The sequence below is a fragment of the Erythrolamprus reginae genome, chromosome 1, assembly GCF_031021105.1.
Source record: "Erythrolamprus reginae isolate rEryReg1 chromosome 1, rEryReg1.hap1, whole genome shotgun sequence".
In the NCBI taxonomy this organism is placed as follows: Eukaryota; Metazoa; Chordata; class Lepidosauria; order Squamata; family Dipsadidae; genus Erythrolamprus; species Erythrolamprus reginae.
The window spans coordinates 140,767,242-141,054,247 of NC_091950.1; the positions used below are offsets into that span (position 1 = coordinate 140,767,242).

The 287,006-nt window shown below is 41.6% G+C and overlaps 12 protein-coding genes across 50 annotated transcripts in view; 6 read left to right on the forward strand and 6 right to left on the reverse strand.

Annotated features, from left to right (window-relative positions):
* Positions 1-3,532: 3,532 nt before the first annotated feature.
* Positions 3,533-4,486, reverse strand: LOC139164169 (olfactory receptor 9G4-like). The gene has a single exon (XM_070745967.1). It carries the CDS (start codon positions 4,484-4,486, stop codon positions 3,533-3,535), a length of 954 nt encoding a protein of 317 aa, XP_070602068.1.
* Positions 4,487-16,877: 12,391 nt separating this feature from the next.
* Positions 16,878-39,345, reverse strand: LOC139152919 (membrane-spanning 4-domains subfamily A member 8-like). Of its 4 annotated transcripts, none has more exons than XM_070726358.1 (8): positions 38,765-39,345; positions 33,017-33,247; positions 31,209-31,456; positions 29,867-29,989; positions 29,627-29,683; positions 26,931-27,053; positions 23,443-23,556; positions 16,878-19,406 (listed from the first exon to the last, which is right to left on the reverse strand). In XM_070726358.1, exons 3-8 carry the CDS (start codon positions 31,422-31,424, stop codon positions 19,296-19,298), a joined length of 744 nt encoding a protein of 247 aa, XP_070582459.1. In that variant the 5' UTR covers positions 31,425-31,456; positions 33,017-33,247; positions 38,765-39,345; the 3' UTR covers positions 16,878-19,295. The 4 variants fall into 4 exon arrangements, with proteins under 4 accessions (XP_070582459.1, XP_070582465.1, XP_070582442.1 ...); XM_070726364.1 differs by lacking the exon at positions 38,765-39,345 and adding an exon at positions 32,863-32,892 and having other exon boundaries at positions 33,017-33,109; XM_070726341.1 differs by lacking the exons at positions 33,017-33,247; positions 38,765-39,345 and adding an exon at positions 32,863-32,981.
* Positions 39,346-39,398: 53 nt separating this feature from the next.
* LOC139175979 (membrane-spanning 4-domains subfamily A member 8-like) lies at positions 39,399-66,121 on the reverse strand. Of its 6 annotated transcripts, none has more exons than XM_070767467.1 (7): positions 65,487-66,121; positions 53,882-54,129; positions 53,035-53,163; positions 52,514-52,570; positions 50,938-51,072; positions 41,348-41,479; positions 39,399-39,930 (listed from the first exon to the last, which is right to left on the reverse strand). In XM_070767467.1, exons 2-7 carry the CDS (start codon positions 54,095-54,097, stop codon positions 39,817-39,819), a joined length of 783 nt encoding a protein of 260 aa, XP_070623568.1. In that variant the 5' UTR covers positions 54,098-54,129; positions 65,487-66,121; the 3' UTR covers positions 39,399-39,816. The 6 variants fall into 6 exon arrangements, with proteins under 6 accessions (XP_070623568.1, XP_070623559.1, XP_070623548.1 ...); XM_070767458.1 differs by lacking the exon at positions 65,487-66,121 and adding an exon at positions 60,568-60,718; XM_070767447.1 differs by lacking the exon at positions 65,487-66,121 and adding an exon at positions 60,211-60,499.
* A 688-nt stretch (positions 66,122-66,809) lies between these two features.
* LOC139175997 (membrane-spanning 4-domains subfamily A member 15-like) lies at positions 66,810-84,257 on the reverse strand. 15 transcript variants are annotated; one of them, XM_070726299.1, is made up of 7 exons: positions 83,851-84,257; positions 82,721-82,968; positions 81,817-81,945; positions 81,296-81,352; positions 77,959-78,093; positions 69,022-69,144; positions 66,810-67,072 (listed from the first exon to the last, which is right to left on the reverse strand). In XM_070726299.1, the coding sequence occupies exons 2-7, from the start codon at positions 82,934-82,936 to the stop codon at positions 66,959-66,961; spliced, it is 774 nt and encodes a 257-aa protein (XP_070582400.1). In that variant the 5' UTR covers positions 82,937-82,968; positions 83,851-84,257; the 3' UTR covers positions 66,810-66,958. The 15 variants fall into 15 exon arrangements, with proteins under 15 accessions (XP_070582400.1, XP_070582391.1, XP_070582340.1 ...); XM_070726290.1 differs by lacking the exon at positions 83,851-84,257 and adding an exon at positions 83,725-83,805; XM_070726239.1 differs by lacking the exon at positions 83,851-84,257 and adding an exon at positions 83,176-83,758.
* A 5,116-nt stretch (positions 84,258-89,373) lies between these two features.
* LOC139152935 (membrane-spanning 4-domains subfamily A member 8-like) lies at positions 89,374-104,734 on the reverse strand. 4 transcript variants are annotated; one of them, XM_070726390.1, is made up of 7 exons: positions 104,361-104,734; positions 103,245-103,483; positions 102,406-102,519; positions 102,179-102,235; positions 98,542-98,676; positions 91,361-91,468; positions 89,374-89,638 (listed from the first exon to the last, which is right to left on the reverse strand). In XM_070726390.1, the coding sequence occupies exons 2-7, from the start codon at positions 103,449-103,451 to the stop codon at positions 89,525-89,527; spliced, it is 735 nt and encodes a 244-aa protein (XP_070582491.1). In that variant the 5' UTR covers positions 103,452-103,483; positions 104,361-104,734; the 3' UTR covers positions 89,374-89,524. The 4 variants fall into 4 exon arrangements, with proteins under 4 accessions (XP_070582491.1, XP_070582484.1, XP_070582475.1 ...); XM_070726383.1 differs by lacking the exon at positions 104,361-104,734 and adding an exon at positions 104,249-104,334; XM_070726374.1 differs by lacking the exon at positions 104,361-104,734 and adding an exon at positions 104,235-104,300.
* Positions 104,735-110,443: 5,709 nt separating this feature from the next.
* LOC139152950 (membrane-spanning 4-domains subfamily A member 8-like) lies at positions 110,444-123,774 on the forward strand. 4 transcript variants are annotated; one of them, XM_070726423.1, is made up of 8 exons: positions 110,673-110,959; positions 111,261-111,454; positions 112,291-112,538; positions 113,316-113,438; positions 113,615-113,671; positions 115,483-115,611; positions 119,576-119,710; positions 123,315-123,774. In XM_070726423.1, the coding sequence occupies exons 3-8, from the start codon at positions 112,323-112,325 to the stop codon at positions 123,426-123,428; spliced, it is 774 nt and encodes a 257-aa protein (XP_070582524.1). In that variant the 5' UTR covers positions 110,673-110,959; positions 111,261-111,454; positions 112,291-112,322; the 3' UTR covers positions 123,429-123,774. The 4 variants fall into 4 exon arrangements, with proteins under 4 accessions (XP_070582516.1, XP_070582524.1, XP_070582533.1 ...); XM_070726432.1 differs by having other exon boundaries at positions 110,675-110,945; XM_070726415.1 differs by lacking the exon at positions 111,261-111,454 and having other exon boundaries at positions 110,444-110,959.
* Positions 123,775-125,377: 1,603 nt separating this feature from the next.
* LOC139152993 (membrane-spanning 4-domains subfamily A member 8-like) lies at positions 125,378-141,223 on the forward strand. Of its 2 annotated transcripts, XM_070726488.1 has the most exons (8): positions 125,378-125,437; positions 127,163-127,254; positions 128,933-129,171; positions 130,786-130,914; positions 131,098-131,154; positions 132,835-132,960; positions 137,850-137,984; positions 140,947-141,223. In XM_070726488.1, exons 3-8 carry the CDS (start codon positions 128,965-128,967, stop codon positions 141,058-141,060), a joined length of 768 nt encoding a protein of 255 aa, XP_070582589.1. In that variant the 5' UTR covers positions 125,378-125,437; positions 127,163-127,254; positions 128,933-128,964; the 3' UTR covers positions 141,061-141,223. The 2 variants fall into 2 exon arrangements, with proteins under 2 accessions (XP_070582589.1, XP_070582580.1); XM_070726479.1 differs by lacking the exon at positions 125,378-125,437 and having other exon boundaries at positions 126,694-127,254.
* A 4,136-nt stretch (positions 141,224-145,359) lies between these two features.
* LOC139153015 (membrane-spanning 4-domains subfamily A member 15-like) lies at positions 145,360-163,090 on the forward strand. Its single transcript, XM_070726532.1, has 7 exons — positions 145,360-145,823; positions 146,877-147,118; positions 148,101-148,223; positions 148,402-148,458; positions 151,511-151,645; positions 157,152-157,262; positions 161,815-163,090. The coding sequence occupies exons 2-7, from the start codon at positions 146,909-146,911 to the stop codon at positions 161,926-161,928; spliced, it is 750 nt and encodes a 249-aa protein (XP_070582633.1). The 5' UTR covers positions 145,360-145,823; positions 146,877-146,908; the 3' UTR covers positions 161,929-163,090.
* A 4,686-nt stretch (positions 163,091-167,776) lies between these two features.
* On the forward strand, positions 167,777-179,847 carry LOC139153000 (membrane-spanning 4-domains subfamily A member 15-like). Of its 3 annotated transcripts, none has more exons than XM_070726504.1 (7): positions 167,777-168,332; positions 170,228-170,475; positions 170,902-171,024; positions 171,204-171,260; positions 172,068-172,202; positions 178,594-178,707; positions 179,588-179,847. In XM_070726504.1, exons 2-7 carry the CDS (start codon positions 170,260-170,262, stop codon positions 179,693-179,695), a joined length of 753 nt encoding a protein of 250 aa, XP_070582605.1. In that variant the 5' UTR covers positions 167,777-168,332; positions 170,228-170,259; the 3' UTR covers positions 179,696-179,847. The 3 variants fall into 3 exon arrangements, with proteins under 3 accessions (XP_070582605.1, XP_070582623.1, XP_070582612.1); XM_070726511.1 differs by lacking the exon at positions 167,777-168,332 and adding an exon at positions 168,927-168,983; XM_070726522.1 differs by lacking the exon at positions 172,068-172,202 and having other exon boundaries at positions 168,026-168,332.
* A 6,012-nt stretch (positions 179,848-185,859) lies between these two features.
* Positions 185,860-200,020, forward strand: LOC139152972 (membrane-spanning 4-domains subfamily A member 8-like). 3 transcript variants are annotated; one of them, XM_070726452.1, is made up of 7 exons: positions 185,860-186,462; positions 188,193-188,440; positions 189,436-189,558; positions 189,743-189,799; positions 191,833-191,958; positions 196,727-196,852; positions 199,492-200,020. In XM_070726452.1, exons 1-7 carry the CDS (start codon positions 186,438-186,440, stop codon positions 199,603-199,605), a joined length of 819 nt encoding a protein of 272 aa, XP_070582553.1. In that variant the 5' UTR covers positions 185,860-186,437; the 3' UTR covers positions 199,606-200,020. The 3 variants fall into 3 exon arrangements, with proteins under 3 accessions (XP_070582553.1, XP_070582569.1, XP_070582562.1); XM_070726461.1 differs by having other exon boundaries at positions 185,913-185,931; XM_070726468.1 differs by lacking the exon at positions 189,743-189,799 and having other exon boundaries at positions 185,867-186,462.
* A 24,939-nt stretch (positions 200,021-224,959) lies between these two features.
* Positions 224,960-249,248, reverse strand: LOC139158736 (membrane-spanning 4-domains subfamily A member 12-like). Its single transcript, XM_070736068.1, has 6 exons — positions 249,133-249,248; positions 243,027-243,146; positions 233,503-233,559; positions 231,145-231,276; positions 227,729-227,839; positions 224,960-227,024 (listed from the first exon to the last, which is right to left on the reverse strand). The coding sequence occupies exons 2-6, from the start codon at positions 243,132-243,134 to the stop codon at positions 226,902-226,904; spliced, it is 531 nt and encodes a 176-aa protein (XP_070592169.1). The 5' UTR covers positions 243,135-243,146; positions 249,133-249,248; the 3' UTR covers positions 224,960-226,901.
* A 25,887-nt stretch (positions 249,249-275,135) lies between these two features.
* The window catches only part of SLC19A1 (solute carrier family 19 member 1), a 36,846-nt gene continuing 24,975 nt past the window's right edge, over positions 275,136-287,006 (forward strand). Inside the window, exons 1-2 of one of the 6 annotated variants that reach the window (XM_070726710.1) lie at positions 275,136-275,271; positions 279,196-279,321. The gene's annotated coding sequence lies outside the window, so the exon portion shown is untranslated. Of the gene's footprint in view, positions 275,272-276,557; positions 276,745-277,028; positions 277,113-279,191; positions 279,322-286,574; positions 286,712-287,006 lie in introns of those variants that run through there. The other 5 variants (XM_070726692.1, XM_070726696.1, XM_070726705.1 and 2 more) reach the window with 5 other exon arrangements.

Sequence of the window (287,006 nt, forward strand, 5' to 3'; positions counted from 1 at the left end):
AGCAATTCAATATTTTTTGCATCTTCTTTGACTTTTCTATTTATCATACAACGTGGCTCACGAGATCACAGAGTTATAATTCAGTCTCACTATCAGGCATCACTCTATGCAGGAAATTGGAGAGAACCACATTTAATCCAAATTGTATTTGATTGTCCCCAAAGACAAAGGTTCAGAAGTCAACTTCCACCATGCATGGACCTGCTTCTGGGAGAAATCAGAAATTGGAAAAGTGAACACCTTGGAACTTCTTCTATTTTATTCTTCTTCTATAAGGTGATCCAGCCTCTGACAGCCTTGACAATCAGCTGTGAGAAGTGGGGCCATGGGAGGACTAGTATAGACCTAGCTATTAAAATGGTAGAAGCTTAGGAGATATCTCCCCAAATGATGCTTCATGATGCCAAACTTACCTGAATGAAGCCTAGTACATTTTCCTGCTACAATCCTTTGAACAAGAGATCAACCAAATATGGGAATGTTATTATTTTCCTAAGTAAAATAACCATATGACTCAGTCCTGAGATTGGGCAGCCTCAGCTTCCTATAGAAGCAGTTGCAATAAATCTGTCCTCTTGACAATCTGAAATGGGAATATTATTATGAAGCCAAAATATTTTTTTCCTAATGCTCCTAAGGGAATTTTTTCTTGTGTAAGGGGGAAGAAACCATAGTCCCCTGTGCTAGCGGAGTTTTTCAGGTAAACAATCAACTTCTAAATTGAGAACACTTGGAAATTCAGCTGTAAACATCATGTGTCTTGGGGCCATATCCAGAAAAAATCTGATTATTGGTAATAACCAGCTTTTTTATTATTTTTTATAATTAATTGTTTATTTAATATTTTTAACCAAACAAGCAGTAAGATTGCCTACAGCTTCCATTGTTTTTATAACCACAACTTCAGGAAGAAGAAATATGAAGAGTGCAATTTTGACTGTTGAAATAAATAATGCATGTCAATATTTTAAAGAAAGCACTGAAACTCCTGTGGCACATAATATTTCATTCCATAGCTCCATAACTGATGCAATTGTTTCCAGAAATACTAAATTTATCTCTGTATGTAGGTGGAGATGTATCCCTGTATATGCATGTAGATTCTATAAGGTACATTATAAAGTTGTCCAAATAGGAAAATTAACACTAATTGTTGGCTTCCAATATTTATTTCTTGACAATAGGCAATCATGAAGATAGTACTCCAGATTCATAAAACTGAATCCTCCTTCATTAATTGGCAGTAGCAATGTCTACAGAGTTATTCTTGGAATTGATGAACTCTATTGGGGAAGAGGAAAGTGACCACTTTTCCCATACCAAATTTATTTATTTATTTATTTATTTATTTATTCATTCATTCATTCATTCATTCATTCATTCATTCATTCATTTGTCCAATACACAAATACATAGGAAGAAAATAGACATGTGGTAATATATATAAGGGTAAAAGTGAACTTAGAGGAGAGGATATATGAAAGGAAGAAAATATATATGAGAGGTGAAAGAGAGGAAAGACAATTGGACAGGGGACGAAAGGCACACCAGTGCACTTATGTACGGCCCTTACTGACCTCTAAGGAACCTGGAGAGGTCAATCGTGGAGAGTCTGAGGGAGAAGTGTTGGGGGTTAGGGGTTGACACAATTGAGTCCGGCAATGAGTTCCACGCTTCGATAACTCGATTGTTGAAATCATATTTTTTACAGTCAAGTTTGGAGCGGTTCGTATTAAGTTTGAATCTGTTGCGTGCTCTTGTGTTATTGCGGTTGAAGCTGAAGTAGTCATTGACCGGTAGGACGTTGCAGCATATGATCTTGTGGCCAATACTCAAATCGCATTTTAGGCGCCGTAGTTCTAGGCTTTCTAGGCCCAGGATTGTTAGTCTATTTTTGTAGGATATTCTGTTTCGAGTGGAGGAGTGAAGGGCTCTTCTGGTGAAATATCTTTGGACATTTTCAAGGGTGTTGATGTCTGAGATGTGGTATGGGTTCCAGACAGATGAGCAGTAATCTAGGATGGGTCTGGCAAAAGTTTTGTAGGCTCTTGTGAGTAGTGTGAGATTGCCTGAGCAGAAGCTGCGTAGGATCAGGTTAACAACTCTAGAAGCTTTTTTGGCGATATTGTTGCAGTGGGCTTTAGCACTTAGGTCATTCGATATTAGTATTCCAAGGTCTTTTACTGAGTGTGGGTTAGCAGTGAGAGATTTTTTATTCAGTTCGTATGTGCGGTTTGGATTCTTTTTGCTGATGTGGAGGGTAGAGCATTTGTTGGTTGATATTTGAAGTTGCCAGGTGTTAGACCAGTCTGAGACAAAGTCCAGGTCTTTTTGGAGAGTGAGTGTGTTATCAGTGGTGTTGAAAAGTTTCACATCGTCAGCAAAAAGAACACAGTTGCTTTCGATATGGTCACAGAGGTCATTGATGTAGAGAATGAAGAGAGTAGGACCGAGTACGCTTCCCTGGGGAACGCCGCTTATGACAGGGGCAGGGGTGGAGATGGTGCTACCAATTTTGACAATTTGTTGCCTGTTTGACAGGAATGCAGTAATCCAGTTGTGGAGGAGTCCTGAGATGCCATATGATTTGAGTTTTAGGAGTAGTTTGCCGTGGACCACTGAGTCGAAGGCTTTGCAAAAGTCTATATAAATTGCATCAATGGATTTTCCTTGGTTGAGGAGGGTAGTCCAAATGTTTTTGCAGTGAAGTAGTTGTAGGTTGCAGGATAATTTCTTTCTGAATCCAAATTGTTTGTCTGAGAGTAGGTTATTAGATTCTAAGTAGAGGGTGATTGATCGATTTATAATTGATTCCATGATTTTACAAGGGACGCAACAGAGAGATATTGGTCTGTAGTTGTCCACTAGTGAAGGGTCTCCTTTTTTGAAAATGGGGATGACTCTTGCTTTTGACCACAGCTTGGGGATCGTGCTGGTCCTGAAGGATTTTTGGAAGATAATGCTTAGGGGTTCAGCAAGAGCAAAAGAAAGTTTCCTTAGGAAGTATGCACAGAGGCCGTCTGGTCCAGTAGATAGGGAAGGTTTGAGGTCACGGATTGCTTTTTCTACGTGGTCTACAGTGAAGATGATTTGGGTTAGGTTTTTTAGTGGGTTAGAGGTGCGATTTGCGAAGATGGGGGAAGAACCATTGCTGTTAACAAAAACAGAGTTGAAGAGGTTGGCTTTGGATGAGTCATCATGGTATTCTTTGTTATTGGGTGCTACGAGTGGTGGAATAGGTCTAGAGTCATTGAGTTTGTTGTTGACGAAATTATAGAAAGCACGGTTAGACTTGGTGCGAAGGAGGCTTTCCTCTTGTTTGCTGTGATAGTTGAGGCATTCTGCTCTTATTCTTTGGCATATGCTTTTGTAGTGGACTTTAAAGTTGGTTACTGGGCTTTTTTTGTTTCTACGCCAGAGGGATTTTTTTTTGGTTTGTAGTTTCTTTATCGAGACAGGTATGTTATTTTTTCGTTTACCTCTGGAAGAAGTGAGTGGCACATGTAGTTTGATAAGCCTTTTCTATTCCATTTTATTCTATTCCATGATGGATGATGATGACTTTCCCCCAGACCGTCTTGAAGGCTGCCTTCACATCTTTGTTGCGCAAGCTGTAAATGAAAGGGTTGACCAGAGGGTTAACTACTGTGTAGAACAATGCATTTGCCTTGTCCCAATCTGGAGTGTGTTGAGAGTTGGGTCTGGAGTACATGATGAGAATGGAGCCATAAAAGAGAGTGACTGAGACCAGGTGAGCTGAACAGGTGAAGAAGGCTTTGCGTCTTCCTTCGGCAGAGCGGATACGGACTATGGCTGCCCCAATACCAATGTAGGATCTCAGGATGATAGCTGTGGTTGCCAGCAGATTGCAACCCATCAGAGAAGACACAAAGAGATCATAGATCCCTATGTCATCACAAGACATCTTCACAAGTGGTGCCACGTCACAAAAATAGTGATTGATTACCCTGTTCCCACAAAAGCGGAAGTGGAAGGTGTTACCAGTGAGTATAATTGCACTGGTAAACCCGGCTGCATAAGCCCCTACTACAAGTTGGACACAGAGAACCTTGGGCATGGCAATGGCATAAAGGAGTGGGTTGCAGATGGCTACAAAACGGTCATAGGCCATGAAGGCCAGTAAGAAGCATTCGGTGTAGGCCAAGCCAGCAGAGAAGAAGAACTGGGCTGCACAACCAGCTAGGGACATGTGGTTGTTCTTGGACACACAGTCAAACAAGATCCGAGGAGTGTAGACCGAGGAATACCAGATATCCAGGAAGGAAAGGTTGCCCACAAAAAAGTACATGGGAGAATGCAAGTGGGAGTCTAGGTAGATCAGGGCTATGAGACCCAGGTTCCCAACCAGTGTTATGACATAGGAGGCCAAGAAAAGCACAAAGAAGATTATGCGTAGACATGGATCTGTTGTGAACCCGGCCAAGACAAAATCAGTAACCAATGTCCGATTCTCTTCCACTTCCATCATTTTTATAAAAATAACCTGTTTACAGAGGAACAAGAAGTTATAATTGTGTACTTTTCGGCCATAATATAAAAAAATACATGCTAATTTTTTGAATGATGTGGTGAAACAGTCAACCCCTTTGGTATGTTTTTGTCAACATTGCCTCCAAATGCTTTTCCTTCTGCTTTTTTAATATCTTGTATATATATTTATAGGATTCAGGTTTTACAAGTAAAGGAATAGGAAAAGTAATAGAAAAAGATCTTTAGGTGCTCTCCATGTATTTTCCTAGTCTTATCTGAAGGTATTCTCAGCATACAGTGGTACCTTTGCCTAAGAACGCCTCTACTTACGAACTTTTCAAGACAAGAACCGGGTGTTCAAGATTTTTTTGCCTCTTCTCAAGAACCATTTTCCATTTACAAACCAGAGTCTCCGAAACTGTAACCAGAAAAGGCAGGGAGAAGCCTCCATGGGGCCTCTCTAGGAATCTCCTGGGAGGAAACAAGGCCAGAAAAGGTGGGAAGAAGCCTCCATGGGGTCTCTCTAGGAATCTTCTGTGAGGAAACTTCTGTGAGGAAACAGGGCCTCCACCCTCCCTGTGGTTTCCCCAATCCTCCCTGTGGTTTCCCCAATAATTTTCTTTTACATTGATTCCTATGGGAAAAAATGCTTCTTCTTACTAACTTTTCTACTTAAGAACCTGGTCACGGAACAAATTAAATTCCTAAGTAGAGGTACCACTGTATATGAGTATTTGATGGGTCTTTGGGGGACTTAGGCCAGGGGTGGGTTCCTACTGGTTCAGACCAGATTGCCTGAACTGGTAGTGACCCATGGTGATGTCATGATGGCTTCACAGATCTCGTTTGGTTGGTGGTAGTCCATGGGCCCCACCATCTTTTTAAAAAAAATTCTTCCAATTTTTTTACTGTTTTGAAGTTTTTTCCTCTGCTGCTGCTTGAAAAAGGGCCCTCCTACCCATCCTTAGGTTTATACTTACCTTTATTCCTTTGCCCAAAGCACAGCTGATCAGATCCTCAGCTGTGCTTCAGGCTGATTATAGCTACTAAGCATGCACGAAAGCAGAATTGCACAAGGGTGCGTACACATGCGCATGTGAAACATTGTGATGTGAACTGATGGTAAAGGAAAGCAGAACTATCTAAGTTAACTGACTTAGACAGTTAACAAGGTTGTTACTGAAGAGAAACTGGTTGGAAGACCATGAAGAAGGCATGATTGTGAAGTTGGAGAAAGCATCTAGAACTGGTAATATAAGCAACACTTCTACATATTTCCAAATGTTCCAATTTTGGATTGTGTTTGTGTGTGTGTGGGGGGGGAGAACTGACTCTTTCTATTAGTTTATCATTACAGTTTTCTAAAATCCCTAGTAAATATTATGGATCAGCAATGAAGGTTGTGTCAATCTTCCTAATCTGCCAATCTGATAATAAATGGAAATACAACCAAAAAGTTCCAGATTCAAAAAGGAGTTAGGAATTTAGAATTACTACTTAATAAAATTCAGAAAAATTCAGGCATTAAAGAACTACAGTTAAAACAGAAGAATACAAATTACAGGTGTTCATGGATGACCTAGCTTTTATTCTACAGGACCCACAGGAAACAAGCCCTCTTCTGATTAAAGAACTTGAAGAATATTGCTTGGCAGCAGGCCTTAAAATAAACAAAAAAAATTAACAAAAAATATGACAACCCAACAAGAAAAGGAATTAGAAAGAGAATTGAACCTACAACCAGTGTTCCCTCTAAAATAAATAGACAAATAAATAAATAAATAAATAAATAAATAAATAAGAAGTAAAATCCCTTCTTTTTTATTAAAAGAAATTAATAATTAAAAAAAAACAAAATCAATTACTATTAAAACTAAAACAACCAGCAAAACCAAAAACATAACTATTAATAAAAACAGATGAGGGCTGGGGTTTTTTCTCTGTTATTATTAAAGTGCTTCTACCATATGCTTTAAATCAAGAGTCACTTCTCTCTCTGTTTCTCTCTCTTTCCTGTCATTCTCTGCCTCAATCATTTTCTCATTTCTCTTTTTTTTCTCCCCTTTTTTCTATCATTTCTCTCTCTGTCTCTCTTCCTTCCACTCTTCTCTCTCTCTCTTGCTTTCTTCCTCTCTCTCTCTCTCTCACTCTCTCTCATCTCTCTCTCTTTCTTTCTTTCTTGCTCTCTCTCACTCTTTCACTCTTTCCCTCTCTTGTTCTCTCTCTCTTGCTATCTCTCTTTCTCTTCCGCCTCTTTCTCTCTCTCTTTTTCTCACTTTCTCTCTATCTTGCTCTGTCTGTTGCTCTCACTGTCTCTCGTTCTCTGTCCATTCTTCTCACAGCGGAGGCCGGGTAGGTGATTTTCAATGTCGGGCACGCGCGCTCCCCATCCCCCTGCCAGCCCGCCCGTAACATTCAAAATAAGAAAATCCTTCGCCGGCTCTAAGTTCTCATGCACGAGGAGGGGGTTGGACTACAGGACCACCAATGTATTTTTCTATATTCTGGTTGCTTCTCTGCTTCCTCGCTGCAGAGGAAATCAAGCAGCCTGTCTTGCTCCCAGCCTCTCCCCCGACCTATCCTCAACTTACCCACCAGCTGCTGCTGCAACTCTCGGAAGAGCCCAGAAGATACTCGACTCCCAGCTGTGTAAAACAAGAGGAGGGAGGGGAAACAGAGGATTTTGCGCCTTCTGCCCAAGGAAGCCATCGCCCTGACCCACGCAGGAAGCTTTCTCCTCACCACGCCACTTGCTGGGGGGACCGGGCAGCGTCCTTCTGGCTGGCGCATCTTGGGCGGTCAACCCCAAAGCCAGCCCGACGGCCGCCTTAAATCCTGGATGTTTTCCTGTGTTTCCTTGTTGTTGTGCTGGCACAGGAAAGCAGCGGCGCATTTGAAAAGGGCGCCGCTTCCCTGGCTGGCGCAGGGCTTGACGTCAGGAGACGTCAGCTGCCCCGACAGCAATGTGCTCGCCTGGTTCTGCAGGGGGGGAAGGCAGGCACTTTCCCCCCCACGTGCACTTAGCCATGGCGCACTTAGCTGCGTCTTTCAGTTTTTGAACCCTGCCCAGGAGCTAATCACCAAAGGTAGGCTTTTGCAAAAGGTAGGCGATTGGCTCCTGGGCAGGGTTCAAAAAACGTGTGCTGACAGCTGCAGCTAAGCGCGCTATGGCGCATAACTCAGCTTAGAGGGAACTATGCCTACAACTAGTAAGGAAAATCAAATATCCAGGCATTGACTCAGCAAATAAATGTTCACCAATGAAAGAGAACAACTATAATAATTTGGTGTCATAAATAAAATCTGACCTTAAAAAATGGGAAAATCTACAAATATCATTGCTAGGTTGCATATCCATCATCAAAATGAATATTTTTCCTAAATTGTTATATTTGTTTCAAGTAGTTCCATTTAAATTAGATTACAAACTTAGAGAAAATAATAATGAAATTTATTTGGCAAAATAAAAGATCAAGAATTTTTTTAAAAAATAGATTTAAAAGACAATAAAAACAGAGGCACCTTGGTCTTCCCAATTGGAAGCTTTACCAGACTGCAGCAGCATTAACATGGGTAAAGATAGTGGGTCAACCTAAACAATATTCGACTTATGGTATTGGAAGGCCATGACCTATTAATTGATTGGCACTCCTTTTTATGGAATGTAGGGAAAATACCCAAATTCTTTCTGAGACATGTAGTTAGGGATGCATTAATTACAATCTGGCTGGAAATGAAAAGAAAACATTATATTAAAATTCCAAATTGGCTTTCAACATTGGAAGCGATTATATATCCAAATACATTTGACAGAAATAAAATGATGACATATGAGGACTTATTGGACAGTACTGGAAATCTCAAAAGTAGAGATGAATTAGAAAAGCAAAATATAGTTATTGGTTGGTGGCCATATACCCAGATACAATCACGTTATAAGACAGATAAGAAAGAAAATGGAATTGATCTCGAATCAAGTATTCTAGATAAACTTTTGACAGGCCCAGAGGAGAACATTATCTCCAAATTTTATGGCTACCTTTTACATCTATCAAAAAGAAATGAAGAACCATAGAATTAAAGGTGGCCTTGGACTTCCTGATTTTCATACATACTACCAGGCTACAATTCTATCAATTATAAGAGATTGGGTCACTCTTAAAAACACAAGACTTCTAACTTTAGAGGGCTACAATCTTCTTGCTGGGTGGCATGCATTTTTAACAATGGATTACCATAAAATACCCAAATATTTTAAAAACCATTACCTCCGAAAAACTCTAATAACAATTTGGTATGCGATTAAGAAGAATTATTACACTTTAATACCTAAATGGCTATCCCCAAATGAATTATTTCCTAATCTTTTCTCCCATACCAAAATATTGAGATACCACCAACTACTAGATAAAAGTGATCTTCTCATATCAAAACAACAATTACAAGACAAAGGGATAAATATGGATTTAATTTGGATACAAATTAAATCAAAATACAAAGAACATAAAAAACAATTTGGATTCCAAAATGATAATGTAATAGACACAATTTTTTTCACCCCGCTACCAAAAATGATTTCTAAATTATATAATTATTTATTAATACAGGAAAATTGTGAAGAGCAAGTTAAAGGATGTATGATAGCCTGGGCTCAAAATTTTGGTTACACGATCAATTTAACTGAATGGGAGAAAACTTGGACAATAAATTATAAGATGACCACAGCAATGTCCTATAAAGAAAACCAACTAAAAATGTTCTATCGATGGCATTATCTAAAATTTCCTAATTTTCCCCCTAATTGCTGGAAATGTAAAATAAAACCTGGAACATACTACCATGTATGGTCGACCTGCATATATGCAAAAAAATACTGGATAACCATTAAAAAATTAATAGACCAAGTCATGTCAATTAACCTACCATTTAAACCCGAAATATACCTCCTCGGTATATTTAGGCAAAACCTTACACAAACACAAAAATATCTCATCTTACAAATCTTGACCACAGCAAGAATTTCATTTGCCCTTTTTTGGAAACAGGAAAAAACACCACCACTACTAGTAGTCATCACCAAAATTATTGAGTGTGCAGAAATGTCTAAAATAGCAATGGAAACTCAAAATAAAAAAGATTCAGAATATTATAAAATATGGAATAATTGGTACAAACGGGTTTCAGCAAAAAAATACCAAACTTTTATATTATGAAAGTAATAACCTTATCTTATTTCTGAACGTTCAAAATTGACTTAAATTAATTTATAAAACAATTCCAAAATCAAATAAATTGTAATCAAATTTGAAAAAGATTCTATATCATATCTCTTTTTATCCGTCTTTAAATTAATTGATTATACACCATATATTACATCAACACAAATAATTACTAATATCTATGTCAATTCTTATATTTTCTTTCTTTACATACAAAAATATACTTACTACACTATACATATACACCTCCTATTATCTCCTCACACAATGTCGTATCTCCTAAAAATGTCTGCGCCATACGCAGATTTCTGTTTTCACATTTTCTCCTTTTCTCTTTTTTTCTTTTTTTTCCTTCTCAACTCTAAATCTTTCTATTTCTAAATAAACTTTAAAATCTTCTTACTCCTTTGCTCTTATTTTCTTTCTTTATAAATCATCTATATTTATTTATCTATTATTACTCAATACATATATGTATATACATGTATTAGAAATTGATATTTCATTGGAAACGGGACATAAGATTTACTACTACAATTTAAGATATAATTGGTAATAATAAGGATACTGTTTATTTACATAACTTGAGAAATATTATAATGATACTAAGAAATTTATGTACCACGATGTATAACATTATTACCTTTCCAAATCCCTTGATTTTGTATCCTTTTTCCTTACCCCTTTGTTTTTCTTCTGTTCATACTTCCCTTCCCTCCCCTTTTTTTCTTTGTATTTATAAAAAAATTATATTTTTAAAAAAGAAAAAGAAATGAAGATGTAGTTAAAGGACCTATAGTAGCATGGGCGCATAACATAGGTTGAAATATTCACTGTTGGCAGATTGGGAACAAATATGGAAGAGAAATCTTAGATTATCTAAATCAGTAGCATACAAAGAAAATTGTTACAAAATAGTCTATAGATGGCACCTGGCCCCAACACGATTAGTAAAAAATCTATCCAAAATTAAATCCAATTTGCTGGCAATTTAAAAAAAAAACCCACAAGACACCTTCTTTCACGTGTGGTGGTTGTACCCCAAAACAAAAAGATTTTGGAATAGAATACATAAATGGCTACAGGAAATAACTCAAACATCAATAAAATTCACACCAGAACTCCTCCTTCTAGGGTCCATGCAGGGGCTTGGTTTAAAATGTTTTATGCCTCTGTAGGTGTTGGCTCCATAGTGAATCTAGTATGAATAATGTGTTTGTACAAGAGCTTTGAAAGAAAATATCTATTAACAAAAATGCAAGGTTAGCTTACAAAAAAAAAATTCTGTCCTCAATACATAAACAAGAGGGCAATTCGGAAAAAAATAGAATTATTTCAAAGCAGCAGAGATTGATGACTTGGGCTGTCTGGTAATTGTGGAAGTTGGAATTTGAACATGTGGCAGGCAACTAATGGGGAAAGATAGAATTATCAAATAACAAGTATTAGTATAATACTAATATTATGCGATTACATTAATAATACAATAGAGTGACAAATCAATTTTTGCTGAACTACTCTGTTCAGTGCTCAATTGTTTACAGCTTATTTGATTCTTCTTCCTAGTAGCATTCCCACCCTATGGTAGAGTCCTCTTATTTTTACAATTTGATTAAACTCTTTAATTAGGATGAACTACCTCAAGCCCAAATCCTTCCCACCAATCTATAACATATTTTGATGTCCATATTATTTAATACAAGGATACACTTGCATTCTTCTCAAGGAAATAAGAGCATTTCAACATTTCTTATATCATCTTTGAAGTTTCTGTTTGTCATACAACCAGAGGGCAGGACTGTCAGGGATCCCTCTCTGCAGGAAATTATAGAGAACTGCACTTACTACAATTTTTCTTTGTCCCCAAAGGTGATGGTTGTGAAGTCAGCTTCCACCATGCATGGACTTGCTTCTGGGAGAAATCAGAGGTTAGAAAAGTGAACATATTGGGACTTCTTCTATTCAAAGAAGGGAATGAATGGACCCTCAGAGGATAATCAGAACTGCAGAAAAAACAATTGCTGCCAACCTGCCTTTCATTGAAGACCTGTATCCTGCACAAGTCAAAAAGAGGGCGATGAAAAAAATATTTACTGACCCATCATATCCTGGACACAAATTGTTTCAACTCCTACCCTCAAAACGTCGCTACGGAGCACTGCACACCAAGACAACTAGACACAAGAACAGTTTTTTTCCGAACAACATCAATCTACTAAATAAACAATTCCCTCAACACTGTCAACTTTTTACTAAGTCTGCACTTCTATTTCTACTTGTTTTTCCTCATCCTTCCTCTCATCCTTTTCCTCTCACTTAGGACTGTATGACTGTAAATTGTTGCTTGTATCCTAAGATTTTTATTAATATTGATTGTTTCCTCATTGCTTATTTGACCCCTATGACAATCGTTAAGTGTTATACCACATAACAAAGACAAATTCCTTGTGTGTCCAATCACACTTGGCCAATAAAAATTATATTCTATTCATGTGAGCCACCCTCTGGCAGCCTTGACAATCAGCTGTGAGAAGAGGAGCCACAGGAGGACTCGTTTATACCTAACTCTTAGAATATTAGAAGCATAGGAGACATCTTCCTAAATGATGCTTTTTTTGGAGTAATGTGTTGCAGAAGCTAACCCACCCAGAAAGCTAGAGCAGCTAACCAGTCTGCCTCAGACCAGGATATCAGGAACTGTAGTCTTGAAGATAATTGAAGACAAGTACTGGAGGGTTTCTTAAGAAAATATTTACTTCTTTTGTAGCAAAACCACATTAACTATTTACACTGTAGCTATTTCTTTAGAAGATACTACACATAATACTCACATATCTCTAGCTACTATTATCAGTTACAATACTCAGCTACAAGTCTTCAGCTACAATATTCTTCCACAATAATCAGCCACCACACGCCACAATAAGCCACACTTATCTACAAGCCACAAGCCACAACCTATGCAGAGTTATCATGGTATATATATTTGTCAATCAGATTACATTATAATTTGTAGATTCACAGTGACTAAGCAGTTTTGCATTGTTAAAGTCATTACATTGATTACAATTCTTCTCTCTGCAATTTGGAATGTTAAATCTGGCAGAGCCCAGATCATGACAGCTTCATGATGTCAAATTTACCTGAATGAAGCCAAGTACTTTTTCTGGCCAACCCCCTTTGAACAAATACTGTAGATCAACTTATATGAGAATCATTTTTCCCCAATTAAAATAACCTTCCTGAGATTAGGCAGCCTCCGCTCCCTACAGAAGCAGTTGCAATAAATCTGTCCTCTTGACAATCTAAAATGGGAATATTATTATGAAAGATTTTTTCCTGTCCCCCGTGCTAGCTAAGTTCCCCAGATAAACAATCAACTTGTACTTTGAGAGCACTTGGAATTTCAGCTGTAAATATCACTTGCCTTGGGGCCTTATCCAGAAAAAAATCTGATTATTGGCATAACCAGCTTTTTATTTTTTTTTAATGTTTATTTAATTGTTTATTTAAACAGTTTTTACCAAACAGGGAAACAGTAAAAGTAAAAAAAATGAACGGAAGACAAAAAGATAGATATGAGATCAGATATGAAAAGAAAGGATTTTAATTGCATTTTTAGAGAAAGTGATAAATTACTGTACAAATGAAAAGAAAGAGTATGAAATTGATTTATTCATTTAAGGTTAAATGGACTTTTGCTGATTATGATTGAAGTGTGGCTTTCTTATTTGTTACCTCTTTATTAATAGATAAAAGATGAGATATGGGATAAAGATATATTTGGTTGAAATATTAGAGAAAGTGAAAATTTATATTTCTTTTTCCATTCTCTCCTTTTCTCTACCTCTCTCTACACCAGGGATCTTCAAATTATGGCCCACAGGGCGGATATAGCCTGCCAATGCAAAGTATCCAGCCCGCGGAGTGGTGGGATTAAGTCCCACCCCTTTCTCCATCCCTCACCATTGACCTTATCTTCCAGCAAGCATCCACTCCAGCCAACTTCTTTCACTGGTTGAGCTGCACTTCTGATCACATAGCTGCTGTCAAAGGTAAGGCCAAAGGATGTGGGGGAGGGTCACCGGAGGGGTGATAGCAACAGCACTTAGATTTATAGTGCTCTTACAGCCATCTTTAAGCAGTTTACAGAATCAGCATATTGCCCCCAGCAATCTGGGTCCTCATTTTACCCACCTCGGAAAGATGGAAGGCTGAGTCAACCTTGAGCCAGGCAGGATTGAATTCCTGGTTGTAGGCAGAGTTAGCCCAATGTACTGCACTCTTTAATCTTTAACAGGATTTATATGCCACTCAACTTCAGTGGACTCTGGGTGGCTATCAAGATTTAAAATAATATAAAAAAGTTAAAATATCAGAAATAAGACAATAGAAACAAATAATAACCCTAAAATATCATACATACACTCAGTCTTTCATGGTCCCAAGGACTGTTCCCTATAAGCAGCGTACCCGCGTGGGAGTGCAGCCATCAGGAAACTCCCATGCAGCATTTTTTGAAGCCGCGCAATCGCTTGGTCGCTTCTCTGCTTCGGTCACTCACTCGCTCGCTTCTCACTGCCAAAGTTTAGCCCCGCACCAATATCATCCCAGTGCACTTCCGCCCCTCTTCCTCAGAGTGATACTTTTGGCTGGCTTTGCTGAGTCTGAGCGGCATCGGCATCGGCAAGTAGGGGCAGGGTGACGGGTGCTGCCGCTACCGATAGGAAGGAGCCAGCTAGCCAGCTGAGAGTGAGGTAGGAGAAAGCAGCTTACTTTCTCCTGCTGGGGTGCCGGGCTGTGCTCACTCTCGGCGATGACCAGGGCAGCTCTGCCCTTTCAGTTTAATATTAACCACACTACCACAGAGATTTTTCTCTGAAAATTAATTGAGCTTGGAAATATTGAATTAAATTATAGAAAAGTAAATATGGAAATATCTTAATTGATGCATTGGTGTTCAGATAGATTTTCATAGTATTATTAAATTACTATAATACTCTGATAAATATTTAAGAAATGAAGATTTTAAAGCATGGATTTATTAATAGTTGTGATTTTTTTGCTGGGGTTTTTTGGTTTTAATAGTAGTAGATTTTGGTTTTGTTTTATTATTAATTTATTTTAATAAAAAAGAAGGGAATTTTTCCCCCTATTAATTAGGAAAAGGTTGTATAAGTGTTTTTAGTTTCTTTTAAGAAGAATGTATAAGAAGGAGGAGTAGGCATGACGGCCTATCTGGATTTATAAGAGGATAATGATATTGATTGGAATATAAAATAACAGAATAGCATAGTGGGAAGGGACCTTATTCTGCCCCAGCACTGAGCCCCAAATAATTACACAACAAGTTGTCTTGGGTGATATCTGTGCTCAGGCATGAAAATGTGCCACTCAGACACTATACTTTTCTGCCCACACCGAAAAAAAATTAGAGGGAACATTGGTCCCAGACCTGCTGGAAAAGCCAGTTCTTGATGGCCTGTAGGGTAGGGATAGTGCAGATCTCCAGAGGCAGTTGGTTCCAAAGGGTTGGAGCTGCCACAGAGAAGGCCCTTCCCCACTTTCCCACCAACCGACATTGTTTGCAGATGGGACCTGGAGAAAGCCAACTCTGTGGGCCTTTGTTGGCTGCTGGGAAGTATAGGGTAGCACCACTACAGCTTATGGAAGAATCAAACGCTTCAAGCTACCTAACCAGCATCCCCAGTAGATTGGAGGAAATTCTTATGATGCTTATCCAGGATCAGAGTGACTTGCAATGCAATATGACTGGAAGATGGTTATAGCTGCCTGGATAACCCTGGCTTCTTCTAAAGGAAAGATATGTTTTGTGGCAGCATCAGCTGTTTTGGGGTAATAGCAAAGTGCATCTAAATATCCAAATTATCACCTGGACTGTTCACTTTTGTCATTTTCTTTTCTCTCCAGAGTAAATTTGTTTCTTTTTAATCACTTATTTAATGGTGCACCAAAGCTAGAGCTACTAAAGGTGAGGAGGATAATCGTGCATTAAAATTGAGATATGCCTCTTGATTTTTCTTGTGGGCATTAAAGCCAATTTTGCTGACATCTATGCTGGCTTTTTGGGTTTCCAAGGAACTGCAGCTTTCATTAAAGGATGGGTAGGGGCACACAGAGGATGCAGCTTACAAAGGTACGTTTTTAATGATGGGTTTTAGATGCTTAGTATTAGATTTGTTATATTGTTATTATTGTTGCTGTGAGCCACCCCAAGTCCACGGAGGGGCAGCATACAAATCTAATAAATTATTATTATTATTATTATTATTATTATTATTATTATTATTATTATCATCATCATCAATTTTCCCTTAAATATAATGTATGCCCCACATTGAATCTGATGGGGATTTGTTCCATATAGGACAATATAGAGCAGGTAAAACAGAACAACTGGTATCAAAGCTACAGGGTCTGTTCCAAAAAAGAGAATTACTTCAAAATACAGAGAGTAAAGCAGGGGTGAAATTCAAAAATTTTCCCTACCAGTTCTGTGGGCAAGGCTTGGTGGGTATGGCAGGGAGGATACTTCAAAATCTCCATTCCCACCTGACTCTGGGGCCAGTCATAGGTGGCATTATCCAGTTCTCTGAACTACTCAACTACTATAGATTTGGCATCTATTGATTTTTATATGGCTTAGTTAACAATGAAAGGGATATCCTCTATTATATTCAGTAGTGCCCTATTAATCTTGCACAAGTTACAGTGGTACCTCTACTTACAAACTTAATTCGTTCCATGACCAGGTTCTTAAGCAGAAGAAGCAATTTTTTCCTGTAGGGATCAAAGCAAATAATGCATGCAATTGGGGAAACCACAGGGAGGGTAGAGGCCCTGTTTCTGCCCAGGAGATTCCTAGAGAGGCCCCACGGAGGCTTCGCCCCACCTTTTCTGGCCCTGTTTCCTCCCAGGAGATTCCTAGAGAGGCCCCACGGAGGCTCGAGTTACAATTTCGGAGGTTCAGGTTTGTAACTGGAAAATGGTTCTTGAGAAGAGGCAAAAAAATCTTGAACACCCGGTTCTTATCTAGAAAAGTTCGTAAGTAGAGGCGTTTGTAGGTAGAGGTACCACTGTACAAAGTAGAACTCTGAATCAAATGAAATCCTGTCCCTTCTATTCATTTAACTCCAGTCCAAAACATTTTTATTTTTCATTTTATTTATTTATTTGTCCAGCATATATAACAGATAAAAATATAAACATGATTATGAATACATGAAATTGATAAGAATAAAAAGGGGACATTAGGACAGGGACGATAGACATATTGGTGCACCTATGCACGCCTGTTACAGTGGAGAGTAGGAAGGCCAACAAAATCTTAAAATTCAAAAGCTTAATAAAAGCGTAAATGCTTTAATAACATACTATATTTTAATACTATATTCTTTAAAATGTTGGGACAGATCATCCACCAAAACTCAAAAACTGCAAATGTGCCTTTTGCACACCTACAAAACTTTTCACCAGAATGGAATGGAATAGCATAGCATAGCATAGAATAGAATAGAATTCAATTCTTTATTGACCAAGTGTGATTGGACACACAAGAAATTTGATTTTGGTGCATATGCTCTCAGTGTGCATAAGGAAAATAAAATGCATTCATCAACAATAAAATATACAACATTTAATGGTAGTCAAGGTTAAAAATAAACTATCAAATCATACTAGGAAACAAATATAAACAATATGAATTTAAAGTTACAAGCAACATGGTTATAGTAATAAGTGGAAAGAGATAATGTAGATACTAATAAAGAAGAGAAGAATAATAGTAATATAGTCTTACTAAACTATTTGACAGTGTTCTGGTATTTAGTTGTCAAGCAGAGTGATGGCATTCAGGGAAAAACTCTTCCTTGTGTCTAGTTGTTTTGGTGTGCAGAGCCCTATAGTGTTGTTTTGAGGGTAGACGTTGAAACAATTTATATTCAGGATGTGAGGGGTCTGTAGATATTTTCACAGCCCTCTATTACATCACTACGTAGTAATCATTAGTAATTACATAATACAAAGTATTACATCACTATTAATGAATATTTCAGATTCTTCTAGAAAATATCAGGTGGAAGGAAAATCAAATTGTTTGTGTAAGGTGACCAGATTTTAACTCCTAATACTTACAGCACAATTTTCAGTGTGTTACGGTAGTTCTCAGCTGCACCCAGTGAATCTCACCACAAACTCAATAAAAAGGAAGCAAGAGTAATTAGTTTCAGCTGCAGCTAGTTGGCATTCAGGATGTTGGCTATCAACCTAAACCTCAAACAATCTGCAAATGTACATTTTGAACCCTTGTAAAAATCATTGCAGGGGTCAAACTTCTCACCATGTTATTATCAATAAGCAAACAACTAATCATCTATAAATTCTGAGAGTTCACACTTACAGGTTGCTACTCCACCTTTCACACATTCTTTCTCTTAATATGAATGGCTTTGATTTTGGAATTGCCTGTTTGCTCAATTGTAAGCTCTTCACCAATGCAGCTAATGAAAGTCTTTACAAGTTCACCTGTTGGAGATGGGCTGATAGTCACAAAAAGCAGACAATATGCATAGAATCTGTATTTTTGATCAGTTAAAGTGCCCTACCAATATGGAATATTTTAGTTATATGCAAATTTCTTGTAATCTGTTTTGGGATCACAGTGATTATGCAACCAACATTACAGGTACGTCTAAAATTGTAACTGGTCATTTTGTGACCATTCAAAGTTACAACAGACTTGAAGACAGTGGCTCATGATCAGTCCTCACAAGTAGGTCAAGATGCTTGGCAACCAGAATATACGTATGACCAGGGGTGGGCAGCAGGCAGGACTAGGTGGAATGAAGTTCCACCTGTGGAAATGAAGCTGCATACACAGCTGCATGACCATCAAGCCACACCCACAAAATAAGCCACACCCACAGTGTGGCAGTGAAAATTTTGGCTGCCCATTACTGTGTATGACAGTTTTAGCATGCCAGAGTCAGTAATTGGTGTTTGTGAGCTTCCCAGCTGGATTTTTAAAAAGTTAGATGTGGGAAATTGGCTTCACTTAAGGACTATGTGAGTCACTTAACAAGTAGAATAATTCAATTAACAATAGTTGCAAAAATGGTCATAAATTGGGTACAATGCACTTACACTGCCTCACTTAGCAATGGATGCTCTGGTTCAAATCGCAGTAGTAAATCGACAACTATCTGTATTGTGTCAATGACATGTTTTATGATTAACTTGTGTTTTAATTTTAGTAGCTGTTTCTTTATCTGCATCACATCTCCTACTTAATTCCATATTTGCCACACACACACAAACATCATCCAAAGTAAAACAAAAGGGTAATACACAGCCTCCATCATCCACTGTAGGGTGTCTACAGTACTTCTTCATAAACACACTAATGATTTCCAGCATAAATTCTTGTTTCTTGGGAAACATTATAACTAGGTATCAAGTAAAATAGAAGAACTTTAAGAAAAGAAAAGAAAGAAAATAAAGTAATGTGAAATGTATTGCTTCTCCTGAAACCTCTTTTGCCAACAATTCTCACATTTCCTTCTTGTTTTACTGAGATTTGGTAACCATGCTATTGTAAGTCGGTGAAGGAGGAGGATTTGGTTCAGCTGTGACTTCTCCACCTTCGATGACTTGGTAAGGCACATAAAGCATTGTTGGCTGTAACAGAAAAGAACAGTCAATATAAAAAATACTAAGGGAGGCATATGTTACTCTAGGTGGGAGGAATAGATTCTCCAATTGTGTGTGTTTGTTAGTCTCAACAACAGGCTGAAATACTTGATAGCTCAAAGTACTGATAGAGAATTTTTTTAAAGTATAAATTAAAAGTATAAATTAACAGGCAAATGATTTAGGGTCTGTTAAGTGACTTTTCCTGATTAAATCTGCCAGCCTTATCCACATATTTGGAGAATGTCTGCTCAGGATCTTCCACTTATCTATCAATAGGTGTGAGAGGAGAAGTACCCCTACTCCTGCCCCCGCCGCAGTGAGTATTCTCTGTATGGAATAGATGACCTGAAATAAAGATGGTACCAACTGGGATGGTCCTCTGGAAAGTGAAGTGGCTTCTCCTGAGGACCTTTGGGAGCTGATTTTATTTTGTGCTTTAGTTTTTTTTATAGTTGAACCACATGATTCTTGACAAATGTATATTTTATTTTATGTACACTGAGAGCATATGCACCAAGACAAATTCCTTGTGTGTCCAATCACACTTGGCCAATAAAAATTCTATTCTATTCTATAATTTTATATTGCTTATATTTTATGTTGGCTGCCCGGAACGAAGGGAGTGTTTCTTTTCTCTGGGCGCTGGCAGAAGTTTATTCCCTCTCCAAGCAACCAGAGAAAAGAAAATGCTTTGTTCACTCTGGACTGCCAAGGCCTCCTTAAGCGCCACTGAAAGGCTCCTCTGGCAGTCCAGAAAAGGCCGAAATGGCCGGGATTAAAAGGGGAATGGCAGGAAACTGGCCGGGCCCTTGTGCTGCTCTCAAATTTCCTGGGAAATTTTTCTGGGTTCAGGTTCTTAAGTAGAAAATGGTACTTGAGAAGAGGCAAAAAAATCTTGAACACCCGGTTCTTATCTAGAAAAGTTCTTAAGTAGAGGTGTTCTTAGGTAAAGGTACCACTGTAATATCTTTAGGATATTTTGTCCCTCTTAATGCTCTGCCTTGTATTCTTTCTTGCTGTCCTTGTTTCTTGGTGTCCTCCTTTTGTCTCTCTCTTTCTTCTACTGGTTCTTCTTCTTGACTTCTATCTTTTAAGTCCACTCTGCTCTCTCTACTTTTTCTACTAGTTTGTTCTTCCTCTATTAAGCTACTTTGTGTGCAAAAATTTTGTGCTTGTTCTACTGAGTCTATTCTAACTTGCCTCATTATTAGTAGGCCCCCTCGGCACCAGCCATCTGAATATTATATTGTCTTTTATTAGTCTTTTTGTTGGGAATTGGTATTGTTTCCTGTTATCTGATTCTGTTTTATCATTATTATTTCCTTGCCTTTATGTGAAATTGTTTTATTATGAGACCATTTGTAAATATCATCTCAGATAGCTCTCCTCGTGAATCTTACATGCACCTCTTTGGGCAGGTGATGTCTCCTGGCAAAATTTGTGTGTACTCAGTAGATTTCATCAATATCTCGTACTATTTCTTATGGATCAGTTTGCAGAATTTCATCTAATATGTCAGCTATCTTCTCTCCCAGATTTTCTCCCTTCTCCCTATTTTGTAATCTCAAGTTATATGAGGCACGTTCCATCTCTAAGTGAGTGATGGCTTCCTCAGACAAGTGTTGAAGACCTGGCTCTGTCTGGGGGCCATCAGAATTAACAGCTTATCTCCGGCCAAACATCATTTGACTGGTATCCACAATGATATGAAATTATTGATTGAATCCAGAGATTTTTATTGTTATTAACTTGAAGGTTTTTAGTGTTAATTAAGGATTATTAAGGAGATTTTATTATTATTAATGCTCAAATTTGACTTTTTATTGTACAGTTTTTATTGTTATGAGGCACCCTGATCTTGCGGGATTGGCCAACATATGTCAAATTAATAAATTTCTCAAAAACAAGATGTTTTTCTCTTCTATAGCATCGATCCTTTGTTCTACCCTTTCTATCTTGTCTTCTATTGATCTTTTGTTCATTTTCTATTAAGGTTTGTGGAATGTTTATGATCTTGTTGTTAATTCCTTTCACTTTGTCCTTTACCTCCACCATCTCTACTTTAAATTCCTTGTGGCGTTTTTTAGCCTCTTCTTGATTATTTTCTATTGTTATATGGGTTCTTGCCATTGACTGTTGTATCTGGAATAATGTCTCTTGGATAGATTGCAGACTAGTGGCTGATCCAGATTTTTCTTTTGATAACATGCTTTCAATGGTTTTTTGATGCACTGGGGACTCTTGAACTGTTAATGCAGGTTTCAATGCTGGCTTTTTACTCATTTTAGTAGTGGTAATTGTGCTGATCATATTAAAAGCATTTATATTTTTCCAAAGTAATATATAACTCTTATAGCTTGTAAATATATGTATATTGTGGCAAAGAGAGTCAGTATAACTCTTACATTATGTTAATAAATATCACCTAAATCTATAATAACTAATGCTAGTAATATACAAATTTCTTATATAAATTTCTCTATATACAGTTAATTTTACCAAACATTTATTTTAACTGTTATATTATCTATTTTAAATATTTTCAACTACTTAATTATAAATATATATACAAAATTTGCAACTAACTATAGATGAAAATATAATACCAAATAAAAATAATATACAAATTCTTATGTAGATTTCTCTATAAACAATTAACTTTAACAAGCATTTATGCTAATTACACTATGAATAGTTAAATGACTAAATATTATTATAGATTATAGTATTAAATGTGTTTTTAAATCTCACCACTATTAATAGAACAAGGGAGGAAGAAAAAAGGGAAAAGAGAACATAGAGAAAGGGGAGAGAAAAGAAAGAACAAAGAATGGAAGATATCAACAATTATTAAATAAAACATGAAAAAGAGAATAAGCATACAATTGTCAATTTCTATAAAAGAGCATATTTCTTCTTTTTGTATATTTTTTCTTTTTCCTTTTAAGTATACTTATCAAGTCAATAGTTTTTTTTTAGCAGTTTGTTTATGTTTATAACACCTCAGGGTCCTGAGTTAAAGAATTTTATTATAATAATATATAAAACTATATCAAATTTTAACTCTAAGATTAACAAGTGTCTACATTATTTCCATAATCCCATATCTAATCACCAAAGCCCCAGATCAACTTTTAATTTGTTTCTCACAAAAAGTCCAGTAATAGCTCATATCACTTTAATCACTATTTGTTAAGGAAACCAGAACACATTTAATTGCACCAAACACTAAATAAACCAGGAATGGAAAACCCTAAACTCTAGTATAGACCCATTCTTCTCAAATTTGGCAACTTTAAGGTGCATGGACTTGAATTCCTGAATTCCCCAAGCAGCGTGAAGTTCACCCATCTTAAACTTGCCAAGACTGAGAAATATCAATCTACAGATAGCGATTTGCTGGCTTTTCTCAGTGTCAGATAAACTCCATGTAATGAGTAAATCACACAGATTACATTTATTTCTGGTATCTTCATATCAAGACTTTACAGTTGAGATGAAGTTCCTCAGGCTATATGTTCACAATCTGTCTGATCATATAGGTGAAAAGGAATAATATCTCCCATCTTATTGGCTGCTCACGTGGGACTTGTTTGTAAGACTAAAAAGCCCACTGGTGTTCTTATACAATTATCCAGCAGCCAAGGTATGCTTGGTGGCCAATAAGAACACACAGATGTGGTCACATATCATGGACTATATTACCCAGAGTGCAATCTGACTACATTCCCCTTACTGCAATCTCTTAAAGAAACATCTCCTAATCCAAGCTAACTATCTCTCTATTCTACCAGCACAAGGGATTTTCCATTCCTTTTTAAATTGGTTCTTAGTTAGTTATAAATTTTACTGAGTACCCTGAGCAACCAATCTCACTTAGTGTTCAAGGTAATAGCAAAAAAAAAAAGCAAATGATCAGGTTAGGTGGAGTGCAGATATAAAGAAGAAAAATGGACACTCTTATTTACATTCTTTAACCATGAAAACTGCTAAAGCTATTATCAGAGTATCAAATATTTACCTGATCATCACTACAGCAACTTGCCCAGCACCCGAAATGAGCCAGTGGAACAGCAATGCAAAATTCCAGCAGGCTGAACAAGAGCAGCATACTGAGGAGGCCGCAAACAACATTCTGTAGAGTATGAAGAAATGTGGGAAGATAGTTGTAATTTAAATTGGCTAGTAGCCAAGCCCTCAAAGTTTAATCAGGTGACTGTGGGAACGCTGCAGTGGCCATGCATATGAGGAGTGGTCAAAGCTTTAAGTGCCACTGAAACTTTGAATGGTCATTAAATAAATAGTTGTTCATTCAGTTAAAGACTGCTTGTACAGCCTGCATAATACAGTGGTACCTCTACTTAAGAACTTAATTCGTTCTGTGGCCAGGTTCTCAAGTAGAAACGTTCTTAAGTAGAAGCAATTTTCCCATAGGAATCAATGTAAAAGCAAATAATACGTCCAAACCCATTATTAAAGAAATAAAAGCTCAGAATTTGGGTAGGAGGAGGAAGAGGAAGAAGAGGAGGAGGACAGTCGCTGCCAAAGTAAGAAGGTGAAGTGGGGGGAATCAAAAAAATCCAAAACCTTAAGGCTTAAAAAAAAAAGAGAGACTCTGAGGCGGCGAGGAGGAGCACGCACCTCCAATACACCTGATACAAGGCTGCCTCCCACACACTGCCTCCCATATATTGGCTGCTGCTGTTGCTACCTACTGCCTCTTCCTTCCCATGCCCCTCTCCTCTCGCTTGCTCGCTTTGTAGCTGGCACCTTTCCTTCGCTGTGGTGACTCCTTGGCTGCCCAGAGTGAAGGGAGCGTTTTTTTTCTCTGGGCACTGGCAGAGGTTTATTCTCTCTCCAAGCACCCAGAGAAAGGAAAATGTTTCATTTGCTCTGGACTGCCAAAGCCTCCTTAAGCGCCACCAAAAGGCTCCTCTGGCAGCCCAGATGGCCAAGATTAAAGGGGGAATGGCAGGAAACTGTCTGGGCCTTCGTGCTGCTCTCAAATTTCTTGGGAATTTTTTCCAGGCTCGGGTTCTTAAGTAGAAAATGGTTCTTAAGTAGAGGCAAAAAAAATCTTGAACACCCAGTTCTTATCTAGAAAAGTTCTTAAGTAGAGGCATTCTTAAATGGAGGTACTACTGTACTGTATAAGAAAATCACATCAGGGAACATTATTACATCTCTTATGTTTTGCTGAATTGTTGAGTCTAGTCAGAGCTGAAGAAGCTTCTTCAATGAGAAATGAAATGTCTCCATGGAAAAACAAGAAAGTTCAGTTGCCTCTTGAAAAAGCACCTTTGGGATGAGGGAGGAAAGAGGCTGGCTAGTCCAAAGAGGAAAACCAACAGGCTTCCTCACTGTCCTAACATATCCACTCCTATCCACTCTTGGAGATTTAATCTCCAAGATAGAATAATAGAATAGTATAATAGAATTAAGAAAGTAGGAAAGAACCTTAGAGGTCTTCTAGTACAACCCCCTGCTTAGGCAGGAAACCCTACACCATTTCAGACAAATAGTTATCCAACATCTTCTTTAAAACTTCTAATGTTGGAGTATTCAGTTTCTGGAGGCAAGCTGTTCCACTGATTAATTGTTCTGTCAGGAAATTTCTCCATAGTTCTAAGTTGCTTCTCTCCTTGGTTAGTTTCTACCCATTGCTTCTTGCTCTATCCTCAGGTGCTTTGGAGAATAGCTGCACTCCCTCTTCTTTGTGGCAGCCCCTTAGATATTGGAGCACTGCTCTCATGTCTCCCCTGGTCCTTTTAATTAAACTAGACATACCCAGTTCCAGGAACTGTTTGTTCTATGTTTGAGCCTCCAGTCCCTAATCATGTTTGTTGCTCTTCTCTGCACTCTTTCTAGAGTCTCAACATCTTTTTTACATCATGGCAATCAAAATCTAATGTAGTATTCCAAGTGTGGCCTTACCAAGGCATTATAAAGTAGTATTAACACTTCAGGTGATCTTGATTCTAGCCCTCTGTTTATGCAGCCTGGAACTATGTGGGCTTTTTTGGCAGCTGCTGCACACTGCTGGCTCATATTTAAATTGTTGTCCACTAGGACCCCAAGATCCCTCTCATAGTTACCACTATTGAGCAAGTACCACATATACTGTACCTATTCATTTTGTTTTTCTTGCCTAAATGTAGAACCTTACCTTTTTCACAACTGAATTTCATTTTGTTAGATAGCGCCCAATGTTCAAGTTCAACAAGATCCTTCTGTATCTTGAGCCTATCTTCTGGAGCATTGGCTATTTCTGCCAGCTTGGTGTCATCTGGAAATTTTATGAGTTCCCTATCTATCCCTCATTCCAAGTCATTGATGAAGATGTTGAAGAATATTGGGCCTAAAACAGACCCTTGGGATTCTCTACTGCATACCTCCTTCCATGTAGATGCTGCTCAATTGAGCACCACAAGTTGAGTGTGGTTGGTCAGTCAGTTACAAATCCATCCGGTGGTGTTGATGTCCAACACACATTTTCCTATTTAATCTAGTAGTGGGCCATGGTCTACTTTATTAAATGCCGGTAATAGGTGAACGGAAATAGATCTTATACACCTTGAGGCTGTTTTGGATGTTCAGAATAAGAGGAGAGGAAAAGAATAGTTTTAAACTAGCACAGATAATGATGACTTACATCACACCTAAATTTTACTCATGGGCTGGGGAAAAGGTAAAGGTAATCTCATTGGAAAATTTGCATCAACAGAGCATGGTTAAGAACAGCAACGTGATTCAGATTCAGTCAATCTAAAATATATTGTTTCCCCTCCTCAATAAGGATACATCTGTTTTCTTTACCCAAATTCTTTCCAATCATCTGTCAGACTGGAAAGGAGAAAAGCCCCGGATGTGATACTATTATGTTTTAACTCTTGGAAGAATGCAAAGAGCAGCACTTTACAAAATAACTAAAAATTCAATCTATTGATCCCAGGTATTGGGTTGGTTCTAAATTGTCCAGAATTTGCCTAAATTTCAAGGACAACAAGAAAATGCAAAGAAGGGATGGGGATGTTGAGGTGGCAGGAAAAACTGGTATAGTTTCAACATGTGCAGCCGTATTCTATTCTATATAGAATTCCCAAGCATTCCTGTTTTGTGTGGGCATCCATGCCCTACTGTAAAACAACCAAATGTTTACACTGTACAGATATATAATCAAAAGGTATGTCTAAAACATATTAACCTTTTTTTTAAAAAAAAAAGTCCACCTCCCATCAAAAAAGAAAAAAGCTGGAGAAGAAAGAAGAAAGCTACAAAGTCCTAAGCATTTTGTATCTTGATGACCAGAAGATTGCTTACCCTTATTTAACAAATGCACGTATGTTTAAAAAATTCAAATGAAATAGAACACATCTCTTTGGGACTGAGACTTATTCAAGGAAAATTTTCAAACAAGTCAAAGGAACTGGGATATCCTAGCTGCAAATATAATCTCCTTCTGGATTCTGCACTTGAAGCCAAAATGTAAGACAAAATTGGTTGACTTACGTCTAAATCATTACAGTGATATCTGATCTTTAAACTGATGAATATCAAATCGCATATATGAAGGATGCTACCACTTAATGACATTATAGCACTTGTGATGTTCAGTCCTACACTGGATTTCACCTGAAACAGAAATATACCAGAAGGAGAGAAAATACAATTACACTGTCAGCCTAAGTCTTATTAAATGCAAAGCATAACAACAATTAGACCCAACTATGGTTAAAAACAGTGACAAAGAAATTATCTGTGGATGCTTAATGACACATAACCAGTCAGTGGTGAAACCCAACAACATCCACTAAGATCATGAGTACCAAAGAGCAGCAACAACACAGTTTCCCACAGTGAAAATGCAAAGTCCACAAGTTGATTTGAAGGGTTTTCTAAAATTGTCCAATTCCTTCTTTTTCTTTCTGGATGTCAGTCTCCATTGAAGACCAGGTCGCTAAAAGTGATAGGAAAAATGATACAATTTTTTCATCCCTTTAACACTTTGCTTGAAAAAACCCCCACGGTGTTTGTTGTAAGACGTGACATACTGTTAAGCATTAAATGTTAATGTTAAATACTCTTTCAGCTATAAAACATTACAGAGAGGCTACTAGAGAGATGAGAATGGTGAAATCCTTGGAGTCAGGGGTAGGAATACTAAAAATAAAAAAGGCTGTTTTTGCTTCTCCCTTTTAGAAACGTAGTATTTTTCTATCAAGATGGTTGTTTTTCTTCCTTTGAATCTATACCTTGTTCCTTTAAAAGCTTCTTCTCCGGTAATATCACACTACTAACAGAGCATACAAAACTTTCACCAGACCAATCCTTGAATACAACTCATCTATCTGGAACCCACAGCGCATTTCGGACATAAATATATTAGAAAGCGTCCAGAGATACTTTACGAGAAGAGCCCTCCACTCCTCTACTTGCAACATAATATCCTGGGCTTAGAAAGCTTAGAACTATGTCACCTTAAACACGACCTAAGCATTTCCCATAAAATCATCTACTACAATATCCTTCCTGTCAAAGACTAATTCAGTTTCAACCGAAACAATACATGAGCACACAACAGATATAAACTTAAAGTAAACCGCTCCAAACTCAATCATAGAAAATATGGCTTTAGCAACCAAGTAGTTAATGCATGAAACTCGCTACCGGACTCTGTAGTTTCATCACCAAGCCCTCAAAATTTTACCCTTAGACAGTGTTATATCTTTGTATACTACCAATACATACTTGACAAAATAAAAATAAAATAAAAACACAACAACAAATAAAACAAAAACATGTCTATGTTGCTATGAAATGGGGGAGAAGAATGCAAGCTCTTCATAGGAGGGTTACCATCATCTCTCTCTTCCCTGTGATTCCCAGGAGGATTCCCACTCTAGTTTCATACTTTTACTCCTAACATGCTGGGCTTCTTCCTAATGTTGCTTTCACAAGTCCAATTCAGCCATTCCATTCTATTGAGCTGCCGCACTATCACCCTCCTTTGCTGCAAAGATCCTGCAGGAGAAGGGCAGTATGGGCAACTGTAGGATCTGGCAGCGTGAGAGCTGTGAACCAAAAATACAAAACTTTTGTTGTGTCCCAGCATAACAGGTATAGTGCTGTTTCAAGACTAGAGCATGCAAGAAAACACCTCTGCTCAAGACTAGCAATAAGAATAGCACTTAGACTTATTGCTTCACAGTGCTTTACAGCCGTCTCTAAGTGGTTTACAGAATCAGTATGTCATAGTTGCAGAATAGGGACCAGGGGAGGCTCAAATTCAGGATGGTTGAACATTCTCTACTGTTGACATAGAACTTTCAATAGAAGCTATTCTGTCGAGCTCTCTGGCAGAATCCTCCCGAAAATGCACAGATACAATTTCAGACACACACACGTTTGAAAATTCAAAACAATGTTCTTTATACCAAAAATGCAAATAAACGAAGCACTCTTTTTGTATAGCAAAGAGCACTTGTCTCCAAACAAACTGGTAATTTGTACAAGTCCCTTATCAGTTCTGTGATACTTAGCGTGCAGCTGTGAGGCAATTCACAGTCCTTCTTCTTTCACAAAGTGAAACACACTTTGCTCTGGTTTAGTTTCAAAGTGGGGAAAAATCAGCACACAAAGGTCAAAGTCAGCAAAGCAGTCACGAAACACAACGATCAGATAATCCCCCACAATGGCCAAACCCACAGGCTGCTATTTATAGCAGCCTCACTAATTACCACAGCCCCACCCAACCACAGGTGGCCTCATTTTCTTTGATAATAATCTCTCAGTTGTTGCTGCCTATGCATCGCTCTCCTCATGTGTGGCTGTATCATTAACTCTTGTTCTGAATCCAAGGAGGAGCTAGATAATTGATCTCCTTCTGAGCTGTCTGCCACACTCTCCTCCTCCCTGTCACTCATGTCTTCTTGGTCAGAGGAGACTTCATCAGCAGATTCCACCAGGAGCAAAACAGACCTGCGCCATGTGGATGTCTCCCCCACATCCACAGTCCTTGGGGCAGGAGCTGGGCCAGAGCTAACCACAACAAGGAGCAAGACTTGGAAGCAAAAGTTGAACAGTTTTTCTTTCTCAAATGTTGATTTAAAACTGAGCAGTATCTGAAAACAATAAAGAATGTAAAAAAGACCTGACTGCTTACAAAGAAATAGCATAAAAGAAATTCAAATATTAAACTTTCTCACCAAATGACGATTTGGACGCTTCGCAGCTGCTACACAAACTGATCCAGAAGAAATAAACTAGGGTAAAAGAAACAGGAAAGGATTTATTTCAGTCCAATGGAAATATCAACAGAAAAAATATCAGAAAAATATGGCACCCATGAGAAGCCAGATAGGCTCCAATGCAAACAGTACTTTTACAAGTATCACTTAGCCATTAATACCATGGTGATGATTCAACAAAAATGTGCACATACTTACAAATATTCCTCCCCAAAAGGGGTAACCTCCAATTGCAGATAAGGTACGATAAAAAGAAGTGACTAGAGAAAACAAGACAGATCCAAAGCCAAGGTAGATCAACCCAATCATGATTTGGATAGTCTACGAAGGAAAACACAGAAAGCAAGACAACTTCATTTGCTAAATCAGAGAAATACAGGCACATTCTAATTTGTTACCACTCCAGGAAAGATATCTTTCAAAGATCTTACAAAGGGTTTGGGGATTCTAAGCTTCCAGTGCAGGTGTTGACCGTAGTCCTGGTTTGCTATGGTGAAAAATCCAAATGGAGAGAAGGGGCAATTTGAGACACTGTTGTCACTATGCAGCAGACATTTACTGCTGATTATGATCTACAGCAGGGGTCCCCAACCACCGGGCCGCGGACCAGTACCGGGCCGCGGGGCATGTTGCACCGGTCCGTGGAGTCAGCAGCTGCCAGTCCTCCTGCCGCCGCCCCCTCCCTCCAGTGCTTCATCTCCCGCTGGGAAAGAGGCCTCGGGAGGCAGGTTCTGCCGGCCACAGGGCGATGGACGGGACAGAGGGGCGGGAAGGACCGGGAGGCTCAAGCCTCTTTTGGCTTCTGCCGTGGCACGCCTTTGCGTTTTTGGCTGGGGGGGGAGGCAGGAGGGCCGGCCTGACCCCCTCCCTCCAGCGCTTCACCTGCCGCCGGGCAAGAGGGTTTGGGAGGCAGGTTCTGCCGGCCACAGGGCGATGGCGGGAAAGAGGGGCGGGAAGGACCAGCACCCCCATGCTTAATCCCGCCCCCAACCACACCCCTTTCCGCCCCCACCGGGCCATAGAAAAATTGCCTTGCTGAAACTGGTCCCTGGTGGAAAAAACGTTGGGGACCACTGATCTACAGTATATGGCTTTTGGCAGAAAGAAGAATATCATGATGGGCCGTTGAGAGAAAAATGTCACCACTCACTACAGACTCCTCTCCTTGTGATGACCATGGTTAATCATGGTCATAACCACAAAGTGACTTCAACCAGCTTGGATTGGACTCAATCAGTGACCAAATGCTTCTGGGGAAATGCCCAACAACTGCACTTCTCTGAGGGAAGGGAGAAAAAGAGACCTTGACTGAGCTCCACTTTCTCAGTTAAAGAGCAAAGCAAAAGAATGCATATCTGGGTCAGAATGTTTTCCAGAAACACAAATGAAACTACCAGGAAGAACAGAGGGTTCTGGAGTAGATTCCAGAACCAGACAACAGCCAAGCCAAGGTATAGAACTTCAACATATGGCTCTCAGGTCTCTACATAGCTCTAAAAGCTTAATGGATTCAAACAGGCACAGAGCAAAGCATGCGTACCCCAAGCACTTTGGGGTCAGCACTGAAGAATCTCTCCAAAGGACCCTTTTGTGGGACTCGCTGAGGAGCATTGGTGGGAATTCCAAGTTGCTGAGCTCCATACTGAGGATATGGAATGGCTCCAGATGCCTGAAGTGGAACACTGGGGAATCCAGGCGCCATTTGGATTATGTTTCCTCCATTAGAGAGGGGGACAAATACGGTTCCACTGGCCATTCTTGCTGGAAGTGTTGCCACAGTTAAATTACCTGCAAACAAACAAGTGAGGAAAAATTAATATTTTAAAATGAAGGAGGCAAATTCTGGTCCTTCTTCTTAATCTCACTTTATGATATAACATTTGCCTGCAGTAAAACTGAAGAAAATTGCTAGAAGGGCAATAAAAACATACAACTAGTAGTAAAACCATACAACTTTCTCAGGGACAGAAATATTTCTTTTGCCCACCATTCAGCCACAACAAAAGAAACATCATGCTTGACAAGCAAAACATTTTCAAGAAAAAAACCAAGAAAGTCCAGTTGCCTTTTGAAAAGCATCTTTGGGACAACCATGAACCTGGAAGATTGCAAATCTCCATGGACATCAGTTGAAGAAAAAGTTAATCAGATCATAGAGAACATAACATTTTTCAATGCAAAAAGTCTCTTTCTGATCTTAGCACCACCTCGGATTCCCCAATTAAATGATATTTCCATTTGGGCAAGATTTTATTGTAACTTGCCCTCCTACAGTTACTGGCACATGGATCTAAAGGCATCAAGCATGTATGACCATGTTGATTGCCATCTTTATTTATTTATTTATTTGTTTGTTTGTTTGTTTGTTTATTGATTTGATTTGATTTGATTTGATTTGATTTGATTTGATTTGAATGCCGCCCCTCTCCGTAGACTCGGGGCGGCTAACAACAGTGGTAAAACAACATGAACAATACAATTAATAAAACAACTAAAAAACCCTTATATAAAAAACTAAACATACACACAAACACACTATGCATAACTTGTAATAGCCTAGGGGGAAAGAATAACTTAACTCCCCCATGCCTGGCGACAAAGGAAGGTCATATCAATTTGGACATAAGTTACTGTGAAGGACACAAGAGTAGGAATTTGTATCCCACCTTTGCTTCACTGATGAAGCTACATATCTTATCAGAACACAACTGGACCATAAGCCTGAGTTTTCTTACAAAACTCCAGACAACCCAGAAAAAAGTGAAATGATACAATAAAATCCCAACTAACATTGACATCTATTAGTCCTGTGGGTTTTTAAAACTCTGACCCAATAGTCCAAATGAATGAATTTGTACAGTCCTTAAGAGAAAGCTACTTCCTTCTTGACCTGTATTAATGGGAACTCAAAGTTAAGGAAAAATTGACCCACCCTCCTCTGAATGGTAAAACTGAAATACTGAATATTTGTGAGTTTACATGGCGCCTTTGCGCGTATTGGGCGCTTCCATCAAGGCAAAATTGCCTGCAATCTCTTCCCTGTCCGCTAATTATCTCCCAAAATCCTCACATCTAAAAGACCTGCGGTGGCTGAGAAGACCGCGGGTCGATGGCTGCAGGGGAGAACCGGCAGGCACCGGATGGTCCATAGATTAATTCCATATTATTTTAAAAAGTAACTAGAAATTACTCACGGCGACCGCTCAAGACCAAGTAGGCGAAAGCTTCAGGGGAAACGAAAGTAACATAACCGGAACAAGTGGAGGGCAGAGTTCCTCCGACTACTAAAAGGAAGGATTTACTCATTGCTCAATCAAGGGTACCCCCTCCCCCCCAAAAAACCCCCACCTTCTTTCTTCCCCTTTAACTGTTGCAACAAAGTTTGGGGCCAGGAACTTTCTGCTTGTTCAGAGATGAGAGGAAAACTTTCCAAGTTTATAAAGTCCCGTTATTCCCAGACTAAAACGAACCACTGGAATCAAACTCATCCCTCGACATTTGGTTCGCTTCCCTCTCTCAAAGTACACAAGTCCCGCGCTTGGAAGGGCTCATTTTCAACTCCTTGGAGACTTCTACAATCTTTACAAGAGTGCCAGAAATGAAAAGAAGATGACATGAATTGCGGTCCCCTCCCCAGATCTCTTTAAGTGCCCCCCGTTCAGCGGAGAGGATTTCTCTCCCTTCCCCCCCAACGACCCCCCACCTTTCCCTCCACCGGCGCTCCTTAAACAGTTTTCGTTTCCTCGTTTAGGCGTTTGAACAGGTAAAACCGCAACGGCGTGAAGGGGAGGCCGGAGGGACTCGAACCCAGCCTCCGATTGCGCTCCATGCGAAACTCTTCCTGGAAAATTTCCATGGACCCCTGAAGCCGCTAAAATATCTGGGCCAGATCCTTATAAATAAAATTTATTTATCCAATGAATGAATGAATGAATGAATGAATGAATGAATGAATGAATGAATGAATGTGCGGGTCACCTGCCTCCTCTCCTCAACCCTTGCTACTGAAACAGGGAATCAACTCAAGTGCCCTGTGTGGGCTGCAGCTACTGTCGGATACTATTGGTTCCCACACGCTTGGCCTGCCTTTTTTAAAATAAGTTTTTTTAATTTTTAAATCAAAATATATACATCTTTTATGAAGAAAGTGTTGTGGAATATATAATATACACTGCTCAAAAAAAAATTAAAGGGAACACTTAAACAACAAGTAAATCAAACTTCTGTGAAACCAAACTGTCCCCTTAGGAAGCAGCACTGATTCACAATCAATTCCACATGCTATCGTGCACATTCAGCTTTGTACAGAACAAAGTATTCAATGAGAATATTTATTCATTCAGATCTAAGATGGGTTATTTGAGTGTTCCCTTTATTTTTTTGAACAGTATATAATATATGTAATAATATATCTAATGTTCAATTTCAGCCATATTCTACTTTTTTCCACAATTTTTACCCTTATTCTTTTTTTCCCTCATACATGATTTTTTAAGACATACCATTACAGTATATGCCCGATTATTATAGTCTCTATTTCTCTAGACACCTTTTAATTCTTTAATCCTCCACATTTAAATCTTAAATTATCTCATAATCAAACACCAATGTTTTTTTGAAAAACACTTTATTAGTTATTTACATTTAAAAAAGGGTATAAACAATACAATAGTACAACATTTACAAAGTGCATGAAATTACATAATTATTTATGCATAGGAATCCATAGGGGAAAAAAGGAAGAAAAAGAAAAAGTGAGAAGACAAGGGGGATAACAACATACATATATACACTCAAGACAGAATAAAGCATTGTGCTTTATACATGAGTTGTTTTGGTATCAGAGCTGCTATTTGGTATTTACACCTGCTGAATTGCAGGCTAATTGTTTTATGCAGCATATTCATTTATAACAATATATTTCCCCCCTCTTATTTATTATTACACATATATCTTGTTAATTTATCCATTAACACAGTGATTTCCAACCTTTTTTGAGCTGCTGCACATTTTTTACATTTACGAAACCCTGGGGCACATTGAGCGGGGGGGGGGGGGGCTAAAAAAAGTTTGGACAAAAAAATTCTCTCTCTCTTCCTCCCCTTCGCTCTATTTCTTTCTCCCTCCCTCTTTCTCTCTCTCCATCCCTCTTTCTTTCTTTTCCTTCCTCTCTTTCTTGTTCTCTTTCTCTCTCCCTCCCTCCCTCCCTCCCTCCCTCTATGTCTTTCTCTCTCTCCTTCCCTCCCTCTCTTGCTTTCTTTGTCTCTCTCTCTCTTTCTTTCTCTCTCTCTTTCTTTCTTTCTCTCTCTCTTTCTTTCTCTTGTTCTCTTTCTCTCTCACTTGCTTTCTTTCTCTCTCTTGTTCTCTTTCTCTCTCTCTCTCTCTTGCTTTCTTTCTCTCTGAGCTTCGCGGCACACCTGACACTGGTTGAAAAATACTGCATTAACGTATCCATTTCTATGTGATTGCTTTCATACTCTCTATATTTTTCCATGGTATAATAGTGCCTTACAATGGTAATATTTCCTCTTAACAATAGTTTGGTTTTTCTCTCTTTATTCTTTTATTTTATTTTATTTTTATTTATCCAGATATACTACCTGTCCCAAGTATTGTGGAATTTCTTAGTATCTTTATCCTGTAGTTCATATGTAAGCTTTGTCATTTCTGCTACTTCATATATTTTTGTTATTACATTAAGCAATGTCGGGACGGATTCCTGTTTCCAGGTTTGGGCATACTGTATATGATTCTTGCCACGGTTGTTATGTATAGAATCAGATGTCTGTCATTTATTGTAACTTTATGCCTAATTATTCCAAGAAGGAAGAGTTCCGGTTTTAGTGGTATTTTTTCTCCTATAATTTCCTCCATCATATTTTTAGTTTTCTTCCAGAATTTCTTAACTAGTGGACACGTCCACCACATGTGGTAGTATGTACCTATTTTCACTTTGCAGCACTTCGGGGAGAGTCACACCAATATTAATTTCAGTCCTACTTCATCTAATGAAGCATTCCATAATTTATAGCAATGGTTCTCAACCTGGAGGTCGGGATCCCATTGGGAGGGGTCGAATGACCATTTCACAGGACAAATTTCCCATGAAAGCTTCTATTCTGGCACCTTACATATTTGTATAATTCGACCAATCAGGCATTTACAGTGGAGGTGTCCCTGTGACCTTCCTGTCAATCAGCTTAAAAGCCACCACAACATGGGGAACGGTATTAAGGGGTCGCGGCATTAGACCACTGATCTATAGCATAATAATCTTTTTTCACTTTTATATACATAAACACACACACACACAAACAATTATTTTTCAGTGGTTTTTTAGTACTCGCAAAATTCATTTTCTTCCTTTCCTTCTCAAACATATTCAAAATCAATGTTGCACCATTATACACCTTTAATTTCTTGTCTTTTTAAACAACCCATTTATTTCCCCATTTTTCAATATTAGTTTACTTCATTTTACAATCAAGATTAATCTCATTTATTTTTTTCAATTTTATCTTTAAAAATATTTTATTGTTTATAATATTCATAATCTTTTATCTATTTTCAGTTTAACATACATAAGAAAAACCATTTTTCCAATAATTAACATTTTTTTAGTACTAGTATAATTCTATTAAATCCTGTTTACATCTGATCCTATAAAATCTAGTTTTCTTCCTCGCTCCTTAATCTTCCTTTTTTTAACCATTATCTCTTAGTCTGTCTAACATTCCATTTTGTATTAATTTTCTGTTTATCTTTTTATCGCTTTTTCTTGGCTCCTTTTCACCCCTTTTTAAACATTTTATCTGTATTTTATCTTTTCCTCTGAATCTTTCTAATAGCCTTTCGATAAATGGTTTGTGTGTCTCTCTCCAGAATTTTTCTTCTTTTCTTCTTTTTATTTCCCTCTTCTCCTTTTATCTGTTTCTTTTTTGGAAAGCATTTCCCCCTTTCCCTCTCCACTCCTTCCATAACATTATAAATCTCAGTGAAATGGATGCTTGACACCCTCTTGTGTGTATGCTGGGGGTGGGGCACCCAGCCAGGCTGATCAATTGGAAATTGTGTTTCCCTGAAAATAAGCCCTAGGGCTATGATGGAGAACTTATGGCACACCTGCTACAGGTGGCACGTGGAGCCATATAAGAGGGAATGCAAGACTTTACCATGTTTCAACTTTAGCATGCATACACGTGCTGGCCAGCTGACTTCTGGGCTTGGGAAAGGCCATTTCGTCCCCCGGATGCTTCAAGATAGCTTCCCTGAGGTCCCAGAGGCAAAAAAAAAAAAAAATCACCTAACAGACAAGCTGGAAATTCAGAAAAATGCACTTATGGGGGGACAGGACAGGACAGAGATTACCTGTCCACGCAGCAGGCAGAGACAGAAGTGGAAACACCGCATGGTCTCTGAAAAAGCAGGGTCAGTGTGCTGGATCATGGGAGTGGAAGGCTCATCTTTGTGTCTCCCTCTTGGTTTGCCTCTGGGTCAAGGGATCAGCAGGCTGCAGATGCTGCCAGATACTGTCAGTCCTCACACACTTGATGCCTCTTGTGTGTAGTGTTCGGAAACTTCAGATCGTGCAGAATGCAGCTGCGAGAACAATCATGGGCTTCCCAAGGTATGCCCATGTTTCACCAACACTCCGCAGTCTGCATTGGTTGCCGATCAATTTCCGGTCACAATTCAAAGCGTTCGTTATGACCTATAAAGCCCTTCATGGCATCGGACCAGAATATCTCCGGGACCGCCTTCTGCCGCACAAATCCCAGCGACCGGTTAGGTCCCACAGAGTTGGCCTTCTCCGGGTCCCATCGACTAAGCAATGTCATTTGGCGGGACCCAGGAGAAGAGCCTTCTCTGTGGCGGCCCCCAACATCTGGAACCAGCTCCCCCCAAATATCAGAGTTGCCCCCACCCTCCTTGCCTTTCGCAAGCTCTTTAAACCCCACCTCTGTCGTTAGGCATGGGGGAATTGAAATTTCTCTTCCCCCTAGGCTTATAGAATTTATACATGGTATGCTTGTATGTATGAGTGTTTTTTTAAAAAAAATTGGGTTTTTTTAGATTGTTTTTAATATTAGATTTGTTTACATTGTCTTTTTATATTGTTGTTAGCTGCCCCGAATCTTCGGAGAGGGGCGGCATACAAATCTAATTAATAATAATAATAATAATAATAATAATAATAATAATAATGCCAGGGTGAGGTGGAGGTGGGATCCAACCGGGCTGATCAACCTGAAATCATGTTTCCCTGAAAATAAGTCACAGGGCTTATTTCGAAGCCCATAAATATATGAGACCGGGTCCTATTTTCAGGGAGGCACGTTAGGTAATAGGAATGATGAGAAGGATAACAGTAATATAGCCCTACCAGACAGTTTGACAATGTTGTGAGAATTAGTTGTTTAGCAGAGTGATGACATGGGGAAAATAACTACTCTTGTGTCTAGTTGTTTTGGCAGGCAATCTCCTATAGGGGGAACTGAGACATTCCTTTCCCCCTAGGCCTATACAATTTATGCATGGTATGTTTGTGTGTATGTTTGATTTTTAATAAGGGTTTTTAGTCATTTTAAATATTAGATTTCTATTATGTTGTTTTATTGTTGTTGTTAGCCGCCCTGAGTTTAAGGAGAGGGGCGGCATACAAACCAAATAAATGAATGAATGAATGAATGAATGAATGAATGAATGAATGAATAGTGTTATCTTTAAGGAAGAATTTAAGAGTTTATGTCCCATATGAGAGAAGTCCATAGATAATTTCTGGCTCGTGCAGTATATATGTCCTTAATAGAAGGCAGATTGGTAGCATTTTTTTTAAATTAGGTCTAACTCTATCCATTGAAATCTGTGTCTGTCTTGTTTGGTTGCAGTGCTAAATCAGACAGTTATAGAGGTGCAGATGACAGACCCAATGATTCCTTTGTAGAACTGTATCAGAAGCTCCTTGAACAATCTGGGCTTTCAGAGCTGGTGCAGGAAAAACATTCTTTATTTTACTGTTTTGATGATATTTTTAATATTATGTGTCCATTCTAAGTCTTGGGATTCTATAGAACCTAGGAAATTGAAGGTTCCTACCATTGATACTATGTTGTCCAGTATTGTAAGAGGTGATAGAATAAAAAGCCTTCTCCCAAAATTGACTATCATTTTTATAATTTTGAGTGTATTCAAGATTGTTCCAGCCACACTGCAAGGCTAATTGTTCAACTTCCCATCTGTATACAGATTCATTGAAGAAAGGACATAAAGAGTGCCATCATTTCAACCGATCTAGATTATATTCAGGATACTGCCTATCAACCTAAGCCTCAAAAACTCTGCAAATGTACATTTTGTACACCTGTAACATCATTGCAGGAGTCAAAACTTTCACCATGTAATTATGGGCAAGGAAGCAACGAATCTTCTCTATATTCCTGAGACAGTCAGCTGGCACAATTTCACAATTGCAAAATCTTCCAGGATGCAGATAATGAAGGCGCTTATAATTTTCCCTGGGAGAACAGTAAAGAAATGTGGTGTTGATCAATTTAAGTATCCTAACGATATGGAATATTTTAGTGATATACAAACCTCTTGTAATCTGTTCTAATTCTCTTAACAACAGTGGCAAAAATGGTCATAAATCAGGCAAAATTCACTTAAATTGTCTCACTTAGCAATGAATGTTCTGATCCAAGTTGCAGTTATAAGTCATGAACTAACTGAATTGTGTCAATGGCATGTTTTATTAATATTTTATGTTTTAATTTTGGCAGCTGTTTTTCTTTTATGTAGAATCAGATCTCTTACTTAATTCCATATTTGTCATTAAAAAACAGACATTATTCTAGAGTATAAACAAAAGAGTAATCAACCACCTCCATTATCCACTGTAGGGAGTGTACAGTACTTCTTCATAAATACACTGATGATTTCCAGCATAAACTCTTGCTTCTTGGAAAGTATTACAACTAGGTATTAAGTAAAATAGAAGAATTTTGAAAACTTGTCACCATTTAATTTGGTCTTTAAAGGCTACAAGTGAAAAATAAACACGCAAGCTGGAGGACCAAATAAAGTAATATAAAATGCATTGCTTCTCCTGAAACTTCTTTTGCCAAGAATTCTCATATTTCCTTCTTGTTTCACTCAGATTTGGCAACTGTGTTATCGTAAGTTGGTGGAGGAGGAAGAGGATTTGGTTCAGCTGCCACCTCTTCACCGCTAATGACTTGGTAAGGCACAAAAACCATGGTTGGCTGTAACAGAAAAGAATAGTCATGACACAACAATATTCAAGGACGAATCTGTTACTCTAGGTAGGAGGAATAGATTCTCCAGTATTTTTGATTGCGATGCTAGGAGTCTCACCACTCCTGAGGACCTTTGGGGGCTGATTTTATTTTGCATGTTACTTTTTATTCCAGTTATATACTGCTTATATTTTATGTTCTGTATTTGTAAACTTACTGAATTGTTGTAAACCTCCAAGGCTCCAGCTCCAGAAGGTCCCACAGAGTTGGCCTTCTCCAGGTCCTGTTGACTAAACAATGCCATCTGGCAGGACCCAGGGGAAGAGCCTTCTATGTGGCGGCCCCAGCCCTCTGGAATCAACTCCCCCCAGAGATTCGAACTGCCCCCACACTCCTCGCCTTCCACAAGATGTTGAAGACCCATTTATGTCGCCAGGCATGGGGGGCTAATCCCCCCTTCTGACTTGTAGCATTTGAGTGTGGTGTGATTATGTAGCATTGATTGTTTTTAGTAATAATGGGTTTAAACTTGTTCTTTTTAATATTAGATTTGTATTATATGGTATTGTTATTGTTGTTGTGAGCTGCCCCAAGTCTTCGGAGAGGGGTGGCATACAAATCTAATAAATTATTATTATTATTATTATTATTATTATTATTATTATTAATATTAATAATAATAATAATTGAGGAGCAAATAAATAAATAAATATTATCCTCATGATTTATTCACAAAAGCTATCAGATTATTAACTTAATTTAACAATTTAAAGGCCCAAAGAAGATCCATTTCCTTCCAGGAGAAATATGTGATCAAATGACAGAATATTTAGATTAATATAACAACTCTACTAAAGTAAATACAGTGATACCTCTATTTAAGAAGTTAATTCATTCTTAATTCCTCTAGCAGCCCAGAAAAGCCCGAGATGGCCTTAAAGGGGGAATGGCAGGAAACTGGCCGGGCCTTCGTGCTGCTCTCAAATTTCCTGGGAAATTTTTCCAGATTCAGTTTCTTAAGTAGAAAATGGTTCTTAAGAAGAGGCAAAAATAATATTGAACACCTGGTTCTCATCTAGAAAAATTGTTAAGTAGAGGCGTTCTTAGGTAGAGGTACCACTGTTTATGCATTTAGAACTGACCCCTCTTAAAAGAGGAAATGAATTTCTGCGTCACTGAATTATAAGGAGATCACACAAGCTGTGTTTTATTCATGACATTCACTCTCTAGAAAAATAGAAGCTGGGAAAAATGCATCATGTAATTTATTCATATGCGGAAGCAAATAAATCACAGGGTGTTGGATCAATAGTCAAGTCTCATCTAGTTATGAATATTACCGGGCAACCTGAGTTACCAATCTCACTTATTGTTCAGCATAATGAGAACTCCTCAAGCTATTATTGAAGTATCAAATAGTTACCTGGTCATCACCACAGCAGGTTGCCTGGCACACGAAATGAGCCAGTGGAACAGCGATGCAAAATTCCAGCAGGCTGAACAAGAGCAGCATACAGGAGACGCCATATCTTATATTGTATAAACTCTGTACAGTCTATGTGGAAAGATAGTTGTAATTTGCTGAGAAAATAAGGTAATACTATCTCTTTTATTTTATTTAAAGAGCTACCCCTGCGGTCAGCAACCTTAAACACTCAAAAAGCCATGTGGGCCAGTTTCGCAGAGAAAACAAAACACCCAGAGCCACAAAACCTGGATGGGCCTGGCCAACTCAGTGTCACTCACTCCCACCCAGTCACCTGACACACACCCCTAGCCACACCTACCCAGGTTTTGTGGTTCCGTGTTTTCTATGGGAAATAAGTAACTCCATCTCTGTCTCCTTCCCTCCCTCCCTCTCCTTCTCCCTCTCATCTGGGGGCAGGCCACCATTCCCGGTCCTACCGGAATGGGCCGGGAGCGCATGTCCCTCCCCCTCCCCCCTGACTGCCTGTGGTGGGGTCAGGAAAGTGCAGACGAGATGGAGGAGGAGGAGGAGGTTACGCCCATTGCTCTGGCAGCCCAGCTTTCGAAAAGTAAGGGGGGAAACAAAGCTGGCGAAAAGCCCGAAACAGTTAGAAGGTGCAGGGAGTGAAAGAGAATGATACGCTAACTTAGAAGTGTATATTCTTTCATTTCTTTTTCTTTTGTATTACTAATAATTTTCCCTTTTCCTTTTATATAAGTATAGAATATCTTAAAATATAAAGAAATTTAATTAATAAGTTTAATATTATAAATACAGCGGGTTTTCGCGAAGTAGCGCTGCAGAAGTAAAAACACCATCTGCGCATGTGCAGATGGTGTTTTTACTCCCGCAGCGCTAGCGAGGAACCGAAGATTGGGGGCGGCGCGGCTGTTTTAAAATGTCACCGCTGGCATGGGGGGCTTCCTAGCAGCCCCCCAAACCCGGGTTGGGGGTCCAGGGGGTGCTGGCAAGCCCCCCAAGCCGGCGGCGACATTTTAAAACAGCCGCGCCGCGCTGGCTGTCGGCGCTTTCGAGCTGAGTCCCGGAGCGAATTCGCTCCGGGACTCAGCTCAAAAGCGCCGACAGCCAGCGCCAGCGAACGGCTTCTCCGCGCTGGCTGTCGGCGTTTTCGAGCTGAGTCCCGGAGCGAATTCGCTCCGGGACTCAGCTCAAAAGCGCCGACAGCCAGCGCCAGCGAACGGCTTCTCCGCGCTGGCTGTCGGCGCTTTCGAGCTGAGTCCCGGAGCGAATTCGCTCCGGGACTCAGCTCAAAAGCGCCGACAGCCAGCGCCAGCGAACGGCTTCTCCGCGCTGGCTGTCGGCGCTTTCGAGCTGAGTCCCGGAGCGAATTCGCTCCGGGACTCAGCTCGAAAGCGGCGAGAATGAACGGCGTGGGCGGGCGAAGGGCGGGCGGCAGCGAGGAGTTTGCGTGGGCGGTGGGGAAACTCCTTGCTGATGCCCGCTGCTCGCCCTCCCGCCAGCAAGAGGGGGAAGACCCAGGGAAGCCGCCCAGCAGCTGATCTGCCGGGCGCCATCTACGCATGCGTGCCCATAGAAAAAAAGGGCACACATGCGCAGATGGTGTTTTGACTTCCGGGTTGAAAAATCGCAAATTACCCTGTTCGCAATGGTCGGGGACGCAATAACCGGGGTATTACTGTATAGATTTGAATCCAACAAGAATGTAACTTACATGTGTGGCATTTCTGTTTTGATCTGACTACAGTTAGGTTTTTTATATTTCTGTATTAGTTAGACTTCTACGGCAAGCGGAGCAATGGTAGCTCCTTAAATGTTTAGTGTTGTATGTCCTTGTTTGTCTTTTTGAAAATTAATAAAAATATTTTTTTTAAAAAGAAAGAAAGAGAATGATACACACAGACAGTCTCTCTCTCTTTTACTCTCCCTCTGTATCTCTCTCCCCCATCTCATCCTCTTTCTGTGTATCATTGTGTGTGTCTCTTTCTTCTGTCTCTCTCACCTCCTCTGTGTATCTATCTGTATGTGTTCTTCTATGTCTCTCTCTCCCTACATCCTGCCTCCCCACATCCTGTTTGTGTCACTGCTAGGCCAAGGCAACAAACTCTTTTGGGGGCGTTTTGCTACATCTTTTATTTCTTCTGTTTTTTGAAATCCAGGATAGCAGAGGAATGATCTCCAGCTAATCTAAATGTAGTTCATAAAATCATCTACCACAATGTCCTACAGCTCAATGAATATTTCAGCTTCAACTGCAACAACACACATGCACAAAATAGATTCAAACTCAATGTAAACCTCTTGAAACTCAATTGCAGAAAATACGACTTCAGCAACAGAGTGGTCAATGCCTGGAATGCACTACCTGACTCTGTGATTTCTTCCCCAAACCCCAAAAACTTTGACCTTAGACTGTCAACCTTACTTGGTTCCTAAGAGGTCCATAAGGGGTGTGTCCTATCATCCTTGTCCTACCATCCTATTGTCCAAATTTACCTATACCTACTTTGCTTTTTTAAAATCCTATCATTTTATACATGTTTTGACAGAGAGAGAGAGAGAGAGAGAGAGAGAGAGAGAGAGAGAGAGAAATAATAAAAAAGACTCACCAAAATCTATCCCAACCTTAAAGACACATGTTGGAAATGCAAGAAACACCCAGGAACCTTTTTTCATATGTGGTGGTCGTGCCCCAAAATTCAAATTATATGGAAAACCACACATAGGTGGCTTAGAGATATACTGGAAGAGGAAATTGAATACTTTCAAGAAAGCATGCTCCTGGGCATTTGGAAATTATGTTACCCCAGACAAAAGCTCTATCTGATGACCCACATAGTTACCCCGGTCTGACTTTCAATAGCACAATTATGGAAGAAAGAAAATACCCCATCATAAAATTTAATCATTGAAAATTGTTTCAGTTGTGCTGAAATTGACATTACTGTATAATAACAATACAATAAACAGTAATACAAATCCAATATTAACAAAAGCTAAAATTAAAACCCATTAATATTTAAAAAAAACAATCAATACTATACAGTAAACATGTATCACTTAGGGTACTACAACAGAAATGGAGTATCTGCTGTACTTTTCTTCCGCCCTCAGTTTGGGCATCTCTCAAGTTACATTTAAGGTATAATAAAGGTGCATATGAAAAGACATTGGGTACTGATAGCACAAGTACTACTAATCTTTTGAAAACAGGAAGACAACTCATGCTACAATTAGATGTATGCTGCAAGACAGAAGATCTGAAAGAGGCTAACAGAAGCTATCTCCTCTGGGCAGAGTTTAAACAATATTGTAAAGAAATTTATTTTGCTTATTTATCAAATGCAGATACAGTGATCCCCCGTTTATTGCGTCCCCAACCATTGCGAACAGGGTACTTCGCTATTTTTCAACCCGGAAGTCAAAAATACCATCTACGCATGCGTGCCGGGCACGCATGCGTAGATGGCAGCGGCTTCCCTGGGTCTTCCCCCTCTTGCTGGCGTCAGCGAGGAGTTTCCCCACCGCCCACGCAAACTCCTCACTGCCGCCCGCCCTTCGCCCGCCCACGCCGTTCATTCTCGCCGCTTTTGAGCTGAGTCCGGGAGCGAATTCGCTCCCGGACTCAGCTCGAAAGCGCCGAGACAAGCCGTTCCTTGCCGCTTGCTATCGGCGGTTTTGAGCTGAGTCCGGAAGCGAATTCGCTTCCGGATTCAGCTCAAAAGCGCCGATAGCAAGCGGCAAGGAACGGCTTGTCTCGGCGCTTTCGAGCTGAGTCCGGTCAGCTCGAAAGCGCCGAGACAAGCCGTTCCTTGCCGCTTGCTATCGGCGGTTTTGAGCTGAGTCCGGAAGCGAATTCGCTCCCAGACTCAGCTCGAAAACGCCGAGAGCCAGCGCCCCCCGGACCCCCAACCCGGGTTTGGGGGGCTGCTAGGAAGCCCTCCATGCCGACGGCAAACAGCCGCCCCGCCCCCAATCTTCGGCTCCTCGCTAGCGCTGTGGGAGTAAAAACGCCATCTGCACATGCGCAGATGGTGTTTTTACTTCCGCAGCGCTACTTCGCGAAAACCCGCTCGTTGCGGGGGGTCCTGGAACGGAACCCTCGCAACGAGCGGGGGTCTACTGTACTGCCTATCTCACTGTCAAAGTAAATAGATGTAATTTACTTGTCCTCCATTTCCCAACAGGAAATTTAGAGGGTCTGTTTTCCTGTTGCCTAGAGAGAAGTAATGGAGGAGAGTGTCTAGGAAGACTCTCAGACACCCAGGTAAGGTACTGTTGCAGCTGGATAAGTTCACCAGTTTCGGGAATGAAGACCACAAAGCGATAGAGCAACACAGGTTTATTTGTGTGCACAGATTCAGAGTACTCACATGAGAAAGTCTGAACCCCGGGTTCCACCCAAGGCCATATTCTTATACCTTACACAAAGCTGGGATGACCAAGGTTTATCATCAATCTACCAATAGCAAGTTATTGTTGATAATATGTCCTTATACAGGAAAAGGAGAAGTAAGTAAAAACAAATCACATCCTAAACAGGAAAATATACCTTAATATGTTCTATTTGGCGGCTTACAACATTATCTATAAATAAAAGTGACAGGACTCCCCACTGTCCTAACATATCTACTCTTGGTCACCCGACTTTTTCTCCAAGAAAGGGAAATAGATTTTGTACACCTTGTTGAATGGGTTTGGAATAAGGGAAGAGGAAAAGACTAGTTTCATACAAATACAGCTAATGATGACTTACTCACATCAGGTGTAAATCTTACTTATGGGCTGAGGATTGGGTAAAGGTAATGTCATGGGAAAATTGGCAGCAACAGAATATAGTTAAGGGCAGCAATGTGATTTAGATTCAGCCAGATACAATATATTGTTTCTCCACAATAAGGATGCAGCAACCCAACTTTTTTCCAGTCATTTGTCAGGCTGGAAAGGAGAAAAGCACTGGATGTGATACTATGATGATTTAACTCTTAGAAGAATGCAAAGAGCAGCATGTTACAAAATACTAAAAATTCAAGCCGTTGATCCCAGGTATCGGTGTGGTTCTAAACTGTCCATACTTTAAAACTTACCTAAATTTCAATTTTCTAAAACTGGGTGGCAAATGCAAAGAAAGGATGAGGATGTGGGTGTGCAGGAAAAACTGGTGTAGTTTCAACCTGTGCAGCTATATTCTATGTTATATAAATTCTCAGGTATTCCTGTTTGTGAGCACCCATGCCCTACTGCAAAACAATTTGCACTGTACAGAGACATAATCAAAAGGTATATCTAAAACATATTTACTACTTTTAAAAAAAATCTGTCCCCATCCCCACAAAAGAAAAATGAAAAACCAAACCAGGGAGAGCCTGGTAAAGAACCTCACACTACTGACAAGAGCCTACAAAACCTATGCCAGACCCATTCTCAAATACAGCTCATCTGTCTGGAACCCATACCACATCTCGGACATCAACACCAGGGCCGCTGATAGGGCGGTACTACTGGGAGTGGTGTCACGGGCCCGGCCAAATTGAACAATGAAGGGGGCCCGGTTTTGCCCGCTGGCCTCCTGGCGCCTACAGTAATTTGTGCCCAGTGAGCAGCTCCTCGCACATGCGCAGTACCGGCCCTCTCTTGCCAGCCGCCTGCCTCACCAACGAAAAAGGCGGGCCCTCTGGCCCTCGCAAGGCAGGACTCGAAGCACCGACGGAGCCTTTGGCAGCGCGGTCCTCCAGTCCCAAATAAAGCGTGCGGCGAAGGTAGGAGCCCCTTCGGGGTGGCGTTTGCGCTTGTGTTAGTTGCGCTTGTGTTAAATTTTGTTTCTTTCCTAAGCAGCCTTCTGTGTAAAAAAATCCATTTGGGAATGAGTCGTTCCCAAATGGATTTTTTTACACAGAAGGCTGCTTAGGAAAGAAACAAAATTTAACACAAGCGCAAGTTGTAGGCTTCGCACGCATGCGCCAGCATCCCCGAAAAGGGGCCCTGTGCACCCTTTTCCAAGGGTGCGCATGAAGCCGCGGCCGCCCCCACCCCCGCCCCTCTGGCCCCCTCGCGCCCCCCCTGGCTACTTGCCGCTGCCCTCGCCCGCCCCGCCCGCTCAGCCTCTCTTTCTTCTCTCGAGGCATTCTCACAGTGGGGCCGCCGGCCGGCAAAGGCGATTTTCAATGTCGGGCATGCGGGCTGACGCGCGCTCTCTCCATCTCCCTGCCAGCCTGCCCGGAACATTCAAAGTAAGAGCGAAGGTTTTTCTTACTTTGAATTTTCTGGGTTGGGCTGGCAGCAGGGGGATGGGGAGAGCGCGCATCAGCCCGCATGCCCGACATTGAAAATTACTTTCACCAGCCTCCGGAGAACGAGAGAGAGTGAGAGCGATGACAGAACAAGATAGAGAGAAAGTGAGAGACACAGAGAGAGAAATAGGGGGAGAGAAAGAGATAGCAAGAGAAAGAGAACGAGAGAGAGAAAGAGTGTGAGAGAGAAAGCAAGAGAGAGAGAGAAAGAAAACAAGAGAGGGAAAGTGAGAAAAAGAGAGAGAGAAAGAGGGGGGAGAGAGAGAAAGAAAAGAGAGAAAGATGAGAGAGGAAGGAAGAGTGAGAGAGAGGAAGAAAGCAAGAGAGAGAAAGAGAGAAAGAAAGTAAGAGATGAGAGAGGAAGGAAGAGAGAGAGAGGAAGAAAGCAAGATAGAGAAAGAGAGAGAGAAAAAGAGAGAAAGAGAGAGAGAAATGAGAGAGGAAGGAAGAGAGTGAGAGAGAGGAAGAAAGCAAGATAGAGAAAGAGAGAGAGAAGGAAAGAAAGAAAAAGATGAGAGAGGAAGGAAGAGAGGAAGAGAGAGGAAGAAAGCAAGATAGAGAAAGAAAGAAAGAGATGAGAGAGGATGGAAGAGAGTGAGAGAAAGAGAAAGAAAGCAAGAGAGAGAAAGAGAAAGAAAAAAGAGATGGGAGAGGAAGGAAGAGGTTAGGTTAGGTTAGGTTAGGTTTATTGGATTTATATGCCGCCCCTCTCCGCAAACTCGGGGCGGCTCACAACAATAATAAAAAACAGCACAGTACATAATACTAAATCCAATGCCCACCCATCTAGTTACAATTTAAAATTAATAATCTCATAAAAACAGTATCTATAAAAAATAGGCACACAGTCAATCAATCAACAAAACAACATGGGCAAGGGGGAGGTGTTTTAGTTCCCCCATGCCTGACGGCAAAGGTGGGTCTTAAGGAGTTTACGAAAGGCAGGGAGGGTGGGGGCAATCCTAATCTCAGGGGGGAGCTGGTTCCAGAGGGTCGGGGCCCCCACAGAGAAGGCTCTTCCCCTGGGTCCCGCCAGACGACATTGTTTAGTCGACGGGACCCGGAGAAGGCCAACTCTGTGGGACCTAACCGGTCGCTGGGATTTGTGCGGCAGGAGGCGGTCCCGAAGATATTCTGGTCCGATGCCATGAAGGGCTTTATAGGTCATAACCAACACTTTGAATTGTGACCGGAAACTGATCGGCAACCAATGCAGACTGCGGAGTGTTGGAGTGATATGGGCATACTTGGAGAAGCCCATAATTGCTCTCGCAGCTGCATTCTGCACGATCTGAAGTTTCCGAACACTTTTCAAAGGTAGCCCCATGTAGAGAGCGTTACAGTAGTCGAGCCTCGAGGTGATGAGGGCATGAGTGACTGTGAACAATGACTCCCGGTCCAAATAGGGCCGCAACTGGCACAAGCCCCTGTCCCAGGCCCGCCAGAGATCATCCATCAACGCGACCAAAGCAGTTTCCGTGCTGTAGCTGGGCCTGAATCCAGACTGCTGAGGACCTAGATAAACGGCTTCATCCAAGGACCGCTGGAGTTGAAGTGCCACCACCTTCTCAACAACCTTCCCCATGAAGGGAAGGTTGGAGACTGGACGGTAGTTATTAAGCACGGCTGGGTCCAGGGAAGGCTTCTTGAGGAGGGGGCGCACAACCGCCTCCTTATAAAGGGGCGGAAAGGACCCCCTCCCCAAGGAGGCGTTGACAATCTCCTGGACCCAGCTCCGTGTCACCCCTCGACTGGCCGAAACCAGCCAAGAGGGACACGGATCCAGTAAACAGGTGGCGGAACTCACAGCTCCAATGGCCTTGTCCACTTCATCAGGTGTCACCAAGTCAAACTCCTCCCAGACAGATGGACAAAGACGTTTAGCCCCAGTCACCTCGACTGACTCATTGTCAGGCGACTCTGTTTCACAATTGGAGTCGAGGTCCGCTCGGATCCGAGCGATTTTATCAGCGAAAAACGTGTTAAAATCCTCGGCACTACTCTGCAAGGGCTCCCCAACTCCCCTCTGATTAAGAAGGGAGCGGGTTACCCTAAACAGAGCGGCGTTGTTGTCCTCACGGCGCAAAGCCACACAGTCCCGGATCGCTTGCTTCCCCGGCCAGCAAGCCGGCTGCCTGGGAAAGCGTTTTTCAAATGCGCTGCTTTCCCAGGCAGCCGGCTTGCTGGCCGGGGAAGCAAGCGATCCGGGACTGTGTGGCTTTGCGCCGTGAGGACAACAACGGCGCCCCACCACCCGTTCCTGCAGACGCGATGCCTTGCGGCTCGTTTCCTCTTCCCGCCGCCGCATTCGGAGCCCGAGAGGGGGAAAGAGAAGAATGGAGAGAGAGCCGCGCGCCGGAGGCGGACGCCGCTGCCGCCTCAACAGCAGCCATGGGAGGGGAGTCGCTGGAGCTGCCCCCGGACTTTCCACAAGCCCAATGCCGCCAGCCCACATGCCCGCCTCTTCCCGCAGCGGCAGTGGCGGTAGTGCTGCCCAGCGCTCCGGCGTTGTCCGGGCTTCTCACTGCCGCCTCAACAGCAGCCACGGGAGGGGAGTCACTGGAGCTGCCCCCGGACTTTCCACCAAGCCCAATGCCGCCAGCTCACATGCCCGCCTCTCCCCGCGGCGGCGGCGGCAGTAGTGCTGCCCAGCGCTCCGCCGTTGTCCGGGCTTCTCCTGCCACGCGCAGCCCAGCAGCTCGCTCCGGCTGGCGGCGGCGGAGGAAGGCGAATGCGGCTTGGAAGCTGGGAGGGGGGCGGAACGTCTTTGACCACTTAGGTCTTCCTCTGAAAGGAAAGCGTGGAGGCTGCCTCTCTCCTCCCATATTTTTTTTCTATTTTCCTCCTCTAAAATCTAGGTGCGTCTTATCAGCAGGTGCGTCTTATAGAGCGAAAAATACGGTATATACTACCCAATGTCTATTCTCTTCCATATGTATTGTGTATTGGACAAAGAATAAATAAATAAATAAATAAATAAATAAATAAATAAATAAATAAATAAATAAATAAATAAAAAGAAAAAGAAAAAAGAAATCTACAAAGTCCTAAGCACTTTGTACCTTGATGCTCAGAAGGTTGCTTGCCCTTATTTAACAAATACATGTATATTTTAAAAATTCAAATGAAATAGAACACATCTCTTTGGGACTGAGACGTATTCAAAGAAAAATTTCAAACAAAGTCAAAGGGTCAGGGATATCCTGGCAGCATATATAATCTCCTTCTGCATTCTGCACATGAAGCCAAAGTGAAAGAAAAGATTGATTTACTTACGGCAAGATCGGTATCAGTATAGGGATAGACATAACGGGAACTACGATTGTAGATTATCAGCTCAGATAGATGCAGGCAGATACCACTTAATGACATTATAGCACTTATGATGTTCATTGCTGCACTGGATTTCACCTGAAAGAGCAATACACCAGAAGGAGAGAAATTATAATTATACTGTCAGCATAAATCTTATTAAATGCAAAGCATAAAAACAATTAGCCCAACTATGGTGAAAACAATGACAAAGAAATTATCTGTGGGTGTTTAATGACACATAGCCAGTCAGTGGTGAAACTAAACAACATTCACTAAGATCATAGGAATCAAAAAGCAGTAACAAGACATTTTCCCAAAGTGGAAATGCAAAGCCCACAAGTCTATTTGAAGGTTTTTCTAAAATTGTCAAATTCATTCTTTTTCTTTCTGGAAGTCAGTCTCCATTGAAGATCAGGTGGTTATAAGCGACAGGATAATTGGTACATTTTTTTCATCCCTTAACCTATGGCATGGGTGTCACACATGGCACGCGGAGCCATATCTGCTGGCACACAAACAATTGCCCTAGCTCAGCTCCAACATGCATATGTGTGCCGGTCAGCAGATTTCTTGCTTGCAGAGGCTTTGGAGGGCATTTTTTGGCTTCCAGAGAGCCTCCAGTGGATGGAGGAGTGGATGGAGGAAGCTGTTTTTGCTCTTCCCAGGCATTGAATTATGAGTGTGGGCACTTGCACATGCCAAGTGCCCACACTGCCTTAACACTTTGCTTAAAGTAATCCCACACTATTTATTGTAAGAAATTACATGCTCTAAGCATTAAATGCTCTTTTAACTATACAACATTATAGAGAGGCAGCTAGGGAGAAGGGAATGGAGAAACCCTTGGAGTGAGTAGTGAGAATTCTGAACATTTAAAAATTGCTCTGTTTTTAATTCTCCCCTGTAGAAATGTTGCATTTTTCTATCAAGATGGTCCTTTGCCTTTTCTTGAATCCACACAGTATTCCTTTAGAAGACAATAGCATTTCTCTGTTGCCATGAACACACTTTAAATCAAGGAGGGAGAGAAAGCAAGCTCTTTGCAGGAGGACCACCAACAGCTCTCTCCTCCCTTTGATTCCCACAATGATTCCTACTCAAGTTAGATAGCCTGCAGTACTGCATTCTAACCATTATGCCACTGCAAATCACCATTAATATCAGCAATTGAGGAAGCTCTGGTAGAACAAACACACACATGATGGTCATTGACTCTCTCAGGCTTCTCTCATTTTGGTCATGGTACTGACAGGATCTGAAGTGTTGCATGTTGCACATCAGGAAGGAACTTAGCAAGAAGCCCATCGCAAAATGGGGACCAGGGGAGGCTCAAATGCTGGATAGTTGAACATTCTCTACTGTTGACACAAAACTTTCAATAGAAACAAGGCTTGGAAGCAAAAGTTGAGGTGGGACTATTGAGTTTTTCTTTTCCAAATGTTGATATAAAATTGAGCAGTATCTGAAGAGAACTGACACAGTAAAAGCTCCAAAGAAACAGCATAAAATAAATTCAAATGCTACACAGGTTTCTCACCAAACAACTATTTCGATGGTTCGCAGCTGATACACAAAGTGATCCAGAAGTAATAAACTATGGAAAAAGAAAAAGAAATGATTATAGTCCACTGGAAACGAAAGATTAAAATTATCAAAAAAAACTCTGGCACCCATGAGAAGCCAGAGAGGTTCCACTTCAAACAGGACTTATATAAGGAGCAGTGGGCTATGAGCCGGAACGCTGAATTGCACTTGCCACCGCAGCTCGTAAGTTCTTGCGGGACCAGTGCGATTTTGCTGCTGTACCTGTGGAGGTAGCAAAATCGCGCATGGAGCCACAGGTGTGCCCATATTTCAGCATGCATGGGAGCAAAAAAACCTCACCGAAACACAGGTTCACCTGTGGCTCCATGCACAATTTTGCTTCCTCCACAGGTGCAGCAGCAAAATCGCATTGGCCCCGCAAGAACTTACAAGCCACAGCAGCGAGCGCAATTTAGCATTCCGGCTCATAGCCCACCTCTGTATATAATCCATTATCCATTTGCACATACTTACAAATATCCCTCCCCAAAAAGGGTAACCTCCAATTGAAGACAAGGTCAAAAAATAATAACGACCAGTGATTGAAGAAACCGAGGCAGCTCCAAAGCCAATGTGGATCAACCCAATCACAATTTGGACAGTCTACAAAAGGGAAATACACAAAATAAAACAAATTAATTATCTGAATTTGAGAGAGAAAATATGATTTTTAGTACCCGAGGGAAGGCATCACTTCATATCTTTGAAAGGTCCTTCAAAGGGCTTGGGGTTTCTTAGCTTCCAGTGCAGGTGTTGACCCAAGGCCTGGTTTCCTATGGTGAAAAACCCAAAAGGGGAGAAGGGACAGTTGTTGTCACTATGTACCAGACATTTCCTCCAGATTATGATCTGGTTTGACCCTCAGTGGGACTGCTATTGTCGGGGAAAAATATCACGATGGGCCATTGAAAGAAAAATGTCACCACTCATTACAGACTCCTCTCCTTGTGATGATTATGGTTAATCATAGTTATAAGCACAAAGTGACTTCAACCAGCTTAAGCTGGAACCAACCCATGACCAGGTTTTTCTGGAGAAATGCCCAACAACTGCACTTCTCTGAGGGAAGAGAAAAAAAGAGACCTTGGCTGAGCTCCACTTTTTCAGTTGAAGAGCAAAGCAAAAGAATGCACATCCGGAGTCAGAATGTTTTCCAGAAAAACATATGAAGCAACCAGGAAGGACTGAGGTTTCTGGAGTTGATTATAGAACTAGACAACAGCCAAGCCAAGTTCTAGAACTGCAACATGGGACCCTCAGGTCTTTACATAGCCCTAAAAGCTTAATGGATTCCAACAGGCACAGAGCAAAGCATACGTACCCCAAGCACTTTGGGCTCAGCGTTGAAGAATCTCTCCAAAGGACCCTTTTGTGGGACTTGCTGAGGAGCATTGGTGGGAATTCCAAGTTGCTGAGCTCCATACTGAGGATATGGAATGGTTCCAGATGCCTGAAGTGGAAAACTGGGGAATCCAGGCGCCATTTGGATTATGTTTCCTCCATTAGAGGGGGGGACAAATACGGTTCCACTGGCCATTCTGGCTGGAAGTATTGCCACAGTTAAATTACCTGCAAACAAACAAGTGAGGAAAAATTAATGTAATGAAGGAGGCAAATTCTGGTCCTTCTTCTTAATCTCACTTTATGATGTAACATTTGCCTGCAGTAAAACTGAAGAAAATTGCTAGAAGGGCAATAAAAACATACAACTAGTAGTAAAAACATGCAACTTTCTCAGAGACAGAAATATTTCTTTTGCCCACCATTCAGCCACAACAAAAGAAACATCATGCTTGACAAGCAAAACATTTTCAAGAAAAAAACCAAGAAAGTCCAGTTGCCTTTTGAAAAGCATCTTTGGGACAACCATGAACCTGGAAGATTGCAAATCTCCATGGACATCAGTTGAAGAAAAAGTTAATCAGATCATAGAGAACATAACATTTTTCAATGCAAAAAGTCTCTTTCTGATCTTAGCACCACCTCGGATTCCCCAATTAAATGATATTTCTATTTGGGCCAGATTTTATTGTAACTTGCCCTCCTACCGTTACTGGCACATGGATCTAAAGGCATCAAGCATGTATGACCATGTTGATTGCCATCTTTATTTATTTATTTATTTATTGGATTTGTATGCCGCCCCTCTCCGCAGACTCGGGGCGGCTAACAACAGTGGTAAAACAACATGAACAATCCAATTAATAAAACAACTAAAAAACCCTTATAAAAAAAACCAAACATACACACAAACATACTATGCATAACTTGTAATAGCCTAGGGAGAAAGAATAACTTAACTGGTGACAAAGGAAGGTCATATCAATTTGGACATAAGTTACTGTGAAGGACACAAGAGTAGGAATTTGTATCCCACCTTTGTTTCACTGATGAAGCTACATATCTTATCAGAACACAACTGGACCATCAGCCTCAGTTTTCTTACAAAACTCCAGACAACCCAGAAAAAAGTGAAATGATACAATAAAATCCCAACTAACATTGACATCTATTAGAAACATAGAAACATAGAAGACTGACGGCAGAAAAAGACCTCATGGTCCATCTAGTCTGCCCTTATACTATTTTCTGTATTTTATCTTAGGATGGATACAGTGTTCCCTCGATTTTCGCGGGTTCAAACTTTGCGGATAGCCTATACCACGGTTTTTCAAAAAAAAATAATTAAAAAATACTTTGCGGTTTTTTTCCTATACCACGGTTTTTCCCACCCAATGACATCATATGTCATTGCCAAACTAATAATTTTTGAAAATAAATAACAGAAAAATAATTATTGTTAATAAATAATTATGTTTATAAATATCAGGATCACAAGTGTCTTATTCAATGGTGAGTACCAGTAATAATGGTGAGTAAATGGTTGTTAAGGGAATGGGAAATGGTAATTTAGGGGTTAAAAGTGTTAAGGGAAGGCTTGTGATACTGTCCATAACCAAAAATGGTGTATTTACTTCCGCATTTCTACTTCGCGGAAATTCGACTTTCGCGGGCGGTCTTGGAACGCATCCCCCGCGGAAATCGAGGGAACACTGTATATGTTTATCCCAGGCATGTTTAAATTCAGTTACTGTGGATTTACCAACCACGTCTGCTGGAAGTTTGTTCCAAGGATCTACTACTCTTTCAGTGAAATAATATTTTCTCATGTTGCCTTTGATCTTTCCCCCAACTAACTTCAGATTGTGTCCCCTTGTTCTTGTGTTCACTTTCCTATTAAAAACACTTCCCCCCTGAACCCTATTTAACCCTTTAACATATTTAAACGTTTCAATCATGTCCCCCCTTTTCCTTCTGTCTTCCAGACTATACAGATTGAGTTCATTAAGTCTTTCCTGATACGTTTTATACTTAAGACCTTCCACCATTCTTGTAGCCCGTCTTTGGACCCGTTCAATTTTGTCAATATCTTTTTGTAGGTGAGGTCTCCAGAACTGAACACAATACTCCAAATGTGGTCTCACCAGCGCTCTATATAAGGGGATCACAATCTCCCTCTTCCTGCTTGTTATACCTCTAGCTATGCAGCCAAGCATCCTACTTGCTTTTCCTACCGCCCGACCACACTGCTCACCCATTTTAAGACTGTCAGAAATCACTACCCCTAAATCCTTCTCTTCTGAAGTTTTTGCTAACACAGAACTGCCAATGCAATACTCAGATTGAGGATTCCTTTTCCCCAAGTGCATTATTTTACATTTGGAAACATTAAACTGCAGTTTCCATTGCTTTGACCATTTATCTAGTAAAGCTAAACCATTTACCATATTACAGACCCCTCCAGGAATATCAACCCTATTGCACACTTTAGAGTCATCGGCAAATAGGTAAACCTTCCCTACCAGACCTTCCCCTATGCCACTCACAAACAAGTTAAAAAGAATAGGACCCAGAACAGACCCTTGTGGCACACCGCTTGTAACCTGTCTCTGCTCAGAATACTCACCATTAACAATAACTCTCTGATGTTTATGCTTCAGCCAGCTTGAAATCCACTGAACTATCCAGGGATTAAGTCCAATCTTCACTAATTTATCTATCAGCTCTTTATGTGGAACCGTATCAAAGGCTTTGCTGAAGTCCAGATAGGCAATATCCACAGCACCACCTTGATCCAACACCTTTGTGACATAGTCAAAGAAATCAATGAGATTAGACTGACATGATTTGCCTTCAGTAAAGCCATGCTGATTTGGGTCCAATAAGTTATTGTTTTTTAGGTGCTGATTTAACCTCTTTTTGAGTAGAGTCTCCATCATTTAAACCACAACTGATGTCAAGCTAACTGGCCTGTAGTTACCAGCTTCTTCTCTACTGCCCTTCTTGTGGATAGGCACAACACTGGCCATTCTCCAATCCTCAGGAACATCTCCTGTTAACAGGGATTGGTTAAACAAATCAGTCAGGGGGGTAGCAATGACAGATCTGAGTTCTTTAAGAACTCTGGGGTGGATGCCATCTGGACCCATTGCCTTATTTATCTTTAATCGTTCAAGTTCTTCTAAGACATCGGCTTCTAAGATCACTGGAGCTGAATCCATACAGCTGGAAGCAATGCTATATCCCTCCATAGTATTATTTTGTAGGGTGTCTTTTGAGAAAACTGAACAGAAGTAGCTATTGAAATGGTCAGCGATCTCCTTATTCCCATCAATGCATGTATTATTCCTGGTACTAAGCTTTGTGATGCTGCAGTTTTTCTTCTTCCTATCACTAATATATCTGAAGAAGGTTTTATCCCCCTTCTTTACAGATTTTGCAATTTCTTCCTCTTTTGAGGCTTTAGCAGCATATATTATCTGTTTCGCCTCCTTCTGTCTCATTTTATACACCTCTCTATCAGCTATACTTCCAGACTCTTTATACCTCCTATAGGCAGCCTTTTTTTCATTGACTATAGCCCTTACATCATTGCTAAACCATAGCGGTTTCTTCTTCCTTTTACCTTTAGTTATTTGCTTTACATAAAGTCTTGTGGTTTTTAAGATGGCCTTTTTTTAATACCGTCCACTGGGTGCTCGCTCCTGCCATTTTATCCCTCCCCTTTAATTCATTATTTAAATATTCCCCCATTGCATTAAAATTTGTTTTTCTGAAATCCAATATTTTGGTTGCAGTATAGGATTGCTCACAATCAGTTTTTACATCAAACCACAAACATAGATGGTCACTTCAACCTAAATTTTCTCCCACCTTGACCTCTGAAACCCAATTCCCATTTGTAAAAACTAAATCTAGAATATTCTCCCCTCTAGTTGGTGTCTCAACTAGCTGTGCCAGAGCTGCTCCTGTAAAGGCCTCTACTATATTCTTACTTTTGCATGTAAGGGCACTGGGGATATTCCAGTCAACATCAGGCATGTTGAAATCTCCCATAACCACAATATCTCCCTTTACTGCCATTAGGGTAATTTCATCCACCATCTTGTTGTCATGTTCCTCAGATTGCCCTGGAGGCCTATAGATCACCCCAATTCTAATGACAGAACCATCTTTATTTTGCATGCAAATCCAGAGGGTCTCCAGATCTTTACATGTATTTTGAATTAGTATTGTTTTTAGACTTTCTTTAACATATATGGCTACTCCACCTCCCCTTCTCTCTATTCTATCCTTCCTATACAGTGTATATCCTGGTGTGGATATTTCCCATTCATTAGAATCCTTAAACCATGTCTCAGTTATGGCAACCAGATCCAAATTATCTCTAGATATTATGGCCATTAACTCACAGAGCTTGTTGCTCAAGCTTCGAGCATTCGTGCACATTACCCGAGGAACATTATTTTCATTATTAGTTTGCCCCTTATCATCAGCAACTACATCTATTTTATTTACAGCTCCCTTTTCATAAGCTTCCAGAAACTGATTTATCCTCATTGGTCGGGGACAGAAATCATCCACATCTGTTACATCTCTGTCCCCTTTACCTAGTTTAAATGCCTGTCCAAAAAAGTTCTGAATTCCTCACCGAGCACCTGGGTACCTCTGTATGATGGATGCAAACCATCCCTCTTAAATAACTCCCTATTAGACCACCTACTGACATCATGACTTACATAGCCAAAACCTTCAGCTTTACACCACTGCCTTAACCACACATTAAACTCTCTGATACAAGTTGTTTTATCCTCCTGGCCACAAACCTGTAACACCTCTGAGAAAGTCATTGAATCAGTTATTTTACCCAGCTCCACACTTAGACATTGAAAATCTTTTTTTACTACATTAACATTTCTCTGGGACAAATCATTTGTGCCAAGATGCACCACCACATCAATGTCATTACCTTTACTCACAGCCTTGACAATGTTTGTAATCCGCCTCCTGTCCCTGCGGGCAGTGGCTCCTGGTAGACACCTCATCACCTTCACCACATCCTTGCTCTGTCCCAAATCAACACCTCTAACAATCGAGTCACCCACAAGAAAATGTGTCCTCTTTTTATTTCTACTAACTGCACTTGGTTTGGGGACACTATGCACCTCATTTAAAACAACTTCTCCTTTGAACATCCCCTCATTATCCTCCTGAGGGGCCTTGCTAATACCTACAACATCCTTACTATTTAAATCCGCAAGAACATTATAGGAATTGGATACAGAGACACCAAAGTTGCTATGTTTTTGCTCAACTGCACGTAATCTTCCTGAACCAACAGTTGTCCACACAGCCCTCCTCCTCGGGGGGCGCTGTGGAAGTGGAGGCTGCACACATGGCTGCATTACAGCACGTGGCTGGGACAATCTTTCCACTTCTCCCTGCAACCTACAAACTAAGGTCTGCAATCTAGAGATCTCGCCATATAAACTAGATGTCCTTATGCAAAGAGGGCAGCACCCCAAGTTCCACAAGGTACTACGGAACACAACAGTCAAACAAGTGTTACACTGCACCAAGCCAGTCATCTTAACAATGTATTGAAATACAAGTACTTAGCAAGAAAAACAACCCCTATTGCTACCAAACTTTGCTGATTTTGGTTTATAGTTATATGATTCACTAGTTTTCTCTCCTCTTTCTCTGTGTTCTGAAAGTGCAATTTAAAATGGCTTTTCTCACCTTTTTTATACTTAATCCTGTGGGTTTTTAAAAACTCTGACCCAATAGTCCAAATGAATGAATTTGTACAGTCCTTAAGAGAAAGCTACTTCCTTCTTGACCTGTATTAATGGGAACTCAAAGTTAAGGAAAAATTGACCCACCCTCCTCTGAATGGTAAAACTGAAATAGTGAATTTTTGTGAGTTTACACGGCGCCTTTGCGCGTATTGGGCGCTTCCATCAAGGCAAAATTGCCTGCAAACTCTTCCCTGTCCGCTAATTATCTCCCAAAATCCTCCCATCTAAAAGACCTGCGGTGGCTGAGAAGACCGCGGGTGGATGGCTGCAGGGGAGAACCGGCAGGCACCGGATGATCCGTAGATTAATTCCATATTATTTTTAAAAATAACTAGAAATTACTCACGGCGACCGCTCAAGACCAAGTAGGCGAAAGCTTCAGGGGAAACGAAAGTAACATAACCGGAACAAGTGGAAGGCAGAGTTCCTCCGACTACTAAAAGGAAGGATTTACTCATTGCTCAATCAAGGGTACCCCCTCCCCCCAAACCCCCACCCACCTACCCACCTTCTTTCTTCCCCTTTAACTGTTGAAACAAAGTTTGCGGCCAGGAACCTTCTGCTTGTTCAGAGATGAGAGGAAAACTTTCCAAGTTTATAAAGTCCCGTTATTCCCAGACTACAATGAACCACTGGAATCAAAATCATCCCTCGATATTTGGTTCGCTTCCCTCTCTCGAAGTACGCAAGTCCCGCGCTTGGAAGGGCTCATTTTCAACGCCTTGGAGACTGCCACAATCTTTACAAGAGTGCCAGAAATGAAAAGAAGACGACATGAATTGCGTTCCCCTCCCCAGATCTCTTTAAGTGCCCCCCGTCCAGCGGAGAGGATTTCTCTCCCCTCCCCCCTCCCAACGACCCCCACCTTTCCCTCCACCGGCGCTCCTTAAACAGCTTTCGTTTCCTCTTTTAGGCGTTTGAACAGGTAAAACCGCAACGGCGTGAAGGGGAGGCCGGAGGGACTCGAACCCAGCCTCCTATTGCGCCCCATGTGAAACTCTCCATGAAAAACTTCCATTGACCCCTGAAGCCGCTAAAATATCTGGGCCAGATCCTTATCAATAAAATTTACTTATCCAATAAATAAATAAATAAATGTGCGGATCACCTGCCTCCTCTCCCCAACCCTTGCTACTGAAACAGGGAATCAACTCAACTGCCCTGTGCGGGCTGCAGCTACTGTCTGATACTATTGGTTCCCACAAGCTTGGCCTCTCTTTTTTAAAATAAGTTTTTTTAATTTTTAAATCAAAATATATACATCTTTTATGAAGAAAGTGTTGTGGGATATATAATATACACTGCTCAAAAAAATAAAGGGAACACTTAAACAACAAGTAAATCAAACTTCTGTGAAACCAAACTGTCCCCTTAGGAAGCAGCACTGATTCACAATCAATTCCACATGCTATCGTGCACATTCAACTTCCTACAGAACAAAGTATTCAATGAGAATATTTATTCATTCAGATCTAAGATGGGTTATTTGAGTGTTCCCTTTATTTTTTTGAACAGTATATAATATATGTAATAATATATCTAATGTTCAATTTCAGCCATATTCTACTGTTTTCCACAATTTTTACCCTTATTCTTTTTTTCCCTCATACATGATTTTTTAAGACGTACCATTACAGTATATGCCTGATTATTATAGTCTCCATTTCTCTAGACACCTTTTAATTCTTTAATCCTCCACATTTAAATCTTAAATTATCTCATAATCAAACACCAATGGGTCTTTTTTTGAAAAATACTTTATTAGTTATTTACATTTTTAAAAAGGGTATAAACAATACAACAGTACAACATTTACAAAGTGCATGAAATTACATAATTATTTATGCATAGGAATCCATAGAAAAAAAAGGAAGAAAAAGAAAAAGTGAGAAGACAAGGGGGATAACAAGATACATATATACACTCATACATGAGTTGTTTTGATATCAGAGCTTAATATTTACACCTGCTGAATTGCAGGCTAATTGTTTTATGCAGCATATTCATTTATAACAATATATTTCCCCCCTCTTATTTATTATTACACATATATCTTGTTAATTTATTCATTAATATATCCATTTCTATGTGATTGCTTTCATATCCTCTATATTTTTCCATGGTATAATACTGCCTTACAATGGTAATATTTCCTCTTAAAAATAGTTTGGTTTTTCTCTCTTTATTCTTTTCTTTTCTTTTTATTTATCCAGATATACCACCTCTCCCAAGTATTGTGGAATTCCTTAGTATCTTTATCCTGTAGTTCATATGTAAGCTTTGTCATTTCTGCTACTTCATATACTGTATTTTTGTTATTAAATTAAGCAATGTCGGGAAGGATTCCTATTTCCAGGTTTGGGCATATATGATTCTTGCCGCGGTCGTTATGTATAGAATCAGATGTCTGTCATTTATTGTAACTTTATGCCTAATTATTCCAAGAAGGAAGAGTTCCGGTTTTAGTGGTATTTCTCTCCTATAATTTCCTCCATCATATTTTTAGTTTTCTTCCAGAATTTCTTAACTAGTGGACACGTCCACCACATGTGGTAGTGTGTACCTATTTTCACTTTGCAGCACTTCGGGGAGAGTCACACCAATATTAATTTCAGTCCTACTTCATCTAATGAAGCATTCCATAATTTATAGCAATGGTTCTCAACCTGGAGGTCGGGATCCCTTTGGGAGGGGTCAAATGACCATTTCACAGGACAAATTTCCCATGAAAGCTTCTATTCTGGCACCTTACATATTTGTATAATTCGACCAATCAGGCATTTACAGTGGAGGTGTCCCTCTGACCTTCCTGTCAATCAGCTTAAAAGCCACCACAACATGAGGAACTGTATTAAGGGGTCGCGGCATTAGACCACTGATCTATAGCATAATCTTTTTTCACTTTTATATACATAAACACAAACACACACAAACAATTATTTTTCAGTGGTTTTTTAGTACTAGCAAAATTCATTTTCTTCCTTTCCTTCCCAAACATATTCAAAATCAATGTTGCGCCATTATACACCTTTAATTTCTTGTCTTTTTAAACAACCCATTTATTTTCCCATTTTTTCAATATTAGTTTACTTCATTTTACAGTCAAGATTAATCTCATTTATTTTTTTCAATTTTATCTTTAAAAATATTTTATTGTTTATAGTATTCATCATCTTTTATATATTTTCAGTTTAACATACATAAGAAAAACCATTTTTCTAATAATTAACAATTTTTAGTACTAGTATAATTCTATTAAATCCTATTTACCTCAGACCCTATAAAATCTAGTTTTCTTCCTCGCTCCTTAATCTTCCTTTTTTTAACCATTATCTCTTAGTCTGTCTAACATTCCATTTTGTATTAATTTTCTGTTTTATCGCTTTTTCTTGGCTCCTTTTCGCCCCCTTTTAAACATTTTATCTGTATTTTATCTTTTCCTCTGAATCTTTCTAATAGCCTTTCGATAAATGGTTTGTGTGTCTCTCTCCAGAATTTTTCTTCTTTTCTTCTTTTTATTTCCCTCTTCTCCTTTTATCTGTTTCTTTTTTGGAAAGCCTTTCCCCCTTTCCCTCTCTACTCCTTCCATAACATTATAAATCTCAGTGAAATGGATGCTTGACACCCTTTTGTGTGTAGGCTGGGGGTGGGGCAACCAGCCAGGCTGATCAATTGGAAATTGTGTTTCCCTGAAAATAAGCCCTAGGGATGTTATAGAGGGCCTATGGCACACGTGCTACAGGTGGCATGTGGAGCCATATAAGAGGGAATGCAAGACTTTACCATGTTTCACCTTTAGCATGCATACACATAGAAACATAGAAACATAGAAGACTGACGGCAGAAAAAGACCTCATGGTCCATCTAGTCTGCCCTTATACTATATCCTGTGTTTTATCTTAGGATGGATATATATTTATCCCAGGCATGTTTAAATTCAGTTACTGTGGATTTACCAACCACGTCCGCTGGAAGTTTGTTCCAAGGATCTACTACTCTTTCAGTGAAATAATATTTCCTCACGTTGCTTTTGATCTTCCCCCAACTAACTTCAGATTGTGTCCCCTTGTTCTTGTGTTCACTTTCCTAAAAAAACCACTTCCCTCCTGAACCTTATTTAACCCTTTAACATATTTAAATGTTTCGATCATGTCCCCCCTTTCCCTTCTGTCCTCCAGACTATACAGATTGAGTTCTTTAAGTCTTTCCTGATACGTTTTATGCTTAAGACCTTCCACCATTCTTGTAGCCCGTCTTTGGACCCGTTCAATTTTGTCAATATCTTTTGGTAGGTGAGGTCTCCAGAACTGAACACAGTATTCCAAATGTGGTCTCACCAGCGCTCTATATAAGGGGATCACAATCTCCCTGCTTGTTATACCTCTAGCTATGCAGCCAAGCATCCTACTTGCCTTTCCTACTGCCCGACCACACTGCTCACCCATTTTGAGACTGTCAAAAATCACTACCCCTAAATCCTTCGCTTCGTGCTGGCCAGCTGATTTCTGGGCTTGGAAAAGGCCATTTCGTCCCCCGGATGCTTCAAGATAGCTTCCCTGAGGTCCCAGAGGCAAAAAAAAAAAAAAAATCACCTAACAGACAAACCGGAAATTCAGAAAAATGCACTTATGGGAAGACAGGACAGAGATTACCTGTTCAAACAGCAGGCAGAGACAGAAGTGGACACACCACATGGTCTCTGAAAAAGCAGAGTCAGTGTGCTGGATCATGGGAGTGGGAAGTTCATCTTTGTCTCCCTCTTGGCTTGCCTTTGGCTCAAAGGATCAGCAGGCTGCAGATGCTGCCAGATACTGTCAGTCCTCACACACTTGCTGCCTCTTGTGTGTATGCCAGGGTGAGGTGGAGGTGGGATCCCAACCGGGCTGATCAACCTGAAATCATTTTTCCCTTAAAATAAGTCATAGGGCTTATTTCGGAATCCATAAATATATGAGACCGGGTACTATTTTCAGGGACACTCATTAGGTAATAGGAATGATGAGAAGGATAACAGTAATATAGCCCTACCAGACAGTTTGACAATGTTGTATTAGTTGTTTAGCAGAGTGATGACATGGATACTCTTGTGTCTAGTTGTTTTGGCAGGCAATCTCCTATAGGGGGAACTGAGACATTCCTTTCCCCCTAGGCCTATACAATTTATGCATGGTATGTTTGTGTGTATGTTTGGTTTTTATAAGGGTTTTTAGTCATTTTAAATATTAGATTTCTATTATGTTGTTTTATTATTGTTGTTAGTCGATCCGAGTCTATGGAGAGGGGCGGCATACAACCCAACACAACCCAACCCAACCCAAACAAACAAACAAACAAACAAACAAATACATAATTGAATGAATGAATGAATGAATGAATGAATCAATCAATAAATAAATAAATAGTGTTATCTTTAGGGAAGAATTTAAGAGTTTATGTCCCATATGAGAGAGGTCCATAGATAATTTCTGGCTCGTGCAGGATATATGTCCTTAATGGAAGGCAGATTGGTAGCATTTTTAAAAAAAATTAGGTCTAACTCTATCCATTGAAGTCTGTGTCTGTCTGGTTTGGTTGCAGTGCTAAATCAGACAGTTATAGAGGTGCAGATGACAGACCCAATGGTTCCTTTGTAGAACTGTATCAGAAGCTACTTGAACAGTCTGGGCTTTCAGAGCTGGTGTAGGAAAAACATTCTTTATTTTACTGTTTTGATGATATTTTAATATTATGTGTCCATTCTAAGTCTTGGAATTCTATACAACCTAGGAAATTGAAGGTTCCTACCATTGATACTATGTTGTCCAGTATTGTAAGAGGTGATAGAATAGAAAGGCTTCTCCCAAAATCGACTATCATTTTTATAATTTTGAGTGTATTCAAGATTGTTCCAGACACACTGCAAGGCTAATTGTTCAACTTCCCATCTGTATACAGATTCATCAAAGAAAGGACATAAAGAGTGCCATCATTTCAACCGATCTAGATTATATTCAGGATACTGCCTATTAACCTAAGCCTCAAAAACTCTGCAAATGTACATTTTGTACACCTATAACATCATTGCAGGAGTCAAAACTTTCACCATGTAATTATGGGCAAAGAAGCAACGAATCTTCTCTATATTCCTGAGTCAGTCAGCTGGCACAATTTCACAATTGCGAAATCTTCCAGGATGCAGATAATGAAGGTGCTTATAATTTTCCCTGGGAGAACAGTAAAGAAATGTGGTGTTGATCAATTTAAATATCCTAACGATATGGAATATTTTAGTGATATACAAACCTCTTGTAATCTGTTCTAATTCTCTTAACAACAGTGGCAAAAATGGTCATAAATCAGGCAAAATTCACTTAAATTGTCTCACTTAGCAATGAATGTTCTGATCCAAGTTGCAGTTATAAGTCATGAAGTAACTGAATTGTGTCAATGGCATGTTTTATTAATAATTTATGTTTTAATTTTGGCAGCTGTTTTTCTTTTCTGTAGAATCAGATCTCTTACTTAATTCCATATTTGTCATTAAAAAAAACATTATTCTAGAGTATAAACAAAAGAATAATAAACCATCTCCATCATCCACTGTAGTAAGGTGGCCAACATAATCACTGTAGGCCCCAAGCCTGGGCCTAGGTCAGCATGACCTTGGTCTTAGTAAAGAAATGTATAGCTGGCGCAGGATAAGGGAAAGGGGAGTTGTTGCAGTGTCAGCAGGAAGGCTGTATACCCTCAAAATATGCTTAAGCAAGATTATTGCAATAACACAGGATGTCTGGCTGTCTAGCACATGATGTATAACGGTATTTGTTAATTCCCCAAAATAGTATAACAATATATGGGAAAACATGTTATTCTGAGATAATGTATAACCAAGTAGTATATAAGGAAGTGTCTGATACTCATTCGGGGTTCAGGCCATTTGCTTTGTTGTCTGGTGCTCTGAACTTGCGCAAATAAACCTTTCCTTCATTGAAGAGCTGGCTTATGTCTTGTCATTTCTACAACAGTACGGAGTGTACAGTACTTCCTCATAAATACACTGATGATTTCCAGGACAAACTCTTGCTTCTTGGAAAGTATTACAACTAGGTATTAAGTAAAATAGAAGAATTTTTAAAACTTGCCACCATTTAATTGGGTCTTTAAAGGCTACAAGTGAAAAATAAACAAGCAAGCTGGAGGACCAAATAAAGTAATATAAAATGCATTGCTTCTCCTGAAACCTCTTTTGCCAACAATTCTCATATTTCCTTCTTGTTTCACTCAGATTTGGCAACCGTGTTATCATAAGTCGGTGGAGGAGGAAGAGGATTTGGTTCAGCTGCCACTGCTCCACCTCTAATGACTTGGTAAGGCACAAACACCATGGTTGGCTGTAACAGAAAAGAATAGTCATGACACAACAATATTCAAGGACAAATCTGTTACTCTAGGTAGGAGTAATAGATTCTCCAGTTGTGTGTTTTTTTATTGCGATGCTAGGAGTCTCACCACTCCTGAGGACCTTTGGGGGCTGATTTTATTTTGCATGTTACTTTTTATTCCAGTTATATACTGCTTATATTTTATGTTCTGTATTTGTAAACTTACTGAATTGTTGTAAACCTCCAAGGCTCCAGCTCCAGAAGGTCCCACAGAGTTGGCCTTCTCCGGGTCCTGTTGACTAAACAATGCCATCTGGCGGGACCCAGGGGAAGAGCCTTCTCTGTGGCGGCCCCAGCCCTCTGGAATGAACTCCCCCCGGAGATTCGAACTGCCCCCACACTCCTCGCCTTCCACAAGATGTTGAAGACCCATTTATGTCGCCAGGCATGGGGGGCTAATCCCCCCTTCTGACTTGTAGCATTTGAGTGTGGTGTGATTGTGTAGCATTGATTGTTTTTAGTAATAATGGGTTTAAACTTGTTCTTTTTAATATTAGATTTGTATTATATGGTATTGTTATTGTTGTTGTGTTGCTGCCCCAAGTCTTCGGAGAGGGGTGGCATACAAATCTAATTTTTATTATTATTATTATTATTATTATTATTATTATTATTACTATTATTATTATTACTACTATTATTATTAATTGAGGAGCAAATAAATAAATATTATCCTCATGATTTATTCACAAAAGCTATCAGATTATTAACTTAATTGAACAATTTAAAGGCCCAAAGAAGATCCATTTCCTTCCAGGAGAAATATGTGATCAAATGACAGAATATTTAGATTAATATAACAACTCTACTAAAGTAAATACAGTGGTACCTCTGCTTAAGAACTTAATTCGTTCCGTGTTCAGGTTCTTAAGTAGAAACGTTCTTAAGAAGAAGCATTTTTTCCCTTAGGAATCAATGTAAAAGCAAATAATGTGTGGAAATCCATTAGGAAAGAAATAAAAGCTCGGAATTTGGGAGGAGGAGGAAGAAGAAGAGGAAGAGGACAGTCGCTGCTAAAAGAAGAGGGGAATAAAAAAAATCCAAAACTTTAGGGCTTAAAAAAAAAAAGAGGGACTCTGAGGCGGCCAGGAAGCTGCCTCCCATTAACTGTCTCCCATGCACTGGCTGCTGCTGCTGCTGCCAGATGCCTCTTCCTTCCCATGCTGAAAGGCTCTCCTCTCCTCTTGCTTGCTCGCTTTGTAGCCGGTGCCTTTCCGGTGCCTTTCCTTCGCTGTGGTGACTCCTCAGCTGCCCAGAACGAAGGGAGCATTTCTTTTCTCTGGGCGCTGGCAAGTTTATTCCCCCTCCAAGCGCACAGAGAAAGGAAAATGATTTGTTCGCTCTGGACTGCCAAAGTCTCCTTGAGCGCCACCGAAAGGCTCTTCTAGCAGCCCAGAAAAGCCTGGGCCTTAAAGGGGGAATGGCAGGAAACTGGCCGGGCCTTCGTGCTGCTCTCAAATTTGCTGGGAAATTTTTCCAGACTCAGGTTCTTAAGTAGAAAATGGTTCTTAAGAAGAGGCAAAAAAAAAAATTGAACGCCTGGTTCTTATCTAGAAAAATTATTAAGTAGAGGCATTCTTAGGTAGAGGTACCACTGTTTATGCATTTAGAACTGACCCCTCTTAAAAGAGGAAATGATTTTCTGCGTCACTGAATTATAAGGAGATCACACAAGCTGTGTTTTATTCATGACATTCACTCTCTAGAAAAATAGAAGCTGGGAAAAATGCATCAAGTAATTTATTCATATGCGGAAGCAAATAAATCACAGGGTGTTGGATCAATAGTCAAGTCTCATCTAGTTATGAATATTACCGGGCAACCTGAGTTACCAACCTCACTTATTGTTCAGCATAATGAGAACTCCTCAAGCTATTATTGAAGTATCAAATAGTTACCTGGTCATCACCACAGCAGGTTGCCTGGCACCCGAAATGAGCCAGTGAAACAGCGATGCAAAATTCCAGCAGGCTGAACAAGAGCAGCATACAGGAGACGCCATATCTTATATTGTATAAACTCTGTACAGTATATGTGGAAAGATAGTTGTAATTTGCTGAGAAAATAAGGTAATACTATCTCTTTTATTTTATTTAAAGAGCTACCCCTGCGGTCAGCAACCTTAAACACTCGAAGAGCCACTTGGGCCAGTTTCACAGAGAAAACAAAACACCCAGAGCCACAAAACCTGGATGGGCCTGGCCAACTCAGTGTCACTCACTCCCACCCAGTCACCTGACACACACCCCTAGCCACACCTACCCAGGTTTTGTGGTTCCGTGTTTTCTATGGGAAATAAGTAACTCCATCTCTGTCTCCTTCCCTCCCTCCCTCTCCTTCTCCCTCTCATCTGGGGGCAGGCCACCATTCCCGATCCTACCGGAATGGGCCGGGAGCGCATGTCCCTCCCCCTCCCCCCTGACTGCCTGTGGTGGGGCCAGGAAAGTGCAGACGAGATGGAGGAGGAGGTTACGCCCGTTGCTCTGGCAGCCCAGCTTTCGAAAAGTAAGGGGGGGAAAACAGCTGGCGAAAAGCCCGAAACAGTTAAGTGCAGGGAGTGAAAGAGAATGATACGCTAACTTAGAAGTGTATATTCTTTCATTTCTTTTTCTTTTGCATTACTATTAATTTTTCCCTTTTCCTTTTGTATAAGTAAAGAATATCTTAAAATATAAAGAAATATAATTAATAAGTTTAATATTATAAATATAGATTTGAATCCAGCAAGAATGTAACTTACATGTGTGGCATTTCTGTTTTGATCTGACTACAGTTAGGTTTTTTATATTTCTGTATTAGTTAGACTTCTACGGCAAGCGGAGCAATGGTAGCTCCTTAAATGTTTAGTGTTGTATGTCCTTGTTTGTCTTTTTAAATAAAAATATTTAAAAACAAAAAGAAAGAGAATGATACACACAGACAGTCTCTCTCTCTTTTACTCTCCCTCTGTATCTCTCTCCCCATCTCCTCTTTCTGTGTATCATTGTGTGTGTGTCTTTCTTCTGTCTCTCTCACCTCCTCTGTGTATCTATCTGTATGTGTTCTTCTATGTCTCTCTCTCCCCACATCCTGCCTCCCCACATCCTGTTCCTGTCACTGCTGGGCCAAAGCAGCAAACGCTTTTGGGGGCGTTTTGCTACATCTTTTATTTCTTCTGTTTTTTGAAATCCAGGATGGCAGAGGAATGACCTCCAGCTAATCTAAATGTAGTTCATAAAATCATCTACCACAATGTCCTACAGCTCAATGAATATTTCAGCTTCAACTGCAACAACACACGTGCAGAAAATAGATTCAAACTAAATATAAACAACAATAGAGTGGTCAATGCCTGGAATGCACTACCTGACTCTGTGGTTTCTTCCCCAAACCCCAAAAACTTTGACCTTAGACTGTCAACCTTACTCGGTTCCTAAAAGGTCCATAAGGGGTGTGTCCTATCATCCTTGTCCTATCATCCTATTGTCCAAATTTACCTATACCTAGTTTGCTTTTTTAAAATCCTATCATTTTATACATGTTTTGACAGATAGAGAGAGAGAAAGTGATAAAAATAGTAAAAAAGACTCACCAAAATCTATCCCAACCTTTAAGACACATGTTGGAAATGCAAAAAACACCCAGGAACCTTTTTTCATATGTGGTAGTCGTGCCCCAAAATTCAAATTATATGGAAAACCACACATAGGTGGCTTAGAGATACTGTATACTGGAAGAGGAAATTGAATACTTTCCAGAAAACATGCTGCTGGGCCTTTGGAAATTATGTTACCCCAGACAAAAGCTCTATCTGATGACCCACATAGTTACCATGGTCAGACTTTCAATAGCACAATTATGGAAGAAAGAAAATACCCCATCGTAAAATTTAATCGTTGGAAAAATTTTCAGTTGTGCTGAAATGGACATTACAATAACAATACAATAAACAGTAATACAAATCCAATATTAACAAAAGCTAAAATTAAAACCCATTAATATTTTAAAAAAACAATCAATACTATACAGTAAACATGTATCGCTCAGGGTACTACAACAGAAATGGAGTATCTGCTGTACTTTTCTTCCGCCCTCAGTTTGGGCATCTCTCAAGTTAAAATTAAGGTATAATAAAGGTGCATATGAAAAGACATTGGGTACTGATAGCACAAGCACTACTAATCTTTTGAAAACAGGAAGACAACTCATGCTACAATTAGATGTATGCTGCAAGACAGAAGATCTGAAAGAGGCTAACAGAAGCTATCTCCTCTGGACAGAGTTTAAACAATATTGTAAAGAAATTTATTTTGCTTATTTATCAAATGTAGATACTGCCTATCTCACTGTCAAAGTAAATAGATGTAATTTGCTTGTCCTCCATTTCCCAACAGGAAATTTAGAGGGTCTGTTTTCCTGTTGCCTAGAGAGAAGTAATGGAGGACAGTGTCTAGGAAGATTCTCAGACATCCAGGTAAGGTACTGTTGCAGCTGGATAAGTTAGTTAGTTAGTTAGTTAGTTAGTTAGTTAGTTAGTTAGTTAGTTTGTTTGTTTGTTTGTTTGTTTAGTTAGTTAGTTAGTTAGTTAGTTAGTTAGTTAGTTAGTTAGTTAGTTAGTTAGTTAGTCCAATACACAATGAGGATTTTAGTGGGTATATATCAATATACACATAGTAAAATACATGATGAAGGTTATAGAGGAGATACTCATAGTAAAATATATGTAAGAAAGAATAGAAAAGAAGATATAGTAATAGAACATATCAATGAAAGAATAGAAGAAGAGATATAGGAATAGAGGAAAGGTATAGGAGATATAGGAGAGCAATAGGACAGGGGACGGAAGGCACTCTAGTGCACTTGTACTCGCCCCTTACTGACCTCTTAGGAATCTGGATAGGTCAACTGTAGATAATCTAAGTTCATCAGTTTTGGGAATGAAGACCACAAAGCGATAGAGCAACACAGGTTTATTTGTATGCACAGGTTCAGAGTACTCACATGACAAAGTCTGACCCTGGGTTCCACCCAAGGCTATATTCTTATACCTTACACAAAGGGATGACCAAGGTTTGTCATCAATCTACCAATAGCAAGTTATTGTTGATAATATGTCCTTATACAGGAAAAGGAGAAGTAAGTAAAAACAAATCACATCCTAAACAGGAAAATATACCTTAATATGTTCTATTTGGCGGCTTACAACATTATCTATAAATAAAAGCGACAGGACTCCCCACTGTCCTAACATATCTACTCTTGGTCACCCGACTTTTTCTCCAAGATAATGGGTGAAGGGAAATAGATTTTGTACACCTTGAGGCTGTTGTTGAATGGGTTCGGAATAAGGGGAGAGGAAAATACTAGTTTCATACAAATACAGCTAATGATCAGGTGTAAATCTTACTTATGGGCTGAGGATTGGGTAAAGGTAATCTCATGAGGAAATTGGCAGCAACAGAATATGGTTAAGGACAGCAATGTGATTTAGATTCAGCCAGATACAATATATTGTTTCTCCACAATAAGGATACAGCAACCCAAATTTTTCCAGTCATTTGTCAGACTGGAAAGGAGAAAAGCACTGGATGTGATACTATGATGATTTAACTCTTAGAAGAATGCAAAGAGCAGCATGTTACAAAATACTAAAAATTCAAGCCGTTGATCCCAGGTATCGGTGTGGTTCTAAACTGTCCATACTTCAAAACTTACCTAAATTTCAATTTTCTAAAACTGGGTGGTAAATGCAAAGAAGGGATGAGGATGTTGGGTGTGCAGGAAAAACTGGTGTAGTTTCAACCTGTGCAGCTATATTCTATGTTATATAAATTCTCAGGTATTCCTGTTTGTGAGCATCCATGCCCTACTGTAAAAAAATTTACACTATACAGAGACATAATCAAAAGGTATATCTAAAACATATTTACCACTTTAAAAAAAAATCTGTCCCAATCCCCACAAAAGAAAAATGAAAAACCAAACCAGGGAGAACCTGGTAAAGAACCTCACACTACTGACAAGAGCCTACAAAACCTATGCCAGACCCATTCTCAAATACAGCTCATCTGTCTGGAACCCATACCACATCTCGGACATCAACACCCTCGAAAACATCCAAAGATATTTCACCAGAAGAGCCCTTCACTCCTCCACTCAAAACAGAATACCCTACGAAAATAGACTAACTATCCTGGGTCTAGAAAGTTTAGAACTACGGTGCCGAAAACACAATTTAATATTGCCCACAAGATCATATGCTGCAACGTCCTTCCAGTCAATGACTACTTCAGCTTCAACCGCAACAACACAAGAGCACGCGCCAGATTCAAACTTAATATTAACCACTCTAAACTTGACTGTAAAAAACATGACTTTAACAATCGAGTTGTCGAAGCGTGGAACTCTTTACCGGACTCAGTAGTGTCAACCCCCAACCCCCAACATTTCTCCCTTAGACTATCCACGATTGACCTCTCCAAGTTTCTAAGAGGCCAGTAAGGGGCGTACAAAAGTGCACTGGTGTGCCTAACGTCCCCTGTCCAATTGTCTTTCCTTTATGTCATATATCATATATATTTTCTTCCTCTCATATACTTTCTCTTCTATATTACATATTATCTTTATATATACTACCCAATGTTTATTGTCGTGGTCAGATCATTTCCTACTGCCGCTTAACTTCCTGGCTCCAATCCTTCCCCGCAGGGAGGCGGAACCAATTAGGAGGTTCCGCCCCAGACGCCTGATGGATCCAGAAGGCTTCCAGATGGCGCTTGGGGTTATTCCAGATACACTTGTCCACAGTTCGGCAGAGTCTCTTGCTGAGGCCTGGAACAAGGCTGCAGGGGAGGCTCTTGACCGGATTGCGCCATTGCGACCTCTCCGCGGCATTAGACCCCGTAGAGCTCCATGGTTCAACGAGGAGCTCCGGGTGTTGAAGCGCCAGAAGAGACGTCTGGAGAAGCGATGGAGGAAGAGTAAGTCCGAATCCGATCGAACACTTGTAAGAGCTCATATTAAGACTTACAAAGTGGCGCTCAAGGCGGCAAGATGCGCGTATAATGCCGCCTTGATTGCATCAGGGGAATCCCGCCCGGCCGCTCTGTTTAGGGTAACCCGCTCCCTTCTTAATCAGAGGGGAGTTGGGGAGCCCTTGCAGAGTAGTGCCGAGGATTTTAACACGTTTTTCGCTGATAAAATCGCCCGGATCCGAGCGGACCTCGACTCCAATTGTGAAACAGAGTCGACTGACAATGAGTCAGTCGAGGTGACTGGGGCTAAACGTCTTTGTCCATCTGTCTGGGAGGAGTTTGACTTGGTGACACCTGATGAAGTGGACAAGGCCATTGGAGCTGTGAGTTCCGCCACCTGTTTACTGGATCCGTGTCCCTCTTGGCTGGTTTCGGCCAGTCGAGGGGTGACACGGAGCTGGGTCCAGGAGATTGTCAACGCCTCCTTGGGGATGGGGTCCTTTCCGCCCCTTTATAAGGAGGCGGTTGTGCGCCCCCTCCTCAAGAAGCCTTCCCTGGACCCAGCCGTGCTTAATAACTACCGTCCAGTCTCCAACCTTCCCTTCATGGGGAAGGTTGTCGAGAAGGTGGTGACACTTCAACTCCAGCGGTCCTTGGATGAAGCCGATTATCTAGGTCCTCAGCAGTCTGGATTCAGGCCCGGCTACAGCACGGAAACTGCTTTGGTCGCGTTGATGGATGATCTCTGGCGGGCCTGGGACAGGGGCTTGTCCTCTGTCCTGGTGCTCCTTGACCTCTCAGCGGCTTTCGATACCATCGACCATGGTATCCTTCTGCACCGGCTGGAGGGGTTGGGAGTGGGAGGCACTGTTCTTCAGTGGTTCTCCTCCTACCTCTCCGGTCGGTCGCAGTCGGTGTTAGTGGGGGGTCAGAGGTCGACCCCGAGGTTTCTCCCTTGTGGGGTGCCTCAGGGGTCGGTCCTCTCCCCCCTTCTATTTAATATCTACATGAAACCGCTGGGTGAGATCATCCAAGGGCATGGGGTGAGGTATCATCAATATGCCGATGATACCCAGTTGTACATCTCCACCTCATGTCCAGTCAACGAAGCAGTGGAAGTGATGTGCCAGTGCCTGGAGGCTGTTGGGGCCTGGATGGGTGTCAACAAACTCAAACTCAACCCAGACAAGACGGAGTGGCTGTGGGTTTTGCCTCCCAAGGACAATTCTATCTGTCCGTCCATTACCCTGGGGGGGGGTTATTGACCCCCTCAGAGAGGGTCCGCAACTTGGCCGTCCTCCTCGATCCACAGCTCACATTTGAAAAACACCTTTCAGCTGTGGCGAGGGGGGCGTTTGCCTGGTGCGCCAGTTGCGGCCCTATTTGGACCGGGAGTCATTGCTCACAGTGACTCATGCCCTCATCACCTCGAGGCTCGACTACTGTAACGGTCTGTACATGGGGCTACCTTTGAAAAGTGTTCGGTAACTTCAGATCGTGCAGAATGCAGCTGCGAGAGCAATTATGGGCTTCTCCAAGTATGCTCATATCACTCCAACACTCCGGAGTCTGCATTGGCTGCCGATCAGTTTCCGGTCACAATTGAAAGTGTTGGTTATGACCTATAAAGCCCTTCATGGCACCGGACCAGAATATCTTCGGGACCGCCTCCTGCCGCACGAATCACAGCGACCGGTTAGGTCCCACAGAGTTGGCCTTCTCCGGGTCCCGTAGACTAAACAATGTTGTCTGGCGGGACCCAGGGAAAGAGCCTTCTCTGTGGGGGGCCCGACCCTCTGGAACCAGCTCCCCCCTGAGATTAGGATTGCCCCCACCCTCCCTGCCTTTCGTAAACTCCTTAAGACCCACCTTTGCCGTCAGGCATGGGGGAACTAAAACACCTCCCCCTTGCCCATGTTGTTTTGTTGATTGATTGACTGTGTGCCTGTTTTTTATATACAGTAGAACCCCGACTTACGAGACTAATTGGTTCCGGAAGGAGGCTCGTAAGTCGGAACGCTCGTATGACGAAACATTGTTTCCCATAGGAAACAATGTAAAGTCAATTAATCCGTGCAACAACAAAAAAACCCGCTGCCGCCGAACGCGGAAGTTAGCGTTCAGAGACAGCTGCGAAGCAGCGCGCGTGTTTTAAAACGTGGCAGCCGGCCTGGGGGGCTCGGGGGGAAGCCCCCGAGCCCCCCAGGCCGGCTGCAACCTTTTAAAACACGCGCGCCGCTTCGCAGCTCTCTGCTGAATCCGGAACGCTAACTTCCGCGTTCGGATTCAGCAGACAGCTGCGAAGCAGCGCGCGTGTTTTAAAATGTGGCAGCCGGCCTGGGGGGCTCGGGGGGAAGCCCCCGAGCCCCCCAGGCCGGCTGCCACCTTTTAAAACACGCGCGCCACTTCGCAGCTCTCTGCTGAATCCGGAACGCTAACTTCCGCGTTCGGATTCAGCAGACAGCTGCGAAGCAGCGTGCGTGTTTTAAAATGTGGCAGCCGGCCTGGGGGGCTCGGGGGGAAGCCCCCGAGCCCCCCAGGCCGGCTGCAACCTTTTAAAACACGCGCGCCGCTTCGCAGCTCTCTGCTGAATCCGGAACGCTAACTTCCGCGTTCGGATTCAGCAGACAGCTGCGAAGCAGAGCGCGTGTTTTAAAACGTGGCAGCCAGCCTGGGGGGCTCGGGGGGAAGCCCCCGAGCCCCCCAGGCCTGCTGTGACGTTTTAAAACACGCGCGCTGCTTCGCAGCTCTCTGCTGAATCCGGAACGCTAACTTCCGTGTTCGGATTCAGCAGACAGCTGTGAAGCAGCGCGCGTGTTTTAAAACGTCACAGCCGGCCTGGGGGGCTCGGGGGCTTCCCCCCGAGCCCCCTAGGCCAGCTGCCACGTTTTAAAACACGCGCGCTGCTTCGCAGCTGTCTGCTGAATCCGAACGCGGAAGTTAGCGTTCCGGATTCAGCAGAGAGCTGCGAAGCGGCGCGCGTGTTTTAAAAGGTTGCAGCCGGCCTGGGGGGCTTGGGGGCTTCCCCCGAGCCCCCCAGGCTGGCTGCCACATTTTAAAACACGCGCGCTGCTTCGCAGCTGTCTGCTGAATCCGAACGCGGAAGTTAGCATTCCGGATTCAGCAGGGAGCTACGAAGCGGCGCGCGTGTTTTAAAAGGTTGCAGCCGGCCTGGGGGGCTTGCCAGCACCCCCCCGAGCCCCCCAGGCCGGCTGCAACCTTTTAAAACACGCGGGATACGAGCGCCAAGGAGCTGTCTCCTGAAGCCGAAAGCGGAAGTTAGTGTTCGGCTTCAGGAGACAGCTCCTTGGCGCTCGTATCCCGAATGTGAGCTCGGGAGGCGAACAAAAATGTCGCTCCCCTCCCAGCTCTTATCTCGAGTAGCTCGTAAGTAGAGCTGCTCGTATGTCGAGGTTCCACTGTATACTGTTTTTATGAGATTATTAATTTAAATTGTAACTAGATGGGTGGGCATTGGATTTGGTATTATGTACTGTACTGTTTTTTATTATTGTTGTGAGCCGCCCCGAGTTTGCGGAGAGGGGCGGCATATAAATCCAATAAACCTAACCTAACCTTATTCTCTTCCATATGTATTGTGTATTGGACAAAGAATAAATAAAAAGAAAAAGAAAAAAGAAATCTACAAAGTCCTAAGCACTTTGTACCTTGATGCTCAGAAGGTTGCTTGCCCTTATTTAACAAATACATGTATATTTTAAAAATTCAAATGAAATAGAACACATCTCTTTGGGACTGAGACGTATTCAAATAAAAATTTCAAACGAAGTCAAAGGGTCAGGGATATCCTGGCAGCATATATAATCGCCTTCTGCATTCTGCACATGAAGCCAAAATGAAAGAAAAGATTGATTTACTTACGGCAAGATCGGTATCAGTATAGGGATAGACATAACTGGAACGACGATTGTTGATTATCAGCTCAGATAGATGCAGGCAGATACCACTTAATGACATTATAGCACTTATGATGTTCATTGCTGCACTGGATTTCACCTGAAAGAGCAATACACCAGAAGGAGAGAAATTATAATTATACTGTCAGCATAAATCTTATTAAATGCAAAGCATAAAAACAATTAGCCCAACTATGGTAAAAACAATGACAAAGAAATTATCTGTGGGTGTTTAATGACACGTAGCCAGTCAGTGGTGAAACTAAACAATATTCACTAAGATCATAGGAATCAAAAAGCAGTAACAAGACATTTTCCCAAAGTGGAAATGCAAAGCCCACAAGTCTATTTGAAGGTTTTTCTAAAATTGTCAAATTCATTCTTTTTCTTTCTGGAAGTCAGTCTCCATTGAAGATCAGGTGGTTATAAGCAACAGGATAATTGGTACATTTTTTTCATCCCTTAACCTATGGCATGGGTGTCACACATGGCACGCGGAGCCATATCTGCTGGCACACGAACAATTGCCCTAGCTCAGCTCCAACATGCATATGTGTGCCGGTCAGCAGATTTCTTGCTTGCAGAGGCTTTGGAGGGCATTTTTTGGCTTCCAGAGAGCCTCCAGTGGATGGAGGAGTGAATGGAGGAAGCTGTTTTTGCTCTTCCCAGGCATTGAATTATGAGTGTGGGCACTTGCACATGCCAAGTGCCCACACTGCCTTAACACTTTGCTTAAAGTAATCCCACACTATTTATTGTAAGAAATTACATGCTCTAAGCATTAAATGCTCTTTTAACTATACAACATTATAGAGAGGCAACTAGGGAGATGGGAATGGAGAAACCCTTGGAGTGAGTAGTGAGAATTCTGAACATTTAAAAATTGCTCTGTTTTTAATTCTCCCCTGTAGAAATGTTGCATTTTTCTATCAAGATGGTCCTTTGCCTTTTCTTGAATCCACACAGTATTCCTTTAGAAGACAATAGCATTTCTCTGTTGCCATGAACACACTTTAAATCAAGGAGGGAGAGAAAGCAAGCTCTTTGCAGGAGGGCCACCAACAGCTCTCTCCTCCCTTTGATTCCCACAATGATTCCTACTCAAGTTAGATATTTTTACTAACATGATGGGCTTCTTCCTAAGGTTGTTTTCATGTAGGAATGCTTCTGAAACTGGACCCTTTGTCAAGGAGGAGGAGGTGGAATGATGATGATCATGATCATGATGTTAGACATTTGAGTCAAGACTAGAGCATGCCAGAAGACACTTCTACTCAGGACTTGCAATAGCAATATTTATCTATCTATCTATGTATCTATGTATGTATGTATGTATGTATGTATCTATCTATCTATCTATCTATCTATCTATCTATCTATCTATCTATCTATCTATCTATCTATCTATCTATCATCTATTTATTGGATTTGTATGCGCCCCCTCTCCGGAGACTCGGGGTGGCCAGAGACTCTGCCGAACTGTGGATGAGTGTATCTGGAATAACCCCAAGCGCCTTCTGAAAGCCCTCTGGGTCCATCAGGTGTCTGGGGCGGAACAACTTAATCGGTTCCGCCTCCCTGTGGGGGAGGATTGGAGTCAGGAAGTCAAGCCGCAGTAGAAAATGGTCTGACCATGACAAAGGCGACACTTCTAAGCCCCTTAATCTCAGACCATTACTCAGTTGCTCAGAGAGGAATACCATGTCGGGTGCGTGCCCCCCCTCATGAGTCGGACCCTCTACTACTTGGGTCACGTCCATGGCTGCCATGGTGGCCATGAACTCCTGTGCCAGTCCAGAGGATTCGCCAAGCAACGGCAGGTTGAGGTCCCCCAAGACAATAAGTCTGGGGAACCCCACCGCCAGCCCGGCTACCTCCTCTAGTAGCACAGGCAGGGTTTGTGCCACGCAGCTGGGAGGCAGGTATGTGAGGAACAAGCCCACCTGAACCCCTAAGTCCAACTTCACCAGGAGGGACTCGCAACCCGCAATCTCCGGAGCAACGAGTCTACGCAGGCAAAGGCTCCCCCTGGCTATAATAGCCACTCCTCCCCACCTTCCCTGGGGTCGAGGTTGTTGCCATATCTGAAACCCAGCTGGGCAAATTTCAGAGAGAGGAACTCCTCCCTCCGGGCCCAGCCAGGTTTCAGTTACACATGCCAGGTCGGCCTCCTCATCCAGGATTAAATCCCGGATGAGGAGAGCTTTATTTACCACCGACCTGGCATTGAGTAGCAGCAACCTGAGCCCAGGGCCAGAATTACACTCATCTCCAGTATTCTGGGCTGAGTTCATGGAGCAGGAAAAAGGGATCATTATTAAGCAACGATCGCTCCTTCCCCTGGAACGGCTAGCTCCGTGGCTCCCGCCATATCTCCCTCTCCCCAGCAACACCAAAATATCCTGACTTAGCACTTAGACTTATATTAGAATTAGCATTTAGACTTATATACTGCTTCACAGTGCTTTATGCTCCTCTCTAAAGAATTTAGAGTCAGCATATTGCCCCCAACAATCTGGGTCCTTATTTTGCCCACCTCGGAAGCAGTACTGTAGGTGTGGCTTGGGGGGCATGGCTGGTGGACTTGGCAGGAGAAGGATACCGCAAAATTTATTTATTTATTTATTTATTTATTCATTCATTCATTCATTCATTCATTCATTCATTCATACGATTTTTATGCCGCCCTTCTCCTTAGACTCAGGGCGGCTTACAACATGTTAGCAATAGCACTTTTTAACAGAGCTAGGCTATTGCCCCCACGAGCTGGGTCCTCATTTTACCCACCTCGGAAGGATGGAAGGCTGAGTCAACCTAGAGCCTGGTGAGATTCCATCTACCAAATTGCAGGCAGCAGACATAGCCTGCAGTACTGCATTCTAACCATTATGCCACTGCAGATCACCATTACTATCAGCAATTGAGGAAGCTCTGGTAGAACAAACACACACATGATGGTCATTGACTCTCTCAGGCTTCTCTCATTTTGGTCATGGTACTGACAGGATCTGAAGTTTTGCAGGTTGCACATTAGGAAGGAACTTAGCAAGAAACCCATCGCAAAATGGGAACCAGGGGAGGCTCAAATGCTGGATAGTTGAACATTCTGTACTGTTGACACAAAACATTCAATAGAAACAAGGCTTGGAAGCAAAAGTTGAACAAAGAAGGGGGGAGGGACTATTGAGTTTTTCTTTTCCAAATGTTGATATAAAATTGAGCAGTATCTGAAGAGAATTGACACAGCAAAAGGTCCAAAGAAACAGCATAAAAGAAATTCAAATGCTACACAGGTTTCTCACCAAACAACTATTTCGATGGTTCGCAGCTGATACACAAAGTGATCCAGAAGTAATAAACTATGGAAAAAGAAAAAGAAATGATTATAGTCCACTGGAAACGAAAGATGAAAATTATCAAAAAAACCTCTGGCACCCATGAGAAGCCAGAGAGGTTCCACTTCAAACAGGACTTATATAAGCAGCGGTGGGCTACGAGCCGGAACGTTGAATTGCACTTGCCACCGCAGCTCATAAGTTCTTGCGGGACCAGTGCGGTTTTGTTGCTGCACCTGTGGAGGTAGCAAAATCGTGCACGGAGCCACAGGTGTGCCCATATTTCAGCATGCACAGAAGCCAAAAAACCTCACCGAAACACAGGTTCACCTGTGGCTCCATGCACAATTTTTCTTCCTCCACAGGTGCAGCAGCAAAATCGCATTGGCCCTGCAAGAACTTACAAGCCATGGCAGCGAGCGCAATTTAGCATTCCGGCTCGTAGCCCACCTCTGTATATAATCCATTATCCATTTGGACATACTTACAAATATCCCTCCCCAAAAAGGGTAACCTCCAATTGAAGACAAGGCCAAAAAATAATAACGACCAATGATTGAAGAAGCTGAGGCAGCTCCAAAGCCAATGTGGATCAACCCAATCACAATTTGGACAGTCTACAAAAGGAAAACACACAAAATAAAACAAATTAATTATCTGAATTTGAGAGAGAAAATATGATTTTTAGTACCCCAGGGAAGGCATCACTTCATATCTTTGAAAGGTCCTTCAAAGGGCTTGGGGTTTCTTAGCTTCCAGTGCAGGTGTTGACCCAAGGCCTGGTTTCCTATGGTGAAAAACCCAAAAGGGGAGAAGGGACAGTTGTTGTCACTATGTACCAGACATTTACTCCAGATTATGATCTGGTTTGACCCTCAGTGGGACTGCTATTGTCGGGGGGAAATATCACAATGGGCCATTGAGAGAAAAATGTCACCACTCGTTACAGACTCCTCTCCTTGTGATGATTATGGTTAATCATGGTTATAAGCACAAAGTGACTTCAACCAGCTTAGGCTGGAACCAACCCGTGACCATGTTTTTATGGAGAAATGCCCAACAACTGCACTCCTTTGAGGGAAGAGAAAAAAAGAGACCTTGGCTGAGCTCCACTTTTTCAGTTTATTTATTTATTTATTTATTATTTGGATTTGTATGCCGCCCCTCTCCGAAGACAGTTGAAGAGCAAAGCAAAAGAATGCACATCCGGAGTCAGAATGTTTTCCAGAAAAACTAATGAAGCAACCAGGAAGAACGGAGGTTTCTGGAGTTGATTATAGAACTAGACAACAGCCAAGCCAAGTTCTAGAACTGCAACATGGGGCTCACAGGTCTTTACATAGCTCTAAAAGCTTAATGGATTCAAACAGGCACAGAGCAAAGCATACGTACCCCAAGCACTTTGGGCTCAGCCTTGTGGAATCTCTCCAAGGGACTATTTTGTGGGACTTGCTGAGGAGCATTGGTGGGAATTCCAAGTTGCTGAGCTCCATACTGAGAATATATAATGGCTCCAGGTGCCTGAAGTGGAACACCGGGAAATCCAGGAGCCGTTTGGATTATGTTTTCTCTATTAGAGGGATGGACAAATACGGTTCCACTGGCCATTCTTGCTGCAAGTGTTGCCACAACTAAGTTATCTGCAAACAAACAAGTGAGGAAAAAGTAATGTCTTAACATGAAGGAGGCAAATTCTGGTCCTTCTCTTTAATCTCACTTTATCAGATAATATTTGCCTAATCTTTCTGATTTTAGCACCAATCACATTCCTCAGCTAAATGACATTTTGGATGATCATGTTGATTGCCATCTTCCAGGAAGATCATACCAATTTGGACATACTTTACCGTGAAAGACACAGGAAGCATGATCTGTATCCCACTTTTGCTTCATTGATGTGATGAGGTTTCTTATCAGAACACAACTGGACAATCAGCCTGAGCTTTCCGACAAAACCCCGGAAAACCCCAGAAAGCAGTGAAGCGAGTCAGTAAAATCCCAACTGCCATCTCTTAACCATCGGGATTTTTAAAACTCTGACCCAATAGTCCAAAATGAATGAATTTGTACAGTTCTTAAGGGGAAGCTACTTCATTGAGCTGTATTAATTGGAAGTCAAAGTTAAGTGAATATCTACTCATCCATCCTCCTCTGAACGGTGAACCCGAAATATTGAATTTTTGTGAGTTTAAAACGGCGCCTTTGCCCGTATTGGGCATTTCCATCGCGGCAAGATTTCAAACTCTTCCCTGTCCGCTAATTCTCTTCTGAAATCCTCCCATCTAGAAGACCTGCGGCGTGCGAGAAAACCGCCGGTGGATGGCTGCAGGGGAAATCCGGCAGGCATCGGATGGTCTACAGATTAATTCCATATTATTATTATTAATTTAAGTTACCAGAAACTACTCACGACAACCGCTCAAGAGGAAGTAGACGAAAGTCTCAGGGAAAAGGAAAGGACTTTAACCGGAGCAAATGATGGGCGGGGTTCCCCCACCTACTAAAAGGAGGGATTTATTCACCTTAATCGTGGACTGCATAAAAAACATCTTTCTTAATCCTTTAGCTATTGTCAACAAATAAGAGTTTGGGGGCAGGAACCTTCGGCTTGTTCAGAGATGAGAGGAAAACTTTCCAAAGTCCTGTTATTCCCAGGCTAAAACGAATTACTGGAATCAAACTCATCCCTCGACATTCTTTCGCTTCCCTCTCTCGAAGGGGGCAAGTCCCGCGCTTGCAGGGACTCGTTTGCAACGCCTCGGAGACTTCCCCAATCTTTGCAAGAGTCGCCAGAAATGAAAAAAAAAGAGGACGCGCCTTGCGATCACACAGTCTTCCCGTTCGTCCATCCGTTCCCAGATCTCTTTAATTAAGTAGCCCTCGTCCAGCGGAGAGTATCCCCCCCCCCCCAATCTTTTCCTCCACCGGTGCTCCTTAAACAGCTTTCGTTTCCTCTTTTAGGCGCTTGAACAGGCAAAACCGCAATGGCGTGAAGGGAAAGCCGGAGAGAGTCGATCCCAGCCTCCCATTGAGCTCTTTGCGAAACTCCTCCTGGGAAAGGGGGACCGCAAAAGCCGATAAAACATCCTGACCAGATCCTTTTAGCTGATGCTAAAGAAGCCCCTTCCGTGCATTGGCATAGCTATATTGGGTTAATAATCTATTATGTTTCCTTATTTTTCACTTATTTTACACTGAGGGTTGACTACTCCCTTTATAAGGAGTAGTCTTTATAAGGTAATTTCTCTTTATAAGCCACCTGCACTGGCTGCAGATCAGTTTCCGGTCACAATTCAAAGTGTTGGTTATGACCTATAAAGGCCTACATGGCATTGGACCAGAATACTTCCAGGACCGCCTTCTGCCCCACGAATCCATGTGACCAATTAGGTCCCACAGAGCTGGGGAGGACAGGGGAGGACAGGACCAGATAGGTCAGGAGATTATCCATCCAACAGCACGCAGAGATAGAAGTGTGGGGAGGCGTGTGATCTGGACACACCGCATCGCATGGTCTCTGAAAAAGCAGAGTCAGTGTGCTGGATCATGGGAGTGGGAGGGTCATCTTTGTGTCTCCCTCTTGGCTTGCCTCTGGCTCAAAGGATCAGCAGGCTGCAGATACTGTCAGTCCACACACCCTTGTATGCCAGGGTGGAGGTGGGATCCCAGCCAGGCTGATCAACCTGAAATCATGTTTCCCTGAAAATAAGTCATAGGTCTTAGTTTGGAGCCCATAAATATATGAGACCGGGTCCTGTTTTCAGAGACGCACATTAGGTAATAGGAATGATGAGAAGGATAACAGTAATGCAGCCTTACCAGACAGTCTGACAATGTTGTGGGAATTAGTTGTTTAGTAGAGTGATGACATGGGGAAAACAACTGCTCTTGTGTCTAGTTGTTTTGGCAGGCAATCTCCTATAGTGTTATCTTTAGGGAAGAAGTTGAAAGAGTTTATGTCCCGTATGACAGAGGTCTGTAGATATTTTCACAGTCCTCTTTCTAGCTCTTGCAGTATTCATGTCCTTAATGGAAGGCAGGTTGGTAGCATTTTTTTTCAGGTCTAACTATCCACTGAAGTCTGTGTCTGTCTTGTTTGGTTGCCGTGCCAAACCAGACAGTTATAGAGGTGCAGATGACAGACCCAATGATTCCTTTGTAGAACTGTATCACAAGCTCCTTGAACAGTCTGGGCTTTCAGAGCTGGTGCAAGAAAAACATTCTTTATTTTGATGTTTTGATGTTTTTTAATATTATATGTCCATTTTAAGTCTTGGGATACTAGAGAACCTAGGAAATTGAAGGTTTCTACTGTTGATAATATGTTATCTGGTATTGTGAGAGATGATAGGAGAGCTTCTCCCAAAATCTACTATCATTTTTATAATTTTAAGTGTATTCAAGATTGTTCCAGCTACACTACAAGGCTAATTGTTTAACTTTCCATCTGTATGCAGATTCATCAAAGAAAGAACATAAAGAATATCATCATTTCAACTGATCTAGATTATATTCAGGATACTGCCTATCAACCTAAATCTCAAAAACTCTGCAAATGTACATTCTGTACCCCTGTAACATCATTGCAGGAGTCAAACTTTTCACCATGTAATTACGGGCAAGGAAGCAATTAATCTTTTCTTCATTCCTGTGTCAATCAACTGGCTCAGGAATTCTGAGTCCCCCCACACACACACACAAACCTACCCTTCCTAAAAGTAGGAATGACTTTGTTTTTGAAATTGCATGTTTACACAATTGTGAAATCTTCCAGGATGCAGATAATGAATGTGCTTATAACTTCCCCTAGGAGAACAGTAAAGAAATGGGGTTTTAATCAATTTAAGTATCCTAACAATATGGAATATTTTAGTTAGATACAAACTTATTGTAAACTGTTGTAATTCCCTTAACGTGGCAAAAATGGTCATAAATCAGGCACAATTCACTGAAATTGTCTCACTTAGCAATGATTTATTATCCAAATTGCAGTTGTAAGTCGGGAATGAACTCTATTGTGTCAATGGTATGGTTTATTAATAATTTGTATTTTAATTTTGACAGCTGTTTTTCTTTTCTGTAGAATCAGATCTCTTACTTAATTTCTTATTTATTTATTTATTTATTTATTTATTTATTTATTTATTTATTTATTTATTTATTTATTTATTTATTTATTTATTTATTTATTTATTTATTTAGATTTGTATGCCGCCCCTCTCCGCAGACTCGGGGCGGCTCACAACAAAGTGAAAAACAATTTATAACAAATCTAAATTTCTACTAAAAACATTTTAAAAACCCCATTTTCTAAACACACATACATACACACATACCATTCATAAATTGTATATGTCCGGGGGAGATGTCTCAGTTCCCCCATGCCTGACGACACAGGTGGGTCTTAAGGAGCTTACGAAAGGCAAGGAGAGTAGGGGCAGTTCTAATCTCCGGGGGAAGTTGGTTCCAGAGGGTCGGAGCCGCCACAGAGAAGGCTCTTCCCCTGCGGCCCGCCAACCGACATTGTTTAGTTGACGGGACCTGGAGAAGGCCCACTCTGTGGGACCTAATCAGTCGCTGGGATTCGTGCAGCAGCAGGCGGTCTCGGAGATATTCTGGTCCAGTGCCATGAAGGGCTTTAAAGGTCATAACCAACACTTTGAATTGTGACTGGAAGTTGATCGGCAACCAATGCAGACTGCGGAGTGTTGGTGAAACATGGGCATACCTAGGTAGGCCCATGACTGCTCTCGCAGCTGCATTCTGCACGATCTGAAGTTTCCAAACACTTTTCAAAGGTAACCCCATGTAGAGAGCATTACAGTAGTCGAACCTCGAGGTGATGAGGGCATGAGTGACTGTGAGCAGTGAGTCCCGGTCCAGATAGGGTCGCAACTGGTGCACCAGGCGAACCTGGGCAAACGCCCCCCTCGCCACAGCTGAAAGATGGTTCTCTAATGTGAGCTGTGGATCGAGGAGGATGCCCAAGTTGCGGACCCTCTCCGAGGGGGTCAATAATTCCCCCCCCAGGGTAATGGAAGGACAGATGGAATTGTCCTTGGGAGGCAAAACCCACAGCCTCCAGACTGAGTTTGAGTCTGTTGACACCCATCCAGGCCCCAACAGCCTCCAGACACCGGCACATCACTTCCACTGCTTCGTTGACTGGACATGGGGTGGAGATGTAAAGCTGGGTATCATCAGCGTACTGATGATACCTCACCCCATGCCCTTGGATGATCTCACCCAGCGGTTTCATGTAGATATTGAATAGCAGGGGGGAGAGGACCGACCCCTGAGGCACCCCACAAGGGAGAGACCTCAGAGTTGACCTCTGACCCCCCACTAACACCGACTGCGACTGACTGGAGAGGTAGGAGGAGAACCACTGAAGAACAGTGCCTCCCACCCCCAACCCCTCCAGCCGGTGCAGAAGGATACCATGGTCAATGGTATCGAAAGCCACTGAGAGGTCAAGAAGCACCAGGACAGAGGATAAACCCCTGTCCCAGGCCCGCCAGAGATCATCCATCAACGCGACCAAAGCAGTTTCCATGCTGTAACCGGGCCTGAAACCCGACTGCTGGGAACCTAGATAATCGGCTTCTTCCAAGGATCGCTGGAGCTGGAGTGCCACCACCTTCTCGACAACCTTCCCCATAAAGGGAAGGTTGGAGACTGGCCGGTAGTTATTAAGTACGGCTGGGTCCATGGAAGGCTTCTTGAGGAGGGGGCGCACGAGCGCCTCTTTATAGGATGATGGAAAGGATCCCCTCCCCAAGGAAGCGTTGATAATCTCCTGGACCCAGCTCCGTGTCACCTCTTTGCTGGCCGAAACCAGCCAGGAGGGACACGGATCCAGTAGACAGGTGGCGGAACTCACAGCTCCAATGGCCTTGTCCACTTCATCAGGTGTCACCAGATCAAACTCTTCCCAGACAGGTGGACAAGTACGTGCCCCAGTCACCTCAACTGACTCGTTGTCAGCCGACTCTGTTTTCCAATTGGAGTCGAGGTCCGCCCGGATCTGAGCGATTTTATCAGCGAAAAACATGTTAAAATCCTCGGCACTACTCTGTAAGGGCTCCCCAACTCCCCCCTGATTAAGAAGGGAGCGGGTCACCCTAAATAGAGCGGCCGGGCGGGATTCCTCTGATGCAATGAAGGCGGCATGATACGCGCATCTTGCCGCCTTGAGCGCCACTTTGTAAGTCTTAATAAACGCTCTTACAAGTGTTCGATCAGATTCAGACTTACTCTTCCTCCATCGCTTCTCTAGACGTCTCTTCTGGCGTTTCAACTCCCGGAGCTCCTCGTTGAACCATGGAGCTCTACGGGGTCTAGCACCATGGATAGGTCGCAAAGGCGCAATCCGATCAAGAGCCTCCGCTGCAGCCTTGTTGCAGGCTTCCGCAAGAGACTCCGCCGAACTGTGGATGAGTGCATCTGGAATAACCCCAAGCGCCGTCTGAAAGCCCTCTGGGTCTATCAGGCGTCTGGGGTGGAACATCTTGATTGGTTCCGCCTCCCTGCGGGGAAGGATTGGAGCCAGGAAGTCAAGCCGTAGTAGAAAATGGTTTGACCATGACAAAGGCAACACTTCTAAGCCCCTTAGTCTCAGACCATTACTCAATTGCTCAGAGAGGAATACCATGTCGGGTGCGTGTCCTCCCTCGTGAGTCGGACCCTGTATTACTTGAGTCAGGTCCATGGTTGCCATGGTGGCCATGAACTCCTGTGCCAGTCCAGAGGCTTCACCGAGTGACAGCAGATTGAAGTCCCCCAAGACAATAAGTCTGGGGAACTCCACCGCCAACCCGGCTACCTCATCGAGCAGCACAGGCAGGGCTTTTGACACGCAGATTAATAGTTAATATTTGTCATAAAAAAACATTATTCTAGAGTATAAACAAAAGAATAATAAACCACCTCCATTATCCACTGTAGGGAGTGTACAGTACTTCCTCATAAATACACTGATGATTTCCAGCATAAACTCTTGCTTCTTGGGAAGCATTACAACTAGGTATTAAGTAAAGCAGAAGAATTTTGAAAACTTGCCACCATTTAATTTGGTCTTTAAAGGCTACAAGTGAAAAATAAACAAGCAAGCTGGAGGACCAAATAAAATAATATAAAATGCACTGCTTCTCCTGAAATCTCTTTTGCCAACAATTCTCATATTTCCTTCTTGTTTCACTCAGATTTGGCATCCGTGTTATCGTAAGTCGGTGCAGGAGAAAGAGGATTTTGTTCATCTGCCACCTCTTCACCTCTAATGACTTGGTAAGGCACAAAAACCATGGTTGGCTGTAAAAGAAAAGACTAGTCAAAACAAACAATACTCAGGGACGAATCTGTTACTCTAGGTAGGAGGAATAGTTTCTCCAGTGTTTTTGATTACGATGCTACGGTAGGAGTCTCACTACTCCTGAGAACCTTTGGGGACTGGATTTATTTTGTGTGTTACTTTTTATTCTGGTTATATACTGCTTATATTTTATGTTCTGTATTCGTATACAGTGGAACCCCGACATACGAGCAGCTCTACTTACGAGCTACTCGAGATACGAGCTGCGAGATTAGAGAAATTTTTGCTCGACTCACGAGCTCACATTCGAGATACGAGCCGAGAAGACCCGGGCTGGCTTGCTTTGCTTCCGAGCGGAAAAGCCGTGCGTGTTTTAAAACATCGGAGCCGGCATGGGGAGGCTTTTAATCAGCCCCCGAGCCCCCAACCCGGACTCGGGGGTTGATTGAGAGCCTCCCCATGCCGGCTCCGATGTTTTAAAAGACACGCGCGGCTTTTCCGCTGCCTCCTAAAGCGGGGAAGTTCGCCAGGAGGCAGCAGAAAAGCCGCGCGTGTCTTTTAAAACATCGGAGCCGGCATGGGGAGGCTCTCAATCAACCCCCGAGTCCGGGTTCGGGGCTCGGGGGCTGATTAAAAGCCTCCCCATGCCGGCTCCGATGTTTTAAAAGACACGCGCGGCTTTTCTGCTGCCTCCTGGCGAACTTCCCCGCTTTAGGAGGCAGCAGAAAAGCCGCGCGTGTCTTTTAAAACATCGGAGCCGGCATGGGGAGGCTCTCAATCAACCCCCGAGTCTGGGTTGGGGGCTCGGGGGCTGATTAAAAGCCTCCCCATGCCGGCTCCGATGTTTTAAAACACATGCGCGGCTTCTTTGCTGACTCCTGGCGAACTTCCCCGCTTCAGCCGACGTCTTTTCCCCTCAGCCCTCGGGCTTGCACGCATTAATCGCTTTTACATTGTTTCCTATGGGAAACAATGTTTCGACATACGAGCTGTTCGACGTGCGAGCCTCCTTCCGGAACCAATTAAACTCGTAAGTCGGGGTTCCACTGTACTTACTGAATTGTTATAAACCTCCAAGGCTCCAGCTGAATTGAGGAGCAAATAAATAAATATTATTCTCATGATTTATTCGCAAAAACTATCAGATTATTAACTTAATTGAATAATTTAAGGGCCTGAAAAAGATCAATTTCCTTCCAGGGGAGGCCACCAAACTAGAGAGCACCAGTTTTTTTTAAAAAAATGAAAAAGACCTTTTAAAAAAATGGTAGCATTCTGGAAAAATGTGATCAAGTGACAGAATGTTTAAATTAATATAGCCACTCTACTAAAGTAAATACATGCATTTAGAACTGATCCCTCTTAAATGAGGAAATGAATTTCTGCATCACTGAATTATAAAGAAATCACACAAGCTGTGTTTTATTCATGACGTTCACTCTCTAGCAAAACAGAACTGGGGAAAATGCATCATGGAATCTATTCATATGCAGAAGCAAATAAATCACAGGTTGTTGGGTCAATATTTATTTAAGCCTCTCCTAGTTATGAGTGTAACCTGAGTTACCAATCTCACTTATTGTTCAGGGTAATAGCTAAGAAACAAGCAAAAGGTGAGATTAGCTGGAGTGTAAACATAAAGAAGAAAAATGGGTAATCTTCTTCACATTCTTTTAACAATAACAACTGCTAAAGCTATTATCGAAGTATTAAATAGTTACCTGGTCATTACTACAGCAAGTTGCCTGGCACCCGAAATAAGCCAATGAAACAGCGATGCACAATTCCAGCAGGCCGAACAAGAGCAGCAAACAGGAAAGGCCATAACTCTAGTGAAAAGAAGGACCAGGGGAGACATGAATGCAGTCTTCCAATACTTGAGAGGAGGTGCTGTTTCCAAAGCACCAGGCTGTTTTCCAAAGCACCAGAAAGCACCAGAAAGGAACAACAGATGGAAGCTGACCAAAGAGAGATTTAACCTCGAAACAAGGAGGAACTTTCGGACAGTGAGAGCGATGAATGAGTGGAACAGCTTAACTGTGGAGGTTGTGAATGCTCCAACACTAGAGACTTTCATAGAAACATAGAAGATTGATGGCAGAAAAAGACCTCATGGTCCATCTAGTCTGCCCTTATACTATTTTCTGTATTATATCTTAGGATGGATATATGTTTATCCCAGGCATGTTTAAATTCAGTTACTGTGGATTTACCAACCACGTCTGCTGGAAGTTTGTTCCAAGCATCTACTACTCTTTCAGTAAAATAATATTTTCTCACGTTGATTCTGACCTTTCCCCCAACTAACCTCAATTCCCCCCCCCCACTTGTTCTTGTGTTCACTGTCCTATTAAAAACACTTCCCTCCTGAACCTTATATAACCCTTTAACATATTTAAATTTTTCAAGAGGAGATAGGACTGCCATTTGTCTGGGATAGTGTAGGTTTCCTGCTTAAGCAGGGTGTTGCACTAGATGGCCTACAAATTCTCTTCCAACTCTAATAATAAATAAAATAAAGTATAAAACTCATGTTGTATACACTATTTGCAGCACTCTGTGGACATAGTTGTAATTTGCTGAGCAAGTAAGGTAATGGTATCTCTTTTATTTTATTTAAAGAGCTACACCAGTTGTCGGCAACCTTAAATGCTCAAAGAGCCACTTGGGCCAGTTTTGCAGAGAAAACAAAACACCCGGAGCCACAAAACCTGGATGGGCCCAGCGAACCCGATGTCATTCACTCCCATCCAGTCACATGACACACACACCTTAGCCGCACCTACCCATGTTTTGTGGCTCCGTGTTTTCTATGGGAAATAGGTAACTCCCTCCCTCCCTCCCATCTCTTTCGCCTTCTCTCTCTATCTTTCTCTCTCATTTCTCTTTACCTCTATCTCCCTCTGAGTCCTCTCTTACTTCTGTCTGTCTGTCTCCTTCTCTCTCTTTTCTTTCTTTCTACCCCACTCTTTCTGAATCTCTCTATGTCTGTGATTCTCTCTCTCTCTCTCTCCCTCCCTCCCTGCCTCCCTGTCTCTTCTCACCTTCGGAAAGCCCTGCCTGCTCTCTTTCAGTCTTTTTGCCAGCTGTTTTTTTCTTCATTTTGGAAAGCCAGGCTGGCGGAGCAATAAGCCAACCTTTGGTGGAGGCTTCCCTCCCCCTCCCCCCTGACTGCCTGTGGTGGGGCCAGGAAGGTGCACACGAGATGGAGGAGGAAGTTGTGCTCATTGTTCTGGCAGCCTGGCTTTCGAAATGTAAGGGGGGAAAAACAGCTGGCGAAAAGCCCGAAAGAGAGCAGGCAGAGCAACAGAGTGGCAGGGTTTTCTGACAGTGAGAAGGGGCAGGGAGTGAAAGAGAACGACACACACAGATACGGTGTCTATCTCTTTCTCTCCCACCTGTATCTCTCTCTCCCCATCTCCTCCTCTCTCTGTGTATCGTTCTATATGTGTTTCTTTTTTTCCAGAAAAGTTATTTATTTTTATTTTTCCTCCATACACACAACATATACCTTCAATGCCATGCAACATAATAAACATATATCAATCACCACATATAATCATTAATGATTCTTCATTCCATATCAATTAACTTTTGGTATGCAACATTTATCCCATGCTACCTCCTTTTCTAATTTTGTCATCTAGATAAATCAATTATCTTTTATATAAAATTACTGCTAGTCTCCCCTTCCTGTGTTTAATAAAATATTTTTTGCTTTTTAAGACTAAGCCATAATATTCTGGCCCTGGGCTCAGGCTATTGCTACTCAATGCCAGGTCAGTGGCAAATAAAGCTCTCCTCATCCGGGATTTGATCCTGGATGAGGAGGCCGACCTGGCACGTGTGACTGAAACCTGGCTGGGCCTAGAGGGAGGAGTTCTTCTCTCTGAAATTTGCCCAGCCGGGTTTCAGATATGGCATCAGCCTCGACCCTAGGGAAGGGGGGGGGGAGGAGTGGCTATTATAGCCAGGGAGAGCCTTTGCCTATGTAGACTCGTTGCTCCAGAGATTGTGGGTTCTGAGTCTCTTCTGGTGAAGTTGGACTTAGGGGTTCAGGTGGGCTTGCTGCTCACATACCTGCCTCCCAGCTGCGTGTCAACAGCCTTGCCTGTGCTGCTCGAGGAGGTAGCCGGGCTGGCGGTGGGGTTTCCCAGACTTATTGTTTTGGGGGACTTTAACCTACTGTCACTCGGCGAAACCTCTGGGCTAGCACAGGAGTTCATGGCCACCATGACAGCCATGGAACTGACTCAAGTAGTACAGGGTCCGACTCATGAGGGGGGGGCACGCACCCGACATAGTATTCCTCTCTGAGCAATTGAGTAATGGCCTGAGACTAAGGGGCTTAGAAGTGTTGCCTTTGTCATGGTGAGACCATTTTCTACTGCGGCTTGACTTCCAATCCTTCCCCGCAGGGAAACAGAACCAACTAGGAGGTTCTGCCCCAGACGCCTGATGGACCCAGAGGGCTTTCAGAGGGCCCTTGGGGTTATTCCAGATGCACTCATCCACAGTTCAGCAGAGTCTCTTGCTGAGGCCTGGAACAAGGCTGCAGCGGAGGCTCTTGACTGGATTGCGCTGTTGCGACCTCTCCGTGGCACTAGACCCCGTAGAGATCCATGGTTCAACAAGGAGCTATGGGAGTTGAAACACCAGAAGAGACATCTAGAGAAGTGATGGAGGAAGAGTAAGTTCGAATCCGATCCAACATATTAAGACTTACAAAGTGGCGCTCAAGGCGGCAATATGTGTGTATCATGCCGCCTTGATTGCACCAGCGGAATCTCACCCAGCCACTCTGTTTAGGGTGACCCACTCCCTTCTTAACCAGGGGGGAGTTGGGGAGCCCTTGCAGAGTAGTGCCGAGGACTTTAACACATTTTTCGCTGATAAAGTTGCTCAGATCCGGGCGGACCTCAGCTCTGATTGGATAACTGAGTCGACTGACGACGAGTCAGTCGGGGTGACTGGGGCCCGTATTTGTCCATCTGTCTGGGAAGAGTTTGATCTGGTGACACCTGATGAAGTGGACAAGGCCATTGGAGCTGTGAGTTTCACCACCTGTTTACTGGATCCGTGTCCCTTCTGGCTGGTTTCGGCCAGCAGGGAGGTGACATGCAGCTGGGTCCAGGAGATTGTCAATGCTTCCTTGGGGAGGGGGGCCTTTCCAGCTCCTTACAAGGAGGCACTTGTGTGCCCCCTCCTCAGGAAGCCTTTCCTGGACCCAGCTGTTCTCAACAACTATCGTCCAGTCTCCAACCCTCCCTTTATGGGAAAGGTTGTTGAGAAGGTGGTGGCGCTCCAGCTCCAGCGGTCCTTGGAAGAAGCTGATTATCTAGGTCCTCAGCAGTCTGGATTCATGCCCAACTGCAGCATGGAAACTGCTTTGGTCGCATTGATGGATGATCTTCGGCGGGCCAGGGACAGGGGTTTATCCTCTGTCCTGGTGCTTCTCAACCTCTCAGCGGCTTTCGATACCATCGACCATGGTATCCTTCTGCGCTGGCTGGAGGGGTTGGGAGTGGGAGGCACTGTCCTTCAGTGGTTCTCCTTCTACCTCTCCAGTCGGTCGCAGTCGCTGTTAGCGGGGGTCAGAGGTTGACCTCTAGGCTTCTTCCCTTGTGGGGTGCCTCAGGGGTTGGTCCTCTCCCCCCTGCTATTTAATATCTACATGAAACCGCTGGGCGAGATCATCCAGGGGCATGGGGTGAGGTATCATCAGTATGCCGATGATACCCAGTTGTACATCTCCACCCGATGTCCAGTCAACAAAGCAGTGGAAGTGATGTGCCAGTGCCTGGAGGCTGTTAGGGTCTGGATGGGTGTCAACAAACTCAAACTCAACCCTGATAAGACGGAGTGGCTGTGGGTTTTGCCTCCCAAGAATAATTCCATCTGTCCGTCCATTACCCTGGGGGGGAAACTATTGACCCCCTCAGAGAGGGTCCGCAACTTGGGCGTCCTCCTCGATCCACAGCTTACATTAGAGAAACATCTTTCAGCTGTGTCGAGAGGGGCGTTTGCCCAGGTTCACCTGGTGCACCAGTTGTGGCCCTATCTGGACCGGGAGTCACTACTCATGCCCTCATCACCTCGAGGCTTGACTACTGTAATGCTCTCTACATGGAACTACCTTTGAAGAGTGTTTGGAAACTTCAGATCATGCAGAATGCAGCTGTGAGAGCAATCATGGGCTTCCCTAGGTATGCCCATGTTTCACCAACACTCCACAGTCTGCATTGGTTGCTGATCAGTTTCCGGTCACAATTCAAAATGTTGGTTATGACCTATAAAGCTCTTCATGGCATCGGACCAGAATACCTCCGGGACTGCCTTCTGCCTCACGAATCCCAGCGACCAGTTAAGTCCCACAGAGTTGGCCTTCTCCGGGCCCTGTCGACTAAACAATGTTGGCTGGCGGAACCCAGGAGAAGAGCCTTCTCTGTGGTGGCCCCAACCCTCTGGAATCAGCTCCCCACAGAGATTAGGATTGCCCCCACCCTCCTTGCCTTTTGTAAACTTCTTAAGACCCACCTCTGCCATCAGGAATGGGGGAATTGAAACATCTTCCCCAGGCCTATATAATTTATGTATGGTATGTTGTGTGTATGTTTTTTAATTATGGGTTTTTTAGTTTTTAAATATTAGATTTGTATTTTACATTGTGTTCACTATTGCTGTGAGCCACCCCGAGTCTACGTAGAGGGGCGGCATACAAATTTAATAAATAAATAAATATCTCCTTCTCATTCTTATTTACTTTCTTAATAACTAAAAACCCTCCTCCAATTATAGATCCACATATTTAATATTCAATTTGTACGTTCTTTAAAAATAACTTCTATTTAATACCTTTTCCAATAGGGTACGAATTTTGAAATCCATCTTCCATTTTTATTCCATTCTCTTAACCTATATTGCTTTTGGTGGCATAATATAACTAATTCTAAATTTTATCCAAATCCAATTAATATCCATCTTCCAGGTTACATAACTTCATATTCCTTATAACAGTTTTATTTATAATCAGTCTTTCTTCTAATAATCTAAAGGACTTCGGAGAGCGGCAGCATACAAATCTAATAAATTATTATTATTATTATTATTATTATTATTATTATTATTATTATTATTATCATTATCATTATCATTATCATTATCATTATTATTATTAATTTATCATTTTTAAACTTAATCAATTATATAAATTTATATCTCTTTAAAGATACATTCTTTTTATCTGTATCATTTCCTCTTATTTCATATACGTACAGTGGTACCTCGACATACGAGTTTAATTCATTCCAGACCCGAGCTCGTAAGTCAATCAACTCGCATCTCGAACGAATGCCTTTAGACTTTGTTTTTCGCACCCAGATAACCAGAAGCAAGGAGATTCTTGCGCCACCTAGTGGACGCTCGGCTTGTATACCGAATTTGAGCTTGGGTGTCGAACAGAAATTTTGCTCGCGTCGCGGCTCATAACTTGGAATACTCGCATGTGGAGCAGCTCGTATCTAGAGTCACTACTGTATTGACCTATCTAATACTTTCTCAATAATTATTATTGCTTACATCAAAAAAGCAAGGAAAACTTATTTACATAATAATCAAACCCCAATCCTTTCTTTTAGGTATTCAACAATGTCTACGGAGAGGGGCGGCAGACAAATCTAATAAATTATTATTATTATTAAATGATTATTAATTTCAAATTTAACCAATTAATCACAATCAACTTAGATCCCATTAATACGTTTCGTTAATCTTGCATATATTTCTTCACATATACGCTATACCAGTGATGGCGAACTGATGGCACAGGTGCCACAGGTGGCATGCGGAGCCATATTTGCTGGCACGTTATTTATTTATTTATTTATTTATTTATTTATTAGATTGCTATGCCGCCCATCTCGAGGTGACTCAGGGTGGTGTACAACATTAATATAACAAATATATAAGAAATCTAATACAGTGGTACCTCAAGATACGAACCCCTCGTCTTACGAACAACCCGAGATACGAACCTGGGGTTCAGAAAATTTTTGCCTCTTGTTACGAACTTTTTTCGTCTTACGAATGCCAAACCCGAACTTTCAGGTTCGGCATTCGGGAGGCTGCTGGGAAGCCCCCCGGCTGTTTTAAAAGGTGACAGCTGGGCTGCGGGGCTTCCCAGCAGCCTCCCGAACCCCGAACCCGGAAGTTCAGCAAAAGTTCGGGGTTCGGGAGGCCACTGGGAAGCTGTGCCGCCCGGCTGTCACCTTTTAAAACAGCCGGGGGGCTTCCCAGCAGCCTCCCGAACGCCGAACCCGGAAGTTCGGGTTCGGCCTTCGGCTTCTGGAGGCTGCTGGGAAGCCCCCCGGCTGTTTTAAAAAGTGACAGCCGGGCGGCAGCGGTTTTTTGCAGGTTTTTTTTTGTTGCTGCACGGATTAATTGACTTTACATTGTTTCCTATGGGAAACAATGTTTCGTCTTACGAACCTTTCGTCTTACGAACCTCCCCCGGGAACCAATTAGGTTCGTAAGACGAGGTATGACTGTACCTATAAAATATGAAAATTTACTAAAAACATTTAAAAGATCCCATGAACACTTGCATACATTCATCCAATCCAATCATATCTCATATCAGCCAGAGACAGTCTCCTCACTCATGGCCCCCATGTTTGCCGGCAAAGGTAGGTTTTTAAGGCTTTGCGAAAGACCAGTTGTCCTGGCTCAACTCCAACGTGCACGTGATTTCAAAAGAAATAGAACACATCTCTTTGGGACTGAGATGTATTCAAAGAAAAATTTCAAACAAATCAAAGGGTCAAGGATATCCCGGCAGCATATATAATCTCCTTCTGGATTCTGCACATGAAGCCAAAATGTAAGAAAAGATTGGTTTACTTACAAGATAATAGTATCCAGTATACTGAATGACATAACTGGAAGAAGGATTGTAGATTGTCAGATCACGTAGATGCAGGGAGATACCAATTAATGACACTATAGCACTTATGGTGTTCGTTATGACAATGGATATTACCTGAAACAGCAATACACCAGAAGGAGAGAAATGATAATTACAGTGTCAGCATAAGTTATTAAATGCAAAGAATAAAAACAATCAGCCCAACTATGGTAAAAGCAGTGACAAAGAAATTATTTGTGGGTGCTTAATGACACACAGCCAATCAGTGGTAGAAGTTTACAACATTCACTAAGCTCATAGAAATCAAAAAGCAACAACAAGGCATTTCCCCACAGTGGAAATACAAAGATTGAAGGTTTTTCTAAAATTGTCAAATTCTTTCTTTTTCTTTCTGGACGTCAGTCTCCATTGAAGATCAGGTGGTTAAAAGCAACAGGAAACAATCTTTTCATCCCTTAACACTTTTCTTAAAGTAATCCCACACTATTTATTGTAAGAAATTACATGCTCTAAGCATTAAATGCTCTTTTAACTTTACAACATTATAGAGAGGCAACTAGGGAGATGGGAATGGAGAAACCCTTGGAGTTAGTAGTGAGAATTCTAAACATTTAAAAATTGCTCTGTTTTTAATTCTCCCCTGTAAGGAATGTAGCATTTTTCTATCAAGATGGTCCTTTGCCTTTTCTTGAAATGAAATATTGTTCCTCTAGAAGACAATATTTATTCATTCATTCATTCATTCATTCATTCATTCATTCATTCATTCATTCATTTGAGTTTTTATGCCGCCCTTCTCCTTAGACTCAGGGTGGCTTACAAAATGTTAGCAATGGCACTTTTTAATAGAGCCAGCATGTTGCCCCCACAATCTGGGTTCTCATTTTACCCACCCTGGAAGGATGGAAGGCTGAGTCAACCTTGAGTCGGTGATGCAACATTAAATAACATTTCTGTGTTGCCATGAACACCTTTTAAATCAAGGAGGGAGAGAAAGCAAGCTCTCTGAAGGAGGACCACCATCAGCTCTCTCCTCCCCTTGATTCCCACAAAGTAGGAGGTTCGTAAGATGAAATGTTCGTAAGACAAAACATTGTTTCCCATAGGAAACAATGTAAAAACAATTAATCCGTGCAACAAAAAAAAACAAAAACAAAAAACAACGACGCCCGGCTGTCACCTTTTGAAACAGCCAGGGGGCTTCTCAGCATCCTCCTGAACCCGAACGCCAAACCCGAACCTCCGGGTTCGGCATTCAGGAGGCCACTGAGAAGCCCTCCGTCTGTTTCACAAGGTGACAGCCGGGCGGCGGGGCTTCTCAGCGGCCTCCCGAACGCCAAACCCAGAAGTTCGGCAAAGTTCGGGTTCGGGAGGCTGCTGAGAAGCCCCGCCGCGTGGCTGTCACCTTTTGAAACAGCCGGGGGGCTTCTCAGCGTCCTCCTGAACCCGAACCCCAAACCCGAACTTCTGGGTTCGGCGCTCGGGAGGCCGCCGAGAAGCCCCGCCGCCCGACTGTTGTCTTTTGAAACAGCTTCTCGGCGGCCTCCCGAATGCCGAACCCGGATGTTCGGGTTTGGCGTTCGGGTTCAGGAGGACACTGAGAAGCCCCTTGGCTGTTTCAAAAGGTGACAGCCGGGTGGCGGGGCTTCTCAGCAGCGGCGGGTTCGTAAGAAGGAAAAAGTTCGTAAGAAGAGGCAAAAAATTTCTGAACCCCAGGTTCGTATCTCGGGTTGTTCGTAAGACGAGGGGTTCGTATCATGAGGTACCACTGAACTGCAAAATCTCCATTCCCTCCCCAATCTGGGGCCAGCCAGAGGTGGCATTCTCTAAACTACTCAAAATTTCCGCTATCAGTTCTCCAGAACCTGTCAGAACCTGCTGGATTTCACTCCTGCTCTGAAGGATGGAAGGCTGAGTCAACCTAGAGCCTGGTGAGACACCATCCGCCAAATTGCAGGCAGCCGACGTAGCCTGCAGCACTGCATTCTAACCACTATGCCACCGCAGATCACCATTACTATCAGCAATTGAGGAAGCTCTGGTAGAACAAACAGCCACATGATGATGGCCATTAACTCTCGCAGGCTTCTCTCATTTTGGTCATGGTACTGACAGGATCGGAAGTGTTGCAGGTTGCACATCAGGAAGGAACTTAGGAAAATGGGGACCAGGGGAGGCTCAAAAGCTAGATGGTGGAATATTCTCTACTGTTGACACAGAACTTTCAATAGAAGCAAGGCTTGGAAGCAAAAGTTGAATAAAGAAAGGGGGGGCTATTGAGTTTTTCTTTTTCAAATGTTGATCTACAACTTAAGGGGCGCACATAAGCGCACTAGAGTGCCTTCCATCCCCTGTCCTATAGTCTCTCCTATATCTCGTATTTCTTCTCTACTATATCCTCTATAACCTTCATTATGTATTATTGTACATATGTATTATTATGTATTATTATTGAAGCAGTGGAAGTGATGTGCCGGTGCCTGGAGGCTGTTGGGGCCTGGATGGGTGTCAACAAACTCAAACTCAACCCAGACAAGACGGAGTGGCTGTGGGTTTTGCCTCCCAAGGACAATTCTATCTGTCCGTCCATTACCCTGGGGGGGGAATTATTGACCCCCTCAGAGAGGGTCTGCAACTTGGGCATCCTCCTCGATCCACAGCTCACATTAGAAAACCACCTTTCAGCTGTGGTGAGGGGGGCGTTTGCCCAGGTTCGCCTGGTGCGCCAGTTGCGGCCCTATTTGGACCGGGAGTCATTGCTCACAGTCACTCATGCCCTCATCACCTCGAGGCTCGACTACTGTAACGCTCTCTACATGGGGCTACCTTTGAAAAGTGTTCGGAAACTTCAGATCGTGCAGAATGCAGCTGCGAGAGCAATTATGGGCGTCTTCAAGTATGCCCATATCACTCCAACACTCCGCAGTCTGCATTGGTTGCCGATCAGTTTCCGGTCACAATTCAAAGTGTTGGTTATGACCTATAAAGCCCTTCATGGCACCGGACCAGAATATCTTCGGGACCGCCTCCTGCCGCACGAATCCCAGCGACCGGTTAGGTCTCACAGAGTTGGCCTTCTCCGGGTCCCGTTGACTAAACAATGTCGTCTGGCGGGACCCAGGGAAAGAGCCTTCTCTGTGGGGGGCCCGACCCTCTGGAACCAGCTCCCCCCTGAGATTAGGATTGCCCCCACCCTCCCTGCCTTTCTTAAACTCCTTAAGACCCACCTCTGCCGTCAGGCATGGGGGAACTAAAACACCTCCCCTTGCCCATGTTGTTTTGTTGATTGATTGACTGTGTGCCTGTTTTTTATATATACCGTTTTTATGAGATTACTAGTTTTAAATTGTAATTAGATTGGTGGGCATTGGATTTGGTATTATGTACTGTGCTGTTTTTTATTATTGTTGTGAGCCGCCCCGAGTTTGCGGAGAGGGGCGGCATATAAATCCAATAAATCTAATCTAATCTAATCTATTGTGTATTGGACAAAATAAACAAATAAAAAATAAAATAAAACTGAGCAGTATCTGAAGAGAATTGACCCAGTAAAAGGTCCTGCATGCTTACAAGGAAACAGCACAAAGGAAATTCAAATGCTACACAGGTTTCTCACCAAACCACGATTTGAAGTGTTTGCAACTGATACACAAAGTGATCCAGAAGAAATGAACTATGGAAAAAGAAAAAGAAATGAATGTAGTCCACTGGAAATAAAAGGGGAAAAATATCAAAAAACTCTGGCACCTATGAGAAGTCAGATAAGCTCCACTTCAAACAGGACTTATCCATTAGCCATAACTACTATGGTGCATGACTCAACAAAAATTAGCATATACTTACAAAGACTCCTCCCCAAATGGGAAAATTTGCAACTGCAGACAAGGAAATAAATTGTGAAACAAAGGAGAGAGATCCAAAGCCAATGTAAATCAACCCAATCATAATTTGGACAGCCTACAGAAGGAAAACACACAAAATAAAATAAATTAATTCTCTGAATTTGAGAGGGAAAATATAATTTATTAGCCCCCCAGGAAAAGCATCACTTTCTATCCATCTTTGAAAGGTCTTTGAAAGAGATTGGGGCTTCTAAGCTTCCAGTGCAGGTGTTGACCCAAGGCCTGGTTTCCTACGGTGAAAAATCCAAAAGGGGAGAAGGGACAGTTTGAGACACTGTTGTCACTATGTACTAGATCTTTACTCCAGATTATGATCTGGCTTGACTCTCATTGGGACTGCTTTTGTCAGGAAGAATGTCATGATTGGCCGTTGAGAGAAAAATGACACCACTCACTACAGACTCCTCTCCTTGCTGATGATCATGATTAATCATGATTATAAGTGACTTCACCTGTCTTGGGCTGGAACCAATCCATGACCAGGTTCTTCTGGAGAAATGCCCAACAACTGCATTTCTCTGAAGGAAGGGAGAAAAAGAGACCTTGGCTGAGCTCCACTTCCTCAAATGAAAAGCAAAGCAAAAGAATGCACATCTGGAGTCTGAATGTTTTCCAGAAACACAAATAAATCAACCAGGAAGGACAGAGGTTTCTGGATTTGATTCCAGAACCATACAACAGCCAAGCCAAGTTCTAGAACTTCAGCATTGGGCTCTCAGGTCTCTACATAGCTCTAAAAGGTTAATGGGTTCAAACAGGCACAGAACAAAGCATGCGTACCCCAAGCACTTTGGGCTCAGCCTTGTAGAATCTCTCCAAAGGACCCTTTTGTGGGACTTGCTGAGGAGCATTGGTGGGAATTCCAAGTTGCTGAGTTCCATATTGAGTATATGCAGATGCCTGAAGAGCAACACTGGGCAATCCAGGAGACATTTGGATTATGTTGGCTCCATTAGAGGGGACAACAACTGCAGCTGCACTGGCCATTCTTGCTGGAAATGTTGCCACAGTTAAATTGCCTGCAAACAAACAAGTGAGGAAAAGTTAATGTCTTAACGTGAAGGAGGCAAATTCTGGCCCTTCTCTTTAATTTCACTTTATGAGATAAAATCCTTCTGATTTTAGCACCAATCACATTCCTCAGCTAAATGGCATTTTTCTTTTTCTTTTATTGTACCATTATTGGCAGGTGGCTCTAAAGGCATCAAACATGAATGATCATGTTGATTGCCATCTTCCAGGAAGATCATACCAATTTGGACATAAGTTACTGGGAAGGACACAGGAGGCATGATTTGTACCCCACCTTTGCTTCATTGATGTGATGAGGTTTCTTATCAGGACACAACTGGACAATCAGCCTGAGCTTTCCAACAAAACCCCAACCCACCCAGCCCCAGAAAGCAGTGAAATCTCATAGCCCTCCAGATTTTTCAAACTCTGACCCAATAATGAATGTGTACAGTCCTTAAGTTGAAGCTACTTCCTTCTTAAGCTGTATTAATTGGAAGTCAAAGTTAAGGGAAAATCGACCCACCCATCCTCTTTTGAACGGTGAACCTGAAATACTGAATTTTTGTGAATCTACATGGAGCTTTTGCGCGTATTGGGCATTTCCATCGCGGCAAGATTGCAAATTCTTCATTGTCTGCTAATTCTCCCCTGAAATCCCCCCATCTAGAAGACCTACGGAGGGTGAGAAGATTGCAGGTGGATGGCTGCAGGGAAGAACCGGATTAATTCCCAATTATTATTATTTTAAAAAGTTACCAGAAACTACTCACGACAACCGCTCAAGAGGAAGTAGGCGAAAGTCTCAGGGAAAAGGAAAGGACTTTAACCGGAGCAAGTGATGGGCGGGATTCCCCCACCTACTAAAAGGAGGGATTTACTCACCTTAATCGTGGACTTCATAAAAAAACATATTTCTTGATCCTTTAGCTGTTGTCAACAAATAAGAGTTTTGGGGCAGGAACCTTCGGCTTATTCAGAGATGAGAGGAACACTTTCCAAAGTCCTGTTATTTCCAGGCTAAAACGAATTACTACTGGAATCAAACTCATCCCTCGATATTCTTTCGCTTCCCTCTTTCAAAAGTCCCGCGCTTGGAGGGAACGCCTCGCAGACTGACACAATCTTTGCAAGACTCGCCAGAAATAAAAAGAAGAGGACATGCATTGCGATCACACAATCTTCCCCTCCGTCCATCCGTCCCCCCTCACCAGATCTCTTTGAGTAGCCCTCGCCCAGCGTTGAGGACCCCCCCCCCCATCTTTCCCTCCACCGGCGCTCCTTAAACAGCTTTCGTTTCCTCTTTTAGGCGTTTGAACGGGCAAAACCGCAACGGCGTGAAGGGAAAGCCGGAGGGAGTCGATCCCAGCCTCACATTGCACTCCTTGCGAAACTCCCCCTTGAAAAACTTCCACGGATCCCAGAAGCCATTAAAACATCTGGACCAGATCCCTTTAGTTTATGCTAAAGAAGCCCCTTCCGTGCATTGGCAAAGTTATATTGAGTTAATCTATTATGTTTCCTTATTTTGCACTTATTCCGCAGTGAAGATTTGCTTTTTGATTGACTACTCCCCTGTATAGGGAGAATTTTCTCTTTATAAGATAATTTATATAACGGAATTCGCCTTCATTGGTGAGATGAACTTCTGCTTTGCTGGAGTCCTTCATTCCTTCATTATGTATATGGCACAGGAGTGCCCTCTAGAGCAGTGTTTCCCAACCTTGGCAACTTGAAGATATCTGGACTTCAACTCCCAGAAGTCCCCAGCCAGCATTCTGGGAGTTGAAGTCCAAATATCTTCAAGTTGCCAAGGTTGGGAAACACTGCTCTAGAGCAGTGACTTTCAACCTTTTTTGAGCCGTGGCACATTTTTTACATTTATGAAACCCTGGGGCACATTGAGAGGGCAGGGTGGGGGGGTGGGTGCTAAAAAAAGTTTGGACAAAAAAATTCTCTCTCTCTTTCTCCCTTTCGCATTATTTCTCTCTCCCTCCCTCTTTCTCTTCCTTCCTTCCTTCCTCTCTTTTTTGCTCTCTCTCTCTCTCTCTCCCTCCCTCCCTCTGTCTTTCTCTCTCTCTCCTTCCCTCCCTCTGTTTCTCTCTCTCTCTCTTTCTTTCTTTCTCTCTCTCTTGCTTTCTTTTTCTTGTTCTCTTTCTCTCTCTCTCTTGCTTTCTCTCTCTCTCTTGTTCTCTTTATCTCTTGCTTTCTTTCTCTCTCTCTCTCTTGCTTTCTTTCTCTCTCTTCCTTTCTTTCTTTCTCTCTCTGAGCTTCGCGGCACACCTGACCATGTCTCACGGCACACTAGTGTGCCCCGGCACACTGGTTGAAAAACACTGCTCTAGTCTAGAGTACTGATCCTCCTATTGCTATTTTGTTGCTATTTGCCTGTTCTAAAAACGTCTATGGGGGTGATAGGATTTGCTTCCTGTGCATAACCCTAACCATGTATTGCAGGGGTAAACTCCCAATTGTTCCCTTTCGCCTGGGTGGTAGTAGTAGTAGTAGTAGTAGTAGTAGTAGTAGTAGTAGTAGTAGTGTTCTGAAAGAGGGCTGGCGTGACTGATTTAGCTATCATTCAATCTTAGTGATCTTGGAATAACCAGGCTGTCAGTCCATTGCAAAAACCAGGGCCATGCCCTCCCCATCGCTCAGTGTCCCCCCCCAGGGGGCCTGCCCCACTATTTGAGAAACACTGACAAAAGAATAATAAACAGTGTCCAACATCCACTGTAGGGAGTGTACGTCCTCATACTGATGATTTGCAGCACAGATTCTTGATTCTAGAGGAGTGTTATAAATATTAAGTAAAATAGAAGAACTTTTAAAACTTGCCACCATTTAATTTGGTGTTTAAAGGCTATAATTGAAAAAAAAAACCAAGCAAGCTGGAGGTCCAAATAAGGTAATGTGAAATGCATTGCTTCTCCTGAAACCTCTTTTATCAACAATTCTCATATTTCCTTCTTGTTTTACTGAGATTTCTTAACCATGTTACAGTAAGTCAGTGGTGGTGAAGGAGGAGGATTTGATTCAACTGTGACTTCTCCAGCTCTGATTACTTGATAAGGCACAAAAACCAAGGCTGGCTGTAATAGAAAAGAACAGTCAATGCCAAAAATACTCAGAGATGCATTTGTTAGGCTAGGTAGGAAGAAATCTGCCAGCCTTATCTCCACCTTCAAAGAATGTTTGCTCAGGTTCTCCCACTTACTTATCAACAGGTGTGAAAGGAAAACATACACACAGCCAGTGAGTGTTCTCTGTATGGAATAGATGACCTTCTGAAATAATGGCCCTGCGTCTCCACCAGTCACCTGAACCAGTGTCCCACCTGGGGACCCCTTAAAGTTGACCTTAAAGAAACAAGAAATTATACTTCTTTAGGTTACTAAATGAGATTTGCTTCAGCAGGTTCCGAATCCGAATGAAAGGAGCTGAAAGACGGAGGCAAATCCTAGTTAGAAACATAGAAACATAGGAGATTGATGGCAGAAAAAGACCTCATGGTCCATCTAGTCTGCCCTTATACCATTTCCTGTATTCTATCTTAGCATGGATATATGTTTATCCCAGGCATGTTTGAATTCAGTTACTGTGGATTTACCAACCACGTCTGCTGGAAGTTTGTTCCAAGGATCTACTACTCTTTCATAGTTCAGTGGTAGACTGATGAAAAGAGAGTGCCAATCTGGGTAAGCATATTCGTGGTGTTAAAAGTTAAAAACAAAGTTTATAAAGCTGTCAGAATAACTGGTGAGAAGGGAATTGTATTGAGTGAAAATAGAGGTTAAAAAAAGACCTTTTAAAATCACCACCTCTTTTAAGAGATTTTCATGCTAATATTTGATACATCTATGTAGTGGGGATATGGTAAAAATGTGGAAAGATATTACATTGGGATTGATTTGTTTATCATGTCTCATACCCCTTATAAAAAAATGTTGTACAAAGCAGAATTAAAGATTTGGTAACTCACACAAAATAAAGAGAAACATGATGATGATGTTAAATGATGTAAATAAATATACAGTGTTCCCTCGATTTTTGCGGGTTCGAACTTCGCGGAACGTCTATACCACGGTTTTTGAAAAATATTAATTAAAAAATATTTCGTGGTTTTTCCCCCTATACTGCGGTATTTCCCACCCGTTGACGTCATATGTCATTGCCAAACTTTCATCTGCCTTTAAAAAACATTTTTTAAATAAACTTTAATAAATAAACATGATGAGTAATAATCTAAATGGTTGCTAAGGGAATGGGAAATTGTAATTTAGGGGTTTAAAGTGTTATGGGAAGGCTTGGGAAATTGTTCATAGCCAAAAATAGTGTATTTACTTCCGCATCTCTACTTCGCGGAAATTTGACTTTCGCGGGCGGTCTCGGAATGCATCCCCCGCGAAAATCGAGGGAATACTGTACAGTACTGCTATTATGAAACAAAATGTGTTGAAAAACAATTGAAGAAAGCTTACGAGAATTCTGGAGATAATGTTTCATTTTATGAATAAGCATAGAATAGAAAGGCGTCCTAGAGCAGCAATTGTTCGTGATGTCTTGGAAGGGAGAAGGGAGACTGATTAAGCCAGTATAGCAGTAGCCCTTTGAAGGGAGTCAGATTAGGTCAGTACAGAGGCCTTTGATTGAGCGTGTTCCATCACACAGTGGACCTTTAAGGACTAGGCCGTCCTCACACAGTAGTCCCTACCTCATAGCTTCAGCCCATTTTCCCAGGATCACAACACATCCTGCAAAGGACGGGACCAGCCCAACCGAGGTGAAACAGGTATGGAGGCCACACACCAGGGATGGAGGAGGTGCAGCATGAGCCAGCTCAAGAATTTATGTTCCAGCCCGAGGCCCAATATGAGGAAATGGTAAAATGGGTAATGGCACAGGTGGAGGGGTGGGAGCTGGAAGGAAGAGGGCAGGGATGATGGACATGGCAGTGGGGGAAAGAAAGGTCCTTCTCAATGGCTCCCTTTCAGGTGCTTTGATGTCTATAAATATTCAGGCAGCACCCAGTTATCAGCTACTTATGTTTATATTTGCTGCACAGAAAATAGGAAGCTTTTATGTTCTCTTTTTCTCTTTTCTTTCTGCACTTTTGCCTTTATTTTTATCTGTTTTTTAAATTCTGTATTAATATTTCTGATACTCAGTTGTTTCCTCCAATGCAATCCTTTATAGAAATTAAATATTGATTATTTTTAATATAGCCACATGGTCCATCAATACATCATCTCCCTCTTTTCAATTTTTTCTTTCTCTTTGCAGTTTATGAGATTATCATTTCCTTGGATTATTCACAAATTGACAATGTCTGTGATTTACATAATTCAATTTAATTTCCAGTTCTGGTTAACATGGATAACTGTGTATAAAATCTTAATTTCTTGACAGTTTGATCTTCCTTAGTGAATTCTTTAATTCATATTTTTATTTTGTCCAAAACATTGTGGGTTTCCTCTTGCTTTTACTTAAATTCAGAGTTACCTTGTGTCAGCTTGTTGGACCTGCCACACTGACAACTGATTATCATCAGAGCAGATTGTCATTACTACTGCTACCGGTCTTGCATGTGTGTATGCTATGCGCACATGTCCCCAGTGTGTTTTTTCTTCTGCATACCTGTGGAAGCAAAAAATGTGCTGAAGTCTTGCGAGGAGACATGCAAAAGAGATTTCACCAAATCTCTTGAGATTTCACCAAATCTCTTGAGATTTCACCAAATCTCTTGAGATTTCACCAAATCTCAGGATTTTGCCAAAATCTCAGGATTTTGCCAAAATCTCTCTCCTGCGCATGTCCCCTCCCCATCTGCACATGCGCAAAAAGCAAAAATACAAAAAATTGAAGAAAAAAGATGGCAGCACCCATAGATCTGCCACTGGAGTGGTCATGTGCAAATTGCACAATCTGGCGGCCGCTAATGTTGCGCAGTCCACTACTGCACTGGTAGCAACCCATTACTGATTATCATCCCATTAATTGAAACACCTGTCTAATTTCCCCTTGAAATGAACTGCTAGGAATTGAACTAAAAACTGAAAAGCCAATCTCTATCTCTATAAAAGCCAAATACCACTCACTCATCACAAAATCTCCAGAACTGTAAAGCCTGCAAACTTGAAACTTGGCACGTATGTTCCTTTTGGCTTCTAGGTTCTAGCTAAAAAAGGATTTTTTGAAATGATCACCAGATCATTAGTATTTCTTATACATTATTATATTAACATGCTCTGATGCTAAGCATTCTACATAAATGTTCAAGCTTCAACTGTCCATTTATCAAGCCAGATCACATAGTTTCGTAGCAAAGCACAGGTATCCAGCTACTAGTGTCATAATATAGGGAAATTATCTTAGCATCTAGAAGAGATCTGGAGGAGATCACGTCCAGTTGCTTTTTAAAAAGATGAAATCTGGGAATAGCTTACCTCATCTGGAGAAGGGAGGTCAGACACCACCACCCCTTCCAAAACACTATTATAGCATTGAAGCGACCTGCTCTCCACACACCCAATTAGAACTGCCCAATACAAAATAGCAATAGGAGGATAAGGTCAGGACTCCAGTGTAACATGCATACCAAAAGAAAGGGGGGAGGATTCTCTGCAATAGTGCAGAAAGTAGGGAGGAGTCAATCAAAAAGCAAATGTTCAGTTTAAGTGCAAAAGGAAACACAAACAGATTTATCCATCCTAACTTTTCCTTTGGCACCTGCTTATCGGGTAAAGCAGTGTTTCCCAACCTTGGCAAATTGAAGATATTCACTGGCTGGGGAATTCTGGGAGTTGAAGTCCAAATATCTTCAAGTTGCCAAGGTTGGGAAACACTGGGGTAAAGGATGTAGTCCAGCTGTTCAGCGACCTCTGAGGTTTCCCAAGAGAGTTTCGCAAGGAGAGTAATCGGAGGCCGGGATTCAGTCCCTCCAGCCTCCTCCCCCCCCCCCCCCATGCCGTGGCACCTTTGTTTCTTTCAAGTACTAAAAAGAGCAACCCGAAAGCTACAGAGAGCGCCGATGGAGGGAAAACAGAGAAAAAGAATCCTCCGCTGGACCGGGGCTACCGACAGAGCTCGGGGCAAGGATGGGGAGCCTGGGATTTTTATTTCTGGGAATTCCTGTAAAGATTGTGCAAGTCTCCGAGACGTTGAAAACGGGTCCCACCAAGCGCGAGACTTGCCTACTTCGAGAGAGAGAAGCGAACGATATGATTCCAGTGGTTCGTTTTTGCTTGGGAATAACGGGACTTTATAAACTTGGGAAGTTTTCCTCTCATGTCTGAATAAGCAGAAGGTTCCTGGCCGCAAACTCTTACTTGCCGCAACAATTGGGAAGATAAGGTTTTTTTTCCTGGCTTCCTTGATTAAACTATGAGTAACTCCGCCCTCCACTTGTTCCTGTTGTGTTACTTTCGTTTCTCCAGGGGCTTCCGTGTACCTTCTACGTCTTGAGAGGTTGTCGTGAGTAGCTTCTGGTAACTTTAAAATAATAATAAATAATAATATGGAATTAATATGTGCACCACCCGGTGACTGCCGGTTTCCCCCCGCAGCCATCCACCCGCGGTCTTCTCAGACACCGCAGGTCTTCTAGATGGGAGGATTTCAAGGGAGAATTACCGGAAAGGAAAGAGTTTGTAGTCTTGCCATGATGGAAGTGCCCAATACGCGCAAAGGCGCCATGTAAACTCACAAAAATTCAGTATTTCAGATTCACTATTCAAAGGAGGATGGATGGGTCGATTGTCGCTTAACTTTGACTTCCAATTAATACAGCTCAAGAAAGAAGTCGCTTCCTCTTCAGGCCTAACGGGTGCGATTAATTCGAGCTCTTTGGTCAGGGTTTTAAAAATCCGGAGCATTAATGGATGTCGATGACAATTTGGATTTTACTGAATCACATCACAAAACTCCGTCTGGTGGTCCAATTGTGTTCTGATAAGAAACCTCACCACATCAGTGAAGCAAAGGTGGGAATACAGATCCCTGCTCTTGTGTCCTTCTTAGTAACATATGTCCAAATAGAAATTAATGTGCTGGAAAGTGGTAACTGGCATGATCATCCATTCCTGATGCCTTTAGATCAGTGGTTCCCAACCCTTTTTTTTGGCTGTGCCCCATCTAAGTATCTCTAAAATTGTGATCCCCCTCCCCCACCACCGTCCCACCATGATATATAATTGTTACTGTTCAAAAGTGAACTCCTAACCCAAAGAAAGCCTAAAACGCCATTAATTTGGTTTAAAAGGTTCTAATTGCTGACATTAAAAATCAAATCGCCCCCCCCCCCCGCCCCTCCACTGCTTTAGATCCATTTGCCTGAAAACGACAAGAGGGCAAGTACAATAAAACCTTGCCCAAACGGGAAATGACATTTTAGCTGTGTGAATCTGAGGTGGTGCTAAGATTACAAAGAGGCCTTTTGTTTTGAAAAATGTTCTTGGTATTCTTATTAACCCTTTCTCCCTAATATCTATGGAGATTCTCAATCCTCCAGTTTCATGGTTGTCCCAAAGATGCCTTTCAAAAGGCAACTGAGGGGGGTTTTGGTGGGGAAGGGGCAGTTCCTTGAATACATTTCACTTCTCAAGCAAGAAGCTTCTTTGGTTCTGGCTGAATGGTGGGAAAAGGAAGGATTTCTATCCCTGAGAAAGCTGTATGTTTTTACTACCTATTCCTTGAAATCTTCTGGAAATCTTCACTCTTACTGCAGGCAAATATTATCTGATAAAGTGAGATTAAGAAGGACCAGAATTTGCCTCCTTCATATTAAGACATTAACTTTTCCTCACTTGTTTGTTTGCAGGTAACTTAGTTGTGGCAACACTTCCAGCAAGAATGGCCAGTGGAACCATAATTGTCATCTCCCCTAATGGAGGAAACATGATCCAAACAGTCCCTGGATTTCCCGGTGTTCCTCTTCAGGCACCTGGAGCCATTCCATACCCTCAGTATGGAGCTCAGCAACTTGGAATTCCCACCAATGCTCCTCAGCAAGTGCCAAAAAATGGTCCTTTGGAGAGATTCTACAAGGCTGAGCCCAAAGTGCTTGGGGTATGTATGCATGCTTTGCTCTGTGCCTGTTTGAATCCATTAAGCTTTTAGAGCTATGTAGAGACCCGAGAACATCACATTGAAGTTCTAGACCTTGGCTTGGCTGTTGTCTGGTTCTGGAATATACTCCAGAAACCTCCGTCCTCTCCTGGTTGTTTCATTTGTGTTTCTGGAAAACATTCTGACCCAGATATGCATTCTTTTGCTTTGTTCTTTAACTGAGAAAGTGGAGCTCAGCCAAGGTCTCTTTTTCTCCCTTCCCTCAGAGAAATGCAGTTGTTGGGCATTTCCCCAGAAGAATCTGGTGACAGATTGAGTCCAATCCAAGCTGGTTGAAGTCACTTTGTGGTTATGACCATGATTAACCATGATCATCACAAGGAGAGGCTATGTAGAGAGCTGAGAGTCAAAAGCACAAGGAGAAGAGTCTGTAGTGAGTGATGACATTTTTCTCTCAAAGGCCCATCATGATCGTCCCGACAAAAGCAGTCCCACTGAGTGTCAAGCCAAATCATAATCAGGAGTACAGATCTGGCACATAGTACATAGTGTATCATATTGTCTCTTCTCCCCATATAGATTTTTCACTATGGGAAACTAGGCCTTGGGGTCAACAACTGCACTGGAAGCTTAGAAACCACAATCCCTTTGAAGGACGTTTTAAATATGAATAGAAAGTGACATTTTTCCTTGGGGGGGGGCTAACAAATTAGAAAGTTTCTCTTGCTCAGATTAAGATAACCAATTTGCCTTACTTTGTGTGTTTTCCTTCCTTAGGCCATCCAGATCATTATTGGGCTGCTCCACATTGGCTTTGGAGCTGTCTCACTTTGTCTCCATCCTTTTCGCTCTCTTAACTTGTCTGGAATTGGAGGTTACCCCTTTTGGGGAGGCATATTTGTAAGTATGTGCACATTTTTGTTGAATCACTCACCATGGTGTTAATGGCTAAGGGATAACTATAGAAGTCCTTTTTGCATTGGAGCCTATCTGGCTTCTCATGGGTGCCATGTTTTTCTGACAATTTTCCCCTTTTATTTTCAGTGGATACAATCATTTGTTTTTCTTTTTCATAGTTTATTTCTTCTGGATCACTTTGTGTATCAGCTGCGAACAGTCCAAATCGTCGTTTGGTGAGAAACCTGTGTAGCATTTGAATTTCTTTTATGCAGTTTCGTTGTATGCACTCGGGACCTTTTACTGTGTCAATTCTCTTCAAATCCTGCTCAGTTTTAAGCCAACATTTCAGAAAGAAAAGCAAACTCAAAAGTACTCCCTCACTCCTTCCTTCTTTTGCTTCCAAGCTTTTCTTCTATTGAAAGGTGTGTCCCAGCAGTAGAAAATATTCAACCATCCAGCATTTGAACCTTCCCTGGTCCCCATTACAATGGGCTTTTTACCAAGTTCCAGATGTGCAACCCACAATACTTCAGGTCCTATCAGTACAACAAGGAAAAGCCGAGAAGCTTGAGAGAGTTAATGACCATAATATGGCTGCTTATTTTACCAGAGCTTCCTTAGAGCTGCAGTCGTTAGAATGCAGTACAGTACTGCAAGCTACTTCTGCTGCCAACAATTTAGCAGATTGAATCTCACGAAGCTCAAGGTTGACTCAATCTTCCATCCTTCCAAGATGGGTAAAATGAGGACACAGATTGTTGGGGGCAATATGCTGACACTATAAACCACTTTGAGAGGACTGTAAAGCACTGTGAAGTGGTATATAAATCTAAGTGCTATTACTATTGCTAGCCCTGAGCAGAAGTGTCTTCTTGTACGCTCTAGTCTTGAAGTAAACTTCCCACATCATCATCATCATCATCATTCTTCCTCCTCCTCCTTGAGGGTCCAGTTTCAGAAGTACAGTGTTCCCTCGATTTTCGCGGGTTCGAACTTCGCGAAAAGTCTATACCACGGTTTTTCAAAAATATTAATTATAAAATACTTCGTGGGTTTTTTCCCTATACCACGGTTTTTCCCGCCCAATAACATATGCCATCGCCAAACTTTCATCTGCCTTTAATAAATATTTTTAAAATAAACTTTAATAAATAAACACGGTGAGTAATAATCTAAATGGTTGCTAAGGGAATGGGAAATTGCAATTTAGGGGTTTAAAGTGTTAAGGGAAGGTTTGTGATACTGTTCATAGCCAAAAATAGTGTATTTACTTCCGCATCTCTACTTTGCGGAAATTCGACTTTCGCGGGTGGTCTCAGAACGCATCCCCCGCGAAAATCGAGGGAACACTGTATTCCTACATGAAAGCAACATTGGGAAGAAGCCCATCATGTCAGGACTAAAATTATGGAACTAGAGTAGGTAATCAAAGTGAAGAGAGAGTTGATAGTGGCCCTCCTGCAAAGATCTTGCTTGCTTCCCCCTATTTCTCCTTGATTTAAAGTATGTTCATGGCAACATAGAAATGTTTTTGTCTTGTAAAGGAACACAGTGTGGATTCCAGAGAAGAAAAATGACCATCTTGATAGAAAAATACTACATTCCTGATAGGGGAGAATTAAAAACAGAGCAATTTTTAAATGTTCAGAATACTCACTACTCACTCCAAGAGTTTTCCCATTCCCATCTCTCTAGTTGCCCCTCTGTAATGTTGTATAGTTAAAAGAGCATCTAACATTAACATTTAAGGCTTAGAGCATGTCATATCTTACGATAAATAGTGAGGGATTACCTTAACCAAAGTATTAAGGGATGGAAAAATTGTACCATTTTTCATGTCACTTTTAACCACCTGATCTTCAATGGGGACTGACATCCAGAAAGAAAAAGAAGGAATTTGTTTTAGAAAACCATTCAAATGGAATTGTGGGCTTTGCATTTCCACTGTGGGAATATGTGTTGTTGCTGTTTTTTGATTCCTGTGTTCTTAGTGGGTGTTATCTGGTTTCACCACTGACTGGTTTCTGGTGTATTGCTGTTTCAGGTGAAATCTAGTGTAGGAATGAACATCACAAGTGCTGTAATGGCATTAATTGGCATCATCCTGTACATATGCGAGCTGAGCCTCAGGAGTGATTATTTCTGGTTTCAATATGACTTTGAGAATGAAACTGTAAGTAAAACAATGTGGTCTTAAATTCTGGCTTCATGTGCAGAATTCTGAAGCTTATACAGTAGTACCTCGTAATACAAACCCCTTGTCATACGAACTTTTCGAGATACGAACCCGGGGTTCGGAATTTTTTTGCCTCTTCTTACGAACTTTTTTTGCCTTATGAACCAGCCGCCGCAAACGCCGAACCCGGAAGTTCGGCAAGGGTTCGGGTTTGGTTTTGGGAGGCCGCTGAGAAGCGCTGCCGCCCATCTGTCACCTTCCAAAACAGCCGGGGGGCTTCTCAGCATTCTCCTGAACTCCGAACCCAGAAGTTTGGCAAAAGTTTGGGTTTGGGTTCAGCAGAACACCGAGAAGCGCCGCCACCCGGCTGTCATCTTCGCAGAAGAGCCACGGAGCTGTTGGCAGGTCAGGAGGCTCAAACGAAGGTGAGGAATCCCAATAGGGAATTCCAGGGGAGGAGCTTTGAAGTCACGGAGATGTCCTTCCTAGCCCGCCAAAACGTGGACTCCAGGAAGGACGTCTTCATGACGTCAAAGCTCCACCCCTATAATTCCCTATTGGGATTCCACACCTCCATGTGAGCCTCCCGAGTGGCTGACAGCTCTGCGGCTCTTCTGCGAAGGTGACAGCCAGGCGGCGGGGCTTCTCGGCGTTCTCCAGAACCTGAAGTTTTGCTGAAATTCCGGGTTCGCGCCTGGCTGTTTCAGAGGGTGACAGATGGGTGCCGGCGCTTCTTGGCTGCCTCCCAAACCCGAACATGAACATGAACTTTTGGTGAACTTTTCGGGTTCAGGAGAATGCTGAGAAGTGCCCGGCTGTTTCAGAAGGTGACAGCCGGGCGGCACCTCCCAGCGGAGCGCCATTTTTGCAATTATTTATTTTGGGCTTGCACGCATTAATCAGTTTTACATTGTTTCCTATGGGAAACATTGTTTTGTCTTATGAACTTTTCACCTTACGAACCTCCTCCCGGAACCAATTAAGTTTGTAAGACAAGGTATCATTGTATACTGGGTTTCCCCCAAAAATAAGACATGTCCTGATAATAAGGCCAACAGGGCTTTTCAGGACGAGTTGAAATAAGCCCTCTCCCCCCCAAAAAATAAGCCCCTCCCAACTCCTTTTCAGGGAAAGCGGGGGGATATGCCAGGAGCCACTCTTTTTGTAGCGAGCACTCTTTTGGCCTGGAGAGAAAGAGCAAACGAGAGGCAAGTGCACGCACACTAGCTTGGCTCCTCTGGGCTCTGCCTACGGCAATTTGAAACACATTCCTGCCTGCAAGGAGGAGGAGGTGAGCATCAATCCCTGCCTCGCCACTTCCTTGTTGGCAGGAGCGCATTTCAAAATGCTGCTGGAGGTGTGTGCGTACCCACCTCTTACTTGGTATCTCTCCCTTCCGGTCAAAAGAGTGCCTGCTGCAGAAAGAGCGGCTCCCAGCCAGGAGAAGGAAAACGAGAAGAAGCAAGAGGCACACCACAGGACTACTTCAGCTCCTCTGGGCTCTGCCTATGGCAATTTGAAATGCGCTCCTGACTTCAAGGCTGCAGCAAGGTCAGCTGGGTACAGCGAGCCCATAAGCCCAGGGCTTGAGCAGCAGATATCCCTGTCACTGGCCCTTTGGCTCTGTCTCCCACTGCCGCTTCCCTCACTCGCTCGCCAGGTCAGACCACTCATCTTTCACCTGCCCTCCCTGTGTCCTTCAGATGAACGGAGCTACAAGTCCCATGTAGGAAGTGCATCTCAAAGCCCAACCCATCCCATCCCACCTGACCTGCCACCCTCAGATTGCGCCCTACCATAAGACATGTGTCCTACCTGACACTATTTAGTTCCTCAGTGTTGTGTCTAGAGAAGCCCGTTGTAAAATGAAATTTTTGCAAGTTTGAGAAGTTTGATCTCACAAGAAGTTTTCTTTTACAATGGGCTTCTCTGGACACAACATCGAGGAACTAAATAGTGTCAGGTAGGACACATGTCTTATGGTAGGGCGCAGTCTGATGGTGGCAGGTCAGGTGGGATGGGATGGGGTGGGCTTTGATACGCACTTCCTACATGGGACTTGTAGCTCCGTTCATCTGAAGGACACAGGATGAGAGGTCTGACCTGGTGAGCGAGTGAAGGAAGCGGCAGCAGGAGGCAGAGCCAAAGGGCAGGTGATAGGGATACCTGCTGCTCAATGTGATGGAGCTACAAGCATCAGGTAGGATGCATGTATCGCAGCCCAACACGTCCCACCTGTCAGAAATGAGTCTGTGAGACTGGGCATGGCAACGCTGCTGCCTTGTACAGTTGGATTCTACAAGGCTTGTGCTATTGCATGCACGAACGGTAGAGGTCCCCAGCTCTGCTGGTATGATGAAGCTCACGGCAGTCCTGGATTTCGTGAATGCAACGGCACAACAAGCCTTGCAGAGTCCTGCTCCACAAGCCTCTCAGCCAGTATCAAGAACAGGGAGGGAAATAATAATAATAATAATAATAATAATAATAATAATAATAATAATAATTTGGTTATAATATTATATTATTATATTATTATATAATATTGGTTATAATAATAATAAATATGGTTATTGTTATTTATTATTATTATTATTATTATTATTATTATTATTTATTAGATTTGTGTGCCGCCCTTCTCTGAGGACTTGGAGCGGCTCGAAAGTGGTGGTGATGGGACTTCCAGTCCCACATTCATCCCCTACTGCACCCCCAAAATATTAAGCTCCCCTCCTGGATAATAAGGCTAAGGCCATATTTTGGAGTTCAAAAAATATAAAGCCCTGTCTTATTTACAGGGAAACACGATATACAGGAGGAATATCCAAAACCCTTTGAGTTTTGTTTGAAAATTTAATTTAAATCAGAAAAACATGAATGCTATTTTATTTGAATGCTTTTTTATATAGTTATTAAATAAGGGGACTCAATCTATTGGTCACTGCGGCAGTGTTCCCTCTAAGTTTTTTGGGGGGTGGGCGGAAAAGTATAGTGTCTGAGTGGCAGTCCCTTCGGGACTGGGCGACACAGAAATAATAAATAAATAAATAAACAAACAAAAAACCCACCCTGTTTTGCCTCAGAGAATTTCAAAATAAAATACTGTACTGTGTGTCTATAACAGTGAGCTCATAATAGGGCAACTCTATCAATATCAAAATGCCACTTAAATAGTTGAGCTAGTTTCAAACTAGATTTTGATTTTCTTTCTCTCTTCCTTACTCCCATTCTTTTTCTTTCTCTTTTCCTTCCTCTCTTTTTTCTATCTGTTTCTCTCTCTTCCTCTCTCTCTCCTTCCCTCCCACTCTTTCCCTCTCGGCTTCTGGGCAGGTTTGGAAAACTCTGAGTTGATGATGATTTTTAAGTGAGCGATTGCTCACTGCTCAGCTTAGAGGGAACTATGCACTGCGGTACAAAGTCAGTAGGACTTGGTACATTTCTACTTTCTCCTCCAGTTTATATGGTGGAAAGGGGGATAGATTTCTTTAAAAAAAATGTGATTAAATGTGTTTTAGATTTATTGTTTGGTTTTGTCTCAGTACAGTGTAAAAATTGGTTGTTTTACAGGAGGACCTAGGTAGTGAAAAACAAAGGAGCGCTTGAGTATTTTATATAGAATAGAAGAAGTTGGGAAATAGGCCTCTTCTGGCCTCTGGAGAGCCTCCAGGAATGGGGTGGAATGGCCGTTTTCACCCTCCTCAGGCTCCTAGAATGGCTCTGAAGGCTGGGGAGAGTGAAAAATGTGCATCCCCTTGCATGCCGGAAGTGAGGGGGGGTCACCTGCTCATGTACAGGGGGAGGCAAATGGAATTATGGCTGTGGGCACGCACACCCTCCCCCTCCTGCCCTTTTGGTGTGCGAACAAAAGAAGGTCCACTATCGTTGGTGTAGCATGTTCAATAAAATACAAAATGTACTATATTTTTCAGCAAATGACAACTGTATTTCCACATGTCTACAGGTTGATGGACAGAGTGCATGGAGTGTCAGTTATGGCCTCTCCAGTGTGCTGCTCTTGTTCAGCATGCTGGAATTTTGTATCGCTGTTCCACTGGCTCATTTTGGGTGCCAGGCAACTTGCTGTAGTGATGACCAGGTAACTATTTGATACGTTGATAATAGCTTTAGCAATTGTTATTGTTAAAAGAATGTAAAGAAGATTGTCTGTTTTTCTTCTTTATATCTGCACTCCACCTAGCCTGTGTGTTCTGACCTGGCTCCCAAATATGACAAGCACGCTCTTTTTAACTAAATGTTCCCTTTATTTGGAGTGCCAGCAGCCCAGGCAAAAAGCCTCTCTCTCTAAAAAGCAGGCTGACAAAGTCTCTAGGTGCCTATGGAAAGCTATGCTCATTCCCTTTCCCCTCCAAAATGGCCCCAAAACATTAGGAGTCTCTCTCTCTCCCTCCCCACACTTGTAAAGGAACTCCTGCAGGGTTTGCTCGCTCTTTTCCAGCAGCTGAGGCATAACACACATGCTCAGAAGGTGGGCCTGACCCCCACACTGCAGATTCTTATAAAGAATTCTGATAAGTTCCAGACAGGATTCAGAAGTTCAGACTATCAGTGGCTGACCAACAGGGAGACAAACAGTTGTCTGCCACACCAATTCACCTTGCCTTTTATCAGCAGAGCTGGGGTGGGGCTTAGAACTGAGGGCCAACCTTCTGCACATCCACACATTAGACACTGGACCCAGATGTTCCTCATCAGTCACTTTGGGACCTGGCGGCTGTTGACTCCACCTGAGGGCTGATGGACAGCTCAGGCTCCACTTCTCTCTATTTCTGACAGCTTAATTACTCAGACCCTAAACTGTTCACCTATTAATTTATAGTTTTAAAGAATTCTCTATCACAGGGGTCTCAAACTCGCAGCCCGCAGGCATCTGCGGCCCTCAGGACAATAGTTTGTGGCCCCCACCTTAATATCAAAGTTTAATGTTAGTGCGGCCCGAGTTTGATATGAATGGCACTTTTCAGTGTTGTATGCGGAGCTGAATGAACCTACCAATCATGATGGGGTATATTGCTCTCGGAGGCGGGACATCAGCTGGGCTTCTTGCGAACTTGCGCCATTTCCCCGGGCTCAGAAGCAGATGCGGCCATGGAAATTGCTACTCAGCAAGACAGAAAAAAAGCGGAAAAGACACATCAGATAAAGTTTAGCCGCTAAACATTGAAACAGTGACACCAAATGGAATTTATATTACACAGCCCCAAACGTCCTTTTTTTGCAGTGAAGAGAAAGGTTGGTGATGAGCACAGACAATTTCAGGAAAAGTGGGAAGTGCAATACAGTGATACTTCGTCTTACGAACCCCTCGTCATACAAACGTTTCGAGATACGAACCCTGGGTTTAAGATTTTTTGCCTCTTCTTCCGAACTATTTTCACCTTACGAACCCGCAGCCGTCACTGAGATGCCCCACCTCTGGACTTCTGTTGTCAGCTGAAGTGCCCGTTTTCATGCTTGTGGGATTCCCCTGAGGCTTCCCTCCATGGGAAACCCCACCTCTGGATTTTGCAATGCTGCAGGAGAAACCCAGCAGGGGAATCCCACCAGCATGAAAATAGGCGCTTTGGCTGGCAACGGAAGTTCAGAGGTGGGGTTTCCCAGTGAGGGAAGCCTCAACGAAATCGCAGCATCGCAAATGCTGCGATTTCACTAAGGCTTCCCTCGCTGGGAAACCCCACCTCCGGACTGCCATTGCCAGCTGAAGCGGCCGTTTTTGCGCTGGTGTGATTCCCCTGAGGCTCCCCTCCATGGGAAACCCCACCTCTGGACTTCCCCACTTTTGCGATGCTGCGAGTTTACTGAGGCTTCCCTTGCTGGGAAACCCCACCTCCGGACTTCCGTTGCCAGCAAAGCACCCGTTTTTGCGATGCTGGGATTCCCCTGCAGCATCGCAAAAACGCGGAAGTATGGAGGTGGGGTTTCCCATGGAGGGGAGACTCAGGGGAATCACACCAGCATGAAAACGATCGGTTCGGCTGGCAAAAGTGGTGAATTTTGGGCTTGCACACATTGATCGCTTTTCCATTGATTCCTATGGGAAACATTGTTTCGTCTTACGAACTTTTCACCTTACGAACCTCGTCCTGGAACCAATTAAGTTCGTAAGACAAGGTATCACTATATTTCTTTGTTGAGCACAGGGGCATCCCAACATGTCTTATTTGCACAAAGAAAGTTGCGGTGCACAAGGAATACAATTTGAAATGTCATTACACAACTAGATATGCTGAGCAGTATCAGATCCAGGGGCTTAAAGCACAGAAAGTTTCATGCTTTTTTAGAGAATATGGGGATGTGCTCTTATTTCACCGAGGTACGTTGGCTCAGCAGGGGAAACATATTGAAGAGATTTTTTGAATTGAGAGCGGAAGTGAAAACCTTCATGGAGAAAGATGGGGTTGCTCTTCCTGTGCTAAGTGATCCAAAATGGCTTATGTACTTAGCTTTTTTTGTTGATATCAATACATGAGCTTAATGTACTGAACAAGAAGTTACAAGGCCAGGGGCAACTTGTCAGTGCTGCCTATGACAACGTGAGAGCATTCTCTACAAAATATATGTTATGGAAAGCCCAGCTTTCTCAGACAAACCTTTGCCATTTCCCAATATGCAAGGCACTCATGGATGCAGGCACACCATTCAGTGGTGAGGAGTATGTGGATGTCATTTTGAAGTTACAGGAGGAATGTGATCACAGATTTGCAGACTTCAAGATGCACAGAGCCACATTTCAAATTTTTGTGGACCCCTTCTCCTTTGATGTGCAAGATGCTCCTTCTGTGCTTCAAATGGTGCTCATTGATCTGCAGTGCAACTCTAGACTCGAAGCCAAGTTCAGGGAGGTGAGTGGAAAAGCAGACAAGCTCGGGCAATTTTTGAGAAAATTGCCCCCCAGCTTCCCTGAGCTTTCCCGAATGTTCAAGCGGACCATGTGTCTTTTTGGGAGCACATACTTGTGTGAAAAGCTCTTCTCTACCTTGAACTTCAATGTCCAAGTACAGGTCCAGACTTACTGATGAACAGACTTACTGAGGGTGTCAACTGCTTCCTTCCTTAAGCCAAATGTGACTCGGCTATGCGAGAGTAAGCGCTGCCAGATCTCTAGCAGCAAGAAGTAGGCAGAAGAAGCCATGTTCAGAACAGTTTATGTTCAATGTTCCATTCATGTTCAGAAAGTTAAATGTTAAAGAACTGTTAATACAGATTTTTGAATCTGAATAATAATAATTATATTTCTCTAGTCAGCAACAATATGTGGTTTCTTCAGTCTTCTATATCTGCTGTATTATTATTATTATTATTATCATTTTCATTTTCATTTTATTTATTTATTACTGATTTATTTATTTATTTTCTTATGAGATTGTTAATTTATTTTTATTTTTAACACAAAATAAGATGAAAAATAAAGACATTTGATAACATTGGAATGATTTTGTGAGAGCTTTTCTTGTGGAAAACCTGATGCAGCCCAGTCTCACCCAGACTCTACCTCCAGCAGCCCCCGGGTAAATTGAGTTTGAGACCCCTGCTCTATCAGGACTTTGAGTTATCAAGGATTTGAGCCTGTTAGTGATACATCACAGTTAAAAACACACACCTGGAGAATCTATTCCTCCTACCTAAAGTAACAGATGCGTTTCTGAGTATTTTTTTGTATTGACCATTCTTTTCTGTTACAGCCAACAGTGCTTTCTGTGCCTTACCAAGTCATCGTAGATGCAGAAGTTGCAGCTGGACCAAATCCTCCTCCTCCTCCACCGACTTACGATAACGTGATTTCCAAATCTCAGTAAAAAAAAGAACACTAGGAAGTGTGGCTACTTCTGCAGTTGATTGTAGCCTCGTATCTCTTAAAAACTTTCCGAAGGATACCGTAGTAGCAGCCATCCACAATTTTTTACCATTTTATCTTCTGTATTGTATCTTATATTAATTACATTATTTTTTTAGTAATCTAGTATGAGTTGTGTTTATTCTTATTTAGTATCCTATGCTCATTAGTGAGTGTTGTATCTTAAGATTTATATTCAATGTATTTTATGATTATGTTCATTATTTTTTGCTTGTGTTTTTGCTTATGTTCCATAGACAAATTCCTTGTATGTCCAATTACACTTGGCCAATACATTTTTTATTCTATTCTGTTCTGTTGTTATATTTTGTTCTGTTATGCTATGCTACATTACACTATACAGTAATACCTCATCTTACGAACCTAATTGGTTCCCGGGGGAGGTTCGTAAGATGAAAAGTTCGTAAGACGAAACATTGTTTCCCATAGAAAACAATGTAAAGTCAATCCGTGCAACAAATAAACCCCGCAAAAAAAACGCCGCTGCCCGGCTGTCACCTTTTAAAACAGCCAGGGGGCTTCCCAGCAGCCTCCCGAATGCCGAACACCAAACACCAAACCCGAACTTCCGGGTTCGGCATTCAGGAGGCCTCCGAGAAGCCTCCCGGCTGTTTTAAAAGGTGACAGCCGGGTAGCGGGGCTTCCCAGCGGCCTCCCAAACACCGAACCCGGAAGTTCAGCTCAAGTTCGGGTTCGGGAGGCCGCTGGGAAGCCCCGCAGCCCAGCTGTCACCTTCTAAAACAGCCGGGGGGCTTCCCAGCAGCCTCCTGAACCCGAACGCCAAACCTGAACTTCCGGGTTCGGCGTTCGGGAGGCCTCCGAGAAGCCCCCCGGCTGTTTTAAAAGGTGACAGCCAGGCGGCGGGGCTTCTCGGCAGCCTCCCGAACCCTGAACCCGGAAGTTCGGCAAAAGTTCGGGTTCGGGAGGCCACGAGAGCAATCATGGGCTTTCCCAGATATACCCATGTCTCGGCAATACTCCGTGGCCTGCACTGGCTGCCGATCAGTTTCCGGTCTCAATTCAAAGTGTTGGTTATGACCTATAAAGCCCTACATGGCATCGGACCAGAATACCTCCAGGACCGCCTTCTGCTGCACGAATCCCAGTGACCAATTAGGTCCCACAGAGTTGGCCTTCTCCAGGTCCCATCGACTAAACTGCCGTCTGGCGGGACCCAGAGGAAGAGCCTTCTCTGTGGCAGCCCCGGCCCTCTGGAATCAACTCCCTCTGGAGATCAGGATTGCCCCCACTCTCCTTGCCTTTTTTAAACTTTTGAAAACCCACCTATGTTGCCAGGCATGGGGAAATGAGCACACCCCTTAGCTATTGAGGTTTATGTATGGTTTGTTTGGTTTGTATGATTGTTTTTATAAGGGTTTTTAAACTGTTTTTTAAATATTGGATTTGTATTCATTGTATTATTTTCCTTGTTGTGAGCCGCTCCCAGTCCTCGGAGAGAGGCAGCATACAAATCTAATCAATCAAAATCAATCAATCAATAAAAATAATAATCTGGCCCGATGCCATGTAAGGCTATATAGGTCATTACCAACACTTTGAATTGTGTCAGAAATCAATCGGCAAACAATGCAGAGTGTTGGAGAAATATGGTCATGCCTAGGGATCTTCCTTTGATGGCTTCTAATGCAGGGACAGATGACATCTTGGCATTTATCCACAATAGAATGTCAATTGTGGCTTCTAAAATGAAAATGAAATTGGTTTTTTTTAAAATGTGTAATTGCTAAAGAGGATGATACTTTTTGAATTTGGCAACTCTCATGAGATTTCAGTGCTCTCATGTGATCTCACAAGTTTTCAGCTTGCCTGCATGATTATGGACTTTATTTCCACCCTTCACCCCATTAATATGTAGATATTTCAATTATAATGTAAGGAGTAAGAGTTGTGATTTTTGGAGGAGGCAGATTTGGACTTAGATGTGAAAAGGTCAATAGACATCTTATTTGATCTGGGAAACTAGGTTGGCTGAAAAATGTTTATTTCTCAAGTATTCTTCTTCCCCTAGAATATGAATTTAGAGGACAAGTTATAGGGGAAGGAGTATTAGAAACCATAAGGAAACTTTTAATCATCTTCCTGATGCCTCCACGCCACACAAATTCAGAAGCATTTTAAATATTGAGGTACAATTAAAACCAGATGCTTTTCTTCAGGATGAGCGGACAGACAGAAGTCAGGGAACTTTGTTTTTATACATGACAGTTTCACGGATATTATAATATACTCAAAAGTGAGGTTTAACATAACCCACAATTGAGAAACAGTTGATGAAAATGATGGAACTTGCAGACAAGGTTAAATGGTCTGCCTTGGTTAGAGAAAAGACTGGACAGACTGGAAATCTCTTAGAAACTTTGCATGAAGCAAAAACCTAGCATTAGCAACAACAACAACAACAACAACAATAATAATAATAATTATTATTATTATTATTTATTAGATTTGTACGCCGCCCCTCTCCGAAGACTTATATACCAGTAGTGGGTTGCTCCTGGTTCAGCTTGGTTTGATATGATGTGTCACAGGCCTTCACGACTGACAGTGTCAAAAGCCTTCGTGAGATCCACGAAGATGGTGTACAATTCACAATTCTGCTCTTGACACTTCTCTTGGAGCTGTTGGGCTGTGAAGATCATGTCCACAGTGCCACGTCTTTTGCAGAAACTGCACTTTGCTTTGGGTAACAAATCCTGTTCCAGGTGGTCAATCAGGCAGTTTAGGCTATTGACAGAATGCCCCAGGTGGATATCAAGCACAGCTTGGACTCCTCACCATCAAAGACTGAAACCTTACAGGCCATCAACCACTGTCCAGTGGCAAGACCCCAGGATCTGATGCAATACCAACAGAGATCTATAAAGATGGCGGTGCAGTGCTTGTCAACAAACTCACTCAGCTGTTCCAGTCTTTCTGGAATCAAGGAACCATTCCTCAGGAAATGAAAGATATGTCAATCATACATCTCTACAAGAGGAAAGGGAATCGGCACGTCTGTGATAATCATAGAGGAATATCACTGCTTCCCATCGCAGGCAACATCCTTGCACCAGTGGTGCTGAACTGCCTGACTCACCACCTGCAACAGGACTTCTTGTTACACCCTCATAGACGTTGGTAGAACAGCCAATACAAAATAGCAATAGGAGGATAAGGACGCTAGAGGGCGCTCTCATGTAAGAGGCACACCAAAAAAACAGTTTGCCTGCTCAAGCTACAGAAAGCTCTAATGGAGGAGAAAGATTTTAAAAATCCTCCGCTGGATGAGGGCTACCTAAAGAACTCCGGGAAGGGTGGGTGGAGGCTGTGATCGCATGGGCGTCCTCTTGTTTCTATTTCTGGCGACTCTTGCAAAGATATTGGAAATCTCCGAGGCGTTGAATATGAGCCCCTTCAAGCGGGGGACTTGCGTACTTCGAGAGAGAGAGAGAGAGAGAGGCGAACGAGAGGTCGAGGGATGAGTTTTATTTCAGTGATCCGTTTTAGCCTGGAATAACGGGACTTTATAAACTTGGAAAGTCTTCCTCTAACCTCTGAACAAATAGAAGGTTCCTGGCCCCAAACTCTTATTTGTTGCAACAGTTAAAGTTAAAGGGGAAGAAAGAAGTTTTGCTTTCTGCAGTCCTTGATTAAGTAAACCCTTCCTTTTAATAGACGGAGGAACTCCCCTATCAACTTGTTCCTGTTATATTACAGTACTTTCATTTTTCCTGGGGCTTCCGTCTATTTCGTCTTGAGCAGTTTTCGTGAGTAGTTTCTGGTTACTTTAAAAATAATAATAATAATATAGAATTAATCTGTAGACCATCCGGCGGCTGCCGGTTCTCCACTACAGCCATCCAGCCGCGGCCTTCTCCTCCACCGCAGGTCTTCTAGAAGGGAGGATTTCAGGGGAGAATTAGCGGACAGGAAATAGTCTTGCTATGATGGAAGTCCCCGATACGCGCAAAAGCGCCATGTAAACTCACAAAAATCCAGTATTTCAGGTTCACTGTTCAAAGGAGAATGGATGGATCGATTTTCGCTTAGCTTTGACTTCCAATTAATACAGTTGAGGAAGGAAGTCGCTTCCTCTTCAGGCCGGAACAAATCCTAACTGGTGGGATTAATTCGGGCTCTTTGGTCAGGGTTTTAAAAATCCGGAGCGATATTGGATGTCGACAGGATACAGATCCCTGCTCTTGTTTCTTTCACAGTAACTTGTTCTTGAATTTGAATTTGCTGGAAGGAGGCAACTGGCATCATCATCCTTGCCTAATGCCTTTAGATCCATCTGCCAAAAACAGGACAAGAGGGCTAGTACAATGAAACCTTGCCCAAACGGGAAGTAACATTTTAGCTGTGTGAATTTTAGCTGGTGCTAAGCTTAGAAAGAGGCCTTTTGTTTTTAATAATAATAATAATAATAATAATAATAATAATAATAATAATAATAATAATAATAATAATTTATTGGATTGGTATGCCGCCCCTCTCTGTAGACTCGGGGCGGCTAACAACAATGGTAAAAAAACATGAACAATCCAATAATAAAAACAACTAAAAACCCTTATTATAAAACCGAACATACACACAAACATACCATTCATAACTTGAAATGGCCTAGGGGGAAGGAATATCTCAACTCCCCCATGCCTGGCAGTATAAGTGAGTCTTGAGTAGTTTACAAAAGACAGGGAGGGTGGGGGCAATTCTAATCTCTGGGGGAGTTGGTTCCAGAGGGCCAGGGCCGCCACAGAGAAGGCTCTTCCCCTGGGGCCCGCCAAATGACATTGTTTAGTCGACGGGACCTGGAGAAGGCCAACTCTGTGGGACCTTATCTGTCGCTGGGATTCATGCGGTAGCAGGCGGTTCCGGAGGTAATCTGGTCCAATGCCATGTAGGGCTTTAAAGGTCATGACCAACACTTTGAATTGTGACTGGAAACTGATCGGCAGCCAATGCAAGCCACGTAGTGTTGAAGAAACATGGGCGAATCTTGGAAACCCCACGATGGCTCTCGCGGCTGCGTTCTGCACGATCTGGAGTTTCCGAACACTTTTCAAAGGTAGCCCAATGTTCTCGATATTCTTTCTCCCTGGTATCTATTGAGATTCTCATGGTTGTTCCAAAGATGCCTTTCAAAAGGCAACTGGAGGGGGGGTTGTTTTGTTTTGGGTTTTTTTGGGGTGGTCGTGGTTCCTTGAAAATATTTAGCTTCTCAAGCAAGAAGCTTTCTTGGTTCTGGCTGAATGGTTGGGAAAGGAAGGATTTCTATCCCTGAGAAAGCTGTATGTTTTTACTACCTGCTTCCTGAACTATTCTGAAAATCTTCCTTAGTTTTACTGCAGGCAAGTGTTATCTGAAAGTGACATGAAGGAGAAGGACCAGAATTTGCCTCCTTCATATTAAGACATTAACTTTTTCTCACTTGTTTGTTTGCAGGTAACTTAGTTGTGGCAACACTTCTAGCAAGAATGGCCAGTGGAACTATAATTGTCACTCCCCATAATGGAGCAAACATAATCCAAACGGCTCCTGGATTCCCCAGTGTTCCTCTTCAGGCACCTGGATCCATTCCATATCCTCAGTATGGAGCTCAGCAACTTGGAATTCCCACCAATGCTCCTCAGCAAAAGAGTCCATTGGAGAGATTCTTCAACGCTGAGCCCAAAGTGCTTGGGGTACGCATGCTTTGCTCTGTACCAGTTCGAAGTCAGTTAAGATTTTAGAGCTAGATAGAGCCCCGAGAGTCACATGTTGAAGTTCTGGGACTTGGCTTGGCTTGGCTGTTGTCTGGTTCTGGAATCTCCTCCAGAAACCTCTGTTCTTTCTGGTAGTTTCATTTGGGTTTATGGAAAACATTCTGACTCAGATATGTTCTGCTGGCAGATCTGGACCATTGAGTTTGACATGATCTAGATCTGGTCAATGACACAAATGGTTTTTCTTTTTCTTTTTTTCTCTGTTTTGTCTGGGTCACTGCGGAAGCTATGACCAATCCAAAAAGATAAGCCAGACACACCGGTAAAATTCAAATACAGTTTTATAATGTTCAAGAGAAACGAAGCTAACAGAAAATGTCCTTACCAAGCAGGAAAGCACTGGAACTCCAAATATATACACGAAGGCAATTGTCCATGCATCAATATAGGATTCTTGCTGCCAAGACGAGGCTGTAGATAACAGACATACACCTCCCACAGTTCTTCAAGACTGCTGGGCCACGAGCCAGGAACAGAAACGCCGAGAAAACAATGCAGGTTACAACAACTCCAAACTGATAACACTCCACATGGCTTCAAGAGCTTGCCTGCCTTATAAACCCTTCCCTGCTAATGAGGACCACACCCAAGCCCTGGTGTTCCTTATTCAATGCTGATAATATTTCTTCAATTGATCCTTCCTTTGATCTAAACGTCTCTGTCGCATGTCAATGACAGCTTGTGCTTCGTCACCTAATGACTCCAAAGACTCCAAGCTACTGGCTGGGGAGAGCCCCTCCCCGGGGCTCCCGTGCTGTTCTTCCTCGTCACATTCCTGACTGGACTCTCCCCCGTCCAACTGCCCAGCCCCCTCCTCTTCGCTGTCAGCCTCCTCCGGGCATGGAGCCAGTAGAGACACAGCTGGTCTTTGATCTGCCTCAGGCTGAACCACAACATTCTCTATGGGGTTTTCTAACTGTTTTTATACTGTTTTTATATGTTGTACTCTGCCCAGAGTCCAGAAAGAGTTGGGCAGCTTATAAATTAAATAAAATTACAAATTTGCTCTCTAACTGAGAAAGTGGAGCTCAGCCAAGGTTCCAGCCAGGTCTCTTTTTCTCCCTCCTCTGTGAAAAGTGCAACTGTTGGGCATTTCTCCAGAAGAACCTGTCATAGATTGGTTCCAGCCAAGCCAGTTGAAATAACTTTCTGCTCCATGACTTCAATCAACTTCCTCCTGGAGAGGAGTCAGTATTGAGAAGTGACTTTTTTTTTCAAAGGCCCATCATGCTATTCTTCCTGACAAAAGCAATCCCACTTGGGGACAAACCAGGTCATAATCTGGAGTAAAGGTCCAGTACATAGTGACAACAGTGTCTCAAATTGTCCATTCTCCCCCTTTGAATTTTTCCACTATAGGAAAGCAAGGCCTTGGGTCAACACCTGCACTGCAAGTTAGAAGCCCAAATCCCTTTGAAAGACTTTTCAAAGGTGGATAGAAATGATGTCTTTCCTGGGGTGCTAACAAATTAGAACGCTTTTCTCAAATCCAATGAATGAAGTTGTCTTATTTTGTGTGTTTTCCTTCCGCAGGCTGTCCAAATCATGATTGGGTTGATCCACATTGGTTTTGGAGCACTCTCAGTTTGTTCATTCTTGGTTTCTTACATTTTTATTCCCTTGACTGAAATTGGATGTTATCCCTTTTGGGGAGGGATATTTGTAAGTATGTGCACATTTTTATTGAGTCATGCATCATGGTATTAATGGCTAGGGGATACGTATAAAAGTCCTGTTTACATTGGAGCCTATCTGGCTTCTCAGGGTGCCTGAGTTTACTGACAATTTCCCCCTTTTATTTCCACTGAATTACAATCGTTTGTTTTCCTTTTTCTTTTTCCATAGTTTATTTCTTCAGGATCACTTTGTGTAGTAGCTGTGAAGCGTCCAAGTCGTGATTTGGTGAGAAAACCTGTGTAGCATTTGATTTTCCTTTATGCTATTTCTTTGTAAGCACTCAGGACCTTTTACTGTGTCAATTCTCTTCAGATCCTGCTCAGTTTTATATCCACATTTGGAAAAGAAAAAGTCAAAAGCCCCCCACCCCTTCTTTGTTCAACTTTTGCTTCCAAGCCTTGCTTTCACTCAGTCAGTTCTATGTCAACAGTAGAGAACCTTCAACCATTCAGCATTTGAACCTTCCTTGGTTCTCATTATGATGAGCCTTTTACCAAGTTCCCTTCCTGATCAGCAACCTGCAACACTTCAGATCCTATCAGTATAACGAGGAAAATGAGAGAAACCTGAGAGAATCAATGACTATCATGGGTGCTTGTTCTACCAGAGGTTCCTTAATTGCTGATAGTAATGGTGAGCTGTAGTTTCATAGTGCTTAGAATGCAGTACTGCAGGCTATTTCTGCAGATTGAATCTCACCAGGCTCAAGGTTGAATCAGTCTTCCATCCTTCCAAGGTGTGTAAAATAAGGACCCAGATTGTTGAGGGCAATATATGCTGACAATGTATACTGCTTTGAGAGGATTGTAAAGCACTGTGAAGCAGTATATAAGACTAAGTGCTATTACTATTGATAGTGCTGAGCAGAGGTGTCTTCTTGCATGTTCTAATCTTGAAGCAAATTTCCATCATCATCATCATTTTTAAATTTTATTCTTTTTTATTTTTTGGATTGTTCTGTGGGGGGGACTGGTCTCTGGATGTCACATGACTTTTGTGGTCAATGACAATTTCATTGTATTGACAATGACAATAAAGTATTTTTAAAAAATATATATTTATCCTCCTCCTTTGACAAAGGGTTTCAGAAGCATTCCTACATGAAAGCAGCATTAGGAAGAAGCCGGTCATGTTTGTAAAAATATGGAACTAGAGTAGGAATCATTGTGGGAATCAAAGGGAGGAGGCAGCTGATGGTTGGTCCTCCTGCAAAGAGCTTGCTTTCTCTCCACCCTTGATTTAAAGTGTGTTGATGGCAACATAGAAATGTGTTTGTCTTGTAAAGGAACACTGTGTGGATTCCAGAGAAGAAAAATGAAAACCTTGATAAAAAGATACTATATTTCTGTGTGGGGAAACTAAAAACAGAGCAATTTTTAAATGTTCAGAATTCCCACTATTCGCTCCAAGAGTTTCTCCATTCCCATCTCTCTCGTTGCCCCTCTGTCATGTTGTATGAAGAGCATCTAACATTAATATTTAATGCTTAGAGCATGTCATATCTTACAATAAATATTGTGGGATTACTTTAAGCAAAGTGTTAAGGGATGAAAAAATTGTACCATTTTTCCTGTCACTTTTAACCATCTGATCTTCAATGGGGACTGACATCCAGAAAGAAAAAGAAGGAATTTGTTTTAGAAAACCATTCAAATGGAATTGGGGGCTTTCCATTTCCACTGTGAGAAAATGTGTTGTTGCTGCTTTTTGATTCCTATGATCTTAGTGGATGTTATCTGGTTTCACCATTGACTGGTTATGTGTCATTAAGCAGCCACAGAGAACTTCGTTGCCACTGTTTTTACCATAGTTGGGTCTAATCGTTTTTATGCTTTGCGTAAACCTATGCTGTAACATAGTGACACTGTAACTGTGTTTTCTCTTTCTGGTGTATTACTGTTTCAGATGAAAACTAGTGTAGGACTGAACATCACAAGTGCTATTATGGCATTATTTGGTATCATCCTGTACATATGCGAGATAAGCCTCAGTCGTCTTTGGATATATGAGAATCAACACAATATTTTTTTTGTAAGTAAAACAATTTAGTCTTAAATTTTGGCTTCATGTGCAGGATTCTGAAGTTTATTTATATGGAAGGGATATCCCAAACCCATTGAGCTTCGTTTGAAAATCTTGTCTTCAATAGGTCTTAGTCACAAAAACATGAGTACTATTTCATTTGAACGCTTTTTTAATATATTTGTTGAATAAGGGGAATACAGTATTTTGGTTATTGAGGTACAAAGCAAGTAGATTTTTTTCTTTCTTATCCAGTTTGTTTATTTGGTGGAGGAGGATTTTTTTTTTTTAAAGTGTCTAAATTTGTTTTAGATATATTGTTTGGTTTTGTCTCTATACAGTGTAAAAAATTGGTTGTTTTACAGTGGGGTTTAGGTAGTGAAAAACAAAGGAGTGCTTGAGAATTCTATATAGAATAGTGTTCTGTCTGGGTTCCCCCAGACCTCAACACCAACTGGAAAAAACAGCCAGACACTCTGGTAAAAGCCAAAAGTATTTTATAACTGGAAAAAATAAGCACAGAGGAAAACCTGTTCTTCCCAACAGACAGGATATAATACGGTACAGCAGGGTCCTGATGTCCAGACAATACAGCAAGCTTCTTGCTGGCACACACCCCCAAGGTTTCAATAGTCAAAGGCACAAACCAGGATTCCAAGACGCCAAAGTTCACAGTCAGGTCCCACGACTCTCAAAGATAAAACTCCACAAGCCAGGAAGGGTGGGTCTGCCTTTTAGCCTTTCCCAAGAGCACCACACCCAAACCCAGCTGTTGCCACTTTAATGCTGAAAGTATTTAGCCAATTGATTCCGTCTCTGAGTAGCTCTTCGTTGTCGCAGATCAATTATGGCTTGTGCACTTTCCTCTAAGGAATCCAGGCTGCTTGCTGGGGAGAGCTCCCCCTGGTGGGACTCTGGCTGTCCTCCCTCTTCTTCAGCCTGGGATTCCTCCTCCTCGTCTGTCTGCACCTCCTGTTCCTCAGCCTCTCCCTCTGAGCTGGAAACCGACAGAAGGTCAGCCGTTCCCGGAGGGGCCTCAGACGGAACCACAACAGAATAGAAGATGTTGAAATCTATACCAGGTTTTCCTGCCACCTCCACATCCTCATCCCTTCTTTGCGTTTGCCAACCAGTTTTGGAAAACTGAAATTTATGTATGTTCTGGACAGTTTAGAACCCTATCAATACCTGGGATCAATGGGTTGAATTTTTAGTACAGTAATCCCTTGCCACTTCATGGTTCATCTTTCATGGATTTGCTATTTCATGGGTTTTCAAAGGGGGCTTAAATCCATTAAATCCTTTAAAAAAAATTAAATCCATTATAAAATCCGCAAAATTCTTCTACAGTACTACTGTACTCTATTAAATAAACTGGTAGGATATTACATGTAGTTCCAGCTGAGACACATTATAGAATGACTGTTTAATGCAAAGGGTGGGTTTTAAAAGTCCAAATACTTGTAAAATACATTAAAAAATATCTTTACGGAAATTCATTTTTCACGGGTGGTCTTGGAATGCATCCCCCGTAAAAAACGAGGAATCACTGTATATTTGTAGAGTGCTGTCCTTTGCTTCAGAAGTGAGATTCACATAATTTACCTACCAGTTCGCTCAGCACCAAAAATGTGACCCTCTCTCTCCCCCATCATCCCAAAGGTGCTTTTTCAAGTGGCAACTGGGCTATTGTTTTTCTGTGAAGAGATTTCCCTTCTCATCCCAGAACCTTCTTCAGTTCTGACTAGATGGTGGCCTCAGCAACTCTCTAAAAGGAGGCAAATGACCAGCTGTCTTCAAGGAGTATAAATCCTTCTGTTCTCTATCAACCAGAGCTGAAGAAGCTTCTTAGAAGAGAGGTGAAATGTCTCCACAGGAAAACAAGACCAGTTGCCTCTTGAAAAAGCAACTTTGGGACATCCATGACCTGGATGGCTGAGAATCAATGGCACTCAAAAAACATTAAGACTGCTCCTTGCATTTATGATCATTGTAACATCCCCTCAGTCACCTCATTAAAATCTGGGGGCTTGGCTAGTAGCAATTCATTTAGTATTTAGTTTCAGAATCACTTGACTTTCCCAGCCAGCTTCTGATCAGAAAAGACAGCAGGGGTTAAAAGGAAACTAGAATTCACTTAATTGCAGTGATTTGCTTAACAACAGTGGCAGAAAAAGTAAAACTATGCATGACTCACTTCACAATCCCTTTGTTAAGCAGTGGAAATTCTTCTCCCAGTTATGGGTGTAAGTTGAGGATAGTGTCTCTGTTTTTCCCAATATAATTGTTCCTCTGAATGTTTCCTAAGGAAGCTGCTGGGAGTCCCTTTTCATGATGTAGCACATTCATTTTTTTTTTTTTAAAATAATTTTTATTGAGTAAGTTTTAAAAGAAACAACATACAATGCACAGAATATGCATATATGCAAATCAAACGTACATAAAACTATACAATAATGTAAACATAACCTAACCTAAAAATATAAAACAACAAAAAACAAAAACAGTATATATGTGTCTGTGTGTGTCTGTGTGCGTTACAGAGGTACTTATCATTATCACATTCTTATTCCTGAATCACTATTCCTTCAATTTATCAAAAATTAATATATTCTTTATTTTTAACTTATGATTTCTTTTCATCACCCATAATGTCCTGTATATTATTACTAGATATTTTAATTTTTTTGTGTGTGTTCCAACCATTTATACCAATTTTCCCTAATTTTATAAAATTCTGTATCCTCTATATCAGTGTTTCCCAACCTTGACAACTTGAAGCTATTTGGACTTCAACTCCCAGAATTCCTCAACCAGCATTCGCTGGCTGTGGAATTCTGGGAATTGAAGTCCATATAGCTTCAAGTTGCCAAGGTTGGGAAACATTGCTCTATATCATGTAATTGCATCATCAATTTACACATTTCTGCATGTTCCAGTATTTTGGTTATTATCATAGTGTTTGTAGTGATTATATCTGTTTTCCAATATTGTCTGTATAAGATCCTGGCAGCCGTTATTATATGTAATATGAGATATTGGAAGGTTTTTTATTTATTTTTATTTTTAATATTTCTAACAAGAATGTTTCCGGTTTAAGTTCTATAGTTTGGTTATTTCCTCAGTCCATTTTTACATTTTTTCCCCCAATATTTCTTTATTTGTGGGCAAATCCACCACATATGATAGTACATCCCAGATTCTTGTTTGCATTCCCATCATTTAGGAGACAGATGTGGAAACATTTTTGCCAATCTTGCCATCTGATGTTCTACAGATGGTAGTTGCCATCTGTAGAACATTTTATATGTATTTTCTCTGTATGATGAGACCATTGTCAACTTGTAATTTTGATTCCATAATTTATCCCAAAATTCTAATTCGATAGTGTGGCCGAAATTTTGTGCCCAAATTATCATTATATCCCTTTACCATTTATTCTTCCATTTTTATGTTGAGTAGGCAATTGAATGATTTTGTAATTATTTTTTCTCCATACCTAATAATATTTTGTCCAATTCTTGATGCTCTTTTTGGAATCCAAATTGTGATACTGTATATCTTTTTTATACTTTCTTTGAATTTGCAAATATGGCCACCAATCAATTTTTATTCCACTTAGTGCCAATTCTGCTCTTGTTTTAAGGTTATTTTTCTCATCTATGTAATTTTTTTGTCTAGGTCTAACATTTTAGGGTAAATTAGGGCTTCCATTGGAAATATCCATTTGGGCATTTGAATGTAGTACTTATTTTTGATTTCTAGCCGATCGTCCAATAATGTTCCTCTGATATGATGCCTCTGGAGATATTTGTGCATCTGATGTTTTCTCACCCAGATAAAACTGTGCCAGCCAATTTGTAGGCCATGTCCTTCTGTTGTTAATATTCTCTCAATAAACTACAATATTCAGTGGTACCTCTACCTAAGAATGCCTCTACTTACAAAATTTTCTAGATAAGAACCGTGTGTTCAAGATTTTTTTGCCTCTTCTCAAGAACCATTTTCCCCTTACAAACCCGAGCCTCCGAAACTGTAGGGAGGGAGAAGTCTCTATGGGGCCTCTCTAGGAATCTCCTGGGAGGAAATAGGGCCTCCACCCTCCCTTTGGTTTCCTCAATCGCACACATTATTTGCTTTTACATTGATCAGAATCCTTATTTGCAACACTTTGAGACAAAATAGCCAGTGTTTTGTTTTAAGATAAGCTTTCACTTCAAGGTCAGCACCTGGGTAAATAGGCACTAGTGTAAAATCTCTTGCCAGTAGAAAGCACTGCCAAACAGTCCTATAGATCTTCTCCTTTTATTTAATAATGTTGTATATTTTTTAAAAAAAGAGGGAACAATAAAAATCAATAAAAATTAAGTCTAATACTTTCTTAATCCACAATCCATATTGAAATCAAACATTTCTCAACCATGGGTTTTAGTTATAACCTTCCAAAATGTTTAATGAGTTTAACTAGAGCACTTCTGTTTGTTGATTTGCCATTTCCCAAACTTTCCAGTATTTCCTTTAAACTTAAAAAAAAGTGTCCCAAATTTCTTCTCTGGCAAAATAATTCACCAATTTGATCACTTACTTTTCTTCTCTCCCTCCAGTCCTTTGCTTAGGTTTCCTTCCTTCCCAGATGACTTCCAAATTTTTGAATCTATCCCACTTCTTCCCCACCCCTCCATGGTGGTTTTGACCCAGTTCTAACAGAACCGGGTCCCCTGGTGACAGGGATATTGGGGTTCCCCTTCAGAATGATGGGAACTCCATGTCGCTGCGGCTCTTGGTCATGCCCCTCCTTGGGAGTCCCCTTTAATGGTGTAACACATTCAATAAAATGCAATGCATTCCATTCCATTAATTTCTCAACAAATTACAACAATCTTTTCACATGTCTACAGGTTCCAAGAGAAAATACAGAGAGTATCAGTTTTGGCCTCTCTGGTGTGTTGCTCTTGTTCAGCCTACTAGAATTTTGCATCGCTGTTTCACTGGCTTATTTGGGGTGCCAAGCAACTTGCTGTAGTGATGACCAGGTAAATATTTGATACTTTGATAACAGCTTTAACAGTTGTTATTGTTAAGGAATATAAAGAAGATTGTCTGTCTTTCTTCTTTCTATCTGCACTCCATCTATCTTGAGTATTCTGACCTGGCTCCCAAACATGACAAGCACACTGTTTTTAACTAAATGTTCCCTTTATTTGGAGTGCCAGCAGCCCAGGCAAAAAGTCTCTGTTTCTCTAACAGCAGGCTGACAAAGTCTCTAGGTGCCTATGGAAAGCTATGCTTGCTCCCTTTCACCCAAAAAATGGCCCCAACACACCAGGAGTCTCTCTCTCTCCCTCCCCACACTTGTAAAGGAACCCCTGCAGGGTTTGCTCACTCTTTTTCTGCAGCTGGGAAATAACACACATGCTCAGAAGGTGGGCCTGACCCCCACACTGCAGATTCTAATAAAGAATTCTGATAAGTTCCAGAAAGGATTCAGAAGTTCAGACTATCAGTGGCTGACCAACAAAGAGACAAACAGTTGTCTGCCACAACTTGCCTTTTATCATCTTGCCTTTTATCAGCAGAGCTGGGGTGGGGCTTAGAACTGAGGGCCAACCTTCTGCACATCCACGCGTTAGACACTGGCAGGGCCGCCGATAGACCGGGACTAGTGGGAGTGGTGTAACGGGCCCGGCCAAATTGAGCAATTAGGGGGGCCCGCCGGCCGGCCTCCTGGCGCCCAGTCAGCAGCTTCTTGCACTTGTGCACAGGGCCGCCGATAGGCCAGTATTACTGGTAGTGGCCCTCGGTGGGCCCAGAACAATACAATTAGCCGCCGGGAGACCCTCTCTGCCATCTGCTCTGCCGGAGAAAAAGAGCAGCCTGGGCCCACCGAGGGACGGCGAAGGGACAGAGCGGCAGACCCCCCCCAGGAGAGGTGGGTGCGGGGAATAGATGCGCGGAGACCTGAGGTGCCACAGGCGGCAGCCAGGCAGCCTTTACCGCGGGACACAAGACCCTCCTCTGGTAAGGCAATCCTCCCAAGGGGCCTCTGGGTCACCCCGCGGGGCTCCGGTACGGGCGACGTTTGTGGGGGGAGGGGGGCTGGACGGGACGGGGGAGGGAGACAGCAGGAAGCGAGGGGGGGCTGGCGGGCAGGAGGGCTGCGCTGGTAGCTTCCCACAGGGGGGGGCTGTCAGAGGGGCCTGGCTGCAACCGAAGGGAATGGCTGGAGGGCGAGCGGGAGGAAGGAAGGTCGCCACCGCCCGCAGGCGGCCCATTTCCATTGCCGTCTTGCCAAGGGTGAAGGCCCCGGGCGAGAGCAGTGGGGGCCTTTCTGGAGCAGCCTCCGCCTGGAGGATGAGGCAGGCGGGCGGCGGCTCCCAAACGCTGCGGAGACAAAATCGGGCACGAGCAGCCTGGCGGAGCTCCTCTGGTCCTTGGAAATGGGAAGGCCGCGGTGGGCGGAGCAGAGCCAGGCCGGACTACGAGCAAGAGAGGTGGGGCTGGTGTATGTATGTATGTATGTATGTTCCTGCCCTTTACCAGGATCCCAGTTCGGTGTAACCCTAATCAAAGTTTGATAGAATATCATTTCTCCCAATATTGTATATTGGAGAGTAATTGATTTCAGGGAGGGAGAAAGAGGCAGGCAAAAGGGTTCTTTCTAACCAAGGTTTAATGGACTCGGGACCGTGAGAATGGGTATGCTGGAAAAGCTGCAGGAAAAGCTGCACGTTTCTCATTAGGTTGAAGGGTAAAGAATTGAGATTGGTTCTGGTTCATTGCAATATAATACAATGGAATGGAATAGAATATAGAATAGAATACAGAAAGGAATGGAATATAGAAGAATTCACTTATTCTATTTATTTATTATATTTCTATGCCACCCTTCTCAAAGCTACCCAGGACTTTCGAAATGGAATAGAATAGAATATAGAATAGAATGGCATATAGAATAGACTAGGGAATAGAATGGGATACAATAGGAATAGAATAGAATGGAATATAGAATAGAATGGAGTATATAATATAGAAGAATAGAATAGGGAATAGAATGGGATACAATAGGAACAGAATAGAATATAGAATGGAATGGAAAGTAGAATATAGAAAAATAGAAGAATAGAATATAATGAATACAATATAATGCAACAGAATGGAAATAGAGAAAATAGAATTAGAACAGCACCCTTGGAGGTCTGCTAGTCAAATTCCTTACTAAGGTAGGAAACCCTCTATCTTTTCAGAAATGGTTATCCAATCTCTTCTTTAAATCTTCTGATGTTGGAGGACGCACAACTTTTGGAGGCTAGTTCCCATCCCACCCCCACCACAACCTCAAGTTGTTCCACTGATTATTTATTTTATTTTATTTATTTGTTTTGTCCAATACACAATAATACACAATGAGGGTTAAAGAGAATATAATCAGGTAGAATGTATTAAAGGGTGAATAGAGGAGAAAATAAAGGAGTGAAATATAATTATTAGAGAATACCAGGAAAAGATATAGGTATAGAAGAGAAGATATAGGGGATATAGGCATGGCCGCCAATAGGCCAGTATTACTGCTACTGGCGTCAGGGGCCCGGCCAAATTGAAAAATGGGGGGGGCAGACACTTAGGCTGTATGGGCCCCCAAAATTCCTGATGGCGGCCCTGGACACTGGACCCAGATATTCCTCCTCTTCCTCATCAGTCACTTCGGAACCTGGCAGCTGTTGACTCCATCTGAGGGCTGATGGATGGCCCAGGCTCCACCTCTGTCTCTATTTCTGATAGCTTAAATACTCAGGCCCTAAACCCTTCACCTATTAATTTATAGTTTTAAATAATTCTCTCTATTAGGACTTTGAGTTATCAAGGTTTCCAGCCTGTTGGTGAGACTGCCAGCATCATAGTTAAAAGCACACAACTGGAGAATCTATTCCTCCTACCTAAAGTAACAGATGTGTCTCTGAGAATTTTTTTTGTATTGACTATTCTTTTCTGTTACAGCCAACAGTGCTATATGTGCCTTACCAAGTCATCGGAGATGGAGAAGTTGCAGCTGAACCAGATCATCCTACTCCTCCACCAACTTACGATAATGGGATTACCAAATCTCAGTAAAACAAGAACACTAGGATGTGTGGCTACTTCTGCAGTGGATTGCAGCCACGTGCCTCTTACAAACTTTCCGAAGGATAACGTAGCAGCAGCCATCCACATTTTTTTTTTACTATTTTATCTTCTTTATTGTACCTTATATTAATTACATTATTTTATTTAGTAACCTAGTGTGAGTTGTGTTTATTCTTATTTAGTACCCTATGACCATCAGTGAGTGTTGTATCTTAAGATTTATGATGAATGTATTTTATTATGATGTTCATTATTTATTACTTCTTGCTTGTATGGACACTGAGAGCTTATGTTCCATAGACTTGTGTGTTCAATCACATTTGGCCGTGGATATTGCCTATCTGGACTTCAGCAAAGCCTTTGATACGGTTCCACATAAAGAGCTGATAGATAAATTAGTGAAGATTGGACTTAATCCCTGGATAGTTTAGTGGATTTCAAGCTGGCTGAAGCATAGACATCAGAGAGTTATTGTTAATGGCGAGTATTCTGAGCAGAGACAGGTTACAAGCGGTGTGCCACAAGGGTCTGTTCTGGGTCCTATTCTTTTTAATATGTTTGTGAGTGACATAGGGGAAGGTTTGGTAGGGAAGGTTTGCCTATTTGCCGATGACTCTAAAGTGTGCAATAGGGTTGATATTCCTGGAGGGGTCTGTAATATGGTAAATGATTTAGCGTTACTAGATAAATGGTCAAAGCAATGGAAACTGCAGTTTAATGTTTCCAAATGTAAAATAATGCACTTGGGGAAAAGGAATCCTAAATCTGAGTATTGCATTGGCAGTTCTGTGTTAGCAAAAACTTCAGAAGAGAAGGATTTAGGGGTAGTGATTTCTGACAGTCTCAAAATGGGTGAGCAGTGTGGTCGGGCAGTAGGGAAGGCAAGTAGGATGCTTGGCTGCATAGCTAGAGGTATAACAAGCAGGAAGAGGGAGATTGTGATCCCCTTATATAGAGCGCTGGTGAGACCACATTTGGAGTACTGTGTTCAGTTCTGGAGACCTCACCTACAAAAAGATATTGACAAAATTGAACAGGTCCAAAGACGGGCTACAAGAATGGTGGAAGGTCTGAAGTATAAAACGTATCAGGAAAGACTTAATGAACTCAATCTGTATAGTCTGGAAGACAGAAGGAAAAGGGGGGACATGATCGAAACATTTAAATATGTTAAAGGGTTAAATAGGGTTCAGGAGGGAAGTGTTTTTAACAGGAAAGTGAACACAAGAACAAGGGGACACAATCTGAAGTTAGTTGGGGGAAAGATCAAAGGCAACATGAGAAAGTATTATTTTACTGAAAGAGTAGTAGATCCTTGGAACAAACTTCCAGCAGACGTGGTTGGTAAATCCACAGTAACCGAATTTAAACATGCCTGGGATAAACATATATCCATTGTAAGATAAAATACAGGAAATAGTAAAAGGGCAGACTAGATGGACCATGGGGTCTTTTTCTGCCGTCAGTCTTCTATGTTTCTATGTTTCTAAGTTCTTGTCTTGTTTTTAACTCTCCATTTGGATGTAGAATGTCTTTATATTTTAATGTTTTAGTATGGTCAATTAAATTTGGTTAAACAACTGCTTCCATAGTGGATAGCCATCTGGGGATTTGTATATAATATATATATATTAATTTCATACCAAGTTTTTAATAAATATTTCCTGATCAGATGTTTATTAAAATTAGTTTGCATTTTAGTTTCATCTTTCCAGAGATAAGCATGCCAGCCCTGTTGTAAGTCATATCCCTCTAGTGTCACAATCCTTTTATTAGAAAGGCTAATCCATTCTCTAATCCAAGTTAAACTAGCAGCATTATAGTATAGTTTTAAATCTGGCCAATACTTTTTTAAAATTCTATTCTATTCTGTTGTTCTGTTCTGTTATGCTATGCTACATTACATTATGTTATTCCTAATCCAATTGAAGTCCCACCTCTTTTCTTTGGACAAATTAACCCTTGGAGCCAGACTTATTCTTCTCTTTCAGCTCAGCTTCCCCAAATTTAAATTAAGAAAGGCAGTCAGATTCAAGATCACTTATGGGGTGCGTTGTCTAAAAGATCCTCTATGGAGGACCTCTGTGGGTGACTATTTCTGAGAGGATAATTTATGTTCATTCCACAATTTGCTTGAATAGGAATAGAGATCTCACCCAGCTCCAGTCCACTGTTCAAACAGAGCTCCAGCACATTTTTCCTTCGGCTGTCCCAGCTTCCTGGAAGCCTTAATCCACCTGTTCTTCCTCCTTGTTGGATAGGAGACCAAGCTTCAGATCAAGCTGGAGAGGTGCCACTCCACAATCTGCAGTTCCTCTTTTCTTCGTCACCCGTGTCAATAAATTTTCAACAGTGGTTGGAACAGTTAGGAATAAAACACAGACGTACAAATCCTTACACAGCAGCAGAGAACAGTGTAGTTGAAAGATGGAATGGAGTCTTGCAAACAATGAAAGACTCACTACTGGAGGATTCTGGTCTGAGCAGGTCACCTTGGGGTGAAGTCATATTGGCTGCTAATTAATTAATTAATAGGCTCTGGAGTTCCTCCATTAATGATACCCCATATGCAGTGCTATATGGGAGAAAGCTATCTTTGGCACATTGAATAATTTTTGGAAGTACTGCATGGGTACCTATTCCAAAGGCAGTCAGAAGAAAGGGACAGCAAAAGGCCAAGAAAGCTCAGGGTTGTGGGCTATGAGCCAGGTTCAAAAGGGTATCGCTTTAGCGATGGAAGTAAAAGGATTGTGGTTTCCAGATCTGCTAGTTTTTCAGAACAAAATTGGAACAGAATTGATGTAAATTCTGGGAATGTTTCACTTAGTGACAATAGCAATAACAATAGCAATAACAACAATTTATTACATTTGTATGCCACTCCTCTCCGAAGACTAGGAGTGGCTCACAACAATAATAAACAGTGTAACAAATCCAATAATTAAAAACTATCTAAAAACCCTTATAATTAAAATAGTCACACAACCCAATCATACCATACATAAACCATGATAGCTGGGAGTATATCAATTACCCCATGCCTGGCGACATAGGTGGGTTTTTAACAACTTGCGAAAGGCAAGGAGGGTGGGGGCAGTTCTAATCTCTGGGGGGAGTTGATTCCAGAGAGCCGGGGCCACCACAGAGAAGGACCTTCCTCTGGGTCCTGCCAGATGGCAATGTTTAGTTGACGGGACCCGGAGCAGGCCAACTCTGTGGGACCTAATCAGCCGCTGGGATTCGGGCGGCAGAAGGCGGTCCTGGAGGTATTCTGGTCCAATGCCATGTAGGGCTTTGAACACTTTGAATTGTGATCGGAAACTAATCGGCAGCCAGTGCAGGCCGCGGAGTGTTGATGAAACATGGGCATGTCTAGGAAAGCCCATGATTGCTCTCGCGGCCACATTCTGCACGATCTGAAGTTTCCGAACACTCTTCAAAGGTAGCCCCATGTAGAGCATTGCAGTAGTGATGATACTTAGTTATGGTAATCCACTTAATGACAGTAACTCATCTAGTGATGGTAAATCACTTACTGATGGTGACAGCGTTCAGGGAGGAGAATCTGAACAAGATATGAAGCCAGTAAGGCTTGACGCACAGGAACAGTCAATGCCACATAGCAATGAAACAAAGGGATTCCACCTGACAGGTATTCTGCCAGTAAAGTTAAATTGTGTAATATGTGGTATGAGCCAAGAAACTATAAGAAAGTATTGGCAATACCCAAAACTGAACAAGAAGAATGGAAGGTAAGCAAAATTGGATATCATAAGACTATGGTTTTCCCAGTTGCAATGTATGGTTGTGAAAGTTGGACCATAAAAAGGAAGGCTGAGCGCCAAGGAATTGAGGCCTTTGAACTATGGTGCTGGAGAAGACCCCTGCCAGTCCTTTGGGTTGCAAAGCGATCCAACCGGTCAGTCGTAGAGGAGATCAACCCTGACTGCTCTTTAGAAGGCCAGATCCTGAAGATGAAACTCAAATACTTTGGCCACCAAATGAGAAGGAAAGATTGAGGGCAAAAGAAGAAAGGAACAGAGAATGAGGTGGCTGGGTGGAGTCATTGAAGCAGTCGGTGAGAGCTTAAATGAACTATGGGGGTGGTGGTAGGATAGGAAGGCCTGGAGGAAGGTTGCCCATGGGGTCGCCATGGGTCAGACACGATTTCCCGACTAACACCAAAAATAGTATTGAAGCGACCTGCTCTCCACCCCCCCACAAACGTGGGTAGAACAGCCAATACAAAATAGCCATAGGAGGATAAGGACGCTAGAGGGCGCTCTCATGTAAATGTTCATGAATGCGCTAAAAAGAGCGGTCCGAAAACTACAGAAAACTCCGGTGGAGGAAAAAGATTTTTAAAATCCTCCGCTGGATGAGGGCTACCCAAATAACTCGGGGCAGGGGGGATGGAGGCTGTGATCGCATGGGCGTCTTCTTTTTATTTCTGGTGACTCTTGCAAAGATATTGGAAGTCTGCGAGGCGTTGAAAACGGGTGCCTCCAAGCGCGGGACTTGGTGTACTTTAAGAGAGAGAAGCGAAAATGATGTCGAGGGATGAATTTGATTCCAGTGATTTATTTTTTTTGCCTGGGAATAACAGGACTTTATAAACTTGGAAAGTCCTTGATTGAGCAATGAGTAAATCCCTCCTTTTAGTAGTCGAGAGAACCCCGCCCTCCACTTGTTCCTGTTACGGTCTGTTTTCGTTTTTCCTGAGGCTTCCGCATATTTCGTCTTGAGTGGATGTGAGTAGTTTCTGATTATTTTTTTTAAAAAAATAATAATATGGAATTAATCTGTGGACCATCGGTGGCTGCCGGTTCTCCTGTGCAGCCACCCACCCGCGATCTTCTCAGCCATCGCAGGTCTTTTAGATGGGAGGATTTCAAGGGAGAATTAGCGGACGGGGAAGAATTTGCAGTCTTGCTATGATGGAAGTGCCCAATACTCGCATAGGAGCCGTGTAAACTTTAAAAAATTCAGTATTTCACGATCACTATTCAAAGGAGGATGGATGGGTACAAATCCTAACTGGTGCGAATCGAGACAATTGGGACAGAGTTTTTAAAATCCGGAGCGTTATTACATGTCGATGGCAGTTTGGATTTTATTCAATCGGTTCACTGCTTTATGGGGTTTTCCAGGAATTTATCAGAAAACACGGGCTGGCGGTCCAATTACGTTCTGAGAAGAAACATCACCACAGCAATGAAGCAAAGACAGGATACAGATCCCTGCTCTTGTGTCCTTCTCAGTAACTTATGTCCAAATAGGAATGATCTTCCTACACCTTCCATGCTTGATGCTTTTAGAGCCATCTGCCAGTCATGGGACAGGAGGGCAAGAACAATAAAACCTTGCCCAAATGAGAAATGCCATTTAACTAGGGAATCCGAGATGGTGCTAAGATTAGAAAGGGACCTTTTGCATTGAAAAATGTTCTCTGTGTTTTGCTTAATTTTTTCTCAACTGATGTCAAGGGAGATTCTCAATCTTCCAGGTCCATGGTTGTCCCAAAGATGCTTTTGAAAAGGCAATGGACTTTCTTGGGGTTTTTTCCCCCTTGAAAACATTTAGCTTCTCAAGCAAGAAGCTTTCTTGGTTCTCGCTGAATGGTGGGGAAAGGAAGAATTACTATCTCTGAGAAAGCTGTATGTTTTTACTACCTATTCCCTGAACTCTTCCGGAAATCTTTGGCAGTTTTGCTGCAGGCAAATGTTATCTCATAAAATGAGAAGGACCAGAATTTTTCTCTTTCATATTAAGACACTAACTTTTCCTCACTTGTTTGTTTGCAGGTAATTTAACTGTGACAACACTTCCAGGAAGAATGGCAACCGTATTTGTTGTTCCCTCTAATGGAGGAAACATAATCCAAACGGCTCCTGGATTCCCCAGTGTTCCTCTTCAGGCACCTGGAGCCATTCCATACCCTCAGTATGGAGCTCAGCAACTTGGAATTCCCACCAATGCTCCTCAGCAAGCCCCACAAAAGGGTCCTTTGGAGAAATTCCTCAACGCTGAGCCCAAAGTGCTTGGGGTATGCATGCTTTGCTCTGTGCCTGTTCAAAGTCAATTAAGATTTTAGAACTATTGGTATGTTGAAACCTGAGAGTCATAAGCCTAAGGAGAGGAGTCTGTAGTGAGTGGTGACTATTTTTCTCTCAAATCTCTGTCATTGTGATCAGTGTTCCCTCTAATTTTTTGGGGGGGTGGGCGGAAAAGTATAGTGTATGAGCGGCAGTCCTTTCAGGACTGGGCAGCACAGAAATAATAAATGAATGAATGAACGAACGAACGAACGAACGAACGAACAAACAAACAAACAAACAAACAAACAAACAAACAAATAAAAAACCCACCCTGTTTTGCCTCAGAGAATTTCAAAATAAAATACTGTACTGTGTGTCTATAACAGTGAGCTCATAATAGGGCAACTCTATCAATATCAAAATGCCACTTAAATAGTTGAGCTAGTTTCAAACTAGATTTTGATTTTCTTTCTCTCTTCCTTACTCCCATTCTTTTTCTTTCTCTTTTCCTTCCTCTCTTTTTTCTGTTTCTCTCTCTTCCTCTCTTCCTCTCTCTCTCCTTCCCTCTCACTCTTTCCCTCTCGGCTTCTGGGCAGGTTTGGAAAACTCTGAGTTGATGATGATTTTTAAGTGAGCCATGGCTCACTGCTCAGCTTAGAGGGAACTATGATCGTGATATTCTTATAGACCCTCTTCCTGACAAAAGCAGTCCCACTGAGGGTCGGGAGTAAAGATCTGGTACATAGTGACAACAGTGTCTCAAATTGTCCCTTCTCCCCATGTGGATATTTTATTATAGGAAACCAGGCCTTGGATCAACACCTGCACTGGAAGCTTAGAAACCACAAATTTGAAAGACCTTTCAAAGATAGATAGAAAGTTATTCTTTTCCCGATGGTGTGTGTGTGTGTGTGTGTTAACAAATTAGAAAGTTTCTCTTGCTCAGATTAAGATAACAATTTGTCTTATTTTTGTATTTTCATTTTTTAGGCCATCCAGATAATGATTGGCCTTCTCCACATTGGCTTTGGAGCTGTCTCACTTTGTCTCTTACCTCCTTACTATCTTAACGTGTATGGAATTGGCGGTTACCCCTTTTGGGGAGGGATATTTGTAAGTATGTGCACATTTTTGTTGAGTCATGCACCAAAATGACTCAGGGATACCTGTAAATGTCCTGTTTGCATTGGAGCTTATTTGGCTTCTCATAAGTGCCATGTTTTTCTCATATTTTTCTGTTGATATTTCCGGTGGACTAAAATAAATCTTTTGCTGTTTCTTTTAACCATAGTTTATTTCTACTGGATCAGTTTGTGTATCAGCTGCGAAGAATCCAAATCCTGGTTTGGTGAGAAACCTATGTAGCAATAGAATTTCTTTTATGCTATTTCTTCATAATCATTCAGCACCCTTTATATTCTCTACTACCTTCAGATACTGCTTAGTCTTAAATCAACATTTGAGGGAGGAAAAAGCAAACTTAAAAGCCCTACCAATTTCCTTAGTTGACCAAGCTTTGCTTTCAAGATTTGTTTCTATTGAAAGTTCTATCCCAATAGTAGAGAATGTTGAACCATCCAAAATTAGAGCCTTCCCTGGTCCCCATTTTATGATGGGCTTTTTCTCCAGTTCCCATCCTGATGTGCAACCTGCAACACTGCAGGTCCTATCAGTACCATGAGGAAAATGAGAGGAGCCTGAGAGATTCAATGACTAACCTGTGGGTGCTTGTTCTGTCAGGGCTTCCTTAGTTGCTAATAGTAATACTAATTACTAGTATATAAATAATAGTGATGGTGCTAGGCTTGAGCAAAGAGGGGTCTTCTTGCATTCCCTAGTCTTGAAGCAGACCTTCAACAAGCCAACTCCTAAACAATGTGGGATTTCTTTAGCCAAAATGTTAAGGATGAATAATCCTTACCAGTTTTCCTGTCGTTGTTAATCACCTGGCATAAAAGGAGAAAGAAGACATTTGACAGTGTTAGAAAAACCCTCAAATGAATTCTGGCATTTGCCCTTCCAATGTGGAAAATCCCATTATTTCTGCTATTTGATTCCTATGAACTTAGTGAATGTTGTCTGGCTTCATGTCTGGCTGGTTACCATATTTTTCAGAGTATAAGACGCACTGTAATATAAGACGCACCTAGAAAAATGTATTCTGAATCAAATGGTGCAGTAATATATTATTTAATAAAATACCAGTGTAGCAGAATACCTTTTACAAACATATATACTTTTTATAACCATGGACGATTTTTACAAACTTCAAACTTGACAGCTTTAAAACTTGTGGACCAACTACCAGAATTCCTCCTCCAGTCATGCTAGCTCAGGAATGGGCTTTGAAGTCCACAAGTCTTAAAGTTGCCAGGTTTGGAGATCTTTGCACCCTTAATCCCTAACCCAGGGGTCTTCAAATTTGGCAACTTTAAGACTTGTGGACTTCAATTCCCAGAATCCTCCAGTCATGCTAGTTCAGGAATGGGAGTTTATTTATTTATTTATTTATTTATTTATTTATTTAGTTAGTTAGTTAGTTAGTTAGTTAGTTAGTTAGTTAGTTAGTTAGTCTAATACACAATAAGGGTTTTAGTGGGTATATATCTATATACACATAGTAAAATACATGATGAAGGTTATAGAGGAGATACTCATAGCACAATATATCTAAGAAATAATAGAAAAGAAGGCATAGTAATAGAACATATCAATGAAAGAATAGAAGAAGAGATATAGGAATAGAAGAAAGGTATAGGAGATATAGGAGATCAATAGGACAGGGGACGGAAGGCACTCTAGTGCACTTGTACCCTTACTGACCTCTTAGGAATCTGGATAGGTCAACCGTAGATAATCTAAGGGTAAAGTTCATTAGTCTTAAAGCTGTCAAGTTTGAAAACCCCTGGATTAGGGATTAGGGATGTAAGGGTCTCCAACCCTGGCAACTTTAAGACTTGTGGACTTCAATTCCCAGAATCTTCCAGTCATGCTAGTTCAGGAATGGGAGTTGAAGTTCATTAGTCTTAAAACTGCCAGGTTTGAAAACCCATGGGTTAGGGATTAGGGTGCACTGTGCAAGGGTATTCAAACTTCCTGAACTAGTCCTCCTCTAACTGTGGCTACTTTGCTCTTTAAACTTTTTAGCTCTATTTACAAAGAGCCATCAAGATTATCACGGGGAGATTCAAGTAAGGAAGTGGGAGGGACAAAGTTGCAGTCTTTTGAGAAGGAGCGAGGGAGGGAAAGAGGAGCTGCTTATTTCTCTCTCCTCCCCCCTCCCCCACTTGCAGAAATGATCAAAAATGATCTAACAGGAAGTGAAAAGTATCTCCTCCTGTAGTAAGGGCAAAGCTGGGGGGGTTGCTTTAGTCCGATCTCACCCTGGGAAAGAGAGACTGGAGTCCAGATCACTTTAGTACTAGAGAGGTTGGTGAAAGAAACAGTGTTGAATTCAGGTTTCTTTCAGTGTGATAACTGGAAAGGGTGGTGAGGTTTCTGTGCACATGCATTGTGTCTCTCTTTTCCTTCTGCTTTGGGCAGGCAGAGACGTGGGCGGGGCTAGGCTAATCAGTGATAGAAATTAATAGGGAAACGCTGAAAATTTGCATTAGCTACCATAGAAGGAGGCTGCTCAGAAGCATTGAGCAATTTTGCATAATGATACAAACCCTTCTCCCTTCTGTCCTCTTTCTTTTCCTTCTCTTCTCTTCTCTTTCTCTCTCCTCTCTCTCTCTCTCTCACACACACACAAACACTCATAGCAGAGTCTGGCACATGCAGGGAGAGAAGCTTCTCCTGTCCTTCCCAGAAAGTGTCTCTGCTGATTGGCTGCTCAGGGGCATGTGGGGGAGGAGCATTCCCCCAAAGCCTTTCATTGCAGCTGAGTGTTTGCCCTTTGAGACTGCCTGCTTTCTTTCTCCACCTCAGGGTTCTCCCCCCCCCCCCACTGCTCCTCCCTGCTGCTGTCCTCAAAGGCTGATGAGAACACGCTAACCTCCACCCCAGGTGCTGGAAATTAAACCTTGCGTTTTCTCTGGTGAAGCTGCCATTTCCATTGCTAACTTCGCTATCTCCCCATTCGTTCTTCCTTTCTGATTGGCGGTTGGATCAATCTCCCGGAATACCGCCAATCAGCTGTCTGTTGCCACCAATTGCAGCTATTACCGCTGTCCCGCCAACTCCCTTCCCCCTCCCCGGGTGCAGCATTCGGTGTATAGGACGCACCCAGGTTTTTACCCTCTTTTTTGGGGTAAAAGGGTGCGTCTTATACACCGAAAAATACGGTAGGTGTCATTACAGATTGGATCCAATTGTTTTTATGCTTTGCATAAACCTATGCTTTAATATAGTGACACTGTAACTGTGTTTTTTCTCTTTCTGGTATATTGCTGTTTCAGGTGAAATCTAGTGTAGGATTGAACATCACAAGTGCTATAATGGCATTAACTGGCATCATCCTGAACCTTATTGATCTGAACCTCAGTAGGAATTATTACGGGCGTAACGATCAATCTGAGTCCTTGAGTTTAATTGTAAGTAAAAACAATCTGGTCTTAAATTTTGGCTTCATGTGCAGATTTTTGAAGACACACAGGAGGGATATCCCAAACCCTTTTGAATTTGGTTTGAAATATTTTCTTCAATCGGTCTAAATCACAAAAACACGAGTGCTATTTCATTTGAATGGTTTTTTTTAAATACATTTGTTAAATAAGGGAAATCAATCTTCTGGCCATTGGGGTACAAATTGAGTAGGGATTTGTAGATTTTTTCTTTCCTCTGCAGTTTGTTTATTTGGTGGAGAAGGGGATAATTTATTTTTTAATGTCTAAATGTGTTTTAGATATATTGTTTGATTTTGTCCTTGTATAGTGTAAAAAAACTGGTTGTTTTACAGTAAGGTTTAGGTAGAGAAGAACAAAAGCGTGCTTGACTAATTCTATAGAATAGAATATAGCTGTGCATGTTGAAATCAAAATCAGTTTTTCCTGCCACCCCCACATCAGAGGCGGGCTGCTGCCAGGATGGGGAGGAATGCTGTTCCACGAGCGAAAATGGAGTTGCACGTGCATCTCCATTGCCACCTACCATGCGTGCGCCGTGCACATGCCACGCACGCAGGATTCGGCTTTTGCACATGTGCAGAAGCCAAATCTCACCACCCTAGTCAGCAGTGACAGCACCTACTGCTAGATGGGGCCAGAGAGTGCAGCGTTCATTCAGCAGGCTTGGGGCACCTCTGCCACTGCTGGGGCCATTTGGAGATGAAACTTGAGCCACCCAGCACGTTTCCTGGCTCAGGTAGGAGACGCGCTTGCTTCCTCCACCACAGCCATAGTGGGACCGAGGCGATTCGAGCAGGCAGAGCATTAGGCGCATCTCCTAGCTGAGCGAGCGTGAGAAGCAGCTCGGAGAGGTGGCCACCGCCCACCATGCCCACTCGCTAGGCCTGCAGCGACAGCCCGGAGCCGCCAGCAGGAAAAATGCTACAGGGCATGCCTGGCAGGTGGGCGTGGCAGGTGATGGCCACTTCTCCAAGCTGCTTCTCGAGCTGGCCCAGCCAGGAGACGTGCCTGCCACCCCACTGCAGCCAGAGTGGGACCGGGGCAGTTCGAGCAGGCAGAGCATCGGGCACGTCTCCTAGCTTAGCGAGCATGAGAAGCAGCTCAGAGAGGTGGCCGCCACCCACCAGGCCCACATGCCAGGCCCGCCCTGGAGCATTTTTTACTGCTGGCCTTTGTGGCGGTGGTGGCTGTCAGTTCCATCCTGGAGCCGCCAAAAGAAAAAAATGCTACAGGACGGGCCTGGCGGGTAGGCATGGTGGGTGGTGGCTACCTCTCAGGGCTGCTTCTCGAGCTGGCTCGGCCACAGACGCGCCTGCTGCCCCACCGCAGTCAGAGTGGGACCAGGGAGGCTCCTAACTGAGCCAGCTGGTGGCCACCTCGGGCTAAGGTGTGCCTGGAGGGGGTGGCATTGCAGGCGGCAGCCACCTCTCTGAGCTGCTTCTTGCCCTGGCTCAGCTAGGAGACGCGGCCGACGCTCTGCCTGCTCGAGTCCCATGTCTGCCAGCAAAGGCGCAGTGGGGGAGCTGCTAGAAGGAAGAAATCTGGGACTAAATGGAACACCTTTGCCAGCAGCTTTGGGGCTGGGTTACTGCACGGTGGCGGCAGTGGCAATCCATCTCACCCGGGAGCTGCCAACGGGAAGAAATCCTTTCCTTCCTGCAGGATTTCTTCCCGCTGGTAGATCCCAGGCTTCGACCATGACTCTGCTCATGCACAGGAAATGGAAGGTTTAGTGCATGTGTGCACGCCACCCTCCAACCCTGCATGCTCCACGCCCCCCCCCCCGCCCCCAGCACGTTCCAGAAGGGCCACCAATAGCAGCCCTTTACTGCCCCACATCCTCATCCCTTCTTTGCATTTGCCACCTAGTTTTAGAAAATTGAAATTTAGGTAAGTTCTGAATTGTGGACAGTTTATTATTATTATTATTATTATTATTATTATTATTATTATTATTATTAATAATAATAATAATAATAATAATAATAATAATAATAATAAGATTTATATGCCGCTCCTCTCCGAAGACCCGGAGTGGCTCATAACAAGAAAAAAGTACAAATCAAATGGTTAAAAGTAATATAAAATTAAAAAACAGTCATACATCTCAGACAAACCATACATAAAACGAAAACAGCCCAGGGGAATCAATTTCCACATGCCTGACGGCAGAGGTGGGTTTTAAGGAGTTTGCAAAAGGCAAGGAGGGTGGGGGCAATCCTAATCTCCGGGGGGAGTTGATTCTAGAGGGTCGGGGCAGCCACAGAGAAGGCTCTTCCCCTGGGTCCCACCAGACGACATTGTTTCAGTGACAGGACCCGGAGAAGGCCAACTTGGTGTGACCTAACCAGTCGCTGGGATATATTCACACCAATACATTGGTACCTCTACCTAAGAACGCCTCTACTTACAAACTTTTCTAGATAAGAACCAGGTGTTCAAGATTTTTTTTTGCCTTTTCTCAAGAACCATTTTCCACTTACAAACCCAAGCCTCCAAAAGTGTAACCAGAAAAGGCGGGGAGAAGCCTCCATGGGGCCTCCCTAGGAATCTCCTGGGAGGAATCATGGCCGGTAAAAGCAGGGAGAAGCCTCCATGGGGCCTCTCTAGGAATCTCCTCGGAGAAAACAGGGCCTCCATCCTTCCTATGGTTTCCCCAATCGCACACATTATTTGTTTTTACATGGATTTTTATGGGAGAAATTGCTTCTTCTATCAAACCTTTCTTCTTAAGAACCTGGTCACAGAACGAATTAAGTTCGTAAGTAGAGGTACTACTGTACTTGGGACCAATGGCTTGAATTTTTAATATTTTGTAAAGTGCTGTCCTTTGCTTTCTTCTAAGAGTTAAATCATCATAGTATCACACCCAGTATTTCTCTCCTTGCCAGCCTGATAGATGATTGGAAAGAAGTTGGATAAAGAAAATAGATGTAGCTGCATCCTTATTGAGGAGGGGAAACAATATATCTTAGACTGGTTGAATCTAAATCATGTTGCTGCCCTTAACCAATTTCCCTATGAGGTTATCTTTACCTTGTCCTCAGCCAATGAGTAAGATTTACACCTGATGTAAGTCATCATTAGCTGTACTGGTATAAAACAAGTCTTCTCTCATCTTTTTCTGAGCCCAACCAATACAGCCTCCAGGTGTATAAAATCTCTTTCCCTTCACCCATTATCTTGGAGATAAAATCAGGTGACCAAGAGTGGATATGTTAGGATAGTGGGGGGTCATATTGCTTTTCCTCTTTGTACTAGCAAGCCTCTGTCTTAACCATTTCCTTCTCCTCCTCCCTTCGGCACTTGAAGGCTTCCTCTCCATCCTCTCCCTCCTCCATCATCCTGAAGATGCTTTTTCAAGAGGCAACTGGACTTTCTTGTTTTCTTGTGGAGACATTTCGCTCCTCATCCAAGGAGTTTCTTCAGCTCTGACTAGATGGTGGCCTCAACAACGCTCTAAAAGGATGCAAATGACCAGCTGTCTGTAAGGAATAACAATCCTTCCATCCCCCACCATCCAATCAGAGCTTTTTGGATGAGAATTGAAATGTCTCCACAGAAAAACAAGAAAGTCTAGTTGCCTCTTGAAAAAGCACCTTTGGCACAACCAACTTTGTACCTTACCTGGATGGCTGAGAATCATCCTGGACATTCTCCTCCATTAATTCTCTCCAGGCAGCAGGAAAACAGACCCTCTACATTTTCTCCTGGGAAATGGAGGGCAAGCAAATCACATCTATTTACTTTGACAGTGAAATGGGCAGAATTCTTCCCTTTAAAATATTGCTAAATGTAATGCTCTAGATGCAGTTTTTTCATATCACCCAGGCTGTACAAGTACTCTTTCATTTATTTGCTTGTTTGCTTGTTTGCTTGTTTGCTTGTTTGTTTGTTTGTTTGTTTGTTTGTTTGTTCGTTCATTCATTCATTCATTCGTTCGTTCATGCATTCATTCATGCATTCATGCATGCATGCATTCATTCATGCATTCATTCATTCATTCGATTTTTATGCAGCCCTTCTCCTTAGACTCAGGGCAGTTTACAACATGTTAGCAATAGAACTTTTTAACAGAGCCAGCCTATTGCCCCCACAATCTGGGTCCTCATTTTACCCACCTCGAAAGGATGGAAGGCAGAGTCAACCTTGAGCCGGTAATGAGATTTGATCCACTGACCTACAGATCTACAGTCAGCTTCAGTGGCCTGCAGTACAACACTCTACCTGCTGCGCCACCCTGGCTCTAATTTACAATTAATGTACAATTATTCCATTTACCATTGTACGTTTAGTGACCAATGTGTCAATAGCACTCAAACTATGACCACTCCTTGCATTTATGACCGTTGCAGCAACCCAGCAATCACTTCATTAAAATTTGGGGGCTTGGATAGTAGCAATTTACTTATTTAGTTGCAGCATCCCCTTTGCGACTTTCTCAGCCAGCTTCTGATCAGAAAAGACAGCGGGTGGGTGAAGTGGGGAGTAGTTGGATTCATATAACAACTGTATGATTCTCTTAGCGGAGTCCCATGGGATTGGGTGGCAAAGAAGTCAAATCAAATAAATAAATAAATTTGCTTAACAACAGCGGCAGAAACTGACTTAACAATCACTTTGTTTAGTAGTGGAAAATCTGGTCCCAATTGTGATTCTAAATAAAAAGTTACCTGTACAATGTCTCTGTTTTTCCCAATACAGTCCTTCCTCTCAGTGTTTCCCAAGAAAGCACCTGGGATCCCTTTTCATGGTGTACCACATTTAATAAAATAAAATGCACACCACTACATTAATTTCTCAGCAAATTACAAATATCTTTCCACATGTTCTCCTACTCTACAGAGTGTCAATTAGGACTTCTCTGGGTGGGCTGCTCTTTTTTAAAAATAATATTTTGTATTAAGTTATAAAATATTATAAAATGCAACATACAAAAGTAAATAAAAGAGCAGTGAAAGGGGATGAGGGGAGAGATAGAAGTGAGGAAAAGGTAGGGAAAAGAAAGGGGAAAAAAAACATTGTCTTCCGACTCCCTCTGTTGCACTAGAAGAAGGCATTAACATCAAATCACAGCTTTTTGTTTTTCCACACTTATTTCTATAAAGATCTGTCAATCCAATCTGTAAAAACCAAGTTAAAATTACATTCTTTTTCACGTCAGGCACAAAATTCAGAAGTGTCCCCCCCTTTAATCAAAGTGGTCAGTTTTGTCATTTTAGCCAACTCCATCAATTTCTGCATCCATTCTTCCATGGTAGATATCAAAGTGGCTTTCCATTTTTGCGCATACGATAGTCTCGCTGCTGTCAACAGGTGTAGTAATAAAGTTCCATTTTTTCCCTCCAGTTCTTTTTCCATTAGCCCCAAAAGGAAAAAAAAAATCTGGTTTCATTTGTATCTCTATTTTTAGAAATATATTAATTTATCAGCAAATGACAACTATATCTCCAAATGTCTTCCTACTCCACAGAGCATCGGTTTTGGCTTCTCCAGTTTGCTGCTCTTGTTCAGCCTTCTGGAATTTTGCATTGCTGTTTCATTGGCTCATTTTGGGTGCCTGGCAACGTGCCTTGATGACCAGGTAACTATTTGATATTTGGATAATAGCTTAAGCAGTTCTCATTGTAAAAGAATGAAAAGAAGTTTGTTTATTTTTCTTCTTTATATCTGCACTCCACCTAACCTGACCTTTTCCTTGTGTCTTTGCTATTACCCTGAACAATAGGTGAGATTGGCTACTTGGCTTACCCTGTAAGCTTTATAAATAGGAGAGGCTTGAATTTTGATCCAACACTGTGGGATTTATTTGCTTCTGCCTATGAATAATTTGATGGCATGAATTTGTCCCAGCGTCTGTTTTGCTAGAGAATGAATGATGAATATAACCCAGTTTGTGTGGTCTCTTTATAACTCAGTGATGCAGAAGTTGGTGTCTCCATTTTAGAGGGCTCAGTTCTAACTCTTGTTTCTTTAGTAGTGTGACTACATTAATTTAAAGTATCTGTCTTGGATTGTGCAGGACTAGATAAATTGGTGATACAATTGAAAGAGAAAAGAGATTTGGAATATTATAAAACTTGGAATTTATTGCATGAGTGGCTTGACAGAAGAAAATAAAATAATATATTAATTATTGCTATTAAAATAGTAAGGACTAATGACTGTAATATATTATTTCAATATTTAGAAATATATATTTAGTAATAGTGTTATAATTAAGATTTTTAGAGATGTATTGATTATAATGATAGTAGAAATAGGTAAAAATAGTAAATAGCATAAAATATTAGTCAATATATAAACCGTAAAACAAACCTAGAGGTATAAATGTGTGTATGTATATTTTGTTTTGTTTTTGGTTTGTATTATGTACAGTGTTCCCTCGATTTTCGCGGGGGATGCGTTCCGAGACCGCCCGCGAAAGTCAAATTTCCGCGAAGTACAGATGCGGAAGTAAATACAGTAGACCCCCGCTCGTTGCGAGGGTTCCGTTCCAGGACCCCCCGCAACGAGCGGGTTTTCGCGAAGTAGCGCTGCGGAAGTAAAAACACCATCTGCGCATGTGCAGATGGCGTTTTTACTCCCACAGTGCTAGCGAGGAGCCGAAGATTGGGGGCGGGGCGGCTGTTTGCCGCCGGCATGGAGGGCTTCCTAGCAGCCCCCCAAACCCGGGTTGGGGGTCCGGGGGGCGCTGGCTCTCGGCGCTTTCGAGCGGCAAGGAACGGCTTGTCTCGGCGCTTTCGAGCTGACCGGACTCAGCTCGAAAGCGCCGAGACAAGCCGTTCCTTGCCGCTTGCTATCGGCGCTTTTGAGCTGAGTCCGGAAGCGAATTCGCTTCCGGACTCAGCTCAAAACCGCCGATAGCAAGCGGCAAGGAACGGCTTGTCTCGGCGCTTTCGAGCTGACCGGACTCAGCTCGAAAGCGCCGAGACAAGCCGTTCCTTGCCGCTTGCTATCGGCGCTTTTGAGCTGAGTCCGGAAGCGAATTCGCTCCCGGACTCAGCTCAAAAGCGGCGAGAATGAACGGCGTGGGCGGGCGAAGGGCGGGCGGCAGCGAGGAGTTTGCGTGGGCGGTGGGGAAACTCCTCGCTGACGCCAGCAAGAGGGGGAAGACCCAGGGAAGCCGCTGCCATCTACGCATGCGTGCCCGGCACGCATGCGTAGATGGTATTTTTGACTTCCGGGTTGAAAAATAGCGAAGTACCCTGTTCGCAATGGTTGGGGACGCAATAAACGGGGGATCACTGTACACCATTTTTGGCTATGAACAGTATCCCAAGCCTTCCCTTAACACTTTAAACCCCTAAATTACAATTTCCCATTCTCTTAGCAACCATTTAGATTATTACTCACCATGTTTATTTATTAAAGTTTATTTTAAAACGGTTTTTTAAAGGCAGACGAAAGTTTGGCAATGACATATGACGTCATTGGGCGGGAAAAACCGTGGTATACGGGGGAAAACCGCGAAGCATTTTTTAATTAATATTTTTGAAAAACCGTGGTATAGACGTTCCACGAAGTTTGAACCCGCGAAAATCGAGGGAACACTGTAATGTTTTATTTGGGTTTTTTTCTTTTATGTTTTTTAAAGTTTATCAATGAATATTTTTAAAAACATTTAAAGTATCTGTCACTTGATCACATTTTCTCTCAATGCTACCATTTTTTTTAAAAAAAAGAACAGGTCTTTTTCATTTAAAAAAAAATAACATTGTTTTGAATTCTCAGACAAACAACCGAATACATGACTACCATATTCTACCTAAGGTCTCCAGATATAGATGTAGTAATTAATATAGGGGTTCTGTCTGCAGTATAAAGACCTTCGGGGGAAAATCAGTTGGAAACTATTGAATAACCAACCACTTACCTATATTCTGCACTGACAAGTTGTATGATGTCATGTCTGTCCCTTGTTCAGCAGAAACCAAAATTGGCTTCCTTTTTTTACCAATAATAAACATACTTTCAGAAATGTTTAGATTAAATTCAGAGGGAGAAAATAGGACAGAAGACAGACTGAGGGGGTAAATATGATTGGACCTGACAAAACAGAAGAACTCTAAAAATAGTGTAAGCAGCTAAGTCAGCATCTGTTTCAGGGTCCTTGGTGCTCTCTAGCTTGGTTGGTTTCTTGCAGATGTTTCATTACCCAAAATAAGTAACATCCTCAGTGCAGGTTCATTATTTGGGTAGTAAAATGTCTCCAAAAAAACAACAAAGCTCAGGGAATCCAGGTCCCTATATTTCAACCTTGAAAGATGATGGTTGAATGGTGATTTTTTAAAAAAATCACTACCTGTATCCGTTCTCAGCAACTGCCAGTTGAAACCATTTCAGAAATCAAATAATAACCTCCCCTGGAGGGAAATACATCTTCTTTGAACCTTTAAATTCTTAACGTAAGTTAACAATCTGATAGCTTTTGTGAATAAATCGCAACAATATTATTTATTTATATACAATGTTCCCTCGATTTTCGCGGGTTCGAACTTCGCGAATAGCCTATACCACGGTTTTTAAAAAAATATTAATTAAAAAATACTTCGTGGTTTTTTCCCTATACCACGGTTTTTCCCATCCGATGACGTCATACGTCATCGCCAAACTAATAATTTTTGCAAATAAATAACAAAAAAAAAATTATTGTTAATAAATATCAGGATCACTAAGTGCCTTATTCAATGGTGAGTACCAGTAATAATGGTGAGTAAATGGTTGTTAAGGGAATGGGAAATGGCAATTTAGGGGTTTGAAGTGTTAAGGGAAGACTTGTGATACTGTCCATAGCCAAAAATGGTGTATTTACTTCCGCATCTTTACTTTGCGGAAATTCGACTTTCGCGGGTGGTCTCGGAACGTATTTCCCGCGGAAATCGAGGGAACACTGTAGTCCTAAATTAAGCTGGAAACTAGGTTTATAACAACACAATAACCATACGAATACAGTAACATAAAATATAAGCAATATATAACTGCAATAAAAACTAACACAGAGAATAAAATCACTCTCCAAAGGTCCTCAGGAAAAGCCAGTTCTCTTTTACCACTTTCCAGAGCAGTGTTTCCCAACCTTGGCAACTTGAAGATATTTGGACTTCAACTCCCAGAATTCCCCAGCCAGCGAATGGTGGCTGGGGAATTCTGGGAGTTGAAGTCCAGATATCTTCAAGTTGCCAAGGTTGGGAAACACTGTTCCAGAGGACCATCCCAGTTGGTACCATCTTTATTTCAGAAGGGCATCTATTCCATACAGAGAACACTTGCTGGGATGATGTTAATTGTTTTCCTGTCACACCTGTCGATAAGTAGGAGATAGGCGGGAGATCCTGAGCAGACATTCTCTGTATATCTGGATAAGGCTGGCAGATCTAATTGGGAAAAGTTACTTAAATGCTCATCATTTGCTTGCTAATTTATAGTTTTAAAGAATTTTCTATCAGGATTTTGAGATACAAAGAATTTCAGCCAGTTGGTGAGACTGCCAGCATCACAGTTAAAACACATACATCTAGAGAATCTATTCCTACTACCTAGAGCAGAGGTGTCAAATTCAAGACCTGGGGCTGGATTCGGCTCATAGGGTGCATGGATCTGGCCCACAAGAGTGCACGGAAAAAACAAAGGACCAGCTCACGGTGGCTCTACCAGTGAAAAGGAAGCTTGGGAGGACCATGGGGGCCATCACAGCTGAAAATGGAGCTCATGAGCCCATTTTTGCTGGCAGAGTGCTCAGGCCATCACTGATGCCCCCAACACAAGTCAAGTTGAGCTGGTCATACCCACCCTGACCATGCCTCTGAGTCTTTGGAGAGGGGCGGCATACAAGTCTTATAAATTATTATTATTATTATTATTATTATTATTATTATTATTATTATTATTATTATTATTATTGTGAGCCGCCCCAAGTCTTTGGAGAGGGGCGGCATACAAATCTAATTAATAATAATAATAATAATAATAATAATAATAATAATAATAATAATAATAATATGCCTACCCTGCCCCCCTCTCGAAGTCAACTACAACCCTGATGTGGCCCTAAATGAAATTGAGTTTGACACCCCTGACTTAGATGCATCCCTGAATATATTTTTTTTATATTGACTATTCTTTTCTTGTTACAGCCAACCTTGGTTTTTGTGCCTTACCAAGTCATCGGAGACGGAGAAGTTGCATCTCAACCAAATTTTCCTACTCCCCCACCAACATGTGATAACATGGTTACCAAATCTTACTAAAACAAAAATGCCACAAAGGAAATGTGCGAAGCATTGCAACAGAGGTTTCAGGAACAGCAATGCATTTCATATTGCTCTATTTTGTCTTCCAGCTTGCTTATTTTTCAATTACAGCCTTTTAAACACAAAATTAAATGGTGGCAAATTTTAAAAATTGTATGATTTTACTTAATAGTTATAACACTTCCCTAGAAACAAGAATTCATTGGCATATTTATGAGGAAGTGCATGATGGAGGCTGTTGAGTTGTTCAAAATGAGCCCATTTTTTTCTAAGTCTGTTGTAACTTTGGATGATCACTAAATGACTAATTGTAGGTTGAGAGCTATCTGTAATAGTGGTTGCAAAATCGCAGTGATCCCAAAACAGAAGAAGTTGCATCTAACTACAGTATTCCATATTGTTAGAGCAGTTAAGCTGATCAAAAACACACATTCCATGCAAATTGTCATTTTTGTTTCTTTGACTATTATCCCATCTCCAACAGGGGAAGCTGTAAACACATTCATTAGCTGCATCCTTGAAGAGATTACATTTGTATAAATATCCAATTTCAAAATCAAAGCCATTCATACTTTTAGGGATATATTTAGGGAGAGCAAAGATAATCTCTTTGCAACTTCTGGACTTCAACTACTGAACCTGCAGGGCTGATTCAGATATTCTTGGAGTTGAAGACTATAGTTCTTAAAGGTGCCCGAGTTGCCCATCCCTGGTATATACCTCAAGAGACTCAATTGGAATGTAGAGAAGATTCGTTGCTTCCTTGTACATAATTACATGGTGAAATGTTTGACTCCTGTAATGATATTACAGATATACAAAATGTACATTTGCAAAGTTTTTGAGGTTTAAATTGATAGGCAGTATCTTGAATATAATCTAGCTCAGTTGAAATTATGTCACTCTTACTTCCTTTTTTTGTGATAAATCTGCATACAGAAGGGAAGTTGAACAACTAGCTTTGTGGTGCAGCTGGAACAATCTTGAACTGATCACACTGAAAATTGTAGAAATTGGAGAGAGCATTCCAGTGGGTCCTTTGTTCTTCAACGAAGTAAGCCAACATATAGAAGCAACATGTAGAGCCAGGGACGATTCAACCTCTTTTTATGTTGCTGGTATTATTGTGTGGATGCCTGTAATAAAATAATCTGTGATATCTCGTTGTGCTGAGTTATCTTATTGGGAAAAGTTCATGTCATAACAAAATAATTTTGGGAGAAGCCTTCCTATTCTACCACCTCTTGCAATACTAGACAACAAAGTATCAAGAGTAGAAACCTTTAATTTTCTATGTTCTATATTATCTCAAAACTGAAAATGGATATGTAACATCAAAAATCCAAAAAGCAAAACAAGGGATGTTCTTGTTGTGCCAACTCAGAAAGCTCGGAGTGCCCAAGAAGTTGCTGATACAAAGTTCTACAAAGGAATCATTGAGTCTGTCACCTGCACCTCTATAACTGTCTGGTTTGGCACTGCAATGAAAAAGATACATAGACTTCAATGGATAGTTGGAACTGCAGAAAAAAAAACAATTGCTACCAACCCACTGTCCATGAATGACCTGTATACTACAAGAGCCAGAAAGAGGACTCTGAAAATATCTACAGACATAAACTCTTTCAACGTCTTCCCTCAAGATGATGCTATAGACCAGTGTTTTTCAACCAGTGTGCCGCGGCACACTAGTGTGCCGTGAGACATGGTCAGGTGTGCCGCGAAGCTCAGAGAGAGAAAGAAAGCAAGAGAGAAAGAAAGCAAGAGAGAGAGAGAAAGAAAGCAAGAGAGAGAAAGAGCAAGAGAGAGAAAGCGAACAAGAGAGAGAGAGAAAGCGAGAGAGAGAGAACAAGAGAAAGAAAGCAAGAGAGAGAGAAAGAAAAAGAAAGCAATAGAGAGAAAGAGAGGGAGGGAAGGAGAGAGAGAGAAAGACATAGAGGGAGGTAGGGAGGGAGAGAGAAAGAAAGAGCAAAAAAGAGGAAGGAAGGAAGAGAAAGAAAGAGGGATGGAGAGAGAAAGAAGGAAGGGAGAGAAAGAGGGAGGGAGAGAGAAATAGAGCAAAAGGGAGGAAGAGAGAGAGAGAATGTTATTGTCCAAACTTTTTTTTAGCCCCCACCCTCCCCCCGCTCAATGTGCCCCAGGGTTTCGTAAATGTAAAAAATGTGCCGCGGCTCAAAAAAGGTTGAAAATCACTGCTATAGACTGAGCCTTGTTGGTGAACCTATGGCACGTCTGCCACTGGTGGCACACAAACCCTCTTTTGGGGCATGCAAGCCATCGCCCTGCTTAGCTCCACAGTGCATGCGCATGTCCCTTTCACCACCCAGATGGATTTTGGGTCTCTGCTGCAGATGTGTGATTAGTCGGGGCACACCCATGGGGATCACGTGCACATTCATGGAGTCATGCTCATTTGCACAGGGGGGGGATGCATGCGGGGGGGGGTGTCACACTCACATGTGCTGGGGTGGGGAGCATGGAGTTGTATGTGCACATGTAGGAGGTAGGGTACATGTGGGGGGCCACATGTACATGCACAGGGGTGTTGGGTGCACTGGGGGTCCACGTGCATTGCATTTTTTGTGGGTGTACAGCGACAAAAAGGTTAGCCATCACTGCTATAGGGCATTGTGTGTCAAAACAACTAGAGAAAAACATTTTCCCTCCATGCAATCATTCTGGTAAACAACTAATTCCCGCAACACTAGCAGAGCTGTATTACTATTATCCTTCTCATTTTTCCTATTACCTACTGTGGTTCCCCCAAAATAAGACCCAGCCTTATATATTGCTGGGCTCCAAAATAAGCACTAGGATCTTAACAATGTCAGCTGGTGGACCCATGGTGAAGGGTCTTCTCTGTGGCTACCCTGGCTCTCTGGAACCAACTACCCCCTGAGATCTGGACTGTCCCCATCCTGTTGGCCTTCCAGAAAGCAATGAAGACCTGACTTTTCCAGCAGATTTGCGGCCATTGATCTCGCAACGGCAAGATCCGGCTTGAATAAAATGTATGCCAAAACTTGGCAACTTTAAGACTTGTGGACCTCAGCTCTCAGAATTCAACTCCCAGCTATGCTCCCAGAATTCTGGGAGTTAAAATCCACAAGTCTTAAAATTGGCAAGTTTAAAGACTTCTGTTACAGAGCTTCTAATAAAAAAGAAAATCTTTTGTAGTATCATTTATCTTTCTCTTCCCTCTTTTCCCCTCTCTTTTTCCCCTTTCCAAAGCTTTTTCCTGTGTGGCTTTTAACAAGCTTCCCCACCCCCCCACTGGCTTTTACAAGCTGCAGCTCTTTTCTCTCCCGTCTGTATGAACACTCTGCCCAAGCTCATGCAGGGAAACTTATGGTGTTGCAAGCCACTCTAAACTCTGAACTTTTTTCCACACACACACACACACACACACTTCTCTCTCTCTCTCTCTTTCAAGCAGCTCCAACAATCTCCAGCCAGCATTCAAGCTGCCAGCTGCTAGATAAAACCGAGATAGTTGGTGGGCTGGTTACAGACAGTGGGCGGGCTGGATGCAGCCCATGGGCCACACTTTGCCCAGGTCTGTTCTAGATGGTCTCTAAAATGACCTTTCCATCAACCCCAGATGGGGGGGGGGGGAAGGGACAATAGGCAGGACCTTGGATAGCTCCAGTGGCGAGCAGCTATTCAGAGGGAGCAAATTCTATCAACACACTTTTGAACCATCTTCTTAACTGGAGGAAAGGATGTGAAACATGCACAGGATATGTCCCTATGAAGTAAGCTGGTTCAGTCGCTCAGCCTGAATGACAGCTTCCTGAAAACAATGTCCCTCTGACCATCTATGTTAATATTAGCTTCCATCGATAGCTTCTAGTACAGGGACAGATGATATCTGGGCATTTATCCATAATAAAATGCTAATTGCAGCTTCTAAAATAAAAATGGAATTGATTTTTAAAAAAATGTATAATTGTTAAAGAGGCTGATACCTTTTGAATTTGGCAGCTCTCATCAGATTTCAGTGGTCTCATGTTACCTCACAAGTGTTTAGCTTGCCTGCATGAATAGGGCCCTTATTTCCACCCTTCACCCCATTAATTTGTAGATATTTCTATTATGATATAAGGTGTAAGAGTTGTGATTTTCGTAGGAGGCAGATTTGGACTAGGACATGAAAAGGTCCACTAGGCATTTTCATTTAGTCTGGGAAACTAGATTGGCTGAAAAATATTTATTTCTCAAGTATCCTTCATCCCCTGGAAGATGGATTTACAGGACAAGTTATAGGGGAAGAAGGATTAGAAACCTAAGGAAAATTTTAAGCATCTTCCTGATGCCTCCATGCCACACAAATTCAGAAGATTTTTAAATATTGAGGTGCAATTAAAACCAGATTCTTTTCTTCAGGATGAACAGAGAGACAGAAAGAAGTCAGGGAACTTTGTTTTTCTGCATGACAGTTGCAGGGATATTATAATATGCTCAAAAGTGGGAAGTTTAACATAACCCACAATTGAGAAACAGTTGATGAAAATGATGAGATTTGCAGGCAAGGCTAAATTGATTTCTTTGATTAGAGAAAAGACTGGACAGACTGGAAACCCCTTTTAGAGACTTTTTGCATGAAACAGGAAAAAATGTATTTGTAACTAGACTTTTTGATGACTAGAAGAAATTAGATAATAGAAAAATGACCATTTTTGTAATCACAGATAATTTTGCAATTATATTGGCATTGGGTGCTAAGGATGTAGGCAGCTTTCGTTTTCTATTTTTCTCATTTTTTTCTGCACTTTTGCCTTCATCTTTTTCTCTCTTTGTTTTCTTTACTCTGTAGTACTAAATAGACCTGGATGAAGCCATCTTGGAGCTTTAGTGTTGCCACACTGGAGAAAGGGATAGGGATGGAGGGATAAGAGATGGCTGGAGTTGTGGACATAGTTCCCTCTAAGCTGAGCAGTGAGCAATCGCTCACTTAAAAATCATCATCAACTCAGAGTTTTCCAAACCTGCCCAGAAGCCGAGAGGGAAAGAGTGAGAGGGAAGGAGAGAGAGAGGAAGAGAGGAAGAGAGAGAAACAGATAGAAAAAAGAGAGGAAGGAAAAGAGAAAGAAAAAGAATGGGAGTAAGGAAGAGAGAAAGAAAATCAAAATCTAGTTTGAAACTAGCTCAACTATTTAAGTGGCATTTTGATATTGATAGAGTTGCCCTATTATGAGCTCACTGTTATAGACACACAGTACAGTATTTTATTTTGAAATTCTCTGAGGCAAAACAGGGTGGGTTTTTTATTTGTTTGTTTGTTTGTTTGTTTGTTTGTTTGTTCATTCGCTCATTCGTTCATTCGTTCATTCATTCATTCATTCATTCATTTATTTATTTATTTATTTATTTATTTATTTATTTATTTATTATTTCTGTGCCGCCCAGTCCCAAAGGGACTGCCGCTCAGACACTATACTTTTCGGCCCACCCACCCCAAAAAATTAGAGGGAACACTGGCTGTGGAGTCAAAATAAAACACTTTCTCTTGGAAACCAAGGGCATTCTCACATCTGGTGGAAGAAGGAGATGTGATGTCACCAGACCAGTGTCACAGTGGATGCTGGCTGATTGGGCCATGTGATTATTGGGGATTCAGGGAAAAATGTATAGTAGGGAGGAGCCAACCCAAAAGCAAATACTGTATTCAATTTAAGTGCAAAAGGAAACATAATAGATTTATCCATCCTAACTTTGTCTTTGGCACCTGCTTATCAGATAAAGGATACAGTCCAGGTGTTTCAGCGGCCTCTGAGGTTACCAGGGAGAGTTTTGCAAGGAGCGTAATCAGAGGCTAGGATTCAGTCCTTCCCGCCTCCCATCCACAGCTTTGCCTATTCAAGCACTAAAAAGAAGCTACAGAGAGCGCCGGTGGAGGGAAAAGATTTTTAAAAAATCCTCCGTTGGACGAGGGCTACCTAAAGAGCTCGGGGCGGGGATGGAAAGGCTGTGATAGCATTGGCGTCCTTTTCTTTTATTTCTGGCGACTCTTGCAAAGATTGGGGAAGTCTGCGAGTCGTTGAAAACGGGTCCTTCCAAGCGCGGGACTTGAAGTATTTCGAGAGAGGGAAGCGAAAGAGATGTCGAAGGATGACTTTGATTCCGGTGATTCGTTTTAGCCTGGGAATAACAGGACTTTATAAACTTGGAAAGTTTTTCTCTCATCTCTGAACAAGCAGAAGGTTCCTGGCCCCAAAGTGCAATAGTTAAAGGGGCAAGAAAAAAGGTTTTTTCCCCTTCCCTGGAGTCCTCGATTAAGCTATGAGTAAATCCCTCCTTTTAGTAGCTTGGGGAACCCCGCCCTCCACTTGTTCCTCTTGCAGTATGTTTTCGTTTTTCCTGAGGTTTCCGTGTACTGTATGTCGTCTTGAGCGGTTGTGGTGAGTAGTTTCTGGTTACTTTAAATAATAATAATAACAATATGGAATTAATCTGTGGACCATTCGGTGCCTGCAGCCATCCACCCGCGGTCTTCTCGCACACCGCAGGTCTGGAGGATTTCAGTAGAGATAGCAGACAGGAAGGCATTTGCAGGCGATCTTGCCTTGATGAAGTGCCCAATATGAGCAAAGGCGCCGTGTACAAAAATTCATATTTCAGGTTCACCATTGAAAGGATAGATGGGTCGATTTTCGCTTAATGTTGATTTCCCATTAATAAAGTTGCTTCCCCTTCAAGTCCGTACAAATCAGTGGGCGTGGTAGGGGAAGGATACTGCAAAATCTCCTTTCCCACCCCACTCTGGGGCCAGCCAGCGGAGGTATTTGTCTGTTTGCAAAACCAGTCAGATTTTTCGCTAGTTCTCCGAACTACTCAAAATGTCCACTACCAGTTCTCCAGAAACTGTCAGAACTTGTTGGATTTCAGCCCGGTACAAATTTTAACTCGTGGGATTAATTCGGTGGAGTGCTTTAAAAATCCGGAGTGTTGGGATCTTACAGAATCACTGCTTTCTGCGGTTTTCTGAGGTTTTGTCAGAAAAGCTGATTGTCCAGTTGTGTTCTCAGAAGAAACCCCAACACATCAATGAAGTAAGTTGGGGTACAGATAATTGCTTTTGTGTCCTTCAGAGTAATTTATGTCCAAACTGATACGACCTTCCTGGAAGATGGCAATCGACACGATCTTTCGTGCTTGCTGCCTTTAGATCCATGTGCCAGTAACAGGACAAAAGGGCAAACACAATAAAATCTTGCCCTAATGAGAAATGCATTTAACTGGGGAATAGGAGATGCTGCTAAGATTAGAAAGAGACCTTTTGCATTGATTCTCTTTGTTCTGATTAACTTTTTCCTCAATTCATATCCAGAGATATTCTCAATCCTCCTGGTACAGGATTGTCCCAAAGATGCTTTTGAAAAGGCGACTGGACTTTCTTGGTTTTTTCCCCTTGAAAACATTTAACTTCCCAAGCAAGAAGCTTATTTAGTTCTGGCTGAATGTTAGGCAAAAGAAGGATTATAAAGTTTTTTATTTACAAGAATAAATACAATGAATGCATTTAAGTACAAATAACAGTGTAAGCATGTCGAGATACAGGGAAAAGAAAAAAAATTGGGTAATTGAGAAACAAAGATTATGTGTCAAATTATGGCCTAGACAATATGCATTTAACAGTAAAAAAGAGCAAAACAAAACAAACAAACAAACAGACAAACAAAAAAAGAAAAAGAGAAAAGAGAGAAAAGAAAGAAGAAAAGAAAAAAAGGAAAGGAAAAGGCGGGTGGGTGTACGGTAGATCTGTATTGGAATTATGAATTAGAAATATTCTCAGTAGCTCATTACATTATATCTAATTTTTTAAATTATAAATAAGTAAGAGAAAGTGTTGAATATATCAAGATAAGGAGATTTTTAAGAAAGCCAGTCTAATTTTGACATATATCGATGTCTCCTACATCCATTTAGAAGAAAAAGGGAAGATTTGACACCAGATATGTATCTATTTAAATATATAGGGTTCTTAACATTTGTTAGGCAAATTGTTCTTTTTTTCTAACCAGCGATAGAAGGGATCCCAGCAGTTATTGAATAGAGAATCACCATTATTTCTAATTTCCAGAGTTAATTTGGTCAATGACCAGAAATGGCAAAAGAAGGATTTCTATCCCTGAGAAAGCTGTATGTTTTTACTACCTGTTCCCTGAACTCTTCTGCAAATCATCTTCAGTTTTACTGCAGGCAAATGTTATCTCATAAAGTGATATGAAGGAGAAGGACAAGAATTTGCCTTCTTTGTGTTAAGACATTAACGTTTCCTCTTGTTTGTTTGCAGGTAACTTAGTTGTGGCAACACTTCCAGCAAGAATGGCCAGTGCAACCATATTTGTCCATCCCTCTAATGGAGGAAACATAATCCAAACGGCTCCTGGATTCCCCAGTGTTCCTCTTCAGGCACCTGGAGCCATTCCATATCCTCAGTATGGAGCTCAGCAACTTGGAATTCCCACCAATGCTCCTCAGCAAGTCCCACAAAATAGTCCATTGGAGAGATTCTTCAATGCTGAGCCCAAAGTGCTTGGGGTACGCATGCCCTGTGCCTGTTGGAAGTAAATTAAGATTTGAGAGCTATGTTGAGACCTTAGAATCATAAGCACAAGGAGAGGAGTCTGTAGGAACATATTTCTCTCAAAAGCTCATCATGATATTCTTCCTGACAAAAGCAGTCCCACTGAGGGTCAAACCACATCATAATCTGGAGTAAATCTGTTACATAGTGACAGTGTCTCAAATTGTCCCTTCTCCCCATTTGGATTTTTCACTATAGGAAACCAGGCCTTGGATCAGCACATACACTGGAAGTTTAGAAACCACAAAGCCCTTTGAAGGACCTTTCAAAGATGGATAGAAACTGATGCTTTTCCTGGGGAGGCTAACAAATTAGAAAGTTTCTCTTGCTCAGATGAGGAATAACCAATTTGTCTTATTTTGTTTGTGTTCCTTCCTTAGGCCATCCAGATCATGATTGGGCTTCTCCACATTGGCTTTGGAGCTGTCTCACTTATTCTTTTCCCTTCTTACTATGTTAGCTTGTCTGGAATTGGAGCTTACCCCTTTTGGGGAGGGATATTTGTAAGTATGTGCACATTTTTGTTGAGTACCATAGTATTAATGGCTAAAAGATACCTGTAAAAGCCGTGTTTGCATTGGAGCCTATCTGGCTTCTCATGTGTGCCATATTTTTCTGATATTTTTTCTGTTGATACTTCCAGTAAATTAAAATAAATCTTTTTCTGTTTCTTTTATCATAGTTTATTGCTACTGGATCAGTTTGTGTATCAGCTGTGAACCATCCAAATCGTGCTTTGGTGAGAAACCTGTGTAGCATTTGAATTTATTTTATGCTATTTCTTCATAATTGCTCAGCACTCTTTATATTCTCTACTGTCTTCAGATACTGCTTAGTCTTAGATCAACATTTGAAAAGGAGAAAGCAAACTCAAAACCCCCACCAATTTCCTTCTTTGACCAACATTTGCTTCCAAATTGTTTTTATTGAAAGTTCTATTCCAACTGTAGAGAATGTTGAACCATCTCATTTCATGATGGGCAACACTGCAGGTCCTATCAGTACCATGAGGAAAATGAGAGGAGCCTGAGAGATTTAATGCCATCCTGTGGGTGCTTGTTCTGCCAGGGCTTTCTTAGTTGCTAATAGTAATAGTAATTACTAGTATATAAATAATAGTGATGGTGCTAGGCTTGAGCAAAGAGGTGTCTTCTTGCATTCCCTACTCTTGAAGCAGACCTCCAATGAGCCAACTCCTAAACAATGTGGGATTTCTTTAACCAAAATGTTAAGGATGAATAATCCTTACCAGTTTTCCTGTCGTTGTTAATCACCTGGCCTAAAAAGAGAAAAAAGGCATTTGACAGTGTTAGAAAAGGCGTCAAATGAATTCTGGCATTTGCCTTTCCAATGTGGAAAATCCCATTATTGCTGCTATTTGATTCCTATGATCTTAGTGGATGTTGTCTGGTTTCACATCTGACTGGCTATGTGTCATTAAACACAGACATAGATTGGGTCCAATTGCTTTTATGCTTTGCATAAACCTATGCTGTAGTGACGCTATATCTGTGTTTTTTCTCTTTCTGCTATATTGCTATTTCAGGTGAGATCTAGTGTAGGAATGAATATCACAAGTGCTGTAATGGCATTAGCTGGTTTCAGCCTGTACCTTTCTGACCTGAGCCTCAATAGACTTTATTTGAATTTTGACCATCATCAAAACTCCTCCACTTTCAGTGTAAGTAAAAACAATCTGGTCTTAAATTTTGGCTTCATGTGCAGAATTTTGAAGGAGATTATACATACAGGAGGGATATCCCAAACCCTTTTGAGTTTTGTTTGAAATATTTTCTTCAATAGGTCTAAATCACAAATACACAAGTGCTGTTTCATTTGAATGCTCTGTGTGTGTGTGTGTGTGTGTTAAATAAGGGGAATCAATCTTCTGGTCATTGAGGTACAAAGTGAGTATGTCTAAATATGTTTTAGATATATTGTTTGATTTTGTCTCTGTACAGTGTAAAAATTGTTTTTTTACAGTGGGGCTTAGTGAAAAACAAAAGCGTGCTTGACTAATTCTATAGTATAGAATACAGCTGCACATGCTGAAATCAATATCAGCTTTTCCTTCCATCATCACATCTTCATCCCTTCTTTGCATTTGCCACATAGTTTTAGAAAACTGAAATTTCAGTAACTTCTGAAGTGTGGACTGTTTAGAACCACGCCAATACTTACATTTTTAATATTTTGTAATGTGCTGTCCTTTGCTTTCTTCTAAGAGTTAAATCATCGTAGTATCACACCCAGGACTTTTCTCCTTTCCAGCCTGACAGATGATTGGAAAGAAGTTGGGTAAAGAAAATAGATGTAGCTGCATCCTTATTGAGGAGGGGAAACAATATATCTGGCTGAATCTAAATCACATTGCTGCCCTTAACCATATGTTGTTGATGCCAATTTCCCCATGAAGTTATGTTTACCTTGTCCTCAGCTGCTGAATAAGATTTACACCTGATGTAAGACATCATTAGCTGTACTGGTATAAAACTAGTTTTTCCCTCTCATCTTACTCTGAGCCCAACCAATACAGTGCCAAGGTGTATATAAAATCTATTTCCTTTCACCCATTATCTTGGAGATAAAATCAGGTGACCAAGAATGGATATATTAGGATAGTGGGGAGTCCTGTCACTTTTCCAGCCTCTGTCCAAGCCAGTGTTTCCCAACTGTGGCAACCTGAAGATATCTGGACTTCAACTCCCAGAATTCCACAGCCAGCTTTCGCTCGCTGGGGAATTCTGGGAATTGAAGTCCAAATACCTTAATGAACTCAATCTGTATAGTATGGAGGACAGAAGGAAAAGGGGGGACATGATCAAAACATTTAAATATGTTAAAGGGTTAAATAAGATTCAGGGAAGTGTTTTTAATAGGAAAGTGAACACAAGAACAAGGGGACACAATCTGAAGTTAGTTGGGGGAAAGATCAAAAGCAACATGAGAAAATATTATTTCACTGAAAGAGTAGTAGATCCTTGGAACAAACTTCCAGCAGACGTGGTTGGTAAATCCACAGTAACTTAATTTAAACATGCCTGGGATAAACATATATCAATTGTAAGATAAAATACAGGAAATAATATAAGGGCAGACTAGATGAACCATGAGGTCTTTTTCTGCCGTCAGTCTTCTACCTTCAAGTTGCCAAGGTTGGGAAACACTGGTCTAAGCCATTGCTTTCTCCTTTTCCCTTTAGCACTTGGTTTCTTGAAGGCTTCCTATCCATCCCCTCCCTCCTCCATCATCCTGAAGGTGCTTTTTCAAGAGGCAACGGGACTTTCTTGTTTTCCTCTGGAGACATTTCGCTTCTCATCCAAGAAGTTTCTTCAGTTCTGACTAGATGGTGGCCTCAACAACGCTCTACAAGGATGCAAATGACCAGCTGTCTGTAAGGAATATAAACCCTTCCATTCTAGGTGGGGGTTGCCTCTACTGCTGCTACCGGTGCGCTATGTGTGCAACTTTGTGTCTCTGGCATGCATGTGTGCACGTCCCAGTGTTAGTTTGCTTCTGCACATGCACAGGAAGCAAAATCTCACAAGGGGAACGCACATGAGTGAGATTTCACCTTCATTTTTGCTTCCATACATGTGTGAAAGCAAAATAATTGCCAAATCTCTCTCACCCACATATCTCCCCATGCGCAGAAGCAAAATCTCACTGGGATGCACACGTGGGTATGCCAGAGACCCGAAGCTGTGCATGCAGCTCCAGTTTTACTACCAGTTGTTCTGTCTGGGTCACTCCGGAAGCCAAGACCAACCCAAAAAGAGAAGCCAGACACACTGGTAAAAGGCAAAGGCAGTTTCTAAAATTCAAGAAAAACACAGGTAACAGAAAATGTCCTTGCAAACAGGAAAATGCTGTATCTTCAAATATATCCACGAAGGCAAAAGTCCATGCAGCAATACAGGATTCTTGCTGCCAAGACGAGGCTGTAGATACCAGACCTACACCTCCCACGGGTCTTCCAAACTGCTGGGCCACAAGCCAGGAACAGAGATGCCGAGAACAAAGCAGAACACCGTAACTCTAACTGATAACACTCCACATGGCTTCAAGGGCTTGCCTGCCTTTTAAACCCTGCTAAGGAGGACCACACCCAAGCCCAGCTGTTCCTAATTCAGTGCTGATAATACTTCTTTAATTGCTCCTTTCTTTGATCTGAAGGTCTCTGTCGCATGTCAATGACGACTTGTGCTTCATCACCTAATGACTCCAAGCTACTGGCTGGGGAGAGGCCCCCCCCCCCCGGGGCTCTCATGCTGTTCTCCTTCGTCCCATTCCTGACTTTCCTCTCCCCCGTCCGACTGCTCAGCCCCCTCCTCTTCACTGTCATCCTCCTCCGGGCATGGAGCCAGCAGAGACACAGCTGGTCCCTGAGCAGCCTCAGGCTGAACCACAACACCAGTGTGGCATCCTCATCGTACCATTAGGAACCTTATACTGTTCCATTCCCCACCGTCCGGTCAGAGCTGAAGATGCTTCTTGGATGAGTAGTGAAATGTCTTCATAGGAAAAAATAAAAATCCAGTTCCTTCTTGAAAATAGCCATTCACATACTAACAGCTGCTAGGATAGTATATGCCCAGCAATGGAAAACAGATAAAACACCAGAAGAAAGTACTGTACAATAATCAAAAAAATGCTAGACTGTGCAGAGATGGATAGGATGTCAAAAAAATTAGAGGGAAAAGAAGACTCGGATTACTATAAGATATGGGGAAATTTTTATGATTGGTTAAAGAAAAGAACAATGGAGAAATAATTAAAATAATTAAAATTCAAGCAAAGCAATTCGTCAAATAAAAGAATATTCAAGGACAAGGGAAAATTCTCTGATCGAACATTCAAAAAAGAAGTGGGGAAACTTTTGGTTCCCAAATGTTGTTACTTATATGTTTTGTTTTGTATTTATTGTTATGTGATACTTATTGTATTGTTTCCTTTTTTGTCTACTTGTTATTTGGTTTACTTATCTACGTTAAAAAATAAAGAAAAAGCACCTTTGGGACAACCATGACCTGCCTGGCTGAGAACCTCACTCTCCTCCATTACTTTTCTCCAGGCAACAGGAAATAGACCCTCTATCTTTCCTATTGGGAAATGGAAGGCAAGCAAATCACATCTATTTAACATACCATATTTTTGGAGTATAAGACACACATTTTTCCTCCCTAAAAGAGATTGATAATTTGGGTGCATCTTATACTCTGAATTTTGCTTTTTTCCAGCCCTAATTAGGTACTAACAATGTTCCCAGCTCTTACCAGCTTGCAAGCTCTTTCCTTGTTACTCTTTGCTAAAAATGTTTTCAAACCCTGTCTTTGTAGGGATTTTTTCATTCTCTACTTGCTCTGAATATTTCTTTCTAGCCCTAACCAGGTGCTAACAATGTTCCCAGCTCTGACCGGCTTGCAAGCTCTTTCATTGTTACTCTCTCCAAAGAATGTTTTCTAATCCCTAAGTCTTTGCAGAGTTTTTCATTGCTCTAACTTGCTCTGAATAGGTTTCTTTCCCAGCTCTTACTGGCTTGCAAGCTCTTTCATTGTTACTCTATCTGAATAAGGTTTTTTTTAAAAGCCCTAACCAGGGGATAAAATAATGTGCTGGAGCTGAACAGACTAAGGACGCTAGCCAGATGAATACCTGGTAAACAGATTATTTTCCCTATTTTCCTCCCCCAAAACTAAGGTGCACCTTATACGCAAAAAATATGGTAGTGTATTAACAGAGTTGGAAGGGACCTTGTAGGTGAAATGGGCAGAATACTGTACTTCCCTTTAGAATATTGCAAAACATAAAGAGATGCTAATGCTCCTGATGCAGTTTTCTCCTATCACAAAGGCTATATAGGCCATTCCATTTACCATTGTACATTTAGTGACCAATGTGTCAATAGCACTCAAACTATGACTGCTCCTTGCATTTACGACTGTTGCAGCATCCCTACAGTCACCTCATAAAAATTTTGGGGCTTGAATAGTAGCAATTTGTTTATTTAGTTGCAGCATCCCCTTTGCGACTTTCTCAGCCAGCTTTTGATCAGCAAAGATAGCGGAGTGGAGTGGCCGGTAGCTGGATTCATATAACAACCATATGATTCATTTAAGTGCAGCAGTTTGCTTAGAAACAGTAGCAGAAAAAGTAAACTTACACAATCGCTTTGTTTAGTAGCAACAAATCTTTGTTTTGTTTTGTTTTGTGTAAACTTACACAATCACTTTGTTTAGAAGCAGTAAATCTGGTCCCAATTGTGGTTCTAAGTCAAGGGTTACCTGTACAGTGTCTCTGTTTTTCCCAACAGAATTGTTCCTACTAGTGTTTCCCAAGAAAGCAGCTGAGAATCCCTTTTAATGGTGTAGCACATTCAATAAACTACAATACATACCATTACTGTATTGGCTGCCAATTGGTTTCCAGACGTGATTCAAAGTGTTGGTTATGACCTATAAAGCCCTACATGCAATAATGGGCAGTCAAAGTTTTTACTGCCACACAATGGGTGTGGCTTATTTTGTGGGTGTGGCTTAATGGTCATGTGACTGGGTAGGAGTGGCTTGATGATGAACGATCATCATCATTCAAGTGAACTGTGAAATCCTCGACTTGCAACATTACCAGTGTCGCTTGCTGGGGTGACAATTTGCTTTGTGTTTCCTGTGCTCTCCTTCCTGGGTCGCCCGCTCACCTCAGGCTAGGTAGCTAAGCGAACAAGTCTTGCCAGAAGTATAACTGCTGCCAGCGCCACTTCCACCCATGCCTTCTGCTTGCACCTTAGGTGGGAGGTGGCCACGTGAGGGTGGAGTGGAGCCAGGCAGGAGAGAGGGAAGTTCGTCTGAGGCCAGGAAGGAGGAAAGAGGAAAAAAGCAAGGAGCGCAGCAGCAGCAGGGAAAGAAAGGAGAGCCGAGCCAAGACCAGTAATCCAGGAAGTGACAGCCGCTGATCAGCTGGAGCTGAGCGCACATCTTCATTTCCTCTGGTGAAACTGTGTTCCACCCTGTCCTGCCTGCTGCCCCCCCACCGGCCTACATGGCATCGGACCAGATTACTTACAGCAGTGTTTTTCAACCAGTGTGCCGCGGCACACTAGTGTGCCGTGAGACATGGTCAGGTGTGCCACGAAGCTCAGAGAGAGAAAGAAAGCAAGAGAGAGAGAGAAAGAAAGCAAGAGAGAGAAAGAGCAAGCGAGCAAGAAAGAGAACAAGAGAAAGAGAAAGAAAGCAAGGGAGAGAGAAAGAGAACAAGAGAAAGAAAGTGAGAGCAAGAGAGAGAGAGCAAGAGAGAGAAAGAAGGCAAGAGAGAGAGAGAGAGAAAGAGAGGGAGGGAAGGAGAGAGAGAGAAAGACATAGAGGGAGGTAGGGAGGGAGAGAGAAAGAGAGCAAAAAAGAGAGGAAGGAAGGAAGAGAAAGAAAGAGGGATGGAGAGAGAGAAAGAAAGAGAAAGGAAGGGAGAGAAGGAGGGAGAGAGAAATAGAGCGAAAGGGAGGAAGAGAGAGAGAGAGAGATTTTTTTTGTCCAAACTTTTTTAGCCCCCCGCCCCGCCCCGCTCAATGTGCCCCAGGGTTTCGTAAATGTAAAAAATGTGCCGCGGCTCAAAAAAGGTTGAAAATCACTGACTTACAGGACCATCTCTAGCCTCATGTATCCCAGTGTCTGGTTAGGTCCCACAGAGTCGGCCTTCTCCAGGTCCCATCAACCATGTTGCTTGGCAGGGCCTAGGGGAAGAGCCTTCTCTGTGGGTGGCCCAGCCCTCTGGAATCAGCTCCCCCTGGAGATTCCTACTGCCCTCACCCTCCTCACCTTCCGCAAGAATCTGAAAACCTATTTATGCCACCAGGCTTGGGGTCATTAAACCCTAGCCTCTGGCGAATGAATGTATGGTATGTCTGTGGTTTGAATCTGGAAGAATGATTTTTAATGTCTGTTTAGAATCGGTTTTTTAGATTAATTATTTATATTAATTGGATCAGATATGTTGTTGTATATTGTTTTTATAGATGTGTTGTGAGATGTGTTTTTTCAGCAAATGACAGCCATCTCTCCAAATGTCTTCCTACACCACAGGGCATCGGTTATGGTATCTCCAGTTTGCTGCTCTTGTTCAGCTTGCTGGAATTTTGCATCGCTGTTTCACTGGCTCATTTCGGGTGCCAGGCGACTTGCCATAGTGGTGCCCAGGTAACTACTTCATACTTTGAAAATAGCTTTAGCAGTTCTCATTGTTAAAGAATGTAGAAAAGATCGTCTGTTTTTCTTCTTTATATCTGCACGGCACCCCACCTAACCGCACCTTTTGCTTGTTTCTTTGCTATTATCCTGAACAATAGGTGGCTTACTACTTGGCTTACCTAGTAAGCTTTATCTTGAATTTTGATCCAACATCTTGTGATTTATTTGCTTCTGCCTATGAATAATTACATGACGTGCATTTTTCCCAGTTTGTTTTGCTAGAGAGTGAATGTCATGAATACAACACAGTTTGTTTGATCTCTTCATAATTCAGCGATGCAGAAGTTGATGTTTCCATTTTAGAGGGTTCAGTTCTAACCCTTGTTATTCTAGTGGTGTGACTACATTAATTTAAATCTATAGTCTGGAGGACAGAAGGGAAAGGGGGGACATGATCGAAACATTTAAATAAGGTTAAATAAGGTTCAATAGGGAAGTGTTTTTAATAGGAAAGTGAACACAAGAACAAGGGGGCACAATCTAAGGTTATTTGGGGGAAAGATCAGAAGCAACGTGAATAAATATTATTTTACTAAAAGAGTAGTAGATGCTTGGAACAAACTTCCAGCAGACGTGGTTGGTCGATCCACAGTAACTTAATTTAAACATGTCTGGGATAAACATATATCCATCCTAAGATAAAAATACAGGAAATAGTATAAGGGCAGACTAAATGGACCATGAGGTCTTTTTCTGCCATCAGTCTTCTATGCTTCTATGTTTCTTAAAGTACCTGTCTCTCGATCACATTTTCTCTCAATGCTTGACACTCCTGACCTAGATGCATCCCTGAGTATTTTTTTATATTGACTATTCTTTTCTGTTACAGCCAACCTTGGTTTTTGTGCCTTACCCAGTCATCGGAGGCAGAGACGTTGCAGCTCAACCAAACCCTCCTCCACTCTCTTACGATAACATGGTTACCAAATCTCAGTAAAACAAGAATGCCAGGAAGGAAATGTGAGAAGGGTTGCAACAGAGCTTTCAGGAACAGTAATGTATTTCGTATTACTGTACTTTGTCTTCCAGCCTGCTTGTTTATTTTTTAATTACAGCCTTTAAATACAAAATTAAAGGGTTTTAAAACTGTTTGATTTTACTTAATAGTTATAACAGTTCCCTAAAAACATCAGCAGTTTTATGAGCATTTTATACTGCCTACAGTGGATGATGGAGACTGTTTAGTTGTTCAGTGGCTCATTTGGTCGCTAAGTGAATCTGCCTTCCATATTTGACTTTTTAAAAGCCAGCTGGGAAGGTCACAAATAGTAATCACTCACCCTGGCATGCGGTCATACAACCATGCTGGTGGCTAAGCATCTTGAGTTTTGATCCCATGACCAGAGGGAATCTAGTACCTGCGAGGACTTGTCATGAGCCACTGTTTTTCAAGTCTGTTGTAACTTTGGATGGTCACTAAATGACTAGTTGTAAGTTGAGAACTGTCTGTAATAGTGGTTGCATAATGACTGTGATCCCAAAACAGAAGAAGTTGCATCTAACTACAATATTCCATATTGTTAGAACATTAGTTGATAAAAAAAACACAGATTTCAAGCAAAGTACCATTTTTTTTACTCTCATTCCATTTCCAACAGGGGAAGCTGTAAAGACATTCATTAACGGTATCCTTGAAGAATTTACAGTTGCATAAACATGCAATTTCAAAATCAAAGCCATTCATACTTCTAGGGAAGTTATATTTAGGGGGTGGGCAATGATCACCCCTTTGCAACTTGTGGACTCCAACTACTGACCCTGCAGGACTGATTCAGGTATTATTATTATTAATAACAACAACAACAACAACAACAACAACAGAGTTGGAAGGGACCTTGGAGATCTTCTAGTCTAACCCCATGCTTAGGCAGGAAACCCTACACTACTTCAGACAAATGGTTATCCAACATCTTCTTAAAAACGTCTATTGTTGGAGTATTTGCAACTTCTGAAGGCAAGCTGTTCCACTGGTTAATTGTTCTAACCATCAGGAAATTTTTCCTTAATTCTAATTTATTTCTCTCCTTGTTTAGTTTCCACCCATTGCTTCTTGTTCTACATTCTTGTGCTTTGGAGAATACGTTGACTCCTTCTTCTTTGTAGCAACTCCTGAGATATTGGAGCACTGCTATCATGTCTCCTCTGGTCCTTCTTTTCATTAAACTAGCCTGTCCAGTTCCTGCAATCATTCTTCATATGTTTTAGCCTCCTGTCCCCTAATCATCTTTGTTGCTCTTCTCTGAACTCTTTCTAGAGTCTCAACATTCCTTTTTGCATTGTGGTGACCAAAACACAATGCAGTATTCCAAGTGTGACCTTACCAAGGCATTATATTCTTGGAGTTCAAGTCTATAGTTCTTAAAGGTGCCCGAGTTGCCAATCCCTAGTATATTCCTCAAGAGACACAATTAGAATGTAGAGAAGACTCGTTACTTCCTTGTCCATAATTACATGGTGAAAAGTTTGACTCCTGCAATGATTTTACAAAATGTGTACAAAATGTACATTTGCAGAGTTTTTGAGGTTTAGGTTGATAGGCAATATCCTGACTGTAATCTACCTCAGTTGAAATTATGTCACTCTTACTTCCTTTTATTTGGTAAATCTGCATATAGATGGGAAGTTCAACAACTAGCCTTGTGGTGCGGCCGGAACAATCTTGAACAGAACACACTGTAAATTGCAGAAATGATAATTTTTGGAGAAGCCTTCCTATTGTACCATCTCTTACAATACTAGACAACATAGTACCAACAGTAGAAACCTTCAATTTTCCAGGTTCTATAGTATCTCGAGACTTAAAATGGATATGCAACGTCAAAAATGTCATCCAAAAAGCGAAACAAAGAATGTTCTTGTGTCAACTCAAAAAGCTCAGACTGCCCAAGGAGCTGCTGGATACAATTCTATAAAAGAATCATTGAGTCTGTCACCTGCACCTCTATAACTGTCTGGTTTGGCACCACAATAAAAAAAGATAAGACAGTTTGAACTGCAGATGGACAGTTTGAACTGCAGAAAAAACAATTGCTACAAGCCTGCCTTCCATGAAGATGTTTGTATACTATATGAGCCAGAAAGAGGGCTGCGAAAATATCTACAGACCTCTCACATGCTGGACACCAACACTTTCAACTTCTTCCTATAGTGCCGTGATAGGAGCAGCAATCCCAAATTGTGGGCCAGGCTGAAGATGTATGCAGGACTAGGGCAAATTCTAGACATTAAATTAAAAATTAATATGCTACCAAACTCTTGAAGGACTCTACGCAGCTTACAACAAAAAACTGTATAGTCTGGAGGACAGAAGGAAAAGTGGGGACATGATCGAAACATTTAAATATGTTAAAAGGTTAAATAAGGTTCAGAAGTGTTTTTAATAGGAAAGTGAACACAGGAACAAGGGGACACAATCTGAAGTTAGTTGGAGGAAAGATCAAAAGCAACATGAGAAAATATTATTTCACTGAAAGAGTAGTAGATCCTTGGAACAAACTTCCAGCAGACATGGTTGGTAAATCTACAGTAACTGAATTTAAACATGCCTGGGATAAACATAGATCCATCCTAAGATAAAGTACAGGAAATAGTATAAGGGCAGACTAGATGGACCATGAGGTCTTTTTCTGCAGTCAGTCTTCTATGTTTCTATGTTTCTAGTGAACCTATGACACGCATGCCACTGGTGGCATCAAAGTCTTCTCTGTGGGCATGCGAGCCATCGCCCGGCTCAGCTGCACAGTGCATGGGCGTGTGCCTCCTGATGGCCAGTTGGCTTTTGGATCATGTACACATGTAGGGGAGTCACACATGTATGCACAGAGCTTGGGGTACATGTGGGAGATTGAGCTCACATGCGCTGGGGTGGGGAGCAAGGGGTTGTCAGTGCATGTGTAGGAGGTAGGGTACATGTGTGGGGGTCACATGTACATGCACAGGGGTGTTGGGTGCACTGGGGATCCACGTGCATTGCATTTTTTGTGGGTGCACAGTGACAAAAAGGTTAGCCATCACTGCTATAGGGCATTGCATGCCAAAACAACTAGAGAAGGACATTCCTCCCCCAATGCAATCACTCTGCTAAACAACTAATTCCCACAACATCTACTAGGGCTGAATTACTATTATTATCCCTCTCATTTTTCCTGTTACCTACTGTGTTTCTCCCAAAATAAGACCCAGCCTTATACAGTGGTACCTCTACTTAAGAATGTTTCTAGATAAGAACTGGGTGTTCAAGATTTTTTTGCCTCTACTTAAGAACCATTTTCTACTTAAGAACCCGAGCCCGGAAAAACTTCCCAGGAAATTTGAGAACGGCACAAAGGCCCGGCCAGTTTCCTGCCATTTCCACCCCGCTTTAAAAAAAATTATTATTATTATTATTATTATTATTATTATTATTATTATTATTATTATTATTATTATTATTAAATCCTGGCCATCTCTGGCTTTTCTGGGCTGCCAGAGGAGCCTTTCAGTGGTGCTTAAGGAAGCTTTGGCAGCCCAGAGCGAACGGAGTGTTTTCCTTTCTCTGGGCACTTGGAGAGGGAATAAACCACTTGGCTGTGGTGGCTCCCTCGCACTGCCTCCCATACACCTGGCGCGAGGTTGCCTCCCGGAACATCTGGGCACTCACCTCACCTTTTTCCTTCGGCAGCAACTGTCCTCCTCCTCTTATTCCTCCTCCTCCTCCCACCCAAATTCCAAGCTTTTATTTCTTTCGTATTGGGTTTGCAGGCATTATTTGCTTTTAAATTGATTCCTATGGGAAAAAATGCTTCTACTTAAGAACATTTCTACTTAAGAACCTAGTCATGGAACAAATTAAGTTCTTAAGTAGAGGTACCACTGTACCGCTTCTGTCTACAAAGCCCTCTACTTATGAACTTTTCTAGAGAAGAACCAGGTTTTCAAGATTTTTTTGCCCCTTCTCAAGAATCATTTTCTACTTACAAACCCAAGCCTCCGAAACTGTAACCAGAAAAGGCAGGGAAAAGCCTCCGTAGGGCCTCTCTAGGAATTTCCTGGGAGGAAACAGGGCCAGAAAAAGCAGGGAGAAGCCTCTGTGGGGCCTCTCTAGGAATCTCCTGGGAGGAAACAGGGCCAGAAAAAGCAGGGAGAAGCCTCTTTGGGGCCTCTCTAGGAATCTCCTGGGAGGAAACGGCCAGTAAACGCAGGGAGAAGCCTCCATGGGATCTCTCTAGGAATCTCCTGGGAGGAAACAGGGTTGGGAATGGCAGGGTGGAGCCTCCGTGGGGCCTCTCTAGGAATCCCCGGGGAGGAAACAGGGCCTCCACCGTCCCTCTGGTTTCCCCAATCACACACATTATTTGCTTATACATTGATTCCTATGGGAAATATTGCTTCTTTTTACAAACTTTTCTACTTAAGAACCTGGTCACGGAACGAATTAAGTTCATAAGTAGAGGTACCACTGTATATTGCTGGGCTCCAAAATAAGCACTAGGACTTATTTTCAAGAGAACACAATTTCAGGGTCATTAGCCTAGCTGGACACCCCATCCCCAGCGAGAGCACAAAAGGCGGCAAGTGTGTGGGGACCAATAGTATCTGGCAACAATCACAGCCTGCCAATCCCTTGGTTGGCTCACTTTGTGGCTGCACAGTTTGGCAGTACAGGTGAGTTGATTCCCTTTTTGAGCAGCAGACACAGCCAGAATTGGGGGATATAAAGCAGGCAATCCCAGTACACCTTGTGGGCTACAGGCAAGCCAAGAGAGACACAAAGATGAGCCTTATCCAGTCCACCCACTCGGCTTTCTTGAAGACCATACAATGTGTTCAGATAACATCCCCCCCCCCATGCCTGCTGTAGGTAATTATTAATTGTTCCATCCCTAATCCAACTGGAGTCCTGCCCCCCCCCTTTTTAAACAAATCAACCCTTGGAGTCAGACTTCTTATTCTCTTTCAGCTCAGCTTTCCCAGATTTAAATAAAGAAAAGAGTCAGGGTTCTAAGTAATAAATCCATTGCAAGCAAGAACACCAGGGAAAGTGAATTCCTCAAAGAATATCTTCATTGGAAAATATCATATTAAAATGTATATTTTCTTTTATGTACACTGAGACAAATTTCCTTTATGTACACCAAATAAAAATTCCATGTGTATCCAAGCACACTTGACCAATAAAAAATTATATTATTGGCCCATATATGGTGGAAACCAACTCGGAGGAGCCCCTTGGTTTTCCTCCACTCCTTCTCACCCAACAAATTACCTTACTCCTCCAGACTTCAATTACTATGTTTAGAAAATTTACAGCTACGCCGCCTCCGAACTGGTTTAACTGTTGTTCATAAAATCATACATCACAATGTACTCCCTGTTGGCAACTACTTCACCTTTAACAACAACACAAGAGCAAGCAATAGATACAAACTAAATGTAAATCGCTCCAAACTAGACTGCAGAAAATACGATTTCAGCAATAGAGTGGTCAACGCCTGGAATTCACTGCTGGACTCTGTTGTTTCTTCCCCCAATCCCCAAATCTTCAACCTTACATTATCTACAATAGACCTCTCCCCTTTTCTAAGAGGTCTGTAAGGGGCGTGCGTAAGTGCCCCTTTGTGCCTACCGTTTCTGTCCTAATGTGTTTTTATCTTTTCTACCTCTACTTTATACTTATATTATGTTAAACATGCTACAATACAATATTTGTATGACAAATAAATAAAATAAATAAAAAATAAAAAATAAAAGTAAAAGTTTTTATTCCATTGGAGAAGGGATAAAGGGGTGGGGGGAAATAAGAGATAGTTGGGGTTGTATAGTCAAAATAAAACACTTTCTCCTGGGAACCAAGGACATTCTCACACCTGGGCGGAGGAAGGAGATGTGATGTCACCAGACCAGTGGATGCTGAGTGATTGGGCCATGTGATTGTTGGGGGTTCAGGGAAAAATGTATAGTAGGGAGGAGTCAACCAAAAAGCAAATGTTCAGTTTAAGTGCAAAAGTAAACATATTAGATTTACCTGTTCTAACTTTGTCTTTGGCACCTGCTTATTGGGTAAAAGATACGGTCCAGCTACTTCAGAAGCTTCTGAGGTTTCCAGGCAGAGTTTCGCAAGGAGGGTAATCGGAGGCTGAGATTCAGTCCCTCCAGCCTCCCTTTCACGCCCTGGCGGCTTTGCCTGTTCAAGAAGTAAAAAAGAGCAACCTGAAAGCTACAGAGAGTGCCGGTGGAGGGAAAAGATTTTAAAACTCCTCCGCTGGACGAGGGCTACCTAAAAAGCTCGGGGCGGGGATGGGGAGGCTGGGATCGCAATGCGCGTTCTCTTCTTTTTATTTCTGGCGATTCTTGCAAAGATTGGGGAAGCCTCCGAGGCGTTGAAAACGAGTCCCTTGCGTACTTCGAGAGAGGGAAGTGAATGAGATGTAGAGGGATGAGTTTGATTCCATTAATTCGTTTTAGCCTGGGAATAACAAGACTTTATAAACTTGGAAAGTTCTCCTCTCATCTCTGAACAAGCAGAAGGTTCCTGGCCCCAAAGTGCAACAGTTAAAGGGGCAAGAAAGAAGGTTTCTCTCCCCCTCCCCTTCCCTGGAATCCTTGATTAAGCTATAGTAAATCCCTCCTTTTGGTAATCGGTGAACCCCGCCCTCCACTTGTTCCTCTTACAGTATGTTTTCGTTTTTCCTGAGGCTTCCATGTATGTCGTCTTGAGCGGTTGTCGTGAGTAGTTTCTGATTACTTTAAATAATAATAATAATAATAATATGGAATGTTTTAAAAAAATAAGAAACTAATCTGTGGACCATCCGGTGCCTGCCGCTTCTCCTCTGCAGTCATCCACCCGCGGTCTTCTAGATGGGAGGATTTTGGGAATTAGTGGACCGGGAACAGTTTGCAGGCAATTTTGTCGTGATGGAAGCGCCCAATACGCGCAAAGACTCCGTGTAAACTTACAAAAATTCAGTATCTGAGGTTCACCATTCAAAGGAAGATGGATGGGCCGATTTTCGCTTAATGTTGATTTCCCATTAAAACCGCTCAAGAAGGAAGTAGCTTCCTGTTAAAGTCCGTACAAATCAATGGTGAAATCCATTTTTTTTTACTACCGGTTCTTTGGGCGTGGTTTGGCACTAGTGACAGGAGAAGGATACTGCAAAATCTCCATTCCCACCCCACTTTGGGGCCAGCCAATGGAGGCATTTGTCAGTTTTCTGAACTACTCAAACTTTCTGATACGGGTTCTTCGAATTACTCAAAATTTCCACTATCAGTTCTCCAGAACCTGTCAGAATCTGCTGTATTTCACCACTGGTACAAATCCTAATTGGTGGGATTAATTTGGTCCATTGGGGCAGTGTTTTAAAAATCTGGAGCGGCAGTTGGGATTTTCACTTCACTGCTTTCTGTGGTTTTCTGGAGTTTTGTCAGAAAACAGAGTCTGTGTTCTGAGAAAAAAACCTCACAACATCAATGAAGCAAAGTTGGGAAACTGCCGCACGAATCCCAGCGTCTAGTCAGGTCCCAGAGAGTTGGTCTCCCCAGGTTCCCATCAGCCAGACAATGTCGTCTGGCGGGAGCTAGGGGAAGAGTCTTCTCTGTGGGGGCCCCGACTGTCTGGAATCAGCTCCCTCCAGAGATTCACACTGCCCCTTTGCCTTCCGAAAAAGTTTAAAGACTCATCTTTGACACCAGGCCTGGGGTCATTAGATCTTTCCCCCTGACCAATGTGTATTTCTTAATGTACTTTATGGAGTGAGCGAACATTTTAAATCATTTTAGGATTTTTTAGGGTTTTTAATTATATTAATTGGATTAGATGTATTACTGTGTTTTTATATATGTTGTGAGCCGCCCCGAGTTCCTGGAGAGGGGCGGCATACAAATCCAATTAATAAGTAATAATAATAATAATAATAATAATAATAATAATTATTATTATTATTATTATTATTATTATAAATAAATAAATAAATAAATAAATAAATAAATAAATAAATAAATAAATAAATAAATAAATATCATTGCTCTTTTGTCCTTTAGAGTAATTTATGTCCAAATGAGTACAACCTTCCTGGAATATGGCAATCAACATGCAATCATCCATGGGGGGTCAGTAATGGGACAGAAGGGCAAGAACAATAAAACCTTGCCCAAATGGAAAATGCCATTTAAATGGGAAATCTGAGATGGTGCTAATATTAGAAAAAGGCCATTTGCATTGAAAAATGTTATTTGTGTTCTGATTAACTTTTTCCTCAACTGATGTCCATGGAGATTCTCAATCATCCGGGTTCATGGTTGTCCCAAAGATGCTTTTCACAAGGAAACTGGACTGTCTTTTTTTTTTCCTTGAAAACATTTCGCTTCTCAAGCAAGAAGCTTCTTTGGTTCTGGCTGAATGGTGGGGAAAAGAAGGATTTCTTAACTTTTCCTCACTTGTTTGTTTGCAGGTAACTTAGTTGTGGCAACACTTCCAGCAAGAATGGCCAGTGGAAACATAATTGTCATCCCCCCTAATAGAGAAAACATAATCCAAATGAATCCTGGATATCCCGGTGTTCCTCTCCAGGCATCTGGAGCCATTGTATATCCTCAATATGGAGCTCAGCAACTTGGAATTCCCACCAATGCTGCTCAGCAAGTGCCACCAAAGGGTCCTTTGGAGAGATTCCTCAACGCTGAGCCCAAAGTGCTTGGGGTACGTATGCTTTGCTCTGTGCCTGTTTGAATCCATTAAGCTTTTAGAGCTATGTAAAGACCCGAGCACACCATGTTGCAGTCCTAGACCTTGGCTTGGCTGTTGTCTGGTTCTGGAATCTACTCCAGAACCCTCCGTCCTTCCTGGTTGTTTCATTTGTGTTTCTGGAAAACATTCTGACTCCGGATATAAATCTTCAACTGAGGAAGTGAAGCTCAGCCAAGGTTCCAGCCATTTTCTCCCTTCCTTCAGAGAAGTGCAGTTGCTGGGCATTTCTCCAGAAGAACCTGGTCACGGGTTGGTTCCAACCCAAGCTGGTTGAAGTCAATGTGCTTATAACCATGATTAACCATGATCATCACAAGGAGAGGAGTCTGTAGTGAGTGGTGACATTTTTCTCTCAATGGCCCATCATGATATTCTTCCTGACAATAGCAGCCCCACAGAGTGTCAAACCAGGTCATAATCTAGAGTAAATTAGAGAGGGGCAACATACAAATCTAATAAATTATTATTATAATTATTATAATTATTATAATTATTATTATTATATTATTATATTATATTATATTATATTATATTATATTATATTATATTATATTATATTATATTATATTATATTATATTATATTATATTATATTATATTATATTATATTATATTATATTATATTATATTATATTATATTATATTATATTATATGTTGTTATTATTATTATTATTATTATTATTATTATTATTATTATTAAATGTCTGGTGCATAGTGACAACAGTGTCTCAAACTGTCCCTTCTCCCCTTTTGGATTTTTCACCGTAGGAAACCAGGCCTTGGGTCAACACCTGCACTGGAAGCTTAGAAGCCCCAATCTCTTTCAAAGACCTTTCAAAGATGGATAGAAAGTGATGCTTTTCCTGGGGGTTTAGCAAATTAAAAAGTTTCTCTTTCTTGGATTAAGATAACCAATTTGTCTTATTTTGTGTGTTTTCCTTCCTTAGGCCATCCAGATCATGACTGGGCTAATCCACATTGGCTTTGGAGCTGTCTCCCTTAGTTATTTATCTCCTTACTATTTTAACTTGTCTGGATTTGGAGGTTACCCCTTTTGGGGAGGGATATTTGTAAGTACCTGCACATTTTTGTTGAGTCATCACCATGGTATTAATGGCTAAATGATACCTGTAAAAGTTGTGTTTGCATTGGAGCCTATCTGGCTTCTCACGAGTGCCAGATTTTTCTGATATTTTTTCTGTTGAAAATTTCTAGTGGACTAAAATAAATCCTTTTCTGTTTCTTTTAACGTAGTTTATTTCTTCTGGATCAGTTTGTGTAGCAGCTGCAATCCATCCAAATCCTAATTTGGTGAGAAAGCTGTATGGCATTTCAATTTCTTTTATGTTGTTTCTTTGTAAGCGCCCAGGATCTTTTATTGGAAGGTGCTGTGGCCTAGAGGTGGAGCTCTCGCTTCACAATCAGAAGGCTGTGAGAGCAATCCTAGATAGAGACAGACATTTCTCTCTCTAGGCACACTGTGAATATATCTGCTGAACAAAACAACAGGACGGGCATCCAGGCATTAAAACATTCAGTTGGCCAGACTCCACTTGGCAAGAGATTACTGGGTCGTTAAATGATGTTGATCATGACTCCGGACCTTTTATTGTGTCAATTCTCTTCAGATACTTCTCAGACTTAAGCCAAAAAAAAGCAAACTCAAAATTCCCTCCTCCTTTCTTTGATCATCCTGATTAAAAAATTACTGATGGAATAATTAAAAACAGGGCAATTTTTAAATGTTCAGAATGCTCATTATTGGCTCCAAAGGTTGATTAGATCGACTTTGCAGGCCATCTAGTGGTTATTGAAACCGATGTCCAAGTGCCGCCTCTAAGTTGGTTGAGGCAGGCAGGATTCCCTTTAGTACCATTTGTTGGGGGTCAAGGCAAAGGGAGGGTTTTGCCTTCTCTTTCTGCTCAAGATCCCCATGGACAATTGCTGGGCCACTGTGTGACACAGAATGCTGGACTCGATGGTCTTTGGCCTGATTCAGCATGACTCTTCTTATTTATTCAATTTTATTTATTCGATTTTTATGCCGCCCTTCTCCTTAGACTCAGGGTGGCTTACAACATGTTAGCAATAGCACTTTTTAAAAACAGAGCCAGCATATTGCCCCCACAATCCGGATCCTCATTTTAGCCACCTCAGAGGGATGGAAGGCTGAGTCAACCTTGAGCCGGTGATGAGATTTGAACTGCTGACCTACAGTCAGCTTCAGTGGCCTGCAGTACAGAACTCTACCTGCTGCGCCACCCCGGCTCTTCTTATGTTCTTAGTCTAACCCCCTGCCCAAGCAGGAGACCCTTACATTTGCCTCTACCTAGGATCAAACTCACAACCTCCTGAATGTGAGGCAAGAGCTCTACCTCTAGGCCACATCAGCTGGTGTGCTCCCTTCCCATCTCTCTAGTTGCTTCTCTGTAATGTTGCATAAAAGATCATTTATGATTAATATTTAATCCTTAGAGTACACTGTGTCCTATAATAAACAGTGTGTGATTTCTGTAACTGAAATGTTAAGGGTGAATAATCCTTACCAGTTTTCCTATCACTGTTAACCATCTGGCTTTCAAGGGAGGCTGACTTCCAGAAACAGAAAAAAAGGAATTTGATAGTGTTAGAAAAGCTCTCAAATGAATTGTGGCATTTGCCTTTCCACTGTGGAAAGAAACTCTATTGTTGCTGCTGATTTTAGTGTATGCTGTCTGGTTTCAGCACTGACTAGTGATATGCAATAATGGGCAGCCAATTTTTTTACTGCCACACTGTGGGTGTGGCTTATTTTGTGGGTATGGCTTAATGGTCATGTGACTGGCTTGAATGATCATCATTGTTCAAGTGAACTGTTAAGTCCTTGACTTACAACCTTACCAGTGTCGCTCGTGAATTTGCTTCACGTTTCCTGCACTCTCCTTTCTCCCCACCCCCTCAGGCTTGGTAGCTAGCTGCCAGCGCCGCTTCCGCCCACGCCTTCTGCTTGCACCTCAGGTGGGAGGTGGCCATGTGAGACTGGAGGGGAACTGGGCAGGAGAGAGAGAAACTTGTCCAAGGCCAGGAAGGAGGAAAGAGGAAAAAAGCAAGGAGAGCAGATGCACCAGCAGCAGCAGGGGAAAAAGGGAGAACTGAGCCGAGACCAGTAATCCAAGTGACAGCTGCTGATCAGCTGGAGCTGCACACACATCTTTATTTCTGCCGGTGGAACTGTGTTCCACCCCATCCTGCCTGCTGCCCATCGCTGGTTATATGTCATTAAACATGCACATAGATTTAATTTTGTCACGTTTTTACCATATCTGGGGCTAATTTCTCTTCCTTCTGGTGTATTGCTGTTTCAGGTGAAATCCAGTGTAGGAATGAACATCACAAGTGCTGTAATGGCTTCAACTGGTATCATCCTCTATGTGTGCGAGATGGCCCTCAGTACCGACTCTCGTTTTACATATGATAATACAATTATATTAGTAAGTAAACCAATCTTTTCTTAAATTCTGACTAGCAGAATCCAGAAGGAGATTATGTATGCATTTGAGATAACCAAACTTATGTTTGAAATCTTTCCTTGAATATGTCTCAGCCACAAAGACAGTTCTATTTCATTTGACTTTTTATTTTTTATATTTTAAGATAATCTTTATTAAGTATATACTTTTTAAAAAACACAACAAAAACCGGACATAACAAAGGTACGTATAATTCTTAATATCACGATCATATGTATCATATTGAAACAGAGGCAGAAGAAAAGAAGGGAGAGGAAAGAAATTTTTAAAAATGTAGTGGAAAGTTGTAATAGAGAAAGAAAGAAAGAAAGAAAGAAAGAAAGAAAGAAAGAAAGAAAGAAAGAAGTTATGAAAAGGAGAGGGAGAGAAAGAGAGAGTGCCAGCTATTTAGCTGGCAATTCAGTAATATACAAGCTCTGATTTAAATGTGTAGTTGGAATAGGTTTCCCTTCATTTTTATTGCTCGCAGTGAGGTACTAATTAGTTTTAAATAAATATATAAATATTTGTTAGATAAAGGCAAGCAATCTTCTGGTCATCAATGTGAAAAGTGTGTAGGGCTTCTTTCTTCTCCAGTTTTACTTTTTGTTGGGGTTTTTTGGTGGGGAGGGGGTTAGATTTTTTTAAAAATGAAAAATATGTTTTAGACATACCTGTTTAACTATGTACAGTATCTGTACAATGCAAAAAAATTGGTTGGTTTACAGTAGGGCTTGGGTGATCACTCAAATCAAAAGGGTGCGTAAGAATTCTATATAACACAGAATACAGCTGTACATGTTGAAATATATTCATTTCCTGCCACCCCTACATCCTCATTGCTTCTTTGCATTTGACATCCAGTTTTAGAAAACAGAAATTTAGGTAGGTTCTGAAATGGGGACAGTTTAGAACCACACCAATACTTGGGATCAATGGTTTGAATTTTTAATATTTTGTAAAGTGCTGTCCTTTGCTTTCTTCTAAGAGTTAAATCATCATAATATCACACCCAGGGCTTTTCTCCTTTCCAGCCTGACAGATGATTGGAAAGAAGTTGGTTAAAGAAAATAGATCTAGCCGCATCCTTATTGAGGAGGGGAAACAATATATCTTAGACTGGCTGAATCTAAATCACGTTGCTGGCCTTAACCATACTCTATTGATTGCCAATTTCCCCAATTTTACCTTATCCTCAGCCCATAAGTAAGATTTACACCTGATGTGAGTAAATTATCATTAGCTGTACTACTCTTTTCGTCTCTTATTCTGAGTCCACCTGATGTACTGGTATAAAACTAGTTTTTCCCTGTCATCTTATTCTGAGTCCATCCAACAACAGACTCAAGGTGTATAAAATCTCTTTCCTTTCACCCATTATTCTTCCTTCAGCACTTTGTTTCTTGAGTTTTCCTATCATCCGCTCTCTCCTCTATCATCCCAAAGGTGCTTTTCCAAGTGGCAACTTGTTGTTTTTCTGTAAAGACGTTTTCCTTCTCATCCAAGAAGCTTCTTCAGCTCTGACTAGATGTTGGCTCAACAACTCTCTAAAACAGACCTGGGCAAGGAGCAGGCCATGGGCCGCATCTGGCCCGCCCACTGTCTATGACCGCCCCCCCTCTAACTGTGACCGGTCCATGGAGGTCGGGGTCCGTTCCAGTTCGAGGATGAAAGAACTCACCGCGTCTGCCGGGACTCCTCTGGTTCCTGCTTTCCTGATGAATCATGAGGAAAGCAGGAACCAGAGGAGTCCCGGCAGATGCGGTAAGCTCTTTCATCCTCACACTGGAGTGGACCCCGACCTCCTACCGAGAGCGACCGAGCACAGAAACCATGCACTCAAGTGCAGTGATTGTGGTGCACCGTGTGGTGGTAAAGCAAAAAGTTAGGGGTCTGTAGAGGGGGCCTGGATGTTTAGGTCAGTCTGGATCTTTACAATATTGGGTAGAACTGAGTTAATTAGATTCGACTGGCCCTCTAAAACCATCCCAATTTCTCATGCATCCCCATGACAAAATTAATTGCCCACCCCTGCTCTAAAAGGATGCAAATGGCCAGCTATCTGCAAGGAGTATAAATCCTTCCATCCCCCACCATCCAGTCAGAGCTGAAGAAGATTCTTGGATGAGAAGTGAAAAGTCTCCACATGAAAACGAGAAAGTTCAAGTTGAAAAAGCACCTTTGGGACAACCAACTTTGTACTTTACCTGGATGACTGAGAATCTCCCTGGACACTCTCCCCCATTGCTTCTCTCCAGGCAGCAAGAAAACAGACCCTCTACATTTCCTTTTGGGAAAATGGAGGGCAAGCAAATTATTTCTATTTTACTTTGACAGTAAGATAGTCTCTACATTTGATAAATAAGCAAAATAAACCTCTTTACAATGTTGTTTAATTTCTCTGCCCAGGGGAGATAGCTTCTGCTAGTCTGTTTTACAGGGTACATCTACTTGTGGCATGATTTTTTTTAATTTTCTTTTTATTTATTTATTTGTCCAATACACAATACATATTGAAGAGAATAGACATGTAGTAATATGTATAAAGAAAAAGATAGAAGAAAAGATATAAAAATAGAGGAGAAGATATATGAAAGGAAGAAAAGATATAGGAGATAAGGAGAGACAATTGGACAGGGGACGAAAGGTACACTGGTGCACTTATGTCCCCTTGTTTTCCTGTTTTCAGAAGATTAGTAGTGCTTGTGCTATCAGTACCCAATGTCTTTTCATATGCACCTTTATTTTACCTTAATTTTAACTTGAGAGATTCCTAAACTGAGGGTGGAAGGAAGGCACAACAGACACCCCATTTCTGTTGTAGTACCCTGAGTGATGGATGTTTTCTTCATTGACTGATGATATACTGAAAATGGATGGCAGCAAGGTCAGAGGAGAAAACCTCTGTAACATATGGGATTTTTAGAAGCCAGGGCAACAGCATTAAAGAGAATAGGTGCAACAATTGGCAGGAAAGGGACTGGCAATACGGACTAGGTATTTGATGCCTTTGGCAATAGCATTCAAGAGTCACAGAGTAACAGATTAACAGAGTTGAAAGGGACCTTGTAGGTCATCTAGTCCAAATGCCTGGTCCAGCAGGAGACTCTACACCAGTGAGGGCAAACTTATGGCGTGCCTGCCACTGGTGGCCCGTGGAGCCATATCTGCTGGCACATGAGCCATTGCCCTAGCTCAGCTTCAGCACGTATGAGAGCCGGGGTGGCGCAGCAGGTAGAGTTCTGTACTGCAGGTCACTGAAGCTGACTGTAGATCTGTAGGTCAGCGGTTCAGATCTCATCACCTGCTCAAGGTTGACTCAGCCTTCCATCCTTCTGTGGTGGGTAAAATGAGGACCCGGATTGTGGGGGCAATATGCTGGCTCTGTTAAAAAGTGCTATTGCTAACATGTTGTAAGCCACCCTGAGTCTAAGGAGAAGGGCGGCATAAAAATTAAATGAATGAATGTGCGCACTGACCAGCTGATTTTTGGCTTCTTGGGAAGCTCTGGGAGGGAATTTTTGGCCTCTGGAGGGCCTCCAGGGACTGGGAGAGGGAATTTTCACCGTCCCCAGTCTCTGGAACCTGGGTAGGGCAAAAAAACAGACCTACCACCCAAAGTCAGGAAACAGGGAAGTGAGCGGGATCATGTGCATATGCATGGGTGACAGGCCAGTATTGAATTATGGGTGTGGGCACTTGAGCATGTGCAATAGCATGTGGGCACACACTTTCAGCACCCAAGGAAAAAAAGATTCTCCATCACTGCCCTACACCGTTTCCAACAAATGGCAGTCCAATTTTCTCTTGAAAGTTTCAAGTGTTGGAGTTCTCACAACCTCCGAAGCCAAGCCGTTCCACTGGTTGATCGTTCTCACTGTCAGAAAGTTTCTCCTTATTTCCAGGTTAAATCTTTCCTTGGTCAGTTTCCATCCATTATTGACCCCCTCCTCTCTGTGTCAGCCTCTCAAGTATTGGAACACTGCTATCAAGTATTGGAACACTGCTATCACTGATCCTTCTCTTTGCTAGACTAACCACGCCCCATTCTTGTAACCGCTCTTCATATATTTTAGTTTCCAGTCCCCTAATTATCTTGGTTGCTCTCCTCTGCACTTTCTCTAGAGTCTCAAACTCCTTTTTGAGTAAATCAGAACAGAAAAGCACAGGAAAGGGGCTGGCAATAGAGTCTAGTATTTGAGGCCTTCATTATTTTTGATGTTTACTCAAGGATAAATTATAGACATAGTACTTTAACTTGGTTTGTTAGATTCTGCAGATACCACACATTGAAACAGGGCTCTTCCAAAGCAATAGCTGCAAATCAGAATCTATCTGAATGATTAATTCTATCTGAATTATAATTATAAGTGCTTCTGGGGACAGGGACAGAGATGACACATTTTTCAAAATAAGAAAAATGTATAGGTGAATTAGGATTTTTTCACTGCTGTGGGTTCTGTCCCTTGTGACTCATGGGTTAATTCAACTAATTTTGCACCCAAAATTTTCTAAAGTGTTTGGGTCATCATAATCTCCATACCTTGTTGCGGGAAATATGACTTTAAATAAGGAAGCAGAGGGATTGGAGATAACAAAAAGAAAGCATCATTCACTGACACTCAAAGCTAGAGAGGTCACTGGAAGCAGCTGAGGATCCCTTTCAGTGCTGAAGCACAAAGTAAAATAAAATACGTACTACTACATTAATTTCTCAGCAAATTATAACTGTCTTTCCTCATGTCTACAGAATGTTGTACGGAGCCTCAATTATGGCTTCTCCAGTGTGTTGCTCTTGTTCAGCATACTGGAATTTTGCATCACTGTTTCACTGGCTCATTTCGGGTGCCAGGCAGCTTGCTGTACTGATCACCAGGTAACTATTTGATACTTCAATAGTAACTTTAGCAGTTGTTAATTGTTAAAGAATGTAAAGATTGTCCATTTATTTTCTTTATATCTGCATTTCACCATTGCTTGTTTCTTTGCTATTATCCTGAAAAGTGGGTGAGAACAATTGGTAACTCAGGTTACCCAATAAGCTTTATAATTAGTAGAGGCTTGAATTTTGATCCAACACCCTGTGATTTGTTTGTTTGTTTGTTTGACTTCTATGCCGTCCAATCCTGAAGGACTCAAGGCGGCTCACAAAATAATACAATACAATACAAAAAGATACAAGCAATAAAAAGAAGTTGAAAATACAATAATATATAAAACTAAAACCCGTAATAAAACCCATTAGTATAAAAACAGTCATATTTGCTCCTGCATATGAATAATTATTTGGGATTGTGCGGCATAGAAGTTGAATGAATGAATGAATGAATGAATGAATGGATGGATGGATGGATGGATGAATGAATGAATGAATGAATGAATGAATGAATACATAAATAACCAACCAACCAACCAACCAACCAACCAACCAACCAAAACAAACAAACAAGCAAACATGACGTGAATTTTCCGCAGCTCCTCTTTTGCTGGAGGGTGAGTGTCATAAACACAACACAGTTTGTGAGGTCACTTTATAATTCAGTGATGCAGAATTTGCTATCGCCATTTTAGAGAGCTCAGTTCCAAGTATTGTTACTTTAGTAGTGTGACTACATTAATTATAAAATATCTGCCACTTAATCACATTTTCTCACAATGCCTTCATTTTTTTTTGAAAAAACAAAGAAACATTATTTTTAAATCTCAGACAAACAGCTGAATACATGACTTCCCTATGCTGCCTAAGGTCTCCAAACATAAATGGAGTAATAAAAGGATTCTAACATGACTACAAAGACCTTTGGGAAAACAATCAATTGGAAACAATTGAATTACCAATCACTTCCTTGTATCCTGCATTAGCAAGTTGTATGGTGGATGAGAAAGCCATGTCTGTCCCTTGTTCAGCAGAAGTTGTTAAATCAGAGGCTGGAGGCCGATGAAGAGGATAACAGCTCTTTATTTAATAATCAGGAACATCTAAAGTGACCAGCTCGCAGGCAGGTAGCGACTTAAAAAACAAGCGGCCAAAACCGCACCTTATATACATTGTTACTAGCGCAGGGATTGGTGACAATGTTTCAAGACTTCGCGCTGGAGCTTCCTATTGATTGAGCCCGGAGGCTCCTTATTGGTCACGCCCAGGCTTCCCATTGGTCGCGCCCAGGCTTCCCATTGGTTGCGCTAGCAGGCTTCTTATTGGTCGCCCTGCTCCAATCAGCGATCACATTTATTCTAACAACTTGCAAACATAACAGAAGTGACAACTGGCTTCCTTTGTACCAATAACAAACATACCCTCAACTTTTAAAAAATGCTTTAGATTAATTTGAGAGGGAGGAAATGGGACAGAAGGAAGACTGGAGGGTGTAAATATGATTGGACCTGACAAAATGGAAGAACTCTTAAAAATACTGTATGCAGCTATATCAGCATACAGAGATATCTGTCTCGGGGTCCTTGGTGCTTTCTAGCTTGGTTGGCTTCTTGCAGATGTTTCATTACCCCAAATAAGTAACATCATCAGTGCAGGTTTATTATTTGGGTAGTAAAACGTCTACAAAAAAGCAACCAGAAAGTATCAAGTCCCCCTCATTTCAAACATGAGCTATCTATATTCTCCTTTATCAGTATCTGTATCTGTTCACATCAACTGCCACTTGAAGCCATTTCAGAAACCGAAATAATAACCTCCCCTGGATGGTAATGCATCTTCTTTAGGCCTTTAACCTGTTAAAGTAAATTCATAATCTGATAGCTTTTGTGAATAAGTCATGAGATTATGATTTATTTATTTATATGTTTCTCAATTAAGCTGGACTCTAGAAGGTTTACAACAATACAGTAACCATATGATTACAGAAACATAAAATATAAGCAATATAAAATTGCAATAAAAACTAACACACAAAATAAAATCACTCCTCAGAGGTCCTCAGGAGAAGCCAATTCACTTCTCTTACCACTTTCCAGATGACCATCCCAGTTGGTACCATTTCAGAAGCTCATCTATTCCATACAGATAACACTCACTGGTGTGTGTGTGTGTGTGCTTTGTCGTCCTGTTACATTTGTTGATAGGTTGACATTCACTGAATGTGTCAATAAGGCTGGAAGTTTTGATCAGGAAAAGTTGACTTAAATGCCCAGTCCCTAAATCATTTGCATCAGAGGTGGGAACCAACAGGTTCTGACTAGTTCTGGAGAACTGGTAGCAAAAATTTGGAGTACTTCAGAGAACGGGTAAATATCACCTCTGACTAGCTCCGCCTCATCTATTATCTGCCTCCTGAGTCTGATTTTGGAGGAAATGGAGATTTTACAGTATCCTTCTCCTGCCACGCCCACCAAGCCACACCACACCACGCCCACCAAGCCACGCCCACAGAACCAGTAGTAAAAAAATGTTGTGAGCATCACTGTTAAAGCACACACAACTGGAGAATCTATTCTCCTTACCTAGAACCAGTGATGCTTTCCTGAGTATTTTTTTTATTGTCTTCTTTTCTGTTACAGCCAGTCAATATTTTTGTGCCTTACAAAGCCATGGGAGATGAAGCAGTCACAATTGAACAAAATCCTCCTCCTCCTCCATCAATTTACAATAACATGGTTATGACATCTCAATAAAGCAAGAAGGAAATATGAGAAGTGCTGCAACACAGATTTCAGGAAAACCAATGCATTTCATATTGTTCTAGTTTGTCTTCCGGTTTTCTAGCATATTTTTCAATTGCAGCCTTTAAACAACAAATTAACCGATGGTAAATTTAAAAGTTCTTCTATTTTACTTAATAGCTGTAATGTTTCCCAAGAAGGAAGAATTTGTTTTGCAAATATCACCGTATTTATGAGGAAGTACTGTACACACCGTACAGTGGATGATGGGGGCTGTTTATTATTCTCTTGTTTACACTCTGAATGACATTTGTTTTTTTATGCCAAATATAGAATTAAGAAGCGAATCTGATGCTACAAAAAAGAAAAAAACAACTACTAAAATTAAAATAAACTTATTAATAAACCATGTCATTGACAAAATACAGATTGTTCTTGACTTACAACTGCAATTTGTACCAGAACATCCATTGCTAAGTCGGCAGATAAGTCAGCTGTGTCCAATTTATGATCTTTTTTCACACTGTTGTTAAGTGAATTATTCTCACATGATCATTACGTGAATCTGGTTTCCCACACTGACTTTTTAAAAGCCAGCTGGGAAGGTCAGAAATAGTAATCACTCACCCTGGCATGATCTCATACATACTGGTTACCAAGCATCTTGAGTTTTGATTCCATAACCACGGGGAACCTGCTATGTGTGAGGACTGGTCATGGGTCACTTTTTTCTGTTCTGTTGTAATTTTGAATGGTCACTAAATGACTAGTTGTAAATTGAGAACTATCTTTAATAGTGGTTGCATAATCACTGTGATCCCAAAGCAGAAGACATTTGAATATAACTTTAGTATTCCATATTGTTAGGGCACGTAGAGTAGAGTAGAGTAGGGTAGAGTAGAGTAGAGTAGAGTACGGTAGGGTAGGGTAGCAGAGCAGAGCAGAGCAGAACAGAACAGAACAGAACAGAATTTATTTCTTCCGGCCAATCAAATCCTGACTATTGCCACATTCTTCATGGACATCTGTTCATAGTATGCCAGTGTTCTTGTTCCCTAGGCTCCATTCTATGTTGTCTTGATGGGTCTGGTAAAGTCCTCGACCTATGACCCCGGATCTTTCTAGTCCTCAACTTACGACCCCTCTTATTCTCCTCAAATTCCAACCACGCCAACTGCTACTTCAACCTGATTGGCTGAAGCTCAAGCAGCTGGCATGTGGGAGAAATGGACAGCTTTCATTGGTTCTTCTCCTGACAGCTTCCCTATAAATAGGGAGCTGTCAGGGTCAGCTGTTATTCACATGAGCTGCGTAGTGCTGAATAAACAGCTCTCCTCATTCAAAACGCTGCCAGCCTCTTTCTCCTCTTCAGCAGACTCCGGGCTAGTCAACAGGTCTTGGCTTCTGGAAAGACTTTGCTGTTTGCCTGCATAAGGCCCCAGTCCCCCTGTGTTTGCTGAAGCTGTGACAGCTCCCTGCAGCATCCCAAAAAGCAGTGACAGATGGCAGGGCAACTGCCTGATCCTGCCTGCCTGCCACTGAATGGGCAGTTGGCCTTCCGCCTCACATCACCCCTCACCTAATGCTGCCTGTCTGACAATAAGAACTCGAGAGCCTCCACAATTACACTGTCCATCAGTGTAATTGTGCTGCCCCAGGCTCCTGTCCTGCCTTGCACTGTTTCTGATGGGCCATCAGTGCTTATGTGAGGGCAGTTCCATTTGGTTTTAGGCCGGAGTCTAAGCCGAGAGGCAATAACAGTGGGGAGACCTCAAAATGGGAAGCCCCCACCCACTGCTGCCTGCTCATTGCCCACAGCAACTTCTATTTTTCACTTCCCCTCCCCAGTGGAGTTTGGCTGCCCCTCCTATCACACCCCAGCACCATTCGACCCCCTGGGCGTACACACACACCATCTGTACACAAGCACTACTGGCAGTACCCCCCCCCCAAGGCCTCAGAAAGTTCTATTCCTTCTATTTTTTCCATTTTTGCTTGCTGCATGGATAGTATAGCACATTTTTCAAGTCCAAAGTTCAGGTGCCTTCTTGTAATCTATCCATGTCATATTTAAATTTGTTCTCTGTTTTGCAATTTTTAGTACCATTTTGTCAACGAACCTTGAGTTTGTTTGTGTTATTACTGCTGTTGTTATTCACAGTGGTAGCAATTATTTGATTTCTTTTTCCCTTTTTTGGACTTGTGGGTTCAATTTCAATAGAGAAATTTGTTTAGATTTGGGTATTCCATAGAATCTCCTTCTGCAACAAGTTACTAATTCTGCTAGCTTGAGAATGACTGGTTGGCCTTTTCAGTCAGAACTCAAGGTCTCCCTATTTCTCATTAGGCATTTATTATTATTATTATTATTATTATTATTTATTAGATTTATATGCTGCCCCTCTCCGAAGACTGTGCCTTAATCATTACCCCAAAGAACCTCCAGGTTTTTTTTAATTTACTTATTTCTTGAATTTAAAAACACTTCAATTCCATTTCAAATCTAGCTGTCCCTAATATAACTTCTAGATAATGTAACAAATAATACAAAAACATCAAAGCAAAATAAAAAGTTGTTGTCGGTAATAAAGTATAATGTATAAATTATTGTAGCACTGTGATGATATCCATGTTATTATTAGCAAAATACTTAAATATGTATAAATGGAGACAAATATATTCTTAGAAAGGGGTTGTTGTCAATCAAAGAATAAAGTTCTTCATATTATCCTCAGATCCATGGACGGGGGGGGGGGGAGGAGGCAACAGATAAATATGTCATGAGCCCTAATACGAAACCACAATTTATTACATGGGTCAGAACATAAGGCTAGGCTTTGCATCATGAAGTCATTATTAATGTGTTTTCGTTTGAATGTAATCTTGGTTTTATGCTTGGATGGACCTTTTTTAGTGGTGTCTCAGAAACAAACATAGCATTTAGTGCTTGGAGCAGACTGGGTAAAGAAGAATCAGTTAAAGCCTTACAGGGGTCTCCAACCGCCGGTCCGCGGACCGGCACCGGGCCGCTGGGGGTTTTCAGCCGGTCCGCGGCGCCAGGGCCCCCTCGGCCTTTCCGCGCTGCCCACCGCCCGCCCGATTTGCCCCCTCTGCTCCTCTGCCACCTCCTGCCTTTCACCGCAGCTCCTCCCGCACCCGGAACGCACGCCCTGCCCGCCTCACATTTGCCGAGAGGACTTTCGCCCCGGGCTCTCAGCAAGGGGGCTGCATGAGAGGCGGGGCCGGCGGAAGGTGATATTCAATGTCGGGGGCGCACGGGCGGTCTTGCGCGCGCTCCCTATCTCCCTGCTAGCCCACTCGGAATACTGTATTCAAAATAAGAAAAGCCTTCGCCGGCAAAGGCTTTTCTTATTTTGAATACGTATTCCGAGTGGGCTAGCAGGGAGATAGGGAGCGCGCGCAAGACCGCCCGTGCGCCCCCGACATTGAATATCACCTTCCGCCGGCCCCGCCTCTCATGCAAACCCCCTTGCTGAGAGCCCGGGGCGAAAGTCCTCTCGGCAAATGTGAGGCGGGCAGGGCGTGCGCGCGTCACCGCTGAGAAGAACGGAGAGAGAACGAGAGTGAGTGAAAGCAACAGACAGCAAGATAGAGAGAAAGTGAGAAAGAGAGAGTGAGAGAAAGGGGGGGAGAGAAAGAGATAGCAAGAGAGAGAGAACAAGAGAGAGAAAGAGCGTGAGAAACAAAACAAGAGAGAGAGAGAGAAAGCAAAAGAGACAGAAAGAAAACAAGAGAGAGAAAGTGAGAAGAAGAGAGAGAAAGAGGGGGAGAGAGAGAGAAAGAGAGAGGGGGGAGAGAGAGAAAGAGAGGGAGAAAGAGAGGGAAAGGGGGGAGAGATAGCAAGAGAGGGAGAGAGAAAGAGAGAGGGAAAGGGGGAGAGAGGGGGGAGAGAAAGAGGAGATAAAGGAAGAGGAGAGAGAGAAAGGAAGAGAAAGAAAGAAAGAGGGATAGAAAGAGAGAGAGAGTGAGAGATGCTCAGTGAGCCTTTCTTTGAAGTTGCCTTTCTTTCTTTCTTTCTTTCTTTCTTTCTTTCTTTCTTGCTCTTTTTCTTTCTCTCTTTTACCTTTCCTTCCTCTATTTCTTTTCTTTCTCCTTCCTACCTTCTTCCCTCCCTCCCTCCAGTCCTTCCTCTCTTACTCTCCCCTTTCATAAGTTTCCTTGCTTCCTTCCTCTGTTCCTGTCCCTTCCCTCTTTCCTTCTTTCTTCCTTCCTTCCTTCCTTTCCTCCCTTCCTTTCCTCCCTCCATTTCTTGCTTTCCTTTTCCTTCCTCCCTTCTTTCCTCCCTCATTCCCTTCTTTCACTCCTTCCTCTCTTACTCTCCCCTTTCACACCTTTCTTTGCTTCTTTGCACCCTTCTTCTGTTCCTGTACCTTCCCTCTTTCCTTCCTTCCTTCCCACCCTCCGTCCATTCATTCACCCATTCCTCTCTTGATCGCCCCTTTTACGGCGCCGCTGACAGCTAGCTCCCCCCCCCCCACCGGGCCATGGAAAACTGGTCTAGTTGAAAGCCGGTCCCTGGTGCAAAAAAGGTTGGGGACCTCTGCTCTAGAACACAAGTGTCAAACTGGATTGTGTCACAGGCTGGATTGTGATGTATTGCAATTTTTTTTTGCCTTTGCGGAGCTGGGGTGGGCGTGGCCTGCCCATGACATATCTGTTGTGGCCTGCGCATGATGTATCTGGCTTATGGGCCACCAGTTTGACAGGCCTGCTTCTAGAAGAGTTTGGGTATAATGTTGTACAAATCTGGGGAAGTTGGAAGCAAAAAATAATAATAAAAATAAAAAAGGAGTTTTATTGTGTGCCTAGTAAAGATGATAAGAAGACTGTAGATGTCCATCAGTTTTTGTTCTTGCATGCTCCTGAGAGACAATATGCAAAGGTTAAATGAAAATTAATGTTATAATTTGCCAACAGCTCTGCCTATGTTACAATTTGCCGACAGATGGCAGTGCTTAGTTGCTAGAAGCAAAGACAGGTTTTGCAGGATCTGTTCTTTTATTTCATTTGTTCGGAAGCTGCTGTGAAAGAAAGAAAAATTGTTTGTCGTATGAAAACATCAAGTGTGCTTTTCGCAACGTGCCATAACTGAATTTTAGACTGCCAGAAGAATCCCTCCAAATGGAATTCGTCACTGAATCTAGACTGTTTATTATCATGACTGTGTTGATGTGAATATTAGATGTCACTGAGCTAAAAATGTTAAGATGGTGAACTGAAAAAAGCTGATTTGTGTGATGAACAATGAAGTGGATGGCCTGCCAAAGCAAATGAGATGAACTGCCAGTTTGTGGGTCATTCAAACTATAATTGATATCAAATTTGGCTTTGCACAGGAACATGTGAACTGTATGACTGTTCTCCAATACTAGAAGATTTGTGCAAGATTGTTTCCTTGCACAGTGACTGAAAAATAATGAAAGCCCCAAGAGTGAAAATTTGTCAATAATGATCACACTAGGAAAATGAAGGTGAAAAATTTCTTCACATCAATATAATAGCAGATGAAACATGTACTCATCATTAGGACCCAGAAATTTTAGAACTTGTTAAAAAAGAAAAAAAGGAAAGAGCCAAACATAGGCTTTGATACAAAAATTGTAGTGCTTTAAGGCAATGGTTCTCAACCTTCCTAATGCCATGGCCAGTAATGGGCTTCTTAGTAGCTTAGTATGATCCTTAATTACTTTTAAAATAGGAAATAATTAAATAATATGTTTTTATCCATAAACACTTTAATCATTTTAATCATGATCAAGAACTGAACTTTGATAGCAATTAAAAAAAATTGAGCCACTTGCTTAATCTGTTATCATACTGAACCTTGTGGGTTCAGTACAAAACCTTAAAAGGTTACTGTGCTCCTCAACAAATAATGCCGCCTATCATTTGTCCTTTTTGTGGCTATTCAAATAATGTGACTTAATCAACTGAAAAAGAGTCCAAGCACCTATTTGAAAACTTACCTTGCTAGGTAAGCCACTCCCACCCAGTCACATGACCTTTAAGCCACCTCCTGGTCACATGATTGTCAAGCTACTCCCACCTGATCACATGGCCAGCAAACCACTCCTATCCAGTCACATGACCAAAGTAAGCCATGCCCACCATATGGCAGTAAAAAATTTGGCAGCCCATCACTGGCTACAGCCCTTTAATACAGTTTCCATGGTACAGTTTTTGGGGTGGTTTTTTTGCAGTAGTCTCTGCATGTGGGTGGATCCGCCTGGAAATGCATAGAGGAGCGGTTTCTTGGTTCCTAAGATCATTGGAAATATGTGTTGTCTGATGGTCTTAGATGACCCCTGTGAAAGGGTCTTTCAACCCCCAAAAGGATCACGACCCATAGGATGAGAACTGCTGGCTTAAGGGTTTGTTAACAAAAGCATCAGTTCTGAGGTATTATGATGTTGATTAAAAAGGCTACTCTTTCGCTGGTGCTACTGTTCACCGAACAGCAATGCTTCAAGGGATGTTTCTAGTGACATACCATCAGAGAGACAGCAGAATTATTTTCATACTGAAAGAAATTTTAGCCATGTCACAATGTACATGGATATACACAGTAAAGGGCAGCCCAAATTTTTACTGCCACACTATGGGTGTGGCTTATTTTGTGGGTGTGGCTTAAGGGTCATGTGACTGGTATTGCCGGCCATGTGATCTGGTGGGAGTGGCTTGAACGATCATCGTTCAAGTGAACTGTTAAGTCCTCGACTTACAACCTTATCAATGTTGCTCTCCGGGGTGACAATTTGCTTAGCATTTCCCGCGCTCTTCTTCCTGGATAACCCCCTACCTCAGGCTGGGTAGCTAGGCAAACGAGTGCTGCCAGAAGCATAAATTCTGCCAGTGCCACTTCCACCCACGCCTTCTGCTTGCACCTCAGGCGGAAGGTAGCCGCGTGAGGTGGAGGGGAGCCGGGCAGGAGAGAGGGAAGCTTGTCCGAGGCCAGGAAGGAGGAAAGAGGAAAAAAGCAAGGAGCACAGACATAGCAGTAGCAACAGGGGAAAAAAGGAGAGCTGAGCCAAGACCAGTAATCCAGGAAGTGACAGCCGCCGATCAGCTGGAGCTGCGCACACATCTTCATTTCTGCCAGTGGAACTGCGTTCCATCCTGTCCTGCCTGCTGCCCACCCCTGGCTGTACAAGATGTCATTATTTCATTTGGGGAAATAAGAATGAAGATGGAGAGTGATCATAGAACCCTTGGAAGCAGAAGGTTCTGCGCATTCCTAGAAGCGCCATGCACACATGCTTTCACAGTTCCAAACAGGTTGCAAAGGTAAGTGAAACCGACTACTGCTTGGAAGTCATTGTCAGAAAAGCTACACAGCCTTTTAAAACTACCCGCAGGGTTCTATACAGAGCCGTGGTGGCACAGTGGTCAGAATGCAGTATTGTTGCCTAATTCTGCTGCCAGGAATTTGATCCTGACTGGCTCAAGGTTGACTGAGTCTTCTATCCTTTTGAGGATCCAGATTGTTGGGGGCAATATGTAAACATATTAGAGAGGGCTGTAAAGCACTATGAAGTGGCATTATAAGTCTAAGTGCTATTGCTATTAAAGATAACATCATCTGATACTCATCAAGAGGTAACAAAGATGGAAGTTTTTGTATAACGGGGAAAAATCAAATCAAAAATCAAAAGAAAACACTGAGAAACCCACCCTGCTCTTTATTAGATAAATGGTCAAAGCAATGGAAACTGCAGTTTAATGTTTCCAAATGTAAAATAATGCACTTGGGGAAAAGGAATCCTCAATCTGAGTATTGTATTGGCAGTTCTGTGTTAGCAAAAACTTCAGAAGAGAAGGATTTAAGGGTAGTGATTTCTGACAGTCTCAAAATGGGTGAACAGTGCGGTCAGGCGGTAGGAAAAGCAAGTAAAATGCTTGGCTGCATAGCTAGAGGTATAACAAGCAGGAAGAAGAAGATTGTGATCCCGCTAGATAAAGTGCTGGTGAGACCACATTTGGAATACTGTGTTCAGTTCTGGAAACCTCACCTACAAAAAGATATTGACAAAATTGAACGGGTCCAAAGATGGGCTACAAGAATGGTGGAAGGTCTTAAGCATATAACGTATCAGGAAAGACTTAATGAACTCAATCTGTATAGTCTGGAGGACAGAAGGAAAAGGGGGGGGACATGATCGAAACATTTAAATATGTTAAAGAGTTAAATAAGGTCCAGGAGGGAAGTGTTTTTAATAGGAAAGTGAACACAAAAACAAGGGGACACAATCTGAAATTAGTTGGGGGAAAGATCAAAAGCAACATGAGAAAATATTATTTTACTGAAAGAGTAGTAGATCCTTGGAACAAACTTCCAGCAGACATGGTAGATAAATCCACAGTAACTGAATTTAAACATGCCTGGGATAAACATATTCATCCTAAGATAAAATACGGAAAATAGTATAAGGCAGACTAGATGGACCATGAGGTCTTTTTCTGCCGTCAGTCTTCTATGTTTCTATAATGCTTTCTAGTTTTACTTTCTATGGAACACACATCATGCATTCTTATATTAAGTTTTAGAGTATTCAAAATAACACAGGAAAATAGAATAATACGAATAATATAGTTATCATTCAGGTTAGACTAGGCATAGAAGCCCAGTAATGAATATTGCATAGCTGTCAAACCATAAATACCTAAAAGCCCAATAATGAATTTTGACCTTTTGAAAACACCATGTATTTACCAGCCGAAGCTGGCATAATGAAAACTATCACCTTACGGGGTTTTGTGACTGGAAGCGAGATGCTGTTTCAAGTCAGAATGGGATAAGCAGAGGGCTATGCATTATGCATCAGCCTGTTGCAGAACAGAGTAGAAAATGAAAATCAAGAACTTTGGGCAAAATGCTCTCAATGATTAGAAGTACAACAAAGAGATCCTTTAATGTAGAATACTTCTGGAAATCAGGCTCCAATGAAATGGACTGCATTCTCTCCCCATCACCCACCAGCCTGCACTATCTTTCATTTACATAGCTGTACAAAGCCACTTGCTGAGAAGCGTCTCTCTCATGGATTGCCTCTATTAATATCTTGTCATCCCCGAAAGTCACACTTCATCTCCTCCCACTTGTCTGCCCTGCAAGGGATTGGATTCCGGTGTGGCACACCTAAGCTTCCATCTGTTCCGTCGCCAGTGCCAATTGCCAAGTACTGTGAGTGTTCACACAAAGCTTGGAAAAGAAACAGGATTATATTTTTGAACAAAGAATCCTGCGCCTGGGTCTAAGGCCCGTGAAACCATCATAATTAAAACAAAGAAACGCTGCGGTACAGATGGATACATCTTTAAAGCCTGGTCAGTTATCAACGTTAATTGATGGACTGCAGGCAGTCCCTGACCTATGGCCATAATCAAGCCCAACATTTATGTTGCTAAGTGAGACATTTGTTAAGTGAGTTCTGTCCCATTTCTGCCACCGTTGTTAAGTGAATTGCTGAAAGTTGTAACATGGTTATTAAGTGAATCTGGCTTCTCCACTGTCTTTTACTTGCTGGAAGGTCACAAAAAAAGGTCACATGACCCTGGGACATTGTGATCATAATAAATATAAATTACCCTGTTCCCCTCAAAATAAGACATCCCCTGATAATAAGCCCAATCGGACTTTTGAGTGCATGGCAATAAGCCCAAACATTTATATCACAGTTCTAAAAATATATATAAGAGAGGGTCTCATTTTCAGGAAACAGGTAATTGCCAAGTGTTTGAATTTTGATCATGTGACCATGGAGATGCTGCAACAGTCCCAAGTGTGAAAAGTGGTCAAGAATAGGATAGGATGGGATGGGATGTGCCAAAATTGGACATCAAGGTTCTGCTGTTCTGAGGTCAAAAAGGCAGAGAGGTATAAATTTAAAAGTGTTTTTAATATTTCCGTTCTTGAATCAGCAGAAAACTCTACTGTCCTATTGCCTTTCATGGCCCAGGCCTCAGACTCTAAATTAGAAGAAACATCTCCAGCTGAACCTGTGGAATGCCAGTCTCAAGGGGCAATAAACCAGGAACTATATGAGGTTGATGGAGAGTAGGAATCAGTGGTGGGTTCCTATCAGTTCACCACAATTCAGGAGAACGGGTAGTGGTGGCAGCAGGAGGCTCCGCCCACCTGCCCAAATGTCATCACGGACAATCTGCGCATGCGCAGAAGTATTGCACACCAGCAAAGCAAGCCCGCATGTGCACAGTTTCCCACTTCCAAACCAGTAGCAAAGGTAAGTGAAACCTGCTACTAGTAGGAACCACCTAGAAAACTGGGGCAATCAGATAAGGGTGACATAAAGTTCCTAGGACCTCTTTCCCCAAAATAACATACAGTATAAGGAGTAAAATAGAGTAGAGACATTTTATGAAGTTTTTTGCCAAGCAAGGGACATGATAGCAGTCTAAAAGGTACTTGATGGATTGCCATAGAGAGGAGGGGGTCACACTGTTTTCCAGGGCACCAGAGGGCCAGACCAGGAACTACGGTAGGAAGCTGATCCAAGGAGATTCAACCTAGAAATAAGGAAGAATTTCCTGACGGTCAGAGCGATCAACCAGTGGAACGGCCTGCCAGCGGAGGTTGTGAACTCCCCAACTCTGGACACTTTGAAGAGGAGATTGGACTGTCATTTGGCTGGGGTGCTGTAGGATTTCCTGCTTAAGCAGGGGGTTGGACTTGATGACCTGCAAGGTCCCTTTCAACTCTAATAAATAAATAAATAAATAAATAAATAAAAGAAAGGGAGTAAATTTGTTGATTAGCAACAACTGGCTGCAACCTGATTTAAGAAGCAGGCCTGACCCATGCTTTCTGCTGTGACAATCCATGCAATTCTGATGTCTGGGCTGGCTGAAAGCTCTGACCGGTTTTTGAAAACCTGCACTGCTTTTTTAAAATTTATATCCACTTTTATTATTTTTATAAGAAACTCAAGGCAGCAAATATGAGCCGGGGTGGTGCAGCAGGTAGAGTGCTGTACTGCAGGCCACTGAAGTTGACTTGTAGATCTGAAGGTCAGCGGTTCAAATCTCATCATCGGCTCAAGGTTGACTCAGCCTTCCATCCTTCCGAGGTGGGTAAAATGAGGACCCGGATTGTGGGGGCAATAGCCTAGCTCTGTTAAAAAAGTGCTATTGCTAACATGTTGTAAGCCGCCCTGAGTCTAAGGAGAAGAGCGGCATAAAAATCAAATCAAATCAAATCAAATCAAAAAATAAATAAATAAATAAACAAACAAACAAACAAACAAACAAATAAATAAATAAATAAATAAACAAACAAACAAACAAACAAACAAACAAACAAACAAACAAATAAATAAATAAATAAATAAATAAGAAGCCGATGTCTTAGAAGAACTTGAACGATTAAAGATAAATAAGGCAATGGGTCCAGATGGCATCCACCCCAGAGTTCTTAAAGAACTCAGATCTGTCATTGCTACCCCCCTGACTGATTTGTTTAACCAATCCTTGTTAACAGGAGAAGTTCCTGAGGATTGGAGAATGGCCAGTGTTGTGCCTATCCACAAGAAGGGCAGTAGAGAAGAAGCTGGTAACTACAGGCCAGTTAGCTTGACATCAGTGGTAGTTAAAATGATGGAGACTCTACTCAAAAAGAGGATAAATCAGCACCTAAAAAACAATAACTTATTGGACCCAAGTCAGCATGGCTTTACTGAAGGCAAATAATGTCAGACTAATCTCATTGATTTCTTTGACTATGTCACAAAGGTGTTGGATGAAGGTGCTGCTGTGGATATTGCCTACCTGGACTTCAGCAAAGCCTTTGATACGGTTCCACATAAAGAGTTGATAGATAAATTAGTGAAGATTGGACTTAATCCCTGGATAGTTCAATGGATTTGCAGCTGGCTGAAGCGTAGACATCAGAGAGTTATTGTTAACGGCGAGTATTCTGAGCAGAGTCAGGTTACAAGCGGTGTGCCATAAGGGTCTGTTCTTGGTCCTATTCTTTTTAATATGTTTGTGAGTGACATAGGGGAAGGTTTGGTAGGGAAGGTTTGCCTATTTGCCGATGACTCTAAAGTGTGCAATAGGGTTGATATTCCTGGAGGCGTCTGTAATATGGTAAATGATTTAGCTTTACTAGATAAATGGCCAAAGCAATGGAAACTGCAGTTTAATGTTTCCAAATGTAAAATAATGCACTTGGGGAAAAGAAATCCTCAATCTGAGTATTGTATTGGCAGTTCTGTGTTAGCAAATACTTCAGAAGAAAAGGATTTAGGGGTAGTGATTTCTGACAGTCTCAAAATGGGTGAACAGTGCAGTCAGGCAGTAGGGAAAGCAAGTAGGATGCTTGGCTGCATAGCTAGAGGTATAACAAGCAGGGAGAGGGAGATTGTGATCCCGCTATATAGAGTGCTGGTGAGACCACATTTGGAATACTGTGTTCAGTTCTGGAGACCTCACCTACAAAAAGATATTGACAAAATTGAACGGGTCCAAAGACGGGCTACAAGAATGGTGGAAGGTCTTAAGCATAAAACGTATCAGGAAAGACTTAATGAACTCAATCTGTATAGTCTGGAGGACAGAAGGAAAAGGGGGGACATGATCGAAACATTTAAATATATTAAAGGGTTAAATAAGGTTCAGGAGGGAAGTGTTTTTAATAGGAAAGTGAACACAAGAACAAGGGGACACAATCTGAAGTTAGTTGGGGGAAAGATCAAAAGCAACATGAGAAAATATTATTTTACTGAAAGAGTAGTAGATCCTTGGAACAAACTTCCAGCAGACGTGGTAGATAAATCCACAGTAACTGAATTTAAACATGCCTGGGATAAACATATATCCATCCTAAGATAAAATACAGAAAATAGTATAAGGGCAGACTAGATGGACCATGACGTCTTTTTCTGACGTCAGACTTCTATGTTTCTATGTTTCTATGTTTCTAAATAAATAAATAATAAACAAACAAATAAATAAACAAATAAACAAACAAACAAACCTAATAACCCAGTGAAGGACTACCAAAACTTTTACTACCACATTGTGGGTGTGGCTTATGCAGGATGCCCTGCATTTTCTTTCAACATCTTTCAGTGCAAATTAGGTGCTCTGGGGTGGAGCTCCAGTTTTTGCTACCCCACTGCGAACCCTTCCGTCCAGGCAGCAGCCCATCCCTGCTAATACCCCTTCTTCCTCCTAGAACTCCTGCCTCTTGGCTTCTAGCCTGGTGCTTTAAGCACTAGATCAAGCTGCCTTTACTTAACTCTCCTGTTAAAAAAACTAACTGTTCAGAAAAGCATCTGTCAGAGACTGATTTGATTTGCATGATTTGACTTATTTCTTTGACCTTGAGTAAAGTGAAGTACCATAGCAATTGTCCAAGGGTCAGTATATGAATCCAGAGACAAGACATTGGCAACCCATGTGCTGTTCTTACTCCTAATCACCATTGGCTACCTTATCTTCAAAGTAAAGGATGACAAAATCAGCAAATAACCTATTTGTAAAACTGATCCATGTACCCAGCATATATTTGCACTTTTGGAAAGGGGAAATCAGCTCATCTTTCTTTAAACATTGCCTTTTCATCTTATGGATTCTTATGGTAACAAATGCCAGTGAGTAGACTATTTAGATAGTCGCTAAGCAACAAGACTTTTGAGATAATCCTACCTTGTGAGTTCACATGATCTGTTTTGTTCAGGATCCAGCCGCCTTAAAGGCTTTATGGTAACATATGAATAATGGGAAATACAGCTGAAGTGCCTGATGTCCATGAATGCATTTTTTTAAATCTTAAATATCGCTCCCATCCATTGCATTGTCAGACGTGCTATATTTAATGGTTATAGCTAAGTAAATATTCACATTTGTGGATGGATTTTCATCACTGAGAAATTGTGTTTCTTAGTGACCCCATAGCGTTGTGGTTGGCTCTGGCCCAGCTCCTGCCCCAGGGAATGGGGAGGTGGATGCAGGGGAAACTTCAACATGTCACAGGCCTGTGTTATTGCTGACAGAATCAGTTCAGAGTTTAATTTCCTCAGACGAAGAAGAAGGTGGGAGTGACTTGGCAGAGGAGGGCTTGGCACACAGCCAAGGCAGTCAATCTCCCTTATCTTCCATTGATTCAGATGATGACGTTTTGGACCCACGCAAGCGCAGAATTATGCGTAGAAGAGACCAAGTAAGAACATATTACAGGAAATAAGGGAGGCCACCTGTGTTTGGGTGGGGCTCCAGTAATTAGGGCTGCTGCCATAAATAGCAGCATGTGGGTTTGACCATTGTGGAAGAATATCTGATCGCAGTTCGTCAGGAATCTTGTGTTGCTGGACTTTGTTGCTTTTTCACGCCTTTGAAACCAAAGAAGAGCAACGTGTGTGTGTCTGTGTTTGTGTGTCTCACTTCGTTGGAAGAAGAAGGGGTGTGAAGTTTCTTCACAGCTGCTAGCTAAGTACTTAATAACTGCTTAAGGGAACTTGTACAGACTACCCGGTTGTTTTGGGACGAGTGCTCTTTGCAATACAAAAAGAGTGCTTAGTTTATTTTGAATTTTGTGATAAAGAACATTGCTTTGAATTTTCAAACGTGTGTGTGTGTCTGAAATTTGTATCCTTGAATTTTCAGGAGGCTCCTATCAGAGAGCCCGGCAGAACACATAGTATACACACAACTCATTGCTCTATGACGCTGATCAGTAATAAATGTAAATACAACTCCTCCTATTGGAGAATGTATTTATTTTAGTGAAGTCCTGATATTCCCATGGCTTTCCAAGGGCAAGGAACTTGCAATACTGCAAACAAAAGAGACTTGTGCTTTGACATCATTAAAAATAAATCAGCAAACTGGAGACAATTCCACAGCTGATACAAGAGCATAGCTTTTGAGTTCTTGGGATGAAAACAGGTATTCTGTTTTGATCTGGAAAGAGGCAACCCATTTGCAAATATACCTCCTTCTAGTTTCTGGTGCAAAGGGGGCCGTTACGCCAAAGAAGCAAATGCTAGAGTTCAGGAGGATTTGTCAATAATAAGAACAAAATTAAACTAAACATCAATTGCATCGGAGAGGAAATGAACACTCAAACAACAAGCTGGATTATAAATGGGTCACTTTATTGAAATTACAGGAAGAGACCTGCAGAGGTAGCTAAATGGGGCAGAATATCCTGACACAACATACGTGGGCAACGTATGGGTATAACTCCTTGCTTGGTAAGGGTGAGGCGTGCCCCACCTGCACCCAAACATGTAAGCCACGCCCAGCGTGTGGGAGGGCTCGCCCCCATGACCCAGAACTGGAAATGACGTGGATGAGCAGCATGAGTAGTGTAATGAAGGAGCCCATTATCTTTCAAAAGATGCCCAAGGGAGAACACACAGTAGCTACTGATACCCTTTCTGCCCATTTTCTGCCAAATAGTGACTAAATATAAACAAAAAATTGTAACAGAACACCCAATTTGCACTGAAAGATGTCGAAAGAAAATGCATACCATTGAACCATCTCACCCATCCAGGATGAAGGAGGCGAAAAAACAATCTGGAATAAAATCTCGAGATTGCAAAAAATTCCTACTCGGTCCCCGCCTGGGCAACCTCTAAAAGACACCCTGGATAGAGTGGAGGGTGGGTGGGTGTCCTTCTGGGCAAAGAGCAGGAAAGTGAGGGGGAGTGGACGTGGTGAGCAGGCCCTGAAATAGGCCTGCAACCACGCCTGCTGTTCCCAGCAGCCCCTGAGCACCAATCAGAGCCTGTGGGTGCTCTTGCACTAGTGCACGAGAGCGCCCAGCTGGGAGGCGGTGTTTTCATTCCTCCCCGCCTCCGCAAATGTCATCCCAGTGTGAATTCGCCCAGCCTCTCAATTGTGGGAAACCTGGAGAAGGCTGACTGCCAGTACATAAAACAGCCAGTTGAAACAGAGGCATTTATTTAAGAAGGACTGAAGTGTAGCAGGTGGACTTGACTGGACTTATCCTTCTTCTGTTTGTAAAGAGAGACAATTCAGAGCAGTAAAAGTTTGTAGAGGGTCACCTTGCCAGCAACTTGAGGGTGTGCTCAGGATGTCATTTGTTCCAGCCCTTTCAAAATTTTGCCCTATCCTTGTGCTGGGGCAAGCAAGAGATATATGGATCAATTCCCTGACATTAAGATAATTTTCAGAAGAGCTTCCCTTGGGCAGAAAAGGTACCATGTCCTAAACCATGTAAAGGTTTAAAGATTAATGCCAGCATCTTAAACTGAACCTGAGCTCAGCCAGGTGGTCCAGACTGCTGGAGGTTTGGGCCCTGAAGCAGGCCGACAGCTCTGCTCCCCTAGGAGGTGACTGCTGGGACCCCCTTTCCATGTCTTTTGTCATGCACACCCATTGCTCTTGTGGTTGCTGGTCTCCACTCCTGCATGCACACCAAAACCCAAAAGATCAAGCAGCTGACACATATGTGCACGCTGGAAACAGGAAGATCATCATCCTGGTACATGCATGCGCACTGGATGGCAGCTCTTACAGTTTACAGTGTGCATGAAAACCAACTGACCAGCACCCCAGAACCTGGTAGAACAAAATATGATGGCTTTGCAAGCCCAGAGAAATGGCTGTGCTTGCTACTTCCAGCACACATGCCAATAGGTTCACCAGCACGGCTATAGGCAGTGAAGAGCTACCAAAATTTTTATTACCACACTGTGGGCATGGCTTATGAAGGATGCCCTGCATTTTCTTTCAACATATTTCAGTGCAAATTGGGTGCTTTGGGGTGGAGCTCCATTTTCACTACCTCACTGCGTCTCCCCCCCCCCCCCCGGTTAGGCCTACCCCTGGCTATAGGCCATATTAACGTACAGGTTCAAAAAAATTTACCAATAAAATTGTAAACAATTTAAAATGAGAGTAGACTAAAATACAATAGTTATAGGATAAAATACAAATAGAGTAAAATGACATAAAATTATATTTCTGAATCATCCGTGCAATTTACCCCAATCAGGCCCACATATGCCTCAATCGTAATAGCCCCCACCTTTGTTAATAGCCTGGACCAGTCTATTCTACATAACAAAGATCTGTCCCCTCAGCTCCAGAGTGATGGGATTAAGATCTTCATGTTTAGGACATTATAGGATTAGCCCTCTACCCATCTCAGCAAATGGTGACCTGGGAAGATTACATCAACCAAACCTGGGGCTCAGGACAGCCTACACCAGTGATGGCGAACCTTTTTTTCCTCAGGTGCCGAAAGAGTGTGCGTGTGTGCTATCGCACAAGCATGAGTGCCCACACCCTTAATGCAATGCCTGAGGAGGGTGAAACCAGCTTCCCCCACCTCACGGAGGCCCCATGGAGGCCGGAAACGGCCAGTTTCCCAACTTCTGGTGAGCCCAGTAGGCTTGTGTTTTGCCCTCCCCAGGTTCCAAAGGCTACCCTGGAGCCAGGGGAGGGTAAAAACATCACTCCCCATATCCCTGGAGTGTCTCTAGAAGCCCAAAATGCCCTCCCAGAGCCTCTGTGCAAGCCAAAATCAGCTGGCCGGCACACACATGCACGTTGGAGCTGAGCTAGGGCAACAGCTTGCATGCCAGCAGATATGGCTCTGCTTGCCACCTGTGGCACCCGTGCCATAGGTTCACCATCACTGGCCTATGCAGTTGGCCCAGCATGCCCCTGGGAGTCTACCAGCCAATGGGATACATTTCTGTACAGGAACAGAAAACTCTTAAGGTGGGGCTCAACAGAGGGTATAAAACAGGCACTCTCAGCATCTCAGGTCTTTTTCTCTTCACCCAATACCTGGAAGGATGTGAGCCACCTTTTCTGTTCAGGAGCTCATCCACAATTAAACCTTCTTTCCAAGGAACTTCCATGAATCCAGTGTCTTTTCCCCCCCACTTGGAACCGAATCCTGAAGGATATTCCTTACAACAGAAGAAAAGCATTCAAGGACTTGCTCTGCTTTATTTAGCAGTTATTTGGAATAGCTACAGAGGAGAGGAAGGGAAGCTCTATAGGGATTGGCAACTAGGCAGCAAAATTTATGCAGACACTGGCATTGTTTTATTGTGTATTCAAGTGTACAGTACTTTAGTTCAGTAGGGTGGAAAGGCCTTTAGAGAAAGGAGTGAGACAATTGGCTTAAATCCTGGCATATAAAGACATGGTCTGCAACCTTTGACTAATTCCCTTCAGTTCTGGAGCCCTAGATTACCTTTCTGTTTGACTAATGACATAGGTAAGCATCAGTCACACTTTATGTCAATATCCCATTTTTAGTACAAGCACTGCCTGACCAGAGTACCTCTGGTGCCACTTAATTTTGCCTTGCTAAATAGATCTCCCGAGAGGGATTTCAGAAGCATCAGCCTGGCTCCAAATCCAGGAAATTTACATTTTAAAAAAGCATTCAAAACATTGAATTTTTCCAGTGATCTATATTTAGTTGTTACATGACATTGAATCAGAAATTGCTTTGCTACTTGGAATATCTGTGTGTGTTCATAATTTTATTCTCCTGAACTGGACAGCGGCATCTCCTCTTTTGTGTGAGACACCCCCCCCCCTACACCTATCTTTAAATTTGTCATAGTACCCTGAAAGTATAAACTCCCCATGGGATAAATAGATCTGTCATTTTACTGTAGTCAGCAGAGCCTCTGTAATTTAGTCTAGTTCTATCCTGTTTTCTATATTAAGCACTCTCTCTCCTATTAGCTCCAGGGTGTTTTTTTTCCTTTCTTTCAATTATTATGAAACTCCGACAGTGCATCATCTCTTTTCACAACGTTTTAAACCAATCCCCGGGTCAAGATCTTTTGAAATTTCCCCTTAGCCCCCGCAATATCTTACGAGAGCATTTTAGCATTTTAGTACAGCTCTGTGGGCTGCCCTGGCAGAGCGAGAGGGCTAAGAGTGGGAACAATGGAAATTTCATCTCTGAAATTCATGCAAGATTTCCTATCTGAAATTCATACAAGAAGAGATGTGCTTCCAGATAAAACTTTCGTTATGTAGAGATATCAAATGATTTGGCCAGGAGTTGGTTCCATTTACCTTTGCCACTGGTTCGCATTGCAACGTTTGGCGCACGCACGTCTCATCACATGATTTCACTTCTGTGCATGCTCAGAGTCATGAATTAGCCTGAAACACAGCTGAGGAGCTGGTCAGCTGTACTTCGGGCAAAGAAATAAAGATTACTATTAACCCAAGGTCGGGCAGGAAGGCTCTTTTTCAAGCAACTGAAGAGGAAAAGCCGTCCAAACACAAAGAAATTCGGCAAAAATTACCAAAAAAAAGATGGTGCCTACAGACCATCAAAGCCCGAACCAGATCTGTGACACCATTGTTGCATCACCAGCAGGTTGCTAACAGTTTGGGCAATCTGGTCTGAACTGGGAGGAAACCACCCTGGATTTGGCAAAGGGAGGAGGAGGAGGAATTCACATGCTGCAGCACTCCTGTGTCTTCCTTCACATAAAATCAACTTGATGTTTACATTGAGCTTTATTCCTGGTGACACACTGTGTTTTTGCCCCTTCAACGACTAGCTCTTAGCAGGAATTGCTCTGGTTTGCTCAGTTATTATCTTTCCATTATTGCTTTTCCATTTTCTTGGGATTTTCTGATGATCTCCTGCAAATATTAACCTTAACATTTCCATTAATCAGTCATCACCTATTATGACATGCTTTCTTAAGGAATGAACAATTATTAATACACTGCTCAAAAAAATAAAGGGAACATTTAAACAACACAGTATAACTCCAAGTAAACTTCTGTGAAATCAAACTGTCCACTTAGGAAGCAACACTGATTGACAATCAATTTCACATGCTGTTGTGCACATTCAACTTTGTACAGAACAAAGTAGTCAATGGGAATATTTCATTCATTCAGATCTAGGATGTGTTACTTGAGTGTTCCTTTTATTTTTTTTCAGCAGTATATTTTCAATTTTTAATCGGTTTTTATTGCCCCACCTGGATATTGTTTCCCCTTTCTTGCATTATTTTCATTATTTCTGCTGAATACGTATTTTCCGTACATGATGTCCTAATAATCAAATGTTTGTAAACAAGACTCCATAAAGCGTGGCTTATTATTAGAGTAATTAAACATTTGAAACAGCAAATTAGAGATTTAACAGTATTTTGGTTCTGGAAATGCAAATGAGGTAATTTTATATTTAAATGCTAAGTGAATAATTATCTCCTATTCTCTACTCTCTTTTTTTAAAAGTAACCTCCAAAAATATTGAAGGATCTATTGAATAGCAGCAAAATGCAAATATCTTTGCTAGGGAGTGAATCAAGCTATCATTCTGAAGTATCTCTGGATTTCTTTAAATATTTTTCACATGGTAGAATTTTACTTATATGTTTATTTGTTTATTCAGTTTCAAAACTGCCTCTATAATAGGCAGCTTATAGTACAGGGTTAATCTCTCAGAAAAATAACAGCTAAAAGCAAATAAATAAGACCAGAAGAATGTATGGCATACATCAAGGAAGAGAACAACTCAAACATATCCCCTACCAAAAAAAAAAAGAGCATAAGAGAATACACTTGTCCAACTTCCCCAGGAACAGGTGAAAGACCCAGGTTTTTACAACATTGCAAAATCCAAACAGAGTTTAGGGCATGTGGCTCTCCGGGGATATGTTGTTTTCCACAGAGAAAACAATTTTGAGACAATTGGTTGCACCTTCGTGGCTGTTGTTGTTGTTGTTGTTGTTGTTGTTATTGTTGTTGTTATTATTATTATTATTATTATTATTATTATTATTATTATTATTATTTCAGTACAACACAGCAAACGAGATCACTATGCTGGATTTTGTATTTCATCACCAGTCGGGCGCTTCCCAAGCACCTAGGACTGCATGATGTAGCGGCGAATTATGTTTGCCAATCCCAGTAAAGCAGCCTTTTGCAATTGGCAGATGGAGATTTTGTCAATTCCAATGGTTTTCAAATGTCCGCTGAGATCCTTTGGTACTGCGCCCAGCGTGCCAAGTACCACTGGGACCACTTTCACTGGCTTATGCCAGAGTCGTTGCAGCTCGATTTTTAGATCTTCGTATTTCACTAATTTCTCTAGCTGCTTCTCCTCAATTCTGCTGTCTCCTGGGATTGCGATGTCGATGATCCATACTTTCTTTTTCTCCACGATCACAATGTCTGGTGTGTTATGCTTCAGAATTCGGTCAGTCTGAAGTCTGAAGTCCCACAGTAGTTTTGCCTGCTCATTTTTGACCACTTTTTTGGGCTTATGATCCCACCAGTTTATTATTATTATTATTATTATTTGTATGCCGCCCTTCTCCTTCCTTGATGGGGGAAGATGGTAGTAAGGAAGGAAGACAGACAGGAAAAGAAAGGAGGGACGGAAGGGAAGGGAGGGAAGAAGGAAAGAAAAGGGAAGGAAGGAAGGAAGGAAAGAAAGAAAGAAAGAAAGAAAGAAAGAGAAAGAAAAGGGGGGAAGGGAAAGAGGAAAGAAAGAACAAAAGAAAGACATGACCACAATTGAGCCTAACAGTTTAATTGCTAAGCAAGAGCGTTGTTAAGTGAGTTCCACCACATTTTACAAAGTGGCCACACACACACGGTCACCTGACCACTAAGCCACGCCCACCTGAGGGGGTGGGAGTGGGGCCAGTGAGGATGAGTTTGTAGCACCAAGGTGGACTGAAAAAGTTTGGGAACCACTGGTCTAAATGATATTGCTATTGCTATACTATGATAGTATCCAGTGCCTATTGAGAGAATATCAAATGCAGCTAAGACCAGGATGATCATACCATACCATTCCAGTCCCAAACCCTACAAAGATTATCCACCAACATGCCCAATGCTATCTTGCTGCCTGACTGGAAAGGATCCTTTATCAAAAAGGTGATATCAAGAACTGATTAAAAAAAATCCAACATGACCAGGTTTATCAGTGACTTCTTGAGGAGGGGGCCTACCAATATCTTCTTGAAGGTAAACAGAATGACTCCCTCATTCAAACATGTCTCTTGAAACCAGCGGTTTGTCACCTTCTGGGAAAACTGAACACGAGAGGCATTGAACTAAAACATAGAAAGCAGCCCCTGTGCCATTACTTGACATTCACAGCCTTAAATCCCTCTTAGATAATAGAATTGTTCGCCCAGAGTGCACTCCTTAATAAATCCATCAGATGCCTAGAATATTTTTCACAGCAGCCCTTCAGTTGTTCTTCCTCTCCTGTAGCCCTCATGAGAGACCACGCTACCTTAAAAAAAGGTTACTGGGCACATTTCTGCCAATGTATTATGGAAAGGGAGAATAAATAAACATTGCTACTCTTTTCGCTAGTGCGTCAGCCTTAATATAGGACCCTACACATGTGTGATTGGATGAATTCTTCATCTTTCTCTAGCAGTGTTTGAGGTGTGTCACTTCTGATCAGGGAAGGGCTACCAAAATTTTTACTACCACACTGTGGGCATGGCTTATGCAGGGTGCCCTGCATTTTCTTTCAACATCTTTCAGTGCAAATTGGGTGCTCTGGGGTGGAGCTCCATTTTCGCTACCCCACTGCATCCCCCCCTAATCCAGGCAGTAGCCCACCCCTGCTTCTGATGTTTCATTTCCCAGAACTTCTCCCAAAACCAGTAAGTTCACAGATCAAAGAAGAAGAGAGGCAGTACAGGTGTAATCCTATTTATTTAAGCTGGATTTTATTTCATTTTAGCATTCCATCATTTGTGGATAAGTGGACATGAAGTTATGTATTTATATGGAATTTGATACCTTATGTTTCGGAGTATAAGATGCACCTTTTCCCATTCTAAAATTTGGGTGCATCTTATACATTCAGTAGCTTTTTCAAATATTTTTTTCCAGCCCTAACAAGGTGCTAATGATGTTCTTGGCTTGCAGGCTTGTTTTCATTGCTATTCGGAAGTTTTTTTCCAGCCCTAAGTCTTTGCAGGCTTGTTTTCATTGCTGTTCCCTCTGAAAAAGGTTTTCCCAGCCCTAACAAGGTGCTAATGATCTTCCCGGCTGGCAGGATTTTTTTCATTGCTACTCAGATGTTTTTTTCTTGCCCTAAGTCTTTGCAGGCCTGTTTTCATTGCTATTGTATTGTAATTTTGCTAGATTAATCAAATTTGGGTAAATCATTGTTTCCATTGTTGAAGTCCATCTTGGCAACTTTATGTAAAATTTTTGTTTGACTTTTTTTCCAATTCTCAATTGATGCATCCCTTATTTGATGTCTCTTGAAATAATTATGTTGTTTGGTCTGTCCTTCCCAAAGAAATGTATGCCAACCTCATTGCAAGTCATGGCCTTCAATTCTTAAAATTCTTTTATTTCTGAAAACTATCCATTTTTTAATCCATGTCAATGAGGCTGCCTGATAGTATAATTCCCAATCTGGAAGAGCCATTCCCTCTCTTAGCCTAGCATCCTGCACTAGCTTGTATTTAATTCTGGCCTTTTTACCTTGCCAAATAAATTTTGGGGTTATTTTATTCAATTCATCAAAAAAATGTTTAGTTTTATTGGAATTACTTTTTAAAAAAAAAGAAATTTAGGCAGTACTGTATATTCATCTTAATAGTGGAAATTCTTGCTAATAATGACAATTGTAACTTTGACCAATTTTCCAAATCCTTCCTAGTTTGTGCTAATAGTTTCATATAATGGAAGAACATTTTGTAGTTAGCCAAATCCCTAAATATTTTGCCTTTTGAGTTATTTGAAATTCCAATACCCTTTCCAATTCTTTATTTTGATCTTGGGTAAGATCTTTAATTATCATTTTTGTTTTGTTTTACTTATTTTCAAACCAGCAACCTTTCCAAATTCTTGTAATTCTTTAGCCAATATATTTCCTGATTATAAAGGGTCCTCAACTATAAACACCATATTGTCCACGAATACCTATAACTTATATTCTTCTTTTCTAATTCTCAACCCTTTTATTTCTTGATTTCCTCTGATTTGTTTCAATAGAATTTCTAAAGAGAGTATAAATAGTAACGGTGATAATGGGCATCCTTGCCTAACCCCTTTATATATTCACATTTTCTGTTGTTTTCCTATTTAATATTATCTTTGCTGTTGGATTTGAATATACTGTCCTAATCATTCTATTAAACTTCCCCCCAAATCTCATCATCTCCAATTGTGTGTTCAAAAATTGCCAGTTCAGATTGTCAAAGGCTTTTTGTGCATCGACCAGAATTAAAGCAAGCTGTTTATCTGGATGGACTTCATAATATTTAAGCACATTCAGTATAATTCAAGTGTTATGTTTTATCTGCTGGTTGGGAAGGAATCCATTTTGATCTGTATGAATAATGTTGTTTAATATTTTTTTTTAGTCATTCTACCACAATTGTTGTGAATATTTTGTAATCTACATTCACCAGCGAGATTGACCTAAATTTTTGAATTTTTTGGATATCTATTTCTTCTTTTGAGATTAATGTGATAAATGCCTCTGTCCAAGATTTTGGTATTATTGCTTTTTCCAAAGTTTGATGATACACCTCCAACATAATTTCTTCCAATGGTTCTTGAATCTTTTTATACAACTCTGCAGGGATACCATCTGGTGCAGGCATTTTATTATTATTTTGCTTTTTAATCACCTCTCTCATTTCCACTAATGTAATCTTTCCATTTAATATCTCTCTGCCTTCATCTGTTATATTTGGCAGATTTCTGTCCTGTAGATATCTTTTAATCTCTTCTTCATCAATATTTTCCTGATCATATAATGTTTGGGGGGGAAATTGTGCTATTCTTTTCTTCTTTCTTGGTCCGTTTTGGATGCAGGTAAATGCAGGGCGCGCACAGAGGCTTGGAAGGGCAAGAAATGGGCTTACTGGAAGTTTACTGGAGGCTCATTTCCAGCTTCCAGAGGGCCTCTGGAGCCTGGGGAGACCATTTTTGCCCTCCCACAGGCTTGAGGAAAGCCTCCAGGCTCTGGGAGGGCAAAAATACCTCCACCCATGGTGCAGGAGGCTGACTAGGTCACACTCACTTTGGCCACACCCATCCTCAATCAAGGAGAGAACCCCTTTCTAAAAATTTTGAAGCCTGTGTCAGACTACTTACAGAAGAAAGTAACAGGGCTTTCCTAGTTCATATTTTGTTAGAAATTTGGTTTATATGTAGCACCTCAGATAAGAGTATACAGTCCCCATGTGCTTTACTGCTGAAATGTTTAGCTGAATTTTCCTGTAGTTGCTGCAGAAAAACACATTCCAACAACATAGTCCAACATTTTCTTCCGCAGTAGCTAAGCCCATTCAACATTATGAAGGTGGATTCTTTGTTAAGCATCAGAGAAAAGCCAAAGGACAGGCATGAGTTGTCTCAAGTACATGTTTTATTGCAGTTTTAAAAAACATTCATGAAAAACAAGGTCAGATTTAAAAATCACTGAAGAAATCTAAAACTTAACTTGGTCTAAAATCAAATAAACGGCTACAAGAACCGGACCTCAGTGAAGTCACCCAAGTTAGGTATCCCTGTTTCACAGACAGGCGTTAAAATTGTAGAAATTTCTCTTAAAACATGCTCTGAAAAACATTAGTCAAGATGCTTGGAAGCCAAGGAAACCAACCTCGAGCCAGAGGATTCCCAAGTCTGAAAATAGTACAAAATACATAATATGCAGCCAGAAATAAAGAAAGGGGAAAAGATCCCAACCCAGCATTTTTAGAGGCCGGGACCAGGGCCTATTAAAAATTCTTCTTTCCCAATTCCATGACCCATGCTCACAAACATTACATGTTTTATGAACTCCACACTCATTTCCGTGCTGTGTGACCAAGAGAATTTCCTGGTGGATTGGGAAGCAGCCCTGCAGTCTGCTACATCCACTGAAACTGCAGTCTAAATGAAAATCCAGTCTAAATGCTTTCCTTCTTGCAACAAACACTTTTCAGTGAAAAGCCATTTCTTCTAAACCAACTTTTCTGATAACCAAGCCTAGGTCACTCTTAATTTTGCCTGTCCCCACATCCTCCCTGAGCATTGCAGTTATAGTCTTAAACAGTGGGAAGAAAGAAACCCTTTGGAGAATGGTAGGCTAAATTCAGAACCAATTCCGTCTGGTTATGTAGTCTGACATGTAGCCCCATATTTCTTCTAGTGTTTATGGCCCTGCCATTAGGGTTACAGCTGCCTGTCAGTGGTACAAAAAAACCCTATTAGTGATCCATCATTAGAAATGATTACTACAAAACACTACCCAAGATTTTTTGATATCCCCTAGAGTTTGTGTCATTTTTTTTTTCATTTACAAGGTGTGGAGGTGTTAAATTGCATGTCCGACTGTGAAATACATAAAGTTGAACTAGAATTTAATGTTCTGGGGTATGAGTTCTTATTTGGTACAACCAAGCCAGGGTCAATGGGAAGAAACTGAAATAGCAATTTTGGCTTAACAAAGCTAGAAGTGGGACTGTCACAAACAAGCAGTCCTTGCAGAGAATAAAGGATGGGGCATCACATTTCCCAAGGCTGTTCTATGAATATCTTAATAGGATGTACTAAATGCAAATATAAATGGCAAACAGTATAATGAGCAGCTTAAGTTGCATATATGCTTCGTATAAAACCAATCAGCTTCGCTCAAATTAATCTGCAGATGCTGCTTTCTACAGTATACTGATTTTCAGCTCCCATAAGTAAACAGGGGGAATCAATTACAGAAATTCAGGCCCAGACAGTGGCATGTCCTGGACATTTGCCAGGACACCTAAGAATGGTACAGAATCTTTATTAACCAGCTACAAGACAGGACTTTGGCCAGTAGAAATTAACATCATGAACTGGTTTCTGTTTCAATGTATATACCAAGTCAATAACAGAGCCATCCAGAGCTGAAAAGGTGCATTAATGTCCACATTGGGCATCTATCGGCATCAGTTCCATATTCTCAGTTTGGGCCGCCAACTATTTTGTGTCTTTTTCCAGTATGGTACCATGATTGTCCTCGAACCTCACTTTGACAGCTTAGCAGTCCACGTGTCACATATGGTTATTTCCATACACAGCCCATGCAAAACGAAGCATTACCTTTTACTCCGAGGCAGCAAATATCAACTCACATGTCTGTTGTTCCAGGCTTAAATGGAGACAGTACAGGAGAAAATAGAGAGACAGACCCTTGGCCTTTACCTGTCAGCTAGAATACTGACAAAAATGAAGGACCTCTGTCATGCAGGAAAAGGCTAACTTTTATGCCCCAAAAGAATGTGACTTCTGATGTGGCTTCTCCATACATATTCCTCCAGCCATGTCTTCTACACGACCTCAACTTTTAAATCATAACTTACATCATTAGAGCTCGGTGGACAATGTATTGAAGATTCTACAGAAGGGACTTCATTATCTGTCCTGACGGTGTTTGGGTCAATCAATATAGCCTAGAAAACAAACCACGTTAGACTTGTCTCCCTTTTCCAACATTCATTTGAGGAATGTTCCCCCCAAACATAAAAACTCAACAATTGGATCATTTTCAAAAGGTATTTTCATTTTCTGACCTCATTCCCGTCAACTAAACAATGTCGCTTGGCGGGACCCAGGGGAAGAGCCTTCTCTGTGGCGGCCCTGACCCTCTGGAACCAACTCCCCCCAGAGATTAGAATTGCCCCCACCCTCCTTGCCTTTCGTAAGCTACTTAAAACCCACCTCTGCCATCAGGCATGGGGGAATTGAGATCCTCTTTCCCCCTAGGCCTTTACAATTCTATGCATGGTATGTATGTATGTATGTATGTATGTTTGGTTTTTATAATAATGGGTTTTTAACTGTTTTTAGTATTGGATTATTATTATATGCTGTTTTATTGTTGCTGTTAGCCACCCCGAGTCTCCGGAGAGGGGCGGCATACAAATCCAATCAATCAATCAATCAATCAATCAATCAATAAATAAATAAATTCCCTCTCCGATTAATTGTTTAATTCACATTCATCTGTCCATTCTAGCTATAATATGCCTTCCCCCCCAATCAAAATCTGACACATAATGACTGGCACACTTTAATCGGAATCAGAAACAATAGCAATAACCTAACTCTAATTCACAGTCCCAGATACAATTATAATTTGGATATTAAATCTCACCTCGTTGGAGTCAGAACGGGTTGCCCGGCACCAAAAATATGCAGTTGCCGATGCAATGCAGAATTCCACAATGGTGAATGTCAACAGCACAACGGCGATCCTATTGCCTGTCTTTTCCCCGATGGAAACAATGATACAAGCAGATTAGCAAATGAGAATCTATCCATTTACTTCTCTTGGAGGCTGCCTCAGTCCATATAGTTGCTTTATTCTGTTCCCAGGGTCCCACTTCATGCTTTTGGAGCCCCAGTACTCTTGCAGACATCTCCTGTTGGGTCTGATTGGTTTTGCTCTACCTGTGTACTTCTAGATCCATTTAATTTTAAAACCATAAAAAGTTGCAGTGGACTTGCAACAGCATCTTTATTTCTAGAAAAATGTTTCTGTATCTCAAATGATCCTATAAGTTTTTCTTAGAAAATAGTGATGAGCAGCAGCAGCAGCAGCCTAGGGACAACTGAGCTGCTTAAAAGGGGGAGAGGGAGTGATTGGGAGAAAGAAGGCAAAAGTAATTGGGGGGAAGAAGAGAAATCCTCTAGAACAGGGGTCTCAATCTCAATTTACCCGGGGGCCAATGGAGGTAGAGTCTGGGTGAGACTGGGCTGCATCAGGTTTTCCACAAGAAAAGCTCTTACAAAAACATTCCAATGTTATCAAATGTCATTTATTTTGTGTTAAAAAATAAAAATAAATTAACAAATTCATAAGAAAAAAATAAATAAATCAGTAATAAATAATGAAAATGAAAATGAAAATGATAATAATAATAATAGTAATAATAATAATAATAGTAGTAATAATAATAATAATAATAATAATAATAATAATAATAATAATAATAATACAGCAGATATAGAAGACTGAAGAAACCACATTCAGCTCCACACACAACACTGAAAAGTGCCATTCGTATCAAACTCAGGGTGAACTAACATTAAACTTTGATATTGAGGTGGGGGCCGCAAGCTATTGTCCCAAAGGCCGCAGTTGGCCCATGGGCCAGGAGTTTGAGACCGCTGCTCTAGAAAGAGGGTTGGGAGAAAATGTCACATCTGGATAAAAGAATTGGGAAATCTTCCTCTCTGACCTTCAGCCCTTTACAAGAGCTCCCCAAAGACCAAATGTCCCCTTCAGAGTTAAAAGGTTCAGAACTCCTTCTCTATTCATTGTGAACAAAAGCCTTTTCAAAGTGAACATATTTGAATATTCAAAATTTAAACTGAGTCATATCCATTCTCTTCCCCTTTGTGATGAAATTATCAGGCCATCCTAAGGACACCTTACTCTAATTCACACTGGAGAACCAATCCAGAAGCAGAAGCAGGTGTGATGCTAAGAAAACCATGCCTAAAGTCCAGTGGTGTCAAACTCGCTTCATCACGTTGTCATCACGTGACTTATTGTGACTCCCCGCACTCTTTGCTAAACTGGGAGTGGACATAGCCAGCATGTGATGCATTCAACTCCTACCCTCAAAACGGTGCTAAAGAATGCTGCACACCAATACAAGTAGACACAAGAATTTTTTTTCCTTAAACACCATCACTCTGCTAAACTAAGAATCTCCTCACCACCTATTCACTAAGGCTGCATTACTATTACTATCAGTCTTCTCATTGTTTCTATCACCCATCTCCTCCCACTCATGACTGCAGGACTGTAACTTGTTGCTTGTATCCTTACAATTTATATTGATACTGATTGTTTCCTGATTGCTTATTTGTACCCTATGACCATCATTAGGTGTTGTACCTTATGATTCTTGTCGAATGTATCTTGTCTTTTTATGTACTGTACACTGAAAGCATATGCTCTAAAGACAAATTCCTTGTGTGTCCAATCGAACTTGGCCAATAAAGAAGTCTATTCTATTCTATTCTTTTCTATTCTATTCTATTCCATTCCATTCCATTCCCATTCCCATTCCCATTCCCATTCCCTATTCTATTCTATTCTACCCAGGCCATAGGCTACAAGTTTGAAACCTCTGGTATAGTCTAACACTACAGAAGGGTGGTGCTAAAACCGTGCTCCAAGGACAATTCCAGTATCTGCACTGCTTGGCAGGATGGCACAGTGGTTAGAGTGCAGCACTGCAGGCTACTTCGGCTAACTGTTAGCTGTAGTTCAGCAGTTCAAATTTTATCCCCGGCTCAAGGTTGACTCAGCCTTCCATCCTTCCGAGGTGGGTAAAATGAGGACCCAGATTGTTGGGGGCAATATGCTGATTCTGTAACTCTAAATTGCTATTGCTATTGGGGGTCCTGGTTTGATTAGAACCAAGTCGGAACCACCCTGGAGGGGTGGTGAAGAAGAGAGACACCATCAGGTTTCCTGGGAGGGGTTGTAACCCCCCCAGGGAGCCGACAAAGAGCTCCCGACCAGCGGCGCTGGGAAACGACTCGTCCTAGCCATGGTGGCCGCAACCAACTTAATTGTTAACTTTAAAGATTGGATGTCTCCTGCAAAAGAAGATCAAAGATCAAATGATGAGTGTGGAAAATAAGGAAGAGGAAGAATCATTATGGTTGGTGTTTAAAAAGTAAGAGAAATAGTAATTAGCTTGAGAATGTATTCCAAATTTATTTTGGAATAAATTGGTGGGGTTCCCAGGAGACAAAACTAGATTTTATTGTTTGTTTCTTTTGGTGGCAGCATTAGTAAAACAACATATACTCGAAACACAGTATCAGATTGGCATAACACCTACTTAGACTATAGGATTATAAATGTAGAAACAATACCAATAAATTATCATGATAGTGTTAGAAGCACCACTGGTTTAAAAGCATGGAAGAAAGCATCAGTCTGTTAAATATGAAGTGAGTGGGGTGGGGATGAGAAACACTCAAGGAAAGGTAAAAGAGGGAGGAAGAGGAATTAGAAAGTGAAGGAAGAGAAGAAGTAGAAGGAAGTAGTAGGCCGAGAGAAGAAGAGAGAAAGTAAAGATGGAAATAGAGATAGAGGAGTAGAGAAAGAGTAAGAAAGTAGGAAGAGGATATGGAAGTAGAGGGAGGGGAGTGTGAGAGAGAATAGAGTTGAAAATTGATGCAAAATAAGACATTGATTTATGATTGACTGATTTAAAAATGTATGTATACTTATATATTCGATATAATTTAAGGTATGTGTGTATTGATGTATAAATGGAATTTTGTAGAGAAAAAAAATGGGGGGGGGACTGGTTAACCGTAGCTTGAACCAGTTTGGATTCAAGTATTTTTGTCTAGGTTTCAGGTGTGCTGGATATAAATGATTGACTGCCCACATGAAATGTTCTTCAGCTGGATACATCCTTATATTTTGAAAGTGGATGTTTTCCTTCTCAAATATACAATAATTAGACTATAAACCCTTCCAATTCCTTTGCTAATGTCAGATACTACTTACACTATGTCTGAACTATTGACACTTACCATCACTAGTGAATACTCGTAATTATCATCTGAATGAAATGGGCCATATACGGTCAGGTCTACTATAAAAGCCAATATTCCAAGTAATGCAAAAATGGCACTGATGATATTCATGGCTTGTGAGCCTTTTACCTAAAAGGCACAAACATTGAATGTTAGGTCATCACAGCAAGAAATGTTTTTACTGTATTCAGAATTTAGGACAACCTTACCCAACCAGGTACCATCCAGATAGATTGTTGGGACAATAGCTTTGAGGAAGAAACCCCTCTAGTGACTTAAAGCATCTTCTAGCATCATCAATCATTGTGTTGCTGATTATATTCAAAGCCATAATAATGACTGGATGATTCCAGATGTTCAAAGTACCAGAGGGACAAATGTTTCAAAATCTTCAGAGCAAATAGCTGGGAATTTGGGACTTGTAATTCAACATGTTGGGAGAGAACAAGGATAGTGAAGAAAGCACTAAAGATGTTACTTAGTTTGGATAATGAAACCTCTGCTAGAAAGCAACCAAGCTCAGAGAACACCAAAGACTCTTAATAGTGAATGTTGGTTTAGAATATTAATACATGGGAAAAACTACTTTATTTCTAGTTCTGCTTCTCATATCTTTGGAAATTCAATATTTTCATAGATAATTAGAAAGTTTCAAGTAGTGTTGCCTCCTACAGATGTTGGTTAGACTGGAGACAGACATGATTTAGAAGGTGATGACAGCATCATATTTTAGTGTTGAGCACCCTAATCTCTGTGGTCCTACTCTCGCCTTTGTTTGAAATACCTGGAATACTCCTCACACAGTCCACACACCCATCTGCAAAATCAGCAATGTAATAAAATGGCATATAATGAAGAGTGCTGCTTTCTGTTTCTCAAAAAGCAAACTCAACTTCCAGAGTTTGAGAAGTTCACCGAGAAAGATGAACCAGTGAGTACCCTCATTCTGAATCTCTTCCTTTTTGGATGTAACTTCCTTTGTAATAACATTAGTCCAAAACCTCCTTACAAAAAGTTTTCTGCTCCTTTCTAGAAATATGGTCAGTAAGAAAAACTCAGAACCTCGCTATCTCCTTGCCTTTCGCAAACTCCTCAAAACTCACCTCTAATTGATTCCCCTGGGCGGTTTCCGCTACCGCTATATGTATGGTCTGTATGAGATGTATGATTGTTTTTATATTAAGGGTTTTAATTTGTTTTTAAGTATTGGATTTGTACTGTTTCTTGTTGTGAGCCACTCCGAGTCCTCGGAGAGGGGCGGCATACAAATCTAATAAATAAATAAATCTCTTCCCAATAGAGAATTACTCAGAGGTAAGTCCCACTGAGTTCTGTATGGATATATGCAGAGGCAAAGAACTACTGCATAGTGGTTACAGAATAATGGAGCTGGAAGTGGCCTTGCAGGTCTTCTAGTCCAACTCCCAAAACACTCAGGGACCTTATAGTATTTCAGACAAATGGCTGCCCAACCTATTATTAAAAACCACTAGTGATGGAACACTCAGCTGAAGGCAAAATCTAAAATAAAATTCAATGCCCTGGGCAGAGCAAGTTACTTTGGGGAACAATGCTTTTGATTATAATAACTGGCATTATATGAAATATTGTGCGGAAGACAGTTAAAATCCTCCAGGAATGGAAAAAGAAATCTCTTCTAAAAAAGTAGTGGGTTTTTAATAGGACAAATGAACAATGTCTATGGACTCTAATGACACCTTCACCCAGTAGTGGGCTACTAGCCGGAAACGCTAAATTGCGCTTGCCGCTGCGGCTCGTAAGGTGCTTCTGCACCTGTGGAGGTAGCAAAATTGTGCATGGAGCCGCAAATGCACCTGTGTTTCGGCATGCACGGAAGCAAAAAAACCTCATGCGCGATTTTGCTACCTCCACAGGTGCAGAAGCAAAATTGTGCTGGGACCGCAAGCACTTAAAAGCCGTGGCGGTGAGTGGAATTTAGCGTTCTGGCTAGTAGCCCACCACTGCCTCCACCCCGGCCTCACCACCCGAATAGTCTCCTCTAAGAGGTTCACATGCATTTAGTGGCTTCCAAACCTTCTTAATGCATGTCATACTTGCTCTTGGGAGGCAACCAACAACATTTGCACCAACCCCAATGATTTCAAAAGAATAACATGCACATAATGAGATCATCAGACAAATGCCACACTTATGTACTTGTATCCCCATGTCCAGCATAAGTAAGGTGTGGCATTTGTCTGATGAAGTTGCCACACCTTTGCTCCCTTCCCCCCACCCCAGGGATGCAAATGCAGTTGTTTCACTGAGATCTTTTCCAGAATCTAAAGCATTAAATTGCAGATCATAGCAAAGAAAAACGTGAGGCAGACTCACCGCACATTCCGTGGGGCTCTTCTCAGCACCAATTGAGAGGCATCCAGAAACAATGAACTGTGTGGAAAGAAGGAAAGTAGTAAACGTTTAGATCTCAATTAAGAGAACACCCTTTTCAACCATCTCTCATGTTGGTAGAAGTGAAGAGGGAGATTGGTACTGTAAAATGCTTGATCAAGAAAGAAAAGCTATCTGTAAACTAAGCAGTGGGATATAACCCAGTATCTGTCCTGAAGGTCAAACATTTAGTCAAGGATGGGGAGTGGGACAAGGGGCTCTTCTGCTAATAATCCATCTCAATCAGATGTGGGTTGTTCCTGGTTCAACCCAGTTCTTAGAACCGGAAGTAGCATGAGGAGGAGGCTCCGCCCACCCACCCAGGATGCTTCTCTGCAAAAGTGTCATGCACATGCTAGAGCGCCTATGCAAACTGGTAGAAATGGGTTTTAGAACCCACTACTGCTCTGAATCCACAGTAAAAATACAGTTTTAATCTGACACAACAGGGGGGAAAAGACAGAGAGACAAAGAAAATAAAAGAAAAGACCCCATAAAAATAGAGTAAAAAGGGAGGTATCAGTAAGAAAAGGGGCGGGAAGAACCTTTCACTTTCGGCTCCATTATTTATTTATTTAAGAAAATTTATATGGCCACCTAACTCACTGTCAGTCACTCTGGACTTCTTTCAAAGTTATTTGCTTAAACACTTTCTATTAATATACAAATCTCTATTAAAAATATTGTCCTATTCTGATATCTGAGAAGTCTGTCTTTTCAGGCAAGTCAGTCTCACATCCATCTATATTATCTGCCTGTCTGTCTTTCTCTCTCTTTCTCTCATCTATTTATCTATCTATCTACTATCTCATCCCAGTCTTCCATCTTGTTCCTAGAACTTGGGGGGGGGGGCGGGGAGGCGGTTCCTTCTCTGTCTCTTGGTAAGTAAAAGTTAAGAGGCACTTTTGCCTTCAAATTTTAGATTCTTTGTTTTGGAGCCGTAGAACAGTACAGTCTGTGCTCAATTATGATTCATTTTAGGGAAAGTATTTGCCATATTTCTGTGTTTTATATTTAAAAGCCAGCTTCCTAACCTTCATTGTCCTCCATTGCCAACATTTGCACTTTAACCCTGCTGGCTATGGTTGTAAATAGTTTTATCAAAGTTATGAAGAAAAAGAATCTATTCAACATAAGCACATAGAACAGGGGTGGATTCCAACTTACCCTCCTGCCAGTCGGCTTCCTCCTGTGCTGCGTGGCTGCACCTCGGAGGTGCATGCATGCGCAGTGCAATCCCCCCAATTTTTAAAAATAAAAATCCACCAGAACCAAAATGGTGACATGTGTGCAGTGCCAGAAACCTGACTTCTGCTCATGTGCAGAAGATGGGAATTTTTTTTTTTTAAAAAAAATTAAAACATTTTGGGGGGGAAATTGGAAAAAAAATTGAAAATTGTTTTTTTAATTTGTTTTTTAAAAAAATTAAAAAATGAAAAAAGATGGTGCCCACAGACCAGCACCAACTGATTTGGTTCAGCCAGCATCAAACCTGGCCCCGGCATTATTATTAGTTGCTGGAAATAGGAAAGAGTCACAGTTTTGATTTCAGGCTTATGTCTCATGCTAATTTTAAGCAAACCTCATCTTAAGCCTCATATAACAATGTACACAAAGATACAGAAGAATGCTGGGAGGATACTAATGAAAAGTGAACCAGGGTGATCAGACTGATGACCAGTGTGTGACATATGGAGAAATGAAATTGGGTGAACCATTGATGGGTTGCTCCCAGTTCGGACTGGTTTTTATAACCGGTAGCGCCAGTGCCAGGAGGCTCCACCCACCCGCCTAGGATGCTTCTGCACAGAAGCATTGTGCACATGGGGAACCGTTGGCAAAGTGATTTACAACCCACCACTGGTGCGAACAGAGACAACTACATAAACACAGGTGTAAGAATATGGACACCTACACAGGAAATGGGTGGTGAAATTGTTCAGATGACAGTCACAGAACTGAACAGGAATCAGACTTAGCATAGACAGTACCTCACACTGCTGCTTCATACACAAACAGACTTTGCTGGATGCAGTTCTCCTAAAGCTAGCAAAGAAACATCTGGGTTTATGTATAATCTGTCAGGCATTGTACTTTCCAGATTGGTCTTATTATATAAAAGTGCCTTTGCTCTTAAGCATGAAGATATGGACATAGAGTTTACATTATAAAGACAAAGACTTAACCACAAAAAGATTTAGACAAAACTTCCATGGTATATCTTCCTGTTCTCTACAAAGACTATTCAATATTTATTAGATTATTTCTATATCTTTGTATTGGCAACTTTACATCATTGTGTCCAGGTAGACTTTGCTGAGGGCTTTGGTCTTTTCTCTCTCTCTCTGATAATTATTCTTAGAAGACATTCAATTTATTTGTCACATCACCTAGGAGATCCTTTCTCAATTTTTCCCCATTCTCTCTCTGCATCCAATGCATTGGGATATATAAGAATGCAATTTATAGCACAGTATGTAATAAAACAGAACAAAGAACACAGCTTGATTTCTAGGTTGAAAAGGCACAACAAGAATGAGGAAAAATTGAAAAGTGTGTGGGAGAAAGGAAATAAGAAATGGATGCCAACAACAATTCAGATTTAGACACATCTAAGACTAAAAAAAAGAAGTGTGTGTGTGTATTACAAGACAGGCTAGTTCCAAGCCATATGCCAAATAAACATCTGGTAGGAGGACAATTTGCCACTTTCTGGATTGACTGGAATTTGTTCCCAAACGAAGGAGCCATTTTATGAACAAAATAACTAGAAGAGCCTCATATGTGTTCATTAGCTCTGGCCTTAAAGCTATTTATTACAAATTAAATCTACCAGTATTAAGATTTGTATTCTAAGAATTATGTTTAGATAGCATAAGAGTTGGTGGTAGTATAAGCACTTAATGCAGTATTTTGAATTCTAAATGAGTGAAAAATAAGTAAATTGGGAGGGGGGGCATCCAGAGTGCAAGAACAGCCCGTTGAAACTTTTCCAGGATGGATGTACAGTGTTCCCTTGATTTTCGCGGGTTCAAACTTCGCGGATAGCCTATACCACGGTTTTTCAAAAAATATTAATTAAAAAATACTTCAGGGTTTTTTTCTATACCACAGTTTTTCCTCACCGATGACGTCATACATCCTCGCTAAACTAATAATTTTTGCAAATAAATAAAATAATTATTGTTAATAAATAATTATGTTTATAAATATCAGGATCTCTAAGTGTCTTATTCAATGGTGAGTACCAGTAATAATGGTGAGTAAATGGTTGTTAAGGGAAAGGAAAATGGTAATTTAGAGGTTTGAAATGTTAAGGGAAGGCTTGTGATACTGTTCATAGCCAAAAATGGTGTATTTACTTCCGCATCTCTACTTCGTGGAAATTCGACTTTCGCGGGCGGTCTCAGAACGTATCCCCCGCAAAAATTGAGGGAACACTGTATACTGACATCCCATTCATTGTAGAGAAGAATTTTGCCCCAAATTCTTTCTGAGTTGCAAACTTTTAGACAAGTAGATGCAGCAGAGAAGTAGCAGTTTTGTATCTTTCTGTTGGTATTCAATAATCACCTGGTTTATTATTTATTTATTTATCAGATTTATATGCTGCCCTTCTCTGAGGACTCGGGGCAGGTTACAACATATAGGACTTGGGGTGGCTTACAACATATAGTTGCAGTGGTGAAATCCAATTTTTTTTGTTTACTGCTGGTTCTGTGGCAGGGCGCGGTGGGTGTGGTGGATGTGGCAGGGGAAGGATACTGCAAAATCTCCATTCCCATAGCCGGTTTTTCGAACTACTCAAAATTTCCACTACAGGTTCTCCAGAAACTGCTGGATTTGCATTAAAGTGAAGAAATATCCTATTAACCACAAAAGTATGAATTATGAAGCCATGATTTTCTCAACTGAAACATACTGTACTTTATGAATAAAGAAAACGATGACATTAAAGTAGACTGTTCATTGGAAGCATTAAAAATGAAGTAAAAGCTTAATTGTGTTGGACGTCTTATCCAAACATCACTGGAGAAGACGCTCATTCTTAGAAAAAACTGCTTGACCAAATACAGGGTGATTGGATATCCTCTCAGATGACGCAAGTAAGAGATTACAAGAACTTAAAAAAATAACTTTTAACAGACAATCATGGCATCATGATGCTTATCAGGACAACAACAATGTGATTAAATGAGGGAACAGCAATTCAGATCCAGGCGACCCAGAGATGGTGGCTTTAAATCCTAATTATTTGTTTCTTAGATTTATATTCTAGCTCTTCTCTAAGTGCTCAAGGCTTACAGAAACAGAGGGATTTCCCTTTATTTTATGCCCACATCAGCAATCCTGTGAGGTGGATTAGGTTAAAGAGCGACTGACCCAAAGATATTCAATGTGAACCCAGAAACATTTCAAATATGAATGAGGTTCTACCCATTTTGCAAACCAATTGACACTATTTGCAGTCCACATGTGACCAAGACACTACTGAACACTAATGACTTGAAGTGTTCTCCACATGTCTTTGAGGCATCACAAAACTATATTGGCTTCAAATTTCTTCTCTCTGTTGTTCACCCCTGTCCTGCCTCTATTGCCTCTAGTTCAGTTGACTGCCATCACCTATCAGTAATTCCTCCTCAAAAATGGGTGAGAAAGCCTTGTGTAATGTCCACACCCTGAACATTTTATAAGAATAAAAAAGAGGGCATTGTTTGAACAAAAGATAACTAAGATTGACTTAGATGAATCTGTCATTCAGGACTGGTGATGAGGCAAAGGGAACGCAGAAGAAATAAGAAACTGCCAAGGTGTCTTTGCATCCATATTTGGCAAAAGTGAAGAAAATACTCTGTACAAGCTGAGAATGAAGTGTAGGGGTTGATTAAATAATTAGATCTATGGGTTCAGCCATCCTCCTGTCTATACCTTTCAGATCTTCCAAACTGGAAATCAGTTGTCTCTGATCCCACAAAACACCATTCCATAGCATCAGAGAACATGGTTTTTGGAAGAGCTGCCTTCCCTCTTAATACTTCTTCCAGCCTTGGCGTCAGCTATAGAACAAGGACAACCTGGGCTCTTTTAACTTGTTACACTAAGACCAAGCAATGGCTGGCAGGGGTGGGGGTCGTCTGATGCATTTAGAGTCTCCTTCCCCTTTCATGGCACATTCTCCCCTTCCATAATGAGTTGGAGGGATCCTTCTTTCAAAGCCAGATTTCTGAGACCAGGATTGACTCAGAGTTGAGGTGAGTACAGGGGAGAGGCAAATTTGTAAATTCTGGACTTTCCGACTGTCCCAAAGAGAATAATCCTGGGAAATAATGCCCAGTCATATCAACCCCACACCTCAAGTAGTAATGAGTGCTAGGCCGATTCCAATTCCTGAAGTCTCTACATACAGCACCAACTATTTAATGAAGTATACAGATTGTGCTCACAGAAAAAAATGCCACAAAGTAGTCTGTTTAAGAGGAAATGATATATTAATGTTAAGATTAATATTGATATCACTGTAATATTAATAATCTGATTCATCACTTCACTCTGAATTTAAATAAAATGAATTTCAATACTTTCCTCAATGTTTTTTGTTGCATATTTGTCAGGCAAATTAAAATAAAAAACCCTAAAGTGAGAGAGAAAGAAAGCAAGAGAGAGAAAGAAGGAGAGATAGAGAGGGAGAGAAAGAAAGAGGGAGAGATAGAAATAGAGTGAGAGAGAGAGAAAGAGGGAGAGGGAGAGAGAGAGGGAGGGAGAGATAGAAATAGAGTGAGTGAGAGAGAAAGCAAGCAAGAGAGAGAGAGAAAGAGGGAGAGGGAAGGAGAGAGAGATAGGGAGAGAAAGAGAGAGGGAGAGATAGAAATAGAGTGAGAGAGAGAAAGAAAGCAAGAGAGAAAGAGAGGGTGAAAGAGGGAGAGAGAAAGAGTGAGTGAAAGAGAGAGAGAGAAAGAGAAGAGAGAGAGAAAGAGAAAGAGAGAGGGACAGAGAGAGAAAGAGGGAGAGATAGAGAGGAAGAGAGAAAGGGGGATAGATGGAAAGAGTGAGAGAGAGAAAAAGAGAAAGAGGAAAATGAGAAAATTATGGAGAGAAAACGAGGGAGAGGAAAATGAAACAAATGAGAGAGAAGGAAGAAATGAGAGGGAAGAGAGAAGTGGACAGGAAGGAGGGAGGGAGGGAAGGGAGGAGAAATGGAGGGAGTTTCTTGATTTAAGTTTAAATTTACTTGTTAATAAAAAAGTATAAATTATTACTTAATTACTTCTTGTGTTTGTTCCCATTTTGTTTTTTACTTTAAATAAGATATGTGCAGTGTGCATAGGGATTTGTTCATAGGGTTTTTTTTTATAGTCCTGCCCTCCAACAGTCTGAGGGACAGTAAACTGGCCCCCTGTGTAAAAAGTTTGGGGACCCCTGCCCTAAACATTTGCTCTCAGAAGCTATAGCTTTTAAAAAATGTCAACAAGGTTGACACTGAAATACCACCAAGATTTCTCCACTGTCATGCCGCCACTCTTCTGCTGTGTGAAAAACTAGCAGTTTGACAATATGTGGGCCCTTTTCCCATGGTTGCAGGTTGCTATGGTGGCTGGGTTTGGAGAAGCTGGAGAGCAGTCAACACTGCTTAGAGACAGGAAGAGGATGCTGTATTGCTATGGAAAGGGAGGTAGGAGAAAATGCAGTGGGTGGTTCGACCCCAGAAGATGGAAGATATGAAAATCCTTGCCAATAGGAAAACAAACTGCCCACAAGGGTTGCAAAGCTTCAGTGATTCCAAGGAAAACGCCAGCCTTGCCGCTATCACTAATGAAACGGAGCAGGCTTACTCGGCTCCCAAAATAGATGGTGAGAGCAATGGTGATGATTTGTTAGGTCTGCCCACTCCAGAAGACAGTATAGATTCACAACTGATCCCTAAAAGATACCAATGTATGTGTGTGGAAGAATATTTTAAGTGACAACCTTCTGCGAGATAAAATAAGCCTTTCGTAAGCTCCTTAAAACCCACCTCTGCCGTCAGGCATGGGGGAACTGAGATATTCCTTTCCCCTAGGCTTATACAATTTATGCATGGTATGTTTGTGTGTATGTTTGGTTTTTAATAAGGGTTTTTTAGTGGTTTTAAATATTAGATTTGTTACATGCTGTTTTTATTATTGTTGTTAGCCGCCCTGAGTCTACGGAGAGGGGGCGGCATATAAATAAAAAGAAATAAAGAAATAAAGAAATAAAGAAATAAAGAAATAAAGAAATAAAGAAATAAAGAAATAAAGAAATAAAGAAATAAAGAAATAAAGAAATAAAGAAATAAAGAAATAAAGAAATAAAGAAATAAAGAAATAAAGAAATAAAGAAATAAAGAAATAAAGAAATAAAGAAATAAAGAAATAAAGAAATAAAGAAATAAAGAAATAAAGAAATAAAGAAATAAAGAAATAAAGAAATAAAGAAATAAAGAAATAAAGAAATAAAGAAATAAAGAAATAAAGAAATAAAGAAATAAAGAAATAAAGAAACAAACAAACAAGCCATCTTTTTTTTTAAATGTAATTTTGTAGTTTGGGACTTGCCTTTTTACCTCTCCATGGTTTAAAAAAGGCTATTAGCAAGCTGGAACAGGAGGAGAGAAGGGCTACCAACATTGTGAAAGAATTGGAAATCAAGTCCAAGAGGAATGGTTCTAAGAATATCTAGCTTAAGAAGCGACGTCATTACTGTCTTTAAATACTTGAAGGACCATAGCATTGTAGAGGATTTAATTTCCAATTGTTCGAGGAAGAAAAGACTAGAATCAATGGGATGAAACTTCAAGGATTTAGAGACAGATTAGAGATTCCAAAGAACTTCTTGACAGTAAAAACTGTCAATCAGTGGGATCTAATTCTTCCACGTCAATGAAGGTTCTCAATAGTTTTCAACCTGGGAGTTGGGACCCCTTTGGGGGTCAAATTACCACTTCACAGGGGTTGCCTAAGACCATGGAAAAAGACAAATTTATCATGCTGTTAGGAACTTAAGCTTCTGTTCTGGCACCTTGGAACATATTTTTGCAATCCAACTAACCAGGCGTTTACAGTGGGGAGTGCCTCTGACCTTCCTGCCAATCAGCTTAAACCTCTGTTGGGAGAATTGATGCTAGACTTATGGTTGGGGATCACCACAATATGAGGAACTATATTAAGGGATCGTGGCATTAGAAAGGTTGAGAACCCCTGAATTAGAGGCTGGATAGTCATCTATTAAGGGTGGTGTAGTGTATCCTGCAATATGTGGGGGGTGGGGTGGGGGATTCGGCTTGATGTCCACTAGGTCGCTTCCAACTCTGTGATTGTTTCATACATGCAGCATATTGAAATTGCATTTTAAAGCAAATGGTAAGCATGCAGTAGAAGAGAAAACAGGATATGTTCCTTCAGCATGAAACTGAATCCACACACTAATGCTATTAAATCTCAGAGCAATGGTGTTTATATTTAGAATTTATATCCCTTTCCTTTTTTAAAAAAAGAGAATGATTCTCTATTTCCCCTTCAAACTAATGATGCTTTTAACAAAATGGAAAAAAGACATTTAGGCCAAAATGAAAGTACTTCATTGGCAAGAACATGGTAGGAATAGAATTTTTAAAAAATTACAAGCTAAAAATGTCAACTCTTCAAAACAAAAGAAAGAAGGAAGGACATGCAACTTCGTAACATATATTGTTTTGAACAGAGGACAATTCTCCACAAGAGCTAAGAATGACTCATGATGGATCAGTCACTTCTGAAGAAATCAGGCAGGCACCTGAAGGTTTGTTCCACAACATCAAAAGAAATATCAGCTAAGCACTTGGTTTAGCTGGGAGGAAGCATCACCGAATTCATTGAGGAGGAAATGTATAGGTAGTCCTTGACTTATGTCCACAACGGAGCTCTTGAGCTGTTAAGTGAGACATTTCTTAACTGAGTTTTGCCCCATTTCTGTCTCAGTGGGTAAGGGAATCACTGCAGTTGCTAAGTTAGTAAGTCGATTGTTAAGTGAATCTACCTTCCCCATTGACTTTGCTTGTGAGAAGGTTGCAAAAGAGGATCACAGTGACCACAGACACTGGAACTGGCCTAAATATGAACCAAGCATCTGAACTTTGATCGCATGATCATGGGGATGCTGCATAACTGCAAAGAAAACAGTCATAAGTCACTTTTTTCAGCACTGTTGTAACTTTGAACGGTCACTAAATGAACTGTTGTAAGTTGAGGAGTACGTGTAATTAATCATACAACTCAGGAACTATTTTTACTTCAGCAACTGACATCCTGTCTCTTTCTCACCCAGGACCTCCCACCACCTTTCCTCCCTTCTTCTTCTTCTTCTTCTTCTTAATACAGTATATAATCTCCGTCTCCTGCCCATTTGCTCTTCCACCCTTCACCACTTGTCTGGAGGGAAAGGAGGTTTCTCTGGTCTGCAATACTCACGGATGCTCCTCCCAAGAAGGGAATCTCTCCAGATACAAATAATGAGGTATATACACTGGATAGGGTGCTGAGAATGATCCCAAAGCTAATGTGTATGAAGCCAGTCATGATCTGGATGGTCTGTGGGAGCAATCAGAGTAATAACACTCAGCACTTGATGGATTAAATTCAAACATGCATGCACGCCTGCCCACTCACACACCCATGCACAAATGTTGAATATGTCTCGAGTCCTGGACATAAACTGTTTCAACTCCTATCCTCAAAATGTTGCTATAGAGCATTGCACACCAAGACAACTAGACACAAGTACAGTTTTTTCCCAGGACAGAACCCTGGGGTACCCCACTGCCAAATGCCATCACTCTGCTAAACAAATATTTATTTATTTATTGATTGATTGATTGATTGATTGATTGTTAGAGTTGAAGGTGACCATGCAGGCATCGAGTCCAACCCCCTGCCTGAGCAGGAAATCCTACAACACCCCAGCCAAATGGCAGTCCAATTTCCTCTTGAAAGTGTCCAGAGTTGGGGAGTTCACAACCTCCGCAGTCAGGTTGTTCCACTGGTTGATTGTTCTGACCGTCAGGAAGTTCTTCCTTATTTCCAGGTTGAATCTCTCCTTGGTCAACTTCCAGATGTTGTTCCTCGTTCGGCCCTCTGGTTCCCTGGAAAATAGAGTGATCCCCTCCTTTCTGTGGCAACCCCTCATATACCTGCATACTGCTACAGTATCATGGCCCTTTTCTCTAGGCTATCCATGCCCAGTTCCCGCAATCTCTCTTCGTAAATCTTGCTTTCAAGTCCCCTAATCATTTTGGTTGCTCTTTTCTGCACCTTCTCCAGAGTTTCAATGTCTCTTTTGAAGTGTGGTGACCAGAACTGGATGCAGTACTCCAGATGTGGTCTGACCAGGGCATAGTAGAGTGGTATTAATACTTCCCTGGTCTTGGAGCGTATTCACCTATTGATGCAGCTTAGAATTGTGTTGGCTTTTTGGCCACTGCTGCATATTGCTGGCTCATGTTTAGTTGATTATCCACCAAGACTCCGAGATCTCTTTCGCAGTCACTACTGCTAAGTGGGGTTTCTCCCAGGCTGTATGTATGTCTAGTTTTTTTTTTACCTAGGTGAAGGTCTTTGCTCTTGTCAAAGTTAAACATCATTTTGTTAGTATGGGCTCACGGTGTTAATCTGTCTAGGTCTTTCTGTATTTTGAGGAAGAGAGATTTTTTTTGTCCAAACTTTTTTTAGCCCCCCCCCCCCCCCCCATGTTCCCCAGGATTTTGAAAATATGAAAAATGTGCCGCGGCTCCAAAAAGGTTGGGAAACACTGCTCTAGGGTGTTTGGCTACCCCCGGCAGCTTGGTGTCATCTGTGAATTTGATTAGCTCCCCTTCTATTCCCTCGTCCAGGTCATTGATGGAAATGTTGAAGAGTATAGGGCCCAGGACAGAACCCTGTGGTACCCCGCTGCCTACTTTCTTCCATGTGGATTTAGAGCCGTTGACGACAACTCGTTGAGTGCGGTTGGTTATCCATCTGCATGTGTTGTAATCTACCCCATTTTTTTCTAATTTGTGGATTAGGAGATTGTGGTAAATTTTATCAAAAGCTTTGCTGAAGTCCAAGTATATGAGATCTACTGCATTGTGTTGGTTGCAATTCCCTCAACACTGTCAAAGTATTTACTAAGTCTACACTATTATTACTAGCAGTTTTTTCTCATCATTCCTATCACCCATCTCCTCCCACTTATGACTGTATGACTGTAACTTATTGCTTGTATCATTAAGATTTTTATTAATATTGATTGTGTTCTGATTGCTTATTTGGCCTCTATGACAATCATTAAGTGTTGTACCTCATGATTCTTGACAAATGTATATTTTCTTTTATGTACACTGAGCGCATATGCACCAAAGACAAATTCTTTGTATGTCCAATCATACTTGGCCAATAAAGAATTCCATTTATCTATCTATTGAATGATTATACTGACTTCAAGGGTTTGGCACCAGAGGATCTCCTGTCCCATATGCTTGCCACCTATTTTATCTTTAAAGCAGTTTTTGCCATCCTGGAGATTTGGAGATGTGTAGGACCTCACAATCAGGAGATTGTGAGTTCTATCCTTGGTAGAGGCAGATATAGTTCTCCAGTTTGGGCAGGGGGTTGGCTAGATCACCTGCAAGGTCCCTTCCAACTCTGTTCTTATATTAATGTCAACTTGCTCTGGTCAACTTGCTGCAGCCAACTCTCCAGGGCCAATTCGCCACAGGACAACTCTCAATGGGATAAGAGTTACACTAATATCGAAGAAACAGTAGAACAGAATCATTGAAGAAAGGATGCCAAAGGAGGGACATGTGGACGACAAAAATTAAAATTATTTTTAAATTTATTTTAAATAATTAAATTTATTTTTTTACTACCACACTGTGGGCATGGCTTATACAGGACGCCCTGCATTGTTGAACTGTCACGCAATGAGTTGTCTCGTGATAGGTCAGCCGTGTTGAGTTGCCCTGAGGTGAATTGGCCAATGAGGTCGGTTGTTCCATTCCGCCCCTTTTCTTCTACTCAGTTTAGCCAAAGGTTTGGGAAGTTGCGCTGTATCAGGCACTTCTCTCTCTCCTCAACACTGCCCTAAATTTTATGTTGCAGATTATCAGCTTCTAAGTAAGAGTGTCTAAAGATTAGTGAGAATAATTTATGATTGCTAGTGGAAAGAAACCAGGGTTTATAAATCTGTTTAATTAACCATTCATTCTGACAGCTGCTAGTAGATATCCCCTCCAAAGTTAGCCCCAGTTTAATTCACTTTCTGCCAATCTCTTAAAATGATTTTTTCCCCCAGCAGGCCTGTGGATCCTTTGATAACAGGGACCCCCACAGGTTGGGTATACATATGTGAGATTCTGATGCAGACTCCCAAGATCTGTGCCTAATTATTTTTAACAATTACTTAAATTTGTTTTAATTGTTTTATTGCATGCCACCTAAAGGCACATTTGTGAGGTGGCAGCCAGGAGTGGGCTGCTGCCCGGACGGGGGGGAGGGGACCGGGACGGATGGACACATTGGGTAGCAAAAATGAAGCTCCACCCCAAAGCACCCAATTTGCACTGAAAGATGCTGAAAGAAAATGCAGGGCATCCTGTATAAGCCATGCCCACAGTGTGGTAGTAAAAAAATTGGTAGCCCTTCACTGGTGGCAGCTACAGACAATCCTGGGGCTACAACTATTTGTTCAATGTTAAAACAACTATTTTAAAGTTATGATGGCACTGAAGGAATGCTGACTTCTGGTAGTTCTGGTCATTGCAGCATCTCCCTGATTATGTGACAGAGATTTACGAGGTTCCCAGCCACTTTCCTTCAAGCAAAGTCAATGGGTAAGCCTGCAAAAAGTTGGAAGCCGTGGTCACATGAGGTCCTCACTTAATGACCTGCACAGTCCTCAATTAATGACAACTGGACTGCTAGAATTGCCATTGGTAAACGACATGGTCACGTGACCACACAATTCATGCCTATATTGCTTAGTTATAGCAATTGTAGTCCTTACTGCTATCATAAGCCAAGGACTACCTGTATGCAAATTTATTGAATGAATGAATGAATGAATGAATGAATGAATGAATGAATGAACGAATGAATGAATCCAGCTGACTCTGTGTCTGAGGTTTGGGAAGGAGGTTGCTCATTAGCCGAGAAGTATTTATACAATGAATCAAACTACTACTAGGGCTCCCAGGGCTCTGTTCTCATATGGTCCTTATCTCAAACAGGGCTAGCTAGAGGTCATAGAATTGTTTTACATGGGCTGTGCTTAAGTGGATTTATATTGGAGCTACCTAGTCTGCATGAAAGGAGGAATTTATGGGAGCATTCTGGTGTTCCTATCTGTTTGGAGCCTACCTGTTGTTGCCTGATGCACCATTTTCAGATACATCAAAGATTGTACAATGCTGTGGATAATGTTCTGAATTGTGACAAGTAAACATACGATAGATCCTCCTCACACAGGGAGCATCTTAGGCAGTGAAGGGCTGAAATTTTTTTTACTACCACGATGTGGGCGTCGCTTATTTTGTAGGTGTGGCTTGTCAGCCATGTGACCAGGTGGGAGTGGCTTGATGATCATGTGACCAGGGGTAGCTTAAAGGTCATATGATTGGCTTAAAGGTGGCCAACTTGACGTCACTCACGTCAAGGGTTTGAGTTAGGGTACCTGGCCTCTCCTCACCTCAAAGAGATACAATTTCCCTATCTATTTACTATTACTGAACATCCAAAATATACTATTTAATTCTATGTATATATGCCATATGTGTACATACATATTACACACAGGCACACAAAAATATACATTATCTACTATATAAACTGTATGTGTTTGTACAAACGCACACACAGCTCTTCTAAAATTATACACATTCAACCTCTTTTACTGCGATAGGAAAAACATATACAGAATCCAGAAGGGAAAAAAAAGAAAAACATTCAAAAAAAATTCTACCGGTTCTGCATACCTGACGAAAATTTTTCTACTGATTCAGACCGTGCCCGTAGGAGCTCATCACTGATCTTAGGCCTTTTTATTGGTTGCCTTAAATTAACTAATCCTAATGTGGCCCTTCCTGGATTACATCTTCTATCCTCACTATTCCCCAAGCAGCCAAGCAAAGTCATTCTCTGTGGTGAAGAAGATTGCCATAGTAGATATAAGGACTGGGTTAAAACCAAACAATGTCGCTTGGCGGGACCCAGAGGAAGAGCCTTCTCTGTGGCGGCCCCGACCCTCTGGAACCAACTCCCCCCAGAGATTAGAATTGCCCCCACCCTCCTTGTCTTTCGTAAGCTGCTTAAAACCCACCTCTGCCACCAGGCATGGGGGAACTAAGATACACTTTCCCCCTAGGCCTTCACAATTTTATGTATGGTATGTTTGTATGTATGATTGGTTTTTATATAATGGGTTTTTAAGTGTTTTTTTAGTATTGGATTTTGTTGTACTGTTTTACTGCTGTTGTTAGCCGCCCGGAGTTTGCGGAGAGGGGCGGCATACAAATCCAATTAATAATAATAATAATAATAATAATAATAATAATAATAATAATAAAAAATCCAGCTTTTCATTCAACCCATATTTCACAAATACAATATTTTCAAGAGCAACTTTTTACTTCCACCTGGCCTAGGTTCATTTGAGCACTCCTGTTTTTACTTTTAGTCTTTTGACAATAAACAAAGATCTAGAGTAAACAAATACAGAAGAGTAACACAACAAGCCCTTGATTTACTTTAATTGAGGAGAGAATACAATACACAGTATTCTCAAAACGTCCATTAAAACCCAAAGTATATATCATTTGTGTCAATCAACGTGATTTTTATAACAACATCAGTTTCATCACTCATAAATTGCCATAAAAATCATCAAATTAAAGTTTAATTTAATTCCCTTGATCAATTAATTTTGATGCAACAGCCTTGCTTGTTATTTCAGGGGATAACTGGATGGAAATGTTATCAGTTGCATTTGAGGTCCATTACATAAATTGAGAAATTCTGAATGATTCAATTGGAGCAAGTTTCATTGTACTAAGGAAACCCTTATTTCTACTTGATTTTTATATTTTACTTCTCCTTATGGAAGAATTCTTAATATATTCCCTCTGTCTTTTAGACACAAATACTGAATATGTGTGTTTAAAATTCAATTTCTCACCTTTGGATGGCAAATGAATTTTTATGGGAAATTAAGCAGAGTTTTTGTTTTCCTACTTTGTTTTGTTCTGCTGCAATTTTTGTTTCTTTGTTTGCTTATTGTGGATGGATGGATGGATGGATGGATGGATGGATGGATGGATGGATGGATGGAGAGGGGAAGAAGGAGAAGGGAAAGCAGAAGGAAGAAAAAGGGCAGAATTTTCAGAATGGAGTCTAATGTTTGTACATAGTTACTATAGTGTTGCCAGCCAGGCTTACAACAGTACAGTGGTACCTCTGTCTACAAACACCTCTGCTTACGAACTATTCTAGATAACAACCGGGTGTTCTTTTTGCCTTTTCCCAAAAACCATTTTCCACTTACAAACCCGAGCCGCTGAAACTGTAACAGGAAAAGGCAGGAAGAAGCCTCCGTGGGGCCTCTCTACGAATCTCCGGAGAGGAAACAGGGCCGGAAAAGGCGGGGAGAAGCCTCCACGGGGTCCCTCTAGGAATCTCCTGGGGGAAAACAGGGCCAGAAAAGATGTGGAGAAGCCTCTGTGGGGCCTCTCTAAGAATCTCCTGGGAGGAAACAGGGCCTCCACCCTCCCTGTGGTTTCCCCAATCGCACACATTATTTGCTTTTACATTGATTCCTATGGGAAAAATTGCTTCTTCTTACCAACTTTTCTACTTAAGAACCTGGTCACGGAACGAATTAAGTTCACAAGTAGAGGTACCACTGTATTTGGGGGGATTACATGTGGGAAGATGTATCATTATCCTCATGTTAAAATGTGCAAAAGTTACTGGATTGCAGTCAGCAAACTCCAGACAATGAGCCTAGTAGCTTTGGGGTTGCTTGATTAATTTTTCCAAGTTAAGAGAAACCGATGCATCAGATGAGGTTGGCAGCTGTCTAGGAGGGCAAATGCCAGTCAGAGCAAATCAGTCAGAACACATCTAAAGTGGCAACATGCCATATGGCTGTCTTTACAGAAGGCATTCCTTTGTCCAGGGCAAGCTGAAAGACCCAGGAGAAAGAGAAAGACAAAGGCATAGAATTGCTCATAAGTAGAGGGGAGCTGGAATGGCAACAGTGCGAGAGAACAAGCCATCTGCTCCCATCTTCCCCACGAGGCCTGGTGTTTCTCCATAAAATCATCGTTGCTAAATGTGACTTTTGCCTATGCAGATCTACCTTCTGCTTTGTGTGTGTGTGGAACCTTTTTTTTTTTTTTAGGCAGAATATCTGGTTCAAAAACAGATAAAATCTGCCATCGATAGGTGCCCACCCACTTAACTGAAAAAGGTGTAATGGGAAAACCTAATGGGGAAAATGTTAAAGTGAGCCTGATCAAAGTTTCTGGATTTTCTATTTTTAAAAAAACAAAACAAAACCCAGATTATAATATTTATTTATTTATTTTATTTTATTAATCTTACTTATATGCCACCCAATTCCCAAGGATTCTGGGCGGCTTCCAACAAAGAAAAACAATATATAAAAACAGTTTTAAATATTTAATTAAAACCCTAATAAAAACATATATAAATCTCACTATCACTCATGGCCGTATATGGATGATTCAATCAACGGCCCCAGGCCTGCTGGAAGAGCTGGGTCTTTATTGGTTTGCAAGAGGCCGATAAGGTTGGGAGGATATGGATCTCCAGAGGCAGCTGGTTCCAGAGAGCCGGAGCCACCACAGAGTAGGCCCTGCCAGTCTACATTGTTTGGCTGACGGGACCTGAAAAAGGCCAACACTGCGGGTTATTATTGGTCACTAGGAGCTATGCGGTCCCAAATATAGGCTGGCCCTAAGCCATATAGGGCTTTATAGGTGGTAACCAACACCTTGAATTGCATTTGAAGACTGATTGGGAACCAGTGCAGCTTGCGCAGCCTTGGTGTGATGTGGGTGGCACACCCACAATAGCTTGCGCGGCTGCGTTCTGGACCAATTGAATTCTCCAAATGCTTTTCAGGGGTAGTCCCATGTACAGAGTGTTGCAATAGTTGAACTGTGAGATGATAAGGGCTTGAGTGGCCATATGCAGAGCCTCCTGGTCTAGGTTGGGCCACAATTGGTGCACAAGGAGAACTTGTGCAAAGGTTCCCCTAGTCAGAGCCGATAGATGTTGATTGAGTCTCAGCTGTGGATCTAGGATACCCAAATTGTGAGCCGGATCTGAGGGGGGTTATTGTTTCCCTCACTAGAACCAAGAATGGACAGTTGGTTTAGAGGCAACACCCACAGCCATTCAGTCTTGTAGGGGTTGAGCTTGAGTCTCTTAACTCCCATCCAGACCCTCACAGCCTTCAGGCACAGGCACATTACATCTACTTCACTGAACTGACATGGGGTGGAGATGTAAAGCTGGGCATTGTCAGCATATTGCTGGTACCTCTGCCCATCAATCAATCCTGGGCCTAGAAAGCCTAGAACTACGGAGCCTAAAACACGATTTGAGTAATGCCCACAAGATCATATGCTGCAACGTCCTACCGGTGAATGACTACTTCAGCTTCAACCGCAACAACACAAGAGCATGCAACAGATTCAAACTAATACTAACCGCTCCAAACTTGACTGTAAAAAATATGATTTCAACAATCGAGTTATCGAAGCGTGGAACTCATTGCCGGACTCAATTGTGTCAACCCCTAACCCCCAACATTTCTCCCTTAGACTCTCCACGATTGACCTCTCCAGGTTCCTAAGAGGCCAGTAAGGGGCGTACATAAGTGCACTGGTGTGCCTTTCGTCCCCTATCCAATTGTCTTTCCTTTCTCTCACTTATCATACATATTTTCTTTCTTTCATATATCCTCTCCTCTAAGTTCACTTTTACCCTTATATATATTACTACATGTCTATTTTTCTTCCTATGTATTTGTGTATTGGACAAATGAATGAATGAATGAATGAATGAATGAATAAATAAATAAATAAATAAATAAATAAATAAATAAATGAAAAAATAAATAAAATGCCAGCAGATTATCTCACCCAGTGGTTTCATGTCTTGTTTCCTTTTGTTTTTGGTAATCCCTTATTTCTTTAGAACTTCATCTTCATTTTAATACTTTGGCACACTCAAAGGCACTTCGAAAAGGGACTTAGTAGTTGTGACCTGGGCAAGCCCATCAGAATACCACATCTATTCTTAGAAAAGCATTTTTGTGTGCTTCCATAGCTGCACAAAAGCACTGACTCAGTTGCAGGATTTCCCTTTATAATCTAGCTGTTTATTTATTCAGAGTTTCTCCATGACTGATACTCTTTAGAGAATGCATAGTGATTTCTGTACAAATACAAATGGAGACGGACTTATGTTTAAGCTCCAATCTTTAAATGTATTTTGTCTCTACAAGAAGAAACCTTCTTAGTGACTCACACGATGCAAGAAAATGCCACAGCAAAGGACAGGCTACTTATGACGTACTCCTTAAGGACAGTTCTAAATGCTTTTATTTTCCCCAATTATTTATCACTGCAGGGGAGATATGGAAGAAAGATGGAGGTGGTGGCAGGGAAGTTAAGAGAATGCTATTTTTCTCTAGCTGCAAAAAACAACATTCATCTTTTGGCTTAATTTATAGAAGCTCCAGTAGGTTTGTACAAACCATGTCTTTATTCTTTGAAGATCAGTCACGAAGCACTAACTGCAGCCTTAAAAAAAAAAAAGTAGGCTGAGCACTGATTGGACAATATGGATTTTAAAATAATGATTTAAAAAATCCTCCCTCTGAGCATATGTAATCACAGATACAGGGACTCTGGGGTTAGTTTTCTGGGCAGTCCAGGACTTTGATCAACCCAATTTTTCCAATTAGGACCAATGCAGCCGAACTTTGCCATTAACTCGAGGAAGCTCTAAATGGCGTAGAAATTATGGGCATCTTTAAGTGGCTGGAGTTAATATTTGGTACTAAGAGCTAAACCGCCTCTGAACAAACAGATTCCATCGATACTATACAGCAATTCTCAGCCGTGAACAATGTCTCTGTCGACAGCTTAATATATTTTCTTCCTAGAGCGACATTATCTACTTCTCTTATGCACTTAGGGCATCGACTTTAGCATTTAATCTTGGGACAGCAGCATCCTTCTACTGTCCCAAGTCAAACACTGAAGATAGTGCCCAGTCTTCGCAAGAGAGAGCAATTCTGAAGTTGGGAGTCAGTCGGATCATTTCTCACTCTCCTTGATGGCACCAGACTTCATATCTACTTATTTAATATTGGAATGCATACAAATATACATATGTTGGCAGAAGACCAACAAGGTGAGCTATTCTCAGAAAGGTGTCCTAGCCAAGTGGGTTATTATTTTCCCTAAGTGGGGACATGATTGATTCCCAAGTTCTTTACATTGATTTAGTCTAAAGCTTTTCTCTGATTCCACCTTTTCCCAGCTACCCCCCCCCCCAATTCACACATACACAGTAACACACACACAAGAGAATCACACTGCTTAGCCTAAATCAAGAGAGTGGGTACCACGCAGGAGAAACCCACCCCCTATCCTTCTATCCCACCCCCCCAACCTTGCCCAACCCAGCTCCCTGCCCAGAGGGTGTTCTCCCACGCTTCTGTCACTCACCCCCAGCACTCGGTTCTTCCCTTTGGGAATAGTTTCCACTGTGTACATCACAGTCCTTCTCCCCAGTCGGAAGTTCCCCATTCCCTGCATGGGAAACAGCTGGCGTGTGTGCTCCCAGGCCCTCGGGACCCTAGCAACTGAACCTTCCGCTGCATCAGCCAGATCGGCTGAACATGGATAAAAGCTCGCTGAGCCCGGCTGCTCAGCTCCAGCACACACTGTCTCCCGGAGAAAGGGGGAGAGTGGTCTTATTGGCTTCTGTCAGCAATGATGTCACAGGCAGTCAGAGATGCTGCAAGAGACTGAGGGGGTAGGGAGGGGAAGGTCTTGCTGGTAGGTAAAGCCGCCTTCTTCCTCAATTACCGTCTGAGCCGGCAGAGAGGCACCACAGAGCCATGGGATTTACACAGAGTGGATTTCTGAGCAATCGGAGATTTTTGCTTTAATAGCCATTCGCAGAGCCATTCTTTCACAGACAGAGGAGAAGGCAAATTATTTTTTAAAATTGGCTTTCTTGTATAGTCAGGAAAGAAAAGTTCCCCGAATCTTCTCCACGATGGTGTTAATACCTCTGATGAAAATGCTGCTGATCGGTTTGGGTTTCATGCGCACATTTCCATCCAAGATTTAACATGCATTGGCTGCCGATCAGTTTCCGGTCACAATTCAAAGTGTTGGTTATGACCTTTAAAGCCCTGCATGGCATTAGACCAGAGTACCTCCGGAACCGCCTGCTACCGCATGAATCCCAGCGACTGATAAGATCCCACAGAGTTGGCCTTCTCCAGGTCCCGTCGACCAAACAATGTCGTTTGGTGGGCCCCAGGGGAAGAGCCTTCTCTGTGGCAGCCCCGGCCCTCTGGAATCAACTCCCCCCAGAGATTAGAACTGCCCCCACACTCCTTGTCTTTTGTAAATTACTGAAGACCCATCTATACCGCCAGGCATGGGGGAGTTGAGACACCTTTCCCCCAGGCTTTTTTTATATTCATGTTTGGGTATGTATATGTTGTTTGCTTTTTTAAATATGATAGGGTTTTATGTGCTTTTTAATATTAGATTTGTTTTCGCTGGAATATTGTTTTTATTATTGTTGTGAGCCGCCCCGAGTCTTCGGAGAGGGGCGGCGTACAAATCTAATAAAAAGAAAGAAAGAAAGAAAGAAAGAAAGAAAGAAAGAAAGAAAGAAAGAAAGAAAGAAAGAAAGAACATCGATGTAGGTCTGGGGTAGGCAAAGTTGGCTCTTCTATGACTTGTGGACTTCAACTCCCAGAATTCCTGAGCCAATCATGCTAGCTCAGGAATTCTGGGAGTTGAAGTCCACATGTCAAGGAAGAGCCAACTTTGCCTACCCCTGGTAGGTGATACGCTTCTTTCTTCTTCCTGCACTCCCCATCCATTACATATTATCAGCAGGTTACTGAAGGGCTAAAACCAGAGAGAGTCTGGTTCAAACGCATCTTCTGCCATGGAACAAGGCTTCTATGCAATATTTCCAATTTCCTTTTTGGAAGATTTCATCGGCACCTTCAAACTCCTGAGCTTAGTCAGTTTACTTTTGTGTTATTTGTAGAGATTGCTTTCTACTCGAAGTGTACTGGAACAATGACCCACAATGATCGGACTTTTTATAAAATGAATGAATGGCGTCTTCTTCCACACTATCCAGTCAGAGTTGAAGAAGCTTCTTGGGTGAGAAGTGAAATGACTTCAAACAAAAACCAGAAAGTCCAGTTGCCTCTTTAAAAAGTACCTTTGGGACAAACATAACCTGGATGATTGACAACCTCCATAGACATGGTGTTAATGATAAACTGAAAACCAGCTAACTTGATTGACATTCTGTAAGTAGCAGCAGGGAACCATCTTCAGGGCTGTGAAAACCTTCAGCTCCTTTCATATATTCTGCAAGGAACCATTTGAAATTTTTCTCTTAATTTTAATTCAACCTTAAACTGAGAGATGTGGCATGGTGATTGTGGTGTAGAACCCACTGGAAACGTTAGGGTGGACAGCACATCTTCATCAGGGCAAATCAATAGACACAATTTACATAGACTTCTATAAAGCCTTTGATTCAATAGTTCATGATAAACTACTTCTAAAACTGAAATCCTAGGGCATCTCAGGATCCCTACATAACCTGATAACCGCATTCCTATCAAACAGCCAACAAGTTGTCAAACAGCCAACAAGTTGTCATATCTAATCCTGTTCCGGTTAACAGCAGCGTACCCCAAGGCAGTGTACTAGGACCAACAGTCTTCATACTCTATATAAATGACCTTTGCGATCACATTACAAGCAACTGCATTCTCTTTGCTGATGATGTAAAACTCCGATAATATCACTTTACTACCAAAGCATACAAAGCTTTTGCCAGACCAATCCTTGAATACAGCTCATCTGTCTGGAACCCACACTGCATTTCAAACATAAATACATTAGAAAGCATCCAGAGATACTTTACGAAAAGAGTCCTTTACTCCTCTACTCGCGACAGAACACCATATGCAATCAGACTTGAAATCCTAGGCTTAGAAAGCTTGGAGCTTTGTTGTCTGAAACACAACCTAAGCATAGCCCATAAAATCATCTGCTACAATATCCTTCCTTTGAATGACTACTTCAGCTTCAACCAAAACAATACACGAGCACATAACAGATACAAATTCAAAATAAACTGCTCCAAACTCAACTGTAGAAAATATGATTTCAGCAACCGAGTTGTTAATGCATGGGCTCTATTGTTTCATCACCAAAACTTTACCCTTAGACTATCAACTGTTGACCTCACCCAATTCCTTAGAGGTCAGTAAGGGGCATGCATAAGTGCACCAGTGTGCCTACCATCCCTGTCCTAGGTTTCTCTTATTAGTACCAATATCATGTATACAGTAAAGGGCAGTCATTTGTGGCCCTATTGGAATACTTAGGGGGTGCGAGGGTGAGCGCATGGGCAGGCGTGTGAGCCCACCCTTCAATTTCCTGCACATGCTCAGAGTTATGGGCCAAAGCCACCCCACCTGGGAGCCACCAGTGGGAAGGAATCCTGCAGGAAGGAATGGCGGGGATGGATTGCTGCTGCCGCCACCACACAGGACCCAGCCCTGTGGCTGCTGGCTGGCTGCATTGGCAGCAGCTGCAGAGGCGCCCTGGTTTGTCCTTCCTGGGAGCCATCGGAAGAAAGAAATCCTGCAGGAAGGAAAGGATTTCTTCCCACTGGCAACTCTCGGCCGGGACCGACTGGGGCGCCTCTGCCACTGCTGCCGATACAGCCAGCTAGCAGCCACAGGGCTGGGTCTTATGCGGTGGCAGCGGCAGCAGTCCATCCCACTGGGAGTTGCCAGTGGGAAGAAATCCTTTCCTTCCTGCAGGAATTCTTCCTGCTAGTGGCTTCCAGGCGGGACAGCTTTGGCTCATGACTCTGCGCAGGCGCAGGAAATTGAAGGATGGGCATATCATTGTGCTGGCACTTTATAGGTAGTTGTAGATCAGTGGTTCCCAACCCTTTTTTTTGGCCCACCTAAGCATCTCTAAAATCTTGATGCCCACTCCCACCCCCCCATATAATTCTTACTATTCAAAAAGTGAACTCCTACTCATGTGGAGGGAGCCTAAAAGACCATCAACTTGGTTTAAACAAGGTTCCAATTGCCCCCATTAAAAATCAAATTGCCCACATTAAAAATCAAATTGGCCTCCCGTAGGGCATGGGCCCCACATTGGTAAACCACTGTTGTAGATGCTACCGAGAAATAGGTGCCTATTAATTTGTTATCAAATAAAATAATAAACTAAGATCAAACATCAGTGATACGGTTAAGATTCATGATATATGTTTCCATGGCAACATCTAAAATAACTGGGAACTCCCATCCCACATGCACACAAGGAAAAGAAAAGAGAATATTGCTCACAGAAACGGAATAGCTGAAACTGCTGAGTAGCAAGGACCCTTAAGTGCATAAAAGTTCCAGAGATAAACACAGCCTTGTACTAGGGCTTTTATGATGACATTTCAGTGTATCCTAATTGTTGTGGTTAGCTCTGGCCCAGCTCCTGCCCCAAGGACTGTGGATGTGGGGGAGACATCCACATGCTTCAGGCCTGTTTTGCCCCCGGTGGAATCTGCTGATGAAGGCTCCTCTGACCAAGAAGACATGAGTGACAGGGAGGAGGAGAGTGTGGCAGACAGCTCAGAAGGAGATCAATTATCTAGCTCCTCCTTGGATTCAGAACAAGAGTTAATGATACAGCCATGCATGCGGAGAGCGATGCATAGGCAGCAACAACTGAAAGATTATTATCAAAGAAAATGAGGCCACCTGTGGTTGGGTGGGGCTGAGGTAATTAGTGAGGCTGCTATAAATAGCAGCCTGTGGGTTTGGCCATTGTGGAGGATTATCCGATCGTTGTGTTTCGTGACTGCTTTACTGACTTTGACCTTTTGTGTGCTGATTTTTCCCCACTTTGAAACTAAACCAGAGCAAAGTGTGTTTCACTTTGTGAAAGAAGAAGGACTGTGAATTGCCTCACAGCTGCAAGCTAAGTATCACAGAACTGATAAGGGACTTGTACAAATTACCAGTTTGTTTGGAGATGAGTGCTCTTTGCTATACCAAAAGAGGGCTTAGTTTAAGTGACTTTTCATTATAAAGAACATTGTTTTGAACTTTCAAATGTGTGTATGTCGGAAATTTGTACCTGTGAATTTTTGGGAGAAGTTTACCAGAGAGCCCGACAGAACACTAATTATGTGACTCATGGGCTATGTAAAGACTCCCTTGAAGTGCCTGAGCAGAAGTGTTCAGGTAGGGTTTTTCGCTACCTCACTTTTTTTGCAACTGGCTTCTTATAGAACTTATATGGATTGGAGAGGATCCCAGGTCTAATCTGCATGTCTGAGTGATCTGTCTACCAAATCTGATTCTACTAAGTTTTTCAAGAGCAGCCTAAGTTAGTTATATCTTTGAAAGTAGAGAGGAGAAATAAAGAAATTTAAGGGTTGAGGAATTTGACACATAGCTTAATACAAACAGATGCAATTTCCTTTTGAGCAATCTGTAGGGCTGGGCTATAAATCTATTAAAAGCTTAAATCCTCCTTTGATTCCAGAATTGAACAATTGCAGATAAGCTAAGTCACTCTACTCATTTCCATCCTGTGCATTACTGAGCATTTTGCTTTGGGCAGAGGCAGGTTTTATTTATTTATGGAAGTCTCCATATAAGCCAAAACATCATCCAGCTCTCATTAAGGCCTTTCAGTGTCATAGTCATCCTTGCAAAGCCTTTTCTTCAAAAGGCATTTACCACCTGCATGGTTTGCAAGCCCAGGAAAGCAATGATGTATAATGTAATGTGTTGGAAAGAAGCTGTATGTTTTACATCTGAGAAAATCACTGGATCAATTCTGGCAATAATGAAAATGCTAAGCTGCAGGTCATGAAGCCAGAATCCCTTAGGCTTTGATCCCTTGACAGCAATACTGCCTTACATCGAACTCCTGATTCTCTCAGATCACACACACACAGCACTAGCAATAGCAAATAGCCCTTAGACTTGTATATCATTTCACCATGCTTTACAACCCTCTAGGTCAGGGGTAGGCAAAGTTGGCTCTTCTATGACTTGTGGACTTCAACTCCCAGAATTCCTGAGCCAATCATGCAGCCTACCCCTGCTCTAGGTGGTTTATAGAATTAGCATACTGTCCCCAACAATCTGGGTCTTCATTTTACTGAACTGAAAAGGATGAGTCAACCTTGAGCTGGTGAGAATTGAACTACTGGCAGTCGGCAGTAAGTAGACATTAGCCTGCAATACTGCATTTTAACCACTGCACCACCACTGTTTCTGCTGTCTTTGCCTCCTATCCAGGAGCCAGAAAGAGCTCATGCCATCCAAAAATTGCTGTCCCTGTACTGTGCTCTTACTGGACATCCAGAAAGAGGTATTCATGCAGTTTAAATGGGCAGCATTCTAAGGGTCATGATTGTGGATCCCATGGCTGAAATTTCCGCCATTTCCAATCGGCATTATTGCCAATATCCTGGTTCACTCTCTGCAGGGCATTATGATTTTCTCTCCCTTCATACAGACAAGCAATTACTGTAGTTATAAGTAGTGATGGGCGAACTGAACCCGCACAATTCGGGTCCGTACCGAATTTTGTGGTGTTCGGTATGCCGAACACGAACACAAATTTTTTTCAAACTTTGGCCAAAGTTCAGGGTTATGTTTGGCGTTCGGAGCTCTGACGTCACCGGCAGGTTGCTAAGAATGCCAAGGTGATCACTTCCTGGATTCCATGGAATGCAGGAAGTGATCACCTTGGCGTCCTTAGCAACCTGCCAGTGACATCAAAGCTCCGCCCCCGGAATCTCTTCATGGGAGGGATTCCCTGTTTGGGTTCGAATTCGGGTTTGGTTCGGGTTCGGCCGAATTTTGCGTAAAGATTGTCCGAACTTGCCGAACCCGAACACTGTTGGGTTCGCCCATCACTAGTTATAAGCATTGACTTTGTATTATTTTATATTAGGCGATTCTGTGGGAGAAGTTCAACCAAGCATTAAATTGCAGCCAAGACTTGTTCTTTTTTAAAATTTCTTGGCTGCAGTAGTTGTTTGCTACTCCATTGCCAATTTCTCCTTTGCAGCACAGCATCCAGGATCTAATTCAATAAGAGGGATGGTGGTGGTAATTTAACAACCAGTTTGCCCAGGATCAGGTTGAGCCATGCCTCCCACGACAGCCAACCTGACCCTGGGTGAACCGGTTGTTAAATTATTTGAATCCCACCACTGCAAGTTAAAACTGTCTTTGGGTTGCCTCAGGAGTTGCATGAAGATACGTTCTCTAGAAGTGCTTCATGGGATTTCTTTGTGTTGTGAAGATGTGGCCTAAGTCTGCCATGCCCGTGTCCCCCAAATGACTTGAAAAGCTTCTGTAATCCCCTTCAAAAATAGAGGAAGTCTTATTGCTTTTTCCTTCAATATATCTAAGCACATGCTTCAACCAAGAGCAAATATTGAAACAGAGCTGAATAAACTACATCATCAGACTTGGGAGACAATGGCTTGCCCTGACCTTCCTGCTATGAATGAGAGAGGTCTTTACGGGTCACTTGTGGTGGCAAGAAGGGAAATAGTTTTCGAAGAGTATTGTAGAGAATCACAGGTCCTTGCAAGCTCACAACCTTGAACAGGCATGGTAACTGTTCATCCCATCCAAGCTAGGAAGGCCCTTAGATACTCAGTTGGAGAGGTGATTTCTGCAGGGATTGCTAGCCATGCCCTCTGAAATGTCAACCTCCAGAGGTTTTTGTTTCCTTTAAAAGAAGCTTGACGTCTAAGTTTGGGATGAGGCATTGTTTTTGGATGACTATTTATAATCAGACCTGGTTTCTTTCTTTCTTCTTGTTATTTTTGTCTTGCTAAATTTGAAGATGAAGTACTGTAAGCTGCAGTACAGAGTCAGTTGAGTGGGAGGCGTGTGAAAATATGATTAAGTAAACACCTCTCTTTCTTCCTCTGCTGAAGTCTTGCCTACCCTCATTTGAATCCCCCGGCCTTCTTATTTTTATTCTAAATAATAGGAGGGCCTCCTGTTTCCCACTGCTTCAGAAGAAAGTTGCCACTTATAGCATCTGGAGCAGCTAAATGTCCCCTCCACCACCACCACTTTGAGGGGGGGCAATCATTGTTTCAGTGGTATAAGAAGCAGAATGTGAGAACACTGGTTTGTAAAGTGACATGCTTTGTTCTCATCTTGGGGAGGAAAGGAAAGCACACTCACAGGGTTAAATGGATGAGTTGTGAGAGGGAACATATTTACTTTTTAAAAAAAATATATATCGATTATTTACAATTAAAACATATAGCGTAAACAAATATATATATATACAAGCTATGTAAAGATACAGAGATATAGTATAAATATTATGATATACAGTGGTACCTCTACCTAAGAAGGCCTCTACTTACAAACCTTTCTAGATAAGAACCGGGTGTTCAAGATTTTTTTTGCCTCTTCTCAAGAACCATTTTCCTCTTACAAACCTGAGCCTCTGAAATTGTAACCAGAAAAGGCAGGGAGAAGCTTCCGTGGGGCCTCTCTAGTAATCTCCTCGGAGGAAACACGGCTGGAAAAGGCAGGGAGAAGCCTCCGTGGGGCCTCTCTAGAAATCTCCTGGGAGGAAACAAGGCCGGAAAAGGTGGGGAAAAGGCTCCGTGGGGCCTCTCTAGGAATCTCCTAGGAGGAAACAGGGCTGGAAAAGGCAGGGAGAAGCCTCCGTGGGGCCTCTCTAGGAATCTCCTGGGAGGAAACAGGGCTTCTCTTGCTGTTGGTGGTACTTAGGGAATTTGGATGAAGCTGGCCTACATAATTTTCTTTGCAATTAAGTGTTAAAAATACTGAAAAATATAGGTTTCACTTACTTAAGATGAATGAAGAGTTAGGGATTATCATCAGATTTAATATTTGAGTTTCTTTGATGTGCTGCACAGAGCAAGTACCATATGTTTGACGTATAAGACACACCTTTTTCCCTCCCTAAAAGAGGGTGAAAATTTGGGTGCATCTTATACTCCAAATGTAGCTATTTCAAACCTTTCCCCCCTCCAGCCCTAACTCGCTATTATCATTATCATTATCATTATTATTTATTAAATTTGTATGCTGCCCCTCTCCGCAGACTTAGTAGATCATTAACTCCACTAATGATCTTCCCTGCTTCTTATTCCCTCCAAAGAAAGTTTTCTCGAGTCCTAAGCCCTTGCAGGCTTGCTTTCAATTCTACTCCCACTGAAAAAGGCCTTTTCAGCCCTAACGCAATGCTAACAATCTTCCTGACTTGCTGCATTTCTTTTTATTCCTACTCCCTCAAAAGCAGTTTTTCCTGCCCTAAGTCCTTGCTCAGCGGAGCATTTTGTATCATTTCTAACTGCTAGCCTGAAGTATAGGGGAATGTTTTGACATGTGATGGGCAAATAGCAGAGCTTAAATTGTATTGCAGTGAAGTGGAAATGATTGTACATATTGAAATGAAATATATGATTCTCCAGTATTTGGGTCCCTGAAATTATGATCAAGAAATGAAATCATTAGTTAGAAATTATTTGCCTAACATGTTTTATAGAATTACTAAAAGACATGTAATTCATATTAATTCATTTCATTTTTTCTGTCCCCATTTCTAGTATAATATTTCTGTCCTTGAGTTTTCAATATTTCTTCTTTAATGCTGATTTTAAAAAATCAAATCAATATGTAAGGATTTTGACGCCCTAATATATTTTTGAATATACATTTTCTGAGACACCTTTTCACTACAAATGTATTGTTTACTTGTAAAATGTCCTGATGAGAGTTTTAAAACATCTTCCTCCTTTATTATTTTTTAGAATTATTTTGACACAGCTTTTAGAAACATGATTTTTTTTTCCCAAATGGGAAGTTCTGCTGCTTAGTTCCTCAATATTTTTTCAGTATTCTGCTAATGTTCAGGAGCCTAACCTTTCAGCTGCTGCTGAATTCAGATCTCCAACAATTTTATTTTGTCCTGGAACCCTGAAAAGCAAACAAAAAATAACATAAAATAAAAATAGAGAAAAGTTTCCTCACTGAAAAAGTGTTTAACATGCCTATAAAGGAAGCAACAAATAATCTCACAAGGTTCTAATTTTCACTACATGTATTACTTGACTTATTAATATAATTGAGCTCAAAATTTCTGTTGCTAAATGAGGCAGTTGAGTTTTGCCCCATTTTAAACTTTTCTTGCTGTTACCATTTTCAGACTGAAACACATAGGCTTCAGTCAGGTCCTCCATTCTGGAGGGAAAATACTGACGGATGATTGGTTAGACTGTGTGACAACTCCCTATAAAAGGGCGAGATGTCAGACAGAGCCTTTGCTGGGTTGTAAATAATTGCCAAATAAAGAGCCATTTTTTTTGAAGTCACTTCTGTCTGCCTTTTCCATTCACCCTATCTAACACTTGCCTCAGTTGTTAAGTGAATCTGGTTTCCCCAAATTACTTTGTTTGTCAGAAGTCTCAAAAGGTGATCTCGGGACACCACAACTATCATAAATATGTTACTAAGCATCTGAATTTTGATCATGTGACCAGAGGGGTGCTACAACAATCGTTTTAAAAATGGTCATAAGTCACCTTTTTCACTGCTGTTGTAACTTTGAAAGGTCACTAAACAAACTGTTGCAAGTCAAAGACTTCTTCCTTATTACTTGTCTCCTTATCTTCTTATGATTATAACTTGCATCTTGCTTGCATCTTACAATTTATATTGTTTACTTAGTATCCTGGTTGATTTATGTTGATTGCTTATTTGGCATCCATGACTATCAATAAATGTTGTATCTAATGCTTTATGATGAATGTATTTTACAATGATCTATCACTATTGTTGCATATACACTAAGAGCTTTTGCACTGGAGACAAATTCCTTGTGTGTCTAATCATACTTGGCCAATAAAGAATTCTATTCTATTCTATTCTATTCTGTTCTGTTCTGTTCTGTTCTGTTCTATTCTAATCTAATCTAATCTAATCTAATCTAATTCTAATAATTCTAATAATTCTAATAATTCTAATAATTCTAATAATTCTAATAATTCTAATAATTCTAATAATTCTAATAATTCTAATAATTCTAATAATTCTAATAATTCTAATAATTCTAATAATTCTAATAATTCTAATAATTCTAATAATTCTAATTCTATTCCATTCCACTCCACTCCACTCCACTCTATTCTATTCTATAGTCATGGCTCCCCAAATCAACATAGAATGTGGAAACTTTTGTATTGCATTTGGAAACCAAGAAACCAAGGAGTATGAAGGAAAATAGGAGAGGCACGCCCAGCAAGATGCTTGAAGTCCAGTATGAAGTTTCCACAGTCTGTGATTTGGGAGCCATGTCATCTGCTGGTTTTGGACCACTGTGCTTCATTAAGTCCAGAGTCAACGCAGCCTTCTACCAGGAGATTTGGGAGCACTTCATGCTTCCTTCCACAGACGTGCTTTATGGGGATGCTGACTTCATTTTCCAGCAGGATCTGGCACCTGCCCACACTGCCAAAAGCACCTGGTTTAATGACCATGGGATTACTGTGCTTGGTTGGCCAGCAAACTCACCCATAGAGAATCTATGGGGCATTGCTAAGAGAAAGATGAGAGACATGAGACCGAACAATGCAGAAGAGCTGAAACCCACTATTGAAGATCCTGGTCTTCCATAACACCTCAGCAGTGCCACAGGCCGATAGCTTCCATGCCACGCTGCATCTAGACAGTAATTGCTGCAAAAGGGTCCCAAACCAAGTACTGAGTACAGATGCATGCTTATACTTTTCAGAGGTCTGATATTGTTCTATGTACAATCCTAATTTTATTGATTGCATGTAATATTCTAATTTTCTGAGGTGGTGGATTTGGGGTTTTCATGAGCTGTATCCAGGGATGGGCTTCTGCCCAGATGGGGTGGAATGCAGTGGGGTAGCAAAAATGGAGCTCCACCCCAGAGCACACAATTTGCATGAAAGATGTTGAAAGAAAATGCAGGGTGTCTTGTATAAGCCACGCGCACAGTGTGGTAGTAAAAAATTTGGTAGCCCTTCACTGGCTGTATCCCATAATCATCATAATTATGATAAATCACAGCTTGAATTATCTTGTCTTGCATGTAATGAATCTCTCTCATATACAGTAATACCTCATCTTATGAACTTAATTGGTTCCGGGACAGGGTTGGTAAGGTGAAAAGTTCGTAAGATGAAACAATGTTTCCCATAGGAATCAATGGAAAAGCAATTAATGCGTGCAAGCCCAAAACTCATCCCTTTTGCCAGCCGAAGCACACGTTTTTGCACTGCTGGGATTACCCAGAGGCTCCCCTCCATGGGAAATCCCACCTCCAGACTTCCGTGTTTTTGCAATGCTGCAGGGGAATCTCAGTGAAATTGCAGCATCGCAAAAGCATGGGAGTCCAGAGGTGGGATTTTGAGGACTTCTGTGTTTTTGCAATGCTGCGATTTTGCTGAGGTTCCCCTCGCTGAGAAACCCCACCTTTGGACTTCCGTTGCCAGCGAAGCACCCATTTTTGCACTGCTGGGATTCCCCTGCAGCATTGCAAAAACACGGAAGTCCAGAGGTGGGTTTTCCCATGGAGGGGAGCCTCAGGGGAATCCCAGCAGCGCAAAAACGGGCACTTTGTTGGTAACGGAAGTCCGGAGGTGGGGCATCCCAGTGGCGGCGGCTTGGGTTTGTAAGGTGAAAATAGTTCGGAAGAAGAGGCAAAAAACATCTTAAACCCCAGGTTCGTATCTCAAAAAGTTCATATGACGAGGGGTTCGTAAGACGAGGTATCACTGTATTAAGTTTCACCTTTTAAGTTGCATTACTGAAATAAATGAACTTTTGCACGATATATTTTTTGAGTTTCACCTGTAGATTCCTGGGTAAGTCTCAGCAGTTTAAGTGACAGCATTTTCAAAAGTGATTTGCTGCTGCTTTCTTCCTAGGGTGGAGCAAGAGTGACTGGCCTACAACTTCAATGAAGCCAAGAATTGCATGGACAATTTTCTCAGTAGCTATATTGTACATCAGGCCCTTGGTGCACTATTTTACTGCTATGTTCTGTGCTTGTTGCAGTTTTTGGACCACTGAGAAGGGTAGCTCCATGGTAACAGAGTAGAGATTCTACTGTGGTAACTAAGAGCCTTTTCTGTCACTTGTGGCCTGGGGCCAGAAAGCATCACGATCAAAGTAATCTTTGTTCAGGAATGCTTATTGCTGGCATTTTAATCTAAGATGTTTCTTAGTTATTTATTTCCTCATTAGTGATTTCTGCTGGTTTCTGGCATAATCCAATGATCATTGTGCTTATCTAATGTTATAAAAACAGGCTTTATATTGTCTTAGTGAGGGCTGAACAATACTATAAAATGCTATTATTCCCCATAGCCACTTGGTCCTTGGTGATAATTATAATTCTAGAAACATCTCGGAATGATACAACTACTTCTTCACGGAAAGAGCCATTCTGTCCAGTCATCCGCTCATGTACAAAATCTCCAGTAGACACACACACACACACACACACACACACTCCACTACATCCCCATCAACTTTTGGGAACTGCCTTATTTATCATAGAGATTATTTCTTAATTTTGTTGCTATCACTTAGGGTTGTTATTTTTCCTTTACCTTTAGAGTTTAAAAAAAGTTTTGTTCCATTTTAAACATATCAGAACTTTAAACATATAAGAACTTTAATTTTTCAAAATGTAGGATTTATGTATTGGATTGTCTTTTCACTTGTTGTGAGCCGCCCCGAGTTTTCGGAGAGGGGCGGCATACAAATCCAAATAATAAATAAATAAATAAAATAAAATAAAATATTGACTTATTGTCATTTATTTGCTAATCGTGATTCAAGGTTCATTAAAACCTGGAACCTTGATTTCCTTCCCTTCCTCCCATCCTACCAAAGTACCATTCATTCTCCTTAATTGGAATGAGACCCAGTGAATTTGGACAAATGGCTAGACCAGTGATGGTCTATGGCCACCTATGGCATGTGTGCCACCTATGGCATGTGTGCAACAGGTGGCATGAGGAGCCACATTAGAGGGCATGCGAGGCGTTGCCTTATGTCAGCTCCAGCATGCATGCGAGTGCTAGCCAACTAATTTTTGGCCTTGGGGGAGGCCGTTTCGCCCTCTGGAGGCCTCAGAGTGAGGAACAATTGCTCAATGGGCAAACTGGAAGTTCAGAAAAATGGATTTCTGGTTTGCCCATTGTGCTGTTTTTCACACTCTGGTGCTTCAGGAAGCTTCCCTGAAGGCTCCAGAGTGCAAAAAACAGCACCATGGACAAACAGGAAATCTGTTTTTCTGACTTCCATTTTGTCTATTTGGCCATTTTTTCCCTATCCCAGGCTTTAGTAAGGCCTATGCACATGGATGGGGATGGGAGAATTGTGCACATGCGCATTTGGTGTGTGTTCGCATACATGGGGAGAGGAAATGGGTGTGGTCACGTGTGTGCCTGCTAGCATGCATGCACACACACACACACACACACACACACTTTTGGCATAAGAGTCAAAAAGATTTTCTTTCACTGGGCTAGACTCTTAGATTTAACCCCATGTGAAAACTCCCTCTAGGTTCTACACAGTATCCTAGCAACCGGTCACCTGGGCAACACCACAACCTTCCAGGATTGGCCAACAAAGCCTCAAAATTCCATTCATATCAGTTCCTGGGAGCTTACATAGTCAGATGTTTTAGAGGCCACATGTAAACATGGATTGAATAATTTTCTGAAAGAACACTAAACCCAGATTCAGCAAAGGTTCAGCTTTCTCTCTGAAAAGTGCTGAGTTCGTTTTTAAACGTAACCTGAGTAACAGTTGACAGATTTGGTGGCAAGGGGGTGGGACAGGGAGTTTTGCAGTGGTGGTGATGGGATTGCACAGTCAGACAGGAGGAGGTCCTGCCATTTCACGATCTAACCTCCTCCTACATCGTGCACCGACCTAGCTGTTGCCTGGATATTTTAAGCACAATTTTAGCACAGGCTGAGACAAACTAGATAATATGAAATACCTTGGCAGTGAAGCAAGTCTTAACCTGATGACAAAAAGATGTAAACTTCCTGTCAATTAAAACTGTGGAGAGATCCACTATAAAACTCTGAAAAACTCTCTTTTAATATTTCCCCATTGTTATACAAACATCTGTGCCTTCTTGATACGTTTACACTACAGAGTGCCCTCGATTTTTGCTGGGGATGCGTTCCAAGACCGCCCGCGAAAATCGAATTTCCTTGAAGTAGAGATGCGGAAGTAAATACACTATTTTTGGCTATGAACAGTATCACAAGCCATCCCTTAACATTTTAAACCCCTAAATTACCAATTCCCATTCCCTCACCATTGAATAAGACACTTATTAATCCTGATATTTATAAACATAATTATTTTTTAACAATAATAATTATTTTTTTGTGATAACAATGCTGATTGGCCGAGATTTCAGCCAATTAGCAATGGCAGATGAAAGTTTGCTGATGATGTTTGTCGTCATTGGACGGGAAAAACCATGGTATAGAAAAAAACCCACAAAGTATTTTTTAATTAATATTTTTTTGAAAAACCGTGGTATAGGCTATTCGCGAAGTTCGAACCCGCGAAAATCAAGGGAACACTGTATAGATAGAGTGTCAAACTCAAATCGTCACAGTGGTGACATATCGGAACTTCCCCCCCCCTTGGTTAAACCGGGAGTGGGTGTGCCCAGCATGTGATGCGTGCTGCCCATGGATTGGAAGTTTGATAGCCTTGCTATAGATAGACTCAGATTGATTTATTTAGTATTTAATAATCCTGGGAAAATTAATTGTATGAGCAGCATATAGACTTGGCATCTATAGCCAAATTTTCAGCATGTTTGCCAAATTACAGTTCTTTGAAAGAAATTAAAGGTTAAGTCTCTCTCGAGTCAAACTCTTAGTGACTATAGGGACTTGTCCATATTGTTTTCTTGGCAATGTGGACATTTTCTTGTCCAGTAATTTGCAATGGCTTTCTTCTCATATACCTTGCAATTGATTGGTTGTAATTCTATGCCATTCTCCTGCAAAACAATTGAGTTGCACTTTGCCATTAATTTCCATAGAACATTTAAAGTAACACTAGCATGGATGCATGTGTAACCATTTAGTGTGTGGTATCGGAACCTAATTAATGTGTTTTATGACATAAACCAGAAATAAATTATGACTCAACATAATCCATGAACTGATCCTACTCTTTATTCGATAACTCTACACATAGGTTTTATTCACAGCCTTGATTCTCCTAATAGTCTTTACCTATCAGGCTTTACAGGCAGTCCCCAACTTTCAGTCACAATTGAGACCAGGATTTCTATTGTTATGTGGGACATTTGTTAAGTGAGCTTTGCCCTATTTTCTTTGTGTTGTTAAATGAATCACTGCAGTTGATACATTATTAACCTGATTGTTGGGTGAATCTGGCTTCCCCATTGATTTTGCTTGTCAGAAGGTCGCAAAAGGGGATCAGATGACCCCGGGCCACTTGCAACGGTCATAAGTATGAAGCAGTTGCCAAGCATCTGAATTTTGATCTGAATTCTACAGAGGAATCATTGAATCTGTCATCTGTACCTCTATAACTGTCTGGTTTGGTTCTGCAACCCAACAAGAACGACACAGACTTCAGAGGAGAATCAGAACTGCAGAAAAAACAATTGCTGCCAACCTGTCTTCCACTGAGGACCTGTACACGAGAGAGCAGTGAAAATATTTACTAACCCTTCACATCCTGGACATAAACTGTTTCAACTCCTACCCTCAAAACATCGCTACAGAGCACAGCACACCAAGACAACTAGACATAAGGAGAGTTTTTTCCCGAACGCCATTACTCTACTAAACAAATAATTTCCTCAACACTGTCAAACTATTTACTAAGTCTGCACATCTATTTCTACCAGTTTTTTCTCATCATTCCTATCATCTTTTTCCTCCAACTTAGGACTGTATGACTAACTTGGTGCTTGTATCCTAGATTTTTCTTAATATTGATTGTTTCTTCCTTGCTTATTTGACCCCTATGACAATCATTAAGTGTTGTACCTCATGACTCTTGACAAATATATCTTTTCTTTTATGTACACTGAGAGCATATGCACCAAGACAAATTCCTTGTGTGTCCACTCACACCTGGCCAATAAAGAATTTTATTCTATTCTATGATCATGGGGATGCTGCAAAAGCTGTAATTCTGTAAAACCGCCCTAAGTAATTTTTTTCCAATGCTCTTGTTTTCTGTTTAAAACCCGAGATGAAACTAGGTCAAACTAAGAATGCGTTCATGATAAGGACAACAATAACTGAACAAACAGGAAGAAGAGAGGGGGGGGGGAAACCAAAAGGAGGAGAGAGAAGAAATGAATTCAGACATCGATGATCCAGCTTTCAGCCACACTTCAGGAGCTGGTGCTCTTTTTAGTTGCACTGATTCCATCTGTGCCTACTTAGAATTGTGCTTGCTTGCTTCCTACCTAGAGAAAAACTGTGTAGGGATCAGTTACCAGTGTTTCTGAGCCCTCGGGTCTTCTTGTGGCTACAGGTAGTCCTCGGCTTACGAGCAGTCATTCACTGATCGGTTGAAGTTACGATGGACTTCCCTAAGGCTACTTATAGCTCAAATTCCTCCTGTTGTCACATGACCACAATTTACATCGCTTTTTATTAGAGTTTATTGCAGAAAAATTAATTTCCAGAAGCACACGCAGATGACTCATTCAGCTGGATTCATAAACTTCTTTATAAACACAGTAATATTGTGTGTGTATGTGTGTGCATGTGTAGGTTTTGGTGTGTTTGGGTTTTTTCCCCATGTAAGATCGACCTTACATGGGGAAAAACCTGAATACACCAAACTTACAAACATATATCCATGAAAATGTACGAAAACAAATACATACACAAACACATTTATAATACCATTAGCAGATTATTTCTTCAAGCAGGAGTTAGTTTCATTTCAACCGAGCAGACAAGCACAGAATACAGAATACAGAGTGGACAGAGTGCAGAATGGACACAGAGGGCAGAGTGAACTGAGCCACTCCCAGCCTTCCAGTTTCAGTTTCGATTCTCTGCATAGATTCAGAAGTAGTTAGCTCCCATTGGCTGACTTAATTGCTATGCCTATTCATTGGCCAACCTTGTTAACATGGCTCTCCCAGTTCATGAATAGCTTAACATTTTTTTGCTGGAAGCTGGCATTTATTTCTGGTTTCTGGCCAAAAATGTGCATTGCCAGCAAAGGATTGGCAGAACAACCATGGTGTTTGCTTAACAACCATGGTGATTTACTTAATGACTGCTATAGTGGAGGAATTTTTAATGATCACAATGTAGCATAAAATATTGGCGTTTCAACTTGCCTTAACCAAAGTTTGGTGGGAATGGGACAACTTGCTATGGCCAACCCACCATGGCCAACTCACCACGGGACAGCTGGTCACAGCCAACTGACTACATGACAATTCGCCATGGCCTACTCGCCAGGGGACAACTCAATGTGGGACAATCTAACAATTCTATTTAATTATTTAAAATTAATAAAAAATATTTTAATTTTTGTCATTCATTTTTTTATCCTGTTACTCCTTTTGCATCTTTTCTTTAATGATTCTATTCCACCATTTCTTTGATACTAGGGTAACACTTGTCCCGTTGCATGTTGCCCTGTGGCGAGATGTCCACGGTGAGTTGTTCTGCAGCAAGTTGGCTGTGGCGAGTTAGCTGTGTTGAGTTGGCTTGGCAAATTGATCACAAGGAGCTGGCTGTGGCGAATTGCCATAGACCCATGTTTGGCTCACACAACTCAAGAATCCCCTCAATTCCCCATTTGCTAGAGATGTCAGTTCAAGGCTGCCTCGGAATTAAACTGGTCCTGAAAGGAAATTTCCCTTCTACCTGAACTTGGTTGGAACAGAAAGGTGTTGAGAATAAATAGAAAATGTTGAAGATGTGTCCTCAGCAAAAGTAGAATAGAATGGAATGGAATAGAATAGAATAGAATTTTTAATGGTCAAGTGTGATTGGACACACAGGGAATTTGTCCTTGGTGAATATGCTTTCGGTGTACATAAAAGAAAAGATAAGCTCATCAAGAATCATAAGAGACAACACTTACTGATAGCCCAGGTACATACAGTATATACTGCTTCATAGTGCTCTCCCCCAGCGGTGGGCTATGAGCCGGAATGCTAAATTGTGCTTGCCACCATGGCTTGTAAGTTCTTGCGGGACCAGCGTGCTTTTGCTGCTGCACCTGTGGAGGAAGCAAAATCGTGCATGGAACCGCAGATGTGCCCATGTGTCTGTGAGGTTTTCGTGCTTCCGCCCATGCTGAAACACAGGTGCACCTGTGGCTCCATGCGTGATTTTGCTTCCTCCACAGGTGCAGTAGCAAAATCATGCTAGTCCCGCAAGAACGTACGAGCCGTGGCAGCGAGCACAATTTAGCGTTCCGGCTTGTAGCCCACCACTGCTGTCCCCGGTGCTTGCAAACAATCCCCACACTGCCTCCCTGTGCCTGTGTGTGCACATACATGCACAATGCCCGCCACGCATACGCATAGGCCTCACTGAAGCCTCCGGACTCCTGAAGTGTGAAGACGGTTAAAAACAGCCAACTGGAAGGGTCCGTTGGGCCCCTTTTTGCTGTCCAAGAGTGAAAATGGTTGAAAAGAAGGCTTGTTAATGGTTTTCCTAAAGTTGGTAAGGTCAGAGCCACCTGGATCTCCAGAGGGAATGATACTCCACGGGAAAGGAGTTGCTACAGAGTTATGAGGCAACACTTTGAGATACCCACTTGAGGTAGCCAATCACTCAGTATGTCTCTGGAAGAATATGTGGAAGGGCACACACCATCAGAATTTCTCTAAGATGGTTTATCTGCCCTTCTCCCACAGAATCTCCTAATATAAAATAATACAAAGCCAAGATAACTGTAAGGTGTATTTGGTACAGTGGTGTAGGCACCAGGCTAGAACCCTGGGGCAGCAGCGAGTTCTAGTTCGGCCTTAGATACAAAGCCATCTGGATGTCCTTGGGTCAGTCATTTTCTCTCTCGGCCTCTCAGCTTTAGGAAGCAGGCCAGGGCAAATCACTTCTGAACAAGTCACTTGACAAATCCCTTTGCCAAGAAAACTGTAGGGGCTCATCCAGGCAGCTGCCAAGAGTCAAAAACTGGCTTAAAAGCATGGGCATGTACACACACACACACACACACACACAAGCATACACACATAAACCACCCTTTAGGTAAATGTTGCCCTCTGTTTTCCCCCCAACTCTCTGCTAAATCCTTAATTTAGGGTAGTGAGATTGGATGGGGGTTTACCTAAGCATTTACCTAAGGCTCTGATTCTGAGAAAAAATTGTTCCAGAGTATAGGGAAGGTAGTAGAGTCCATAAGTGGACTTACGGTAAGTCCTTAAGGGAAGCAAGGAGAAATTTTTGAATTGACCAATGCAGGGTAACTGGACAGTAAGCTGCCAAACCCCTTTTCAACATCCTTATTTTTCTGCCATGAGGAAAAACAGGGTTCCTTCATCTGAAACTTGAAGATACATCTCAATATGTTATTAAAGCATTATGCAAAAGTATTCTCCCATCTCCGGATCAAAAGTCGAGCTCTGCTTTCCTCCGCTGTCTCTTTTTGGACAATGTAGAGAGTGGTTCTTGGATGGGTGAGTCCTGGGAGTTCCAGGGCTGAAAGTTGGGGTTGGAGAAAATCTGCAAAGAAAGCAACTTTGATATTGATAATACCATCAAAAACTGTATGGAAATAGACTAACAATGAAAATACAAGAAAAGGCAAGGAAGACATAGAATATTATAAATTATGGGTGAAATTTTATGATTGGATAGAAAAAGAATATACATAGAAAATCAAACTAGAATGATTATAAAAGAAGAAAATGAAGAATGAATGGTGGTAGACGCAGATGACAAAATTAGGTTTTGGGGTGGTAGCATTAGATAAGTAGCAAATGCCTAAAATAAAGAATTGTATGTAGAGAAATGATTAAAAATAACAAATTTAGAAGAGACACTGACAGTTTTAAAGTGTATGGGAACAAGTTATGAGTCTGTTAAACAAGAGATGAACTAGGATAAGAGTCACTCAGGGACAGTTAAAGAAGGGGAAAGAGGAAGTAGAAAGGTGAAGGGCGAATAGAAGGAGTGGAAAGAAGTAGAAAGGGGGAGAGAAGGGGTAAGAACATAGAGGGAAGAGATAGAGAAAGAGGGATGGGAGGGTAAAAAAATTAAGAATAACAGACAGTTGAACAGAAATATAAAATAGGTGCAAAATAGGATATTGATTTAAAAATGATTGATAAAAATGTATAATTGTGTATATTGCTGTGAGCCACCCCGAGTCTAAGGAGAGGGGCGGCATATAAATTTAATGAATGAATGAATGAATGAATAAATGAATGAATAAATAAATAAATAATATTACATACACCATTATACTCCGAGTCCTCGGAGAGGAGCAGTATATATTGTAAACCAAATAAATAAATAAATAAATGATAAATAGATAATTAATAATAATAATAATAATAATAATAATAATAATACATACACCATTATACTCCGAGTCCTCGGAGAGGAGCAGTATATAAACCAAATAAATAAATAAATAGGTAGGTAGGTAGGTAGGTAGGTAGGTAGATAAATAAATAAATAAAATTATTATCGATATATTCTAAGGTATATGTATTGATATATATATATGAAACTTGTGGAGAAAAAATAAAAATTATTTTGAAAAACTGCATGGAAAATGTCGGAATCCTCGGAGAAGGGTGGCATACAAATCCAATTAATAAACAATAATAATAAATTAATAAAGCATATAAAAAAAGAATTGAGGTAGACTCGCATGCAATGTAAATTAAAGTCAGTTGCCCCTGCCAGCAAACAAGCGTCTCTAAGGTTGGAGAAAGTGTATACCAACTCTGTCTAACTCTGTTTCATCTGGCTAAAGGATTAAAGATGGGACGCTTGTGAACTCTAGTGGAGAAGTCCAGCGGCTACAAGGATAGGGAAGTATTCACCAAGTATAGATGGGCTGTTCCTTCGCAAGCCTTGACAATAACAATAAAGCCTTCAACAACCATAGGCATCAAGACAGGCATCCCCTTCTTGAAAAGAGCCCGGAAATGGAATTATCTTCACCCCAGCAATTAGAAGTGTGCTCAGATAGACCCTAGATTAAAAAGGATTGGATGGATTGTGGCCGTGTGCATTACTTTAATTGTAAGTAAAATATCATGTCATTTCCATTTGTGTGCTTTATACCTGCTGCTACGCGTTGTCTTAAAAAGGAGAAAAAGAAACGAAAACATACTGGAAGTAAACGAACACGTAATCTCAACGGAAGCCGCTTTGCCTTTTAAAAGTCACTTAACTCTTTTAAGATGAACCCCGACAGCAACAACGCAGGTTTGTTTTGATTTAGCACGTTGTACAAACAAAGCCAACGTGGGTCTGCCAATGGCTTGCAGCTTCCAGTGACATATACGAATATACTCAGAGTAACGGTGGCGTGGAAAGAGGAAGGAAGGAGAGAGGGCATAGAACAGGAGTCCTCAAACTTGGCAATTTTAAGACTTGTGGACTTCAACTCTTAGAATTCTCTAGCCAGCTATGCTGCCTTGGGGAATTCTGGTGGTTGAAGTCCACAAGTCTTAAAATTTCCAAGTTTGAAGACCTCTGGCATAGAAGATAGTTTGGAGAGATGGAGAGAGTAGGAGGGGAGTAAGAGAAAGATGAATACAGACTGGTAACTTATTGATATGATAGAGAAGTTTTATATTGTTGAATGGATGCATGTTTGTGAATCAAGAATTTTACAATTGTTTTTATAGTTTTATACTGCTGTATAAACATACTACTGTACTTTATATATAGTACTGAATGTGTATGGAGATGGGCAGCATACAAGTCCGAGGACCCGGATTGTGGAGGCAATATGCTATTGCTAACATGTTGTAAGCCGTCCTGAGTCTAAGGAGAAGCGCGGCTTACAACATGTTAGCAATAGCAAACAAACAAACAAACAAATAAATAAAGTCACAGTAATAAATAAATGTTGATATGAATATAAAAGAGATCAGCTGGAAAGATGTAATAATATATGTCATGGATATGTTTGTATGGTATATGCATCGATAAAGCTATTTTTTTTTAAAAAAAAAGATTAAACAAGAATATAATCAGAGTTATTACCACCAAGTAAATGGTTCTGGATTGCAACTGGAAGGTAAGAACAGACTGATAATATTCGGGAGCGCGATGATCACTTTATTCCCAAAAGGACGTATCGTTTTCTTGGACTAAAAGATCAAGGCATTAATGGAACATTAGCTGGCAAAATAAACAGCGATTTCGCTGCAGCCTTATACACAAACAACAGTAGTCGCCCACTTAGGTTTTCTAATAATATACATATACATATTCATATACGCATATTTCTGTTGCTACTTTTCCGCCCTGCTTTGCATTGTGGGAAAAGTAGTTTAATCGCGCTGTTGCCCGGGTCTGCACACAGTAAGAACTACACTTCCCAGGAGCTGTGAGTCCCGCCAGTCTTCCACGTGCGACAACTGCGGATTAACCCCGGTCAATAGGTCTGTAAATCCAGAGCCTGCAGCGGGGGGGAAACTCTCGCCAGTAGTAGGAGTGGGACTCGCGTCCCCTTCAGAAAGCAGAGCCGATGGATTAAGAGAGCGAGGTAAGGCAGAGGCAGAGCACCGTGGAGGGCCGTCGGGGAAGGGGGCGGTTTAGGCTGGCGGAGAATACCCTCTGGCTATCTGGAAACCGCAGGGCAGCTAAGGATCTTATCTTCTTAAGGAGGGAGGAAGGGAGGGTGCGTGGGAACGGTGATAACTTGCTGTATACAGAATAACAGGGTGCACTTGCACTGTGGGATTATAGTGCAAAACACGTGCACAGGAATTTAGTTTATCACGTTTGCATCCCCGCTAATGATTCACACTACATGTATTTCTGTGATAGAGAAGATATGCAGGGAATCGAAGCATCTTAATTGGTCCTGAGTGCACAGCGGTAATCTTATTGGGAAACGAAGATTAGGAAAAGGCAAGTGATTGTATTCAAAGTTTTATCACATTGGGGGGGGGGGGGATCTTATGAATTATATTTAATTATCCATTTATGCCTCTTACATTAAAAAAAAAGTTGGATAAAAGTGTATATCAAAGGCAACTACGTTGAAATGTTTAAAAAACAATTAGGCATCATTCAACAGTTATTCCATACAGCAAGTTCATCTGAAGGCCCCACTTCTTCAAATGCAGCCAATGTTATATTTTAAGAACGCTTAATAATAAAATAATGCAAACATCTAAGAGCAATTCATGGCTGAAAAGCCTAGCTAAATTAGGAGGCTTTACCCGTTCTAGACAGTCTAGAAAACCTGAAGTTGTCCTTGCCTGTAACAGTCTGAAACATAAGATTTATTCCTCCTTACATTTAAGATTGTGGTGTCACATTGTTGGACTGTAGTTGCAGTGTATGCATGAGAAAGTTAGAATATTTAATCTTTGGATTGCCACATGATCTGTTATTGCTGCAACAGGCTATTTTGTCCACCGATCTGTGTGCTCTGTTGGGAAAAGGCCAGAATAAGTGTTTACTGTGCACTGCCTTTTGTACAGAATGTGGAAGACTAATACTGATTTGCTTTATGATTTTGGACAATAATACACAGTTGCATATAGGTCCACTTAGGAGTCTGACAAGAACTGCTTGGTATAGAATTGCCATATGATTGTGCTAGCAGTCACATGGACAGTATGAAGACCTCCGGTTGTTAATGTACTCCAGATCTCTTAGTATCTCATCATTGGCCCTGCTAAGTCAGGAAAACGGGAGTTACAGTTCAACAACTTTTAAGTCACACATTTTTTAACCTTTGAGCTAGAAAATTGTTGGACTGAGACAAAGGCCGAGAGTCCTATTTTAGATACCGAAGGTTGAGACAATACTGTAATTGAGAAGGCAAGGCCAAGTTAAAACATTTATGTTTAACAGTGAGTGATTTTTTTTATTACAATAAATACGTTAAATTTGAATTCTGACTGAGTAAACTTCATAACTTGGTTGCAATAAGCATAGGGGTGCAAGCAATCACTCATAAATGATACTAGGATTAATTGGGGTTAAGCCACTTCTAATGACTTGGCAGGTGGTGACTAGTTGACTGTTGCCTTTGTGTTTATCACTTTCCAGAAGCTGCCCCATAAACCTTATCTAGATGTCTGGTTCCCGGCTGGGTACATGTTCACTAGGCAAAGTTTATGTAACTGTTTATTTCAGATATTTAAGCTAGAAATCCTGTAGGACAAATGACATGATTCTGAATCTGGCAAAAAGTTAGCAGGGAGGCAGGAGTTGATTTCCAGGATACAGTTTATGAATAGAATTGAATTCTTTCTTGGCCAAGTGTGATTGGGCCCAGAAGGAATTTGTCTTTGGTGCATATGCTCTCAGTGTACATTAAAGAAAAGATACATTTGTCAAGAATCATTAGGTACAACACTTAATGATTGTCATACGGAACAAATAAGCAATCAGGAAACAATATTAATATAAATTGTAAGGATAGAAGCAACAAGTTACAGTCATATAGTCATAAGTGGGAGGAGATGGGTGATAGGAACAATGAGAAAACTAATAGTAATAGTAATGCAGCCTTAGTAAATAGTTTGACTGTGTTGAGGGAATTATTTGTTTAGCAGAGTGATGGTGTTTGAGAAAAAACTGTCCTTGTGTCTAATTATCTTGGTGTGCAGTGGTCTATAGATTTGAGGGTAGAATTTTAAACAATTTATGTCCAGGATGCGAGGGGTCAGTAAATACTTTCATGGCCCTCTTTTATTTTTTCTATAGTTATAGAAAAAAAAATTGGAATTACATGGGATTATAATTACAGATAAAAAAAGAATTTTAAAGTTAAAAATAACCCACCAACACAGATGAATTTCCAGAGGGAATATGGAAAACTGAATAGACAAAATGAACATCTTGTATGTTATGGGAAAACATTTTTTATTATTTTACCAATTTTAGAGACATCTGCAAGGATGGGAACTCAGAAAATTCAAAATGACAGCTGTGACTGTGCAATTAACTCTTTGTTATATTTTATGTGTACAGGTAGTCCTCAATTTACAACCACAATTGAATCCAAAATCTCTGCTGCTAAGCAAGGAATGAAGCCATGTTATTAAGGAACCATGCCCCATTTTATGACTTTTCTGTCATGGTTGTTAAGCAAATCACTACGGTTAAGTGAATCATAGGGTTGTTAAATAACTCTGTTTTTCTTCATTGACTAGGAAGTTTGCAAATGACAATCCTAGGAGCTGGGGTGCTACAACTATTGTAAATTCAGGTTGCCCAGTACCTGAAATTTGAACGCATGACTGTGGGATGCCACAATGGTTCTAAGTATGAGAACTGGTCATGTTACTTTTTTCACTGCTGTTGTAACTTTGAACGCTCATTAAACAAATTGTTGTAAGTTGAAGACTACCTGGCTCTTATATGTGTGTGATGCACCCATAAAAGGGGTGCCATACACATATACACACATAAACTTCAGCAAAATACTGACCCAGGCACAGAAGCGGCTCTAATTGTTTCACACATTAGAATTGAAAAGGAAATCCAAATGATCAAACTGTAGCCAAAGAAACAGTAAAACCCTAAAAACACTTGAGGGGAAAAGGAAACAAAATTCAATTACAGTCATAAGATCCACAGCATCACATGGAAATAGCTCACAACCCATCCTCCTTCAGGGATTAATGGCTGCTGCCAGAAGGAAGTCTTGTTCCTTGGTGGCTACCAACTGATTTGAATACTAGGCAATCATAGTCAGTTGGTTAGGTCATGTAGGAGAAAATTTATTTATTTATTTATTTATTTTATTAGATTTGTATGCTGCCCCTTTCCATAGACTCGGGGTGGCTCACAACAGCAACAGAACAATTCATAACAAATCTAATAATTTAAAAACATTTTTTAAAAACCCCATTATTAACATACATACAAACATACCATACATAAATTGTGTAGGCCCAAAGGAGATATCTCAATTCCCCCATGCCTGGCGGCAAAGGTGGATTTTAAGGAGTTTACGGAAGGCAAGGAGGGTGGGGGCAGTTCTAATCTCCATGGGGAGCTGGTTCCAGAGAGTCGGGGCCGCTACAGAGAAGGCTCTTCCCTTGGGACCCGCCAAACAACATTGTTCAGTCGACGGGACCCGGAGAAGGCCAACTGTATGGGACCTAATCGGTCACTGGGATTCGTGCGGTCCTGGAGATATTCTGGTCCGGTGCCATGAAGGGCTTTATAGGTCATAACCAACACTTTGAATTGTGACCGGAAATTGATCGGCAACCAATGCAAACTGCGGAGTGTTGGTGTGACATGGGCATACCTGGGGAAGCCCAAGATTGCTCTCACAGCTGCATTCTACACGATGGCGTTGGAGAAGAATGGCTTCTGCTTTGAGTGGAACCAGTAACAATAGCAACAGCATTTAGACTTATATACCCCTTCACAGTGCTTTACAATCCCTCTCTAAGTCTCTAAGAGACTAAGCATATTGCCCCCCAACAATCTGGCTCCTCATTTTACCTACCTTGAAACAAACTGGCATTCAGAACAGTTAATATTGGAAGGGTCTTGTGTACTCTGGAAAAATGAATTTCATACATCAAGTGCATCAAGTTGGGGTAACTAAGTTATAGTGACTGCCAGAATAGAAGGGCCTTAGAATTGCCCTGCTTAATTGTTTAAAAAAAGTAGTTAGTGTGGATTACAAATTGAAGTAGGATAGTCAAGTAGTTTAAATCTGTTTTTTTAGCAACCTATTTTCCGAGTGCTCTGCATTATTGGAGGCGAGTGACTCAGTTACGCTGAGAGTTAAAAGTTCAGTTGGAAGTTAATGGTCAAGTTATCAATGTAGGTGATAGTTCTTATCCTTTTGAGAAGGAGTTTCCTGATCTATGCATGTTTGTTCTGAGTCTCCAAGAACCTTCATGTGTATTTGGGTGGAGAAAGACCAAGTGCCTTCAATTCAATTATTATTATTATTATTATTATTATTATTATTATTATTATTATTATTATTATTATTATTAATTAGATTTGTATGCCGCCCCTCTCCGCAGACACCCATTGTTTTAATTTTACAGCAATTCGGAATTTTTTATCTAACTTAGAATAACATCATTAGACACTATTCAGATTTATCCATTTATAAGAATCAATGAAGCTTGTTAGTGATGAAAAAATCAAAGACCTGTTAATTCCAGTAGGGTACTATCAAGTTCAAGTCTACACAGTATTTTTATTTAAAGCCTGTTTTAATGGCTATTGAAGGAGACCAGTTCGCTGTCCTCTACAGAAAAATGTCTTGAAAAGATTAACAGCATATTTGGCAACATATTTGTTCTGCTTTTATAAGTGTGTTGAGTTAGATTAACCCATGAAGGTTGGCATAGGATTTCAGACTAGAACAAAAATCCTGTACTTGTTTACTTTGGCATTAAGCCTCATTTATATCAGTTAATGGTGAGTATGTAATGTAAACTCTCCTTCAGGTCAAAGTCAACCTCTGGAGACTTCATATAGGTGACATCTGTCTAGCTTTCTTGGAAACAGTATAGAAGTTGGCTTACCAGTGTTTCCTGCTGGGGTGTTTTGAAAACTTCCCAGTCTAGTTTATAGCCTGGTGGTTCTTCATCCATGTATTATAAGCAAGCCTAACTTTGGTTAGCTCTGCAAGCCAAAATCTAGTTGGGTGTTCATTACAAAAAAATACTAATAAAATAGCATAGATTGTATCTGTTGGTATCTTCTTTCACATATAATTAAATGTCTATGGAGATTCTTAGTCATCCGTGCCTCAAAGATGCTTTTTTCAAAAGGAAACTGGACTTCATTTTTTCCTTAAGGAAGATGTTTTGCTTCTCATCCAAGAAGCTTCTTCAGTTTTGACTAGATGGTTTGGGGTAATTCACAGGTACAAATTTCAGACACACACACGTTTGAAAATTCAAAACAATGTTCTTTATAATGAAAATTCACATAAACTAAGCCCTCTTTTGGTATAGCAAAGAGCACTGGTCTCCAACCAAACTGGTAATCTGTACAAGTCCCTTATCAGTTCTGTGATACTTAGTTTGCAGCTGTGAGGCAATTCACAGTCCTTTTTCTTTCACAAAGTGAAACACACTTTCCTCTGGTTTAGTTTCAAAGCGGGAAAAAATCAGCACACAAAAGGTCAAACGCAGCAAAGCAGGCACAAAACAACGATCAGATAATCCTCCACAATGGTCAAACCCACAGGCTGCTATTTATAGCAGCCTCACTAATTACCACAGCCCCACCCAACCACAGGTGGCCTCATTTTCTTTGATAATAATCTCTCAGTTGTTGCCTATGCATCGCTCTCCGCATGCGTGGCTGTATCATTAACTCTTGTTCTGAATCCAAGGAGGAGCTAGATAATTGATCTCCTTCTGAGCTGTCTGCCCCACTCTCCTCCTCCCTGTCACTCATGTCTTCTTGGTCAGAGGAGCCTTCATCAGCAGATTCCACCGGGGGCAAAACAGGCCTGCAGCATGTGGATGTCTCCCCCACATCCACAGTCCTTGGGGCAGGAGTTTGGCCAGAGCTAACCACAACAGTAGTCATCTGGTTGCTGGCACTTTCTCTCGGAGCTCTTGAGGCCACTGAAAAAGCAAAAGGTCTTCAAACAAAGTCCAGTTGCCATTTGAAACAAAAGGTCTTTTGTTTTACCCTTCTATACCCATTTTACCCTTCTGTACCCATTTTGCAAGCTATGTGTTTTTCTGGAGTACATGATACAATTATAGTACAGTTAAATTTATATAAAAACCTGCATGTGACATATTTAATTTGGAGTACAGGTAAAGGTAATCCTCAACTTACAACCACAATGGAGCCTGGAATTTCTATAGTAAATTGTGATGGTTGTGAGATCAGACATCACACACGATTGATCAGATTTTGTGGCCTTTTTCATGGTAGTCATAAAGTGAAAGCTAAAATTGTAAAGCTGTTGTGGCGGTTGTCAAGCAAATAGCACAGTCATTAAGTGATACGATGCATTCTCAGCACAGTCATTAAGTGAGACATGAGTCTTCTGCCTCGTGTATCCCAGCGATGGGTCAGGTCCCACAAAGTCGGCTTTCTTCATTTTCCATCAGCCAGGCAATGGTGCCTGGCAGGGCCTAGGGGAAGAGACTGCTCTGTGGCGGCTCCACAGATTCGTACTGTGGCGGCTCCACAGATTCGTACTGTCCCCACCCTCCCTGACCTTCTGCAAGGCCCTGAAGACTCATCTTTGGCGGCAGGCCTGGGGCCGTTGAGTGCTAATATCTAGCTCCGGCCGATGTCATGAATGGGTAATTTAATAGGATGAATGTGGATGATTTTTGCTTGTATGAATTGGGTTTTTTAGACTATTTTAACTTTAGATTTTTTACATGCTATACTTTTGTATTTTGTATTTATCCCTGTTGTGAGCTGCCCTGAGTCTATGGAGAAGGGCGCATAGAAATCTAATACATGCATACATATTAATTAATTAATTAATTAATTAATTCTAGTGGCCATTTTGTTTTTCTAGCAAAAAATCCCAATTGTGAATCACATCACGTGAATACAGGATGTTGCATCTGGCCCTAAAGGTGATCTGGTTGCCCAGTGCCAAAAGTATGGTCATGTGACTAGGCGAAATACCGCCATTGGAATGCTGTGTCACTTTTTGGGGGGAGGCGTGGAGAGTTATAATTTCAAACAATCACTAATCAACCAGTCATTAACTAAGGACTACAATATTGTGAATTACATTTGAGACCAGGATTTCCATCGTTAAGTGATGCTGTTGTAAAGCTTCATGTCACATGAGCGCATCACTTTGTGATGGTAATCCCAGTATTCTCTCTTTTTTTTAATAAATATTTTTATTGATTTTATAATATTAAAAAAACACTCACACAACATATAACCAGTGCTCAGTGATTATGCCCACCACCAGACAAACATTCATACCCCACCACCAATCGGGGGTGTTTCTTGTATAGACTATTTTAACACAAGAGCGAAATATTTATTTTCATATTATAAAGTGATTCCAACTTATTTCCTATGGCTTGGTCTCGGATCCTACTCGCGAGGTAATCCCAGTATTCTCTGTTCCATCGAGAATCAAATCCTGTCAGTCATTAGCTGGACACCACAGAAGCCACAGGCCAAGGTGAAACTGTAGCCATCTTGGGCTGCTACAGCCACCCCAGGAGCCCTGGCCACCTTGCCCTTCATGGCCCCTTGTGCTCCATTATCCCAGCTGACTATTGCCATTTTCTTGTTCCCATTTCTGGAGCCGTGCATTGCCTGATGGTTTGCGAGGCCTCCTTCCCCAGAAATGTCTTCAGGAACATGTTATCTAATCCAGTGTTTCCCAACCTTGGCAACTTGAAGATACAGTGGTACCTCATGATATGAACCCCTCGTCTTACGAACTTTTCGAGATACGAACCCGGGGTTTCAGATTTCTTTGCCTCGTCTAAAGAACCATTTCCGTCTTACGAACACAAGAGAGCTCCGTGGGCTCTCTAATTCTGTGTGCGCTAACTTACTGATGCAGGGATTCTCCTGCCTTGAGACTACCCCGATGGGATTTCTCATTCGTTTCCCCCCCCCCATTCCCTGCCGAAAATACAAAGACGGGCTGCCACTGTGTTCCCCCTGCCCCCGCCCCTTCGCCATCCCTGCCTTCCTGGACGAAGCGCTGGGGAGGGAGGAAAGCCGGACCTTCTGCTCCTCCCCAGCGCTTCGCCCAGGAAGGCAGGGACGGCGAAGGGGTGGGTGGGAGAGAACGGGAGGCTCAGGACCCTTCAGGGGCAGCAGGGCAACTTTTTTGAATAGCGCTGGGGAGGAGCAGAAGGTCCGGCTTTCCTCCTTCCCCAGGCCAGGAAGGCAGGGACGGCGAAGGGGCGGGGGGGAGAGAACGGGGGTTTCAAGACTCCTTTGGCGATGGCGGTCCGGTTTCCAGGTTTCTCATTTCTGGGCTTGCACGCATTAATCGCTTTTCCATTGATTCCTATGGGAAACATTGTTTCGTCTTACGAACTTTTCACCTTACGAACCTCCTCCTGGAACCAATTAAGTTCGTATCTTGAGATACCACTGTATTTGGACTTCAACTCCCAGAATTCCCCAGCCAGCGAATGCTGGCTGGGGAATTCTGGGAGTTGAAGTCCAGATATCTTCAAGTTGCCAAGGCTGGGAAACACTGATCTAATCCATTGTCCGCTTGCAAAACAGAAGATAGAAATGTCTTAAGTGCAAGGTGCATTTAAGAGGGGAAAAAGTAATGGATAGCAAAGACTTAATTAGCACCAGATTGCTGACCATAAATATAACATACGTAATGGTTTGTTTTTGAGGTAAAGGTGACTACAGGCATATCTCACAGATAATTGCGCATTCATCTCATACAGATTTGTGATTCCGGTGCATATTAAAAGTTATGTTTCCACTATGCTGCAGTCTACTAAGTGTGCAATAGCATTGTCTTAAAAACAGTGTGCACACATGATTTTAAAAACAACCCCCTTTATTGCTAAAAATAGGTATATTTAATTTGTAAAAAAAAATTCAAATATCAGAAGCGCAATAAAGCGAAGTACAATAAAATGAGGTACTTGTATTGACCTGGGGAATTACTTTATTTCTGTCTTGTGCAATTAAGCAGGTTTGAACTTTGCTCTGAGATGGTCACTTGTAACGTATGTACCGTTTTGAGGGCTTTTAGGAAATAAACTGACAAAGCATTAATTGCCTTGTTTAATCTAGTCTGCCACTTAAAAAAAACAGTTCTTTGGCTAAATACAGTTAATATATAGCAGCAGTGAGAAAAATTCAACTTCTCTGGATTTCAGAATTTTAGGAGGTAGCATCCGAAGGTTTCTTTTTATAAAGGAAGTTCTTGTGGCTTTTAAAGTTTGACATTCTAGGATTGGAGGAGGAGGATGCTAATATACTTGAAGAGTTGGGTAATTTTTTGGATATGTAAAGCTTTGTTGATTCTTTAGATGTTGAGCACATTATAAAGTTCTTATCAGAAATATATAATGAACTCAGATATTCATTTTCTATGGCTTTTGGGAATGGCTGCAGAAGACTAGTTGAATGGATGGATGCTGGAATGACTGAAACCTTTGTGAAACTATAAACACTCTCCTTCCAGTGTAGTCAAAAATGGTCTTTTAGGAAACAGAAATGGGCAGCAGATGAGGCTTTAAAGATTGGGAGCAAAGGGAAGTAAAATCAATGTGTACTATATTAGTAATTACTTCCTAGAAATCTCCACGTACTCAGTACTTCATGTTTTTTCCTTAAGAGATACGTTAAGATGTCTCTGAAGGAGATGGTAATAACTGAGAATGGATTTCCTGACCATGACAAGGGAGAAACATCTATACCCCTTAATTCCAGATCATATCTCCACTGCCCCGGGAGGAACAATGTGTATCTCCCCCTATGATTGTTACCCTGAACTATTTGGGAAAGGTCCATGATTGTAATGGAAGCCATGAACTCCTGAGCCACGTCTGAGGATTCGCCAAGCAATGGTAAGTTGAAATCCCCCAGCACCATAAGCCTGGGACACTTCACCGCCAACCTGGCTACCGCCTCTAGCAGCACAGGCAGGGTGTCTGTAATACAGCTAGGAGGCAAGTACGTCAACAACAAACCTAACTGAACCCTTGAGTCCAATCTCAAGGAGAGATTCACACCCAACTAACTGGGGCAGGGATCATGCGAGGACAAAGACTCTTACAATATTAACACATATTGTAGTTCAGTATCCATTAATCTGTCCTTCCTGAGCAGAAGAGTGCTTATATCTGAATAGACATAGAAAAG

What these genes read in the sequence shown, in the direction of transcription:
- LOC139153015 (XM_070726532.1), top strand. Translation starts at nt 146,909, where the DNA reads ATGGCAACCGTATTTGTTGTTCCCTCTAATGGAGGAAACATAATCCAA. An exon ending in CTGAGCCCAAAGTGCTTGGG is followed by an intron (nt 147,119 to 148,100) that starts GTATGCATGCTT and finishes TTCATTTTTTAG; the next exon opens with GCCATCCAGATAATGATTGG. An exon ending in CAACGTGCCTTGATGACCAG is followed by an intron (nt 157,263 to 161,814) that starts GTAACTATTTGA and finishes TTCTTGTTACAG; the next exon opens with CCAACCTTGGTTTTTGTGCC.
- LOC139175979 (XM_070767416.1), bottom strand. Translation starts at nt 56,840, where the DNA reads ATGATGGAGACTCTACTCAAAAAGAGGTTAAATCAGCACCTAAAAAAC. An exon ending in CTGAGCCCAAAGTGCTTGGG is followed by an intron (nt 53,164 to 53,881) that starts GTACGTATGCTT and finishes TCCCTTTTGTAG; the next exon opens with ACTGTCCAAATTGTGATTGG. An exon ending in ATACTGATACCGATCTTGCC is followed by an intron (nt 41,480 to 50,937) that starts GTAAGTAAATCA and finishes CTTTCCACATAG; the next exon opens with ACTGTACAGAGTTTATACAA.
- LOC139152919 (XM_070726341.1), bottom strand. Translation starts at nt 32,974, where the DNA reads ATGAGTAAATCCTTCCTTTTAGTAGTCGGAGGAACTCTGCCCTCCACT. An exon ending in AGCGTCCAAATCGTCATTTG is followed by an intron (nt 27,054 to 29,626) that starts GTGAGAAAGTTT and finishes TTTCTGTTTCAG; the next exon opens with GTGAAATCCAGTGTAGGACT. An exon ending in ATCACTGTAATGATTTAGAC is followed by an intron (nt 23,557 to 26,930) that starts GTAAGTCAACCA and finishes CATACTCTACAG; the next exon opens with AATGTTGTTTGCGGCCTCCT.
- LOC139158736 (XM_070736068.1), bottom strand. Translation starts at nt 243,134, where the DNA reads ATGACTGGCTTCATACACATTAGCTTTGGGATCATTCTCAGCACCCTA. An exon ending in CCTTCTTGGGAGGAGCATCC is followed by an intron (nt 233,560 to 243,026) that starts GTGAGTATTGCA and finishes CTTTCCACACAG; the next exon opens with TTCATTGTTTCTGGATGCCT. An exon ending in ACGAGTATTCACTAGTGATG is followed by an intron (nt 227,840 to 231,144) that starts GTAAGTGTCAAT and finishes ATCGGGGAAAAG; the next exon opens with ACAGGCAATAGGATCGCCGT.
- LOC139175997 (XM_070767478.1), bottom strand. Translation starts at nt 83,553, where the DNA reads ATGGAAATGCCCAATACGGGCAAAGGCGCCGTTTTAAACTCACAAAAA. An exon ending in GTTCAGAGGAGGATGGATGA is followed by an intron (nt 82,969 to 83,465) that starts GTAGATATTCAC and finishes GTTTGTTTGCAG; the next exon opens with ATAACTTAGTTGTGGCAACA. An exon ending in ATACTGATACCGATCTTGCC is followed by an intron (nt 74,061 to 77,958) that starts GTAAGTAAATCA and finishes TCGCTTCTCCAG; the next exon opens with ACGTCTCTTCTGGCGCTTCA.
- LOC139152950 (XM_070726415.1), top strand. Translation starts at nt 112,323, where the DNA reads ATGGCCAGTGGAACCATAATTGTCATCTCCCCTAATGGAGGAAACATG. An exon ending in CTGAGCCCAAAGTGCTTGGG is followed by an intron (nt 112,539 to 113,315) that starts GTATGTATGCAT and finishes TTCCTTCCTTAG; the next exon opens with GCCATCCAGATCATTATTGG. An exon ending in ACAGTCCAAATCGTCGTTTG is followed by an intron (nt 113,672 to 115,482) that starts GTGAGAAACCTG and finishes TTGCTGTTTCAG; the next exon opens with GTGAAATCTAGTGTAGGAAT.
- LOC139153000 (XM_070726504.1), top strand. Translation starts at nt 170,260, where the DNA reads ATGGCCAGTGCAACCATATTTGTCCATCCCTCTAATGGAGGAAACATA. An exon ending in CTGAGCCCAAAGTGCTTGGG is followed by an intron (nt 170,476 to 170,901) that starts GTACGCATGCCC and finishes TTCCTTCCTTAG; the next exon opens with GCCATCCAGATCATGATTGG. An exon ending in ACCATCCAAATCGTGCTTTG is followed by an intron (nt 171,261 to 172,067) that starts GTGAGAAACCTG and finishes TTGCTATTTCAG; the next exon opens with GTGAGATCTAGTGTAGGAAT.
- LOC139152993 (XM_070726488.1), top strand. Translation starts at nt 128,965, where the DNA reads ATGGCCAGTGGAACTATAATTGTCACTCCCCATAATGGAGCAAACATA. An exon ending in CCTTTTGGGGAGGGATATTT is followed by an intron (nt 130,915 to 131,097) that starts GTAAGTATGTGC and finishes CTTTTTCCATAG; the next exon opens with TTTATTTCTTCAGGATCACT. An exon ending in ATCAACACAATATTTTTTTT is followed by an intron (nt 132,961 to 137,849) that starts GTAAGTAAAACA and finishes ACATGTCTACAG; the next exon opens with GTTCCAAGAGAAAATACAGA.
- LOC139164169 (XM_070745967.1), bottom strand. Translation starts at nt 4,486, where the DNA reads ATGGAAGTGGAAGAGAATCGGACATTGGTTACTGATTTTGTCTTGGCC.
- LOC139152972 (XM_070726452.1), top strand. Translation starts at nt 186,438, where the DNA reads ATGTATGTCGTCTTGAGCGGTTGTC. An exon ending in CCTTTTGGGGAGGGATATTT is followed by an intron (nt 189,559 to 189,742) that starts GTAAGTACCTGC and finishes CTTTTAACGTAG; the next exon opens with TTTATTTCTTCTGGATCAGT. An exon ending in TCCATCCAAATCCTAATTTG is followed by an intron (nt 189,800 to 191,832) that starts GTGAGAAAGCTG and finishes TTGCTGTTTCAG; the next exon opens with GTGAAATCCAGTGTAGGAAT.
- LOC139152935 (XM_070726390.1), bottom strand. Translation starts at nt 103,451, where the DNA reads ATGGCCAGTGCAGCTGCAGTTGTTGTCCCCTCTAATGGAGCCAACATA. An exon ending in ATACTGGATACTATTATCTT is followed by an intron (nt 91,469 to 98,541) that starts GTAAGTAAACCA and finishes TCTTTTCACTAG; the next exon opens with AGTTATGGCCTTTCCTGTTT. An exon ending in CTTGCTGTAGTAATGACCAG is followed by an intron (nt 89,639 to 91,360) that starts GTAACTATTTAA and finishes TTTCTTTTACAG; the next exon opens with CCAACCATGGTTTTTGTGCC.